This window comes from Uloborus diversus, chromosome 10 (genome assembly GCF_026930045.1).
Source record: "Uloborus diversus isolate 005 chromosome 10, Udiv.v.3.1, whole genome shotgun sequence".
Classification (NCBI taxonomy): Eukaryota; Metazoa; Arthropoda; class Arachnida; order Araneae; family Uloboridae; genus Uloborus; species Uloborus diversus.
In genome coordinates, this window is record NC_072740.1 from 109,616,032 (window position 1) to 109,867,164 (window position 251,133).

Genomic DNA, 251,133 nt, shown 5'->3' on the forward strand with positions numbered 1-251,133 from the left:
TAAAAATTCAATTGGAATGTTAACGGCTTTGTTTTCATCGACAACTGTATAGCCTTGTTCAGGATCAATGTTCAGCACACTATAATTTTGATTTTTTTCAGCTGTCAGTAATGGCTTCTTATTTACAATAATTGTAGCTAAGACAACGTCATTGCAATGTTTTTTCTCATTGTAAATCAGTGTTAACTAAGTCGGTGACCAATCGATCAGGAAATATCATACCATAATGACTAAACAACAAAATTGAAATTGGAATGCATAAATCTTAAATCAACACTAAAGCTTACATAGTTTCCCCACAGAAATGATGATTGTGTTTTATATTATGTCATCCAAATTATCTTAAACAGTTGACGAATACTGCATTAAAAAATGCCACTCCCAATGATTGTCTGCTACCAATAATTACAGTTCGCGAAATGCATCGTGATATGTATTAAATCCTCGAATAGTAAAGGCCCGCAAATATTCCCGTCTTTTCGGGAATGTTTAACGAAAACAAATGCAAAAACAACATTCACTTTGTTTTGGATGCACAGTTTTGTTTTGGATGGAGTTTTGGTTCAAATGTCTTGGCTTTAATTTTTAATTATGACAAGGGTTTGATGAATGTTGCGTTCTTTGTTTACGTGGCTTCCATAATATTTTTGATTTTATTCAACACTGTAAAAACAATTAAGAAACTTCCTGAAAAATAATGGATAGCTAACAGGTCCAATATATGCTGTAATATATCTTGCAAAAAAGTAGGAACGTATCCCACTAAAACCCTGAAACCTTCCTAAAATTATCCTGAAGTCTTTCTGAAGAATTCCGAAACCTTTCCGATTCAAAACAATCATTTCGCTGAAACCTTTAGAGAGAACCGATGATTAAAAGTAATAGCTTGGCACATTTTTCGGCTTACCAAGAAAGTACCAAAAGCATTATCGCAACCGCAGCCACTGCTAAGAAAGACTTTCAAGCATGCACAAAGAATTCTACTTGCTCGTTAATCTTGGAAAGTTACGACATCCAGAGACTCACTTGCTAACATTCGGAGTTACGTCAAGTCTAGACGGGCCACGACAAAGGTAGTTAAGTCAATTCATTACTGAAATTCATTCTCCTTCCTGAAATTGTCCTGGAATCCATTTGAAGAGTTCAGTAATATCCCTGGCTAAAAGCCAGTTGTGTCGCCTGACCCCCCCCCCCCTTCAGAGAAAACTTACGTAATTTAAATACAAAGCTTAACACCTTTCTACTTTCCCAAGAAAGCTCCAAAAGTATTTCTGCAAGGATTGCGGAGGGTACGACAGACTTACAAGCAAGTACCGTGAGTCCAACTCCGCAGCGACTTCGGTAAAGCTACGGAATCCAGAAGCTCATTCACTCTCATTGTGAGCTTAGTCAATGTAGACGGAGCGTAACTTGTCCTGATAATCACTCATACAGTTATTTCGTCCCTATCTCGTACCTCAAATACGACCAAATAAGGACCTTTAATAGCATCTTTGACACAGTCCGTAACGGAACGTAAAACTCGACATTTATATGAGCCTCATACGTTTTAAAATGCAGTGGTGAGTATGTAACTACTTGCTGCTTATCAATTTCAGCTTGATTTGCAGAATTTGACCTTTACATTGAAAGTGTGGCCTCTATACTCCTCCTTTTCACTAAGATAATATTGATAAATATTAATATCCGTAACATATTATCATTTTTAAATTTAAATTAACTTAAGAAAAAAAAATTAAGGCTGAATTAACTTACAGCGCCATCTATTAAAAAATTACAGAACCAAACAATCGATACACACTATTAATGTATAATAAACATTTTATTTGCAATAAAAAATTATAAAAACTATCCTATCTTTTAAGTTGAACCAAATTACAGATACGTATAAAATTTGATAAAAATCGGTTCAGTAGTTTCGGAGTTTACCCCGAACAAACATCGTGACACGAGATTTTTATATATATAGATGAACACACACACAGGCTATTTTTTTGTGCTGAAAGCGACGTAAAAAATGGAAAACTGCATTAGAACTTTGCTTTTAAAAAATGCATAAGAACTACAGGCAGCATCAAGGTTTTGAAACAGCAAGGGGCGTTTTCGAAAACTTGATTTTTCGACCATAAGTCTATTTTTCTTCATTAGCCAGCCTGATAAGTTTTAAAATGAGAAGGGAATAATATATAAGATAAGATATTGAAGAAACATTTTTTTATTCTTGAAAATTTTTACAATTTGTTACCGCAGGCTGCTTGAACCGTTATGACTTAGATGGCAGCACGTGTTCATCATTTAACAGAACGGTTAAAATACAAAATAAATTGAACTATGCTCTTTTTTTAAGCGTAGCTTTTCGAATGTAGTAAAAATGTGATAAGCTATTTGTTTTTTTGCAAAAAGAAGAAAAAATATATATTTTACCCTTCAAATTGAGGTAGTAATTTTTTTATTTGTACAAAGAGTCAAAACTCATTAGAAGAATATATATTTCAATATACGATTTATTATTTTTTTTCTGAACAAAAAACAATTCTATTGTAGTCTGAAATCTTAAACCTGTTACTTATATTTTCGTTTACATTATGCTTTAATTTTCTTACCGGAGACAAATCTTAAAAAAAAAAAAAAAAAAAAGAAAAAGAAGCCTTACAATTAAGCATCAGGTTTTCATAACAGCAAGGAGCGTTTCCTTCTCATTTATTTTATTCCTTCATAGCCGTTATTCACTTAATTAAGTGTTCATGTAATGCGCGATATTTCTCTTAATTTTTTGTTGCAGATTGTCCGGACGTGGGCCCGAACACGGATTCTCCTGGATACGAAGAGAACGCTCTGCCTATCAAGCTATTCAGCTCTGTCGGTCATAGCGCAAATTAAAGTTATAAGTTTAACCGAAAACCTCATTCTGGTTCTTTAAAACAGGTTTTTCGGCTGAAAAAAACAATTTTTAGACCGTGGGTCTATTTTTCGTCAGTAGCCAGCACCATAAGCTTTAAAATAAGGCGTAAATCAAAGAAGTCGATCTAGAATTGAGGAAAATCTGGCGTAGAAACCAAAATCAGGCTACAGAAATAATATATAAGGATTGCCAATCCTTGTGTGTTCGCTTGTATGCATGTATGCATGGCGAACACAAGAGGAGGGCCATGGTGGTCATGACTCCTCGCCGCTAAATCATCAGCAATAGTATCCGTCCACATTGTGTTCAGATACTTAATGAATAAAATGTAATCAATTTCATTGTCTTTCAATTCATTAAATATTTTTCAAAGTAAATACTCGTATTTGAAATACTACATCTTTTCATTGCTTGTGAAATTAATTTGTAGCGTTTATACCTTATTGCTGTTCGTTTTTGTGCTTTTTATTGGCACCTAAGCAGTTTCAGCAGTTTCGTGCCCAAAACAGTAAGTTCATTCATAGGGGCGGGGGGTGTGATTCTTTCGCATGACCACTTCTAAAATAGTAATCTGTATCCGCCCCTGCATGTATGTGTCTACTATACACTGTAAAAAAAAAATCCGAAACTTTACTGGTTATTTCCGTGGAACGTGTCGGGATTTCAGAGGTTTTGACCTATTTCCCCATAAAATCCAGTATCTTCGCCAAAAAGTTTCCTGAATTGCTAAAAGATGCACGAAGGCAGAATTTCCACTGGTGTGAAAACTATTTTTTGCTACCAGTTTAAAGATTGACTGAGAGTGTTTATTAAGTGTATTGGCGTTAGCTTAAGTCCGGCTTGTCCGGATTGACTAAGTTCCCGAAGGGAACAAATAAGTCACTGGACTGTTGCAGTTTTGCGGAGCAGGAATTGCAGGCAAGACTATGTTTGGTTCTTGCTTGCAATTTTCGCGTGGTTTGGCCATGGTTGCTCGATTGCTTCTAGAGCTTTCTTGGTAAATCAAGGAAGCTGTAGTCAATGAAAGTAAACGTACTTAATTTTTCTAGAAGGTTCTCGAGACATGATTGACTTTAACAGGGAAGATTTCCAACAATTCAGAAAGTTTCAAGGATAATTTCAGAAAGGTTACTGACTTTTATCAGAAAACGTTCCTGGTTTTTAGAAGATATGTTACTGACTAAAATTGGGCACATCAGCTGCCTATTATTTTCCAGGAACTTTTCTGAATCGTTTTTACAGTGTACATCCTTTCCCTTTAGCAGACATAATTATGCTCTCTGCACAAATTTTAAAGAAACAAAAAAAGAAAAGAAAAGGGATAGAAACCAAAGAAACTATTTACAAAATCAACGTCTAAAGATCTCACCCTAATCATTCTGTTCAAGAGAATGACACGTTTTTCAAATCGTTCAGAATTTCTGAATAGGACACAAATTTTGAAATCAAAGAAAATTCCCAACTTCCAAACACATTTGCTCCAAAACACATCCTCATTCACGTTCTTGGGGAAAAAAACTCATATCAACTCTACATGGTATAAGTCCTATACCCAAACGATGACGAATACGTTGGAAAAAATGTACAACAGGATGTTCAATGCCTGGATACATCAAGAAACAGAGAAGAGGCAGCGTTCTTTCCAGAAGATGTCATAAAGAAACTTCAGCCATGAAAGTGTCAATACTTCTGCTCGTTTCAAGGACGTGACTTTTATAAATGACACGAAGATTTGAATTTATATCAGATCTTCATGTTTTTTAATTCAAATACATTTTTCCTACAATGAGTTCTAATCTTTATTGAGTTCTAAGTTTTTTTTTTTCGAATTTTTGACAAATTATACATTCACTTCTATAAAGGTAAATAATTTGTTATTCGCCTTCTCCTTATCATTATTCCTTGTTTTTATTAACTATATCAAAAATTAAATCGTTACAAAAAAAATTATAATTTGTTTTCTTATTTACCCTCTATATGCGGGATGAATCGGAACACCGTTAAAAAAATATGTATATCAATACAAACTATTCAAAATAGTTAGTTTTTGCTTAAAATTGCAACTACAAAACAAGACCGCAGTTTCTAGCCAAAAAAAAAAAAAAAAAAAAAAAACAACTTGAAAAGAGAAAAAAAATCTGTAATTACTTTTTTTTTATGTTCAATGTTGAAAACAGTTCCGATTCACCCCATTTTATCTTATGCTTTTAAATACGCTGATATAATATTAAATGTAATCCATACTCAGTCAATTTTTAAAATTTCTGTGAAGCCTTCATGTTTAGAAATTCGAATGAGCAATAATACCAACATCGCTTGTTTTGAAAATAATTGCCCGTTTTTTTTTTAACAACTCACTGATGCATCTTCACATAAACATCGTCACATCACATGATACATCAAAACGATATTGATGTCTATATACATCACTAGAATATGCATAAATTTAAGCTTATTTAAATCATAATGCTTTGTAAAATTGGATGTATACACGGTCTATCAATCAATTTTTGAAATTTCTTTGCAACCTTCATGATTAGATAGAAGAAAAAGTAATACATGAGAACATTGCTTCTTTTGGAGAAAAAAAAAAACTTATTTTTTTTTCAACGCCTTCGTAATGATCGTATCCGAAGTTAGAGTAATTTGAAATTTATTTAGTAATACTTTAATCAGCACCGTACAGCATATATGCATAGGATAAAGAAGCAAAACAAAATGTTTATTTAACTCCTAATGCTTGTTAAGTTTGAACCAGTCAATTTTTAAATTTCCTTACTCGCTTATTGATTAGAAATTAGATTGATACAGAAATTACATTGTTGTGGAATTTTAGCATTTTTTTCCCCACCAAAAAAACAAAAAACAAACTCATTTTTTCAACGCCTTCGTAATGATCGTATCCGAAGTTAGCGTAGTTTGAAGTTTATTTAGTAACATTTTAATCAGCACCATGCAGCATATATGCAGAGGATATAGGAGCAAAACAAAATGTTTATTTAACTCCTAATGCTTGTTAAATTTGAATCAATCAATTTTCAAAATTTCCTTACTCGCTTATTGATCAGAAATTAGATTGATACAGAAATTTCATCGTTGTTGAATTTTAGCATTTTTTTTCCGCCCCAAAAAAAAAAAAAAAAAAACTTATTTTTTCAACGCCTTCGTAATGATCGCATCCGAAGTTAGCGTAGTTTGAAATTTATTTAGTAACATTTTAATCAGCACAACGCAGCATATATGCAGAGAATATAGAAGCAAAAAAAAAAAAAAGTGATTAAATAAATGAATCAAATGTAAACGAAAGCTTTGGGGCTTCTAAAGTTTGGGTGCTTCGGGTCAATTCCCGCTTTGCCCATTCAGTAGTAATGTCCTTACGTTTAGTACTTAATTGACGATAAACATTAAAAATAGTTTTTTGATATCCATTACCTGGTTCCTTTCTTCTGACCGATTAGCATCGAGTACAGTGGGTATGGCCATTGATTTAAGATGCTCAGCTGGACAAATATTTAAACTTTTATCCTAAAATTTATTTGGCACAGGTAGTTTTGGGAATATACTATTTTGCTAACTTTGGTTCCTGAAGCTTTTAGAAAATTTAAAATTAGCTAAAAGCGTCGGGAAATTCACCTACGCCATTGTGAACTATGTTGACTAAAAGTGAAAGGGGGTGGGGGTCATAAAGGTACACGAAAGAAGTGAAACTTTTGTATTACAATGAAGCATTTTAATTATTCATCAACCACTTTTGAATAGCATAGTGTTTATCATTCATTTATTTACAGACACATATATACATATGTGTCACTGTGCAGTCTCTTCGTTCTTAAGAAGAGAAATCACAGCAGTTCAATCGCCACAGCGCTAAGCTTCAAACCTACTGAACCCCGGATCAATTCTCGGCAGAGACGTCTCAGGCATATTCACAGCAAAATTGTGTACTTTATGAAGAAAATTGATCATAAACAACGTGAACCCTAAGCAATAAAAGCGAAATGCTCTGGTTTTACACACTTGTTTCAACACTGTTGATAACCAACAGCAGCACTCAATGCAGTACATGAAATCATGGACAACGAGAAAGAAAAAAAAAGGAAGAAGAGCATATGTGCGACTTTTTGTCACACACACATGCACATAAAAAAAAAAAAACCCTACTTCTCTTCAGTCACACAAAAGTTTGCCGATCAGAGGTTCAAAGATCTCGCGCAAAAAGTTTCACTTCAAAAGAGAGAGAGAGAGAGAGAGAAAAAAAAGCGTAATATTTTGACTTGATACAATTATACAAATAGATAATACAAGACAAATAGGCAGGAAATATATGAAACATGAAGAGAAAAATTAGACCCAGGGCTAGATCGAGGAAAAATGTTTTTTTGCTAACGCGATCTTTTCGTACACAGTAAATTCTCATTACAGCGAATACCAATAAAACGAAATGTCCGTTTCAACGAAACAAATGTTCAGTCCCATTTTAATTGCCATTACATTGCTTGAATTCCATTACAACAAAATTCCCGTTATAACGAACAAAATTTGCGGTCCCTTGAAGTTCGTTGTAACGGGATTTTTTTGTAGTCACAGCATGTGCTTAAAAAAAACCCCCTCCATTTTAGATTGCTTTGCCATAAAAATAAAAAATTGCTGAAAATATTATGTTTCAACTTTAACAAACTTGATCTTTTTCATGAATAAAACCCCTAGAGCAGAAATTATAAATGGAGTTCAATCACTGGCTTAGCAAAAGTTTGGGCAACGGACTCAAGGCACGTGACTTAACAACGACGAATAGCTGACACGTTTTGCGTGAAACTGGTGAAAGAAACCTGATTTCTTCCAATGCATCGCTTTAAAATATATCACGTGACTTGGTGTCTTTGTTTCGTAAATGAAAGTCTTCCCTCCCTCCATTTTATCTCTTCTCGATGATAAAACCCAAAGCCCAAGAATTGCAAACAAACTCTTCTGATCCAAAGATCGCTATTGAAAACCACAAGGTCTTGGGGGGAAAACCCAAACCTTAGCAGCCCTGAATTCAGTATCATTGTTTCGCAATATAATATTCAATATCATTTATTTTGCGATGAAAATATAGGTAAGAAAATAGGGAGTAAAACCAAGACCTCTCTTCTCACGGAAAGAAAAATCATTAAAAAAGAATTTGCCCTTTTTGTGTAACAATCCCTCCTTTTCTTCTTCCTTTTTCTCCTCACTGTTAATTATGTCGCCATAAAGCAGTTGTTTCCCCATGAACTCTTCACCTATTTTTAACCACGAGTTGACATTTACTCGGGATATTAATAAATGCAATTTCTTTTAGTGCTTACTAACAACTAATATCTCCTAATTTTGCTTCATTAAACAATTACGGAAATAGATTGCGTTTGTAAGGATTGTTATGGAAGACTTCTATTTTGTTTTTTAAAGTCCTTCAGTACTTTCTCAAATGTAACAAGTATGTTGCTCTAATGGTCAGATTGTTAAGTTAAACTAATTGCTATGAATAATTTCAGTATTTACTCAATGACATTTTGTAACAGTTGAAATAACTGCAAAATATGCTTGTTGTACGCATTTCTGATTGTGTGATTTTAATGATTGTTTTATGCATTAAGATTTAACTTTAAATGTTTTCTGATTTATTGGTGTTCTTTTCTTAAGTCAACAAGTTGATATCTTTATTATATTTATTTTTTAAAGCAAGTTAGTTTTTGAAAAAAAAAATATGAAATTTACGCAAAATTAAAGCTTTTTGAGGCATGGAATAATCAATTGTAACAAAGAAATTCAAAGAAATTATTTATGAAAAATTAGCTGTCTAGATATGGAATAATCACGGTTAAAACATAAATTCAAATATAATGATGGGTGTAGTTTCGAGCAAGAGAAAATCATACGTGGTACTTCGAATTCTAAAACATATGTGTAGTTTTTAAGTGCAATTTTAGGTTCAATTTTGTTATACTACGATAATCGGTGTGCGATGTATTGTACCTACAGTCCGTGAAATTTTATATAAAGAAAGAAAAAAAGGAATGATACTGCCAATTTAAAACAAGGATTAGAATGTGTAAGTCATTGGTGGAAATGGCAATTTTTCTTAATGAAGTAATCTGATATTTAATCGAAGCAGCTTCGTGATCTCGTAAGAACTAATCGCAATCATGTCTACACTGGTTTTCTGGGCAGTTTACAGTTTACACAGGTTTTATATCTGAGTAAACTGATATTAATAAATTAATACCAGAAATACATAACACCAGTGTAAACTGGTAGTTTCTATAAAGAAATCGGTATAAAGCATAATGAGTAACGTTTCTTATTGCGATGACATTACTTGAAGTAACAACAATTGCAGCAACAGTACTAACCCTAGATGGTGTAGCTTAGGTACACCATCTCCATAAAACTAATAAGTCCAGAAAAAAAATGGGTCTCTTAAAATCTCAGGGACTGTGAAAATTAAGCGCTTGAGTAAGTGACTAGCTCTTTGGTGTAGTTCATAATGACATTCATCGGGGTATTGATGCCGTTATTATTCACATTCGAATTAAAATTAAGATGTGCTTCTGGTCAGTGATTGTTTTATTTGTCACTAATTGTCCTGAGTTGCCAATTACTATGATGTTCTGGAAATTTCGAGCGGAAGAACTTGTAGAAAAATCATAAACGCCATGGATAACAAATTTACCATTTTGTAAAGATAAGATTTCCGCATTATGCGGAGCTTTCCGAATGTGGAGCTTAACTCTTCAAATTACATAGTACCATTTAAGAGCACAAAGGACGCTTTGTGACTTATTAGGGCTTTCTACAGTGTCAACAAATCCTGAAACGTTCTTGCAAAATAAGGGGCAGCAGATGCGTCTAATTTCTACCACTAACATATTTGGCAAAACATCTCAGTTTCCCCGCTAAAAGTCAGTAACCTTTCTGAAATTAACCTGAAATTGGTCTGAAGAATTCAGAAAATTCTTCAATAAAAGCCAGTCATGTTTTCTGAATAAATCAGGAACCTTTAGATAAAAATTACATACGTTTATAATAATAGCCTGGCACCTTCTTGATTTACCAGGAACTCTTCTGAAGCAAATACGGCCTGGAAGTAAAGCAGAATAGCAAGCAGATGCCGAACTTACTTGCCCGCTATTCTTGCAAAGCTACGCTACACTGTAACAAATTTCGGAAACGTTTCTGGATATATCGGAAACGTTTCCGAAATAGTAAGAATCCTTCATCCAATAGCGAACTCCTAATTATTCAGAAAGCTTTTTGTTATTTCAAAAAATCTAGAAGCGGAAGTGCTGACGCAGTCCTTCCAACACGGGCGCCAATGAGTCGGAAATAACGAGAACTTATTTTTTTCTTTATCTATGGTTGCTGCAGTAAGCAACTGTTTAGCATTGAATTGCTTGTTATTTCATGTCTAGAGAGTGGTAAAATGCGTCGAAACTAATTTTACGCCTTCGCATTTTGGACTGCCGTTGATTTTTTAGACGATGTACGCAGGTATTAAGTTAGTTAATAACGATTTGCTTTTTTACAATTTCCAGTGAGACATATGATATTTCCATGATTAGACATATATTGTGTGTTCAAGCGTGAATAGTTTCAACACCCGTGTTTATACTTTATGAAACGAAACCCTTTGGATTACTTATCCAGATGTAATGGAGGTACTTAGATTTTATTCCGCTTGTTCACTTGTAAGTATTAATGAATATTTTGAAACATGTTGTTATTACAGTTATATTTTTGTTGATTTGCGTTTGATGAGGCTCAATTGTAACTGTTTTTGGGTTTATCTAATTAATTTAAAGTTATCCTACATACTTCCTATGTGCGTACTGTACTATTTGTTGTAACAAATTGAAACTGAGTAATTACGCAAAAGAAAGAAGATTTATATTTGAAAAGCAATCACAGAAAAGTTATTCCGAAATACTTGAAAACGGTTGCAATTAATTCATCTGCTTATTCATTTTGTTAAATGTGGTTAACAATAAAAAATTCCTTGACATTAGTTGTTCCGTAAATAACATTTCCTTCGTGGATATACTAGTTTAATGTAGGACAGTCAGGAGGAATGAGTCAGGGGCAAAAATTGCAACAGCTGCATTTACATGCCAAAATAAAAAGTAATATTATTTCATGTCATTGTTTTAAAAGTGATCATTTTTTAAAAACTATGTTATTAATATGCAATGTACATATGGGGGGAAAACAAGGGGCGTTCACCACGCAGACTGTGCCATTGACATTTTCAGCGAGTTACTTTTTTAAGGGGGGGGGGCGCTTTATAGCATTTTATGGGTGCACCATCACTCTTATGGTGTGAGGGGGGATTCTCGTATATATGAAATGGAATAATCATGTAATAGAGTTCAATGTTTTAATAAATAAAATATATACGTAATGCATTTTGCGCACACTGTAAAAATAAAATCAGTAACCTATTTTGATTAAGTATTTATATTTGTGATGAACTGGAAAAGGTCAAGAACAGAAGAATCAACCCGAATGGTTCCAGGAGGGGGACTTGGTGTCATATTTAAATTCATCAATTTCTCTGTTGGTACTTTTCGGTACACTTTGTTCGTCAGAGAAATTGACTAAGGTGAACGAATTCCGGAACGCGAAGGGTAGGTAAGTCCTGTCAAATTTTATCCGAAGATAAAAGCTATCAAGTTTGATACAAGATATGTTTTTAAGTTCTGCATTAAAAATACAATATGTTGATAGTTTTGTCTTGAAAATATTGAGAGAAAAACTGAAGTTTAAGATTATTTAACAAACAATCCCCACTTTCAGAAGTACCCCCCCCCCCCAATCCCCCGACGATTTTGTGATTAGGAATGAAATTACTAGATTATTTCATAAATTTTCAAAAATTTATAACTGTGCATATGTTATGCTGTTAACCATGCTATTTGTCATTAGAAATTTAAAAAAAAAAAAAAAATCCACGAATGATTCTAAAATTGCTTGTATTATTGCTCTTAGATATGAAAGAATTGAAACTGATATGGTATGCAATACTATAGTAAAGAATTATATTTTAGAAAAAATCACGGAAAAAGGATTCCGAAATTCTCGGAAATGTTTTTGAAAATTGTTTGGAGAAATCCGAAATACTCGGAAACGTTTTCGAAACTTTCATGAACCACAGCTGCACAGAATACTCAGAAACATTTCTGGAAATTACGGAAAGAGGATTCCGAAATACTCAGAAACGTTTCTGAAAATTACAGAAAGAGGATTCCGAAATACTCAGACACGTTTCTGGACATTACAGAAAGAGGATTCCGAAATACTCAGAAACGTTTCTGAAAATTACAGAAAGAGGATTCCGAAATACTCAGACACGTTTCTGGACATTACAGAAAGAGGATTCCGAAATACTCAGAAACGTTTTTGAAACTTTCATGAACCGCAGCTGCACGATATACTCAGAAACGTTTCCGGATTTTTTTTACAGTGTAGTCAGAGACGGCAGTTCGCCCTTGTTTATGGGACTATCGATCCGGACTATCGATCCGGAAGTGGCATAAATGAGATGAAGTCATAAGTGGTTTTCACAACTGTGAGAAATCTGCATCCATGAAAATTGCAGCAATTCAGGAAATTTAAACTCAAAAATATTTTTTTTTTTCGCAGGAAGCTCTTGAAAACCCGTAAAATCCCGGAACGTTGTCCGGAAATATTCTGTGATGTTTCGGAACTTTCTTACAGTGCACTGTTAAAAAAAAAAATCGAAACGTTCCTGGAAAATAATGGGCAGCAAATGTGCCTAATTTTAGCCAAGAACTAGAAAAGTTTCCCGCTAAAAGTAAGAAACCTTTCTGAAATTAAATCTGGAATCTTTCTGTAAAATTAAGGAACTATCCCAATCAAAGCCAGTCATGTTTCTGAACTAACTCAGGAACCTTCAGCAAATCTTAATATAGTCGAACTCTCTTATAACGAGCTCAAAGAGATCGCGATATTTGCTCGCTATAACCGAGTGCTCATAAAAAACGAGTTTGTGGAAAAAAAATCATAAAAATTCATCATGGTTGTTTTTTTTTTTTTTCAACCACTGTACAGCACCAAAGTAGGTGGTTACTATGCTTTGAAATGTGTGAAAGTCTCTTTCTCATGTCATTGTTTTTTAAGAAATACTCATATACACACATGTATAATTTATAAATATTTCTTTCCTCCACAAGTTAAAAAAAGGGCTGTGATTGCTTGTTCTCAGGTTTTATGATTTATTACTATATTTTGTTCACTTTGGAATGTTAAAGAAAATTTACCAAAAAAGGATTAACTGAGCTGGAAGTTCAACATAAATTTTATGAATAGCAAAAATATTTCTCTCTTTAAGCGGGTTTTACTCGTTACAAGCAAGTTATGTTCCCATAGACTCACCGTTATACCAACCAATTCTTATTTCCTTGTTAAAGCCGGGTTCTCGTTAAATCTGGGCTTTTATATAAGCGAGTTCAACTGTATGCATATAGTAATGGCTTGGCACCTTCTTGATTTATCAGGATAGCTCCTGAAGCAAATAGTGCAGAAGCCAGGACGCAAGCAATTTCTTCAAAGGTACGATATCCCATTTCGCCCTTGATTGGGGTTCATTCAATCCGGAGGGTCGTATCAAAAAAGGTGAAGGAGAAACACCTAACAAAGAAGTCTAATATATTTTTATATTGGTAGCTAAAAATATTTTTCATGACGCTAAAATCGGAATTTATTCAACGTTTTGCGATTCAGGAAACTTTTTAGCAAAAGAAATAAAAAGAAACTTGCTTTTCACAAGAAACTGGTGTAAACCCATGAAATCCTGAAACGTTACCCGAATTCAGTGACGGTTCGGATTTTTTTTTTACCATGTAGTTGCCCCGGTAATTGCTGCAGCTATACAACATAATTCACATTAAGTTTTCAATGAAAATCTACCTACGGTTTGAACTTAGCACTTGTTATACTCAAAACCCTACTAACTTCCCTCTGCTTCTCACTGCCTCATATGCAATTATACTTTGAAATATTATCAAGTTTAATTTTTTTGGTGCTTTATCTGCAATCTTTGGGCAGTAATCTCCTAACTCTTGATCTTGAGGGAATACCAGCGTGGGATTTTCAACACAGAATTATAAATTCATTTCTTTACCACTTTCTTTCATCATGACTTTTTTTTTCCTACTTTGCGGCTTGATGAGCTCTTTTAATGATAATTGCTTTTGAGGAGAATAACGTTGAACGCCTACTCAGCGACTTCGACCATCTAAATGATGAAGTATTTTAAACAGTGTGACCTAAGTAGGATGTTAAGAGCTCAATTAGTTTAAGTTCATGGTGAACATGGAGAAACTAATTTAACTGGAGGATGTTTGATATCGTTTATTTTGTTAACTGTTGAGCGTATCTTAGCATCATAAAATTAATTATTTATGTAGTAAGAAATGAATGCAATTGTAATGTTAAATAAAGTCTATTGTTAATTTTTTTTAAAATGCCTTATTTGTTTTAAAGCATTCAAAATGAACATTAAAGATGATGGGCTACTCCACGAAAAAGCCATCCTTTGTCCCGCACATGACGGTTCATATATTTCATTAAAAAGTAATAGTTTTAAATGGTTATTAACGAAATTTTTTGCTTAAGAAATCGCACATTTTTAATTTGTTAAGCAGAAATTTTTTTTCAATAATATTTTAAGTATTATTTTCAATAAAATATATGAGGCGTCACGTGCGGGACAAAATGACCGTTTTCCGTGAAATGGCATTCATTCTAAATGAATTCATTTAAATATTTTTTGTAAAACAAGAGATTCTTTAGTTAGGTATGATTTAGAGCAGTGGTTCCTTACCTTTTTGAGCCGGTGCCATCGTGAAGTCAGTCGGTTTCCCTCTTTCTACCGGGCCTGCTTCAAGCGAGCGAATTCCTGGGATGAGTCATCCAAGTGATCCCATGGCCCCCAACCCTACGGCCAGCGGCTATCGACAGAACGGCGTTTGCTTACAAAGAGCATTTAGTTCGAGTCGAGTTTGCTGTCCGTTACAGACATGCAGACTTGGATGAGAATTAGAAAATTCAAAATTCTAACAGGAGATAATGCCTTAGAAATTGAGTAAGTAATATTTTTCTTTTTATAGTATTATTTAATTTATTTATTCTATATTTCGTAAAAAACGTGTGAGGGTATCTGCCTGTTAATAAAAGAGCAATTTAAGTTTAGTCTGAATCACAAAAAAGTGACTACATTTACATGTACTAAAAATCGTTCAGAATTCTGATTATTATCATTTGTTAATCAAATTAATGTTGTGATTTAGTTAATTTTCGTTGACAGGAAAGAAAGTTAACAATAAAAATTGACAGTTCTAAAGGTTAATATGTTTGAAAATGTAAGATTTAGGTCATTTTTAAAGATGAGTCTAATTGAATTTATTTCAACTAATTTTATGCGGAAAGATTTTAAAAAAGGTACCTGTGTGACACGATGTGTAAATAGTATACATTAAAGCACAAGTATGTTTAAATAGACCTTTTCAGTTTCAATAGTTTTAAAGTACTGTGTTGAATGTACGAAATCGATAGGGGGTGATTTTGAAATATATTCATAAAAATAAAGTCCTAATAGATATCAAATATTTTAAACTGATCAAAATGCGTTTTCTAATTTTTCTGAGTTTACTATGAAATATGAACATATACAATGGTTATATATTTATTAAATATATAATCATAATAAGCCAACAGGTTTACACAGCATAATTTTTCAAACAATGTACTGTGTATCGCAAATAATTTCATCCAAGTGTTTGCTATTAAAAACTTAAAAGTACTTTAAAGACAAAAATACGAATTTCATTCTTAACAACTTTCAAGTATCATAGTGACTGTCTCAAGTGTCATATTAAGGATTTGAATTGGTTAATTAGAAACCTCATGTGATTACATTTCTAATTTCTCATGAATTTTTTTTTTCCATAAAATAGTTAAAGAGGCAGTTATATCTCAGATTTCATATGAAACTTGGCTGGAATTCACATAAACAACCATTATTACAATTAATAAATGTGTTGGGGAATTATGTTCAAACTCCTCTGAACTTACATTTTTACGATCATTGTTATTGTTTTTTAACATTCAAATTTTTGAAAACTTGAGAACACAAACCCTTAGTTTGTAGCTTATGGGTACATTAGTAACTTTTGTGCTTATTAGTTTTGTCACATCGTTAGTAACAGATTATCACTGAATTTGTTCAATTTTAAAGCTGTTTTATGCTATTTTTTATGTTTGTAAATAAAGTGTGTACTCTCGAAATGTGTTATGTATTATTTGAAAAAAAAAATTCTCACTGAATTTTACTCTATTCTTGAACGTTCTGGTTGAAATTTTCAGATTATTTCGACCAAATAAGATTAACATAATCATAAGCAAAAAGACGAAATTTTGTAAAATCAGGATCTTACTTCTAAAATGTTAATAAATTTTAAAAGGTCTGAGAATTTTCGAAGTTGGTCATTTTAAACACCAAATTTAAACTGATCAACTACCAAAAGATTTATTTTCAGATTATTGTATCTCACAAATTTCAAAAATGTAATGAATAATCTGTTTTCTTTATTTAAGTTTTGACGGCAGTAATCTGAACTTACAGCATTTTTGTCGCACTCAATTAAAATTTAAAAGAATAATTACAATTCAAAACATAAAAAGTACATATGTTAAATACTTAAATGTATGATAATCAAAAATACCATTGCACTATTTATATTGCTTTCTGATCTTTTTTCAATGAAATATGTATGAGAACTATTGTTTGCTGTGTATATGTCAAAATCAACTGAAGATACTGAAGTTTTAAGACTTTCGTGCTCCATATCGAATTGTAAGTTTGAAGAGAAGGAATGAAGCGCTTAAAAGTATGGGATCACGTGGATTGCGCAATTAAATCTTGAAGCAGGCCCGGTAGAAAGAGGGAAACCGACTGACTTCACGATGGCCCCGTTTGAGCCCATCGCTCCCTTCTACAGATTGACAACTATCGGAAGGTAGAGGTAGCTAATGGGGTTTTTCTGTTTTGTAAAATATATTTTATTGATATTTAAAAGCGAGAACATTTTTAAATACGTAACAAATTAATACAAATAATTTTTTTAGTGACTCATTAATTTATATTTGATTCTGCAAGACTTTGAAAATTCGATCTTTTATAAAAATTTAAATTTAGGCAAAATTTTGGCTCAAAATAGGCATCACTTACAGAATCCCTGTCAAAGTTTCAGGAAACCCTACACTGTAAAAACGATTCAGAAACGTTCCTGGAAAATAATAGGCAGCTGATGTGCCCAATTTCAGTCAGTAACATATGTTACAAAAACCAGGAACGTTTTCTGATATAAAAGTTAGTAACCTTTCTGAAATATGACGAAATCTCCCCTATTAAGGCCAGTCGTGAACCTTCTAGAAAAAACAAATAGGTTTAATTTATTTGATTAGAACCTTCGTGATTTACCAAGAAAGCTCCGGAAGTGTTAGAGCGCCCACGGCCACGCTACGCGAAAATCGCAAGCAAGAACCAAGCATATTCCTTGCCTGCAATCCCCGCCTCGCAAAGCTGTAGCTAACCAGTGACTTATTTGCTTCCATTGGAAGCTTAGTCAATCCGGATGGACATAGATCATCTAAAGCCGATACACTTAATAAGCACGCTCCGTCAATATTTAAACTGGTAGCAAAAAATATTTTTCACACCAGTGCAAGGTCTGCAGTCGTGCATCTTTTAGGAATTCAGGAAACTTTTTTGCGAAGATACTTGATTTTTTGGGGAAATAGGTGAAAACCTCTGAAATCATGAAATGTTCCACGGAAATAACCAGTAACGTTTCGGAATTTTTTTACAGTGTAGGTTTCCACGGAATAACGGTTGATGAACTCTGTAAGAATGTTAAAGTAGCACACGTTGCAGTCCAAATTGCTGACACGACACATGTTTCGGGATCACAAGGTACCCCTTTTTCAGTGCAGATTTCCTTTTTCAGATGATTTTCCCCTATAAGCCCATTGTTTTTGCATTGAAAAGAAAACCCTTGTTACCCCGAAACACATGTCTGCAATTCTTATTACCATTTGGACAATTTCAATGTTTTTGTGTTATAGACTTTTGCATTCAAGAAGGGTAATTGTAATAAGTTTTCAAAGACTTAGTCTGCAATTGAGGAAAAACAATAAGGCCAAAATATGCATTTCACCATCTTCAATATAATAATTGTATTGGAAAAAAGTAGTTAGGGGAAAGTGTGGCAGAACAACTCCTTTAAATTTAAAATGAAATTAAAAGATATTTCTATGATGAACATGAGTCAGCAGGCTTCTTTGTACAGAACTGCTCTAGGAGTCATGATTATAACACTCAGCAGTAATTATACTTCAAGGATGTAGTTTTAGACTCAAATTACATGCTCTCATGGGACTTGTATTTTATCTTTATAGTAAATAAAAGTAAGGTTTCAAAGAAATTCTGGAAGGAAGTTTGTGGCTGACGTGCATCCAGGAGACCCCATAATACCTACAGCCTTGAAATTTTGTACAAAATTACTTCGAGTCCCAGGGTTGTGCACCTGGGGTTTTATTTTTTTTTAATTCGAATTAGTTTTTATGTGATTAATATTTTAAGCTAAAAAATCGCGTAAATTGCCCATTATTGCCTATTAAAGGGGTGAAAAATTACTTGCACATATCAATATTATATATCCTTAGAAAGGGTAGAATTTTCTGCGTTCCACGCAATTTGTTTCAATGCTCTAACTTAAATACGGCGAGAGTTATTTGCGTTTTTAGCTCGAACTTTTTTAGGCTTAAGGAGGTAGTTTAAATACCTATTTAGAAATGCGCAGTAGAGTAAAGAAAAAAAAAACGAATTTCTAACGGGGTAGTTGCCATTTAGTATCAACAGAGTCATTCTTTCTTGTGGGGACGGTGGACCTTGAAAGCTTTTTCTTTTATTTATTAATTTTGAAATATGAAACTTTGCATAAAAGTTAGTAAGTTCATTAGCATGCAAAATATCAAGCAAAAAAAAACAAAAAAAACATGCATCAAAATAAAAATTTAAATAAAATTAAAAATTTTGAAATTTAAAATAAATATTTTAAAATGCTCCATATGACTCAATTTTTGCTCTTTTCTCAAACTATTTGCATTTTATTAGAGAACAGAACATTGGCAAGAATTTTGGGCATCCATTTAAGGATCGGACCATTATTAACTGCACAGTATTTTTTTTCGCGTAAAGTAATAGTTTTTGTTGCGAATATTACATAAAAATCAAAACTTAATCAACATAAAATTCTCTTAAACCTTAATGCATACCCAGTTTTATCAAACTACTACCAAAGTAGCATATTCTGAAATCTGAAGCATATCGAACAAAAATTAAGTCGCATAGAGCTTTTTATAATCTGTGTCAGCATCGAATTTTCCATTCCGAGATAAATGACGTTAAAATCTAATTTCATCTACATTTCATGATCTTCGTATTTTAATACCTCCCGAAAGCTATTTTCACAATGACTAAATATTTGACATTAATACCAATGTAAGAATTTATTAAAACTTAGTTTACATGTTTGACACTTAGTTTTACTTAGTTTTTCGACTTTGTTTACATGTTTTACAGCCATTTTAATCGAAAACACGCTCTGTTTACTTTTTTTTAAAGCGCATATAACTTCGCGATAAAACATCAGATCAACAAGAGGTTTTTTTCATACGATTCAGCACACTCCATATATTGTTACTTCCACGGAATAAAAAAATCATATTTTGGAGCGATTTGAGCTATTTGGAAGGTCCACGGTCTCCTTAGTGCACAAAGAATCTCAAAAAAAAAAAAAAAAAAGGCTAAAAGTGTAAAAAAATACCCTTTTCGTTTCGTTCTTTTCATTTTTAAAAAATGGAAAGTGTTATATTTTTGTATACTGGTGTTTCTGAACTCTTGGGCAAAACTTTCAGTGGCACACATCAGGACAAACAGCATAATAGTCAAAATAAGGGTCCCAAACGTCTTCCGAAGGTGAGAAAGGCGATCAAAATTTAGAGTCCAAAATCTCAAATGATCATAAAAAACGGTAAAATTGGTCGATTTGTTTGCGTTTTTCGTTAAAATTATTATTTTCATCAGTATTTCCTTGAAAATAAACTTTGAAGATGTAGTTTTAAAAATGCCGATAGAGGGCGCTTTAGACTTTCGAGTAAAAAACAACTATTTTTACCGCAATTTTTGAATCTCATTAAACGTTTTCTAATGATTGGACTTAAACTTAAATTTTCAGCTCAAAATCTGAATTGTTGGGAGTGATTAAGTAGCGAAAACTGAACTGTATTCAAAGGATGAAATACACTTTGCACAAACAAATGTGCGCATGAAGAATAAATTGAGCTGCAACTAACAAACTCAGCAGGTATGTAGTTTGCAAGAGATGCTTTAAATTTCGTCGCCAGTGAAGAAAGGGTAAGCGCGCTAGGCGCATACAAGATGCGCAGATAGGTACGATTGAAAGCTTGTGTCAAAGGGCACTTCAAACGAAACTGTCGAGTTGTAAGGACGCTATTGTGACTAGAACGATCTTTTAGACGTATAGGAACAATTTTTGGAATTTTTAAAGGGACGTACAGTAGGTTTCAGAGAAGCAGGTTGGTTGTACGGGCGTATCTGCCGCCACTTCGGTCAGAGCGATATTGTAGTTGCTTAGGAGAAAATGAATGAATCCACTCTTGGTTAAGGCATTCTAGAAACAGAAATTATTGCGAAGATCACACATCAAAAAAACGGCCACTACCATATCAAGTCGCTAACATTAGTTCCATGCCGTTTAACACCTTCCAAAAACTGATGGTGTCAAGAAAAACAATCCGGAGTAGACTGGAAGACGCTGGTACGTGGCGTCCATTGCGATGGATTGGATTTTCGTCGATTAGATTTTCGCTGCACACTATTAGGTGGGTGGGTTGTGACAGACAGGAGGACATGTTATCTTCAATAATGAATTCCGATTTAGTCCTAGTGGTCATGGGTAACCTATTTTACTCCATACCACGCAGTGTTTTGTCTTGTATAGCTGCTAAAGGAGACTGTATTATTTTCGGTTTTGTAACGTTTATTGTGTCATAACTTCTTAATAAAACAATCTTTTGTTCTGAATTTGTATAATCACTTCCTTACCTTCCTTCCTTCCACATGCATTTTAAGTTTTCGTGAAGATCTCTCTTTTCCTTCTGGGTGAATGTATTTTTTCGTAATAGAGTGTATTTCAACTTCTGACCACAGTTCAGTTTGCGCAACTTAATCACTCCAAATCATTCTGATTTTGAGCTGAAAACTTAAGTTTAAGTCCAAGCATTAGAAAACATTCAGTGTGATTCAAAAATAACAATAAAAAAATAGTTGTTCGTTACTCCAAAGTCTTAAGCTCCCCCCCCCCCTATCGGCATTTTTGAAACTATATCTTTAAAATTTATTTTCAAGAAAATACTGATAAAAAAATAATTTTCACGAAAACTGCAAACGAATAGACCAATTTTACCGCTTTTTATGATCATTTGAAATTTTGGACCCTAAATTTTGATGGCCCCTATTTCCTTCGGAAGACGTTTGGTACCGTTATTTTGGTCATTGTATTGTTTGTCTTGATGTGTGCTATAACCCTTTAAAGTTTTGCCCAAAAGTTCAGAAACACCCTGTATGGGATATATCGTTTTAAAAATACTTGGGAATACGAATATTAACTCTGAATTTCTTCACTCCCCACCTAATAATTTCAATTCAATTGAGTAATTTCTGTCGGATTTCCGCCGTTTTATAAATCATTTTTGGACATCATGCGTATAAAAATGATAAAGAAGCACCAGAAAGAAAAGGAATCGGTCTCAGAAGATGAGGAAATTTCAGTGCCAGATTTTCTCTCTTCAAGAGATGTCAGAAAAGCACTAGATGTTATGCGATGGACATTGAAAACATTGATTGATTCGGGAACATTGAAAATAGCGCCCCCAAGAAGGAAGCATTGGATTGAAGTGAAATTTAATGTACAGAATAATACAGATGAGAGATACACTTGATCCCTAAATCTAGACAATTAAACAAATACAGGAAAAAAAATGAGATAAATACACTTCCACTTCAATAGCGCGTCGGACCCCCTTTTGCTGCAATACAAGCCACAATGCAGTCCGGTATTGAGCTAATTTCATGTCTGATGTTGTCCTGAAGCAGATGGACCACCAAATTTTGATCAGCCACCTGTAAATCTTGCACAGAGTAGCACGTGACTTCTGGTGTTTCAACTGATCCCGTACATGCTCTATAGGAGACAAGTCGGGGAAGCGGGCTGGCCATGGAAGAGTCTCAAAAGGACGTAAGAAGTCTTGAGCAACTCTAGCTGTATGCGGGTGAGCATTATCTTGTTGCAAAATTGCTCCTGGGAGGCCATTTAGGAAAGGTCCTATTGTGGTTGCAGAATGTCATTAATATAACGCTGGCCCGTTAAGGTTCCGCGTACCACAACTAGAGTGGACCGTTTATCATAGGTTATAGCCTCCTGACACCTATACCCGCTGTACGTGCAGCGTGTCGTGCGATAGAATTGGTGGAGTGGTACCTTTCTCCAAGGTGCCTTCACATCCGTGCGCGGATACTATCGTTTTGGGGTCACCAAAACGAATCGGGATTCATCACTGAGCACCACCTTTTGCCAATCAGTGACATCCTACATCGCTCTGGCTTTGCACCATTGCAGACGGAGTGACCATGTTTTGGTGTTTAAGAGAGTACACTAAAAGAGAGCTTGGACTGCAGATTTACTTCCGCAAGACGTTTAGAAATGTTTCGGGGAACAACTGCTCCCCATACGCCTGCTGGTATGGTGAAACAAGTCACTGTGGGATCCACGAGTGCTTGCCGTACGATCCTTCCATCCTCTCTCCACGTGGTCTTCCCGGTCGCTCCAGACCCGGGTTTTTGCACGTGGGAACCATCTCGTGTCTGCTACCTCCAACAGTTTCTAACGGAAAACTCCGAACTAGGCAGCAAAACGGCTCGTCGACGAGCCTGCAATTTTCATGCCGATTATCAAACCTCCCTCAAATTCGCTTTACTGTGAGAAACGCTTTCTAGCTCGTCTACCTAGCATCCTTCACCCATTAAGGTTATCCGACAATCCGGATGTAATCGTAACATTTAAAAATCTTAAATTATGTACTGGTTTATATAGCACTTTTTTCCCGATTTCACTGACACTATAGGGTAAACGGTCATGCGCATTGACACCAAACTTGAACCATTTGCATATCAGATGTCACTCTTCTTATATGCAAAATTTCGAGAATGTCCCTTTCTTCTTTCTTGCGGCGCTAATTTCAATGTTCCTGAATGTACTTTAGATTAGAGCAAGGTGGAAAATATAATGTTGAAAGTTACAAAACATTTTGCAAGCTTTCAAACGATATTGAACGTTTACTCTCAATTTCTGTTAAAATATTGGCATATTGTTCTTTGACCAAGTTGTGCAGTTGTCATTTGACTCTTGTGCAAATAAAAAAAAAGTACATCATGTTTAACGTGTGAACTGCATTTTGAAACACTTGAGACAAAAATAAATGAAGCAATTCATTCTGTTTTTAGAGTTATTAAGCATCAAAACCTTTCATTTTTTAAATGAGTGTAGGTATACCGTTTCATAAAATAAGTCACTTTAAAATTAAATGTCCTCAGACCAAATGTGATTTTAATAAGCGGCGGGCACTAATTGTAAAAATCTTGCAATAATCTTCTCTAACGCAAGGAGACAAAGCTTTGAATTTTTTGCGGATTCATAATAAAGAAATACAGCTTAGTCACTTCTGAAAATTGCTCATCTGCCCACACTTCCCAGACACTACTTTCATCGAGCGCACAAGAATCAGTCAATGAAAGATGCACAATCTCAGACGGTAAAGTGGTTTTAGGTATTTTTTCCCATTCAGGTTATTCATCATACTGGTAGCTATATTACCTGTTTAGAAATGAGTAGAAGGGTGGAGTAAAAAAAAAGAATTTTTGAATTTTTAATGCCTAGGGCCTTCTTCCAAAATTGCGAAAAAAACTGTTTTGAAACTCTTTTTCTTACGAAATGCAAAGTATATAGTTTTGAAAACACTTCTGGACATGAATAGTAACTCTAGATTACTTGACTCTAAGTGATTTCTTTGGTATTCGAAGAAATGTTAAAAATTGACCAAGTATTTTGACATTTTCTATTTAATTTCAGCACAATATTACAAACCGAAAAATGTTGATTTCGCGCAACATATGTATAACAAACAGAGCCTCTTATCTGTTCTTAAGAATTTGTTTTGAAAATTTTACATTATATTAATTAAAAAAATTCAAACTTCTATGATAGCTGGGAGATTGCATGGGGATTCACTTCAATATCAAATAAAGGCGTTTAGGGTCTTTCCACATCAAATCAAAGGGGGAAAAAATGAAGTTTTCAGATTAATGTCTAGTAATTTAAGTAATGTTTACAGGTTTGAGTCTATCCATATATTGATAGAAAAAGATAATTTGACCGTTAGTTTTTTGCGTGATGCCTCCCAAAGTACTCAAAAAACGCGAAAAATTGATGCTTCAGTATTTACAAAAATTAATTTTTCTCAGCTTCTTTCAGAGCTAGAGTGTTACACTAGGTTTCACTTTAAAGGTCTTTGAATAAGCTCTCATATGATACAACTTAGCAAGATTATGCGACATTAATTTTTGAAGGTCGTGAGAAACATTATTTGTCCTTAAATATTTTCAAAAGAATTTTTCAGTTCCAGGAATATGAAAAAAATTATATATTTTGCTTTCTAATGTATGGTATGTGTATTGGTATGTGTGATTAAATTTTAGAATGAAATTGCAGTGGTATGGTACCGAAAAGTAATTATGAAACATATAGGCACCGCGAAACATTGCAATTTCGCCCACTATGCTTTTGCTAATCGATAAGCAATGATTGAAACTCTGTCCTTTCGCCATTCTTTTTCTAAGTTTTGATAGTGTATAAAAAATAAAACATAGGGTGAGACAAAGAAATGAGTAGTAAATAATATTTATAGTTTAGAATCCGAAAAAGTGATGGAGCTGCCTCGCAGTATTATAAAAACTCATTCAATTTTTTAAAATCTAGTAGACATGAATCAAGATTTGGTGATTACAGTGGATACAGGGGCGGATCTAGAGGGGGGCCATGGGGGCCATGGCCCCTCCCAAAGCCTTGTGTTTGTAAGAATTTTTTTAAGGAAAAAAAAGAAAAAAAAATATCATGAGAATATATATAACAAAATTTAACACATGTATTTTACTGAAAAAGAAGTATAGGTCCTAATTGGGAGATAAACTATATTCCTATCCTCAAAACAAAACTTTTATTTCCAAAATTTTTCTTCATCTTTTACATCATTTCTTGATTCTAACTACAGATACTTGGACCATCTCTAAATGCTTCTGTTCTCAGAGTTTACCTATTGTTCACAAGACCAAAGAGAGCCTAAATTTTCGTTTTTATGGCTTTAATTTCAAAACTAGGAGGAGAACCCCTTTTCCCATGCCCTTTCACAAATGCCTTGATATGTAGCAAAAAATTGCATTTTAAGTCTTTTATTTGGAAAAAATGTCAATTGAAACTAGCTTATCCAGCCCTTATTACTTAACTTGCTTCAAAGGAACTTAAATGATTTTTTTTGGGACTTTAATTACAAACGAGTTTTGATAGGACCCCCTCTCTCCCTATTTTATATCGTGATGATAGTTTTAAAAGAAGGTTTTTAGAAGAGCTCACGAATCTTCCATCCCTTTCTAAAATATGTATAAATATAGTTAAAAATCGAATTTTTGGAGCCTCAAAGGCAAAATATTTCCCGGAAGGAAGGATTCTAAGCAACTTCACACTTCCTTTAATGTAAGCAAACATTACCTAAAGGTGTATTTTTAGGCTGGACAGCTGAAGAGCTAGAAGAGAACCCCTCCTCTTCTAACTTCTCAATGTATAATAACAGAATATTTTGGTTTCTAAGCTTTATTTTCAAAAAGTATTTTGGGGACAGCGCCCGAAACCTGACCTTTCTCCGTACATCATCAAAAATAGACAAAATGCGTTTTTAGTTTCCTAATTTTCAAAAATTACTCGGAAATTTAAATTTTGAAACTTTTTTGAGGGAGATTTTTGAATCCACCTCCTCACCTAATGTTTCGATACCCCGAAAATTAAGTTTTTAAAACTTCATTTTAGTAAAATTTCTGGGGAGTTATCAGGGCCCAATTTCCTAATAGACAGAGTGGGCAGTTGCCCAGGGCGGCAAACTTTTCAGGGGCGGCAAATTTGGTATTAGAATACACATTTTTTGAATGTAAATTTCTTGAAAGTAAAATATTAGCATTCTTTCATTTTCCACAGAGACAATTTTTTCTTGTAATTTATTAATGATTACTTTCACACATCTGATGAAAGTCAAATGTTTTTCAATTATGGTATTTGCCGAATCGTCCGCAAAATTTGCCGAATAAAAATGTTCTTGGGAGATCACTGTGATCATTTCATCGGGGCGCCTCAGAATGTGAAACGCCATCATTTGGCACGGAGCTAAATTCGGCCCTGGGGAGTTTGTTCAAAAATTTCGGATGGCCCCTCCCAAAACAATCGGCTGGATCCGCCACTGAGTGGAACGAAATTTTTTGCCACATCACATGGCAGAACTAAGTGTGATGGTGTGTATGGGACAGTTAACATGTTAACCTACTTGCAGCTAGAGCTAGTCTTCAAACGACGTACGGTAACGTGGTCATGAAATCACGACACTAATTTGATAGGACAAAAGAACAAAGTCAGTACATTTTCAGTGCAGTACCATTTTACAGCAAAAACAAAAGAGACTTTGAAACTCAGAAAAATGACAGTAAGATGATGAGGTCCTTTTAGGAATTTTATTATTTTTTAAAAAATCTCACTGAACAAGAATCGGGCATAGGTAAAAGCGTTTTTTTATTCAAATAATTAAAGAGAAGCAGTAGAATAATTAACAACTTTTCAGGGTGATCTTGAATGTTGAAAGATGATTGGATTCTAAATCTGAAGATAGGACCGATATTGGTGCCAAGGGTTTGTTTTAGCAGTAGACGAAGGAAACGACACAATGAAGGTTTTTACATCTCCCACATGGACCTTCACGTTTTCTCTGCTACCCGGACTTTGAGCATGTTCTTAATGCACTGATGAATAATCTTTCGCGCATGCGCAGTGAAAATTCAGCTGCTTTAAACGTTCATATTTCCTCAAATTTTCAATATTTTAATTTTAAATTTTATTATTACGTTTCTCTTGTGTGCTGTCAAATGTACTGGAAGTTTAGTAACGGTTGACAGAAAACTGCGTGCTATGAGCCGAAACCTTAAAATAAAATTTGCATTTTTGAAAGAAATGCTTATATCTCCTGGGGTATAAGAGATACTTTCACAAGAATATAAAAATTAATTCAACATAGTTTCTACAGTGTGCCCTAATTTTTTTTTTTTTACATTTGGTACGCAATTAAAAACTTTACATTCAAACTTTTTGTCATGATTTTACCTGGCATGCTCCCTAGTAATTTGGCCGAATATCGAATATTTGGCCACAATCTAGACGAATATTCGATAGTCGGACAAATCACTGGTGAGCATGCCAAGTAAAATCATGACTAGAAAATTGCATGTAAAGTTTTTAATCGCCAACCAAATGTAAAGACTTTTTTTACCTGCACTGTATGTGTGGACTCAAACCTGTAAACTTGGTAGAAATCGATGATGGTCAGGTTGAGAGGCTCGTTGATTTGACGTAAAATTTACCCTTTAGCAAAAAAAAAAAGAAAAAAAAGAAAAAAAAAGAAATTTTGGCAATTTTCAAAGTAAAAATCGGAAAGAAATTAATTATGTTATTGCCTGAACTACGGTTAAAATAACCTTCCCTAACACACAGGGAGACAAAACTTCGACTTTGTTGCGGCTTCATAAAAAATGAATGCAGTTAAGGTACTTGGGAAAACTGCGCAACTATTGTCCGTTTTTCACAAGAATGCACTTGACTCCTGCCTCGTCACGTGGTATCCGATGATTCTATTTCGCTGTTTTCGGCAGAAGGTATATTCAGATCTAGATTTAGATCTAGATCTTTAATCTTGTTGTAAAAGCAGCGGTTTTTAAAATGTAAGAATAACTAAACTGACAACAGGCAAGTGATGTAAAGGACATTAAGACTTTTTTGCACATTGAAATGCATGCCCACGTTAAGGCTGTCTCCTTCAGAAGCGCGTGGATTTCGTACCGATCACCCCCTCTTAAAATGGAACTCTGCGTTCAAAGGGTCGTGGCGAAGTGCATTCTCGTGAGAAACGGACAACACCCAACCCAGTTAATGTTTTCAAACACATCGGCTCGCTCTGGCTCCTCAGAGCGAGCGAACTTAAAGTAATCCCTTGACTCATCTAACAGCAAGCGTTAAAATGGATTTAAATTTTTAATTTCATCCCCGTTATAAATCATACTGGTTGTTTTATTACTTGTTTATAAAAGTGCAGAAAGGTGTAGTGAAAACAAAAAGAATTATCGAACTTTAATTCACGGGATCTTTTTATATTTGCCTTTCAGTATCAACAGATTTCCATTTAAGTTTGAGTACCCCCCTCCTTTTTTTTTCAAAATTCAAAACATTTGAAAGTACTTTAGGACATGAATGTTAACTCTAGATAATTTTACTCTCTCCTAAACTTTCAATTCAATTGAGTCATTTCTTTCGGACCCGAAGAAAATTTAAAAATTGACCAAATATTGATGTTTTTCATTTAATGCCAACACAATATTACAAAACGAAAAATATTGATGTCATCCAATGTATGCATAAATAGCAGAATCTGTAAAATGTTCTTACTAATTTATATTGAAACTATTACATAATATTAATTCTAGAAATTCGAACTACTAGGATAATTGGGATCCCATTTTTGTCAAAGTTTCCGCGTTTTTTATTCTTACATTTAAAACTATACGCCTTGGAGCTTCCTTTTAAAGTGCGTTACTGATATAATTCTGGTACGATACTTAGAATTATACTGTGCATAATTTTACACATGTCTGGTTTTTCAGACTTTGCTAGGAAGAGAAAGAGCGGAAAATGATGCTCGCCTTACATTTGGAAGGCTATTTCCTGAGATTCATTCATCATCAGCATGAGGCATAATGAGGTGTTATTAATATATAAATAATAACTAAACGCCAAGGCGGCTAGATCAGGCTCCCGGGGCCCACCTGTGACCCCGGCCTCGCCGCCTAAGGCGGCTCGCACAATGAGCGTCCAATGGGTTGGTGTACAGCTCTGTCCTTCCGAAATACTAAAGTACAGCACCTTCGGCGCTGTACTTCCTTTGACTCCACTTAGCGAACGAAATTTAAAGGACGCTTTCGGTATGTAAATTACATTCCTTCAAAGGAAAAGATGAAAATATTATCATATCAAAAAACACATCTCCTGCGGTTAGGGAATATTATGGGGGGAAAAATTCTGAAAGAAGGGAAAAGTGTTCCGAAGAAGAACCGCTAGGGGAAAGAGTTAAGGTTTTAATAGTTTTTAACTAATATATCTGCTAATTAAAGTCGCACAGCTATGCCACATAGCTAAACATGTAGCCAAGAAAATTACAAATTTATCGATACCTGGTTCGATGCTCAGTTTACTGTCGTTCACCAGGAGTAGCGATGACATAGATAGTCACATCAACAACTTTTATATATAAAGGTAATACTTTTAATTGTTAGGGGGGAAAATGCGCTAAACATAAAATAAAGTCAAGAAAAAAAAATAAATTGCATTATTAGTGCCCTGGTATTGTGCTCACTTGATCTGCGTTGCCCATTACATCATGGCCTCGTTTCCTTGTTGTTTTTGCTAGGGGCGTGAAGCAAAGGAGAGCGGCAATCACTTAGTGTGCAAGAGCTGGAGACGAACATTTTTCTGTGAAAGTCAATAGATCACTGTGTAAAAAAAATTCCGAAACGTAACAGTATTTCCGTGTAACGTTTCGGGACTTCAATGGTTATTATCCTCTTCCTGGAAAAATCAAGTATCATCGTCATAAAGTTTTCTGAATTGCTACGAGTTGCACGAATACAGATTTCTCACTGTTGTGGAAAATATTTTTAGCTCCGAGTTAAAAGATTAACCGAGTATAATTATAAAGTGTATCGACTTCAGCACGTTTACGGCCTGTCCGGACTGATTAACCTCCCAAATGGTGCGAGTAAGTCCATGGACTGAGCAGACCTCCCAAATGGTGCGAGTAAATCCATGGACTGAGTAGCTGTGCAAGAACTGCAGCCGAGTTAAGTTCTTGAAACTTACTAGCAATTCTGTCTTAACTGTGGTCATGCTTGCAATATTGCTTTTGGTACTTCCTTGATCAATTAAGAAGGCGTGATGCCTCCCAAAGTACTCAAAAAACGCGAAAAATTGATGTTTCAGTATTTACAAAAATTAATTTTTCTCTGCTTCATTCAGAGCTAGAGTGTTACACTAGGTTTCACTTTAAAGGTCTTTGAATAAGCTCTCATATGATACAACTTAGCAAGATTATGCGACATTAATTTTTGAAGGTCTTGAGAAACATTATTTGTCCTTAAATATTTTCAAAAGAATTTTTCAGTTCCAGGAATATGAAAAAATTATATATATTTTGCTTTCTAATGTATGGTATGTGTATTGGTATGTGTGATAAAATTTCAGAATGAAATTGCAGTGGTATGGTACCGAAAAGTAATTATGAAACATATAGGCCCCGCGAAACATTGCAATTTCGCCCTCTATGCGGTTGCTAATCGATAAGCAATGATTGAAACTCTGTCCTTTCGCCATTCTTTTTCTAAGTTTTGATACAGTATAAAAAATAAAACATAGGGTGAGACAAAGAAATGAGTAGTAAATAATATTTATAGTTTAGAATCCGAAAAAGTGATGGAGCTGCCTCGCAGTATTATAAAAACTCATTCAATTTTTTAAAATCTAGTAGACATGAATCAAGATTTGGTGATTTTAAAGTGGAACGAAATTTTTTTGCCACATCACATGGCAGAACTAAGTGTGATGGTGTGTATGGGACTGTTAAAATGTTAACCTACTTGCAGCTAGAGCTAGTCTTCAAACGACGTACGGTAACGTGGTCATGAAATCACGACACTAATTTGATAGGGCAAAAGAACAAAGTCAATACATTTTCAGTGCAGTACCATTTTACAGCAAAAACGAAAAGAGACTTTGAAACTCAGAAAAATGACAGTAAGATGATGAGGTCCTTTTAGGAATTTTATTATTTTTTAAAAAATCTCATTGAACAAGAATCGGGCATAGGTAAAAGCGTTTTTTTATTCAAACAATTAAAGAGAAGCAGTAGAATAATTAACAACTTTTCAGGGTGATCTTGAATGTTGAAAGATGATTGGATTCTAAATCTGAAGATAGGACCGATATTGGTGCCAAGGGTTTGTTTTAGCAGTAGACGAAGGAAATGACACAGTGAAGGTTTTTACATCTTCCACATGGACCTTCACGTTTTCTCTGCTACACGGACTTTGAGCATGTTCTTAATGCACTGATGAATAATCTTTCGCGCATGCGCAGTGAAAATTCAGCTGCTTTAAACGTTCATATTTCCTCAAATTTTCAATATTTTAATTTCAAATTTTATTATTATGTTTCTCTTGTGTGCTGTCAAATGTACTGAAAGTTTAGTAACGGTTGACAGAAAACTGCGTGCTATGAGCCGAAAATCTTAAAATAAAATTTGCATTTTTGAAAGAAATGCTTATATCTCCTGGGGTATAAGAGATACTTTCACAAGAATATAAAAAATAATTCAACATAGTTTGTACAGTGTGCCCTAAAATTTTTTTTTACATTTGGTAGGCAATTAAAAACTTTACATTCAAACTTTTTGTCATGTTTTACCTGGCATGCTCCCTAGTAATTTGGTCGAATATCGAATATTTGGCCACAATCTAGACGAATATTCGATAGTCGGACAAATCACTGGTGAGCATGCCAAGTAAAATCATGACTAGAAAATTGCATGTAAAGTTTTTAATCGCCAACCAAATGTAAAGACTTTTTTTTACCTGCACTGTATGTGTGGACTCAAACCTGTAAACTTGGTACAAATCGATGATGGTCAGGTTGAGAGGCTCGTTGATTTGACGTGAAATTTACCCTTTAGCAAAAAAAAGAAAAAAGAAATTTTGGCAATTTTCAAAGTAAAAATCGGAAAGAAATTAATTATGTTATTGCTTGAATTACAGTTAAAATAACCTTCCCTAACACACAGCCTAACACACAGGGAGACAAAACTTCGACTTTGTTGCGGCTTCATAAAAAATGAATGGAGTTAAGGTACTTGTTAAAACTGCGCAACTATTGTCCGTTTTTCACAGGAATGCACTTGACTCCTGCCTCGTCACGTGGTATCCGATGATTCTATTTCGCTGATTTCGGCAGAAGGTATATTCAGATCTAGCTTTAGATCTAGATCTTTAATCTTGTTGTAAAAGCAGCGGTTTTTAAAATGTAAGAATAACTAAACTGACAACAGGCAAGTGATGTAAAGGACATTAAGACTTTTTTGCACATTGAAATGCATGCCCACGTTAAGGCTGTCTCCTTCAGAAGCGCGTGGATTTCGTACCGATCACCCCCTCGTAAAATGGAACTCTGCGTTCAAAGGGTCGTGGCGAAGTGCATTCTCGTGAGAAACGGACAACACCCAACCCAGTTAATGTTTTCAAACACATCGGCTCGCTCTGGCTCCTCAGAGCGAGCGAACTTGAAGAATCCCTTGACTCATCTAACAGCAAGCGTTAAAATGGATTTAAATTTTTAATTTCATCCCCGTTATAAATCATACTGGTTGTTTTATTACTTGTTTATAAAAGTGCAGAAAGGTGTTGTGAAAACAAAAAGAATTATCGAACTTTAATTCCCGGGATCTTTTTATAGTTGCCTTTCAGTATCAACAGATTTCCATTTAAGTTTGAGTACCCCCCCTCCTTTTTTTTTCAAAATTCAAAACATTTGAAAGTACTTTAGGACATGAATGTTAACTCTAGATAATTTTACTCTCTCCTAAACTTTCAATTCAATTGAGTCATTTCTTTCGGACCCGAAGAAAATTTAAAAATTGACCAAATATTGATGTTTTTCATTTAATGCCAACACAATATTACAAAACGAAAAATATTGATGTCATCCAATGTATGCATAAATAGCAGAATCTGTAAAATGTTCTTACTAATTTATATTGAAACTATTACATAATATTAATTCTAGAAATTCGAACTACTAGGATAATTGGGATCCCATTTTTGTCAAAGTTTCCGCGTTTTTTATTCTTACATTTAAAACTATACGCCTTGGAGCTTCCTTTTAAAGTGCGTTACTGATATAATTCTGGTACGATACTTAGAATTATCCTGTGCATAATTTTACACATGTCTGGTTTTTCAGACTTTGCTAGGAAGAGAAAGAGCGGAAAATGATGCTCGCCTTACATTTGGAAGGCTATTTCTTGAGATTCATACGTCATCAGCATGAGGCATAATGAGGTGTTATTAATATATAAATAATAACTAAACGCCAAGGCGGCTAGATCAGGCTCCCGGGGCCCACCCGTGACCCCGTCCTCGCCGCCTAAGGCGGCTCGCACAATGAGCGTCCAATGGGTTGGTGTACAGCTCTGTCCTTCCGAAATACTAAAGTACAGCACCTTCGGCGCTGTACTTCCTTTGACTCCACTTAGCGAACGAAATTTAAAGGACGCTTTCGGTATGTAAATTACATTCCTTCAAAGGAAAAGATGAAAATATTATCACATCAAAAAACACATCTCCTGCGGTTAGGGAATATTATGGGGGGAAAAATTCTGAAAGAAGGGAAAAGTGTTCCGAAGAAGAACCGCTAGGGGAAAGAGTTAAGGTTTTAATAGTTTTTAACTAATATATCTGCTAATTAAAGTCACACAGCTATGCCACATAGCTAAACATGTAGCCAAGAAAATTACAAATTTATCGATACCTGGTTCGATGCTCAGTTTACTGTCGTTCACCAGGAGTAGCGATGACATAGATAGTCACATCAACAACTTTTATATATAAAGGTAATACTTTTAATTGTTAGGGGGGAAAATGCGCTGAACATAAAATAAAGTCAAGAAAAAAAAATAAATTGCATTATTAGTGACCTGGTATTGTAATCACTTGATCTGCGTTGCCCATTACATCATGGCCTCGTTTCCTTGTTGTTTTTGCTAGGGGCGTGAAGCAAAGGAGAGCGGCAATCACTTAGTGTGCAAGAGCTGGAGACGAACATTTTTCTGTGAAAGTCAATAGATCACTGTGTAAAAAAAATTCCGAAACGTAACAGTATTTCCGTGTAACGTTTCGGGACTTCAATGGTTATTATCCTCTTCCTGGAAAAATAAAGTATCATCGTCATAAAGTTTTCTGAATTGCTACGAGTTGCACGAATACAGATTTCTCACTGTTGTGGAAAGTATTTTTAGCTCCGAGTTAAAAGATTAACTGAGTATAATTATAAAGTGTATCGACTTCAGCACGTTTACGGCCTGTCCGGACTGATTAACCTCCCAAATGGTGCGAGTAAATCCATGGACTGAGTAGCTGTGCAAGAACTGCAGCCGAGTTAAGTTCTTGAAACTTACTAGCAATTCTGTCTTAACTGTGGTCATGCTTGCAATATTGCTTTTGGTACTTCCTTGATCAATTAAGAAGGCGTGATGCCTCCCAAAGTACTCAAAAAACGCGAAAAATTGATGTTTCAGTATTTACAAAAATTAATTTTTCTCTGCTTCTTTCAGAGCTAGAGTGTTACACTATGTTTCACTTTAAAGGTCTTTGAATAAGCTCTCATATGATACAACTTAGCAAGATTATGCGACATTAATTTTTGAAGGTCGTGAGAAACATTATTTGTCCTTAAATATTTTCAAAAGAATTTTTCAGTTCCAGGAATATGAAAAAATTATATATATTTTGCTTTCTAATGTATGGTATGTGTATTGGTATGTGTGATAAAATTTCAGAATGAAATTGCAGTGGTATGGTACCGAAAAGTAATTATGAAACATATAGGCCCCACGAAACATTGCAATTTCGCCCTCTATGCGGTTGCTAATCGATAAGCAATGATTGAAACTCTGTCCTTTCGCGATTCTTTTTCTAAGTTTTGATACAGTATAAAAAATAAAACATAGGGTGAGACAAAGAAATGAGTAGTAAATAATATTTATAGTTTAGAATCCGAAAAAGTGATGGAGCTGCCTCGCAGTATTATAAAAACTCATTCAATTTTTTAAAATCTAGTAGACATGAATCAAGATTTGGTGATTAAAGTGGAACGATTTTTTTTTGCCACATCACATGGCAGAACTAAGTGTGATGGTGTGTATGGGACTGTTAACATGTTAACCTACTTGCAGCTAGATGTAGTTAGTCTTCAAACGACGTACGGTAACGTGGTCATGAAATCACGACACTAATTTGATAGGGCAAAAGAACAAAGTCAATACATTTTCAGTGCAGTACCATTTTACAGCAAAAACGAAAAGAGACTTTGAAACTCAGAAAAATGACAGTAAGATGATGAGGTCCTTTTAGGAATTTTATTATTTTTTAAAAAATCTCACTGAACAAGAATCGGGCATAGGTAAAAGCGTTTTTCTATTCAAACAATTAAAGAGAAGCAGTAGAATAATTAACAACTTTTCAGGGTGATCTTGAATGTTGAAAGATGATTGGATTCTAAATCTGAAGATAGGACCGATATTGGTGCCAAGGGTTTGTTTTAGCAGTAGACGAAGGAAATGACACAGTGAAGGTTTTTACATCTTCCACATGGACCTTCACGTTTTCTCTGCTACCCGGACTTTGAGCATGTTCTTAATGCACTGATGAATAATCTTTCGCGCATGCGCAGTGAAAATTCAGCTGCTTTAAACGTTCATATTTCCTCAAATTTTCAAAATTTTAATTTCAAATTTTATTATTATGTTTCTCTTGTGTGCTGTCAAATGTACTGAAAGTTTATTAACGGTTGACAGAAAACTGCGCGCTATGAGCCGAAAACCTTAAAATAAAATTTGCATTTTTGAAAGAAATGCTTATATCTCCTGGGGTATAAGAGATACTTTCACAAGAATATAAAAAATAATTCAACATAGTTTGTACAGTGTGCCCTAAAATTTTTTTTTTACATTTGGTAGGCAATTAAAAACTTTACATTCAAACTTTTTGTCATGATTTTACCTGGCATGCTCCCTAGTTTGGCCGAATATCGAATATTTGACCACAATCTAGACGAATATTCGGTAGTCGGACAAATCACTGGTGAGCATGCCAAGTAAAATCATGACTAGAAAATTGCATGTAAAGTTTTTAATCGCCAACCAAATGTAAAGACTTTTTTTACCTGCACTGTATGTGTGGACTCAAACCTGTAAACTTGGTAGAAATCGATGATGGTCAGGTTGAGAGGCTCGTTGATTTGACGTGAAATTTACCCTTTAGCAAAAAAAAAAAAAAAAAAGAAATTTTGGCAATTTTCAAAGTAAAAATCGGAAAGAAATTAATTATGTTATTGCTTGAATTACAGTTAAAATAACCTTCCCTAACACACAGGGAGACAGAACTTCGACTTTGTTGCGGCTTCATAAAAAATGAATGCAGTTAAGGTACTTGTGAAAACTGCGCAACTATTGTCCGTTTTTCACAAGAATGCACTTGACTCCTGCCTCGTCACGTGGTATCCGATGATTCTATTTCGCTTTTTTCGGCAGAAGGTATATTCAGGTCTAACTTCAGATCTAGATCTTGAATCTTGTTGTAAAAGCAGCGGTTTTTAAAATGTAAGAATAACTAAACTGACAACAGGCAATTGCACATTGAAATGCATGCCCACGTTAAGGCTGTCTCCTTCTGAAGCGCGTGGATTTCGTACCGATCACCCCCTCGTAAAATGGAACTCTGCGTTCAAAGGGTCGTGGCGAAGTGCATTCTCGTGAGAAACGGACAACACCCAACCCAGTTAACGTTTTCAAACACATCGGCTCGCTCTGGCTCCTCAGAGCGAGCGAACTTGAAGAAACTCTCGACTCATCCAATAGCAAGCGTTAAAAGGATTAAAATTTTTAATTTCATCCCCGTTATAAATCATACTGGTTGTTTTATTACTTGTTTATAAACGTGCAGAAAGGTGTAGTGAAAACAAAAGGAATTATCGAACTTTAATTCCCGGGATCTTCTTATAGTTGCCTTTCAGTATCATCAGATTTCCATTTAAGTTTGACTACCCCCCTCTTTTTTTTTCCAAAATTCAAAACATTTGAAAGTACTTTAGGATATGAATGTTAACTCTAGATAATTTTACTCTCTCCTAAACTTTCAATTCAATTGAGTCATTTCTTTCGGACCCGAAGAAAATTTAAAAATTGACCAAATATTGATGTTTTTCATTTAATGCCAACACAATATTACAAAACGAAAAATATTGATGTCATCCAATGTATGCATAAATAGCAGAATCTGTTAAATGTTCTTACTAATTTATATTGAAGCTATTACATAATATTAATTCTTCAAATTCGAACTACTAGGATAATTGGGATCCCATTTTTGTCAAAGTTTCTGCGTTTTTTATTCTTACATTTAAAACTATACGCCTTGGAGCTTCCTTTTAAAGTGCGTTGCTGATATAATTCTGGTACGATACTTAGAATTATCCTGTGCATAATTTTACACATGTCTGGTTTTTCAGACTTTGCTAGGAAGAGAAAGAGCGGAAAATGAATCTCGCCTTACATTTGGAAGGCTATTTCCTGAGATTCATTCATCAACAGCATGAGGCATAATGAGGTGTTATTAATATATAAATAATAACTAAACGCCAAGGCGGCTAGATCAGGCTCCCGGGGCCCACCTGTGACCCCGGCCTCGCCGCCTAAGGCGGCTCGCACAATGAGCGTCCAATGGATTGGTGTACAGCTCTGTCCTTCCGAAATACTAAAGTACAGCACCTTCGGCGCTGTACTTCCTTTGGCTCCACTTAGCGAACGAAATTTAAAGGACGCTTTCGGTATGTAAATTACATTCCTTCAAAGCAAAAGATGAAAATATTATCACATCAAAAAACACATCGCCTGCGGTTAGGGAATATTATGGGGGAAAGTATTCTGAAAGAAGGGAAATGTGTTCCGAAGAAGAACGGCTTGGGGAAAGAGTTAAGGTTTTAATAGTTTTTAACTAATGTATCCGCTAATTAAAGTCGCACAGCTATGCCACATAGCTAAACATGTAGCCAAGAAAATTACAAATTTATCGATACCTGGTTCGATGCTCAGTTTACTGTCGTTCACCAAGAGTAGCGATGACATTGATAGTCACATCAACTACTTTTATATATAAAGGTAATACTTTTTTAATTGTTAGGGGGGAAAATGCGCTAAACATAAAATAAAGTCAAGAAAAAAAAAATAAATTGCATTATTAGTGACCTGGTATTGTGCTCACTTGATCTGCGTTGCCCATTACATCATGGCCTCGTTTCCTTGTTGTTTTTGCTAGGGGCGTGAAGCAAAGGAGGGCGGCAATCACTTAGTTTGCAAGAGCTGGAGACGAACATTTTTCTGGGAAAGTCAATAGATCACTGTGTAAAAAAAATTCCGAAACGTAACAGTATTTCCGTGTAACGTTTCGGGACTTCAATGGTTTTTATCCTCTTCCTGGAAAAATCAAGTATCATCGTCAAAAAGTTTTCTGAATTGCTACGAGTTGCACGAATGCAGATTTCTCACTATTGTGGAAAATATTTTTAGCTCCGAGTTAAAAGATTAACTGAGTATAATTATAAAGTGTATCGACTTCAGCACGTTTACGGCCTGTCCGGACTGATTAACCTCCCAAATGGTGCGAGTAAGTCCATGGACTGAGCAGACCTCCCAAATGGTGCGAGTAAATCCATGGACTGAGTAGCTGTGCAAGAACTGCAGCCGAGTTAAGTTCTTGAAACTTACTAGCAATTATGTCTTAACTGTGGTCATGCTTGCAATACTGCTTTTGGTACTTCCTTGATCAATTAAGAAGGTACTAAGCTGTTTTTTTTATACCTACCTAAGTTTATTCTAAATTTCCAGTGACACGATTGGCTTTAAGGCTAGGAAGATTTCTTAATATTTCAGGAGGTTTCCAAGATAATTTCAGGAATGTTACTGAATTTTAGCAGGTTCCTGGTTTTTTGCAAGATAAGTTACTGGCAGAAATGGGGCACGTCAGCTGCCCATTATTTTCCAGGAACGTTTATGAATCGTTTTTACATTGTGGAGGGTGGGTCGAGTCTCTTTGTATCCCAAAAGACTTCGATTTACAAAAGAAATTGAATTTTGAATTTGTTTCTACTGCTAGCAGGAACTTCGGAAGGCCTTCATATGTCTTCAAATGCGAAATAGGATTCCAAAAAGCATTAGTCCAGAGTTCAGAACTTTTAGTCTAAATATCTTGCTAGCTGTAAGATAACTTGTAAAACCACTCTGATAAGCTTATATGGAGCATAATAAAAAATTAAGCGAAAAAATTCAAAATCTTGGACCAAATATTGATATTAGGAATGGCCTGCAAGCGTTGCAGGAGGCCTGTTACCATACTCGACAATGAGTCCTACGGATTGATGTGAAAGCCCTGATGTATCTATCGATATAAACATTACTAGAGGTCCGTCCCGACCTAGTTCGGGTTATCTATCTTAAATAAATATTATAAAAGTACTATTTAATTTTAAAATTTGTCGTAAGCAATATTTTTTCTTTCACTTTTATGAGGTTTGAAACAAATTGATTTACCTCATTTCCAGATCAAGAGAGACTAACATATAATTCCCACTGAACAATGCAATCTTCCCGTATGTAACGTTGCACTGCGTATCGTATAGTTGTACGTTTGATGATGGTAATATCATAAGAAATTTTCGTTGGACATTGTAATCGCTTAAATTGGAAAAGAAAATATACGGGGAAGATGGCGATGCAAGGAATATGAGCAAAATAATCTGCTGCTGGTGCAATAAGAACAATACTCGAAATCATATTATTTCGTAGTGCATTACATTGGGGTTGAATTCCATTGAAGAGATTAGACAAATTAAAGTTGCGCAATAATATTATTAGGATATCGCCTTTAATTTTAGAAGCATGAAAATAAGTTCAGAGGAGTACCCTATTATTACCCTAAGAAATCCTACCAATCGCCCGTTTTTACTTCCTTTTACAAAAAAGGAAGTATTGTATTCGCAAAAAATTTTTCACTAAGGAATGTACAGACACCCGAAGTATCCATTTTAACGATCCCCGAGTTAATTACAACGAGTTTTCTCGTGACGTCCGTATGTACGTATGTATGTGCGTATGTGTGTAGGTACAGTTATAGAAAAAAAAAAAACGAAACACTTTTAATTATTAGGCTATTATACATGCTAGAAAGGAAAGAAAATTGTCATCCGACTTGGTTTAAAGTCTTCTTTAAAGCTAAGTAGGTAAAATTTTGATAAGGGACCATATACAAAGCAAAATGAGCACCAACTCTTGATTTTCAAATGGAAATCCCTAATTTTTGCTACATAATTATGTTTAGATTGCAAAATACAGCCAGGGTACGAAATTTCACTGCATTCCGTTCAGTAGAACAGGAGTTATTAACGAAAAACGTTTTAGGGACCGTCACCACATTGAAAACGCTTCTATCAAGGTCACGGCTTATCAAGTAACGGAAAGTAAACAAAGAAAAGATCGAGATTATCTAGCTCAATTCATGATTTTTTAAAGTTCTCTTTTTTTCCCTAATTTGATACTTTTTGGCCGATAATGTTGCTCTAAAAAGCGATTTCCGGTAGATTTTTTTTTTTTTTAAGTTAAAATATTTACTGATTTTTGTCTATCTGGATCAACCTAAGAAAGACGGATGGGGTTTGGCTGGTCCATCGCATAGATCGTTGTTTAATAAATCGAATAATGACAAATTAAAAGTAATGGAAATTTTTGCCTTTTCTAATATAAACATATTGGATTGCTTATATAATCATTGAGCAAGTTAGCCTCATAGAAATGTAAATATCCAACCTTATACCTAGAATCATGATGTGAATATGCTTGATAAATGTCTTGCACCTATGTTACAAGTTTCTTTTGGAATGAATAGAAAGTCATTTGACGTAAAATGGAATTGTGCGTTTTTAATTTCGCAGAACATTGCAGAAGTTTGGACCATCGCACACAAAAATATAAAAAAATATACCGCACAACGTGGGAAGACACAGCATTAAATAGATTGGAGACTCGAGCGAAGCAAGGTTCATTTATCCCGTGAAAATTTGCTCTAAATACATAAAATGAACGAAGTATCAGTCTATAAAATAAAACAGAAACAGGAGAATATAAATACCCCTTAATGAGCAAACCGTTCATACTCGAACTTTATTTGGGAAAAATTTGGTTATTTGAATTACCACAGTGGACAAACACAGTAATTGTTCTAGCGGATTTTTTGTAATCAAAAAAAGAGAATTTCCAAATTTGTTTCAAATCCAAATTTGATGCGAAAGGTCATAATGCTCGGTATTATTAAAAAACATAACACAATCGGCGGTTTTAGTTAAACATGTAATGGCTCTTAAAAGCAATTTAGGAAAGTACTTTCCCAATGCTGTTTCTAGCAACGAGATTCACGATGGTCCAACCCGTAATTTAAAAAGACAAAACTTATTTTAGCTTAAACCAAGGTGAACCGAAATCAGACTTATTTTCACTTACAAACAAAGCTTAGCGTTATTTGATTTTGTTTCGCGTACTATATACTTTCAAATGAACATTTTCTAAAGTATCAGGCATCAGGCTGGCGCACTCATACACGCAGCATACCCGACAGGCGGGTTAATCTATCTAGAGGCTACAAATTTATCCGTTCTGCGGATTTCGCAGACAGGAATCGGAACTAGTCGCACGGGATGCATAAGTCACCTCATTGAAGCTGAGAGTGCGAATAAACTGATAGGTAAAGTAAATTTATCTGCGGTATGTTTACGGCATCTCACTGATGAGATAAATTTTCTTCATCCACCAGTTTTTAGGCACTATCAGCTTCAGTGACATGGCACCTGCTTCATCGTTCGGTTAAACCTAGTTCAGTGCTGTTGTGCTCGTTATTAGTACGCACAGCAGCCATTGAATGGGGTAACCAAACCGCATGTATATCGCAGTGAGGACGCAGGCCATATTCAGCCCACGATACTGGTCCATGTGGCTCATTGTTTGCGTAAAGAATAAGATCCGAAAGGCGAATTAGTTCCAGTGTCATAAAGTTGGAGCCGAATAATCAGATATTGGATTCTGAAAAACATGCATTTAATAAGATAGGCATCTAGTAGTTAATAACAATAATTTATTATAACTCTTTTTTTTTTCGAAATTTTTCCATGTTATTCAAAAGAGAAAATAATTTGAAAATTTATCTTTGTCTTACGAGAATGATTTTAATGTGAAATGCATGGACAATGACCGAGAAAGTAAATAGAATAATAGTATTTAAATTATAGTTAAGATTAGACAAAGACGAGATCCTTAATCTAACACCCAAATTAATGTTTTATTAAATCTTTGACGAAGTCAAATTAAAAAAGAGAAGTTCACAATTAGCCACAACTACTACTTTCGTGCAGAACACGGCTCAAAGCACGCGGCCTAATACTGCGACTGACATTTCCTCTCCTAGATCTTAACACATTGAAAATTATTCAAACACTTTGCAAAAAAAAAAAAAAAAAAAAAGTTAAAAAAAAATAAATAAATAAAGAAAAGAAAAGAAAATAAATAAATAAAATAATTCCTGAAAACTAGTAAACTTATCTAAGAGCAAATATTATCTATTGGCCCATCTGGATACTGTTAAAGACGAAACTTCGCACTGTCGGCTATCTTTCGAGTGCTTTTTCCAGATTTAAACAAGGCAATAATTTTTCCTTTTAGCAAAGTATCACCGGGAAGAGCCGTTAACTCTACACTGTCTATTGCAACATGACTAGCAAGACAATGAGGTTTTATTGTATGTTTCTGTGAAATAGTTGTGCAGGTTAATTTTTTTTCAAAATTATTGTTTTACAAAAGGCAATGGCTAAACGCAGGGGAAAAAAAAAAGTATGTTAAGTAAAGCTTTTTTTTTTTTTTTTTGAAATTTCTATAAAATATTCTTTCATTAGACAATAAAGTAGTGTTTCGCATTATTTACAGATTCACGTTTGAACGATATCCACAAAAAACTGACGGTTGCAATATTGTGTTGTTCTTCTGCAGAGGCTGCGAATAAATTTATGCATTTAAAATATTCATAGACGTAACTCTAATGTAGAAAAACCACGTTATAATATGTTTGCTTATTCTGTTGAACAATTTTTTTCTTTTTTTACGAAGAAACCAACTTTCGGAATTTCTGTTTTAAAAAAGTATACGGTCCCCTAAAGTGGGAAAAAATGAATTTTAAAGCATAGCTCGAAAACTACTGAATATTTTGAGCTCAAATTTTGGATTCCCACATAAAAACTCTTCTAGATTGTTTTTCTGTTAAAATTTAATATGGTTTCAGATCATATTTTTTTCAAAAATTATTAAAATAGTTCATTAAAAAAACTAAAATTACATTTTTGGTGTTGTAAATGATGTTTTTATTATTGGGTCAATTCATATTTTGATATAAAAAAACAATCTTTGCCGTGCTTAATCTAGTTTTTGTGTTGTGAGTAAAAATATGAAAGCATATTTTAACACTACGAGAGGAATTTTTCAAAACTCGATTCTGAAGTAACGGCTGGATCGAATTAAACAAAACTTTGTATACAAAGTTAAAAAAGGATGCTAATCACAAATACGTGATAAAAAAAGGTAGGTTCTCATTGGAAAATTTAAAGTTGATGCTCGTTTTAATATGAAGACGACCCCTTAACAACAATTCATTAACATAATTATGTAGAAGACATTATTCCTGAAAAAATAACACCTTACACGTGTCTCTAGTGTCAATAGTCTATGAATACGATCGAGTGTTTCGTTTTTTTTTCTATGACTGTACGTATGTATCTCGCATAACTCAAAAACCGTATGTCCTAGAAAGTTGAAATTTGGTACGTAGACTCCTAGTGGGGTCTAGTTGTGCACTTTCCCCTTTTGGTTGCATTTGGATGTTCTTAAAGGGGTCTTTTACACCTTTTTGGGGGAAAATGATTGTTAATTTCGATGCCAACTAAAGTGGTGTTATAATTTGTCAAACACTTGGCAATATATCGCCAAGCTTTTGGCCGCCAAGTTTTGTCGCCAACTTGACGAAAAATTTGGCGGATTTTTTTTTTAAATTTTTGAACCTGGTTTTAATTTGGCCAATGTTGTGTATTTAAAGAGTTAACCACTGAATCACATTAAAATTGCCAATAATGGGGAAATAAATCTGTGTCAAACGTTTTTTTGCTTCGGTTCGCAAGAAACTAGGGGTGAAACCATTTAGCGTTTCCTTGCTTACTCCAAGGCGCTATTATCATTAAATTGGCGTAAAAGGAAGTCATATGATGCACACATCAGCTCGTTTCTTGTTAAAAATACGGAGTCTTTCTGTAGAAGATATTCAAAGTAGTTTAAAAGTGTCAGATTTTATACCTCTAATTAAATTCCCTGCAATTCCAAAAAAAAAAAAAAAAAAACCATCGCAGAAGCCTGTTGGTTGATTTTTGTCAGTGTTGGATTTATTATTTTTTACTAGTTCCATGCATATGGCAATCAACATTAATTTACGTTCCTGATTTGCATGTACCAGTCATATTTCAATAGAATTTTTCGTTGCTTATCTGCAGTGGTGGCAAACAAAAGTCCCCTGTTGAGCAACCGCTTCATTTACAAATTTTGCCTTTAATTTTTATATTGCTTGACAATAAGCAAAAATCAAAGTATTTCTGCTAACGCTCTCCGTGCAATATGTCGTCAAAGATATCATTTTAAAATGTTTGCCATAAAGCAATAGGGTTTAAAAGTTGACATAAAAGTTAAAATAGTTGTAAACAATGATCTGAGTTTAGGAGTCGAGTCAGAAAGTTACATGTATAAACTAAGGTTATTTTCCAAGATATGTCGCCGTCTATAAGATCGAGTTTTTTATATGCTGCTTGATAGGTTGGCACGGTCTTTAACTGTTAATCGACTTCGTAAATAAGTAGGACCACGAAAATATTTCATATTAACTCTTATGTGACCGAATTTAGATTAGCTATTAGAATGAATATTGTACATTCCACTAAGAGGTAAGTCTGTCTCAAGCTCGTGATGCCTTTTAAAATGTTGTACTCGTTTCCATCGGGAAATTTGCTTTTTCTATATGCCGCCGTTTTTTTTTTTTTTTTTTTGAGCTATACTAGTTTATTATATCGTTTTTAAATTTTTAAATACGGTCATCATGAAGAATAGCTCCGCAAATAATTTTTATTTATTTTTCCTCTTCTTTGTCAAATTCTTTCCTATCCACTGGTTTTTTTTTCGTTGTACTCTTAACTTTGAAAGTACTGTAATTGTGTGCAATAACTCTTTCAGTTAATAATTTTCTAAACTAAATTCACTTAATTGAATGCATGCAAAATTGCAACTTTCAGAAAAAAACACGGATTATTATCATCTATCGACACTACTTGAATTCAAAAACTAATTTTCCCGAAGCGAATCGCAGGTATATTTCATTTAATTAACTTCGGAAGCTTAAACATTATTCAACTCGAAACGGTTTTCAATGTCCTAAGCTAATAGAATGAACGATAAACCCCATCTGATGCAGCCTCACATACAGGAAAAAGTTTTGGCGGTTCTCCTGCTGGCATCGTGATGTCGTTATCTTTCACATTTGACCATCCCTCAACCGTCAGTTCAAAGGATTATCTTCAACTATTTTGTCTTTACGAATGCAACGCAATCGGGGTTCGTTTTTACTTATATAAGAACAAAACAGTACGAAACATATACTGGTAGCGAAGAGAACTTGTTAGTTTTAAAAAATAGTATAAAGACATATATGCATAATGTATAGCCTATGTCACTCAGTAAAAATGTACCTTTCACATAGTGAAGGAGTTTTTCAAACAGGTGCAGCGGTTCCAGAGATTACCTCGAACATATAAACACCCGAAAATGCACTCTCTCTCTTTGTAATATTAGTATCGATATGAAAATTCCGAAACGTTATAGATTATTTTCGTGCAACGTTCCGACATTTCGCGGGTTTGCACCAATTTCCTGTGCAAAAAAGAAACATATTTAAGAAAAGTTTCAGAACCGCTACAAGTTTCTTGAATGCAGACATCTGACTACTGTGAAAAACATTTTTAGCTTCCAGTGTGGAGATACATTCATCTTCTTTATTAGAAACTGTTCACGGTAATACATGGGCCGGAAGTAAACAAAAGGGCTTCCTGGAAGTTTACCGCTATGCCACTTTTGGGAACTTCATTAAGATTCTTTGTTTACATTTAGTCTATCGTTCCCGTGAGTGAAGTTTAGATGCTTCGCCTTCGGCTCAGTTACGATCTTTCCAGATTGGCTCAGCTCCAAATGAGGGCAAAGTTCAGTCTCTGGGTATTGCAGCTTTGTAAGCATTGTAGGCGAATAAGCTGTTCGGTATTGGCTTGCAGTTCGGCCTTAGCTTCGGCCACATGCGCTATGGGAGCTTTCGTGGTAAACCAGGAAGACCAAGTTATAGCTACCAACAGTTTTCTTTGCAGGTTCTTGATATATTCCAGAAACATGGCTGGGCTTTAATGGGAAGATTTCTGTTTTTTTTCCTGAAAGATGCCAGGTTAATTTCAGGAAAGTTACAGACTTTTTGATGGTGGAGAGAAAAAAAACTTTTTTTTTGCGACTTTCAATATGCCTTCGAGTGGAAAAGTTTTCCCAGTGCCCTATATTTTGGGAAATATATAAAATTTTGTACAAAATGGTAAATTTTGCGGTTTATGAGAAACCAGAAGATTTGACTTGACTGCATTCATTTTTTGCCCCCTTTTGCTACCAGTGCACTTTCCAGTTATTGGGCATGTTTGGCCGAAGTTATATACTTACAAAATTCATTAAACATAAGTACAGTTTGTAATTTGTAATGCTTCTACCATATAAAATTTGGTAAGTACTATTAAATTCAAAAAGTATTTACTTCTGCCAAACACGCCCATTATCAATCCTATATGATTTAACCATCGGCTAAACTATTTAAAGTTTTGTTATTTGACTTTGCTACGTTTTAATACTTTAAAAGTAATTCTTAAAACAAGATTTGCGCTTTTTTCAAACGTATGATCGAAGTAATAAACAAATAAATAAAAGTTAAAATAAAACAAAATGCAGAGGAATTCAAGATGAATATCTTTTAATCAATACAAAATAAATTATCTATATCACAATATGCAAAACAGCGATAAAAAGTGTACATTTTATAAAACGAATAGTGATCGATTGCATTACGTTAAAATTCTCAACAGCATCGCAGTGAGATTAAAACTTCGGAAAAAACAGCGAAGATAGTACATTGCATTAGCTTTTAGCTAATCGTGCTTTGACTGAATGATTCAATTTGGAATGAAGATTCACGAACTGTTTGGGCACTATCTGAATTTCCAGAAATGCTAATGATGCAATTAAAATTCTCAAAGGGTCTGGAGCTTGAAAGGAATAATCGGAAAGCTTAAGTAAAAGTGTAGTATCTGAAAGTGTTACTGTTTTAGGTATTTGTAAGAGATTTTAAAAAATAAATTTCAGCTTCCGTTTTTTCTTGATGGAAAGCAGGTTAAAAGTGAAATGTATGTTTAAATAACATTAAAAAAAAAAAATATTATGAACTTCTGAAGTTAATTTATAGCATGACTAAGCAAAAGTCGTCACACAAATCATTTGCATTTGATACCGATATGCAGTCCTAGCCCTATACTAATCAAAATGCTGTTTCATTAACATACTTTATACAGTCGGGTGATTCTCGAAAAATGTTCCGTGCGTAACGCTAAGTTTTTTGTTTTATTCAAGTAACTATTAATTAAATATTGGATTAGCTGTTATGCTTTGATAGTATAATGCATGTATTATTCCCCAACAGCATTATTTTTTGAGGGTTTTGGTTAGCTGGAAAAAATAAAAAACTTAACGTTATGCACGGGACATTTTTTCGAGAACCGCCCAGTCAATTCTCAATAACTCGAAGTCCCCAAAACGGCTAAAAGCTTCGAGTTATCGGAAGTTTGCCTCACTGCCTTTTTAAGAATTATGTCTTTTTTTAAATCAGATATTGTGCATGTTAAATAGACGATAACGATCATACTTTAGAATAAAAAGAGTTATTATTACAGTGCAAAAATATTTTCACAAAGAATTAATTTTACTAATGCACTTACTTAAAAACAGGAAGTTTTCTTCGTCTGCTTACATTTTTTTTTCTTCATCGGACTTATGTCATTTAGTTTGTTAAAAAATCGACTTTCTGTTTCAAGCTAAGGGGTACTAAAAGAATCTATCTAAAAAAATCATTCTACGTAAACACCACACAACCAAATCTCAATCCTGAAGTCTGGATTGGAAATGTTCAAGCTGGGTTGTCATATACTATGAATAGCAAGAAACCCAAAATGTTCAGAAAATAACCCGAGATAATACAAGGTCGCCCAATTTCTCTTGATCTCATAACTTTCAAACATTTTTTTGTCATAAAAGCCCACTTATTTATGTCATCCAGAAAAAAAGGGCTACTGTTTAAAAATTTTGGCAATATTTAAAGTCGCCCCAAAATAGCCAGCTCCTTCTCAATTACGTTTTATATCACTAGACGTAGCAAAATATAGAACCCCTATAATTGGAGAGGCCGACGCATCCGCTATATTGGAGCAAGCAGGAGCAAGCGTACTTATCGCACACCAGGGAAATACAGAATAAAAGACATTCCGTAGAGCATTGCAACATGTTAGTAAAGATTACAGAGCATTTATAACGTAATGATTGTAAAATCATGAAAAATAAATCGATATTAACCTCACAACAAGCGAGCTCCATTTCTAGGCTGCCAGTCACTTCGTCGGCTCTATTAATTATCTATTTCTTTTTTTTTCTCTTTCTGCATTTGCTGGAAATCTGAAGAGCTGAAATCCTTTTTTGGAGCTGTTTGCACAATTAACAGCCGAACAACCACCCATTTGGCTCAATTTAATGTTTGCTAAAGAAATGTAAACATCAACAGCGATCCTATCGCTGCGAAGCAATGGATCAAGTTTGCTTCAAAATGGCGGATGCATCGGCTCTTCCACTATAGGGGCTTTCGCAAAATGTAGCCCAATCGGCTACTTTTCATTTAATCTAGCAATACTGTACCGATTCCTCATCAACGTTTGGAAGAAAAACTCATCACGCCGACGCTCGTCTATCAGAATCTGAAAGGGGGGGGGGGGGAGATACCATTAAGTTGTACTTCAATATTTTGTGAATAAATTCTTCTATTTCAATTGATAAAGCAAAGAGAGAGAGCACCGTGTAAAAGGAAAAAGAAACTTTTATTTTTTTCGTTATCTACGGTTGCGATCCCTTTTCCTCAGTTTCATCAAGTTGAATCAAATAGAGTGTGGGAAGCTTAATATCCTTTACGTTTCCCATATTTTATTGCTGGACACTAATACTTGTCGCATTTTGATCACACCGTGTATGAAATGAAAACAAAACTTTCACAAAAGTTTCGACTTAAAAGTTGTTACATTTGAGATAAAAAGACAACTTAGCATTGGAAAACACTGATAATTTTGGAACCCAATGAAAACTTCGAAGTAAAGGAATATTCGAGTTATAAGACTTCGAGTTGTCGATAGTTCACTGTATTTGTATGAACAGTGCGTAACTATAAAGCTACAGGTTACCGCAAAGTAGCCGAAGAAAAGGCAGACTTAAGCAGACAATACCGAACAGCCCGTTACAATATCCAGAAACAGCAGTTTCTCTCTTGTTGGGGCTTGCAGTCTGAAACAGCCGTAACAGACAGGAATGAAAGACACTCATACAGAAACTGAATTTATCTTCATTCTGGTAGCAAAAAATATTTTCGAACACTTGTAAGAGGTCCGTATACATGATATGGGTTTACTTTTAGATACCAGCTGGTCTAAGATCCTCCGTGCACACTCATGATGACTGGTGCACGTAAAACCTCTCATCGTCACTTTGGTTTCCACGTGTTTTCAGAACAAACCAATGCCGGTGGAAAAACTGGAGCAGGGGTTTTTCAGTCTCAGGCTTGCTCTATTCTGTGTAAAATAATCAACTGCGGGTAATTTATACTGTCATCTATCGTGCGTTACCGTAGAACTCCAACCTCGTTGCATGGCATTGCCTCTTTTTCACAAGTGTGGAACACGGCAACAACAGCAACAATCCCTTCCAATAAAAAATTTTGAATTAAAAAAAAATGAATAAATTACAAGCTAGAATGGATTTTTTAATACTCTGAAAATAATTCTAAATATTCTTAATTTTAAGCTATTTTCATCGGAAAATATTTGCTTTTTTATCGTTGCCAAACAAAAAATATCTATGAATTATTAAATTTACAGCGAAAATAAAATTCGTGTTTTGAATGACATCACAGTAAATCATTCATATCTTAAATTTAATATAATAATATGCGTATTTGTGTGTCACGCGTTCCAGAAAAACAGTTCAGCCAAGAAACACAAAATTTAATTTACTAAATATTCTCAGTGAAAAATACAGGTGAAAAACAGAATCTCTGTTAAATTACGTTAGTTCTCCTTAAAAATATTTAAAAAAAAAAAAACCATTGAGCTTTCCGCTAAACCATTTGTAAAAATACCGAGGAAAAACGAGAATCTCTGTTAAATTACACAAGTATCGTTTAAAAGCAGCGGAAATTATTCAATGTTTGTGCGATTTTTAGCATCTTTTACCCCACATACTCCTTATTGATTGGTCTATAATTCTTTTGTGTACTGCTGTTAATGATACAACTCAATTTTAATAGCGTTCCAGTTATTAAGAGTTTATAACAATGAAACTTTCTCCAAGAATTCAGTTCAAGTTAGAAATAAATATACGAGTACATTATAGAGAATTGGGCCATGTGGTTATGCATATCAAAAAATATGTAATGAAAATTGGATGTTTACAGTTCATAACTGATGAAATATGCAACTCAAAGACAGTATGAGTAGCATTTTAACATGTAACGGAAATTGTGCTCTTTACCTACGACGCTAAAATTAGTTTTTGAATAAAGTTTGTAAATTATGAAAAATGAACACAAAATTGTAATTTTCCATTGGATTGTCTGAATTATTATTTATTATTATTATTATTATTATTATTATTATTATTATTATTATTATTATTTTTTGCAAATTCAGCTTGGTTGAACCAACTTTCAAAGCAACGGTTATTGGGAAGTATAACCAAGTAGAAAAGTGAAGGAATCACCTGTCATCGTTCACACGACAGTCAACTGTGCCGGGCACTCCAGGCACATGTGCCGCTACCATTCTCATGCCAATGAGTGTAATCAACTTTTTAGTTGATTACACTGATCAGGAGATTACAGGCGTTTGCTCAACGCACGAGTAAACTAGTTGAGAGTCAACTTGGTTCAATTTTAACACCGCTGTGGAGCAGCTGCTCGAATAAATTCAGCAAAAGTTGATTCAACTAAATTGTCTCGTGTGAAAACAAGGAAAAACGCCAGTCAACTAGTTGTCAGACAACTTTTTCGAACAGTTGATTCTACTAACCGCTTTGTGTGTAGACGACCATATTTAAGCATTAAAAAAAAACATAAAGAAAACATAAAGGGGGAAAAACATATATAATCGGGTGATTTTCAGGAAATTAATGTGCTAATTGTTAGATAAGTGCCCATAGTATGATGGTTAAAATTGCCGCAAACAGGTGTCGGTGTGTAACCGCTTCAAAGACAAGAAAACTATTTAATGCGAAATTTGCCAAAGCGAAAGGTTTCTGAAGTAAATATTAAATATGAACCAAATTAGAAAGCGTTTTCTAATTAAATTACAAAGAGCACCGAAAAATGTTACGAATAGAGATTTGAGTGCAATTTTCTATGCTGACGAACATCATTTTTTAAAATTAAAATATGACCTCCTTTCTTATGTAAAACAAGATCTACGAGAATAGGAACTCATTAGAATGCTTATTTAATGGATGTTTAAAAATTTGTGTGGGTTAAGATACGTTTAGATGCTTACATGTAGAAACTTAAATGGTTCAAACTACAAAACACTTTTTTAGCGATATTACATTGTGCCTTACCTGTCCCTCATTGAATTATATCTATTATTGGAATTTAATATGTGGTCTTCTTATTGAAATTTTTGAAATATGTTTAAACTAGTTGACCCGTGCGGAACTCCGCACTCTGCTTCAATTTTTTTTTCAGCCGAAAGCGGAGGAGTAGAAAATGATTTCTTACTATTAAAGTTGATAGTAATTTTAATGTTTTATATCGTATTCGCGAGTAAATAATGAAAGGTTTACTGAGTGAAACTCGTAGTTTCAATTTGGCGTAGTATTTTTTCATTTGTACAAAAGGTGGAACACTGCTATTAGAAAAATCTACATTTCAGCATTAAATGAAAATGTTTTTCTGCACAAAAAGGATTCCCTTGAGGTACATCTAATACTTTTTTACGCTTACATTATGCTTAAAGGTCTGGATGGAGTCAAAGCTTTAAAGAAAAGGAAAAAACCCTTCGATTAACAATCAACTTATCCGAATGATAACTGTAACCTGCATAAAGGAGTCGAAACACCAAGTAGTATTCCCATTGCATTTATTTTATTACGTTGTGTTATCTGCTGTATGTTATGAGTACATGTAATGTGTAATATTAATCTAAATATGCTATTATGTCGGACAGCTCGAGCTTGCCCGAAGTTCAGTTAGTTTATAGCCGAACGCTTTACCGAAAAAAAAAATTATCAATTTAACCGAACGACTAAGTCCAGTGCTTTTAAGCTTTATTTAAAAAAAAAAAAAAATCTGCATAAGAACTTCAGGCTGCATCAAAGTTTTGCAACAGCAAGGGGCGTTTTCGGAAACCTGAGTTTTCGACCATAAGTCTATTTTTCGGCATTAGCCGGCCTGATAAGTTTTAAAATGAGAGGGAGATAATATATAAGATAAAATATTGAAGAGAATGTTTTTTTATTTTTGAAAATTTTTACAATTTGTTACCGCAGGCTGCTTGATCCGTTATGGCTTAGATGGCAGCACCTGTTCATCATTCAACAGCACGGTTAAAATACAAAATAATTTGAGCTAAGCTCTTTGAACAAACAAAAAAAAAAGAAAAAAGCCTTAAAATTCAGAAGTAATTTAGCACCATGTTGCAACAAGTTTTCATAACAGCAAGGAGCGTTTTCTTCTCATTTATTCTATTCCCTCGAGTTTGTTATTCATTTTATTAAGTGTTCATGTAATGCGTGATATTTCCCTAATTTTTTGATGCAGATTGTCCGGACGTGGGCCGAAACAATCATTCTCCTGGTTTACCAGTCGAACGCTCTGCCGATCAAGCAATTCAGCTCTGGCGGTCATAGTGCAAGTTAAAGTTATAAATTTAACCGAAAACCTCATTCTGGTTCTTTAAAACAGGTTTTTTGGCAGAAAAAAAAAACAATTTTTAGATCGTGGGTCTATTTTTCGTCAGTAGCCAGCACGATAAGCTTTAAAATAAGGTGTAAATCAAAGAAATTGATCAAGAATTGAGGAAGATCTCGCGTAGAAACCAAAAACAGGCTACAGAAATAATATATAAGGATGCATAATATTTTCATATAAACCAAAACTTTAATATTAATTCGCATGCTATTTATTGATAAAGCACTATTAAAGCTAAAATGAGGATTTTTTTCAAAAGTGGAGTTAATCGATTTGGCATTTGAGGCATCGATATCTATCTCTGTAAAAGTTTTCATCTGGTTTCATCCACTTTAATTTTTCTGAACGTAAAAAGATCAAACTGACTGTTTTTAGGCGAATGACCCAAAGAAGTTAAAAAATATAAAAGATAAAAAACGACGTTAAATCTACAAATTTGCAATAAAATACAGAAACATGTTTCGAGGTTACAAAGAACTCCTTTTTCAACGCAAAAGAAGTGAGCTAATGAATGAAATGAACATCCGACAAAGAGGTGAGCTTATAGATAAAAATAAATCCGAAAAATTCTTTTATCCAAAGTTCACTTCTTTTGCATCGAAAAATGGATTCTTTGTAGCCGCGAAACACGTGTCTGCAATTTGCAGCAAATACGTGTATTTTACGTCGTATTTTAACTTTTACTCCTCAGCACAAAGGATTTTTTTTTTCTTCTTAAAACTAAATCTAGTTCAGAAGGAAGCTGGTTTAAAACATCAGCAGGTTTGAGTGAAGCAGGTTTATAGTCCTACCTCCTGATGCGAGTAACGAGATTTATTGAAATAAATAAAAGTTTTGCTTCATCCAAATCGGCGATTGATTGATTTTGAAAACAACACTTCACTCACTAGTGCGGTGAAAGTCGATAGTCGCAATGACCCAAATCTAGTCATTGTTCGATAGAGTTGCATCGGTTTCATTATAGCTGATTGAAGCTTCATCTGTCGGCTTCCTTTGCGGTTAAGGGTTCCGGTATCTTTAGGTTCGTTTTCTGTGGCTTTTCTGAAGCTACAACTGTTAGCTCCGCCAAAGGTCAGATGCGGAGCGAATAACGGGAGAGCTCTGTTGCAACTTGCCCACTGTCTCGTTTTGCGGTACACGAACAAGTTGGCGTGACCTCGTAACCGCGTGCGTTGAAAAGATTCGATAACCTTTCTCTGCAGTCGAAACCTAGACAATCACATCGTCTTGGGGCTGTCTTAACCCCTTGACGTACAAATAAAATGCGCGTAGAGGCTTACGTAGGATACCATTTAATTTGGTTCAGTTGTGGACATTCATGTGCGAGCTCGGAAAAAGGACGTTTTATTTTGAAATTCATATTGCTTTATAGAATTAGTTGGGCAATACTGCTTCACCTAAGCAAACTACTGCTTCACCTAAACTTAAAAAATAAATAAATTAATAAAAAAGGTAAATAAATATTATTAAATATGATAACGAAAAACAAAAGATAATAACTCCTGCTTCTCTTAATATAGGTCCAGATGCTGCGTAAAATCATGACCAAAAAATGCAAACTTAATTTCTTTTAATTGCAAAAAACAAAACAAAATTGCAGGTTCGGGCAGGCCGCAGAGAACCAAGACGGGCCCCTTGTCATTATGTCACCGCGCCCTCCCCGCCTCCCGAAAAAAAAGAAGAAGAAAAAGAAAAGAAAAGTGGGAGGGGAAAAAAGGGGGGTGGGAGGACAAGAAAAAATAAGAGAAAAGGGAAAAAAGAAGAAAAAAAAGTGGGAGAAAAAAGAAAAAAAAAAGTGGGAGAAAAAAGAAGAAAAAATCAAAATTGCTTACTAGAAAACAACTCTATTTTAAGTGCCACAAGAGTAAATATCAAGAGCACATTTTCCTTAATCTTTACGTTTCCTCTTATTCGGAGTTTCCCTCCCCCCTTTTTTCTTTCTTCTTTTTTCTTTCTTTTTTTCTTTCCTTCTTTTATTTCTTTTTTTTTAAATGTCAGTGTCGCCCCCCCCCCTGAGGTCCGGGCCCCTAGTTTCCGACAAGGCTAACACGACCTCTCGTCGGGCCTGGCTTCAGGGTACGTCACCTTGACAGTCAGACAGTTCGCCAACTTGCGTTTTCAATATTTTTAAAAAATTATTTCTTTACAAATTCGTACTATATGAAAAGTTAACTTAAATTTTTTATTATTAATAAATATGTCATTAAAATAATTTCATTTCGTATTTTAGATGATATACATAATGCACTTTAGCATTGGTTTATAACTGTTCGTTTATCGTTTCGTCTCAAGCACCAGTACGGAATTTCAGTAGTTGACACAAATTTCTTTCGTGGTGATTATTCTCTTTGCTTTCATTTGCTCCGACAATTTGGTTGCAATAACGATGACATCGAATGAAAATTCATTTCAGTCGCAGTATCAATTAATGCTATCCTAATACAACGCTCCTGAATTTTTCAGCATTAGCAAAGATTGTGCGCAATATTTTTTTACCTATGCTTAAGCAATTTTCCTGCTGATTTGCGCCAAAAATAGAGATGCTGATTAGCTAAATGTCTTAATGGTTGATTGCTTGATTTTCAGGAGTATTGCTTAAAAAAAAAAAAGCATAATATTTACAGTGTATTCTATTTCCCAGTTTGGAGCAAATTCTGAAGAGCAGGGAATTATTCCGACATGGGAAGGAAGAGCGCAGTATTTTCAGAAATGAGTTTTTGAGGTATTTGAAAAAACGCATTTTGGATTCTTTACTAACAATAAGGAATTTTGGAATTTGACGCATTTTTCGTGCATTATTTTCACTAAATAAACAAGCGTATACAGTAAAGCTAAAGTACAGAAGATGATAAAAACGCAAAGAAAATAAATTAAAATAGATGAAGAATGAAAAATTTGCAGATACGGTGCTTTACCTTTCCATGGCAACATTAAGCTCCGTGCTTGTGTTTCCGTTTGCAACTCATGATAGATGATTTTCTATTCCTTGTGACTGTGTTCAAGAATTACACATGAAATAATATGACACTTGAAATAAATAAGTAAGTGCAGGGAAACAACAAAAAATAAATAGCAGTTAAGAAATGATTATATACGTTTGTGCAACAAAGTAACCATAAAACAACAATATATCAAAGCAGGAATATTGCAATAAGTAGCAGACACGTGTTTCGGGGCTTCAAAGGACTGATTTTTCAATGCTGAAAACTGTAAGCTTTTGGGTATAAAGCCATTTAAAAAACACCTTTTCTCTGAGTTAGGAGCTGTTTAACTTTTGGATGTGGTTTGTTTTTTGGATTCCAGGCTTTTCCAAAGAATTACGGAAACAATTTTTTATCGACTCCAGGAGCATTCGATTTCGACTCTAAATCCGACTCCTTTACCTCGAAATCAGTCCAACGCCAACTCCGACTCCGGAAGCTCTAACTGAATTGCGGACTTGGAAGGAAAATGATCGACTCCGACTCCGTCTATCTCCGACCTTTCGTTTTTAACCTTTGACTCCCGACTCCGACTCCTTTACCCCAAAATCAGACTGTCTCCGACTCGGCAGCTCTGCTTTTATGTGAATAATGCTTGTAAATATAACCTTTTATGTAAATCGGGATGAACTTGTTTTTCAATGAATGAATAGTGTGAATTAGCAAAGAAGCGACGAATGAAAAATTAACATGAACCACACCTGAGCAATCTCAAAATTTAAAAGAGAATGCACTCTGTGATGAAGGTCATACGTACGGCAGGTTGTTTTAAGTTGTCGAAACATTTGTGACTGAAAAATGTATAATCTGCATTACGAAAACTACTCACAGTAAATGATTTATAATAGATTGAGATTTATCATGGTGTCAAAGGGGGAAATAACTTCTTTCCGATGCCTGTAAAAGGAATTAGCTATTACAAGCAATTTCTTTTAAAATATTTGACCCAGAACTCTAGAAATTTATGACAGCAAGACAATGCCGCGGTGAAATATGATTGTTGTTTTATCAGCTGGTGAAAGTTATGAAAATTGTTTAGAAGATTCAGTTAATTAACTTCTTTTTTAGCAAGAAGACACACCTGTAATAGCGGAGACGAAGAATAAAGATTAGGCATGATTTGCATTTACCAATTGAATGACATAATGAATAGCGCAAATAGCATCTACACAGAGCAAGAAATTTTAACCTGATCTGACAAGATTTTACGCCTTGACCTGAAGAATGGAGAGATAATTTCTAAAGAAAACAAAGAGAATGGCTGCATGACTTAGCCTAGAAAATGGAGGACTCTGACAAATCAAAGTGCTGATGCGTGAACTATGTAATAGATGGAAGGTCTTTGGAATCTTAAGGGTTCAAGTAATTTCAAACTTTGTCGAAACAAATGAGCTATGATGGAAAATTTGTTTCATTATTATCGTGTAAAATGACAGAGGTTTCAAAATACATAACTCCATAACAAGTAAATATTACACCTTTACGTTCTTAAAGAAATCAAAAAACGGTTGTTTCGCAGTGAGCATAATTCCAGTTTCAAAAAGTTAAATAAATACTCGTGCCACCTTTAACGATTTGTTAGGAATGTTTCAAAAAATTGTGAGATTTCTTGAGAACTCGTAATTAGGGGTTGAAATACATATCTTTTTTTTAAAAAATATTATCAGTAAATTCTCCAAACAATAATGATATTTGAACTAATCAAGTATATCGTCGCCTCAGAGCAACAGTAGGATATCTAATTCCGGAAATAAGATATCTTACTGTTGCTCCGAGATGACGATATGTAGTTATGTGAACCTGAAATTGAATGCTTTTCAATAATAAAAAAGGAAATAATAAATGGCTACTTTACAATCTTTACAATACGTATTGCCCCCCCCCCCCACATATTACACCATATAACACACCTATTGTTTACCATATACGTATAATACAACTATTCAATATCATTGAAATGTTTTTATAATAGCAAAATCTTTTACAACAAGTACTAATGGGTTTTAATATAATTATAAGGAACGCATTCTTCTAATATTTGTACTAATGTTTCAAATAGTTGTCTTGCTTAAATCCACTAGCTCAATGTGCTTCAAGTTGATTCAAAATTTTAAAGAAAAATGTAAATTATTGTGCTTATAATTGTTGAAAATGTTTCAATATTTTTATAGAAACATAAAAGAATCTATAACGTTTTTTTTTTTTTCAAAATGTTTATTTACCTACTAACAATGAGAAAGCAAGTAAGTATTCGTTCCACTGTCATAAATTTCAGAAATTATTCCTTTCATGGATAAATTTCTGAAACTGGCACTGATTGTTCGGTATGTGTGAATTCAGGTGGAGCAGCGCTCCCCTGTGGACGCCGCTTGAATTAAATGAGGTTTCAGTACTGTGTGGAGACTTTGAAATAGTTAAAAAGTTTTTCTTTTCGAAATCAAAATTATATCGATTGGGAAAAACGTTCGAATTTTGCAACTTTTCAAATTTCAGATGTCCAAATTCGAGACTATTTGCTGCGCAGTGTCTTTTTTCTTAAAAATTTACATTAAAAGCAAAATAGTTTGCTAATGTATATGTTAGATACAACTGAAAATATAATTAATTAAGTACTTTTGGTTTTGGTATACTTTTAGTGAACTGCTTTTCTCAAACTTGTGGATCAAATGTGTCAAGTCTGTTACTACACACTGTAAAAAAATTCCTAAACGTTACTGGTTATTTCCATGGTATGTCTCAGGATTTCACAGGTTTTCACCTATTTCCCCGTAAAAACAAGTATCTTCGCAAAAAAGTTTCCTGAATCGCTACAATCTGCACGCATGCAAACTTTTCACTGTTGAGGAAAATATTTTTAGCAACCAGTTTAATGATTGAATGAGCGTGTTTATTAAGTATATCTGCCAAAGTTCGGTTGAGGTTACTCCTGATTGATTAAGCTCCCAGTAAGAGCAAAAAATCAATGGATAGCTACAGCTTTGCAAGGCAGGTATTGCAGGCAAAAGATATGCGTGGTTCTTTCTTGCATAGCTTTGGCCGTGGTCGCTCAGATTTTTATGTAACTTGCTTGGTAAATCAGGAAGGTTCTAATCAATTACACTACACCTACTTAATATTGCTAAAAGGTTCTAGAGACAAGACTGGCTTTAAAAGGGGAGCTTTCGCAGTTCTTTTAAAAGTTTCAAGGTTAATTTTAGAAAGGTTACTGACTTTTAGCGGAAAACGTTCCTGATTTTTCCACGATTTGTTACTGGCAGAATTTGGGCACATCAGCTGCCTATTATTTTCCAGGAACGTTTCTGAATCGTTTTTACAGTGCACTGTAAAAAAATTCCGAAACGTTACTGGTTATTTCCGTGGAACGTCTCGGGATTTCACAAGTTTTCACCTATTTCCCCGTAAAAACAAGTATCATCACAAAAAAGTTTCCTGAATCGCTACAAGTTGCACGCGTGCAGACTTTTTACTGCTTTGGAAAATATTTTTAGCAACCAGTTTAAAGATTGAATAAGTGTGTTTATTTAGTGTATCGGCCTCAGGTTGCTTAGGGCCTGTCCAGCTTGACTAAGCTCTGAAGGAGAGGGAACATGTCAATGGATAGCTACTGCTTTGCAAGGCAGGAATTGCAGGCAAGAGATATGCTTGGTTCCTTCTTGCATAGCTTTGGCCGTGGTCGCTCTGATTTTTATGGAGCCTTCTTGGTTAATTAGGAAGGTTCTAATCAATTACACTAAACCTACTTAATTTTTCTAGAAGGTTCTAGAGATATGACTGGCTTTAACAGGGCAGATTCCGCATGTCTTCATAAAGTTTAAGGTTAATTTCAGAAAGGTTACTGACCTTTAGCGCAAAGCGTTCCTGGTTTTTCCAAAATATGTTACTCGAAGAAGTTGGGCACATTAGCTGCCCATTATTTTCCAGGAACGTTTCTGAATCGTTTTTACAGTGTAGACATGTTCACTTGATTTTAGATAAAAGACTTAAGTTAAAAGCTCTGAAACTTAGTTGCATTGTTTAGTTTTCGTGTCTTCTTAACTTGGAGCATAATATTTTAACACTTGATGGTTGTTTGAAACTCGAACAATAACAACTTACATTAAGAAATATGAAATTCCTTCAAATCCGTTTCTAGTAGCGTGGTAACAGATTTGACTGGTAACGGATTCGACAGCAAGCAAAAAACCTATTTTCTACTATCTTCCAAACCAACCTTTTTCTACTCGAGGGGTCTCATATTAAAATGATTCTGGTGGGTCAGATCACATATAAAATTGAAAATTTTTAAATCTCTTCTGAATAACATGGTAAAACTGGAAAAGAGATAGAAAATTAAAAACCAATAACTATTGTTATCATTAGTTGGATGCTTCACTTGCCAAATCGATTAACTCCATGAAACAAAAAGTCGAGAAAAATGATGAAGAAGATTAAGTTATCCATAGGAGTGAATGGGCCCTCGTGTTACATTTTCCACCATCCAAGGACCATAAATGTACTGAACCGAAAGTTTAATATAAATTTACATTCCAAGCATTGATTAAGCACTATTAAGCAGAAATGATGATTTTTTTTTTTAAGTGGAGTTAACCGATTTGGCAACTGAGGCATCCAGTTAATGCTTCTTTTATTAAATGCAACTGTTTTCAGAGGCTAACAGCTGACCATTTTTGGCTCAGAATTTGTAACGTTGTCATTTATCGTGCTGTTTTGTAACATTAAACAAAACAATGGGCCACACCTATCAGCTTCACAGGACGGACGGGGCCCGCGGGTCGTGTGTTGAGCACCACTGTTGCCGTATGTTGAGCCCATTTTTTGTGTTAGATGTAAATTATGTAGCGTACCTTAAGGAAATGTAAAACTTACAGTAAGTTTTAAATAGTATATCATAAGCACAATTATGACTCTTTATGTAGGACAGTATGCGTATGAATATTTAACACATGGACTGCGTCGTCGACAGCCTATGTATGGACTCCCTGCGCTAAGCTAATTATTTGAAACAATTTGAAGGAACACAGTTTTATTGGACTTTGTCATGAATAATACAGCATACAAAACAAATTCTATATATTTTTTCTAGAAATTTTCCAAACTGTGATATTTTTGAATGCAAGGGACAATACATAAGGTAGGTTTGGACGCACATGTTTTGCATTGATAACGCGATTCTTTTCGAATGTTCAGAGAATGGCAGACGAAGCATTTTCTTACATATACTTACATATGTAAGGCATATACTTACGTTTGCTCATTTTACGTTTTTATTTACTCCCACAGACTACAGCACAAAAAACTCGCGCGCTATCTCGTTTGATCGTGCGCACGCCTGCTTGCATCAGAAAATGTTTTCACAGCAAACGCAGAACCTTGTCTAAATGTTCGTCTATGCGCGGCAGAATAGCCAGGAAAGTCAATGGAACCCATTTAAAAAATATAGCAACGTGTTGACTGGAGGACGAGTTATCTCGTCCCTAGCGCATGCAGCATAATTCTGGAGGACGAGTTACCTCGTCCCTAGCAGTCAATGTGTTAAAAAACAACTGGAATACTTTGAAATCCAAATGATAGTTAGTTCATACCCCTAAACAATAGAAAAAGACCCCCACCTTTGTTTAATGTAAAAATTAATGTTAAATTAAGTAGATTTTCCTTTAGATCGCTTAAAGGAAAAGAATTACTGAAACAAAAGGGTTAATATGGAAAAACTGTTTAATCGATTACGACAAAAACTAGGTTGATAATGCCTTATGAATAATGGATAATTGTTTTGAAACTAATTCAACGACAACTTCTTTAGATTTCAAAGAAATCACTAGGGAAGTTTTCTTGTAATTAATAGCCTTTAGATACAGTAAAGATAACGCATAATTTATTAACAATGAAGCATTCACATTGTTATGTTAGCATATGCAAGAAGTGTTCCAGTGACTGATTGAAATCCACAGCTACGTGCAGCAAAAACACAGCTTTAAATCGGTGCTAAAATCAAGTTTTCGATCTGGTTACGCATTAAAATACTCGATTGATGATGATGATGATGACATGATATTTGCATCAGCATGATATTTGCTGATATTATACATGGCTGGCAGACAAAAATTCTACTCGTAATTACGTTAAAGGTAACAGAATCATTAGGAATAAAAGGTAGTATAAAGTGAATACTTTCAATCCACTGTAAAAAATACTGAGACGTTACTGAGTATCTCCGTGTAACGTTTTGGGATTTCAATGGTTTTTATACACTTCTTGGAAAAATGAAATATCATAGTCAAAAAGTTTCCTGAATTGCTACAAGTTTTCTAATTGCAGATTTCTCATTCTTGTAAAAAATATTTTTAGCTCCCAGTTTAAAGATTTACTGAGAGTATTCATAAAGTGTATTGGCTTCTTCTCGAGGACGGCATGTCCATGCTGTTTAAGCTCCTAAAAGAGGCGAAAAAGTATGGACTATGTTGCTGCTTGTAGCAACCCAGGAAACGTTTTGATCAAGATACTTAATTTTTACAGGAAATTGGTGAAAACCTGTTAAATCCCGAAACGTCCCACGAAATAATCAGAGACGTTTCGGAATTTTTTTAGGATTAGCTGCATAGCTAACAATAAAGGATGTGGTGGTATTATGAAACTCTGCTGGCATTATGAACCCTTTAATATTTCGGCGATTAGTGATATCGAGTTATCAGTATTTTCCTCAATTTGCAAATAGAGAGTGGTGGGTTGAGTTACTGGTGGGTTCACTTACTGCTCATATTAAAAAGATGTACTGTGCCTGCGTTCGCACTACTAATAGATTGAATGAGATTTATTGTGACGATTTTCATTCGTTAATGTGCTGTAATGCATTGCGAAAAACATGTCACTTTCTGTTTATTTTGTGTGTGGGGGGGGGGGGCAATATAATCTGCAGTGGAGATTTTTGATACATGGAACTGGGTACAATCTGTTTATTTTGGCATGCCAAATTTTCAGAAGCTAGAAATTTCAAGTTTCTGATTTGTTTCAGTTGTGTTCACACTGAATGCGCTGGGCGACAATGACAGCTTATGTTTGTGAGTATTGTTATTAAACTCCTTATGTTACAAGTTGATTTCCCTTCCTTGCATAAAATCATATTTTACTTATAAACAATGTTATCTGTTGATTTTCATCGTAAAAAACCTAAAAAATATTTGTTCGTCATAAAGAGACATGATAGAAGTGAAACTTTTGTATTACAGGGAAGTACAAAATTGGTGGCAGGGCTGTATTGTTTGTCAATTTGACGAACTCGATGAATCAGTGACTCGTCCTAGGGCGAATTATAAGATTAGGTGAATTAGTTTTGCATTGGAATAATGATTTTAAATTTAAAAGCATGAGGAAGGAAAGGGGGTTGGGGACGACCTGAAAGGTTAAGGAAACTGAAGAATTCATGTGAAGGATGCATAGTGTTCTCTCTATCTATTACGGTGCCAATGGAATTTCTTTATAGTGTGGTATTCTTTCTAGCTGATATGATCGACAAAAGAATTTCTTGGGGAAACTATAGTCCTCTTGCACATCCACGTGTAATCTTTTTGACAAAAATTCGTGATTTCTGGATAAACATTGAGGATCAAAGCATTTATATTTTAGCGATTTCCCATCGTATATATTTTAATAAGACATCCTTGTTCAGGTATTTTCCCATCACTTACTTGTAGTAAAAGACTCGAGAAGTGTGTACCACGATCTCCTAATCGTCTCTTACAATTGTTAGGTGATTGTATCAGCTCTTTTTAAGGTGACTTATTGTACAGAGCTCTTAAATGGAGACGACTTTATTAACCAGGCTTAAAGTATGTTTGCGTTGATTATACACAAGTGTTTCAACGGATGCTCTGTTGAAAACCAGCAGCTGTATTAACGCAGTACACGCAACCACGGAAAACGAGAAAGAAAAAATCGAGAAGAGTGCATGCGCTTTTTCTCGTCACACAAACTAATACGTCACTTCCGTCACGCAAAAGCTTGTCGATCAGAATTTCAAAGCTCACACATGAAAAGTTTCACTTAAAAAAAAAAAAAAAAGTTTAAAAAGTTTAATTAAGGTTGAATTTTCTAACATTTTAGTCTTTCTCATGCCCTTTAGTTCTCAAAAGGCATATAAAAGCCCCGTAGAGACTAAAATTCTAAAGGAAATCGTTTGAAAGGGAGCTAGTGAGACCCCATGCGTTTCGAAATTCGAAATTTCATTTTTTTTTTCATTCCACTCTGCTGCTTATTTCTAAATAAACATTACCACTACCAGTATGATTTATAACCTGAATTGAATAAATAAATGAGGCAGCTTTTAGGTTTATGTCTTTGTTTTGCCAAACAATTTAGTTCATGTGCGGCCTATCTGAATAGTCAGACTGAGCCATGTATTTGAAAGTATTGAGGTTGAATTTTCTAGCGTTTTAGTCTTTCTCTATGCTCTTTAATTCCCAAATAGCATATAAACGCCCCGCATAGACTAAAATTCTAAAGGAAATCTCTTGAAAGGCAGCTAGTGAGACCCAATGCGTTTCGGAATTCGAAAATTCTTTTTTTTTTCACTCCACTCTTCTGCTTATTTCTAAATAAACATTAGCACTACCAGTATGATTTATAACCTGAATTAAATAAATAAGTGAGGCAGCTTTAAGGTTTCAATTTTTTTTGTGCATGGTCTAGTTTATGTGCTGCCTATCTGAAGAGCCTATGTATTTGAAAATATTAGATCGTTGAACGTTTTCTGATAGTCATTTAACTTCATAGTAAATATATATTGCTGTATTACGAAACCGAAATAAACTTTAAAGCTCCTCGCCCCCCAAAAAAAAGTGAAAAAGAGGCAAGGCGCTTGCATCCATAAAATATTTTGCTGAAAATATTGAACACATGGCTGCATGCAGCGAGGCGTAGGATGTAAAAATGTATTGCAATGTGCAATAAGATAAAATATTGTCAAATTTTTAAAAACTTAAACAAAATAAAAATACCAATCTCGTTGAACTAAGATGTTCGTTTTTGTGTGAGTGTGCATTTGTGGCGCGCTTCCCGGGAAAACGATAAGGCCAAGAAGCATGAAATTTGGTACACAGGGGTAGTTTTTGCTATTGTTGTGACCTGAGAGCTCAATTTTGATTAAGTTAGTTCGAAAAAAAGTAATTTAATATTTTATGTGATTCTTGGCAAATTTTAGCATTTTTTTACCCTACAGACTTCAAGCTAATCAAGTCAGCAAAATACTTTTTACATCCGAGTGTAGAAAATTTAGTTTCAAACTTCCTGAAAAAAAAAAGTTTCTAAAACAGAGTATTTTTTAAGATTTTTTTGAAAAATACTTTGTTTTCACAATTTTTCCTCGATTTGTTTTTTTTTTCTAAGCTCATTCCAAGGAAACTAGAAAAATCATTTTTTCTTCAACTTTTAGGTATGCACTAGTGGCACCATTTCGCTGTCTTTAGAATTTTTTTTTACCCAAAAATAATCAAACAGTTTACTTTTTGCACGTTTTTAAATGCAGAACTCGATACAAGTTCTACGCATTGCCGAAAAAAATTTGCTGCCTTCAGTGAGAGAACAATGATGTCCCTCCCACGTAATCTAACTGTAGTCGCATGCTATTTTATTTATTTTTACGTTTAGGAATTTTATTTCATTATTTTTCCAACCTTCCACCTGAACGTGTTGATATATTTAGTTTCCGTTAAATATTTTTTGCCCATTTTACTTCAACAAAAGTAGTGATTTTTTTTCTTCTGCAAACGCTATTTTCTTGAATGCTACAAAGGAAGCAGGGACATTCTTTTCTGCTATTTTAATTAAATAAATAAAACGCGCGTTTTTTTTTTTTTTTTGCTTAATTTTTGTTTTTGTAATGGAATAGAATTGGCGATTAGATTAAAATAAATAGAGATAGAAACGTATAAACACATAGATATAGATATGTATACATCGTATAGATAGAAAAAATATAGAGATAGATATTTGTAGATCGGCAGTAAAATGTAGGCATAGAAACTATTTCATTCAAATTAATATTTTTTAAAAATAGATATAGATTGATAAATATCACCCCCAAGTTTATCTAAGCTGACACCGAAAGCAGCAATCTTGGCATGAAAAGCTGAATAGCATAAAAAGTGAACTGCACATCTAGCCACTTGCGGCTAGTTTAAAATAAAATGATGTCTATCAGATATTGATGTACTTTTTGAAAAGTTAAGTCCAAATTTTTATCCCAATTACTTTTTCAAAATCCTGCACGCAATGAAGTCCATTTAGGAACAAAATGCAAAAAAATTCATGTGTTTACTACCACCTTATGTAATACTAACGGAACAGCTTTGCATACGTTAAAAATTTAATGTGAGCCTACTGTAGTACCGCAGTAACTTCCAAAGCAGGAAATGTTTTCAGTTTGTACGAATTCAAAAAATGTAAGATATCAAACACCGGATAGTATTGTTAAAGCATAATAGGAGAGACCGGGGTTAGTTGTTACACGGGGTAAGTTGTTACATTTGAATTTAAAAGCAACCGCCAGGAGAAACTGACTTTTTTTGCAGTAGATGATAGCACTCACCCATCTGCATTCCCTGACAATCACTGGAGTGCTTGCAGTCAGTAGCATGGAGAGTGCTCAAGGAAAACGTTTTTTTTTTTGAGTCTGGAAGCCAAAAATTTTTTGATTTTTAACGTGGTTAAGAATTTTTAAAATTTGGCAGAATAAACCAGGAAATGTGTAAAATTCATTTCATTACTAAAATATATCTCATGTATCAACTAACCCCATATACTGTAACAACATGCCCCGTGGTGGAGTAAGTTGTTACAATCTACATAAATTGCAATTTTCCGAAAAACAACCACTTCCACGACTTGAAAAAGTATGAAAATTCTTGTTTAATGCTGAAACATTTCATGTTCAGTCATTTGGAACTCAAAGCGAAGTAACTTCTTTTTTTTTTAAAAGGACAGTGATGTTTTTGGTAATTTTGGAACTGAGATTCAATTTAGTTATTTTTCTGCGGCAAGAAGTTGCCCGTCTTTTTGTTCATTCAAATGACCTGGCTCTGTTGGTGGCGGCATTTCTTCAGAACCAACCATGCGTGTTATTAAAATGTGGTTTCAAGTGTTCTCGTCTCAAAAAGCAATTACTCGAAGCACAGTTGTTTACATTTAACCAAAAACCAGGACCTTTTTTTACCATCTAACTAACGGAGGGGAGGATATGTACTGATAGAAATCAGAAAAGAAACTTGATGAGAACTATGAAAACAAAATGATTTTCAAATGGAGTCACTGTCCCCAGATGAGTCAACGAGGATTCAACGACAGCGAGAAGGACAGAGGGATATGAAAATGGTGTACAGCATGAACAATTAAATTTTAATATTGTGTGGGTCTGGCAGAAAAAAATCTCAACTTCGCTATTTTAGATTTCTATGAAAACATTTATCTTAAATTGAAAATCTGTCATTCATAACTAATGAGGGATTAATTTTTGAAATTCAACTTACTGACAGTGCTTTATAATATCTCTCTAGTTCTATGGGAGTTACATAGTTGTATAATAGCTCACTTTAAAGAGAATTGCATGCGCTTTAATTTGAAATGTAACTTGAATACATTTCGATCAATAGTGTTTTTCCTCAACATTTTAAATTTTAAAATTTGAATTTTTTTAAGATAAGGTTTTCCGAAAGTATAGGGAAAAAAGATTTTTAATACATTGCAATGAATACGTTCAACGATTTTCTGCCTATGACTATAAAGAAATAAGTAGTTACTAAAAGGTTGTAGCAAAAATTGTTAAAACGTGTTCAACATTATTTGCTGTAAATACTAATTCCTTTATAGTACCACTTTGAAAATTTTTGCGTATATGAAAAATCTACTTTTTTCCACCAAATTTTTAAAAGACGATATCTTATAAAACTTTGAACTTTTGAATTTGAAACTTTTGTCGAAAAAGAACTATCTTTTCGAAAAGTATTGATGTTAGATATGAATTTAAAGTGTCTCAACTGTTCCTGAAATTTAACTATTTTACAAATGTTTAGCTCCAACAGAGCTGAAGTTTTAAAATGTTAAAACATTTCCCTTCAATTAAAAAGTGCTTTTACAAATTTCAGTAATAGTTACTCTTCAACCATGAATGAGAGATTTCTTTCAAAATTATACATAAATTTAAAATGTCAAAGAGTATAATTTCTGAAAGCTTCAACCAAATCTGAGATGGTCAGAATAACATCTTGTTGGTTTAACATAAAGTAAACTAATTAGCAAAAAAAAAAAGAGAGGAAAAAATTGGATGGACAGTTTTTTAAAATTATAATCTTTTATATGTTACTCGAGCGGTGTTACTCGAATGCAACATGCGGTTTTTCCAGGTTTTTACAAATTTTTTTACAACGTGGAAATTTTTCCGGATAGGTGGATGATAGGATTAACTCCGATATTCTAGTTTAACACCGAAAACCTAAAAAAAAATTGTAAAAACATAACCATAGAAAAAAATACCCTTTCTGATGAATGTTTGAAATTTTTATGGAGGGGAAACACCCCTGTTCAGGGCCAGGTTTACACTTAACGGGCCTAAGGTATTTTAAGTAAGGAGGCCCTTTTGTAGTTCAGACAACTCTATGTGGGTGGTATATAACAAGCTTTTTTGCAAGCCCGTGAATTTTTGCATTATTTTTAATGCATCGGTCATTTTTTTGTGTGGATGATCTTAGAGAAGGAATAATATGAGGAGGGTGGTGCAGAAACCCCCTTTAAGTGAGGTATAGAAAACGTACGATTTTAGGGAGCCCTGAAGTTTATCTCCTGAGAAAGAAATTGAAAAATAGATATTAAATTTCTTATTTTTAGGCCCTCTAAGGAGCCATTGGTTCAACAAACGTATAAGGGAAAAAAAAACGAGTAAAAACTTTTTTAAAATCTTATATCCCGTTTCCAATTAAGATCAATCAAAGTCAATCAATATTTTAGTTCGACAAATCATTGACATTAATCGACAGAGAGGAAGAACGAGGGAGGAGAAAAGGTAACGCGTCGTCACTTGCTCACATCGTGTATAATCCAGCTCACTATTGTTGCCGCTGTGCAAATTACGAAAGTTAATTATTTATATACACGTTGCCTGAAAAAACATGAAGAAAGTATGACATTAAAAACGTCATTTCGATGAAAAGAAATAACATCAAAAAAAAAAAAAAAAAAACTTCCATTATCCAGCAACATCTAGAATACATCTCCTGGTAATAATTTGAACTAGTCGACCCGTGCGGAACTCCGCACTGTGCTTCAAATCGTTTCATAAGGCATTTCGCTCTTTAAGAATTTCAAACGAAGAAGAACATTATGAAGAAGAACCGAAAAAAAAAGTAAGCGCACAAGAGAAGGCATGTAATTTAAAGACATCAGTAACAAAACCTCGTTAAATACAACATTGTGATAATTTGATCATAGCTCCCCTTTTAATCGTACATATTTTCAATGCAAACATAAATGTCATTAAAAGTGTGGCTGAGTGGTGACTCGTGAAAAAGCAATAATTGTGCATGTGAAAAAACTGGTTGTGGCAAATACAGTCCTGCACATGTCAGCATCTGACGGGAAAAAAAGAAACATTAAAGAGATATTTATTGGCACGTATTCGAATTGGCGCCATTCTGACTAACAGCCCGACACTCCAACAATCCTAGCAATTGCGCCTTCCTTTTCGAAAGCTATTCATTGAAGGAATGCGTAGTAAAAAACAGCAAAAAAGCTTTTTGCCAAAAAAAAAAAAAAAATAAGATCAAGCATCTGTGTTTTGTCATTAACCAGCATGATACGATTTAAAATTATTCGTAAAGCATGGAATTTGATTAAAGAATGACGAAGATCTCACGTAGCGATTGAAACAAACATTCTAGAGAAGTAATAAATTTGATTGAAAGTAAGAGTTTTTATCTTTTAATATTGAACTATTTCACATAGAAGGTTGCTTTAACCGTTACGGCTTAAATGCCCTCACATGTTTCTCTTTTAATCGAAAACTTAAAATTCAAAACCAAAACCACTTGAACTGAGTCCGTTCTTAAGTGTAATTTTTCGAACGTAGACAAAATGTATTTTTTTTTTCAGCAGAAAGCAGAGGAGTAGAAAATAATTTCTTGCTAATGAAGTTGATAATACTTTTAATGCTTTATATCGTATTCGCGCGAATAAAAAATTAAAGGTTTACTGAGTGAAAATCGTAGTTTTAATCGGGCGTAGTATTTTTTCATTTGTACAAAAGGTCGAACACTGCTATTAGAAACATCTACATTTTAGCATACAATAAAAATGTCTTTCTGCACAAAAAGGATTTCTTTAGGTAAGTCTAATACTTTTTTATGCTTACATTATGTTGAGTGGTCTGGATGTAGTCAAAGAACACAGTTCGATTAACAATCAACTTATCCGAATGATAACTGTAGCCTGCATAAAGGAGTCGAAACACCAAGTAGCATTCCCACTGCATTTTATTTTATTAGGTGCGTATGTTAGGAGCACATGTAATGCGTAATACTAATATAAATTTGATATTATATCGGACAGCTTAAACTTGCCCGAAGTTCAGATAGTTTATAGCCGAACGCTCTACCGAAAAAAACTTATCAATTTAACCGAACAACTAAGTCCAGTGCTGTTAAGCTTTATTAAAATATGAACACACACACAGGCTTTTTTTTTTTTTTTTTGCCGAAAGCGACGTAAAAAATGGAGACCTTTGCTTTAAAAAATGCATAAGAACTACAGGCAACATCAAGGTTTTGAAACAGCAAGAGGCGATTTCGAAAACTTGAATTTTCGACCGTAAGTCTTTTTTTCGTCATTGGCCAGCCTGATAAGTTTTAAAATGAGAGGGGATTAATATATAAGATAAGATATTGAAGAAAAATGTTTTTATTTTTGAAAATTTTTACAATTTGTTATCGCAGGCTGCTTAAACCGTTATAACTTAGATGGCAGCACGTGTTCATCATTTAACAGCACGGTTAAAATACAAAATAAATTGAACTATGCTCTTTTTTAAGCGTAGCTTTTCGAATGTAGTAAAAATGTGATAAGCTATTTGTTTTTTAGCAAAAAGAAGAAAAAATATATATTTTACCCTTCAAATTGAGGTAGTATTTTATTTATTTGAACAAAGAGTCAAAAACTCATTAGAAGAATATATACAGTGGCTCCCAAAAGTGTTCGTACACCTACGATTTTCAATGAAATAGGCCATTATCCATTGGTTAGAATTAATATTTCGGAATAGTTATTTTATTATAAGATCTATGATCTATATTTAACAAAACTACATGAAAATTTTTAATAAAACATTAAAACATAATTTTTAAAAAATCAAAAACCAAAAATTGCCGGAAATTTTATCTCACAAAAGTCTTCGTACACTTTGAAAAAATGTCAAAAAATTAGTAAATAATCTAACTTTTTACAAAGTTATTATTTAGTAGAACATCATGCAGTATCAACAAGAGCTTTGAAACGTCTGGGAATAGATTTCATTGTTTTTTCTTTCTTTTTTTGCGTAATTTCTGAGTAAGTGTTCAACCCCAGTTTGAGTCGTACTGTTTCTAGCTCTATTTTCGTTTCAAAGCTGTATTTTCGTAATCTAGCCCCCAGATATCTCTAAATATGTTACATTAAGTTCAAATCTGGAGATTGAGGGGGTATTTCTAAGCTTAAGGACAATTTTTGAGGCACCAAACGCAAACGTGTGCTTCTTATCGTTATCTCGATAAAAAACAAAGTTGTTTCCGATTACCAAAATTTGGGCTAATAGTTTAAAATTGCTTTTTAAAATATTTAAATGAACAGCATGATTCATTATTGAATCAAAAAATTCCAAATTTCCAAGTCCTGATGCTGTAATGCACCCTCATATTAAAACACTTTCACCGTCCTGATTAACTGATCCAACTAAGTTCTTCAGATTAAATTCCTCATTTTTTCTTTTATTTACAATTATACAACAACTTAACCCAAAATGTTAAATTTATTTTCATCTATAAGTAAGACGTTGTTCCAAAACGTTTTGAGCTTATTTTTCATTGATTTTGCGACGGAAAGCGTAAGCTTACTGTTATTCGCACGAACAAGAAAATTTCTGCAGGAAGAGGTCCCATTTAATCCAGTTAATCAGGGAACTTGGCGAACAATTTTAGGTGAAAATTAAACGTAAAATGTTCCATTCAATTCTGCAGAAATTTTTTCAGCACTCAAATGTGTATTTTTCATAATTTTTTTAACTATAAACCTCCGATCACGCATTGTTAACTTTGCCAGTTGACCTTTTCTTACAGTGTTTTCGATCTTATTCTTGTCTTTAAAGCATTTTATCAAGCACTTCACTATAAATGGTATAAATTACCAAATTTAGAGACATTTCAAACCAATTTACCGCAACTGTGAGTAAACAATTCAAATTTCGAATGGTGTTTGTGGTGTTTTTCAAATACCAGTCATTTTAAAGTAATAAGCACTATATTAAGGAATAAATAAACAAAAAATTAAAGCCAAATGACTTTTAAGGGTCAACACAATGCAAAAATAATAAAAAAATGACATATGATAGTTTTAATCATGAATTTATTCGAAAAAATTTGAGTGTACGACGACTTTTGTGGCGTATTATTTCTCCGTCTCTTCATTTTTTGACAAATTTCAAAAATAAAATCTGGCAATATTTTGAAAAAAACTACTGAGTTTTATTCAGAATGGCATAAGAGTGGTGTGAAAAAAAATTGGCATTCATATTCAAATTCAGTTTTGCGTTATTTTGGTTTTACTACAAAATTTCAAGGTGTACGAACACTTTTGGGAGCCACTGTATTTCAATATACGATTTATTATTTTTTTTCTGAACAAAAAACAATTCTATTGTAGTCTGAAATCTTAAACCTGTTACTTATATTTTCGCTTACATTATGCTTTAATTTTCTTTCCAGAGCCAAAGCTTCAAAAAAAAAAAAAAAAAAAAAAAAACACGTGCAATTTAGCACAAAATCACTGCATGCTTTCATATCAGCAAGGAGCATCTCCTTCTCATTTATTTTATTCCCTCATAGTCGTTATTCATTTAATTCAGTGTTCATGTACTGCGCGATATTTCTCTAATTTTTTTTGTTGCAGATTGTCCGGACGTGGGTCCGAACACGTAATCTCCTGGTTACGAAGAGAACGCTCTGCCGATCAAGCTACTCAACTCTGTCGGTCATAGCGCAAATTAAAGTTATAAGTTTGACCGAAAACCTTATTCTGGTTCTTTAAAACAGGTTTTTCGGCTAAAAGAAACAATTTTTAGACCTTGGGTCTATTTTTCGTCAGTAGCCAGCACCATAAGCTATAAAATGAGCCGTAAATCAAAGAAATCGATCAAGAATTGAGGGAAATTTGGCGTAGAAACCAAAAACAGGCTACAGAAATAATATATAAGGATTTTGACGCGTTGAATTTTAGTTTTTATGAATCAGGAAGTGTGCTAGGAACCTACTCGTTGGGTTTCTTTTACCTTCAAATGGCTCCTATCGGAATTATAATTGCAAAATACATAATTCGAAAATCAAGACGCAAAAATTCAAATTCATAAATCAAGCCGATTCCGAGGGACATGGGGGTTATCGTCGAGCAGGAGTGCTTGCTATCAGTGGCCGTCAAAAGTAAGGCCACTCTCTAAGGGGAGCTGACTTATCCGACATTTTGGATTCGAAATTGTCGGCGGGACAAAATTAGTATTTGTACAAAAGCCTCGTTGCAGAAAACAGATGTCCGAGCTTTAGATGCGTTGCCTGATTGATGTTTGATTATTTTATTCTATAAATGAAGAAGTTTTAATTAAAACAAATTAAAAACAAATAAGGTGTAAAAATGAGGTTCATTACTGTAAACATTTCCTGATACACTTTTGTTGAATTTGTAAACTAAGTTAACTTTCTAGCTTTACCTTAAGTGATATGTTACTGAACTTATCATCAATTTTTTATGACATAGCAACCAGCGAATATTATAACGTATTTATTAATACTAAAAACAAAGTTGAATTGCAACGATGGCTTGGAACCAAAATGTCGGATAAGTCGGCCTGTCCTCTTCAAAGGATTTACTTAAACGGGACTCGGAACGTCACCGATTACTTCCGGGTAACATTACTGGATTTTATGGGTTTACACCAGTTTCCTGAGAAATACAAGTTTCGTTGCGAAAAAGTTTCCTGAATCGCGTAAAGTTCCACGAGGGCCGATTTTATACTGTGGTGAAAAACATTTTTAGCTACCAGTGTAAAAATATACTAGGCTTCTTTATTAGGTGTTTCTCCTTCAGCCTAGCTGATGTTCCTACAGATTGACTTATCCCCAATCAAGGGTGAAATAGAATACTCCGAAAGCTGTAGTTTTGAACAACTTGCTTGCAGTTACGTCTTAGCTTCGGCCATATTGTCTTTAGAAACCTTCCTGGGTAAAGTATGAAGGTGCTGAGCTGTTATTTTATACTTGCATGTTTTCAATGAAGATTCCTCAGGTATTTCAGGAACATGACTCGCTTTGATTGGAAAGGGTTATGAATTTTTCAAAAAAATTCCAGGCTAATTTCAGAAAGGTTACAAAATTTTAGCTCGAAGCATTAATGTTTTTTTGCAAGATATGTTACTGGCAAAACTTAGACACATTTGCTGCTCCTTATTTTTCAGGAACGTATCTGAATCGTTTTAACAATGCAACTTCAATCAAGTGAGGATAAGTAGCAGCTCGCGATTGCTCAATAAAAGAAACAACTCAATTCTTGTTTAATTTATGTGGACAATGACGATTTCAGGAAACTGTCGATGTTAAAGAATGTTTTCATAGAAATACAGTCGAGCCCGCTTAATAAAATAGGCAATTTGCCAGGAAAAATTATTCTAATGAGCGGGATATTCCAGTATCCGGGATAAAAATAACACATATCAACGGTGTAGTACATTGGAATTCAATTACATTAAGCGGGATATTCTATTATCCGATATTCCATTAAGCGGGCTCGACGGTATTACCGAAATAAAATAAAAGACAATTTTCGCTCATTTTTTTTTTTTTCAAAAACTAACCTGATTGAAGATGTGATGGTTTCCCAAATCAGGGTATTAAGCTGAAGAACAAAATCAAACTACGGAAATAAAATCAAATTAATCTGATTTTTGTATAATTTTCAGAAACAGTTATTTAATTGAAAATGTAATGAGTCTGTAAATCAGGGCATTCGAATGAAGATTAAAATCAAGCTACAGGAAAAATCAAATAAAAACTGATTTTTATTGACATTTCAAAAACAGTAATTTCATTGAAGATGCAATGAGTTTGTAAATCAGGGCATTCAACTGAGAATGACACAAGAAACACAAACTCATTTGCAATTAAATGATTGATGCTAAGCTTAAAGTGAAATCACTAATGATGTCTTGTCTTCAAAAGCATAATTTTCAGTTAACGAGTGTCGCCACTTCACGACTTCAGCCATCTTTTTGCTCTTCAATTTCGACAGCTCGCACCAGGAATGATTACTCGCTACCAAATTCAACCAATAAATCATAGGTTACAGAGCAATCTATCAAGAGCAATCTATCACAAGCCGCACATCCGTTCCAGATGAACTAGCCTAAAAAAAAAAAAAAAAAGTTGAGTTTCGAAGTCTTTGATGAATTTTTGCTTATGTTTCTCAACAGTTCTACTAAACTTCTTCAAAAAGTTAAAAAGAAACGAGTTAGCTACTAAGGGCGTCTTGCTTGGCTGGAGGAAAAAAAAATGTATCAATCAATCAAATTCTGAATCACATAAATAAGGCTTTTAAGTTGGAAGAATTATATCGCTCGATTATTTGATGGACTTGAATGTGAATCTATATAATTATCTTTTCAACTTAAGACGCACAATTATTTCTTGTTTATGCTGTTGCACAGTTGAAAGTGGAGATAAATCTAAAATAAAGAAACTGTTGGCTACTTGATTTGCTCTTTAAAAGCCGGAATGGATGGCCATCAAGACTTTCAGTTGTAAAGATGAATGTAATTTTATATGTCATTGCAGCAAATATCAGTAATTAATCATTTTAAACGATAAAAATGACATGATAATCAAGATTTTAAATTATTTCTTGTTCGTGTTGCTACAAAGTTAGAAACAAGGGGAAAATTCAACACAATGGGACTACTCATGCTTGACTATCTTAATTTGCGTTTAATTAATGAGCATGTATTACGAGTTGTCAAACTGTATGAATTAATATAACTTAGTATTCTTTTGTTACATTGTATTATAATTTGTTATAGTTTTGATCTTACATTTTAGGAAAATGCACTGGAAAATAATAAAATGTGTAAATAAGGGCGGAGAGATACAGGTCGGAAAACATGCTCAATAAAATTACTTTAGTTTGAATTATTTTGACGAATGCGGTTGTTAGCTTTTTGAGTTCATGTTAAGTCGTGAAAAGACATATCCTCTCATTACATTCAAAATTTACATTCAAAAAAAAAAAAAAAAAAAGAAAAAAAGAAAAAGAAAAACTACATTATCTGTTTTTTAAATACTTTATGATAAAAACTAAGCATTTTATGAAAATTCTTTCAATATCTGATTTCATTTTCTGTTTGAAAATGCTGGAACGATTTAATGCAGAAAACTGGAGAACAGCATTGTCACAGTTTACAAGTCGAAATATTTTAAAAACTATTAATATGTTTTGACTGGTACAGTAGACCATAATCTGAAAATGTGCTGTAGACTTTTGAAGATCTCATTATTTTACTGAAAATAGCTCGTTTTGAAGGGCTTACAAAAAATTCATTGTATTCTGAAAAATGTTAACATGTTTGTATGTCTAAAATTTATTTCGGCAGAGAGAAATGTCATTTAACATAATCCTCCACTATAATCTTTACGTTTCATTATAATTAAAGACAAGTTTGTAAAAGGATTCAAAAATTTTGTTCATTTTGGAAGAAAAATCAAATTTATTACTAAATAAGAATTTTTTTGATACAAGAAACTATACGATATTTAAATATTCGCTTTCAAGTATACAGAACTTGCAGTGAAAACTTTCACCACAAAATCCGTCGTAATCACTGCAAGGTTTGCTCTTAAAACTCGTTTTAATCCTAATTCAATCAGTTCTCTGCATTTTACCAAACACCCATGCTGCATTAAGCGAAGAAACTGTAAAAACACTTTTAGGTCATAACGGAGAGATGTAATGATGTCGGGGAAAAAAAGCAGACGTAATTAAAGCATTAAGGTATCATTACTTAAACACCCACGTGTGTAGAAAATAAGAAAAAATAAATATCGTGAGTGATTTTTTTTGCTAAAAGAATTATTTTTAAAGATGGGCTTGGTTGCAGTTTACAACCCAAAAAAGTAAAAGAAAATGAGTATTTTTTCAGGTATACTGTCACGTCTGTTTATAACGAAACCGTATAGCAAATTTATGGCTCTTATTCTTATTATTAAACTTTATGTAAAGAAATTTTTATTTTGTCTCTTTGACTTCACTGTAAATAGATGTGATCGCTTTTTCCTAATTTATCGCTTTTTTTTCTAAGCATAGAAAAAAATTAAAATAAAGAAAGATGCCCTTGGAAAGAAGACCCCCTCTTGGCACAATCTTTTATTTAAAAAAAAAAAAATCTTCACTCTTATTAATCTAATGAAAATGCCTAAAGCTGATCTATGAACTTTGGTATTATTTGTTTAAAGTACATTTACATTTAAATCCATTTACAGAAATTATTTTGCGCTAAAAATTCTGAATAGTATCCCACTGCAAATTCATTTAGTTGCTCGAAAGTTAAAAATAATTCAAAGATCTTTGTAGAGCCTGAAGCTGCAGATATACACTGTAAAAACAATTCAGAAACGTTCCTGTAAAACAATGGGCGGCTGATGTGCCCAACTTCTGCAAGTAACATATCTTGCAAAAAGCAGAAATGATTTCCGCTAAAATTCAGTAACCTTCCTGAAATCATCCTAGAATCTTTCCGAAGAACTCAGTAATCTCCCCGGTTAAAGCCAGTCTTGTGTTTGGAACCCCCGGAGAAATCTTAGGTAGGCTTACTATAATAGCTTGGCACATTCCCGGATTGCTAAGACAACTCCAAAAGCATTACTGCAATCATAGTCAAAGCAGAATCAGACAGCTACCTCTGCTACGATTCTTGTAAAGTTATGGAGTCCAGGGGTTTATTCGCTCTCACTGGGAGCTTAGTCAATCTGGATGGACCGTAACCGCACTGGAACCTTTTCATTTATTAAACACGCTCAGTTAATCTTTATACTGGTCGCTGAAAATATTTTTCATAACATTGAGAAGTCTGCATTCATGCAACTGTGGCAATTCAGAAAACTTTTTGACAAAGGTTCTTGATTTTCTGAAAAAAGTGGATAAAATCCTGTGAAATTATGAAACGTTTCACGGAAATATTCAGTAACGTTTCGGATTTTTTTTCACAGTGTAGTACAACTATATAAATAGATTCAGTGAAGTCCGAGTGAAGTCTTTTCGAGAAGAGTTTTTAAGGAAACGAAATATTTAGTTCAAATCAGAAAATAATCCCTTTCTAAACAGACGAACTCGTAAGAGTTACAATTCAGGCATTTTCCCTGCACCAAACACTTAAATTTGATGCTTCCCTAAGGATTGGTTCGAGTATTTTTTTCATGCTTTATTTTTGTGTCACATAATTCGATTAATGAAAACCTAGCCTACTATTTTTCAGTACAAACTACTTTTTGCTTTGAACATTATTGCAGTAGTACAATAAGTTTAAAACAGATTTTATAGGATAAAATTTGTAGTTTCTAAACATTAAAAGTCATAAGTAATGGATAACTAAAAGAAGCAAATATCGCACTAAATTTTTCGTCCGTTTTTAAATTATGTCATGTATTAGTAAAATAAGGGACAACAACTTTTAATTCTACAAAATTGCAGAATCGGTTCGATTTCACAATAATCTTCTATTTTGTGTAAGTAACCGTTGTTAATTCTCATTTTACTTTTCAAGCACCAAGGTATTTGTTCAACTCTTACGTTAAGCATTCTTTCTTCATGATATTGTTGATATTGTTTTTATAATTTAGTATTATTATTTCTCTAAAAAGTTTTTTCGTCATATAAAGAAAGAAATTTGAAAAAGGTTCCTACACTATCACTTTTATTTGAAGTGTTATTTACATACTTAATTTGTTAAACAAAAATGTAAGAAATTATTACTCTTGTGTAAATACAAACATATTTTTATTGTAACTTCTAACTAATAATAAATGACTTCATATTTTTTTTTTCCGTACACCAACATATTTTTTATTGTAACTTCTTATGTTAAATTATAAAAAAGGACCTGATGTTCTTTTTCCTGAACAATGCAGTATATTCAGTAAGTCACCGCCCAATCGCCAGCTGAGTCATTTACAGCCGAGGACTACAGTTTCGTGCTTATTAGCACTCATCAGCCCGGCATAAGAAAGTGACTGAACTGGAGTTGGAAAACCTCTTAAGGAAGCCAAGAGTGCCAAACAAACTGGTAGCTAATATAGAATTAGCAGACCAGACGAGTGACCGAAGCAATGGTTAGGTTCAACGCGTAGATTGAAGGCAAGGCATGGTATATTCAGTAAGTTACCGGGGCCCAATCGCCAGGGGTAAGGCAGAAATACATGAAATACACCGCCAGCTCAGTCATTTCCAGCCGAGGACTGCAGTTTCGTACTTATTAGCACTCATCAGCCCGGAAATGACTGAGCTTAAGGTGTATTTCATGTAAATACAATACAGTGATAAAACTGCACAAAAACTATAATTATTACATAAATGTTACATTTATAGGTTTATCAATATATGCGACCTCCTTTATGGCAGCCTAATTTAAGTTTGGCGACCAGTGCTAAAAAGGTTCCATCTCTGTTATACATTTTGCTAAATTTGACGGTTTTCCTGCTTATAAAAAGATTCAAAAGCAACTTTGAACTAAAAGTTGTAAAATAAAACAGTAATTCCTGATAAAGTTTTATTACGAATTGAAAGTAAACGCTTTCTTTCAAAAAATAAATAAAATAAATAAACAAAACATTGACTCCCGCTGTCAAATTTGACTGGAATCTAGCAAGATGGATTGCTCAGTATCTACGGTGGTCAATAATGAGGTGAATCACAAACCTATTAATAAAATTTTCTCCTTTCCTAAAATAATTTGTACTGCTATTTGTATTTGAGATGAATGATTCTGTCATCAAAAATTGAGCGAAAACGGCCCAGAACTTGATGTGAGAGAACTGCTTGGAATCTTGCAACTCAAAAAGAAAGGCATTTGAGGACAAAGCCTAAATCATTTTTATTTGTAATTCATTACGATGCTAATGCTCCAGCACCCAGTGTTTAAAGAAAAAAAAATCTGCATTACTTTTTATGCAGAAATATGGCTCCGCCCCCTACGTAACAACTAGTTTTCCTTTCTCACTTTGTCAAGGTTGACTCGAGAATGGTCTATTTCTTAATAAAGTTGTTTGCAACTCGCCTTAGGAACTCGACTGCGTTTATCAAAGATTTTCTCCAGAAACTTGACATCTCGTTCGCATGCGAAGTATGAAAATTTGAACTGAATTTATTACGGTATCTTGAGCATAATCATCCGATGCGACAGCTATTGTCTGCAATATTCATTAGTTTAAAAAAAAGGAGTTTTTTTTTCGAAGAATTTTCTTTTCTACTCTTTGGAGAAAGGTTTTTAAAGAGTGAACGAACCGGCTTCATCCAGTGCTTAAAGATTTATTAAAATATTCGAGCACCGGTGAACGACTCGTCATAACTCTGCTCTCAGAATTAGTAGAGATATTGGAGTTACACCTTCTTTACAAATAGAGGTAAGATTTAATTTTCCTTCTCATTATATATTTAAAAGGCATTTGTGTTGATTTTCATGGTTATTAATAATGGTATTTGAAGAGATAAAATAATGACGATCAATTTCGGAAAAATAATTTTACTGATGATGTTTTCAGAAGAACTAATGTAAGAATGAAGCCCGCAAAAGTTTTTTTCGTACCATTAGTATTTCTTCAGTTCGTTTTAATTTTTTCACTGATAGTAGTACTTAATTTATGAACTCATGAAATTTATTATTTAAATACTGATTTAGTATTTTTATTTCTTTTTGAATATTACTTTAAAGGTGCTTCTCTCTAGGTATTTTTTTTCATGAAATTGGTTTTATTCATTTAACGGGTAATTACAACAAGTGAAAATATTTTTCGGCGATTTTTTTTTGCCGACAGTTAAAATATTTTTTTGTAAAATTTTTCAATGAAAAACTGCCGAACTTCGTGATTTAAAATATCAATGGTAGCAACGCTGATAAAAAATATAATATTAATATTTTAAGAAATACAATGTCAAGGACATTATTTTAAAAGAAAAATGTACTTAATACCGAATTTAAGAGTTAATCTGTAAGAGTGAATCCTTGAAAACTTTTTAGATTTCTATTAATAACTGAATAAATCACCTATTGGTTCTCCTTTTTCATGCAGACGTGTTTGGAGGAAGTAATGTTGAATAGGAGCGTGTTAAATACAAGTTCCTATTTATGTCTTTTATTAAGTTTATTTTAAAACATAAATGTGAATGAGATTCTGAAACGCCACTTAATTACTTATTTTAATCCACATTTTCTTGACAAAAAAATATTTTGAAAATACATGAAAATATTTTTTTTCTTTTTCTGTCTCTTATTTTTGCATATTAAGTTAATCTATAAAAGTTATGAATTAAGACAGCTAAAAATGACACGATGGTTTTTAAATAAAAAATAGCTCGGCTGATGACATTTTAAGAGAATGTTATATTAGTAATTAATATGTGTTTCAATGATGCGCAGTGTTAAATTCAATTATATTTAAGAGAAGGGGAAAAACACACTGAAAAAGTTTTGAATAACTTTTTTTGTTTCACCCTTTTTTCCCTCGTTAAAACTTTTGTTTAAAAAAGAAAGCATTTAATGACAAAATAGCAATATGCACGATTTTGAAACGGTTCATTTATTTTTTTCTCGCATGATTCTTAAAAAAACAAATAAATAAATAAATAAAGAATAACAACAAAAAATATAAATAAATTAACTCATCGATTTTTCTTCTGTATCTATTTTATTTTAATGAAAATGGCGATATTCCTGAATAAATTCTGATATGTTCAATTTATTTTTTCTAGCATGCTGTATAAAAAAAAAAAATAGTTTCTAATGCACTCCCATTGCTTCTTTTTTGCCGGGAAATGTCGATGTTTATGAATGCATTTTTGTAGAGTCCATTCATTTTTTCACGCATGCTTCGTTTAAAAAAAAGGCAACACACACACACACACACACACACACACAAAAAAAAAACCTCAGTGTTTTTCCTTCTGTATCTCTTTTTTCATAAAAATGACGATCTTCACAAAATACTTAGCGTTTATACATAATATATTTTACCTTTTCTGTTTTTATAATCCTATGAAATATTTAATTGCATAAATAATGCTTATATTAAAAAAACAACAACTGCAGTATTTAAAGATAGTTATGATTATCAAATATAAAGTTTAATATTTGATAATTTTCTTTACACTTTATTAAGAAATACAAAGCGCTCCTATTATAACTATTTCATAGAAAAATTACTTTTGGAGCAGTGTTTAAGTATGTATAAAGTAAAAGGGAATACTTTTTAAATTATATAATTTTTATGATGTATACCTGTATTATGAGAAAAACAATGCGAGATTTATGATGATGAACTCGTTTACGGGAATTCTTTTGTTTTCAGCACATAACTTACAATTTAAAATTATCTTACAATTTGTGAAATAAAAACATGAAATTGGACTTTTGAGATCGGGAAAATGTGTCATATGTCGGTTTGACTGACTTCTACTGAAAACCTTCCTCACGAAACCCTTCAGATAAATTTTTCGTTTTAAGTTTGGTTAAGCATAGAACCCTTTACAAGACTGTTCGATCATTCAGACATTTTGGTTCTAAGAAAAATTTACGGTAGTAGCTTTATTTTAAGCATTTAGAAATGCGCTATTATAGTTGCTGGTTGTTATCTCGTAAAAATAATGGAAAACACGTTGAGTAAAACGTCGTTTAAGGTAAATCTAGAAAGGTAACTTATTTCTCAAGTTAAATAACACTTTACCGAGAGATGTTTCCTATAATGAACCGCTTTTTCATACCTTATTGAAACATAGAATATTTTTTTCAATAATTGATTAAGATTCCTAAAACTTTGTGTGCTTGCATATTTATTACATCTAAAAGAAGTAAAAAAATCGGTGCAAAAAAAAAAAAAAAAAAAAAACTTTTTCAGAAATTAAAAAAAAAAAAAAAAAAATTAATGAAAATTCATAGCTTTCAAATTGCTTCATGCGACAATTTTTTTTTCAAACTTTGAATCTCCACTTGTTTTTTGATCATTAGGCACAATTACATAAATTTATGCATTAAATATTATGTTTTATGTGACAGTTTATGAAAAATGGCTGAAAATGAAAATGTGTGTGAAATTTTCATCAAATACGGTGACTTTAACCATAAAAGAGTTAAAATTCTAATTTTACATAACCGTCAATACTGAAATTCATGCATGAAACTATATCTAGATATTATCCGAATGGTTCTCTAAAGTTTCCTTTTAATCCGATAAATATTATGATGCATATATAGAACATTTTAAGTTTATGTTTTTATGTAAATAGTGACAGCAGTGTATACGTACTGCAAAATGTAAAATTATGCATAAAATTAAATGCAACAGAATTTTTTAAGATCGTGAATTTATGGAGGACCAATCAGGCTTGTGGAAAATTCGAGCGTACATTAAGTATAGTAAAACGTCGATTATCAGTAAACTGATTAACCGTGAAGCGAATTAATCGAGAGTTTTCAAAAACCAAAACCTAAGAAAGAAAAAGAAGGTTGCGTAAGCGATCGGATTTTATTGAAATGAAAAGTTTTGTAGTGGATTTTATTTAGGTTATTATCTATTAGATATCTGTTTGTTTTACTGGTTTTAATCCTAAGTTTTGACACCATATTTCCGTTTCCAAAAAAAAAAAAAAAAAAAAAGAATTATACTTTTCTGACGACTCACCTATTTGAAGAACATGTGACTATAAAAGTTAGAAACAGTAAGCACCTTGACCAATGCTTGCTCTAACCGCTTTTATTAATTGTGTGGTATTAGGAAGCAACATAACGGGTACTGGGTCTAAAGTCTGACAAGTGTATAAAAATATTTTTTTCTGAATGTAGAACAGGAAATTCCTTAAAACGTATATTTTGCCTTGGTGAAGATGGTGCCATGGGAGCTAGATCGCCCGTTCGACTCAAAAATATCCTCTTTCGACGTGATCTTAGAAAGCAACATATTAGTTCTTCGTGAAGAGATACAGCTCTAGGGTACCTTAATCTATCATAAAGTATTCTAAACTGAACAAGAAAAACTTCTTTGAAGTACATACTGGGCAAGTACTAGGAGAGTCTCCAGAAAAATATATGAAAAGCCTCCCCCCCATTTTTTGGTGTAAACGGAAATTTGGCGTTAAAACTTCAGATTAAAAACAGAAAAAAATTAGAAGATAACTAAATGAAACCAACTACAGAACTTTAAATTTCGTTCAATCGTTTACGCATCATTTTCTATATTAAAAAAAGAAACGGTTCATTTAAAATTGCACTGGGTATTCCTGTTCCTTAATTCGGGAAGGTCGGCTGGCAGTGGAGGCACATACACACGGTCCTGAATAAACCCCCAAAGATAGAAATCACACGGCGTTAGGTCGGGTGACCGTGGAGGCCATGGGAAACAAGCCCTATAATTAGGCCCTTACGGCCAATCCAGCGGTCGAGTACAGTTAGATTAAGCCAATCGCGTACCTCATTATGCCAGTGAGGCGGCGCACCATCTTGCTGAAAGATGAAGTTTTCTGATTCATCTTGTGTCAGTTGAGGGAAGAGCCATAGCTGTAAAGTATCCAGATAAGAAGGCGGATTGCAGCAGAAACATTCCACGCGCATGCGCACTGATGCCAACAAACAAAACTGTTTGAGTTTCTCTTTCATTTGATACATCACTTGTGGCTGTAAGTTTGGTGTAATAAATATTATAACATGTTAAAACTCCGATATTTATTTTGAAACACCCTGTACAGTAGCTGATACAGTATTAAAAAAAAAAAGGCTAAAATTCTTTTTCGATTTTTTGCTCAAGTTTTAGCATTTTTAGTTTTCACTGTAGAGTTAAATAAATCTTCTCCATTTATAGAATAAAAGTAATCAAATAGTAGCGAAGAAACACATCTAAAGCTTCAAAACCAGTTTTCTGCAACGTGGTTTTTGTACATATACTAACATTATCACGCGTGCAAGCATGTTCTGATAGGGATTTGTAAGTTAATTTACAGTCGGAGTCCCGACTTACGCGAGGGATGCGTTCCAAGACTCCTCGCGTAAGTCGAAATTTCGCGTTGTAGAAAAAGGTATGTATACCATTTCTTTTTAACATACCAAGTTCTTTTAGGCACTTATAAATACCCCTTAAACTGCTTTAAAGTATTTCTCAACAATACATTAATCTCTTACACAAAGAACTGAACTTTTACCGTATTTAAAAAATTAAAAAAACTTTTATTCAGTATCAAATTCTTTAAGATGCACAAAATAATCAATGGAAGGGAAAGACATGAAATAAAACACACAGTATGTAAAAATAATAAAATGCTGCACGATAATAGTACTGTACAGTAGATGCAGTAATAATATTTATGAGTTAAAAAAGGAAGATGTTTTACGCTCCATGGTCACATGGTTATTCTTATCTAGTACATTTTTAAATACGGTTGATTCACTTTTTCTTTTATAATGTTTCCATTTGTGGCAACCTCTTCCTGATGTCTTTAACCCACGATACAAGAGCCGCTTCCATTTTCATAATAGTATTTACTTCGCGTAGACATTACTTTGCAAGTTTAAATATTGAACCCAATTTCTGAACTTTTAAGGGCATCTTTTTATTTTGACTTTTAATTGTACGTATGGAGGTTTCACTTATACTTATTGTCGTGCTACCGTTGACGTTTTGTAATTGTTCAAGCATATCAAGAATCTTAACATTTTTGGCAGATACTTTCTTCTTCTTCCCATCTTCAAACTTTGGATGAAACAGCTCACTAAGGTGCTATTATATTTCATGAACCTTAATATTTGTAATGGAGATAAAAAAAAAGTGAAAGAAGCTGAGTGGTTATTTGATGCACTAACAACGCGACGTGCAGACTTGTATGGTGTGGGAATTTTTGCTGTTAGTGACGCTAAAGGGATGTAATAACATTAATGAAATCAATATTTAGTGACCAATAATGAAGCCGATACTTACTTTAAAAAAAGAATCGTGTTGTAGACGAGGAATTCACGTTAGCTCTAAAATTCGTTACTTGTGAAAAATTCGCGTTGTAGCCATTTCGCGTAAGACGAATCGCGTTGTAGCGGGAGTCGACTGTTTTTCCAATTCAGTGTCCTCGTTGTTACTTCGTTTCTATTTAGCAGTAAAGAACTAGTTAGCAATATTCTAATAGTGAACTAAATGTTGAAGATAAAATGAAATAAACAGAGTGGGTAAACAGAAAGTGCAGTTTATCCCTCTCATGCACTGTTATCTTAGTTTAGTAAATGAATAGGTAAATTTTTTTAATAACAACTAAATTAAGTTTAGTTGCTTATCCCGCAAAAAAATTACACGTCTTAATGAATCTATGCTATTAAAATCTATGCGCATCTGTATGTAACACTTTCTCTTCCGGACTGTCAATGTATCCCAAGCCGATACAGGTAACGTTTTATAAATGCTCTTAATATATGATAACTTTTGTTTCTGCCATTGTAACTAACATTTTTAAAAAGGAAATAATTGAGCATATAAGACAATTCAAGGCTTTTGGGTTAAAAGTATTTGCGTTTAGCTTCTAATTACAACTACTCATTTCCTTTTTTTTTAGCAACAAGGTATATTGGAGCTATTACTTTTTATTATGGGGTAACACGAAAGTAACACTGGAAAACAACTGTTTAGATTTCATCAATTAGTTATTTGTACTTAAAACAAATGAATATCCTTTTGGATTATCAGCACAGTTTATATGAGCCCATTCGAGACATTTTTGACAACTAAGCCCCTGTGCACCCTTCCTGATCATGTGAAAGTAACCCTAAGCAATGCGCACACTCACATCATTTTCATCGTCACTTTCATTTCTTCAATCTTTCTTTTCTAAAGATACAGTACGCTTTGCCACATATTGGGTTTCTCATCAACACATAGCAACGATTCAAACTCTTCATGGGCGCACAGTAAGTTATCAGCGAAAGTTTTAACCATTGCCGTGCCTGCGACGGTATTAATACCAGACGCCTAGTTAGAAATATATTATTACATGCTTATTTAATAAGCGAAGACTGCAGATAATGATTTTTAATTGATGTTACTAAAAAAAAGAAAAAACATACGTGTCGTCTTTAAGAAAAATACTCTGTTAACAAGGACGCCCGTAAGCAAAATTTTAAGGGGGGGGGGGACTCAGATATTTTCTTTATGGTTTAGCAGGATAATTTTCCCATGGAAACCGATTTCAGTTCAGATTCGAGTTATTAAAGATTGACATTTTTAAATACTTTTTCATTAATGGTTGGAGAAGAAATGTTTTTACATTTTTGCAAAGAAAACAGTAATATAAGCAAGGAAGTTCTAATTTCTATGGATGGGAGAGCTTGAGCCCCCACTTTCCCCCCTATATGGGCGCACATGTCTGTTAAAATAAAACAGAAACCCAATTAAAATTCAATTAAAATAATAAAAATACCTTCTTTGTAGCAACACATTTTACATAATGAAAAACTAAACTTTTCATTATTTAATTAGGGCCTCAATTATGACACAAAAGTAAGAACCAAGAGTTATACAAGGCACTAAGTCTAATATTAAACAATCTGTTTAGTATTTGGTGTAATTTGCACATTTTAAGTCTAGCTCCAAGTTTACCTAACATTACCTAAAAACTAAAATTTTCGAATGCATTCTTTTTTACGAATCACAAATGATTTCCAATTAAGTTGATACACAGGAGTTTTTAACAATTATGTTTGTGACTGCAGAATAATCCAATTCTTACACTACAAGTTTACTTAATATTACCTAAGAACTAAAATTATCGAATGTATTATATTTTACGAATCACTAATGATTTCCGATTATATTGATACACGTGATTTTTTTATAATTATGTTTTGTTCCTGCACAATAATCTAATCCTTATACTTATCTTTTCCCCTTAAAAAATCCGATTTTGCCTTTTTGGGGGTAATTACCCCTATGTTGGGAACCCCTTGGCTAGAATAACATGTTTCTGAAACGTCTGAAACTCAATCTTCGTAAATTCAAGATTCCTTCTGCAAAATTTTAGGTCCTTTTCATTTTAACACACTTTACAACACTTGAAAGATAAACAAGAGTGATTTCTTTACAATTTAACTGATATTTTATTTAAGAATTTCGCATTTGTAAAACTACGACCGAAATTTCAAGATACAGAAGAACTTTATCAAACTAGTAAATTGTTAAGTATTTTGACCGAATTGTTTTAATTTAGTTACTTTTTATCTAAATATCGGCGCACTCGTAACAATCCACTCTTTCAATATACTACAAATATATATCTAACGTATTTGAATACATATGAATAAATGTACGAAAGCAATCTTAAATTTTGAATATTAAAAACAAAAGTAATGAAACTAATTATTTGTTAAAGTAATCGCTCTTATCCCATGTACGAATAAAGGAAATGTATTTTAACTACAACACCGAAAAAAATAAAAGTAATAAAAAAAATATAGATGAATTCTTTATGTCTCTATATAAAGAAACTTAACGAATACGAAAATTCACTGAATTTTACTATGAAACCAGTATTATTTAAAAATATATTCAGGTCTTTAATTCTTCTTGATTTTAATGTACCGTAGCGGATGCATTTCTTCAAACTTTCATTTTCCAGAGAGACATGACTTAAAAAGTGCAAAACACTCCATCCAAATATATTTTAATTTAAGTTAAATGCACTTCAATATTTAGGAATGATTATATAAAAACCAAAACGATTCGGTCAAAATACTTAACAATGTACTAGTTTGATAAAGTTCTTCTGTATCTTGAAATTTCGGTCGTAGTTTTACAAATGCGAAATTATATTAAGCTATATACGGTAACAGTAATGGAATTAACGACTTAATAAGATGAAACTCTCTATTTAAATATATTTGCATTTAAGTTGAATATACTTCAATGTTTATGAATGATTATATGAAAAACACAATATATTTAAAACTATATACGGTAACAGTAATAGACTTAATTATTGATTAAAATACCGTCTTAAATGAAGCACGAAAAACTGAACTGAAATTCAACTAAAACATTGGAAAAAAAGCAGGACAAAGAGAAAAGAAGAAATAAAATCTGTTCGTCTGTACATAAAGAAACTTATAATAAATACAAGAATGAACTGAATTAAAGAGTCGAAGCAACATCAATAAATTATTTCTCAGGTCTTTAATTATCGATTTCTCCTTGATTTTGATGTACCGGAACGGATGCAACTCTTCAAACTTTCAGTTTCACAAGAAGAAACGACTTAACAAGGCAAAACTTTCGTGGCTGAAGCTAGCTGCGACTAGCATAATAACATTGTGCCCTTTGGTTTTATTACCGTTTTCTCGATTTTTTTTCCCTTTCTATTAACATAAAGCAAGAACTATTTCTCATTCAGAAGGTGTTGCTTTTAATGGATTTGTCAAGCAAATTAATTCCCGGGGTTTTTGAGTACAGTAGCTTTATTTATGGAAGTAATTATAAATGTGCTTTTAACTTAAGAGCATGATTTTCATTAATGTATACCACGTATTTCATAAAATTTCTAGTGAACTATGTTATTAATGAGTGAATTACTAAAGAAATAAAATGCTCAAATAATGTAGTTATCCGATAACTCATGAAACTATATTTTACCTTACAAGCAAATTAATTTTCAGGGGTTTTGAGCACATTAGCTTTATTGATGGAAGTAATTGTAAATATGTTTTGAACTAAAGAGCATGATTTTTACCGATATGTACCACGCATTTCAGAGAATTTCTAGCTAATTATGTTATACGTGAGCTAATTATTAAGGAATTATGATGCTCAAATGATATAGGTGTCCAATAAATTACGAAGCAATATATTTTAAGCGTATTAATTCCCGTGGGTTGTGAGTATAGTAGCTTCATTTATGAGAGTAATATCGTGAATGTATTTTTAACTTAAGAGCATGATTTTCACAAAATTTCTTGTTAATTATGTTATTAATGAGCTTATTGTTAAGGAATTAAAATGCTAAAATTATGTAAGTATTCAATAAATTATGAAACAATATAGTTTTCCTTGCAAGCAAATAAATTCACTGGGTTTTTGAGTTCAGCAGTTTTATTTATGGATGTGTTGTGAGTGTGCTTTCATCTTAAAAGTATTATTTTCATTGGTATCCTATGTATTTCACAAAAATAAGTTATTTATTGCTCATCAACTCATGGGTTCTCTAGTATACCGCCGTGGGTATATACTACATCAAATGGCAATAATAGCAAAATTTTCATTTTTTTTTTTTTTTTTGCACTTTTGTCATCTATTGTAAGTTAGCTTTATTATACAAGCTTGCTTATTTGGTTTCCGCTGAAAAAAAGAGGCGAAAATAACGTCTAATTCCAACATTTCCCTATTGTTAGTATTGAAACCAGCACACGTTTCTTCAAATATCTCGAAAAAACATTTTTGCAGATACTGCCATTTACTTGCCCACGGCAGTGTACATGAACGATTAGTACGAATATGTTTTCGGTTGAGAGGGCACGATATTAAACAAGAGACACAGTGTCTAAAATTTACACGTGAACCACGTTTTTACTGATTTTTAAAGAGGTATAGTGTAATTCGTTTATTTGGCTAACGTTGATTCGGATCTCCGGACTACCCGGAAAAATTTGTATACTTTTAAAAACATTTTTTATTTGCATAAATAATAATTTTAAATTATTATAGCATAAACGTCGCTTTAATATATCAAACATTTGCTTTTTATTTTGATTAAATGTACGTACAGCTCCTGTATAGATTGCACAACAAATTATGATAATCTAACAAACATTGTAGCATACTTGTAGCTTCAGTCTGACACCGCTTCAACTGAACTATACTCACTGGCCAACAAATTAGAAATCTTTGAGATTTGCATTTGAATGCGTAAACCTGTGCAAGGTTATGGATGGAGTATCATGATATGAAGCATGTTCTGCTGGCATGGAAGTGGTGCCCTAGTGTTCCTCGAAGGTAAACAAATAGCCGTGCGATACCTAGATATACTGGAATATCAAGTGCACATTAGAATGTTGTATTTTTGTCCTGATGGCGACGTATAGTTCATGGACGATAATGCAACTATACATCTGCCAGAAGTGTTGAAAATTGGTTAGCTGAGCATCAATCTGACTTCCAACATCTTCCCTGGCCACCGCATAGCCCGGATCTTAACCCCATAGAAAATGAGTGAGATATGGTGGAAGAACGCATCCGATAGCAATCTGCTCTTCCATCTAATTTACAAGATCTAAGAAGCTGCACAGTCAATGCGTGGATGTAAATGCACTCCATAAGTTTCTAGACTCGATGTCCAAACGAATCAGAGTGGTTATCCACGCAAGAGGTGGTCCAATAAAATATTGATCTTGGGTTTCTAATTCATTGGCCAGTGAGTGTAATAATAAAGCGTTTGCGTGAGTGATTCATTCAGGTGCCACATGTGCTTGAAACAGAAGACAAGGGACAAATTCCTCTTTAAGAAACTATGGGAGGAATTGTTTTGATACCTTTTAATGTCTTGTGACACAATTATATGTAACTTTGTTGCAAAACATTACGTTTTTTAATCCCAATTAAGCATTCTGCGCATTTAAGAATTTGTTTTGTCTAATGCCGTATTACCCAAATAGTCCAGGCTTTTTCTTTTGTGGATCGGCTTTGGTCTCAGTTAGTCCAGATAAACGAAGGGTATTGTTACTGTAATTTTAACTGTTAAATTGTTCATACTCATGAGTGCATCAACTATTTCAGTAGTACGGTAGCTTATGTTTAGGCGGCTAAGTTGAAACGTTTTTAGCTACAACAGCATGGCAGTCATGAGATCTATGATATGCCCTATAATCATGCGGCATGGTTCTAACAATTTTCTACATCTCGAAAATCCACCGACTGAGCACTTGGCCTGCGGGTTCAGAACCCGCGACCAAAGACTTACGAGGCCAACGCCTAACCACTGGGGCAGGCAATTTTTGTGTTACGCTTAAAATGATTACTTTTCAATGCTATGTAATAACCAGTAAGGAAATAAATCGTAAACTCAAATATAACAGTAAAACTTTCACGCAAAAGAAAATATGATATTAGTAGACTAAACTAATAAAATAAAGCTTTAAAATGGCATACGATGATGCTACAAGAATATCGAGCATGTTTTAAAGTCATGTATAAAATTACGGATTACAAAAACATCCGATACAAATCAATACCCACTCATATCTCAATATTTATAGCTTTGTGACAGCAATTTGCATCTAATCATGAAGAAATAAATCCCCGCAGCGCTGAAAAAAAGTAAAGAATATAAATCAAACCGTAGTGATAAAAAAGTTACGCTTTGTAAATGTAACGATTTAACAAGAACATTTATGCTTGCGAATTACTTTCTCTTTTCACCAGTTGATTTCTTTGTGAGCTAGAAGAAACGTGGGTAAACGCGTGATTAGAATAAATGGCTTAAAGGCACTATTCAAGGTGTTACCCTATTTTTACTGCCAATAAAAGAACTGAAACGCTAATTGTAACAGTTTATGTACTTTTAAGTTATTTTAATTTCTATGGTTGAGGTTTTCTCTTAGTTATGACTTCTTTTGACATCGCCGATTTATGTTTCCCAGAAAAAAAAAACTGTTCTAAATGCGACAGAATTTTTTAAAATCGTGAATTTATGGAGGATATAACCAATCAGGCTTGTGGAAAATTCGAGCGTACATCAAGTATAGTAAAACGTCGATTAGCAGTAAACTGATTAACTGTGAAGCGAATTAATCGGGAGTTTTCAAAACCCAAAACCTAAGAAAGAAAAAGAAGGTTGCGTAAGCGATCGGATTTTAATGAAATGAAAAGTTTTGTAGTGGATTTTATTTAGGTTATTATCTATTAGTTATCGGTTTGTTTTACTGGTTTTAATCTAAAGTTTTGACACTATATTTCCGTTTCCAAAAAAAAAAAAAAAGAATTATATTTTTCTGACGACTCACCTATTTGAAGAACATGTGACTATAAAAGTTATAAACAGTAAGCACCTTGACCAATGCTTGCTCTGACCGCTTTTATTAATTGTGTGGTATTGGGAAGCAACATAACGGGTACTGGGTCTAAAGTCTGACAAGTGTATAAAAATATTTTTTTTCTGAATGTAGAGCAGGAAATTCCTTAAATCGTATATTTTGCCTTGGTGAAAATGGTGCCATGGGAGCTACATCGCCCGTTCGACTCAAAAATATCCTCTGGCGACATGACCTTAGAGAACAACGTATAAGTTCTTCGTGAAGAGATACAGCTCTAGGGTACCTTAATCTATCATAAAGTATTCTAAACTGAACAAGAAAAACGTCTTTGAAGTACATACTGGGCAAGTAAGTACTAGAAGAGCCTCCAGAAAAATATATGAAAAGCCCCCTCCCGCTTTTTTGGTGTAAACGGAAATTTGGCGTTAAAACTTCAGATTAAAAACAGAAAAAAATTAGAAGATAACTAAATGAAACCAACTACAGAACTTTAAATTTCGTTCAATCGTTTACGCATCAGTTTCTATATTAAAAAAAAAAAAAAAAAAAAAAAAAACGGTTCATTTGGAATTGCACTGGGTAATCTGCCCAATTTTTTTATAACCTCAAGAATGAGAGACTGAGAAAAAATTCGAGTTAAGAGTAGTAGCTTGTTTTCAAGAAACTAGTAGCTGTAAAACAATTTAGATATACCACATGTACAGGACAGACAGGTTAATGAATGAATACGCGCATTTTCGTTTTTAAAAAACTGACATCATCGCTAATAGCATTTGACTCATGACAATGAAAATAGTTTAATTGATTAATACAATTATTTTAAAAAATGGGTGAACTTTTATGTTCCGCTTTACATTTTTTGGGAGATTTAAAATCAGAAAAAAGTGTTCTAACTCATTGAACAAACTCCCCCAACCATTGGACAAACCTAGTACTTTCTAGTCCTCTTTATGGAGCTGTATAAAACGAAGATACTTCTATCAATTAACGTAATAATAATTAAAAAAAACCTTTTCAAAAATTTAAGAAAAAAAATCTATTCATTCACTGGCGGGTATTAGTTCACTCATTGATCTACCCTTGTATCTGTTTTTACCCGACTACGGCAAAGTTAAAAGGAACAGGTATGATTTTGGCAGTATATGTATGTTTTTGTATTTATGTATGTTCCATCGTAGCGGCTAAACTATTCATCCAATTTTGATAAATAAGGTGTCAATCGATTCGTTATTGTAACCCGGGTAACATTGGCTCATTTTACTCAATAGCAGAAGTCGTTTTTACCTCATAAACCCTGATTTTAACCAATTTCATTCCTTTCTCTTTTTTACTTTTTAGCACAGGTTTGAATAAATGTATTAAAAACTGTAACACACAACTTTAAAAGCACCAGAAGGTGAGAAACACGTTAGGTGTGGATTATTATTATAGTATTGTTTAGCAAGATCAATCTTTTATAATCTAAGCTTTCAAACAGTTTTATATAGTAACAATATAATTTAGTTTACCATTCTTGTATATCAAACTGTGTTGCTTGCTTGTTAAGGGTGTAGTACTCACGCTGTTGGATCACTTGTTTTGTTTCTTGTTGCGTAATAGGTTGAAATGGAAATATATATATATATATATATCTATATATATAAAAATCTCGTGTCACGATGTTTGTTCGGGGTAAACTCCGAAACTACTGGACCGATTTTTATCAAATTTCATACCTGTCTGTAATTTGGTCCAACTTAAAAGATAGGATGGTTTTTATAATTTTTAATTGCAAATAAAATGTTTATTGCACATTAAGAGTGTGTATTAATTGTTTAGTTATAAAAATTCTTAATAGATGGCGGTGTAAGTTATCGATAGACCTTTAACATCCTTTTGACCTACTGCTAAAAACACTATAATAAAAAAAATTCCAAACGTTGCTTTTATTTCCATATAATGTTTTAGGATTTAACAGGTCTTTATTCACTTTCTGAGAAAGTCAATTATATTTGTCAAAAAGTTTCCTGAATTGCTACAAATTGCAGATTTCACACCGTTGTGAAAAATATTTTTCTCCACCGGTATCAAGATTAACTGAACGTATTTATTTGGTGTATGGGTTAAAGCTCGATGACGGGTAGTCCAGATTGACTCTGCTCCCAATGCGAGCGGAAAGATATCTGGATCACGAAGCAATGCAAGTAGTTGCAGACAAGTTGAATTCGAGCTACTTGCTGGGGAGTTTGGCTTAAAGTTTGCAATAATGCTCTGAGAGCTGGCTTTCTTAAAAAAGCAAGAAGGTTCCAGGTTGTTATGTTAAACCTACGTTAATCTGCTCTGAAGGTAGCAGAATCATAACTGGCTTTAACCAAGAAGACTACTGAATTTTTCAAAAATATTCCAGGATAATTTCTGGAGGGTTACTGAATTAAAACAGAAAACATTTATTTTCTTTCTTTTTTTCCGCCAAGAAATTTTTAATATCATTAATTCTTGCAAAGATACTTTCACAACAGAAAATTGCAGTGACAATTGCATCGTCAGGCATCGCTGCAACCTTTTTTAGATGGTAGACGGACAGCACATTCAGCTTTAAAGTTGCCAATTAGATATTGGTAACAAACAAAACGCAATGTGTAACATTAAAGAAAAAAAACCGCGAAATGGCTGTAGTGTTGCAAGAGAGTGAAATTATAATTTGGGATTAGTGTACTATGGCAATGAGTAAAAGCATTCATTCGAAGCACATCAGAGGATTATGCAAGATTTGAACGGCAACGATAAACTTTTAGGCGAAATTGTTTGAATACTGTCTGGGGACTTCCGGTAGACATTACCAGTTATTCCGATGAAATCAACGCATGTTTAAAACCATCGTATTTATCGCGTAATGTCGAGATGATGCGATTGACCACGAACATGCGAGTACAAACGCAAAATGATGTGTTCGCACAAGTATTTTCTAAGCAACTGCTGTTTATTGGAAACAGTGAAACTGAAATGAATCAAAATACACAATATATCAATTAGCCCGACACTTTCTGCACTGCAATTGAGACGAAAAGTGAACTAATTGAGAGTGTATTCCCGAATAAGTTTTTTTTTTTTTACTATGACTGCCTCTGTAATCGCGCCATTTTGGCAGGAAAAAAACGTTGATGCAGAAGCAATTATCTTTTAAATGCAACAGTTGTTGCCCGGTAATTTGAAATCATTTAAATCAATCGATACAATTGCTGATTAGAACAAATCAGTGAAGTTTCCAATTGAATTTTAAATTATCTGGATATACCAGGAATGACACTAGACAATTTTCAGTTGAAAATTAATTCAGCAATTAATCTTCTCCATAATTTAAACCCATCTAGGTTTTTTACAAATATACACGTATAGTATCAAAAGGGTCACCGGAAATTTTCTTGAAGCAGCAATTTTATTGGAAAAGTTTAAAGGAGAAATTATCCTGCTGCCATGTATTCCATTAATATCGTCAGAATCTCCAATACAGCTTAGAAGGCTTCATTTTCCGCTTTGCTTAGCCTTCGCGATAAACATAAATAGATCTCAAGGCCAAACAATGGCGGTTTGGGCTAGAAAAATAGGTGTTTCTCCAATGAGCACAACTACATGTAACCTGCTCATGTGTGGAAAAACCATCAAATCTGTTCATGTAAGCAAAGACAGATTAACCAAAAATATTGTGAACAAATTAGTTAGATAATTTTTAATTTTAATAATCTAAAATACTCGAAACAATAGTTCGAAATTAATGTTATCAACCTTATTCATAAAATCCCTCTTTTATAGCTTATCAAATTATGTAGTATATTTTGTGAGAAGTCATTAATTAAAAACTATAGTTAAGGCTGACATGAATAAACTGTGCTTGCAAAATCTGTATATTGGTTAATGCTTAATTTCAACATTCTAATACTGAACCTACCACTTTCAAGTTATTTTGCACTATTTGACGAAGTAAGTACACTGCAAAAAATTTCCGAAACGTTTCTGAGTATTTAAGTATAACGTTTCAGGATTTCAGTGGTTTTTATCCACTTCCTGGAAAAATCAAGTATAATTGTCAAAAAGTTCTCTGAATTGCTACACGTTGCACGAATGCAGTTTTCTCACTGTTGTGAAAAACATTTCTATCTTCCAGTTTAAAGATTAACTGGGCGTATTTATAAAGTGAATGGGCTTCCAGTTGAGTACGGTCCGGCCGTGCTAATTAAGTGCTGAAAGAGAGTGAATAGGTATGGACGACGTTGCTTCGGGCAAACACGACCATTATCCATTCCCTGTGATTCAAAATCAACGGAACTTTTTACAGCTTTGTTAAAAATATTAATTTGATCCTATAAAAGCAATGAGTAAAAAATTATTTCCATTCTCAGCCACAGCAACGCGTGGCTGGGTCAGCTAGTATATATATAAAAATCTCGTGTCACGATGTTTGTTCGGGGTAAACTCCGAATCTACCCAACCGATTTTCATCAAATTTCATACGTATCTGTAATTTGGTCCAACTTAAAAGATAGGATGGTTTTTATAATTTTTAATTGCAAATAAAATGTTTATTTTACACTAATACCAAGTATTAATTGTTTAGTTCTATAAATTCCTAATAGATGGCGCTGTAAGTTGATTCATCCTCAAGAATTTTATTCTTAAGTTAATTAAAATTTACAAATGATACTATGTTACGGATATTGATGGTTATCAACAGTATCACCGTAGAAAGGAGGAGTATAGGGGCCACACTTTTCAATGTAAATGTTAAATTCTACAAATCAAATCGAAATTAATAAGCAGCGGGTAGTTCCATACTCACCACTTCTTTTAAAAACGTATTAGGCTCATATAAATGTCGAGTTTTGCAGTTTCGTTAAACCACTAAATACTTCGTCAAATACGCTGTTAAAGGTCCTTATTGGGTAGCATTTAAAGTGAGAGATATGGACAAATTTGCCGAAAAAAAGCGACGAGCGATGGGTGGACATAAAAGCATCATCGAAGCTATCTGGTTTCCCCATATGCGAAAGAGACCCTTCTGTACAGCATCTTGCAGTACATCGTGAAAAGGGTCAACGAGTATATTTTACCGAAGATATTTTCTACGAAGAGCACTTGAACCTCCAAAAACGACCCTGATTGCTTTTTTTTTTACATTGTCAAAAACCTAATGTGTTTGCCCAATTCTCAGAAATAAAATTATTTACCAATGTTCCTCGCTATTTTACATGTACTATAAACAAATCCGAAATGCCACTGATTATTTCCGTGGAAGATGTTGGGATTTCGCTGGACTTCAACAATTTTATTTTAAAATCAAGTATCTGCTTCAAAAAGTTTCCTGAATTGCTACAAACGTCATGAATGCAGACTTCTCACTGTTGCGAAAAATATTTTTAATTTCCAGTTTAAAGATTAACTGAGCGTATTTATTATGTGTATCGGCTTCAGTTCGATTACGCTCAGTCTACATAGATTAAATTCTCAATCAGAGTGAATGAGTCTCTGGATTCCGTAGCTTTGTTGGAATCGCAGACGAATTAGACCATGATACTTGCTTGCAAGTCTGTCCTACCTTTCGCCATGCTTGCAGCATTAGTGGTGGAGCTTTTGTGGAAAAGTAGAGGGGTGTCAAGCATTCTATTCAACTTACCTAATCTTTTTCCGAAGGTCCAGCGACACGACTGGCTTTTAGTCTGGAATAGTACTGAATTCTTCAAAGATTCCAGGACAATTTCAGGAAGGTTAATGAATTTTTGTGATGAACTGACTTTATTACTGTCGTCGTGGTCCGTGCAGACTAACATAACTCCCAATGAGAGGAAGGAAGTCTCTGGATTCCGTAACTTTCCAAGAGTAACAAGCAAATAGAATTCTTTGTGCGTGCTTGAAAGTCCTTCTTATTAGTGGCTATGGTTGCGATAATGTTTTTGGTACTTTCTTGGTGAGTCGAAAATAGTGCCAAGCTATTAGTTTTAATTTTACTTCGGTTCTCTCTAAAGGCTTCAGAGAAATGATTGTCTCGAATCGGAGAGGTTTCGGAATTCTTCAGAAAGACTTCAGGATAATTTTAGGAAGCTTTCTGACTTTTAGTGGGATACGCTCCTATTTTTTTCTAAGATATGTTACTGGCAGAAATTGTGCGTATTCGCTGTCCATTTTTTTTCAGGACGTTTCTTAATTGTTTTCACAGTGTTGAACAAAATAAAAAAAATCATGCAAGCCACGCAAATGAAGAACACATCACTCATCAATCTCGGGCATAATTAAAACTTAAAGCCAAGACATTGGGTCCAAAACTCCATCCAAAACAAAACTGTGCATCCAAAACAAAGGGAATATTGTTTTTGCATTTGTTTTCGTTAAACATTCCCTAAAAGACGGGAATATTTGCGGACCGTATATTGTCGTATGTTTAATGCATATCACAATGTATTTCGCGAATTGTAATTATTTGTAGCACACAATCATTGGGAGTTGCATTTTCTAATGTCGTAAGCCGTTTCTAAGCCTTAAACATTTCAACTGAATTTTTAAATTCTCTGGATATACCAGGAATGGAACTAAACGATTTTCGGTGGAAATTTCTTTCGCCAATTATTCTTCTTCATAGTTTAAACCCACTTAGATTATGCAACGGTACATGTTTTTTCATCAAAATTTCAACAATTTTGACTGAAAAGTTTAAATGAGAAATTTTTTTGTTGCCACGTAAGCGATTAATAGGCGTCATAATTTTCAAACACATTTGGAAGACTTCAATTTCCCATTTTTTAGCTTTTGAGAAGACGATAAGAAGATCTCAAGATCAAACAATGTCTACTTTCGGTTTGGCCTTGAGACATACATGTTTCTCTAATGGGCAATCACAGGGTGTCCTGAAAAAGACTGACTGTTTTTAAAAATTCATAACAATAAAATGGTTAGTGATAAAAAAATATTTTTTGCAGAAAATTTATACGGAGAACCGTAAGTTTCGTCTCCTAAAGTTCCAAAATTTAGTTCAAGAATTTTCCAATAGATGGCGCAGCAGATGTAAGATCCTAATTCAAAGAAAGCCAGAAAATTACTTCATAGTTTATCGAAAAATGTTTTTAATTAATAAAATTTCACAACAATATTTTTAAAATGCCTGCCACCGGCTGCAACCACATGTCGCAAGTGGAGGAAAAATCGGTGAATTCCAATAATTATTTTTTGGCTTAGAGGCTTACTATCTGCAGCACCATCTATTGAAAAACTTTTAAACTAAACTTTGGAGCTCTGGGGGACGAAACTTAGTGTCCAACACATGAATTTTGATACGAATATGAAATATTATTTTTTTTTCATTAACCATTTTCCTGTTATAAATTTTTGAAAACAGACAGTCTTTTTCAGGACACCCTGTATCTATCGCCTACTCACGAGTGGGAAAGTTATCATACCTATTCATGTTAGCAAAAGACAGGTTAAGCAAGAATATTGGCCGCAACTTAGTGCTTAGATAATTTTTAGTTTTCAAATAATAGAAACAATAGATCGAAGTCAGTGTTATCTACTTCATTTATAAAATTCAATTTTTATATGTTTTTAATTTAGTTAATGTATTTTGTAAAAAAGTTATTGATTACAAACTATAGATAAATTGAGATGAATAACATTTAGTGTACAGTATAAAAGTGTATGTTGGTTTATGCTTAATTTCTACGTTCTGATATATTACAATCAGTTTCGATATTTAATATCACTTTCAAGGTTTTTTGCTTTTATTTTTGGCCGAAGTCATACTTGCAAAATTTATTAAGCGTAAGCATAGTGCTTTAACCATTGAAAAGTTAGTTAGTACTTACTACATTCAATAATTACTTAACTCAGCCTTACACGTACATTATCAATCTCATTTGTTTTAAAATTGGCTAGACAATTTTAAGCTTTACTAAAAATATTCATTAGTGTCTATCAAAATATTGAGTAAATAGAATATTTTAACCCAACTACTTCGCCACAGCCACGCGTTGCTGTGGCGAAGTAGTTGGGTTAAAATATTCTATTTACTCAATATTTTGATAGACACTAATGAATATTTTTAGTAAAGCTTAAAATTGTCTAGCCAATTTTAAAACAAATGAGATTGATAATGTACGTGTAAGGCTGAGTTAAGTAATTATTGAATGTAGTAAGTACTAACTAAATTTTCAATGGTTAAAGCACTATGCTTACGCTTAATAAATTTTGCAAGTATGACTTCGGCCAAAAATAAAAGCAAAAAACCTTGAAAGTGATATTAAATATCGAAACTGATTGTAATATATCAGAACGTAGAAATTAAGCATAAACCAACATACACTTTTATACTGTACACTAAATGTTATTCATCTCAATTTATCTATAGTTTGTAATCAATAACTTTTTTACAAAATACATTAACTAAATTAAAAACATATAAAAATTGAATTTTATAAATGAAGTAGATAACACTGACTTCGATCTATTGTTTCTATTATTTGAAAACTAAAAATTATCTAAGCACTAAGTTGCGGCCAATATTCTTGCTTAACCTGTCTTTTGCTAACATGAATAGGTATGATAACTTTCCCACTCGTGAGTAGGCGATAGATACAGGGTGTCCTGAAAAAGACTGTCTGTTTTCAAAAATTTATAACAGGAAAATGGTTAATGAAAAAAAAATAATATTTCATATTCGTATCAAAATTCATGTGTTGGACACTAAGTTTCGTCCCCCAGAGCTCCAAAGTTTAGTTTAAAAGTTTTTCAATAGATGGTGCTGCAGATAGTAAGCCTCTAAGCCAAAAAATAATTATTGGAATTCACCGATTTTTCCTCCACTTGCGACATGTGGTTGCAGCCGGTGGCAGGCATTTTAAAAATATTGTTGTGAAATTTTATTAATTAAAAACATTTTTCGATAAACTATGAAGTAATTTTCTGGCTTTCTTTGAATTAGGATCTTACATCTGCTGCGCCATCTATTGGAAAATTCTTGAACTAAATTTTGGAACTTTAGGAGACGAAACTTACGGTTCTCCGTATAAATTTTCTGCAAAAAATATTTTTTTATCACTAACCATTTTATTGTTATGAATTTTTAAAAACAGTCAGTCTTTTTCAGGACACCCTGTGATTGCCCATTAGAGAAACATGTATGTCTCAAGGCCAAACCGAAAGTAGACATTGTTTGATCTTGAGATCTTCTTATCGTCTTCTCAAAAGCTAAAAAATGGGAAATTGAAGTCTTCCAAATGTGTTTGAAAATTATGACGCCTATTAATCGCTTACGTGGCAACAAAAAAATTTCTCATTTAAACTTTTCAGTCAAAATTGTTGAAATTTTGATGAAAAAACATGTACCGTTGCATAATCTAAGTGGGTTTAAACTATGAAGAAGAATAATTGGCGAAAGAAATTTCCACCGAAAATCGTTTAGTTCCATTCCTGGTATATCCAGAGAATTTAAAAATTCAGTTGAAATGTTTAAGGCTTAGAAACGGCTTACGACATTAGAAAATGCAACTCCCAATGATTGTGTGCTACAAATAATTACAATTCGCGAAATACATTGTGATATGCATTAAACATACGACAATATACGGTCCGCAAATATTCCCGTCTTTTAGGGAATGTTTAACGAAAACAAATGCAAAAACAATATTCCCTTTGTTTTGGATGCACAGTTTTGTTTTGGATGGAGTTTTGGACCCAATGTCTTGGCTTTAAGTTTTAATTATGCCCGAGATTGATGAGTGATGTGTTCTTCATTTGCGTGGCTTGCATGATTTTTTTTATTTTGTTCAACACTGTGAAAACAATTAAGAAACGTCCTGAAAAAAAATGGACAGCGAATACGCACAATTTCTGCCAGTAACATATCTTAGAAAAAAATAGGAGCGTATCCCACTAAAAGTCAGAAAGCTTCCTAAAATTATCCTGAAGTCTTTCTGAAGAATTCCGAAACCTCTCCGATTCGAGACAATCATTTCTCTGAAGCCTTTAGAGAGAACCGAAGTAAAATTAAAACTAATAGCTTGGCACTATTTTCGACTCACCAAGAAAGTACCAAAAACATTATCGCAACCATAGCCACTAATAAGAAGGACTTTCAAGCACGCACAAAGAATTCTATTTGCTTGTTACTCTTGGAAAGTTACGGAATCCAGAGACTTCCTTCCTCTCATTGGGAGTTATGTTAGTCTGCACGGACCACGACGACAGTAATAAAGTCAGTTCATCACAAAAATTCATTAACCTTCCTGAAATTGTCCTGGAATCTTTGAAGAATTCAGTACTATTCCAGACTAAAAGCCAGTCGTGTCGCTGGACCTTCGGAAAAAGATTAGGTAAGTTGAATAGAATGCTTGACACCCCTCTACTTTTCCACAAAAGCTCCACCACTAATGCTGCAAGCATGGCGAAAGGTAGGACAGACTTGCAAGCAAGTATCATGGTCTAATTCGTCTGCGATTCCAACAAAGCTACGGAATCCAGAGACTCATTCACTCTGATTGAGAATTTAATCTATGTAGACTGAGCGTAATCGAACTGAAGCCGATACACATAATAAATACGCTCAGTTAATCTTTAAACTGGAAATTAAAAATATTTTTCGCAACAGTGAGAAGTCTGCATTCATGACGTTTGTAGCAATTCAGGAAACTTTTTGAAGCAGATACTTGATTTTAAAATAAAATTGTTGAAGTCCAGCGAAATCCCAACATCTTCCACGGAAATAATCAGTGGCATTTCGGATTTGTTTATAGTACATGTAAAATAGCGAGGAACATTGGTAAATAATTTTATTTCTGAGAATTGGGCAAACACATTAGGTTTTTGACAATGTAAAAAAAAAAGCAATCAGGGTCGTTTTTGGAGGTTCAAGTGCTCTTCGTAGAAAATATCTTCGGTAAAATATACTCGTTGACCCTTTTCACGATGTACTGCAAGATGCTGTACAGAAGGGTCTCTTTCGCATATGGGGAAACCAGATAGCTTCGATGATGCTTTTATGTCCACCCATCGCTCGTCGCTTTTTTTCGGCAAATTTGTCCATATCTCTCACTTTAAATGCTACCCAATAAGGACCTTTAACAGCGTATTTGACGAAGTATTTAGTGGTTTAACGAAACTGCAAAACTCGACATTTATATGAGCCTAATACGTTTTTAAAAGAAGTGGTGAGTATGGAACTACCCGCTGCTTATTAATTTCGATTTGATTTGTAGAATTTAACATTTACATTGAAAAGTGTGGCCCCTATACTCCTCCTTTCTACGGTGATACTGTTGATAACCATCAATATCCGTAACATAGTATCATTTGTAAATTTTAATTAACTTAAGAATAAAATTCTTGAGGATGAATCAACTTACAGCGCCATCTATTAGGAATTTATAGAACTAAACAATTAATACTTGGTATTAGTGTAAAATAAACATTTTATTTGCAATTAAAAATTATAAAAACCATCCTATCTTTTAAGTTGGACCAAATTACAGATACGTATGAAATTTGATGAAAATCGGTTGGGTAGATTCGGAGTTTACCCCGAACAAACATCGTGTCGCGAGATTTTTATATATATAGATATATATAACAGAAGTGAAAATACTAATACCGGACTACGTTAAACAAATTAGGTGCTGTTTGATGTCATGGTCTTATTAAGTAAAAATAAATTTGGCATTTATGGGACTAATGACAGAACTGAAAACTTAAAAGTACAAAATAAATTCGGCGTGTTTGTGCGTGTGTGTGTGATGGGTGTTTGATTTTCATTTCAAATTAATTGTAGATTCAAAATTTTATAATTACTAAATTTAAAACATCAGCTACAGTCTAGTTTTTACGATTATCAATAAGCCGAGCATCAATTATACACATTTTGGTATGGTCAATTTCAGTTCTTTTATAAAGTAAATATTGATGCAAATATAGGAAATATTTGACAAAAAATTCTTAGTTTGTGTTATTCTGTTATTTCATGCATAAAAGTAATAAACAATACACATACTGAACTTTCCATGTAATCAATTTACTGTATTACCCCCTCATTAGCCGACATGCCGTGAGATTGGTCAGCGTGCCGGAAAATTTGAATTTTGGGGCATGACAGGCAATTCGGAGTTTATTTCGAAAAAAAAAAGAAAAAAAAATTGAGCTTATGGATGAATTGACATTTGGCAAAGCCAAACGCCGATTTGTTTAACCTGTTTTTATGCATTTATATGTACAACTACGCAATCTATTTTAAGTTTAATTTGAAGCAATTAAGTTTGATGCAGCAGTATCAAACTGGTTTTGCATGATGATATGAAAGCGCTTTGGTGACGCGTTATTTGGTTGCACTTTGTGAAGGCTGCATTTTGGATAAGGCTATAATTGACGTTGGAAAACGTATTTTTGCAAAGGGTCAAGTTTACCTTGCACGAAGTAGGGTAAGAACAATGAAGGGTTTATTTATTAGCGATCTGGACCCGCAGAAAATTTTATGCAACCCTCATTATTCAGTTTCTTTGATGTAGATGGAAAGGTTACGAAGTTTCTATTCTGCTCATCACTAGGTAAATATCCAGTTATATTAAAGCATCTACTTTTGCAATGTAAATTCAACAGTTATCATATAGTATAGTGTAATAAAATAAATAGTATAGTGTAACAAAATAAAATCATTATGTACAGCAAAGCAAAATTAAATTATCTTATCTTCACTACACACAAACCCCGCTCTCATTCTCACACTTTCTTACAAACTTTCACCTTTATTTCTAAACTTGCATTTCACACATACTCATAATATCTACACTGTAAAAAAACTCCGAAACATTACTGGTTATTTCTGTGGAACGTCTCGGGATTTCACACGTTTTCACCTATTTCCCCGTAGAAACAAGTATCTTCACAAAAAAGTTTCTTGAATCGACTTTTCACTGTTGTGGAAAATATTTTTAGCAACCAGTTTAAAGATTGAATGAGCGTGTTTAATAAGCGTATCGGCCTAAGATTGCTTACGGGCTGTCCATATAGACCAAGCTCCCAATGAGAGCGAAAAAAGTCAATGGATAGCTACAGCCTTGTAAGGCAAGAGATATGCTTGGTTCCTTCTTGCATAGCCGTGGTCGCTCTGTTTTTTGTGGAGTCCTCTTGGTAAATCAGGAAGGTTCTAATCAATTACATTAAACCTACTTAATTTGCTTAGAAGGTTCTAGAGATATGACTGGCTTTAACAGGGGAGATTTCGCACTTCTTCATAAAGTTTCAAGGTTATTTTCAGAAAGGTTACTGACTTTCAGCGGAAAACGTTCCTGGCTTTTCCAAGATATGTTACTGGAAGAAATTGGGCACATCAGCTGCCTATTATTTTCCAGGAACGTTTCTGAATCGTTTTTACAGTGTACGCCTACACTGTAAAAAAATTCCGAAACGTTCCTGAGTGTTTCCGTGTAACGTTTCGGCATTTTAATGGTTTTATACACTTCCTGGAAATATCAAGTATCATTGTCAAAAAGTTTCCTGAATTGCTGCAAGTTGTCCAAATGCAGACTTCTCTATGTTGTAAAAATATTTCCAGTTTGAAGATTAACAAAGAGTATTTATAAGGTGTATCGGCTTCCATTCGATTTCGGCTCGTCCATACTGATTCAACTCCCAAAATAAGCAAATAAGTATGGACTACGTAGCTTTGCAAGAATTGCAATTCTGGCTTAACTTTGGCCGTTTTTGCAATAATGCTTTTGCAACTGGTTTGGTTAATCAAGAAGGTGCCAAGCTGTTATATCATCACTAGCTGAAATTACTCTGAAGTTCCGGAGATAGCACTGGTATTAATGAGAAGATTTCTGTATTTTTCAGGAAGGTTACTGAATTTTATCGGAAAACGTTTCTGGTTTTTGCGAGATATGTTACTGGGAGAAATTGGGCACATCAGCTGCCTATTATTTTCCAGGAACGTTTCTGAATCGTTTTTACAGTGTATACTGCGTCTCGCAGCGTTGACGGCACGCGCCGATAAAGAAAGTGGTTTACTTTTATAATATTCCTAATACTGAGCAATTGTTTTATCATGAATGTCCTGGTCTATGATGTTTAATTATTAAGTATGTATTACTCAAGCTAGTATATCACTCATCTTTTTGTTGTCGCATCACTTTTAAAAATAAAAATTGAAAATAAAATATTGAAATAAAAATAGTTTAAAAAAACTGAAACCCGACTATGGCAAGTATCCTCTGTCACTTCCCCATGAGTAACATTATAATTCAGTTTAAATGCCGTAGTCTTGCAATGTCAAGTACTCCAATGTTTAAAAAAAATGTAGTTGACAACGCATGACTACGGCATTTAAATTGAATTATAATGTTATCAATGAGGAATTGACTGAGGATTTCAATAGCACTAAATAGGAATATCTAACATGTCAAAATGACTTTTTCTACTCAATACGATGATGATATCAAACAGCTTCGACCTTGTTTCATACCTTTTAGTGCTTTTTGACGCAGTCGGACTTCAGTTTTCAAAAATTTCTTTAATATTTCAATCCGTATATTTTCAAACACAGAAATGTTTACATTTGTTAATGTTAAATGCATTGCTAAAATTATTAGAAGCGTTGTTCAAATGAAGAGATACCAAACGATACTGTGGTTCTAAATGACGACTTTATTCAAAGTACACTGTAAAAACAATTCAGAAACGTTCCTGGAAAATAATAAGCAGCTGATGTGCCCAATCTATGCCAGTAACATACCTCACAAAACCCAGGAACGTTTTCCGCTAAAATTCAGTAACTTTCCTGAAAAACCCAGAAATCTTCCCGTTTAAAGTCAGTCGTGCCACTGGAACTTCAGAGTCATTTTAGGTAGGGATAATATAAGCTTGGAACCTTCCTGATTTATGAAGATAGTTCTTAAAACAGTATTGCAAGCATGGTCAAAGCTAAGCCAGAATTTTCATATAAGTATCAAGCCTCCTACCTGATTGCAATTCTTGCAAAGCTACGTAGTCCATACTTATTCGCTACCTTTGAGAGTTTAGTCAGCATGGACGAACCATAATGGAACTGAAGCCGGTGCACCTTATAAATAATCTCAGTGGTTCTTTAAACTGGGAGCTAAAAATATTTTTTACAACAGAGAAAAGTCTGCAATCGGACAACTTGTAGCAATTCAAGAAACTTTTTGACAATGATACTTGATACTTCCAGGAAGTGGATAAAAAGCATTGAAATCCCGCAACGTAACTCGGAAATAGTCAAAGTCAGTAACGTCTCGGAATTTTTTTACAGTGTTATGCACCATAAGCCTAAGTACCACGATCCCACTGATTAACTGACCGAAGGATTTCTTGTTCCCAGAATTTTTGTGGCTATGACGAGATTCAGTCCATCACTGTTTTTGAGTTCGTCGTCCGAGTAGAAACGCTTCCCTTTTAAATGTTTTTTTTAAAGGATGAAGCACATGGAAATCGCAGGGCGACTTGTCTGGGTTGTAGGGCGAATGGTTAAGCTGCTTGAACTTGGCTAGTGCTGGACAGTATTCACCTGACGTCACTGCGGGTTAAGATCGTCACTGCAGTGCATTGTGGGAACTGTAGCAGACGAAAATCCGGTACTACAGCGTATAATAGCACTTGCTTTTGTGCGGCCTATAAACTCTTCTTTCTATTTAAAAATGAGAGGTTTTTAAGTTTTTAACTAAGAAACGTTGTAAAAGAATGATGAACGATTTATTTGATACGAAATACTCTCTTTATTATCGTATTTTCATGGGTTTAAGCCTCTTTGGTTCTTCATCAAAAACATGGTGAAAACTCGAATTCTCTCTTTACGTTTTCCTTTTCTCGGCATTTTTCATACAGTCATAAGTCTGTATAAGCCCTAAGCATGTTCATTATGCTCATGAAGTCCAGTAATCCTTAATAAAACAAGTTTTTTTAACACTACTGACACTTCGCAGTTGGTCAAAATACCCGCAGACGGAGAGCTGATGGACCGTTGCCAAACCGTGAATAAGGTCCATGGAGACATGCGGACGTGCGTCATCAAGCAGCAGAATGTCTCTCCGTGAGCAGCCATGGTCTTTTGTTCTTGATAAATCTGCCTAGGCTTTGGAGGGTCTCACAGTTTACATCGGAGTTTGTTCTTGATGAACCTGTGTAGACTTTGAAGTGTCTCACAGTACATATCGGAGTTAGTGACTCTCCTGTGCTCAAGGAATTCAACAAGGGACCAGCTTGATCATCTGCCCTACAATGCGGACCATTTTCCCTGAGATTTCCATGTGTTTGATCCTTTGTAAACACATTTGAAAGGGAAGCGCTTCAAGTCGGACGACGAACTCAAGAACACCGTGAAGGACTGAGTCTCGTCCCACGGCCACAGAAATTCTGAGAACAAAAAATCTTTCGGTTAGTTAATCCGTGGAATCGTGGAGGTCCTGCATATGGTGCATACTTTGAATAAAGTCTTCATTTAGATCCACAGTATTGTTTGGTACAGTCATAGAAAAAAAAAGAAACACTTTTAATTATTCGGCCATTATACTTGCTAGAAAGGAAAGAAAGGTGTCATCCGACTTGGTTTAAAGTCTTCTTTAAAACTACGTAGGTAAAATTTTGATAAGGGACATATATACAAAGCAAAATGAGCACCAACTCTTGATTTTCCAATGGGAACCCCTATTTTTTGCTGCATAATTATGGTTAAACAGCAAAATACAGCCAGGGTACGAAATTTCACTGCATTCCGTGCAGTAGAAAAGGAGTTATTAACGAAAAATGTTTTAGGGACCGTCACCACATTGAAAACGCTTGTTTCAAGGTCACGGCTTATCAAGTAACGGAATGTAAACAAAAAAAGATCGAAATTATCCAGCTCAATTCATGATTTTTTTTTCCGTAATTCGATACTTTTTGGTCGATAATGTTGCATCAAAAAGCGATTTACGGTCGAATTTTTTTTTCCAAAAAAAAAGTTAAATTATTTACTGATTTTTGTCTATCTGGATTAAACTAACAAAGATGGATGGGGTTTGGTTGGTCCATCGTATAGATCGTTCTTTAATAAATGGAGCAATGACAAATTAAAAGTAATGAAACTTTTTGCCTTTTCTAATATGAACCTATTGGATTGCTTATATAATCATTCAGCAGATTAGCCTCATAGAAATGTAAATATCCAACCTAGAATCATGATGTTTGATAAATGTATTGCACCTATATTACAGGTTTATTTTGGAATGAATAGAAAGTCTTTTGATGTAAAATGGAATTGCTCGTTTTTAAATTCGCAGAACATCGGCAGAAGTCTGGGCCATCGCACACAACAGTATAAAAAATGTACCGCACAACGTGGGAAGACGCAGCATTAAATAGATTGGAGACTCGAGCGATGCAAGGTCCATTTATTCCGTGAAAATTTGCTCTAAATACATAAAATTAACGAAGTATCAATCTAAAAAATGAAACGGAAACAGGAAAATATCAATACCCGTTAATGAGCAAACCGTTCCTACTCGAACTCTTTTGGGGAAAAATTTGGTTATTTGAATTAACACAGTAGACAAACACAGTAATTGTTCTAGTGGCTTTTTTGTAATAAAAAAAAGAGAATTTGTTTCAAATCAAAATTTGATGCGGAAGATCATAATGTGTAGTATTATTAAAAAAGCATAAAACAGTCGGCGGTTTTAGTTAAATATGTAATGGTTTTAAAAGCAATTTAGGAAACTAATTTCCCAATGCTGTTTCTAGCAACGAGATTCGAGAAGGTCTAACCCGTAATTTAAAAAGACAAAAGTTATTTTAGCTTAAACCAAGGTGAACCGAAATCAGAGCTCTTGCCATTTCTCCCGATTTTGCACTTGCAAACAAAGCTTAGGATTATTTGATTTTGATTCGCGCTGTATTTACTTGTAAACGGCCATTTTCTACAGTATCAGGCTGGCTCACCTACAGCAATACTACACACAGCATACCCGATAGGCGGGTAAATCTATCCAAGGGCTACTATTTCGCCCTTGCTGTGGATTTCGCAGACTGGGATCGGAACTAACCGTGAGGGAGGCAGAAGTATCCTCATTAAAGCTGAGAGTGCGAATAAACTGGTAGGTAAAGCAAATTTATCTGCTGTATGTTTACGGCATCTCACTGGTGGGGTAAATTTTCTTCATCCACCAGTTTTTAGACACTCTCAGCTTCAATAACATGACATCTGCTTCATCATTCGGTCAAACCTTGATTCAGCGCTGTTGTGTTTATTATTAGCACCCACTCCAGCCATCGAATGGGATAACCTAGCTGCAGTTTTATCGCAGTAAAGACGCGGGCCACGTTCAGCCCGCGAAGCTGGTCCAGGTGGCTCGTTGTTTGCTTAGAGAATCAGTTCCAGTGTCACAAAGTTGGAGCCGAATATTCAGATACTGGCTTCTGAAAAACATACATTTAATAAGATAGGCATCGAGTAGTTAATAACAATAATTTATTATAACTTTCTTTGTCGATATTTTTCCATGTTATTCAGAAAAGAAGAAAATAATTTGAAATTTTATTTTTGTCTTGCGGGAATGAGTTAAATGTGAAATGCACGGACAATGACCGAGAAAGTAAATAGAAAAATAGTATTTCAATTATAAGTAAGAATAGACAAAAACTCAACTTAATCTAACGCCCAAATTAATGTTTTGTTAAATCTTTGACGAAGTAAAAAAAAAAAAAAAAGTTCACAATTAGCCACAACTACTACTTTCAAGCAGAATACAGCTCAAAGCACGCGGCCTAGTACTGCGACTGACATTTCCTCTCCTAGATCTTAACACATTGAAAATTATTCAAACACTTTACAAAAAAAAAATAATAATAATAATTCCTAAAAACCAGTAAACTTATCTAAGAGCAAATATTACCTATTGATCCATCTGGATATTGTTAAAGGCGAAACTTCACACTATTACAACATGACTAGCAAGGCAATGAGGTTCTATTGTATGCTTCTGTGAAAAAGTTGTGCATGTTATTTTTTTTTTCTGAGTTATTGTTTTACAAAAGGCAATGGCTAAACGCAGAAAGGAAAAAAAAACCCCTGAAGTATTTTAAGTGTAGCTTTTAATTTTAAAAGTTCTATAAAATATTCTTTCATTAGACAATGAAGTAGTGTTTCGCATTATTTACACATTGACGTTTGAACGATATCCACAGAAAAAAAAAAAAAAAAAACTGACGGTTGCAATATTGTGTTGTTCTTCTGCAGAGACAGCGAATAAATTTATGCATTTAAAAAAGTCATAGACGTAACTCTAATGTAGAAAAACCACGTTATAATTGATGTGCTTATTTTGTTGAACAATTTTTTTCTTTTTTTACGAAGAAACCAACTTTCATAATTTATGTTTTAAAAAAGTATACGGTCCCCTAAAGTGGGAAAAAATGAATCTTTAAGCATAGCGCAAAAACTGCTGAATATTTTGAGCCTAAATTTTGGATTCTCACATAAAAGCTCTTCTAGATTGTTTTTCTGTTAAACTTTAATATGGTTTCAGATCATATTTTTTTCAAAAAATATTAAAATAATTCATAAAAAAAAACTAAGATTACATTTTAGGTGTTGTAAATGATGTTTTTACTATTGGGTCGATTCATATTTTGATGTAAAAAAACTATTTGCCGTGCCTAATCTAGTTTTTGTGTTATGAGTAAAAATAACAAAATAGTACGTTTTAACATTACGAGAGGAATTTTTCAAAACTCGATTCTGAAGTAACGGCTGGATCGAATGAAACAAAACTTTGTATACAAAGTTAAAAAAGGATTCTGATCACAAATATGTGGCAAGAAAAGGGGGTTCTTATTGAAAAATTTGAAGTTGATGCTCGTTTCAATATGAAGACGACCCCTTAACAACAATTTTTTAACATACTTATGTCGCACTTTTTTTTCCTGAAACAATAACTCCTTACACGTGTCTCTAATGTCAATAGTCTTTGAATACGATTGAGTGTTTCGTTTTTTTTTCTATGACTGTACCTTTTCATTTGAACCCCCCTTATTGATCTCAATATTGGATGCTCTTTTTCCGTTACCTATGATATAAATTACAAATAATGTAGCTAAATCTCCTGAACCTGAAATACTAATAATAATAACGATAACAATTATTGATAACATTAATAACACTAATGGTATGTTTTTCATTATAAAAACTCTTTTTAAATTTTGATATAAGTAGTTCTCTTATGAGAATTGAACCGTTTATTTCAAAGTCAGTCAAGCGACAAGCTCTAAAAGTTAGAAGAAGCATTTTTACTCTTATTTAAAAAAAAAATCGATAAGTATTACAATGTTTTAAACTGAAATTTATACATATTTAGATATATTTCTTTCAATAAAAAGTGTTGCAATTGCAATTAGAAAATTTAATGTGACGATATGAATGTTTTCATAATATTAAAAATTTTATCGCTCGACTGGTTTTGAAATAAACGGTTCAGTCAAAATGTTGTTATATCTTATTTTACAGCAGTTTATATTTATTTAACAACCAGTCAATTTTTGATCTATTATTGATCTATATTTGAAAATTTTACTAGGTCATTAATTTTCGTACTGTTTCATTTCACGAGCCGTTTTTGTCCTGGAAGTTCTTCTTGAGTTACTCTTGGAAGATTAAAGTTTAAGCGTAGTTCAAAGTGTTACATTTTCCTTGCTTTGCGTCTAAACGTGTTAGTTTCGCCGATTTTATTACGTATATACGAAAAGCATTTGTGGAAACTATATTGTGCTTAGTTACGAAGGGGTGTGCTTCTTAGGCTAGTGTAAGTTTCTAAAGTTATTTCAAATAAATTTCTAAAGCTTTGATTACAAAGGGTTGTGCACCTTAGGTATGGGTAGCTTTAAAGAGCAAGTTCCTGTTAAAATTTAAGGCATCTGCACATTTTCAAAGTAGTAGTTTACAAAAAAAAAAAAGGGAAGAAAGATATTTAGCTTATTTTGTTGCCTCTAAAATTGTGGTGCCCAGGTCCATGAACTTGCAGGGCCGCGCATTAATCAAGCCCTGTTCAAGAGTTATTTCAAATTAAGTCCTTGAGCTCTGATTTATAGAGGGTTGTGCTCCTCAGGTCTGTTTGGTTTTCAAGAGCTTTTCCAAATTAAGTCCTTGAAATCTGATTCCAAAAGGCCCTGCAGGTCTGTGTAGCTTTCATGTGTTATTTCTAATCAGTTCATTGATTACAAGAGGTTGCGTTACTCAAGTGTGTGTGTCTTCGAAGAATGGTTTCAAATCACTTCCATAGCATCTTTGACACATGAGCAGAGTCCGAGAAATTACAAGGTGCAAAACATGACAAATTATTCTTTAGAGATTATCACTTTGAAGGCAAATTTGGTATGCCATAACTGTCCCACTAAACATTTCGCAAAAAACTAAGGCTGCAGGTTTGGAGTTAGAGTCGGGCTTATTTTTAATAATGAAGTAGGAGTCGGAGTCGGGAGTCGAAAACATTAAATTTCTACGAGTCGGAGTCGGAGTTGGTCATTTTCCCTTCGAGTTTGTAACTCTGCTAGGGCTACGGAGGCAGAGTCGGAGTCGGACTGTTTTGGGTGAAAAGGAGTAGGAGTCGGAGCTAATCATTTTCCCTTCAACTCTACAAACATGCTAAGAACAACGCAAAATGACATAAAAATATTTAAAAGTTTATGAAATATGAGCCTTAAAATCAGTTAATTTCTCATTGCGCATGCTCGAAAGATAGCAGTTTATAACTTTCAAAATTTCTTAGCAAAATAGATTCGGCATCTTAAAATTCTATTTGAATATCTTAAAACTTGAGAAAGATATTAGCAATCAAATGATCTGTGTTTTAATGATTTTCGGAAAAGAAGTGAATCATAAGGGATTGTTCCCAAATAATCTGTTTTTGTCACGTATCACATTGAAGAATTAAAGGCAACTGTTGCAAAATTTGCGAACGATCCCTCACGTAGCCTATTCGAGAATAAGTGAAGCCCGGCTCATACGGTCATCGATACCTTTTTAATTTTTTATGATATTCAACTGGAATGTTTTTTAAGTTCCAAATCTATTTGGTTACGAAAGGTTGAAAGTTATCAACTGCTATCTGTGAAATTAATTGCTTCAAATGTTCATATTTCATCAAATTTTCATCAAATATACTTTTGTTTTAATGTTTAGTGAAAATATTACTTTTCTGCTCTCAAGTTTTCTGAAAGTTTGAGAAAGTTTGACGGATCTGCTTGTAATGAGTCAAAAACATGAGATCAAAATTGATATTTTTGAACGAAATGCTTACATCTTCGTGAATATAAGTAAACGTTCACGAAAATCTATAAACTTTTGTAGATAGTATGTAAACTAACTTCTGAAATTTACCGCTTATTCCCAACTATTTATAATGACAGATTATCAAACACCTTTTTTGGTTTCTTCAATTTGTTTTTGGCCCCCTAAATGCATGAGTGGTTTAAGTTTTATTGAAAAATGCCAATTGAAGCGCACCTTTTATGTAAAAAAAGCTACACAGCACTTGGTTCCTTATTTCAAGAATTTTGTAAAAATGTGAGTTTTTGAATGCGCAACATTTTGATAACACAGAAAATTTTCTGATTGCAAGAACTCAATCATTGTCAATTTATAGCTGATAAGGTGTAGAACTAAAAGATCAAATGGCTATTTTCATAGTACTTTTATTATTTCCAACCTATTTAACCTTCTAGAAAAGACGAAAACGAAAGTTTGCTTCCAGCCAGAAAACAAAAGAAAAAAAAAAGCACAGTAAAAATGTCTGAAAAATAAATAATTTTTATGGCTTTTACCGAGATCAAACACTGTATAACGCTATTTTTTACTTTATGTGAAGAGTTATGTAAATTACGAGCAGTTAAGACAACTTTAATTCAAATACTGACTGAATTTATTTATAAGGTCACGTGACGGCAAAATGCAGGTGTGCTGAAGAGATGTTTTTTTATTTATTTCATTGATAACAGGAGTAGCTTCTTAAGTAGTGCAACAAGAAAAAAGCTAAGGCATATATTTCGAATTTAATATCTCCGATCTATAAATATATCATTCCGGACACAGAATAAAGCAGCTGTTTTCAATTTTTTTAGTAAGATTATCATTACTAGATGCACAGAATACACAATTAAGTTTCCTTGAGGTTGGAAGTGGTTTTTGTACTTAATTTTCATCGTCGTTTGAAGCGGATATGAAGTATACCAAGGTCACGGTTGCAGTTTAATATTCATAAGCATACGTACGGCGTATATTTTAGTGGCGAATCAATAACCCACTAACAGAGTTAGTGTTCGTTATGACACTAAGTGCTCCTACCTCTTAGGGGTAATCTTATCAGTGAAACGATGCAGCCCATAAAATTAACGTTATTTCATAGTTATATTTTTAAAATAAGGTTTCAAAAGTTCTTTTAAAGAAGAAATTTTAACAGTAATTGTCCCTTAAATTTAGTTTCGAGGGGAGAGAGAGGCTCATGAAATTGGGAGATTGTGACTAGGGGGTGGGAGGATATAACAAGAAAGGTGATCTCGCACATATTTTTTGAAAAATATGTTTGTGATAAAAAGCGTGGCACATGAAAAAGGGGAGGAGAGGAGTTAAAGTGAAGTGTGACACTCACTGACAAAGGGGGAGGAGGTTTAATTTGTAGAAAAAAGTGTGACATCATTTATATGGACACCCTCGTATACAATTACTTTCATGACTTACTCGCCCGATTGGCAATGCCGTTCGCATTGAAAGCGCGGACATTTCGCTTATCTGATTGGCGCTGTTTTCAATTATCCCAGCGCCAAGCAGACAGCGGTAACGCCAATTGTCACGTTGCTTTGTTTACGCCCACTATCAGCTCTCGCTAAATGAACTATAGACGTGTTCATTTACAAGGTTTCTGCCAAGGCTGGGAAGTCGGAGGAAAAATAACCGACTCTCCGGCTCCGGGATTTTTAGAGCCTTCAACTCCAACTCCTTTACCCCAAAATCAGCCCGACTCCGACTCCTTTAAACCCAAATTCAGTCCGACTCCGATTCCGCAGCCCTGGCTGCTGCACTACTTTTCATTTCAAGTCCCCCCCCCCAAAAAAAAACTTAAAGCAGAACCATAAGTACGCTCCTATATTTTTAAAACCAATAGATAAGATATACTGACCAGTAAATAAACATCTCCTATTTAATGAGTAGCTTGTAATTGAAAAAGAAAGTGGCAAATGTTTTTTTCCCCCTTAGATGAATTCGTAGTAGTCCTTGTAGATGACCTTGTAGTCCTTGTAGATATTTCTAACTAGAAAAACGACTACAAAACCCAGTGCTTTTCCACTGAATAGGGGTGTTCAATTACTGGGTTATTGCACTGCTTTTTCATTTCAACTCCCAAAAAACCTATCCACTGTAAAAGAATTCCGAAACGTCACTGATTATTTCCGTGGAACGTTACGAAATTTCTCTGGTTTTCGTTAATTTACTGTAAAAAATCAAGTATCTTTGTCAAATGTTTCCTAAATTACTACAAGTTGCACGAAAGCAGACGAAGTTGTAAAAAATATTTTCACCCACCTTTTCAAAGATTAACTGAGTATATTTATTAAGTCTATCGGCTTCAATACGACTACGGCTATCCTAGATTGACATTATTCTCAATGTGAGCGGTATAAGTCTTCGGAATCTTTATCTTTTCAGAAATTGCAGGAAAGTGAGACGTTTGGTACTCTCTTGCAAACCTGTCGCAGCTTTTGCCAATGTCGTAACAAATGCTTTTGGAGTTTTTATGCAAAATCAGAACGCCGTCAAGCTGTTTTTTATGCGTACCAGATTCCTGGATAACTTCAGGAAGGTTACTAAATTTTTGCTGAAAACGTCCCCGCTTTTTGTAAGGTATGTAATTGGCACAAATTGGGCGCATTAGCAGTTCATTATTTTCCAGGAACGTTTCTGAATTAGAGTTTTACAGTGTGACATTAAACCGGAAAAAATCTTCGTTGTAGTAAAAATAATTACATACATTAATTAAAGGAGTCCGGGACACATTTTGAAAAATTATTAATTAAATACTTTAGAGTTTTGAAATTTTTTGCACTAATTCACCATCCATTTAATAAGCAAAATCATAACAGAAATATTAATTTTTTTTATTTAAATTTAATTTTTTTTAAAAATAGGGTTGCTTTAAATTGCTATAACTCAACTCAAAATATTCCAGGTCAATTTTCAAATTTTTTTCCAAAAATTATGCACAAATATCTAAGCTTTAGTTTTTATTCGGCGATTTTAAAAATATTAATTCAATAAAAAAATTAAGTTATTTGAAGAAAAATTTTGAAAAATTCGAAGATACTTTAAAAAAAAATATATTTTCGGCAGTAAACGCTTTTATAAAATTCGCCGAATAATAATTAAAGTAAACTGTTTGAAAAAATATGCTCCAAATTTCATTATTTTATCTTTATCGGTTCCTGACTTATAAGAGTTTGAATGCAAGAAATTGGGAGAAATTGTATCATGAAGAAAAACGGGTTCAAAGTTTTTAAGTTAAATGCAATATTAGTTAAATGCATGCCACAAAAAATTGTATCTTTCGTTCTAATTAAGATAGAAACAAGATTTAAACGTTCTTTTAAGTAGTAAAAAACGGAGTAGTTTTTAAAATGAGAAATTTTTTTTCCAAAATTTGACGATTTTTGTGTCTTGGACCCCCTTAAATTCTTTTTACTGTCATGTGCCAAATGTTACATTTTGTAACAACGTTTTGATGTTTTTTAAAACGAAATTGCGCTTAATTGTTCATTCACTGGTCGGTGTATCCTGTATTCGTTAAAATATTTTTACTATCGCGTAGTAAATGCTAATTTTTATCAGTATTATGAACTTCTGAAAACAAATTTACACAAAATTTGTCATCTACTAGTCGGACCACACTATATTCTGTAGTTTATGTTACTCTTATACATTTCTGGTTATTTTTCTGCATTCTACATTTTTTCTTTACTTCCTCTCGATCGATTTCGTAATTGTGCAGGAAGGAATTCCATAGTGATTTTTTAAATATCAAATTTTTGCTCGTTAATACTGATGAATTTACCAAAATATGAATCGTCTTTTATCTACTTGCATAATACTGAAGATTACTACTACATTTTACAAAATACGCATCGTTCTGAATATACTGCAAAGTAATCGTTTGTATGCATTTGCAAATCAGTGCTGGACGGCAACCGACTCAAACCGGTGCGCGAGTACCGGTTCTTAAAATTTTCTACGTTTTTGGGCGCGTCGGCATTCAAAGATGTTCAAGTTTTCAAAGCATTGAAATCGTATGTAATTAAACTAAAAAAAAGGTCACTACTAGTTAATATCGCACTAGTAGTTGACACTTAAAAAGAAAAATTGAATTAATTAGAGAAACGCAGGCGCCAAAAGATCAGCTAAGAATACACTGAAAGGCAAGCATTGCAAGTTCAATCACCATTTTCTAATTTTTTCTCAATTTTATAACTTCTCTTGCTAGTTTATACTTTCTTATAAGTGTCAACTAACATTTTTGTGTCAATTACTACTACAGTGTCAGCTAATAGTTTCATCGTAAATGAAAATTTTAAATATCGATATTAAATTTTATGGGAAGAAATATTTCTGTATTTTGTATCAAATTTTTCTTTATAAAGCAGCATAATATTAAGTTACCTACCAGTAAGTCTCCCTGAGTTTATTCTGAGGATTCCAGAGACATAACTGGCTTTAGCAGGGGAGATTTCTGAATTCTGCAGAAATATTTCAGGATAATATCAAGAAAATTACTGAATTCTAGCGGAAATCACACTTGTTTTTTTCAAGATGTGTTACAGGCACTAACTGGGCACATTAGCAACCAAGTATTTTCTAGGAACGTTCCTGAATTGTTTTTACAGTGTATTTATTCCTTTAAATTTTAGAAATGGAAGATTTTGGGATTGCGTAGAGTCCAATAATTTAAAAAATGACCTTGACCTCAATAGTTAAGGATCGAGTTAAGGCAAGTTGTCGATTTCTTCTTAGAGAATACCGTTTATGTTACTGGTTTTCGTTAAAAAAGTACATTTATTAAACCAATGCATTTAAAATGCCTTGAGAGTTTGAATATTTATGAGTGCATATTTCCTTTCGTAAATGAAATTTGAAACTTGTACAAGAATAAAAGGAAAAAGACAAACATCTGAGTTAAATAAATTACGGAAACAAGCTCATGAAAATGTGATAAGTCAAGAAAGAAATTCAATACCGCAATAAATGTACCGGAATAATTAACCAAGGCCTGGATTAATTGATGAATTTGAAGGTGCGATTCTTCAGGCACTGAAATACTTTGTATGATTCACCAAGAAGAAATACTCTAGTAGAAGCATTGACAATGCACGATGAAAAATCGATGATGCACAAATGCGACGACAAATTCAAAATAAATAAATGAAACATACAAAACAATCTCGACACGGTTCTGAGATGGCTTGCCAATAAGATGGGAAAATATATGTGAACTAGAAACAATTGATGAGAAGAGATACAATCCATTTACGGAAGAATTTTACAACGCTATTGTATTCTTTGTTTAGAAGTCATTGCTTAAAAGGTAATTTTGCTTATAAGATAGGAGTGTAACCTATAGGTAGGCTGTTGTAACTAGCTAACATTGAAGTTCTTAGATCCTCCGCTGAAACTTTTTTTTGACAAGATTTTATTTTAACCAGCCTGAAATATGCAACAACTATGTTACTAATCTATCAATTAATTGCACATATATTTCTGTAGTCTTCAGCTAGCAAAACTAAAACTTATTAAAAATAGTATCAAACGAAAAACCTAAATTTTTAATATTTTCTGTTCACGACAGTTAATCCCAGTGACCTTACAGATACATAAGGTCATTTTGATTGTAATTGTGTACAGTCTTAACACGGAATACTCTTTAGCTTTAGAAACGGTTATAGATATTCTCTAAGGAGAGAGTATCTCAATTGGCCGCTGTATTTAGGTCGAAAATTTCGTCCCAAATCAGTTGCTATGTTTGAACACTTGGATACTAAATGTTGAAATTGATTATTTTTTGATTTTATTAAAACCTCTTCCAGAAATTTCATGGTACTACACTCTCAATCACCTTTACTTCCTAAGCCTTCCCTTCTTACCTCCTTAAACCAACACCAAATTAGTTTCAAACATCTAGGATTCGCTCACTCTTAGACCACGCCCCATTCTGTTAGGACTCTCCCACCAGTAATTTCATAGAACTTGGGTAATCCATTTGCACAATTGTGTTATTATTACGTATATATTTGCACTTTGTTCACAGAAGTTTAAAGTCAGACTTTTAAGTTTTACACATTTGTAAAGAAGGCACAGTAGGGCCCAACCTACGGCCCGCGGGCCACATCCGGTCCGCGAAGCTGATCCCCATTGTTTTGTTTATTATTACAAGTTGAAAAGCACAAATGATGACGATGTTACAAATTTGGAGCCAAATATTCAGAAATTGGTTTCTGAAAACCAGATGCATTTTGTAAAAGAAGCACAGTAATGATAATAACAATTATTGGTTTTTAATTTTCTTTCCTTTTCCATATTTTCCCATGTTATTTTAAAATTTTAAAAATATTTTGAAAATTTATAGGAGTTCTGATCCACGAGGGTCATTTAGATATGAAGTGTGGCCCTCGGATAGAAAAACATCAATGATGTATCACATACAAATTACGAACTTTCAAAGATAAAAAAAAATCATTTCAAAAATAATGATTTGTACATGTTTGCAGATGCGATCGCTTAGTCACACCCGATCAGATGATTTTTTTAAATTGTTTTTCAGAAAGTTGATGTTTATACTATGATATTTAATGGCATTTTCTATTTGAATATATAGAGATTAGTTGACTAAATTAACAAAATTCTGGGGATTATGGGAATAAACATTTTAGAAGATAAGAACTTTTTAGAAACATAAGAACATGAAATCGTTTCGTTTTCGTGTTCCTATGTTTAGTTAAAAACATTTTCAGTGACATCCGGAAAAAGGGGATCTTAAGCTAGTTTTTGAGGTACACCTTTAGTCGGACACGCTTTTAAGTAACATGTGAGAGTGGCCATCTTTCTTAGGTGTTGTTGGTGTAAATATGGGCGACCATTTAAGAAGTGCGCATAACTATACCACATTTTTTTTTAAACAACAAAAAAATATTTCTCAAGCGATAAAACTTGCATTTTTGGGATGGAAGGTTCCTCGAAGCCTCTCAGGAAGAGCTGTGCGTGAAGTGTGCGCCTCACATTCGGTACAATCTAAGTCTGCCATATGTGGGTACACTTAGATTGTGCGGGGCTGAAAGCACCAGTTATGTTTGCGATTTCTGTAAATATATTTTCCCCCATGTAATAAATAACCCCATGTAATCATAACTCGTTTGGTTTTATCCTGTTTTTAATGTGTTTTTGGTTAAACTATTATTTTTCTGAAGGATGCCCATATTTACACCCCGTTTTTTCTGGTGCTGTTTTTAAAGTTTTTTGTAAATCGCGGTTTTTTTAATGAAATCATTGATATTAATCATTGTTTCGCCTTCTCTTGCCTCAGTTGCTCATGAAAGACAAAAATCTAGATTTTTTTTGAATTAAAAGTGACTTTAAATAAAAAAACAAAAGAGGTAGCCCATATTAACACCATTTCCTCTAATATTTAAAAATCTTACATCCTTGCAAATAGATTGTGCAAACTGTTTTCTAACTAATGAATCATGAATTCATTGGAAAACAAATAGATATTCTGGTGTACGGTGGTAGAGTCCTTAAAAACTCAGGCGAGGCTTAAGAGTGCACGAGCTCTGAATTTTTTAAAAGAAATGCGGTATTGACAGAAAGAGGGAAGGATGGAATTCTCGGTAAGTAAATATTTCTACAAAAAATATTCAAACAAAAGTAACATCATTAATCAAACCCAAAAAATTCAAATGTAGCAACTTATTTGAGACGGAAGATGATAATGTCAGAATTAGACTTTATCATAGTTTATCTTATGTATTTGAGTATTTTACTCCCCGTATTTTCATCAAAAACCGGCTCACGGCTACCTTGTCTCAAAAACATTTATTTTAAAACACAATGTGTCTGTGATTTGACAAGAAAGGACATTTCCTTTTCGTCCTCTAATCCTTTTCAGCGACAAAAAAATGTCCCTCGTGAAAAATGTGCTGTGAGATAATAAATGAAATACGCCGAACAAGATGTTACGTCTTGTAATTCTTATGTATTACGGGATCAATGTCGGGGGCATTTATTCTAAAACATCAAGGACATGAAACATAACGTTTCTTGACAGTGTTTGAATAAATTAGGAGCTCAATTATTGAAAGTGTCTCTTTTTTTCATAAAAAGTGGTTTTTTGATTCTGTCATTCATTGTAATTGAAATGATCGTGGTTTTTGCGTTTAACGTGCTCAAAATTAGTAAGCAATCAATGATTGCTTATTGTTTTTAATCAATTGACGTTGATAATCTGAACGATCTTGATTTTTAGGAGTTCTGTTTGCTTTATAATTTTCTAATAAAAGTATAATATCAATGTTTTTTCAATCATGGAGATTAACGTAACTGTTTGACTCAATAAATTTATATACTTCACACCAAGATATACATTTCTTAAGAAAAATTAGTGTTTTTTTTTCTAGAACTGTAAACGTTAATAGTATCTGTTACTATGTTTCGATAACTAAGGCATCTGCGTAGCTCTAAATAATAATTTTAAGTTCTCTTTTATAACTGTTATGTTAACACAAGTATAATTTAGCAAATTTTATTTTTGAAGTTTTATTTCCATTAGAGAAAAACACGTTTTTATGAAAAAAAAATAGTGTTTTGAAAATAATTTTAAGCTGAAAATAAATTTTAACTATAAAGCAAGTAAAACATTTTATGGTTTTTGGTAATCAATGATTACCAATTAAAGAGTACCATTGAGCGTATAGCTATTGAATTGACTACTTAGTAGACGATTTGTAAGAATTTTCGATGGAAAAAGCATGCCCAAAAATTATTTAGTCACAAATGCCAAAACTAATTGGGTAAAATATCGTTAAAAATTCAAGAAAGCGTGAAGCTATAATTTTATCTTTAATGCGATGAAAATTTATTCAATATATAATATATTCAATATATATTATTGCCTATAGCCTCTGAACAAACGAAAGCTAACATATTTGAAAAAAAAAATTGCTCATAATTCTAAGAATTTTTTCACATGTTCTTATTCTAAAACTGCGTCAATACGTATTTCGAAACATTTTCATACCTTTTAATTTTTCAATGCAAATAATAATAATAATAAAAAAAACCAATATTAAAGATTTCTTTCTGAATTGAACATTTTCCCAAGAGAATATAATCTAAAGAATTTTAAGGTAAAAAAAGAAAAAGAATCTCTATGAGTTTCATTAACAATTGACGCTCTTGTTACGTTTAATGTGCAATGTTTTATTGTGACAAAGCTGTTCACCCAACAAAATTAACTCTTAAAAAAGAAAATATGGAGCATCCTTCATTTTCTCAAACATTTTTTCGCTCAAGGTTTCCTTTTTTTTTACTTTCTTAAGCAAGTTTCAAAAGCATCAACTAATTTCAGAAGCTTAATGAGACAATTAACCTAAATATTATACTAATTAGCTTGCCTTCTTGTAATTTCGCCATTAGAAACATGTTCTATCTGAAAATGGGTTTTGAATAGAGATATTGCTTGTGATAAAAAAGAATGGCTGGAAGAAAATTTAAATAATGCTATAAAATGATTTGACCCTTTATAAAAAATACCAATGTCAATATTTAAGGTCAGTATGTTAATTTACATAATCAAGCATTACAGGGTAACATGGGTGAGGTACCAATATGTTCTCATTCTTTCTAACGCCTAGTTCCAAAAGCGCCGACAACGTATTTTATGACTTTGTTTTGTTCTTCTTAATTAATGGGAAGCAATTTTCTCCACAACGGTTTTCGAAGAAATAAAAAAGAAAGATTGAAAGAAAGAGAAAAAAGAAGGAAAATATAAAAGAAAGCGATTTTTTTCAACTTATGTTTGGAAAAAAATGCTAAGAAAAAGCTCGTGCTTGATTTTGCGAAGATTAACATTGTTCCAAAGTTGCTCCGAATGTAATGAACACGAATTATTTTAAATTATTTTACTCGGATTTAAAAGAAACTTAAAAAGAAAGAAAGAAAACAAAATCTAACCTCCTATAATTGAGTTAACGAAAATATGCTTCGTTTAAAATATATTAAGCCTTGAAAAATATAATGTTCAAAAATATTTAGTTTGAATTTATAGAAGTGTTGAATTTATATTTGAAAAAAAAAAGAAAAGACGTTCGTATATTACCTTTGTTTTGATAAACAAAAATATGCATTCATTGGGAAAACAAAGAGTTGATTAGCAAAAGTGAATTTTTTGAAGTCTTTTTATTCTATGTCGAAGGGAAACGTTGAAATTATGAATCACTGTAAAATTTGTGTGTTTAATTTTCACGGTTCTCACTAGCTCGTCGTAATCGCGAAAGGTTAAATCTCGTGAAATATTTTTTATGGATATAATTCTCTTTCCACATAAAATTCGCGAAATTGTCAGCTCGTGAAATCACCGATATCTTTATTTTCGCGAAAATTACTACACGTGTAAATAAGTGCTTTTACATTATTCAACATCTGGGTTACTGAGTGCGTACATTGTTCGAAAAGTACGTTGAATATAGTAAAAAGAGATTCGTTTAACGAGTGTAAAGATGAATTAAAAAAAAAAAAGGAAGAACGATTAAGATTTCGTTTGGAGCAACAAAATATACATTGCAAGAAAACTATGGTGATGATGACGTTTTGATTCATTCTTTAGAATTTGAAGGAATGTGTAAAAATGTCGAAAAATAAAAAATTTCAAAAACGAGAATTAATTGCTAAAAAACATATTGAATAAAATAAATTAAAAAATGATAAATAAATAAAATCGTTTTAAATCGCCTAGAGAAAGTTGACATTAAAAGTTAAAATAGTTATAAACAATTCTCTTAATTTAGGAGCGGAGTCATAAAGTTACACGTATCAAATAAGGTTAGTTTCCAAGGTTTGTCAACCTCTTCACTGTAAAAACGATTCATAAACGTTCCTGAAAAATAATGGGCAGCTGATGTGCCCAATTTTTGCCATTATCATATCATGCAAACAACAAAAACGTTTTCCCGCTAAAATTCAGTAACCTTCCTGAAAAATTCAGAAATCTTCTGGTTTAAAACCAGTCATATTCTGGAAAATTAACTTAGGAAGGTATAACACGACAGATTGATGTCTTTTTTGCCCTGATTTATCAAGGAGTTTCCAAAAGCAGTGTTACATACATGAACAAAGCTGAACCTGAATTACACTTAAGAACTTTATTCGTCTTTTTGCAGAGTTACGTAGTCCAAGACTTATCCGCTCCCTTTGGGAGTTTAATTAGTATGGACAGACGACCAGAAGCCGATACACTTTATAAATACGCTCAGTTAATCTATAAACTGGGAGCTAAAAACATTTTTCACAACAGTGAGAAGTGTGCATTCGTACAACTTGTAGCAATTCAGGAAACATTTTGACGATGATACTTGATTTTTCCAAGAAGTGGATAAAAACCATTGAAATCCCGAAACGTAACACTAAAATACTTAGTAACGGTATTTTTTTTTTTACAGTGTATAAGACCGAGTTCTATACAGTCTGTTTGATAGGTTGGCAGGACCTTTAACTGTCAAAAGACTTTGAAGGTATGCTTGACAGCAAAATTGTTCTAAATGAATTCTTAAATGACAAAATTCCGATTGGCTAGTAGGATGAATATTACATATTCTACTAAGAGGTGAGTTGTTCTCAATTCTGGGATAACTTTCCACCTCTTGCAGTCTTTTTTTTTCCGGAAAACTTACTTTTATCATATGGCTCTATTTTTTTAATTTGGCAATTCCTTTCTGATAGGATATTTGTGAAGTATATGATTTAATTATATCGTTTTAAATGTTTAAATACGGTCATCATGAAGAATATTTCCCCAAATAGTTTTTATTTATTTTTTTTCTCTTTTCCAATTTCTTTCCTATCGAATGTCCTTTGTTCGTCATTTTTTTAACTCTTAACTTTAAGTGTAATGTAAATATGAACAATAACGTTTTGAGTTGAGAATTTTCTAAACGAAATGTTACTTAAGTAAATTCTGTAGCAGATGTTTTTCATTTCGATTTTAGTATGAATAAAAAACTTTAAAGGATGGCTCGAAGTGCATGTAAAATTACAACATTTAGAAATAGGATTAATATTGTCCATCTGCACTACTTGAATTCAAAAACTTATTTGCCATTAAGGAAATTTCAATTATGATTCGTTTAAACGAATTTTAAACATCCTATGACGGAAGTACAAGTACTTAGGTAGATCCATTTTTACTATAGTTTACAATTGCGCCTTGCTTCTTTTAGCCTTGTAGAAGTTTTTAAAAAAAAAGTGAAAGGAGGCTCAACTTACAGTAAGAACATAGCTAAAAAGCCGAAAACAGGTAAAATAATTCTTATTAACAATGAAGAGTTATATGAAAACTACAAGTGAGTCTTAAAACATTATGTTAAGTCGAATTTCTCGTAAAAGTAAAATGAAAGGGAAAAAAAACAGAAAGAAAGAAAATAAAATGCATCCTAAAATTGTCTTCAAAAAAAAAAAAAAAAAAAACTCAAGAGGGTATAAAATAATGAAGTAAATATTGAAATCAGGGTTTTGAGATGTGTAAATGTGCGTCTGACTGTCTCTCAGTCTAACCCCCTACGATATTTAAGGGAGTAGTGCGATTTTAACAAAACATTTTTTATTCGAAAGATGTTGGATAGCATCCCATTTTCATGATTCATTTCTTCATTTGAGGCAGTGAGAAGCAAAGGGACGTAAGCTGCAAAATTTAAAATTTGGAGATAACCAGTACAAAAGGTAGGTGAACCTCTCCTCTGTCCTGAGGAAAGAGATAGTACTAGTAGTCCTGGTAGGTGCTGCTGAACAGAATGTTGAAGAAAAAAAAATCAGTGAAAGCCTACCTGAGAAGTTATCTTTAAACGCGCTTTACTCAAAATTTGAAAACTTACATCCCTTTGCTTCTCACTGCCTAAGTTGACCTTGCTTGATTTCCAAAACAAAACAAAAAAATAAATAAATAAAAAAATAAAGAAGGCTATGCGAACAAATTTGAGTCCTTTACTTTTTGATCTAAGTGGTGGATTTGTTCGATATGAACTTTATTGGCTAGAACTTCTGACGTAAAACATGTAAAAAAAGAGCTTTATTGTTTCGCTATTTTTAGGGCAGTTTCTAAAACTGCTATAAAAAGTTTAACATTACCACAAGTCGCCAGGCTCAAAGGGACCACATCAAGACTGCCATTTGGGTACCCAAAGGTACTGTCCAAGGAGGCAAATTTTTTAATTGGAATCTTCTGGTACTGAAAAGCAACTGTTGAGACCCCAGACAGTTCAAAATTCGAAAATTCAATTTTTTTTTCACTCCACTCTAATATTTCTAAGCAAGCATTAAAACCAGGGCTGCCAATTTTTAAAAATCCGAAATCGTAGCAGCATTATGCAGGAGGGGGGGGGATGTGGCCACTGATGCAGATTTAAACTGATGAATTGTGAACAGTATAATGAACAAAAACAATGATACTTAACAAATTTCAAACATGATAGAGAAAATATTTTAATAGGTAATTTTAAAAAAAATTCTATTCATCACGGAATTTTTGGCAGTTCTTCCACATTTTTGCCGCAGATTCAATGACTGGATCAGCGTCGCGATTTAAAAACCGATCCATCTTTACACCATGCAACTTTCGAAGAGCGATGCTTGTTGCGCAGATATTGCCAGCATACGTGTAGAAGTTTGATTTTCTGAACTTACCGGTTCAGTTTTCATGCCGTTTTTTTTTCTTTGCGTTCTTGGGATTATAAATTAGAAAAACAGACAGTCGTAATTTTTGGACCCGCTTTCGTAACGTCGTAGTTTAAAGCTGTAACTCGTGGAAACTACGATTTTTTCGTAGCAGTTTGCAGCTGTGATTAAAACTACCAGTATTTATTATAACTTGAACTAATTGAATAACGAAAGTCGTGTTTCAACGCGTGGTGTATTCTGATTTTCTAGATGGCTCTAGTGTGCTCGCTCTGAAAAGTCAGAGTGGGCAATGTATCTTGAAATGTGAATTGGATGTTAACGTTTTCGTGAAGAGATTTAACAAAAGAAACAGGTATAGTGTGGCTCAGCATTAATGGCGCTCGGTAGAAGAGTCAAAAGCATTGATTTTGCGGCAGTTGAGATTTTTTCAATGTGCTCCTTATCCGAAAGCTTGGCGAGAATTTTCATGTGAAATTTATTCTTATTGTAAGAAAACAATGACGATTCACAAAAAAAGACTTGTTTCTCCAATGCTTGATTGAACAACCCATGCTTATATTGCTTTTTACCGATTTTGTTGATCAAATTGATTTGATGCAAGGCCGAATGCCAATAATCTTGAGCTGAATTGTAGAATAACACTGATAATTTACATTAAAAGTTTAAGAATTGAATATCAGATGCTATTGTACACTGTAAAAAAAAATTCCGAACATTCCTGGAAAATAATGGTAATAATTCTGGTAATGGTAGAAAAAATGAAAATAATTCAGTCAGTAACATATCTGGAAGACAGGAAACTTTCCTATTCAATCTCAGTTGCATTCCTGAAATTAACCTGAAAACTCTCTGAAGAACTCAGAATCCCCCCCCCCCCAGACGGGTCATTCACGCTTTTGGAATAAATCAGGAAAATTAACGCATGTTTATGACACTAGTAGCTTGGCCCCATTCTGATTTACCAGGAAGCTGCTAAATCATTTTAGCAAATGAGCCGCTTTATTGTAACAAAAGGCCGTTTTGGTAATTTTACGAGAGAGGCAAAAACTTCCTAACTTGTGGTTTAATTTATCTTAATGTGCACATTTGGCAAGCTGATAGTACTCTTTGATGTACATATTTTAATGCATAAAAACCAAATTTAAGGTTAATATTTATTTTAGAAAAATAAATTATTCATTCAGCAAACATTTCTTTATAAAAAATGCAGAAATGTCATTCAATTTTTATCGGAAAAATTAAAAAAAAAAAAAAAGTGTAATGAGTTATGTTATATTTAATATCCGAGATAAATATAGCGAATGCATAAGATAGTAGTTAAATACAAAGGTAAATTCACCATAATGTGAATTTTCCTTTGTATGAAAGTGTGAAACTACCTATGAAGCTATCGAAAAATTCACCAGAATGTGTAATTTACAGATCAAATTTCTTGTAAAATAAATGCATAGAAAAAAGATCGGTTCTGACGAATTTTCAAATACTTCAGAAGGAATAACCCCCATGAGACACCCAACTTACTCCAAATGTTAATGCTTTTGAACGTTGCGCATCTCTGGTTTCTCAGAAGAGTTAATGTCTAATATAATGTTCCCATTTCTTCCAAATAAAAGAATTGCTGTGAATTTGTCGAAAATTGAGAAAATATGGGGGGAAGGGGAGGCATCATTTCCAAAAAGAAAAGGACGTGATGGGGGAAAACGGTGGTCATGTTTGAATTCAGGGGGTCATTATATGTAAGAATCAGCAAGACTATGTCAGAAGCATTTTGAAGGTTTTTTTTTTTGCCGCACGGTAAGGTTTCAGATTTTTTTTTTTACAGTGTGTTCTTGAGAGCATCGGGAGCAAGTCCTGTGGCTCTTTCCATCGTGGAGTTACGGCATACTGCATCCCTCCAAAATTTGCACCGCAACTCTAGCATCTGCATCTCTCCCCCCCCAAAAAGGAGCTTTAGAACCAGAAACGTCACCGTTTCTCGCTCGGGGCAAGATGCTATTAACCTCAAGATGTTAACAGCACCTAAACATGAAAAAAAAAACTCAAAATTTAGCGGTACTAAAAACTATTTTTTATGATTCAAAAATCGAGGAAAGTTGCGGAGATTCTGCGCACATTGTTTGCTTTTTGGCTGAATAATGGGGGAAAAAGTTGCTTGTAAAATTGAAATTCATTCCTCCTTCATATTCCACGTGGATAAAAGTTTAAATCAATTTATTGAATGCAAATAATTTGCATTCAATCAGCGAGTGATTTTAATGCAAATCAGGGGTAATTTTTATCAAGGGTAAAAAACTCTGATAGAAATAATTACCGAGACGAAAATTTTAGTTTTCATTCCATGGTTCCCCCGTCCGCAACGGTGGTAGGTCTATACCTTCCACCCGGCGGCCAGGCGGGGAAAATTTCAATTTATTATTTTCCTTAAAAACGAAAATAAAGCGAAATAATTTTCTGCGGAGATCTAACATTAACGAAGGTTAGAGAACTGTTAACTTAGCTCTTTTAAATTTTAAGTGTTTTACAGTTCATAACTTTTTACTCGAAAGCTTATAATATCGTATTCTAAATGCAAATATATTTGCTATTACACAAACTGTTAACACCGTTTCATTATCTATTACATCAGCTGTAGCTAATATTTGTTTACAGATAGCCAACGTTTTAATCTCATGCCTCTCCCAGCTGTAAATAACAGTATATCTAGTAACGACAACAACAGCAAACATTTTTTTTTTGTTTTGTGTTTCAAATATGCTTGTAAAAAAACATCAATAATAACGATGATGATGCAAAAAGTTATCGATATTTTAAAATAATAATTTATAATTTTTTTTCGTTGGGAAGTGGATCAACAGATAATTTTTATTTTTATTGGTACACTGTAAAACGATTCAGAAAAGTTACTGAAAAATAATGGACTGCTAATGTGCCCAATTTCTGTCAATAACGTATGTTGCAAGATACAGGAATGTTTCCCACTAAAAATCACTAACCTTCCTGAAACCATTCTTAAATCTTTCAAAATAATACAGAAGCTTGGCACCTTCCCGATTTGCAAAACTAACTCAAAATGCATTATTGCAACTAGGGCCAACGCTAAGACAGAATTGCAAGTACCAAGCATCTCACCTACTTGCATTTCTTGCAGAGTTGCGGAATCTAGTGACTTATTCGGTCTTACTTGGAGCTTCGTCAATCTGGATGGCTGCGGAGTTTTGTGACTTATTCCCTCCCTTTGGGAGCTTAGACAACCTGTAAGGGTCGTAACCGTTCTCAGCCGATGCACTTAATAAATACGTTCAGTTATTGTAAGAATGAACGCTTTCACGACCAGTGTCAATGATATTGTGAGAATCCGGGCTGTTGTGCCGTGGTCTGAGTGTTGTTTTTCCAAACGCTTCGACCGCATCTGCGGTGGTCATCTTCAGTGTTTACGTGGTCGAGACTTCCAGGGAAGCGACTTCCTAGCAACTGGTGAGTTGCTAGGAAGTCACAAATTCAGTTGCTTGGAAGTCGCTTTCCTGAAAGCTTCGACCACGTAAACACTGAAGGTAACCGCCGCAGATGCGGTCGATGGGGACACAACACTCAGACCACGGGACAACAACCCGGAATCTCACAACATCACGTTCAGTTATTCTTTAAATTGGTAGCTAAAAATATTTTTCCCAACAGTGAGAAGCCTGCATTCCTGAAATTTGGAGCATTTCAGAAAGCTTTTTGACAACGATACTGAATTTTAACAGGAAATGAGTGAAAACCTGCGAAATTGCAAAACGTTCCATGGAAATTACCAGTAACGTTTTGGAATTTTTTTGGTGTAACTCCACGGTTGATAAATACTATGTTTCAGCGAAGAGCATTAAAAGAGATTTTTTTTTTTTTTGCTGGGAACTGCATGATTTAAAAATTGTAACATATCTACTACATTGCAATCAATAGTGGTGCAATAAATATAGCTAAGAGTCTTAAATGAAGCTAACGACGAAGCGGATGTTAAGTAAATCACTTATTTGCCATCGTAAGGATTGCTTATTTGCGTTAAACATACTTAGTGTTTTTGAAAATTTTGTTTAAAAATAATAATACGAAATTTCACTCATAAACGCCGATGATTACAGTAATTTTGTAATGCGAAATCAAAATCCGTTTGCTATTTGCATAAATAACTCTAGATCAATGCATCTTCATCAGTCCAAATTGGCTGTATTTAACGTCACACTGAAAAATGAGTAGCGATGTTTTCTGTTTGGTAATAATAAGGAACTGAATCATTAACCAAAATGTAAGGATTTTTTCTTTTCAAAAAATGAATGAAAACGTATTTGTAGTAACGATAAAGTTTTTATGAATAAATTTAGCTATATGTCGAAAAGTGTTATTAATAACTTAATCACATCGTTCTGCAATGCAAGTCATAAATATAAGTTCCGAGTTACGTAATACACTGCGGAACGAATAAAGGAAGGAAGCAAAATGAAGAAACACAATAACGATGTATTATTGGGTCAAGAAAATTCTAAGAGAACTGCATCAGGATTTTAGTTAATCGAAGAAGCAAACTGGAATGACAGACGGACAACAGAGCTTCAAAATGATGAGTTTTACACACGAAGTGAAACTTGAATCCTTATCATCAGAACATGGCAAAGAATTTAAATTATCTGCATCGGAGAGAAAGATGTTTACTAAGAATATAATTAGAGATAAGGAGAGATTAACGTGAATGTGAAACAAAATGACGTGTGTCATTCAATGTAAAAGACCATATATTCCGACCAGCTAAGTCCTCAAGAAGGCGCCAAACTTAAGTCCCGAAAAGCGAAAAAAAAAAAGAAAAACTTGAAGGCGCACAGGTTTGAGGGCACAGAAGATGAAGAAAAAAAAAAAAAAAAAACGAAGTCACACAGGTTTGTGGGCACAAAAAGTCAAGGACGGGGGGAAAAAAAAACCCCGAAGGCACATAGTTTCATGGGTGGGCGGGGGGGGGGGGAACAAAGGCAAATTTCGAAGGTGCAAAGAAAGAAAAAAAAACGTCGAAGGACCTCAAGTGTATTGAACGGATATATTTGTTCAGTTCATTAAGTTAGAATAATGAAGAAAATTAATGTTTTTACTTAGTTGTTTTACGTAGTTTTCGTTGTTCTCCGATGAAACATGACTTGAGTAGATACTCTTTGCCCACCCCACCCCCGGGAAAAATCTGAACAGACGGGCTTGCAGACAGTCAAACCCCGGTCGAAGCCTTCTTTAATCAATAACAATTAATGCAATCTGCGGTCTGAAAGATCGTTTTTATCATCATCATCATGTTTCTTAAAACTTTTGTTTTTACTTTAAAAAATGTTTTGGATTTATTATCAACTAATTTTAGTACTGAGCACTATATAAGTAAAATGTAAAAGATATCTGTAATGTTTTCAATTCATTAATTATTTTTGAAAGTTGATATTTGAAATACTACTTCCTCATTGTCTATTAAATCAATTTGTAACGTTTATGCCTATTACTGGTCTTTTTCTTGGCCGATTTGGTGCTTTTATAGATACCCAAGTATTTTCTGGAATGCTTCGTAAGCAAAACCAAAAGTTCGGTCGTTGGAGGGGAGGGGGGTAGGGGAGGGAATAACTCCTAAAATGGTTGTCTGTATCCACCTCTGATTACACTGCCATCTTTTGAACAGTTTTATCAAGTTTTAATGGATATCATGACAATGGAGCTGAGTTTTATCGACAGCTGTGTGAAATGTAAGGAACTAAAGCTCTTTTTTAGAAGCTTTCGATATTTTAACTAGATCTGTTTCAAATACCTAATTGAAGGATCTGTATTTGAGTCTTTGAATGCTTTTATTGTATCAAGAACAAGTAAATAATACTTCGTCATGTCCTATGCTATTAGTAATTGAATTTCAGATAATAGTCTTTCAATTTTTTTTTCTTTCAAAAAAAGCTGCGTAGAGGCACAACCTTTTGCAGAGCTATTGCGATTCCGCGATATAGCATCCATTCTTTCACGTGGCCCCACTATAAGCGGATGCTTTTGCAACGAGAATTTTGACGTGCAGTTTTCCAACTAAATGGAGATATAAATTGCAGTTACACAACGTGCTTCTATTACGTGCTACAAGATGAAAAATTAGGGCCCGAGGTTTCTACGTACAAAAAACAATACAACATGATTAGGACCAATTCAAAGAACAATGAATACGTGGATACTCACCGTTTCTATCGAAAAGATCAAATACTTTCTGACTCTTACTATATGAACGTTCTTCGTGCTGGTATATCACCCTTCCCAAGAGTATTTTCGCAAAATCAACCGTGAACTATGAAAACGTCAACCGTGGAATAACATAGAGGAATGGCATAACCCGATTAAATCCGTTCATTTTCAATATTTTAACATCATACATGAAAATGCAATTCATCACCAAAGAAGACTCCTGTGCTGCTTACGTAATGTAACTGTGAAATAAACAATCTCCAGCGCAAAAACACTAAAATAATATGTAAACATTCGTAAGTCGATATATTTGAAATTATTTGGAAAATGAGCATTGACATGCTAAGCACTTTTGAGATTATAAGTCAGGAAAACGTTTGGTACACTGTAAAAACAATTCAGAAACGGTCCTGGAAAACAATGGGTAGTTGATATGCCCAATTTCTGCCAGTTACATATCTTGCAAAAATCAGGAACCTTTTCTGCTAAATATCAGTAACCTTTCTGAAGAATTTGGAAATTTTCCCAGTTAAAGACTGTAATGTCTTTGGAACCTTCAACAAAATTTGGGAGGTTTAATGTAATTAGCTAGAACCCTCGTGATTTACCATGAAAGATCCAAAAACATGAATGCAACCATGGGCAAAGCTAAGACAGAACTGCAAGTAAGAACGTAGCATCGTTCTTGTCTTACAGAGCAGAAGCTATCCGCTCTCATTGAGAGCTTAATCTATTTGGGCTGCCCGTGATCGAACTTATATTACTCATCTACAAACGAACTAAGCTTACTTAATAAACACGTTCAGTCAATATTTAAAGTGGTAGCTAAACATATTTTTCACAATAGTCTGCATTCATTCAACATGTAGCAATTCATGAAACTGTTTTTGGAAAGGTACTTAATTTTACGAATAAATATATGCAAACCTGTGAAATTCCAAAATTCTCCACGGAAATGATCAGTAACTTTTCGGATTTTTTTTTACATTATACTCTTTACGTGAATCGATGTCATAGTCGGCTTCATTCGTGGTCTATATTCCAAAAATACTGCCGGTTGGGATTCAAAGAATATAGCAGAAAAACCTGAAACAACTGAATCAAACGAATATTGATGATGATGTAACAAATATATTGGAATGAAAATTGGTTTGAAAAAGACGAAAAAAGACCAAAATTAATTTGGAGCAGTTTGTCGCACACTACACACACTGTGCTCACGGTAACAGGACTCGAAGAAATAAACCTCGCTTATTAGTAGAATTCATTGAAAATGACAGGCCGGCGTATCCTACATTTTGGTTCTAAGGCAGCAGTGGATTCAACCTTGTTTCTAGTATTTATAAGTACGTTATGATATTCGCTGGTTGCTATGTCGTAAAACATATGATTATTAGTTTAGTAAAATGTCACTTAAGGTAAAACTAGAAAGATTTACTTAGTTCACAAATTCAACTAAAATGTATCGGGAAATGTTTACTGATTATAACCCTCATTTTCCCACCTTATTTGCTTTAAATTTGTAATAATTAATCTTTCTTCATTTACAGAATGAAGTTATCAAACTCGAATCAAGCAACACCACTAAAGCTTGTGCACTAGTTTTCTGCAATGAGGTTTTTGTACTTGCTAATTTCGTCGAACGACAGACTTGGAACCAAAATGTCGGATAAGGCAGCTCCCCTTATGTAATGCCTTACTTAATACGGTATAATAACTACGACATGGCTGATGATATGAACAAAAAACAAGAAATGGCAAAAAGATAATTTCTAGCTACCCCCCCCCCCCAAAAAAAAAGGAAGACATCTATTGAAAACCAAAGGTCTTGGGGATTAGGTCGGAAGCATTAAAATGATAAAAATGTTCCACAATTCTGATCAAATTTAACTTGAGATAGAGATTTTTTAGTATCATGCATTACATTAGTCGGTTAGAGTGCCCCTCAAAAATGAAAGTTGAAACCAGGTGCGATAAGATGAGAGGTCACGGGAGGTCCCTGTGACTTCCCAAAAAATTCTTATTGGACAAATTTTGACTGAGAAATCGGAAAATTATGAGGCAATATTGCAAATATTTGTTATTTTTCTAATGATGCTTAATGTCTCTTCTCATTAAATATAATTACGTTGGCATACAAGTAATTCTAATTTAATTATTCGGTAAAATTTGGAGTTTCTCTTTATTCGATAAATTGAGAAATTCCTCCTCCGAAAAGTTTTAGCTCGGGTGCCCCTGGATGAAGCACACGCTCTATATAATCTTCTAAAACAAACAAATAACTCATCAAAGTCAAATTTTATCCATGACTTCATCCCCTGTTAGTCACTTATCATTTTTGAAATCCACGAAGATTTTTATGTCTCGCTATCGAAACTTATCGGAACTCTGGCCATCTTTTTTGTCTCTATCACAAACATCCTGCGATATTTTGTCTTTTTAATGAAATTTATGCCTTTGCAAACTAATTGGTATACTTTGGATAAGGTTCATTGAAACTTGTTTATGTTTGTAATCTACGTATCGCATCGTTAAGTGTATTTTTGCTCAGCGAATTACGATAAAATTCCTGAAAATTTTTTCTTATTTTATTGCCCAATTTAATCTTTTACACGTTTACATTGAAAGACCGACCGCTAGAGAAATATCACAATCTTTAATTAATCTCTTCATATTTTAGATTAATGGTTTGAACCTAGAAGCTTTCAGCGATAACTTTGTTTAGAGCTGTTTTATTTCAACAGGGGATTTTTATTCTTGATTTTCAACCGATATGTATGTAATGAATGTATAATAAAATATGTCGTCGCTAAAAAGACGAATGGGCCGTAACTCAAAAAATCGAGAAATGAGTTACGACCACCCCAGAAATGTCCAAAGTCGATTTTATAGTATGACCAATGGGTGTATCTCTACAATAAATAGTAAAAACGTTATAGTCCCCTCACACTGGTGGTGTTTCTCAAGCGATACAGTAAACTAGAAATCTTTAAATCGATTTTCTGTAAAATGTTTAAAAGTGAGATATGTCCATTAGTCTTTTTAGCGACGATGTGTTACCATACGCTTACAAAATATCCTAAAACTAAACAAAAATTTTTTTTATCATAATAAAATCTCTCCCTTTTTTTAAATAGAAATTTTGATGTAACTGAGAAAATAATAAATGGCATTAAAAGTCTTCATAAAAATAATAGCCAAAACGGATCGAGTAAACGCTCCTGACGTCATCAACAACTCAAATTATCGTCTGCTTTGTAATTATAAAATTAGGATTCTCAAAGAGAAAGGAAAAAGTGAAGGTTATTTATCTTTATAAAATATCGTTTGTTTCTTAATCATCGTTATTTGATGAAAAATGAATGATTTTTTTTATACATTCAAAAAGAATATTGGGTTTAGTTTTCATTTTTTAGTAATATCGTCTGCGCTTTCTTGCCAGTTTTATCAGCTTTTGTGAAACAGGGTAGATTTGCAAAATTCCGTTTCATTGATGTACGTCCGTTTTAAAATTACTTTTAGTCTAGTTGTGTTAAATACTTTTCTGAAAATTTTAGAATTTAATTCATTAATACAAGCTGCTGCCAACGTGGGAAGACCGCTCCTTATGCTGGCGTGATATAAAAATTTATCTTCGTGCTTGCTGATGGTATATGTTTCAAATTCATTTTTATTTTTAGCAAAAAGTAGTAAATTAAATTAGTTGTATAACACAAACGAGATTTATTGATTGAAATCGCGATGATACGCTAAAACAATATTTTCTGACAATGTTGACGAGCTGAGACAGCTTTATATTAATTATGATATTGGAAAGGAAATCCTTAAAAATTTAAAACTTTTGATGAGCTGCTAATTTCAAGAGTTGGAACAGAATGGTTACTTAACTTTGTTCATAGAATTCTGTGTATAAGTTTTAAACATTTTTCTCTCATATATATCTACTGTAGAGCCATACTAACACGTTCAAAAATTGTTATGTTTAGATTATAACTGCATTGCATATAGAACCCTATTCCACATTAAGCCATAACAACGTAATTCTGTTAAAAAAAAAAAAAAAAAAAAAAAAAAAAAAAAAACTTTATATTTATTTGACAATGTTTTAAGAGCACAAGTCTCCATCTTCGAAAACTGTAAATAAACGTTTGAACGCTCTCCTGCGAAGTAGAGAAAATGTGACTTACGTTCGTCTGGCTTTAAGGTACAGATAATTTTTGGAAAATGGCAAATTTGACGGCCAATCTCTTTGATAAAAAGAAGCAATTTGCCCCCGTCAAACCATGACGCGTTATTTTCTAGTCGTTTTAAATAAATGCTAAACGACATTTAAAATATATTATAGATATTTTATCTTCAATGCTACGAAAAATAATGAGCCTTTTTTGTTCGATGGCATGGTCTTTTCAGGTATGGAACGGAAGTAGACTTCTACGTAGAAGAACTCGTTATATCCGACTAGAATATTCGGATATATCGGGTTTTACACATCATTAGGAAAATATCGTTTTGTTTTATTCATAGTATAATAAGAAATTCAGCCGTATACATTCCTTAATAAGACACTTAATTATGCGAGTCCTGAGGTCATTTTCAAAGTTGCAATCGTTAGCGCGTTTACATAGAGCAGGTCTTTAACCTGTAATGTTCTCAAGGTTGACATTGATCACTTAGCTTTGCCGAACATCTTCTGGGGCAGTAAATTTAATGATTTGAATGTGAGGACTGCCAAGGTAATTTTACAATGACCATGTTGATCATTAATCAAGCTTGTTGGGAAATAGTAGAGTTAATTTTTACTTGAGATTCGCTCGTTTTAGTTCAGTGTAACAGAATCTGAAAGAAGCGTTTGAGAATTTTGCATCATGGAAGATCACTAATCGGCGTTATATGATTAACAAAAGACAGAGAAATCTCAGTTTTTTATCCTCCTTATGAGACATCTTGTTGATAATTGATAACACTGCAACCCGAAGTATGGTAAGCGTAAAGAGTTTTGCTGAGATGTGAATATTGTTTCACTTTTGTTGAAAATTTATGTTTGAAAAAAGACATAAATACTTCTAGTTAAATCAAATTAGAATTCGCAAATCTGAAAGTCCCGAACAAATTAACAACCCTCTATTAATACAACTGAAATCCTTGAGTATCATCTGATGGCAGTCAAAAAAAAAAAAAAAAAGGATGAATGGCCGAAAAATAATCAAAGGGGAAAATTTTACTTCAAAGCAAAAAGCAAGAATTTAATTTTTTTCACAGTCGAGAAAAAAATGGCAACGGATCAAAAATGATTTTATTCACGCTACTTTAAATTGAGCTCGTTGGCAAACGATCAATTTCCGATTTGACATTGGGATCATTCCACGTCAAATCGTCTAAATTAATTAATCAGCCGTGCCGTCATGTGTCTCCGATTTTGTTCGTTATTCTTTTACTGACAAAAAAAAAAAAAAAGTTACGGACAAAGTAATAGAGTTCCATTAGGCTTAAAAATGCTTTGAACTTTTCCCCCGGTGGTTTTACACCCTTGTTTTTTTTTTTTTTTTTTTTTTGAAATTCGAAGGAAATAAATCAATTTCCGGGTTATTTTTCGGGTGCTTTCGGATGGAACCTAAAACAAGAAAATCGAACAATAATTATTTCGGGTAGAAAGAACCATTTAATGCCATTTGCGGGTCCTAAAATTCAAATTCGAACGGTTCGGTACTTTTTTGGAGTCCGACCCCCCCCCCCCCCCCCTGCGTTCCTTTTCGGGCGCTCAAGTACCTCCCTGCCGAATTTGGTCGAGATACGACGTAAACTGTGGATTTGTATAAGGAAAATACATATATACACACATATTCTTTGTTTTATTTGTATAGATTTTCCTTAAAGGGATTATAGTGTGATTGTAATTTGTTGTAACCGTACAATGTTTCTTCTAAAATCATCCACATAATACTTCCATTGTTTTTTTCTTTCAGGCACATCAAATTGCCAAAATTATCTGACCAAATGAATCACGTCTTTACGTTATGTAGCATAATAGTGCTAAACCAGTTGGTGCTCCTAGCTCATAGTCGAACGCCTTACTACCAAGGATGTCCGCTTATTTATATGAGGTTCAGTTATCAACACACGGCTTGTAGACCACCAAATCCAAGATGCACAATTTATTCAAGAGGCATAAACAAGCCAGAAAAGGACTTTATTGTATGGAAGCACAATTATCTTCGAAGTCTTGTTGCCCAAGGTTATGAAAGGACAAATAACCAACCTCCAGCAGCTAACATGATGCAAATGGTGAGTCTTTTATTGTTCCTTCAATGAAACTTTTTACAATTTTGTCTGACTTTTCAATAATATTTTGAGAAGTAAAATATTGTTTGGCCCAAATTTATAGCGCAAATCTTACGCATGTGTCTCGGAGTTACGAGGTGAAAAAAAAACTTTTCTCTTTTGAACTCCGGAAAGACTACAAAGTGATGATCTTCTTCGCTTCTCCTATCGAATGGTTTTCTAACGAGGAGAAAAATACGTATTTTATTCATAAAACGAGCGACTAACTAAAAAGTATCTTTTTAGGCTAAATTGATTGCAATTTAGCTTAAAAAGAAATAGCATTGATTACTTAATATCACGATGGTTTTACTTCTTATGTCCTATTAATATTGCGTTGCCCTTCAAAAAAAAAAGCGGGGGGGGGGAGGGAATCTTACGAAAATCATGCATTTGAGAGTTCAACTATTTTGCAAGATTTTTTTCTAAATGGAAACAACTCTAGCAATTCCGTGACCAAGACAATCGGGAGCAAAATTAGCGATTCAAAAATCACCTCTCAAGCAACACCTGATCGCCACCTGAAAAAATTAATTAATGAACTCACAGTATTCAAAGAGCATTGTATATTAGATAAAATCTTTTACGTGAAAATCAAGATACAGCCTTTGTGAAACAAAAATATTTTTAAAATATAGTACTACCTTTTAAATTGTTAATTTCAACAAAGTCAAAAAAAAAAAAAAAAAATATCGATAAGTACTTAGAGTAAAAAAAAAGGCTACTATTTAAAAACAAGAGGATGCTGATGAAATTGTTGCTACCGGCCATTGGTGGCTAAAGAATTTTCTCTGTTTCGTCGTTTGTAAAGCAGGATACAAGGCGCTTTTGGAGCTAAAAAAGTTTAAGTTAGATTATGATCTCCTTCATTCTAGATTTGCTAGAATGTAAAATTTTAGCACATTTTGCAGAAAAACTTTTCTGTTATGCTGTTCTAAAAGACATCAAATAGCCATAACGAAAAGTAACCTTTGTTCAGATATGTCTTAGGGAGGGTACTCTCGGTTACACGAGAAAAAAACTCCATCTCGTATAACATACGAAACACTGATCGGAAAAAAAATTGTACGCAGAAATTGATTTTATATATTTTATATATGATTGGTTATAACAAACAAAAAATGCCTGGTATCACACCAAAACCACTTATAACATCCAAATTATATACTTCAACTCTTTTTTTCAAACAGTTATTCCGACTATTGCTTTTTGATATTCAATGAAAGCTAAAGATAGTCATTACTCTTATTGAGGAATAAATGCATCTGCGGAATGGCTGATTGTACTAGTCTTTTTCTTGAGCCGGATATGATGTGAAACTTTTCGATCGCGACCCATGGTTCTCAAGAAAACAATGGGACTTAGATATGCAGTTCTTGGGCTGTTTATAAGTATTAACAAGCGAAGAAGCAAGCAGTGGTGTTAAAGAAACAGTGCATAAGAAAAAACGGTATTATGATTTAAAAAAAAAAAAAAAAAAAAAACCGGTGATTGTCTCGAACAGTCATTGGAAAAATTAGAAAATTATCTTTTCTTAGCATATCGAACTCTGATGGAAATAAGACATTTCTCAAAATTATGAAAGAAAAAAAAAGAAAGAAATAACTATTGATTCTCACTCAAAATCTAACTTTAATGTTGAAAGCGTACTTAGGATCTGAACTTTAAACGTCTTTTACAAGAAACTTTAAAAAGTAACTTACATCCCTTTGCTTTTCGCTGCCTCAAATGACAAGCTTGATTTTTATCACCAAATTGACAATTAAAACATATGATTTATGATGATTACGATCGTACACATGACAAAGTTGAATGCATAAAGTTCACCGACAAATTTCATAACCAATACATATAAGGCAGTGAGAAGCAAAGAGATGTATGTGGACATTTTCAAGTTTTGAGTAAAATACGTTTAAAGATAACATCCTAGTTAGGCTTTCATTGAATTTTTTTCTAAATCATGATGTATAGCAGCAACTACCAAGGCTACTTGTATACCATCTTTTGTCCAAAGACAGATGAGAGGTTCCCCTACTATGTACACTGGTTATCTCCAAATTTTTCATTTTACCACTTACATTTCTTTGCTTCTCACTGCCTCATATTTAATATGATGTTACAATTTTGAATATGAGACTGTATCATGAATGAAATTCCCTCCAAATACGAAAACCACGGAATACGTATTCATCCTCCAAGAACTACTTGGAGGTTAACAATGACCCTTAAGGTGAGACAATCTCACACCCTACAGCCATGAACCCTACAAAAGTACTAAAACAGCCTCTAAAGAGTCATGGTTATTCTTGCTATACCGCTCTTGATCAATTACTTCATTCACATAGATGAACCAACGTATGCCTTCTTGAGGTCAGTCACTACTGGAAATATTTTATTTCTGTGATTAATTTCTTTTGAAAGAGAATCGCCTCTTCGCTGTTTTTCCATTCATTACTTCTTTGAGGTAATTTATTTTTTACTTGTTGTATTGCGAGAACTTGGTGATTGGTTTTCCACGCACGTCTCGCGTTTCAGACACTTCGGTAATGAAGAAGATGTATCGAAAAAAAGGAAGGAAAACAGTTATCGATTGTACTTCAGGGAAATTATTGATCGTGTTCATTCTTTAGATGGCTGTATCTTGTCAATAACAATAGCTTAAGAAAAGTTTATTGGTTAATCTATTTATTATCGTGCATTTTTCTCAACAAAGTTTATACTCATTGTTAGTGGAACATTTGCTGTGAGTAGTTTATTGTTCTACTGAAAGGGACTAACCAGGCAAACCAGGCGTCTCTCAATATTTATTTTTATATATGAGAGAGTTGTGAGAAATGGGGCAGTTTCAACAAAAATGTGCCTTAGAAATAATTTGTTACCACATCGAACAACATTAGTTTCAGAACAAAAAATTAAGATATTTTAGCGGGTTTAAATATATAAAATTGGTACTAAGGTTTGCAATGTTAGTTTTAAACAACATTTACAATAATGATAAAAATGTTTCAGCCTTCCTTTACATCCCATCGTCTCATCCATCCTTTTTAGGGAGTGATAGGACATATAACTGAATTTTAAAATCAACGCTTAGTTTTCAAAAAAAAAAAAAAACATTGTCTAAAATGACGAAGACAGTGCAAATAAGTTTTATTGAATATTGATAAAATCAGTTTTCTCTAAAAATATACTTTAACAATAAGACCCTACCAAATAAGAAATGCTCTTTTGCGTGACTACACTATAAAAAATTCCGAAACGTTACGGGTGATTTCAGTGGAACGTTTCGGGGTTTCACAGGTTTTCACCAATTTCCTGTGAAAATTAAGTATCTTTGGAAAAAGTTTTTTGAATTGCTCCAATTTGCCCTAATGCAGACTTCTTGCAGTTGGGAAAAATATTTTTAGCTACCAGTTGATAGGTAAACTGAACGTATTTATTCAGTGTATCGGCAGGAAAGTTATTACGGCTTATCCAGCTTAATTACAATGCAAATGCGAGCAACTAAGTCTGAAGACTAAAATCCGCAGCTTTGCACAAATTGTGAACAAGTTAGACGCTTGGTTCCACTTACAATTATGCTTTTGGAGCCTTCTTGGTAAATTAGAAGGTGCCAAGCTCCTACTTAAGAATTTCTCAGAAGATTCTAAACACATGTTAGGCTTTAACCTGAGACATTTCTAAGTCATTTAGAAAGATTAATGGATAATTTTAGGAAGGATACTGTCTTTTATCGGAAAACATTCCTGTTTTTTGCAAGATGTGTTACTAGCAGAAATTGGGCATATCAGCTGCTCATTATTTTCCAGGTACGTTTCAGATTCGTTTTTACAGTTTTAGCAACCATTTTGGACGGAGCAATTTATCAACAGTGTCTGTCTTATCAAAAAGAAGAAATAGAAAGACCAAGCATATTTATTCAGTCATATTCATCCTTTCCCCTTTCTTCCTATGCCACACTCTCACATCTTTCACTTTGCACAACGTTTCAACAAAACGACGTATAACTATAGATATATGCCATATTCAGAACTTTTCCGGCGTTGACGAGAATGTGAAAAAAGCTATGTGTTCAAAAAGTTTTATCTAATTAAGAAACTATTTTGGTAAGTTGATTTTTTTATGACTATACATACACATATGAATGTGTAATGCAGTACCTTCAAATTGAGTTTTCATTCAAAATAATTCATACTATGATGCAAAACATAATAGGATTTTCCTCCAAATCGCGAAAAGTTAATACTTTGCTCCGCGCATGATTCTGACTCAAATAATGGACTTATGTTTTCCAAAATTGGCTTAAATCACAGCCAAGTGTCACAGTAAGATGCTATACATTTTTTGTTTCAACTCATAAAGTAATAAATATTTTTTATAGCAACTAATGATAAAATTTTGTATAAAAATCATAATTATGATGTAAAACCTGCTCTTAAAAAAACATTTTTCTATTAGTTTTACTTAAGTTGAGGTATAAGTCCAAGAATAGGTTACACAAAATATATACACAAAATTTCAGAGCAATAGCACAAAAATTTGTTTAAATATGATGCAGGTAATCAGAAATATTACGTTCTGAGAAAAATGCGTCTAAACTTAGAATTCACAATGGTCCTCAATGTAAACAGCCCCTACTACTTGATTAATAACTTCGGAAGTATTTTGACGACAATTAAACGTTTGGTACAAAACTGTTCAGAAAAGTAAGGATAATAACATATATTTTTTTCAAAACATGGGATTTTTTGAAGTTAAAAAGTCCTGAGAGATCCATTTTAACTGCAACTATATAAAAATTATATCATCAGATGAATAAAACATTGGAAGCAGTTACGTTAACGTTAATGAATGAGATTGAAAACCCACATCGGGAAAAATGTAGTTAATTACTTTTGGTGATGTGAAATAGTCTTTTACGGACATAAATTCACAGAATCCTGCGACTAAAATGATTTACAGCACCGAGTATAGTGCTATGACTGTACAGTCTGGCAGATCAATCCCCCTCCCTTTAGAAATAAAAAAACAATGTTTATTTTAACAAAATTCTAGATGTGTCATCCCTTCCTAGATGGTCAAGAAAATGTGCATAACATTCACACTTATTTTTTTAATAACGCAATAAATTCAATAGAAAAAAACACCAATACGGGCTTTCGCTAACTCTTAGTGAACTAATTAAAATGCTGAGTATCAAAATCTGCTCCATCCATGAATATTTTAAAAGTTACTTCCTTCTGTAATTTGATACATCTTGAATGGATACTATCACTCTGCAAAGAGATTTGAAACGCATGCAGCTCAATCAGATCAAAAACCAGTTTCCACTGAAATCTTCAAGCATAATGAACTGAATAGAATGTCGGTTCTGTTTCTTTAACTAAAATTCGTACACTGCAGAAATGATTCAGAAACAAGTTAAAGTTGTTCAAGTAGGGCCGATGAGAGTGGCGACCAAGTGTTGAATGGTTCTAGTATTTTCAGTCGCTAAGTGGAGAGTGTCGACCGCTAATCTTGGTAAACGCCAATTTTAAATGAAAAAAAAAATGACCATTAGACGATGGATTTGTGTAATCACAAGTTTTTACGCTAGAGTATTTGAAGAATCTTTCGTTATTGAATTTTTAGTTTTTTTTTTTTTTTTTTTTTTTGTGCAATCACGATTGCTTATTGTTCTCATTTGACTGTTTTGATGTCCTTTGATTTTATTTTCCCAGCGCCATCCTCTGCAGCATCACCGTCGGCCGGGACCCACGATGCTGCTCCTATAGCGAAAGCCGTCTCCAGGTGGCATCCATGTCCTACACACACGCGCATACATACACAAGTACACACACACACGCACACATACACACACATACACACAACTACCCACACATTCATGCCTGCACACAGACACAAACACATATGCCTACACACACATACACATACCTCCGCCCCACACACACATTCATATACACAACTGCCCACACACTTACGCCAGCCCACAGACACAAACACACATGCCTACACACACATACACATACGCCCTACACACAAATACACATACCCCCCCCCCACACAAACACACACGCCTACATATACACAATCGTGATTGCAAAAACATAATTTGAATTCAAGATGTCGAAATTCAAATTAATTTTTTTTTTCAACCTTTGGGGCATAATTCCATTTGATAGAACAGGAAATGCTGCTCAGCTCCTTGCTGCGTCGAACCTCATCATCGCAGCATTCGTTAAAAATTTGAATATCGCCCGTCAAGGTATGATGGATGAAAATTGCTTCTACATTTGAACAACGCAATTGTCTGTTTAATGATCTTTTGATAGTTGAAATTTAAACCCCGATGCCAGTAGATTAACCTTAAATTCCAGCAAAAACGTTCATTGTTGACCACTTTTCCGTTTCTTCATTCTCCTAAAATTGCAGTGTTACTAGTAAAGCAGTTAAGTTACCGGATCCAGTTGAACCTTGTCAAAATAAAGCAATACCCAGCATGTCAAAGCTTACCAAAAATATTACCAAATTATCAAGCCGTGGCGCAAGTTTCATTGTTGGTGATGTCAGGAGCATTACTCGATCATATTAGAACCTTTTGAAAAGGACAGGCTGACCTATCGGACATTTTGGTTCCAAGACGGTTTTGGATCTAACTTTCTTTCTAGTATTTTTAATACGTTATAATATTCTGTGGTAGCTATGTCGTAAAAAAAAAATAATAAGTTGAGTAAAATGTCGCCTAATTTAAATCTTTAACACCTTATTTGTTTTAAATTTGTATTGATTAAATATTCTTCATGTACTGAATAAAATAATCAAACATCAATCAGGCACACATCTAAAGCTTGGGCACCAGTTTTCTTCAACGAGGCATTTGTACAAAGACAAATTTTGTTCCCCGGCAGTGTTGGATCCAAAATGTTAGATCAGTCAGTTCCCCTTATATTAGTGGCATTATATCACATATATATGAGGATCTGCCATTTTATCCTATTGATTGCGTTAAATTTATGGGATTCTTTGAAAAACAAACATGCTACTTTCCGAGAACGCATTGATTATAATAAAACAAAAAATTACTAGTTTCTGTTTTTCGGAAAAATAAAGTGAATTAATTTTGATAATATCAACAGCAAGCGATTTAAAAGTTTTCACCAAAAATATCACGTTTCATAAAAAAAAACATATTGCTCGAAGACTTTTCAGAAAGGAATGATTTTTTTAAAAAAACAGTTTGATACTGTAGATCCTCGAAATTATGACATTCAACCAACAAAACCATGACGAAAATACATTTATAGATGCAAATCTTTTTTTAAATGTTCTTAATTGCTTTGTGCACCGTTTCCATTATAAGAGCTTTTTCAAGGTGACAAAAATGCACTTTTCCAGAAAAAAAAAGGCAAAAGTAATTGCAGTAGTTCAGCGAATCAGACAGAAAGATATGTCATGTGTGTTTCTAGATCTCTTTTTCAGGAAGGGCATGAAAATATTTGTGCTATCTGATTTCGCATCAAATAAATAAATGTAGGTCAAGCAGGTTTTTATTTTAATTAAAATAAGTACAATCAGTCACATTCTTGTGAACATACACTTAGCACAATTACAATTTCCAACACAATTCTTCCATTTTTGGACTGTATTTTACAAAGTTATATCAGGAATACCTAAGTAAATTCATCGTGACGACAGCTTTGTTCGATGCTTCATTTCCTTTTAGTTGCATAATTTAGCGCTATATTATACTGTCACGTATTTGTTGCGATATGTCCTGATAATGAAAACGACATTATGATCTCTGCATTTCAGTCTATTCCGCGAAAAAAAATATTAGACATGATCTTGACATTTCTTGTATAATGCATACACGGTACGTTTTCTTTTGACAAGTTTGCTTTAGATAGTGATTCTTGCTATGAGAAGGTCATTAGAAAAAATGCAGTGGTATAGAAAACATGTTTAAAGGAGCATACTGCTGCGATTGTCCTTAAAAGTTGGTAAGATAAATACCCCAGCTGTGAGATGTTAACTATCAATTAAAAATTTTAAATTAAACTCAAGTTATTTTAGTAGATTCAACCGCATGTACTGCACTTGAAATCTGAACTTCTTCAATTCTACTTCTCTTTCTCTGAATACCATCTGCTATTCTCTTTCACAGTACTCTCTTCTGTACTTCTCTTACTCTTTTTATTTTCTTCTTTCCCATTTCTACTTCTTTTTCTGCAATTACACTCCTCAAAAGTAATGCTGCAGCTCCAAAAAAGACTGCTTAACATTATGAAAATTGCAGTTTCGATAATGGAGAGATGGATATGCAAATAATTCAAAACTGACAATAATGGTCAAAAACTAACCAATTTATTCAGTACGTAATGTGGCCGACTCAAGCAGTTATACAGGTCTTATTCAGGCGAGATATTCTATCAATGAATTTTTTGATGGTTTTATGGGGTCACCTTAGTCAAGCCACATTCATTGCTGTGCGCAGATCATCAATGGTTTGTGCCAGGTGGGTCTCGATCTATGTCACGTCCAATGAGTTCCCACAAGTGCCTGATGGGACTGAGATCTGGAGAGGCTGCTAGCCGGAGAAAGGTTTCAAATCCAGTCAGGCCGTTATGAGTTAGTAGAGTGACATGCGACCTGACATTTTCCCCCTTGCTGTAATGGGAGCGGCATGAAAGAAGGGTCGTGCCCAACACGGTATTCTAAACAGCTTAGAAGACGTAACGGTCTACTGTCAAACTGCCGTCAATTTGTACTAAGGGCGTTATGTAATCAACCATTAGCATGACGCCTAGTGCAGTTACGTGCACCGGTACTAGCCACAATGGGTACCATAGGCTGCTCAACACAGAGCGAGACATCTAGCGTGGTGTCAGGGGTCATTGTACACTGCTCGACATTTAAAATGCAACACCAAGAAGGGGTTGTCAGAAAGTGACGAAATTTGGAAAAAAGACAGAGACAGCAAGGAATAATAAATGATCTTAATTTCAAAATAATAGGCAGAATACAGAGCGAGAACGGCGTCGGCTCAGTAAGGATGTAGGACCACCGCGGACAGCGATACAAGAAGTAACACGTCTAGGCATAGAGTCAATAAGGGTGCGGATGGTGTCCAGAGGAATGGCTCTCCATTCCCTTTCAACCATTTGCCGCAGTTTGTCTTCTGAACGAGGTAGGGACAGAGTCTGCAAACGGCGTCCAATCACATCTCACACATGTTCGATTGGTGACAAATCAGGAGAGTATGGCGGCCAGGGAAGCATCTGTGTGCCTTGGAGATCATATTGGTAGATGCGAGCACTGTGCGGTCGGGCGTTATCCTGCTGAAAAATTGCAATAGGTAGCTCTTGAAGGTAAGGGACTGCCACCGGCCGCAGCACATTATTCAAGTCTTGTTGGGCCGTCATACTGCCCTGAATACGAACTAGAGGTGATATGGAATTGTACGCAATTGCGCCTCAACCCATTATGCCACGTTGTCCTGCGGTGGGACGTTCCACAATTACTGCCGGATTAGATCTGTCTCCCCGTCGACGCCAGTATGCTGCGACTATGGCTGGATAAACAGAAGCGGGGTTCATCTAAAAACACGACTTTCTCCATTCTGTCATCCACGTCGTTCTAGTCCGACATTATACTAAACGTTGATGTCTATGTTGTGGGGTCAATGTCAGTCTTCTTAAAGGACGCCCTGATTGCAGACCACGTGCGACCAAACGACGGGAAATGATTCTGGTTGACACGGGAACATTCAGGGTATCTTGCACCTGCTGCAGAATCGAGGAACAAGTGACTTGTGGGTCTGCTACATCTTGTCGGTGAATGCGTCGATCCACGCGTTCTGACGTCACTCTGGCTGCCACTGCACCCCTCAATCTTGCCGCATTTCGTTGTTCCAACCATCTTCGGCACAGCCAATGCACCGTGCTCGCATCTATGTGGGTATCAGTAGCGATTTGACGAACGGACCAACCTCCCCTTCTTAGTCCAATCACCATACCCCTCGTAAAATCGCTATCTGCTGGAAGTGCCTTCGTTGACTGCGGCCTGGCATTCTCTCGTGTTACACGTATCCTCCAAGACAAAAACAAAATTTCTTCGATAATTCTCCAGTCAGAAATAACTACACGAATATTGCCAGCTCTGCAAGTTCCTTCCCTTATATCTTACTTCACGTGCGTCTGAAAGCTGCGCATTTCACATCACTTACATAACTCAGTGATGTACGTCTATTTTAAAATTTGCATAAATTTCTGAACACTCCTTTTTGGTGCTGCATTTTCAATGCCGAGCAGTGTTGTACATGGACCATGGAGTGACATCGGGGATTGTTCACGGAAGAGTCTCGTTTCCGTCTGCAGCGAGATGGTTGTCGACGGATATGATGGAGACCCGGAGAAGACTGTGAACCAGCCCATTTTGCTGAGCTCCACACCGGTCCTGCCCCGGGAATCATTGCTTGGAGTGAAATAATGTTTGATCTCAGGACGCCCCTCGTACACTTTGACGGCAGTTTGACATCGGACCGCTGCGTCACAGAAGCTGTGGAACCTGTTGTTTTTATCTTGTTCTAGACCACACCCAACACGGTATTATAGCAAGTAAATGCAAGGTCCCCGCAAATCAAGGTCGCATGTCTAACGGTGAACTCTTAACACCTCTGGCAGGTTGTTTCTCCAGATCTAAAACCCATAGAGCACCTGTGGGGTTTCAAGTGATGGGACATGAATCTAAAACCATCAATGGTTTTTGTCAAGATCTCTGACACAAACCATTGATGATCTGCACCCAGCAGAGGACGTGGCAAAGGTTAACTAAGAAACCATCAATGAACTCATTGATAGGAAGCCTCGCTCGTTTGAGGTCTCTATAGCTGCTCGAGGTGTGCACATTAGCTACTGAGAAAAAAAAATGGATATTTTTTAAGCGCTTAGTTTTTATTGATTTTTTAAATGTATCAGTCATTTTTGGAACTTCTTGTACATGGAAGGATTGTTATGACCCCCCCACCCTTCAGAAATTAAGCTAAAGCTGAGCTAGTCCGAATGACAATATGACCATTTTGTAATTCGTTTGCCTATTCGTATTGTTTCACGCGCTCTTTGAAGGCTGAAACAATTTTAACAGAATTTTTCGGATTTATTAGCTCATAATACATATTTCAAGTGTCCTAATTATCACACAGATTTCAAAGAAGCTTCATCAAGTGGAGTTTTTTAACGGTCCTTAACGAATATTTGACAGGATAGTAAAATTTGACACGATGTTTAAATTTTTTCGAAAAGGAAAGAGCAAATTTACACAAGTTCATGATACTAAAGTTAGATTTAGAACTCTTTGTAGTTTTTTTTTTTTTTCAAAAAAAGTTTTTAATTGGAATAAATTAAATCTTTTTTATTTACAGAATAAAATAATCAAAAATGTATCAGGCAACATGTCTAAAGCTTGGGCACCAGTTTTCTGCAACGAGGCTTTTGTACAAATATTAATTTTGTCCCCCCGCAACTTAGAATCGAAATTGTCAGTTCCCGTTATATGATGGCCGTAGTGGAAGGAACCCGCAGAAAAACTCCGATGAAAGTTAGGTAGGGAAGTCGACTCAGTAAATGAACATTTAGTAATTTGTTTTAAAGAGCGAAGTTTCAAAAGTACTCTTTTGAACGTGAATTGGTAAAGTTACTTTCTTGTATATAATTCCAAAGAGAAAATGACTAGAAAACTCTATGTGCCTCCTTTGGTTAAGCGTGTTCATTGACTGGATTGGAGCATTTTTTTTTTTTTTTTTTTTTGAAATTCAAACGAGAAAAAAGTTGACTTAGAACCATCATAGTTCTCGAAGTTCTCATTAATCACGCACATCAAAAAAATATTTTTAGTGTCATGCACAAGCACTGGATTTCTAAAAATGAAATTGTGCTTAAATGTTTATTCGTTGTGCTCAGATATAACCCTACAAAGCTGCAAATTACCTCTCTAAAGCTTCATCTTCGCTATTCGAGGTGGAGTGGATCCACTAGAGCGTACTTCTTACTGTTGTTATAAAATATTTCTTTTGAAACATATTAGTGGATTTGGTTGAAATACTTCAAACAGAAACTATTGTCCTTCAATAGCATCTCCCTGAGCCCATGATATGATTTGGACCTTGCCGCTCACGTGTTTAACTGTTTAGCAAAGGTTATAAATTGCCAACATTTACGGCTTCTTTTTGCAACTATAAACTGAGGAGTAATTTATCAAAAGTGAACATATCCACTTTTTAGAAAAAATCATTTTATGACATTTTCTTAATCTTTCAGATGACATTTATCAAATCACTTACTCTCAAGAAGTCCAAACGTGGAAAATCCTATTTTATTTAAGAGTTGTGTGGCTTTTTTTATCAAAAGGTAACAAATCCGTCCTTTGCACGTTTGATTTTGAACAAAAGGGCATATACCTGAAAGAATCTATAGTACGAAGACTTTTAGATCCGAAGGAACACATATCCAAAATCCTTGAATTTTAATCCACTACTTTTAGGTTCATGTACTTCGATAAAAGAATATGAGAAGGCGAAATTTTAGGGTTTTGGTGAAATCGGAATTCTCAACATTCAGATTTTCGTTCAAAAAAGCATATATCCAAAATTAAGATGGCGATAGCTCCTTGTTTTCTTTACACAAACATTTGTTACTCTGGGCCACGATTTGCTGTGCTTTCGTGCTCAATTCTGTACCAAAGAGAGATTGATAAATTTATTTTGCATTTACCCTAATTAGTTTTTCTCACCTCCTGAACATTTTTAGAAAATGGATATGTTCCCTTTTAATAAATAAGTCCTCAACTGTAAAAAAGCAGAATTACTGTAGAGAACCGATCTGCGATGATAGACGACGCATGTTCGGACCCCAATCTTTTAATCTCTCCCCTTTTTACTCAGCTGTACTAGTCACAGCATTCTCGTTTTTGCTACCGCAAAAATTTACAGTAAAATAGGATTTTACGGGAAAAAGTACTGGCCAGAGTCCTTTTTATCGTAAAAATTCAACAAATATTTTAAGTGTGGTAACAGGTTTTGTTAGTTTTCAACAAAGATCTCTGAATTTAGTGATCATGGTAAGGTTTCAAAGAAACTTCCTCAGGGACAATTTTTAACCGGCTTTGCATTGGCACCAAATACGTAATTGTACAAAAAAATTGTTCACTTAAAAAAAACAAATCATGTGTGCGTGTGTGTGTGCTATGATTTACAAAAATTTGCTTTGAAATTTCCAAAATTCCCCTTTGGGAATCTTTGGACATCAATGAACCTGTGAAGCAAATTCGTCAAAGATTTGATCTTAGATGGTGGGCTTGTATAAGAATCACACATTCGCGCATCTGTATTTCGTATAAATAGAAGATCACGAAAATATTAATTTGGGTATTTTTGGCAAAGTATTTTTTAGTATCTGAAGAAATTCTTATTTAATATTCCAAATATCGCAGTAGTTTGAAATTTTAGAATTAATATAATGTCATACTTTCAATGAAAAAAAAAAAGAACAGTATATGGATTCTGTTTGTTATGCATATAATATGTTCAGTTAATATTTTTCGTTTTGTAATATAGCGTTGAATTAGAATTTCAATATCAATATTTGGTCAATTATTAAGGCTTCTTTTGATTTTAAAGAAATTACTCTACTTAATTAAAAGAATTAGGAGAAAGTAAGGTTACTTATAGCTAAGGTTCATATCTTTAAGAGTTTTCAAACTTGTATATTTGCAACTAGCTGACCCAGCCACGCGTTGCTGTGGCGAAGTAGATGGATTAAAATATTCTTTTGCTCAATATTTTGATCGAATCTAATTAATATTTTTAGTAAAGCTTAAAATAGTCTAGCAAATTTTAAAATATATGAGATTGATAATGGGCGTGTTAGACTGAATTAAGTACTTATTGATATTAGTAAGTACTAACTAAATTTTTAATGATAAAAGCACTATACTTACAGTTAGTAAATTTTGCAAGTGCGACTTCGGCCAAAAATAAAAGCAGAATAACTTGAAAGTGATAGTAAATATCGAAACTGATTGTTAAATATCGGAACGTAGAAATTAAGCGTAAACCAACATAAACTTTTAGAATGTACACTACACTTTATTCATCTCAGATTTCTCTATAGTTTGTAATCAATAATTTCTTTACAAAATACATTAACTAAATTAAAAACATATAAAAATTTAATTTTATAAATGAAGTAGATAACATTGACTTCGATCTATTGTTTCTATTATTTGAAAACTGAAAATTATCTAAGCACTTATTTGTGCACGATATTCTTGCTTAACTTGTCTATTGCTAACTCGAATAGGTATGATAACTTTCTCCCTTGTGAGTACGCGATAGATAGTTGCCCATTAGAGAAACATGTATGTTTCAAGTCCAACACTGTAAAAACGATTCAGAAACGTTCCTGGAAAATAATAGGCAGCTGATGTGCCCAATTTCAACCAGTAACATATCTTACAAAAACCAGGAACGTTTTCCGATAAAAATCAGTAACCTTTCTGAAATATTGCGAAATCTCCCCTGATAAAGCCAGTTGTGAACATTCTACATATATAAAACAGGCTTTCTATATTTGATTAGAGCCTTCCTAATTTCCCAAGAAAGCTCGAGAAGCATTCGAGCAATCCTCGCCGAAACTACGCAAAAATCGCAAGCAAAGACCAAACATTTCCTTACCTGCAATTCCTGCCTCACAAAACCGCAGCTATCCAGCGACTTTTTTTTTTTTTTTTGCTCCCACTGAGAGTTTTATCAGCCTGGGCGGGCCGTGATCAACTTGAAGCCGATACACTTAATAAACACCGTCAGTCAATCTTTAAACTGGTAGCAAAAAATATTTTTCACGGCAGTGAAAAGTCTGCATTCGTGCATCTTTTAGCAATTCAGAAAACTTTTTTGCGAAGATACTTCATTTTGCGGGGAAATAGGTGAAAACCTCTGAAATCACGAAACGTTCCACGAAAATAACCAGTAACGTTTCGGAATTTTTTATAGTGAAACCGAAAGTAGACATTGTTTGGTTTTGAGATCTATTTATGGTCTTTTCAAAATCTAAACAAATCGGAAATTTAAGCCATCCAAATGTGTTTGAAAATTATGACGCTATTAATGGATTACGGGGCAACACAAAAGTTCTCCTTTAAACCTTTCCGTCAAAATCGTTTAAATTTTGATGAAAAAACGGGTACCGTTGCATAATCTGGGTGGGTTTAAACTGCCAAAAAGAATGATTGGTGAACCAATTTTCAACCGGAAATCGTCAAGTGGCATTCCTGGTATATCCAGAGAATTTAAAAATTCAATTGGAATGTTAACGGCTTTGTTTTCATCGACAACTGTATAGCCTTGTTCAGGATCAATGTTCAGCACACTATAATTTTGATTTTTTTCAGCTGTCAGTAATGGCTCCTTACTTACAATAATTGTAGCTAAGACAACGTCATTGCAATGTTTTTTCTCATTGTAAATCAGTGTTAACTAAGTCGGTGACCAATCGATCAGGAAATATCATACCATAATGACTAAACAACAAAATTGAAATTGAAACGCATAAATCTTAAATCAACACTAAAGCTTACATAGTTTCCCCACAGAAATGATGATTGTGTTGGATATTATGTCATCAAAATTATCTTAAACAGTTGACGAATACTGCATTAAAAAATGCCACTCCCAATGATTGTCTGCTACCAATAATTACAGTTCGCGAAATGCATCGTGATATGTATTAAATCCTCGAATAGTAACGGCCCGCAAATATTCCCGTCTTTTCGGGAATGTTTAACGAAAACAAATGCAAAAACAACATTCACTTTGTTTTGGATGCACAGTTTTGTTTTGGATGGAGTTTTGGTCCAAATGTCTTGGCTTTAATTTTTAACTATGACAAGGGTTTGATGAATGTTGCGTTCTTTGTTTACGTGGCTTCCATAATATTTTTGATTTTATTCAACACTGTAAAAACAATTAAGAAACGTCCTGAAAAATAATGGATAGCTAACAGGCCCAATATATGCCGTAATATATCTTGCAAAAAAGTAGAAACGTATCCCACTAAAACCCTGAAACCTTCCTAAAATTATCCTGAAGTCTTTCTGAAGAATTCCGAAACCTTTCCGATTCAAAACAATCATTTCTCTGAAACCTTTAGAGAGAACCGAAGTAAGATTTAAAGTAATAGCTTGGCACATTTTTCGTCTTACCAAGAAAGTACCAAAAGCATTATCGCTACCGCAGCCACTGCTAAGAAAGACTTTCAAGCATGCACAAATAATTCTACTTGCTCGTTAATCTTGGAAAGTTACGACATCCAGAGACTCACTTGCTAACATTCGGAGTTACGTCAAGTCTAGACGGGCCACGACAAAGGTAGTTAAGTCAATTCATTACTGAAATTCATTCTCCTTCCTGAAATTGTCCTGGAATCCATTTGAAGAGTTCAGTAATATCCCTGGCTAAAAGCCAGTTGTGTCGCCTGCCCCTCCCCCCCTTCAGAGAAAACTTAAGTAATTTAAATACAAAGCTTGACACCTTTCTACTTTCCCAAGAAAGCTCCAAAAGTATTACAGCAAGGATTACGGAGGGTAAGACAGACTTACAAGCAAGTACCGTGAGTCCAACTCCGCAGCGACTTCGGCAAAGCTACGGAATCCAGAAGCTCATTCACTCTCATTGTGAGCTTAGTCAATGTAGACGGAGCGTAACTTGTCCTGATATTCACTCATCAGTTATTTCGTCCCTATCTCGTACCTTAAATACGACCAAATAAGGACCTTTAATAGCATCTTTGACACAGTCCGTAACGGAACTTAAAACTCGACATTTATATGAGCCTCATACGTTTTAAAATGCAGTGGTGAGTATGTAACTACCCGCTGCTTATCAATTTCAGCTTGATTTGTAGAATTTGACCTTTACATTGAAAGTGTGGCCTCTATACTAGTCCTTTTTACTGAGATAATATTGATAAATATTAATATCCATAACATATTATCATTTGTAAATTTAAATTAACTTAAGAAAAAAAAATTTAAGGCTGAATTAATTTACAGCGCCATCTATTAAAAAATTACAAAACCAAACAATCGATACACACTATTAATGTATAATAAACATTTTATTTGCAATAAAAAATTATAAAAACTATCCTATCTTTTAAGTTGAACCAAATTACAGATACGTATAAAATTTGATAAAAAGTGGTTCAGTAGTTTCGGAGTTTACCCCGAACAAACATCGTGACACGAGATTTATATATATATATAGATTTTAAAAAAAGTCAGGTTTTCACAACTTCGGCCTGTTTAGTATCTTCCGGAAACTCAGGACAGGAAAATGTTATTGAGAATCTATTCATACTGAAAGGCAACTATTAAGACCCCAGGCGTTTCGAAATTCAAAAATTAATTTTTTAACTTAACGGTAGGTACTCCTTATTTCTAAAAAAGCAGTAAAACTACCAGCGAAATTTATAGTCAGAATTCAATAACTAACTATTACAGGTTTAATCGGAGCGGGTCGCAGAGGCAGGATAAGCATCCATTCTAGTGAGGTTGCTCTGAACAGTCAGAGCAATCCATGTATTTGAAAGTATCAGGCAGTTCTGAATTGTCTCACGTTTTACAGTCCTGGTTGTACTGTGTTTTAAACGTTAACTTAGTGTGAATCCGAAAACAAGAATAAAACTTTGCCACCACTCTGCTTTTATTAAAATTAATCGCTGTTTTTAAAAATTTAAACCTGTGCTACAGCACAGAATATAATATCCTTAGAAGCCAAAGAAGGCATGCTCTAATTCCTTCGTAGCTGAGCTAAATTTTAATGGCAACGAAATTTTAGTTTAAACCTTTTTCTTTCTATACATTTTGTTATAAGATTTATTTCATATTATTTCAAAAGGCATTTATTATTTCACTTTTTTCAATACATCTTGCAACTTCCTACAAGCACAATAAAAACACTTTAAACAGCACTTTAATGCTATCAGGAAAATATGCAAGTGCAATCGTCACAACCTTAGCAAGAGTCTCTCTTAGCTGATACACCCTCAGCCAAAACAGATTTATTATCCAAGTTAACGTAGCCACTTTGGGATATTTCCCTTAAGCCGTTTGTTTGCTATTTTACCGCTGCGCCACTCATGTTGTTACTAATCCCAGATGGTATAACTTAGCTACAACTAGCCACTATATAAAGGGAGCTGACTCATCCGACATTTTGTTTCCAAGTCGCACGAGGGACAAAATTAGTCTTTGTACAAAAGCTTCGTTGCAGAAAACTGGTGTACAAGTTTCAGATGTGTTGCTAATTGATGTTTGATTATTTTATTCCGTAAATGAAGAAGATTTAATTGATAAAAATTTAAAACAAATAAGGTGTGAAAGATTTAACTTAAGTGACATTTTATTCAACTTATCATCAATTGTTTTACGACATAGCAACCAGCGAATATTATATCGCAGTTATAAATGCCAGAAACAAGGTTGGAGCCAAAATGTCGGATAGGTCGGCTTTTCCTCTCAAGGGGTTCTAGCTACAACCATCTCCATGAAACCAAAAATCTCCAGAAAAAAAGTTGGGTCTCTTGAAATCTCAAGCACTGTGAAGGCTCAAGCGAGAGGCCTGATCGGCCCTGCACCAATGACACACCGTAAACTTTCTCCAGCAAGGGATTAGCTCCACTCAGGATATCTAAATGCTAGAGGAACCTTACTGGTTCTAGGTTAGCAGGGAAGTAAGCCCAAAGCGGGTACGTTAACGTTTATAGAAAATGCATGTAGTTTATGTTTACAATAGATTCTTTTTTTTTGCATTCATTGTTTTCTGTAGTACTCATTGTTTATGTTTGAAAGAATCAACTTGGGCGAGTAGGGGACGTAGACAGAAAGTGGGCACTCAGCCCAAAACTGGTAGACTTTTGCATTTGTCCCTCTTTAATGCAAGTAAGAATATGAGCCAGCGGCCCATCGCACAGTGCGGCGCTCTTACGGTCGAAGTGGACACAAAAGTCGTTCTTGACAAGATTTTGTAATACATATTATAGGGATGCACCGATAAGCAAATTAGCCGATTACCGATTAATCGGCTGTTAATAATCGGACGATTAATTAGCTCTGGCCGATTAATGATCATAATCATTATTATTAATGCTACTAATTCCTCCGTGACTCTTTTCTTTTTCTTTTCTTTTCTTTTTTTTTTGATTTTGGAAATAGTTAACAGTTTATTTCTGAAAGACAGTTTTCCTCTTCTTTCCTAATTTTCCAAAAGTAGTTTCAATATTTCGTGCAATTTCTTTCAGCCAATTTTCATATTAATGTTAATAAAATCACAAAATGTTAACTAGACTTGAAAATTTTTAAATATTAGGGAATAGCCAGTGATCAGTTAGGCAAATTTAGTATCATTTTTTAACTTAAATTTATTTTTACATTATTAGTAGCCATTCAATCCACGTTTCTTATTCGTTATAAAAAATATAAGGTTATCTAAAAGCACTATTCTAAAGGGGAAAATTATTGACTCATTAAACATGATGCATCGTTGTATATATGTGCATATTTATTCAAAATAAAAAATACATAAATTTAAAAAAAATATTACTCCAGCCATCAGTTTGTAAAAGAAATTAAAAAGTAAGGTGCATATTTTTCAACAAATTTTCTACACATTTTTCTTAACAAAGAGTAATTATAATTTTTTTCAGATTTTTTCAGCATTTTATTTAAAAAAAAAATTGAAATTGGAAAATGTGAGGTGTTTTGAAAATCACCCAGAGCATTTCAAAGCAGTTTAAAACAGGAAATATTTGTATATTTATGATGTATGATAGTTGTTAAATCAAAATATTTCAAAACCTAAGGGTCGAAATTGAAAAATATTGATTTGAAGTTTTTCTTTTTTTTTTTAACGATATTTAAAGATATTAACGAAAAAAGTGGATCTTAGTCACCTTATTTGATGATTTACATACTAAATGGAATATACACATAGTAAAATTTAAGAAAATTACCGATGCTTCCTCAACACGAAAGAAGAACGCACTAAATAAAACTTGTTTCACTTATAGAGAAATGCGATCTGCCACTTGTTCAAACATAATTTCTATCCTTTATTTTTATGATATCGGATAAAAAGCTCTGCCACGAGCCTGGTTACTGGCGTCCATGTCCTTTGGCCCAAGGGCCTCCACGAGCGTGTGGTGCCGCCAGCCTGGCCATTGGCGTCCATTTTCCCAGGAATGGAATTTATTTATACCCCGACAACGTTCACTTTGCACACTCTCCCTTTGCACACACTTCCCCACACGCTTGCCCTGTTCTCTTTGCATCTTCTCACATCTCTTTCATTGAAGAATATGATTTCTGTAACCCCGAAACGCGCGTGTCAGAAATGAATTTATTATACTTGTCCGCTACAGCGTTGTTTAATTATTATTATTTATTTATTTATTTATTTTTTTTTTACATTTCTGTATGCAGTATTTGTAGGATTTAGATTAAAAACTGTTTTTATAAAATTCTTCCAAGCTTAAGTAGGCACTTAGGACTACTTTCCTCTATCTTCAAGATTTTCATTTTTTAACTTCCATTCACTTAATGAGATAATATTGCTTGTTTATTAACCTTTTTTATTTGAAATTAATGCTACTTTTACGAGAGCTGACTACTAATTCTGTATTGTTTTTTCAATTAGTTATGATTCTAGATATATTTTGTTAACAAAAATTTGGAAGAGGACTGATAAACGACGATAAAGACTATTCCAGAGATTTGATTCCACCCCCTCTTAGAAATCTCTGAAGGCATTGAACTCAATTCTTATCAACGGACAATCTAACCTTTCATAATGTGTACAATGATGAACTTTGCCCTGCTCTAATTTGTAACCAAATATTTAATGATAAAAATTTCTATAATACGGAATTTTCTGGAATTGACGCCTATGTGCATTTTGTAACGTAAAAAGCCTTTTTTGTTCATCCCCTTTCTGAGATATAGCTACTATCGAGATATGAACTCATATATTAAAAAAATGGAATTGAACAACGTTTTAATGCCCAAAATTTGGAAATACAAGGAGAAGGTCATGAGGGTCATGACCCTTCTTAAACTGTCGAGAACTGTCCATCGACACTGTGTTTAAACACTTTAGGAATAAAATGTGAACGATTCCAGTAGTCTTTCAGTTCATTAATTATTTTCGAAAGGAAATATTTGGAACACTATACTTCTTTTCATTTCTTATGAAAATGATTTTAAACGTTTGTGCCCAGTTAAGTGCCTTATCCCTGGCCAATTTGGTGCATTTTATTGACCAAGCAGGGAGGGGCATTCTTCGGCAGGACCGCCCCCCTATAATGGTAGTCTGTATCCGGCCCTGATTATTGTTTACACGTGTTTTGAGGTTGCATGGATGCGGGGGAGGGGGGCGAAATCGGGAGCTTTTGGATGTAAAGATGCCCGTTAAAAGCACACTGTAAAAAAATTTCGAAACGTTACTGGGTATTCCGTGTTACGTTTCGGGATTTTAATGGTTTTTATCCACTTCCTGGAAAAATCAAGTATCATTGTCAAAAAGTGTCCTGAATTGCTACAAGCTACACGAATGCAGACTTTTCACTGTTGTAAAAATATTTTTAGCTCCCAGTTTAAAGATTAACTGAGTGTATTTATAAAGTGTATCGGCTTCAGTTCAATTACGCCCCGTCCATGCAGATGAAGCTCCCAAAAGGAGCGAATAGGTATGGACTATGTTGTTTTGCAAGAATTGCAGGTGAGTAAAATTCTCGTTACTTACTTGCAATTCTGGCTCAGCTTTGACCATGTTTGCAATATTGCTGTCGGAACTTCCTTGATAAATCAGGTTATATTATACTTTCTTAAGTTTACTCTAAATTGTTCAAAAACAAGACAGGCTTTTAAGGGGAAGATTTCTGAATTTTTAAGGAGGCTTCCAGGATAATATCAGGAAGGTTATTGAATTTCAGCAGGAAACGTTTCTTGATTTTGCAAGATATGTTACTGGCAGAAATTGGGCACATCAGCTGCCCATTATTTTCCAGGAACGTTTTTGAATCGTTTATACAGTGCACAGAGAATTCTATGCTTGACGTTATTCTTACAAAACATACCATGTTCACATGTGCCCCCCGTTCCCCTATATATAAATATGTATATATTTTTTTCCAGAATGAATCAATAAATCAGATGAAGTAGTTTAAAAATGGGAAAAACATATTATTTTATAATTTTTCTTTTTCTTATCGCAGATATTTTTTTCATACAATAAGTAAGTACAGTAAACTTCTGATTATCCGCGGAATTGGGTGGCACTAGCGCCGCTGATAATAAAAAATGCGGAAAAAGCGCAAAAAGACTAAAATGAGGGACAAAAAAGGAAAAAATTGTCCTTCCTCAAAAACTTAGCTTTATTGATGCATAATACTCTCCACTAGACAATGAAAATATATACAGAGCAATAAAAATGTTTTGTATTTTTGCACAACAGAACTTAACATCAATATAGAACAAGTGTAAATGCAATGAAGAAAGCCCCCCCCCCCCAAAAAAAAAAATAATTTGAATTCTGAAATTTTGAATTCAAATTAATTTTTTCGTAATCACGAGTTGCGACAGGACCCTACTCATTGGTTACTACCCCCATGCGCTTGTTTCTAGAAACGGTTCCTGTCCCTGCTCTTGGGCGGTTACGTGTGTATAGTTGTGTATGTGTAGGCTTGTGTGTGTGCGTAGACCTGTGTGTATGCACGTTCGCGTGTGTGTATGTGTGTGAGTGTGTATGACATGGACGCCACCGACCAGGAGCAACGGCTACTGGGAGGAGTCGCGCCTGCAGAGGACGGTGGGGTTGAAAAAGGAACCGGACATCAAGGACGATCAAATGAAAACAATTAGCAATCGTGATTGCTCAAAAAAAAAAAAAAATAAATAAATAAATAAAAAATAAATAAATAAAAATAAAAATAAAAAAAATTTAATTTGAATTTTTCATCTTGAATTCAAATTATGTTTTTCGCAATCACGAGTGTGTGTATGTAGGCGTGTGTGCTTGTGTGTACGGGTTATGTGTATGTGTGTGTATGAATGTGTGTGGGGGGGGTATGTGTATGTGCGTGTAGGCATATGTGTTTGTGTCTGTGTGCATGCATGAGTGTGTGGGTAGTTGTGGATGTGTGTGTATGTGTGGGTGTCTGTATGTATGCGTGTGTGTGTTTGTATGTGTGTGTGTGTGTAGGTGTCTGTATGTATGCGTGTGTGTATGTGCTTGTGTATGTGTGTAGGTGTATGTGTGTGTAGGTGCTTGTGTGCGTGTCTGTGTGTGTGTAGTTGTGTATGTATGCGCGTGTGTGTAGGACATGGATGCAACCTGGAGACGGCTTTCGCTATAGGAGCAACATCGTGAGGAGCCAGCCGGTCCACGGTGATGGTGCGGAGGGTGGCGGTGGGAAAAATCAGCGTAACGCCAAAAACAGTCAAATGAGAACAATAAGCAATCGTGATTGCTCAATAATAAATAAAATAAATAAATAAATAAATAATAAAATAAATAAATCAAGCAAAAACAACTGAGTTTAAATTTGCAATATTTAGATAAAAAACAGTCATTGCAGTTTGGTTTTTGCTGCGAAAATACATGTTCCTGATTGTTAATTTACTCGCGGATAATTCGCTCGCGAATAATCCGGAGCTTACTGTAACTGCAAATATTTTGTAGTGATAAGTAAATCTATCAAAGCGTTTTTTTTTAAATTCATTCAGAATCGAAATCAAATCTCATGTGTTTTCAACTGAAAACGAGCTGATGTGTGAATCACATGACTTCCTTTTACTCCAATTTAATGTCATTTCCCCATTATTCGCTATTTTAATGTGATTCAATATTTATTCTCTAAATATCACCAACAATGGCCAAATTGAAACCAAAAAAAAAAAAAAAAAAACTCCGCCAAATTTGTCGCCAAGTTGGCGACAAAACTTGGCGACCAAAAGACTGGCGATATATCGCCAAGTGTCCGACAAATTATAACGCCACTTGAGTTTACATCGAAATTAACAATGATTTCCCCCCAAAAAGGTGCAAAAGACCCCCTTAGGAACATCCGAAAGCAACCAAAAGGGGAGGTGCACAACTAGACCCCACTACGAGTCTATGTACCAAATTTCAACTTTCTAGGACATACCATTTTTGAGTTATGCGAGATACATACGCACATACACACATACGCACATACATACAGACGTCACGAGAAAAGTCGTTGTAATTACCTCGGTGATGGTCAAAATGGATATTTCGCGTGTCTATACATTCTTAGGCACTTTTCCGCATGTGGTCGAATCGAAAAAAAAACTCAACATTCATTTGGGGGTGAGCAAAATGGAAATTAAGGGCGATTTTTGAGTGAAAATTTTTTCGCGAATACAATACTTCCTTTTTTGTAAAAGGAAGTAAAAATCAATATTTTCCCTTTCTATCTTTCTTTCTTTCCTTTTCTTTTTTTTTCTTTTTTTTTTGAGCAATCACGATTGCTTATTGCTTTTATTTGACTGTTTTGATGACCTATGATTTTATTTTCCCACCAGCACCCTCTGCCGCATCACCATCGACCGGCCGCCTCACGATGCTGCTCCTCTAGCGAAAACCGTCTCCAGGTTGCGTCAATATCCTACACTTACACGCATACATAAACGCACGTACACACACACACAAACACATACACCTACACACATACACAAACACATACAAACACACGCATACGTACAAACACCTACACATACACACACACCTACACACAACTACCCACACACTCATGCCTGCACAGAAACACAAACACATATGCCTACACAAACATACACATTCCCTCCCACACAAACACGCATACACACAACTACCCACACACTCATACCTGCCCACAGACACAAACACACATGCTATACACATACCCCTACACACAAACACACATACCCCCAGACACACATAAACACACACGCCTACATACACACAAACACACACTCGTGATTGCGAAAAACATAATTTGAATTCAAGAGAGTCAAAATTCAAATTAATTTTTTTTTGTAGTTGTTTTTTGTTTAATCTTTTAAATCTCATGTCGGAGAAAGTCAAAGGAATTTTTCCTACCGGGAAGAACCCTAAAATTACGTCTCTACCCGACGGGAATTCAAATTAATAACTACGCAAATCATCTGTATAATCATACATTAATGATCTGATGGTGAAAGCCCATTTTAATTCAAATACACGCAAATCGTAACTGGAGAAGGTTTCATTACTGTCAAACTATGATTGATATTGTTCTGAGATTTTTCTTTATTTAATACTAAACGTAAATAAGTAGAATTCAAGGCGAATATGCATTTTCACCGAGATCCTCTCTCGTGCTGGTTTATTTATTTATTTTATTTATTTTTCTTTTGTGTGTCATTTTCTTATTTAAAATTCAAACGTAAATGGCTGCGGTTTGATTAATGGAAAGGTAAATAATGTGTCAGAGATCAGAAATGATTAATTTCGATGTATTTCACTTCTGCTATGTAAATAAGAGTGCGGTATATCTAGGGAAAATGAAATTGGCTTTTAGAATGCGGCTATGATTTAAAAAACTTGAAATATATCAGTAAAAATGGCAATTTTGCGCGGTTTTCCTTTTAAGTTTCATTTCAGCATTTATTCATTTGCGCATAGTGTTCTTAATTTTTAGACAATGGTTTAGAATTTAAATTAACCTAAATAATTTATTTTTAAAACGTTCAAAATAAATTAACTTAAAGTATAAATTACATTTTTCTTAATAGATCAGATGGTTTTGGATGTAAACTACAACAAATTTCATGAATTGATATGAATAAGATACTAGTCTGAATATAAAAATATTGCAAGTAATTTTCCAAAAAAAGCTTCTGAAACTAAATAATCTAATGATAGAAAAAAAAAAAAAGAAAAACAAATTAAATTATTTAGGAAGCAAAAAAAAAAAAAAAAAAACAGTTTCTCTCACAGTAGATACAGCAAAATCTTTAATATGAAGAGTTTATGGGGGGGGGGGGGAGTGGTCATAAAATACAGGTTTTACAACTTCGGTGGACAATAAATACAAGATTTTTTTTTTTTTGAAAATTTTAAGTGTTTTTGTTGCTATTTTCCATTTCATTAATAAAGAACAGCATCTCCGAATGTGAGGAAGGAAAAAAAAACCGATTTGTATAGTCTTATGGTATTTTCGTTTTTATACGCTGTTATGACCTGGAATGCGATAAAGCGGACCTAATTAAAAAATAGATGCAAAAACATCATAAACAACCATAATTTAAAAAAGTACTCACCATACCTAAGCCTTTAAAAGAAAATTACTGTATTCTAAGAAATTTTAAATTTCCGATGCTGAACTACTCTCAAATTTGACTCACTAATAATTTTATTGATACTTGACTCCTCGGTTTCATCAATTGTTATCAGAGAAGATGAGGTATTGGAACGTTAGCAACAATATCTCAAACCATTTTCTAGAGTTGAGTAAGAATTACGAGAGGTAAACCGAACTTCATACACTAAAAACGATTCAGAAACGTTCCTGGAAAATCATAGGCAGCTAATGTACCCAAGTTCTAAGAGTAACATATCTTAAAAACACCAGGAACTTTTTCCACTATATGTTAGTAACCTTCCTGAAATTAACCTTGAAGCTTTCTGAAGAATTGCGAACTCTTTCCTGTTAAATCCAGTCATGTCTCGAGAACCTTCTAGAAAAAATAAGTAGGTTTAACGTTATTTATTAGAACCTTCCTGATTTACTAGGAATGCTCCAGAAGCAGCAGAGCAACCGTGGCCAAAACCATGCAACAGCTGCAAGTACTAACCAAGCATAGCCCTTACCTGCAACTCCAATTTCGGCAAGCTGTAGCTATCCATTGATCTTTTTTGACTCCCTCTACGAGATTAGCCAATCTAGATTGACCGTAGACCGATACACTTAATAAACACTCTCATTCAATCTTTAAACTGGTTGCCAAAAAAATTTTTTTCACAACACTGAAAAGTCTACATGCGTGCAACTTGTAGCGATTTAGGAAACTTCTTGGCGAATATACTTGTTCTTACTTGGAAAGATGTGAAAACCTGTGAAATCTTGAAACGTTTCGGAATTTTTTTACATGGTATGAACATTAGTCTCTAGCATTCGAATGGAGGAATTAAATGAAAAAAGGGACAGAGCCATCCAGTACATGAACACGAATGACCAGTGAATGAACAATACATTTTCCAGTCGTTCCCTTATTGGAACTGTAGGACTGAGAAATTTAAATAAAATTAGACCTCTGGATTTCATTAATTTAATCACAGAAGGTGTGGTAATGGAACGCAAGCAACAATATTTTAAATACTTTTTTTATTTTAAGAGATTATTTAAATCTAATGTGAAGCTTTTATTAGAAATTCAAATTTACGAAATGATCATATGTAATCTTAGCTGGTTTAAAAATTTTATTTGTTTTTTTATATCCTAAAAATGTCCTAATAACTTACGGAGGTTGGTTTTAGTAAATTTAGTGGCACAAAAGCCTTAACCGGATATACTGTTTGAAACGTAAACCGTTTGGTGTCAAGCCCGAAAATGCTCGGGATGTATATGGGGTTTAACAATAAGTGGACTTGGTCCTGTCGCCAAGAGGATTAGTTACCTTGAAAGAGAGAAAACTGCTCTCCTGGCTTGGACACCATACGATAGTGAAAATAAAATGGATCTATAGCAATTTAAAAAGCATACTAAAGTAGGTTTCCAGACGCATAAATATTTTGCTCTCATGTCCCTATTATCGAAATACGCGATCTAAAAGTCTGCCCACATTTTAAGAAAAGTCGCTAAATTTAGCGAGTTTCGGTGAGAAATGAAAGACATATTTTATACGCTTTGCATGTGGCTGTCCTGCCACATGCAGACGGTGATGCCGCGTAGCAGTTTTAATTTCTCGCCAAGTCTTTAAGATTGGCGATTTTCTAAAAAATTCGGAAGGTTTTTAAACCTAATATCGTCACCTCAGAGCAACATTAAGACGTCTAATCCCATGTTGCTCTGAGGCGACGATATCTCGATTACGGGGAAACAAAGTGATATATTTTTTTGCGTGAAAAAAACGAATAAATAAGTAAATAAATAAATGTCTCAATATTCTTTTTCAATTGCTACCTATTTAAAGAGATTCATTATTACACCATTCGTGTGATGCCGTAATGAAACTTTTGCGTGTGGTTGCCATGCAACGGCTTATTTACCGGAGAAAACTGGGAAAACTCTCACCATGAAACTCTATAGGTGTCAAACTGTTGAAAGCGCTATTTCAAGTCTTCGCTCCTCAAAATACTAACTACATGGTTGAGGTTCGACCACACATCCTTCTGGCTCTGAGCCAAATACATTAGGGCTAAATAGAGACGAGTAATTTAATATGGTAATTCAGTCAAGAATTCAGAAAAGTCAAATTTTTATAGCTCAATCAAGCCAACTTTATTAGGGTTTCAATATCAAATTATTTGTTTGTTTAAAAAACGTCATTTCAATTGTAAATTTTTGCCAGGTGTAATATTTTATTCGCGCGGGTAGAAAATTTTTCCCATGTTTTTCTCGTGTAAAAATAATAGTTTAGAAAATGCAGGATCAAAATTGATTTCATAGGACTCTAAAGCTATAAATTTATATTCGTTTGTAAAACAAACATACTAATTGTTTGACATTTGTAAAAGAACTCAAGTGCAATATTTTTTTAGCGCTGGTGTGAAATTTCACCATGCTTCCTTCGCATAGTTTAATATATCAGTTATAGCTAAGAAAATGTCATCGAGTATATGGAGCTGTAAATCATGTCCTGTAATAAGTTTAGTAAAAATATAAAGGATCAAGATTTATTTTATTTGGGCACTTAACTCAAACTGCATGTTTTTTTTTTTGGTAAATAATGTCATGCTGATTGTCAGGCACTTAAAAAGTATGGCATGTGCAATATTTCATTAGTTCTGACCAAAAAAGTTACCATGGTTTCCTTATACAAAAATTATAGCTTAGGAAATGTCATTATTTAAATGAAGTCGTACATTTTATTCTGCAATATGTTTTGTAAAAAGATAAAAGGTAAAAACGTATTTTTAGGACTTTCTGTAGAAATTTTATGTTTCTTTGTAAAAAAATCGTACAAACTGTTTAGTACAAATGTTTTATTGATGTTGAGCTAAAAATTCTTCACTCTTACCTCACACAAATCACAGAGCATAAAGTGTTAGAGTTTGAATAAAGTTGTATACCATATTCCGTAATATGTATTATAAAAAACAACATGAATAAAGGAGGTAGAGTGTGCCACAAAATACATTTTTTTTGTTTATGCAAGATGTAACACCTACTCAGAACTAACTTTCCAATACCATAATGCAACATATCATGCTTCTGAGTTTAGAAAACCTGTTGATTTTTTCAGTGAAATCCCTTCCTATTTAATATGCCAGCAAATAGATAGCTTTCAACTACAATCTTGCACTTTCGCTTAAACATTTTTTTACGAAAAAAAAAATAATCTCACCAGGTAATGGAATGCAAAATGTGACTAACTTTATCTTTTGAAATTAAGCATTTTTGATTGAGGACGTGACGCGACTTCAAGGACAATTTTGAAAGATAACAGAACAAAACAGAACATTACGAAATTTAAAAAAAAAAAAATCAAATAAACCTGCATTCAAAAGAAAATTGATTTCGTCCTTGTCAAAGATTTGACAGAACAAAATAACGTTAAAAATAAAGTGAATATGAGTAGGAGCTTAATTATGTGAGATTAAATTATTGACACATTATATCAGATTATTTTTAACCTAGAGCCACTTTTGAGGACAAGCCAACCCATTCCACATTTTGTTTTCAAAATGATCTTCGGTTCAATCTGGTTTCAAGTACAGTAAAACCTGTAAAGTTGATCACCCTTGTAAGTTGACCGCCTGTCTATGTTGACCGCTTTTGTCAGGAACAGAATTAGTCCTATCTCATAGAATGAAAAAAAACCTCTGTAACTTGACCACCTCTCTATCTTGACCACCTCTGTCTATCTTGACCACTAATGTTCGCCAAATTTGGTTTGAAGTATTGTAAAAAACCCTTTGTAAGTTGACCACTTGGTTTATTTTTTTTTAACTTTCTTCAGCAAATTATTTTATTTTATTATTTATTTATTATTACTTTTTTATTTTCTTTCATAGCTTTCCAAGAATGTTTTTAATGCTTTGATGACAGAACAGCATTTTACTAACTAAACAGCAGTATAAAGCTTAATGCTACTATTTATTCTCCAAACTTGTTTTTCATTTGTTGTTCTATTTGCGATAGCTTTTTGTACTCTGTTCAGTGAAAATATGTGTCAGTAGAAAAGTTTAAAGTCTTCCCTTTCAGTTGCAATATGTTGTGACAACACAGGAATTGTGCTAAAAAGAGCAGGCCCGGATCTTCACATTTTGATGCCCCTGCAACAAAATATGTAGGACCCCTCCCTAGCGGCCAGCAGTGTCTATAAGTAAAGTGAATAAGTCTTAGTGCTAGTTTTTTTTTTCTATTTTTTCTTCAATTTCTATCGCTGTTAGCCCCTTTAAGGACGCGGGCCTCTCGCACTGCGGGTACACAGATCTGGGCTTGCTAATTAGTGAAGTTACACGTTTCTGGTGCAAGAGATTAAGAGATAGGACATTTCGATCTTGCCTTTATGAACTGGGAGAGTCGAGATTGTTGCTCTTTGTGCTAAAAGTTTTACATAAAAAGGTTTCAAAAAGAAAGTTAGCTGAACTTGAGATTAATAAAAAGTATGAAATATTAAAATTAACTGAAAATGTAAAAAGCCAGAGAATATTAGCTGGCATATATCGAATTTCTAAAACTAAAGTGTCCAATATAGTTAAAAACAAGGAAAAACTAACAAAATTATTTGAATAGTATTTTTAATTATTGTTTCACATTCAATAATGTTAAACAATGAAAGTGGGTTGAACAGAAAGAGTAAGGGTGAATTCCTCAAAAAATGAATACATGGTGCAAGAAATGACAAAAAATATAAAAAAATTATTACCGCCCCTTATATGTTGACCATCTCTCTAAGTTGACCGCCAAAGTACTGCACCGCGAGTGGTCAACTTACACAGGTTTCACTGTATAATAATCGCTGGTTGTTCGTCATATAGATAACTGATGAGAAGATGAGTAAAAGAGCCATTGACGGAAAATGGTAATTTTGTCCTGCACGTGACGTCTCACTTTGAAATATTTATGAACATTTTTTTCTGCTTAACAAACTACAAACTTATGTGCGATTTTTTCAGCAAAAAATTTCGTTATTATCCTTTAAAAGTATTACCTTTTAATGAAATATATGAACCGTCACGTGCGGGATAAGGGTTTGACTTTTTCAAGGAATGGTCCAAAGCATAAATTTGAGCAAATATTGCAAGTTACTTGCTTTGTTAAAAATAATAATTGTTTACCAGGAAATGTTTCTTGTGAACAATTGAGACAGTGAGAAACAAAGGGATGTACGTAGACATTTTCAAGTTTTGAGTAAAATGCGTTAAAAGATAAAATTCTAGATAGGCTTTTATTGATTTTTTTTCTAAATCATGCTGTACAGCAGCACCTACCAGGGCTATTAGTACACTATCTCATGCCCCAAGACAGAGGAGAGGATCCCTACTATTTGTACTGGTTATCTCCAAATCTTTAATTTTGCCACTTACTTCCCTTTGCTTCTCACTGCCTCAATTGCACTTTCATACCTCACTTGTTTTAAATCTGAATTAATAAAATCTTCTCTTTTTATGAACAAACATCAATCAAGCAACACAAGTGCAGCGTAACTACCGATTCTCTTCAACACGGTTTTCGTACATATACTAGTGGTATGCGGTTTAGGTTATATGATACGCAACAAGCAAATTTTAGGTGTGTTGCCCGATTGATGTTTGATTATTTTAATCTGTGGATGAATACAATTTAATTAATACAAATTAAAAACAAATAAGGTATGAAAATGAGGTTTATTACCGTAAACATAGAGCCCCTTGAAAAAAGACAGGCTGACTTCTCCGACATTTTGGTTCCAAGACAGAATTGGATCCAACCTCGTTTTTAGTATTTATAAATACGTTATAATATTCGCTGGTTGCTATGTCGTAAAATAATTGATGATAAGTTGAGTAAAATGTCACTTAAGGTAAATTTAGAAAGATAACTTCGTTTACAAATTCAGCTAAAACGTATCGGGAAATGTTTACGGTAATAAACCTCATTTTCACACCTTATTTGTTTTTAATTTGTATTCATTAAATTGCATTCATCTACAGATTAAAATAATCAAACATCTTTCGGGCAACACACCTAAAGCTTTGACACCAGTTTTCTGCAATGAGGCTTTTGTACAAATGTTTATTTTTTTCGCCCGACAATTTTGGAACCAAAATGTCGGATAAGTCAGCTCCCCTTATATAGGAGCCTTACGTAAACATTTCCCGATACATTTTAGCTGAATTTGTAACCGAAGTTATCTTTCAAAATTTACCTAAAGTGACATTTTACTCAACTTATCATCAATTATTTTACGACTTAGCAACCAGCGAATATTATGACGTATTTATAAATACTAGAAACGAGGTTGGATCCAATTCTGTCTTGGAACCAAAATGTCGGATAAGTCAGCCTGTCTTTTTCAAGGGGCTCTAGGTCCGTATACTTTGCACACAGAAACAAAGGGAGTTGCTTTAATGTAAAGAAAGAAGAAAATTGGTTAACAGAAGACTGTATACACTTATATTATTGCTCTATCGCGGAAGATTTATTTTTAAGTCACGCGTTTCAGGTCGAGGAGGGGAGGAGGGCGTCACCTAGTCAGGAGAAATTGGTATACGAGCAATTCTAAGGCCCAGTAACGCATTAGATTAAAATCGTATATTCTATATAACTTAATGTTTTGCAATATTTCTGAAAGTATTTTTATGTGATACTGTCATTTATTTCTATTTTCTCTTTTTTTCATTTCAGTTTTTCAAAAATATTATGCATACATATCTTCCCAGTTTACTTTTCTAAATCCTAAGTACTCGTACACACACACTGGACAATGAATTTGAAACCTTAGAGTAATATTGTATTGGCCCTCTTTTTGCTTGTGACACATCTCTAGATTGCATTATGCCCAAAGAAGAACCTGCATTAGCTATGCAAACTTTACGATCATGTAAATTAGATAAAAGAGGAGATTATAGTATGTGCCTATGCAACATGTCCCAAACATGTTTTATTGTTTTGAGGTACGGGTTTTGCGCTCGTAATAACGGAACTTCCATTTTTCCGAGTCGGGGCACATCTTGAAACTGCCGCCCTTACTCATCTTTCTTCAAGTTTTTATATTGAACTTCTTGAATTTCAATGAAACAACACAAACGGGGGGTGAATTCGCTTCCCCACCGAAGCTGTTGCCCAGGGCAAAGAGGGTTGCCCCCCCCCAGATCCAGCTCTGTGCTTTGAACATGGGGGGTGTTCGAAATCAGTTTGATGTCCTTTGAACCCGTCATTTTCAACCAAGTTAGGCACTGTATACTGTTACATTATTGTCTCTGAATGTAAGTGAATCAATGTAATATCGAAACTTAAATAAATATTTTGTGATTTTTGTGATATTGCTGTATAAAAAATTTTAATGCTTTCTACAAATAATTTGAAAAAAAAAAAAAATAGCTCAGTGAATTTGAAGAATGATTTTTTTATGTGATATATTTTCAGGTTTGGGACGAAGAACTTGCTTCTGTGGCACAAAAACACGCTGACCAGTGTATATTTCAACATGATTGTCCCGACTGTAGATCTGTTGGTAAATAATCTTTTAAAATATCTAATATTCAAAGCAATTTCACGGTCTTACATCAACCCTTCAGCTGCCAAGTCAAAAACTGTAAAGTTTTATCGATATTATTTACTTAGCTATTTATTTGTGTGTTCATTCCAATCATTGGTTTGGAGGGAGTCGGGGAGGTGTAGAAATCGCATTCATTGTAAGAACCTAGAAGAAATAATTCACAAATCACTTACATTCATCATACAACAGAAATGATCAATGAATAATAATACGCTTACTGTATGCACCCAAAAATGTATTTGAAAAAAAAAAAAAAAAACAGAATGTGTAAAGAATTAAATAATTATTGAAAACTATTGCACATCTCATTACGTGATTTCGGTTTGATTTGTATGGGAGCTTACGAGAGCTCAGCTCCAGCACTTTTTTTTTTTTTTTTTGCAATTTTATATGAATATTTCTATATTAAACGGAGTTTAGACTGTTAAAATATTAAAATAGGTTCTAAGGACTATAGAGCTTTTGTTTCGTTTCAAATTAAACCCTGGATCTGAAATAACCTCAGTACTCGTGGTCGAAGACAGAGGGGGGGGGGGCGTAAAGAGAGGCAACTGCCCCTCTCTAGAAGAGAATATATGACTGCCACGCTCTTTCCAAATGTCACCAAAGAAAATTTAAATTGCAATTTTAGGACTTCAATTTCGAAACATTTTCGGAGAAGAGCCACCTATCCGCTTTTTCTGCAATCATCTGACCAAAAAATAGCATAAAATGTGTTTTTAGGGAGAGGAGGACTATAATTTCAAGCAATATCCGAGGTCCATACTGGAGGGGGGGGGGGCTAAAAACCACTCTCTTGTTGCGCCTGTGCTTGCCCGTCCGTAACGGGAATTCTGGCTACACCCATGTCAGTGCTGTAGTTATGAAAGTAGCGGGAAGTATTCTATACATAAGAAGGTATACGCTGAAATATGAAGTGAAATTGCCACTTCTCTCGTTCACACTTGTCATCAATCAAATATTAGGAGATCAATGGATCATACTCACAACGAACGAACTATTTTATTGTTCTACCCAGTGACACATTTGTACAGGATATGCAGCCAATTTACATTTTCTTCCGAATAACGGTCAAAAAATATTCCATAAAATGTTATCCCGCTGATCAGTCAGGATTTTTTCGTTATCGCTTGACGATTGCCAATAATCTTATTACCTGAGTTGCTCTCTAGCATCCGCGCAGTAATGGGGATATCCCCATTACGCATCTATGGAAATAACAAAATTTTCAATTCATGGAATCCCTTGCCAGCGTTACGCAAACTAACCTCGTGGAGCGTATAACTTCTTACAAAATATTAGAAAGAAAATGATGCCTAACTTACCCAAAAATCGTATGACAGTGTAATAATAAAAAACAAACAAATAAGTAGCAAAATCAAATGAGTACTATAGTAAAGTAGGTTTTTGGACGCATAAACTATTTGCCCTCGGCTCCCCGTTTTTGAAAAATGACGGGCAATCAATGAGTATCCCTCATATCTATTTGCCATGAGCATAAACTATTTCCCCTCGGGTTCTTGTTATCGAAATATGATGGTCAATCAAATGAGTACTATAGTAAAGCAGGTTTTTGGAGGCATAAACTATTTGCCCTCGGATCCGAGTTATCAAAATATGATGGGCATCTATGAGTACCCCGCATTATTTGCCATGAACATGAACTATTCACCTTCGGGTTCACGTTATCGAAATATGATGGTTATATTTCGATTTTATGGTCACATTCGATGGTCACAGTATGGTCTAATTCGATGGTCACATTCGAAACTATTTGCCCTCGGATCCGAGTTATCAAAATATGATGGGCATCTATGAGTACCGCGCATTATTTGCCATGTTTCATTTGCCATGAACATGAACTATTTGCCATCGGGTTCACGTTATCGAAATATGATGGTCAATCAAATGAGTACTGTAGTAAAGCAGGTTTTTGAACGCATAAACTATTTGCCCTCGGATCCCCGTTATCGAAATATGAAATTTTCAAAATTTAGCGCGTTTTGGTCAGTAATGGAAGATATCTTCGTACGCCTTCAGATGGATGTCCTACCATATGCAGATGATGAGATCGCGTGGTACCTTAAATTTATCGTCAAGTCTTTAAATTTGGCACTTTTCTTACAATTTCCGCTGACTTCAAAACCTTAGATCTAGTTAACGGGGAATTGATACAAATAATACTTGTATCAATAAAATGTCCCAATATGCTCTTTCGAGTACGACCTATTCATTTTTTTTCTTTATTATCCTCTTCGTGATAGATTGAAATGTAGGAAATAGATACTAAGATTTTTTTTCTTTTGGAAAACATGTACATTTTATATAGAAGGGTAAGATGCATATCCACATATAAACCACGATAAACTTATAATACGTAATGAAAAATAAATAATGAGCATTTATTTTTTAAAAAATCAACATTTGTATCTATCAGATATTGCTGCGCGAAATTTTATGCGATACTTCTTTGAAAAATTCATTTAAATAAATTATCAATATCAATAAAAACCAAAAAGTATACGCTAATTTTCGAGAAACAGTAAGGACAAAAAAGTTATACACCCATATACTCTCCAGTACAGCGCTATATAATATCAAATCCTTTTTGATTTCTTTTCTTTGCTTTTAGTAGAAAAATCTACTAGTTTAGGTTAGAAAATCAAAGACTGCATACAATGATTTAGCTACAAATGCAAAAAATAGCTGTCACCACCCGTTGATATGATGATTCAAAAGTTATAACATCGGAGAGGAATCTTATCTTTTTATTTATCAACACGACGATAAACATTCAGGAACATTCCTGACAAAATATTTTCACTGTTTTTGCTTTTTTCCCAGTTTTTCCAATGAAAGATATGACTCAATTATCGCATGTGGGCTTTGAGGAGCAATGAGTAAAAGCAAAACTTTTTTTAGTGTCAAAGGTGGAAAAAAACTTTCGCCACTCGGCGCGTGGAGGTTGAACTGCTTGTCGAACGTAGAGAATGAATGGCAGTGCTTAGATTCGGCACTCATTTATCACATTCATCGAGAATGATAAAAATGAGAAAAAAATGCAGGAACGCGATTGACAAACAATAATCATTTTCCTTCACATCCACATTTTTAATATCTTTAACAGTTGGCTGGGTGCATTTTCGATAATAGGAAGAAATTTTGATTTGGGGATGACAAAATGAGATGATGTTGTAAGAGTGACGATTAAAAAATATTTTAAAACATTTTGTATTATCTGTTTTTTAAATTTATGCGTTTTTTTAAATTATAGTTTATAATCACTTGATTTTACTGCATAATACAGAAGAGTCCCAAAAACTCGACCTCATGGGGGTCGTAAAGTGTTTGAGCTTATGAAAATGCCGCGTTATCAGGGATGCGAGTGTACTAGGTTTGTTGTGAGGGTGGGTGTAGCGCACTTAGAGCGTTTTTTTTTTTTTTTTTTTTTTTTGTGCTACCGGAATGAGGCGGAGTTTTCTGGAAGTAGCCGGTTTATCAAGTGCCGAGTTTCCAGAACTCTACTATGTTTAGTTTTTTTCCTATTCTGCTCCAGAGAGTATAAAAAAGGGGAGAGTATAACCTTTTCGTGGACTTTTCTGATAAGCAGAATGTTTTAGTGAATTTTAAATGCATATTTTTAGATGAAATTTTGATTAAAAATAATCAATAAAATAATATCATCTGTACTTGGATTTTAGTACTTCAGTGAAATAGCTTTTCAGAATTGAATTTCAATCTATTCGTTGCGCTTCCAATAAAAATTTAGAGTGTAATTTAAAGTTGAGGCCAAAGAAAAATTTTAGAAGCGTACTAGACCAAATTGTCATATGCCTAAAATATTTATATTAAACTTCTTTTTTCTACCGGTTACGTAAGGAATCAACGTGATTCTAATATTAAACATTTAGCTGAAAAAAAATTGAAAATAAAAATTGTTTGATATTATAGTTTTTACTCCTAAATACACCTCGGCAATTTATTATATTAAGGGTGCCCTTCAGAAGGTAAAAGCGGAAAGGGTGCGGGTCATGCTACAAATTCACCATTGGAATTCTTAGAGAAAACTATCTCTCTTGAGGGGGGGGGGGGGAATCCATCGTTATATTATGAGATATTTTAAAATTTAGAAAAAGGAATAACGTACTGAGAAAAAAAAATATGGGAGATTTCAAAAGAAACATTTGAAAATGAATCAGTAAATCTGCACCAGAACCAGAGCCAGAAGGACGTAAATCTAAAAATTACCGTTTTCGGTTTATTAGTGTATTGTATGCAGAAGTCTATCCCGCATCTAGCCATGTAAACGTAATTCTTAAAAAAGAAATCCTTTTCAATTTTTTACTAGGGTTAGAAGAGCATGTGTTCCATCCTTAGCATGTTCCAGAAAAAAGTTTTTCCTCTCTACTGTAAAATTATCATAATGTGACTTACTTTCCTCTGGCTCTGAGGTACATAAATAACGAAGAACTGAATGAATACCTTTGTGCTTGAAAAATAAACGAATACAAAACAGGCACAAATTAGTAGGAAAGCTGCATACACGCGTTTCGAGGTTTCAATGAACCCCTTTTTCAATGCAAAATAAGCGAGCTTATGGATGAAAAGACATTCAGCAAAAAACACCCGACAAAAGATTCTTTTGTCGGATGCCTTTTCGTCCATAGCTCACTTCTTTTGCATGAAAAAAAGGGGTTCCATGTAACAAAGGGCGGACTGGGTCCCTTGACTCCCAAAAGGCACCAAAAAAAAAAAAAAAATCCGAAGGCACATATGTTCGAGGACACAATAAAGAAAAAGAATAAAAAACCGAAGGCACACAGGTTCGAATGCGAAAAAAAAAAGAAAAAGAAAAAATAAACCGAAGGCGCACCTTTGTATGGGTGCAAAAAAAAAAAAAAAAAAAAAAAAAAAAAAAAAAAAAAAAAAAACGAATGCGCACATGCGTACATGTTTGAATGCAAAAAAAAAAAAAAAAAAAAAAAAAAAAACCCTAAGTCGGCCAAGTTAAAGGGAGCAAAGAGACAGAAAAAAAAGTCGACCAGGTTCAAGGGCGAAAGGGCGCACAGGCGGGAGGGAGCACCGGCTAGCGGGCCGATGGGCCTGCAGGCTATTCCGCCCCTGCATTTAACACCGAAACACGTGCATGCAGCTTTCTTGCTAATTTGGGCCTTTATATGTTGTCTTATGTTCTTTTCTTATTCAATTATAAAAATAAAAAGCATTACTAGAGTTAATAAACAATATTGAAAAACGAAATTAAATGAATAAACCGGCAACACCCCGAAGAAGATCTTCGCAAAAAGCACAAAATAGTTGAAATCAAAAGAAATCATGCTTCAAATACTAATCTGACAGCAGAACTAATAATGTTTTCGGGTTCCACTTTCATCGTTCATTAATGTACAGTCGACTCCCGCTACAACGCGATTCGATTTACTCGAAATAGCTACAACGCGAATTTTTCCCGAGTAACAAATTTTAGAGCTAAAGCGAATTTTTCGTCCACAATACGAATTTTTTGGAAGTAAGTATCTGCTTCGTTATTGGCTACAAAATATTGATTTCGTAAATGTTATTACATCCCTTTAAGCATCACTGACAGCGAAAGTTCTCACACCTAACTACTCTACGCATCGCGTTGTTAGTGCATCAAAAAACCACTCAGCATCTTTCATTTATTAATTTTTTTCATTCTTAATATTAAAGTTGATGAAATTTCTGGCACCTCAGTGGCACCTTTATCTAAAGTTTGTGAAGATGGGAAGAAAAAGAAAGTTTCTGATTAAAAAAAAAAAGGCTAAGATTCTCGATATGCTTGAACAACTACAAAACGTCGACGGTAGCACGAAATTAATATGAGTGAATCTTCCATACGTGCAATTAAAAGTCAAAACAAAGAGATATATCTGTAAAAGTACAGGAACCTAATTTCAATATTGAAGCTTGCAGAGCAGTTTAGCAAAGTAAATATTATTAAAATAGAAACTGCTCTTGTATTGTGGATTAAAGAGATAAGAAAGAGGGGCTGTTGCCCCAAATTGCAACGTTATAAAAGAAAAGGTGAAGCAACCGTATTTAAAAATGCATTGGATAAGAACGATCTGATCATGGAGCATAAATCAATATCTTCATTTTTTAACTCATAAATATTATTACTTACAGTACTATTATAGTGCAGCATTTTATTATTACTTCATACTTTACGTACCGTGTTGTTTTATTTTATGTCTATCCCTCCCACTGATCATTCATTTTGTACATCTTAAAATATTTCATTTTGAACAGAAGTTTTTTTATTTTTAAACACAGTAAAAGTTCAGTTCTTTATTTAAGAAATTGTAGTGTATTGTTAAGGAATGTTTTAAAGCAGTTTTAAAGGTGTTTATAAGTGTCTAAAAGAATTTGGTGTGCTTTTAAAAAATTGGTATACATATAATTTTCCACAACGCGAAATTTCGACTTACGCGACGAGTCTTAGAACGCATCCCTCGCGTAAGTCGGCACTCGACTTAATCCTAAAAACTTACCGAACTTAATTGATCTTTCAAATGGTTGCAGTGCCATCTATTGGAAATTCTTGGAGGTATTTATATCCAATGATGTTATATTTTGTCGATGAAGGATACCATAGTAATTTGAAGCAACTCTTGGCAATTTGATCTTAGTTATTTTAAAATTCGGTGAATTGTTACCAGGAAAACGAAGATAATACTATTTACGTGAAAACATAAGTTTTGAAGAATATAAAGCTCCCGCATTTTTTCTTCTGGCAAAAATTAAACCTTGCAGAGCAGCTCTAAGCAATAAGTTTTGACTCTTGGACCGGTAAAACTTGGGATCCCCCCCCCCCTTCTCAATTTCACGGATTCATGAAGGCAAGGACTCCCTCTATATAATATAAAATAAATTTTATTTTATTTTTATTTTATTTATTTATTTATTTTTTTGTGTGGCGCAAATAGAACTCCAAATGTTTCTTAATGAAAAAATTCCGGTATGTACTCATACGTACAACTAATGCAAAGAGAAAATCGGGCATTTAACTATTAAAATATTGCAATAATGTGTCCAAATCTGCCAAATCATCAGACAAAATTTACCGAGAGAGGAGTTGGGAGCTCCTGCATGAGGGTCAAAAAAAAAAAAAAAAAACTGAGCTAGTCAGCTAGTCATTGGTGAACTGCCTCTTTAGTCAGCTGTAAGATTTTTCAATAATGTTTATATGTGGCGTTTAAGATAATCCTTTTATAATTATCATAGATGCAAAAATAACGTTTTGAAAAAAATCAAGGAAAATTGAGAAACGTTATCTTAAAGTTAGCGCACAAGAGTATCATTCAATGTTATTTTTCTTCTCTTCGTAAAAACCTAGAAGGATCAATCAAATTTTTCCGTTGACTGGACGGCGGACCAGCGCTTGATAATTTCTGTTTTCTGTTGTAGATGCAAGGGGGGAAAAATACTTGCGGACATTGATTTTCAGCGCAAAATTCTTAGCCTTTTCGTTGTAATTTTTTTTGGAATTTTTTTCAGATTTCATGTATGATATTCTAACAAAGGAATTTATAGTAAAAAATCATTCATAAAACATCAAAAAAAGAAAAAAAAAGGCTAAAGCTATAATAAATCTTTAAGTTCCTTAAAAAGTAAAGAGAAATTCATTGGTTTTGATTAATCCAATTCTCATTGATTTGACTTCGCCATGGCTTTGATGCAGGTCTATTCATTTTGTGATTGGTGGATAGTGAGTTGCATAATCTATTAATTTATTCTGCGAGTGGGATCTCTTGTAGTGGTGGCGGGATCTGATCCCTTTTTATTTTATCTGTTGATTTATTTATTTATGCGAACGATAAATTTTCCACCTCTCGTTGATTAAAACAATGAGAAAAAAAATTGAGATAAAAATTTGAGGAGAAGGCGGATAAACTGAAAGCTTATAAAAAAGCTAAATATGTAAAAATATTTTGATTGACATGGTAATGGGTGAAGTTTAGGGAACGGGCAAAGTGTAAAAACTTTTTTAAACAAAACAAACAAATAAATAAACAAATAAAATAAACAAAAAAAAATAAATAAAAGAAAAACATCCAAAACATAAAATTGAAATGAAACGAGCTGGGGTGGAGGAATAAATTGGAAAAGCAATTTATCTACTTTAAAATTCAAAGCGGAATAGAAAGATTTACTGAAATTGCATAGTTAAAATAAAAGAGTAAAAGCAATGTCGAATGAAGAAAAAGAAAGAAGGAAATAGAGAGAATATATTCACTGTAAAAAAATTCCGAAACGTTACTGGGTATTTCCGTGTCACGTTTAGGGATTTTAATGGTTTTTATCCACTTCCTGGAAAAATTAAGTATCATTGTCGAAAAGTTTCCTGAATTGCTACAAGTCACAAAAATGCAGACCTTTCACTGTTGTGAAAAATATTTTTAGCTCCCAGTTTAAAGATTAACTAAGTGTATTCATAAAGTGTATCGGCTTTACTTTAAGTGCGGCCCGTCCATGCTAATTAATCTCCCTAAGGGAGCGAAAAAGTGTGGACTGCATTGCTTTGCAAGATTTGCTGGCAAGTAAAATTATCGGTACTTACTTGCAATTCTGGCATAGCTTTGGCCATGTTTGCAATAATGCTCTTTTAACTTCCTTGATAAATCAGAATGATGCCAAGATATTATTTCCATAGACACGATTGGTTTTAAACGGGAAGATTTCTGAATTTTTCAGGAGGCTTCCAGGATAATATCAGGAAGGTTATTGAATTTTAACGGAAAAAAATCCTGGAATTTGCAAGATATATTACTGGCAGATATTGGGCACATCAGCTGCCCATTAATTTAGAGGAACTTTTCTGAATCATTTTTACAGTGTTGTACAGAGAAGAAAAGCAGAAAATATTGATGATTGAAAAATCAAAGATTTTTAAAGAGTCAACATCACTTCACTTATAAAATGTCATTTAATTTCAGTTCTTGAGGACAAAAGAATGAGTGAGAATACGTTAAGTTAAAATTTATATTCTGAATGGATATTTTTTCTCTCTCTCTCTCTCGTCCTGTATGAGCTGTTTGTTCAATAAGGCCCGCATTCGATTTTCGTACTCCGGATTCATTGAACCATACACTTTAAAAACGATTCAGAAACGTTCCTGGAAAATAATAGGCAGCTGATTTGCCCAATTTCTGCCAGGAACAAATCTTGGAAAAACCTGGAACGTTTTCTGCTAGAAGTCAGAAACCTTTATAAAATTAACCTTGAAGCTTTCTGAAGAATTTGGAAATCTCCCATGTTAAAACCAGTCATGTCTCGGGAACCTTCTAGAAAAATTGAGTAGGTTTAATTTACTTGATTAGAACCTTCCTGATTTACCAAGAAATCTCCAGAAGCATTACAGCAACCATGGCCAAAGCTATACGACAACTGCAAGTAAGAACCAAGCATTTCCCTTGCAAAGCTGCAACTATCCAGTGACTTGTTCGCTCTCACTGGGAACTTAGTTAATTAAAAATTATTACTTTTCGTCACAAAAAGAAAAGTTCCAAGTTAAGAACTAATATGTAGATTAGATAGTATATAGGATAAAGTTTTCAGTGGTACAGCTCGAATTACGGAGGTGATTAAAACGTCATTGGTGACCTTTTCGTTCAAACCAATTGGGGGAAAAATGAATTTTTGACATCTTGAATTTAAATTTTGCTTTTCGCAAGCACGTGTTTGTATGTGGAGACCTGAGTGTGTGTAGACACGCCTGTTTGTGTAGTCATGTAGTGTAGGTGTATGTGTAGGAGTGCGTGTATGTGTAGGCGTGCTTGTGTGAAGGACATAACCGCAACTGCCCAGTAGGAGAAAATTCCGGTGAACAGTGCTGCTGGTGGAGGCCCAGTATTCGCTGAGGACCCGGGGGCAAAAATCAAAGAACGCGAATGGACGCAGCCGTCATTCAACAATCAAGTGAAAACAATAAGCAGTTCTAGATTGCTCAAAAAAAAAAAAAAAACTGCGTTGAAAATAGTACATATGCATACGCAATGCTTTTTATTGTCAACAGCGACAAGTCTAGAACGTAGTAGCAAAAAAAAAAAAAATAAATATATAAATAAATAAAAATAAAAATAAAAAATTAAAAAATAAAAATTAAAAAAGGCGCCACCTAATTTATTACATAAACGAAACCCATATCCAAACGAGCTTTAAAAAGTACTGCAAAAATATGGTCAAGACTAAAATTTTGGTGAGTTGGCTGAATGTCTCTTAACATCACATAACCGAAAAAGTAGGTTTCAGTTATTTGCACATTTGACGCAAAATTCTACTGGCCCGTATTTTGGAGAGTGCCATTCTGTGATCTGGCAAAGGGTGACGAATTTTTCACTTTTTCGAAAGATTCGTAAAAATAAATACATAAATAAATAAATAAATGCACTCAAATCTGCACCAGAAAAGACCAACTATCAACGTTTTTCATATTAGTACATCGGCCCCCTCTAAGTGCTCAGAGAGGACGAACTGGAATTCATCATAATCAATAATAAATACATTGACTTTTTAGTTTTGGTTTACTTCTCAGGAAAACGTCATACTGGTAGTTTAATGATCGTTTAGAAATAAGCAGAAGTGAAGAGTGTCATTAGTAATATTTCAGTATCAAGATTCCCATTAAAATTTTAATCTCCTAGTATAATATCATTGGGCTGCTAAAAAGCCTAAAAAGAGCAAACGGGAAAAATTGACATTTCTAAAAAATGTTTTCACAAAATTCAAAAAAAAAAGGTAATTATAAAAACGCTTGGAGCTGTAGGACAACTTGTGCATTGATGCCCCCTTGAAATGCAGTGCTTTCCGTTGAACCTGCAGAGGTGATGACAGAGAAAAAAAAAATTAATTTGAATTTTGACATCTTGAATTCAAATTATACTTTTCGCAATCACGAGTGTGTGTGTGTGTGTGTATGTAGGCCTGTGTGCTTGTGTGTGTGGGGGATATGTGTGTTTGTGTGTAGGGGTATGTGTATGTGTGTGTAGGCATGTGGGTTTGTGTCTGTGTGCTGACATAAGTGTGTGGGTAGTTGGGTGTATGAAAGTGTGTGGGGGGTATGTGTATGTGTGTAGGCATATATATGTGTTTGTGTCTGTGTGCAGGCATGAATGTGTGGGTAGTTGTGTGTATGTGTGTGTGTATGTTTTTGTGTGTGTGTATGTGCAGGTGTCTGTATGTATGGGTGTGTGTATGTGTATGTGTGTAGGTGTATGTGTGAGTATGTGTTTGTGTGTGTGTATGTGTGTGTGTGTATGTGTGTGTGTGTAGTTGTGTGTATATGCGATTGTGTGTAGGACATGGATGCAACCTGGAGACGGCTTTCGCTATAGGTGCAGCATCGTGAGGAGCCGGTCGACGGTGATGGTGCGGAGGGTGGCGGTGGGAAAATAAAATAATAGCACGCCAAAAACAGTCAAGTAAAAGCAATAAGCAATCGTGATTGCTCAAAAAAAATGCGATTGACAAAAGTAGCAAAATTAGGAGGTCAACGTTACACGTTTTACCCTACATAAAAATGAAAAACATTGATTCCACTTTATGCGTGAAATAAAAAGGAACCTATAAACTCTTTTCACTGATTCGTTGTGCAATAGTTTATATTTGTTCTAAGCATTCAAATTTCTGTGATAATTGGTGCATTACATGATGCTAATTCCAATATGAAGTAAGACTTTAGCCAAAAAATACCCAAAATAATAATAATAGTTCTGCATTTTTTAGAGCAAAAATCAGTAGGATTTTTTTTTTTTTTACAGTGTTGCTGAAACTTCACACAGTAATTGTTTAAATTTCATATCTCACATCTCACAGTGTAAAAACTGTGCCTAGAGAAGTTTTTTCAAAGTCACGCAATCTTCTTAAAATTTGGTAACGTTTTTCGCAAACAATCGAAAATTATTAGCTAGCTATGAAAATCAGTTAAGTAAACACACCAGCATTGGCCACTTCGAGGTTTATATTTGAAAAAAAAAGAGTAGTCCAGGCCTCCCAGTAGATTCTGATGCGCAGGACAACTTAAAACCCGTTTTTTTCAAAGATATACCTATGTATATGATAGTAACCGGTTGCTACATCGTAAAAATAACTGTTAGGGAGTTGAACAAGGCTCCGTGGCTCTGTGGTAGAAGCTTTGTCGTCTTAGCCGGAAGTCGTGGGTTCGATTCCCGCTGGGTGTTATGTCCTTCTCTTATGCTGTAAATCTTTCCCATGTTTGTCCGGAAGCAAGGCGCTTTGTACGCAGTCCTCCATGTATGTGAAGCTGTTTAGCTTCTGTGAAAAGAAATGTATAAATGAACAAAACGCGACTATGAGCAAATCTAGGAAGATTTAAAATTTAATGATAACTTATCAGGAAATGCTTCCTACATTTTCGTGTCTCACATGTTTTAACTCTGAATTAATGAAATTTTCTCCTGTTATAAAGTAAAACAGTAAAAACGCAAACAAGCAACGTATCTGAAGCTTATTTAATCGTATTCTCCAACATGGATTGGTAGTACAAAAACTAGTAGTATCAAATGTTATCTAATGATGGGACCAGAATGCCGCATGCGTTAGTATTCCTAATATAGTAGCTTTTGTATGCTCCTTATACAAGACTACAATTGTTGTCGTATTTACCACGTTAATTTGATACGGAGAGATTATAACGCCCAAGATTTTGCATAGCAGTTGTTAAAAATTAAGAAAACAAATTATAAATACTAGTCCGAAACTTAAATTTTGCTTAAAAGTGTTCTTTTCTACCCATAAGGATTTACGCATTGTGTCAAATTCTACTATGATGCCGAATTTTGGTCAAAATCCGCAACAAATTTTACGCGATGAAGTTTCTTCGAAGTGCGAGTGATATTTTGGACACTTGAAATATGTTTGCTTCTAACCGCAGAAGTAGAAAAGGATACCGGATATCATTTCTGTCTATCAAAGAACTTATACAGAATTATTTTTCAATGGAGGTTATATCCCTAAATATAAGTTAGGGGACCAGGGGCCCGTATAAAAAGTTAAATTTTGTATTTTTTGACTTTTTTTTATCTTTTTTTCTAACTTTCAATATATTAACTCTGCATCTAATTTTGAACATTTTTGCAACTGGAAGTATACATCTAGGACGAACGGTTGAGAAAATAAAGTTCTTGCAGGTTAAAACAGAACACCCTGTATACTATACAAATAAATATATATTGCTGATTGCTTCTCTTTTCTATTTTATAATAAAAGAGCATTCGGCATCATTAGCTCTTCAGCTTTGGTCACGATCTTATTTACACTAGTAAATTAATGAATTAAGTTTTATTGATTTATGACCAGTTGTCCAGGATTTTTCTTTTTTTATAATTTAATTAGCTTTAAATCTTCTATTATTTACTATGTGTTATAATTTTTAAAAGAACTGGTCAAAGGCAAATAAACGAATTCAGTGCACATGCAGGATCAACTTCTCAATGGCAATATGTCATTTTTTAACTGACTATGAAATAAGTAGTATTATTAAATACCCGGGCAACAAGCTAGTTTTCAGAATGAAAGACAATACGAATATTATTATTTTAATGCTTAAACAGCAGTAACTGTACAATTTTTGCGCAAATCCCCCTTCTTGCGTTCTCCCTTCTCGTTGCTGAGGAATTAGTAAAAAAATAAAAATATCGCTTAGTTTCTCAAGATATCATGCTTGAAGTTCGAAAATTTCCTGAAAAAAAAAACTTTTTTTAAACCCGAAAAGAGTTTTTTATATTCCTTTTTATTGAATTCAAAATTAAGAAACATATAGTGTTTGTTCTCCTAATGTTTCTAGTACAAGTTTCAAAAATACTGCCCCGAACGTGGTTAGATACCTTAAACGGTACCTAATTATTTTCTTTATGTTGTTTTAGCCTATGCACTCAATTAGAAGTGATCACCATCCTCATCATCATCATGAAATAGGCTTTGAGCCTGTCTACTGATCAATCCACCGAAACGTTGGTCTACCTCGATCTCGGCTGCCTAGTCTCTTGGTCTGTAGTTCAGAAGTCTTTTTGGTAGTCGGTCGTCGTCTATTCGTTCCACATATCTCTTTCATTTATCTTGATACTCCATAATTTTATTGTTGGTGTCATATATCTTCAAGTCTTTTGTAAGTGCAATGATTGTGCACGTAATTAGAAGTGATTACTATTGTTTTTATTGCAGAGGCATTTTCTGTTGGTCAGAATATAGCGACGAGAGCGAAAACTGGAAATACTTTGCCGACTTCTGACTGGGACTCGACGATCCAAAGTCTGTATGACGAAGTCAAGGATTTTTATCCGAAGTGGATCAGTCCATTTAGAGCTCCAAAGTACCCAATGACTGGTCATTACACACAGGTAAGCCTGAAACCAAATACATTCTAATTTTTGTATTTTAAACATTTTTAACCTCTGATAAACTTCTTATTTACTACTACAGAGGCTGCTATACTTTGAACACAGCAGATATAAAACCACTAGTAGTTTTAGGCGGGATTCAAAGCTTACTGCCACAGTATCTATCTAGCAATAAGATCGTCATTTGAGCAATCAGGGGGAGCAATCCCCCCCTCGGTCCTGCTTCCAAACACAATGCATTTTGTTGTTGTTTGCCAAAAAAATGAATTGAGTATATACCCCCCTGCCCCTCGGAAAATTCTGAAATGACGGGGCAGAGGGAGTGATTTATATAAATTTAAATTTTGGATGTAGGGGATATTGGGACTCGTGTGGACAAATTTTGCATTTTTGGAAAAAAATATACTAAATACTGTAAAAAAGGTAGTTTTTGTCCACACTAGCCCCATGTTATGGGGTTAATGTGGACAATTTAAGGGGCTAGTGTGGACGAGCTAGAATACTAATTAAGTAATGTAAACAGTGGATTTCGATTTCGATTCCGAGTCACAACTGACTACAACTGTATTTATGTCGAGGACTGCATACTAAGTGCCTTGCCTCCATTATTTTTTATACCGATAGATGGCAGCACCATCACCGGATCGAACAGTTAATGATAATTTAGAACTAGACCAGGAGCTAATAGCTACCTGGTGCTAGCACCCCCAGAGGTATCGTTTCACTTGGAGGACATTGAGACCACGAGAATATTTGACGTCGCCCAGTCCCCTTTAATGACGACGGTGGGTCTTCGACCATCGAGGTTCGAACTCAGGACCCTCTGGCCTCGAATCCGACACTCTACCGATCGGGCTGCCGCGGCCCCACAGTGGATTTAAAAACATAAATAAATAAGTTTTAATCTAAATAGCAGATTCCTTAACCAATGTTAACCTTAACGAAGCATATTTTAATTAGTAATAAAAGTTAAAGATACTAATTCGTAGCTATGAATTGTCTAAAAATAAAGAAACTATTTAAAACACAAATTAAAATGTTCGAAAGCTATTCATTTTTATTTAGATGAAAAAGGGCTATTTCAATGCAGAAGATATTTTTTTTTCTACTACACACTATTATTAAAGACATCAACATTAAAAATTATGTGAGCTGCAGAGTAGATCATGAAACGTAAAAACTATTCCGAAACGTTCCTGGAAATAATGGGTAGCTCCCCCCCCCCCATATGCCCAATTTCTACCAATAACATCACTTGCAAAATTCAGAAACCTTCGTGAAACTATCACTTAATCTTCCATTCAGAGAGGAGCTCTCATTGACAGCATAGTTAACCTGGGCGAGCCATAGTCGAGCTTAAGACGATAAACTTAAGAAATACACTCAGTTATTCTTTAAACTGGTAGCTAAAAATATTTTTCACACCATTGAGGAGTCTACAATCATAAGTCTACTCTACTTAAAGTAATTCAGAAAACGTTTTACTAAAGATACTTGATTTTACGGAAAAATAGGTGAAAACCTGTGAAATCCCGCTACGTTCCACGGAAATAATCAGTAACGTTTTCGATTTTTTTAGTGTGCTACTAACAACATCTGGCAATGGTAGTTTCACTACAATTTCATTTCACGATATTTGGGGCATATATTTTCCATCGTAGAAAAATAATAATTTTCTGTGCTTCAAAGAACTATTTTGTTCACGTTTTTAACAGAAACAATGCATAATTACATCAGATAATTTGTATACGGCCTCCAATCGTCCAACAGAGTGCGAAATACTTGATCTTCTTCCTAAACTTAACCAACACAAAGTCATTAAATATTGTGTCATTGGTAATTTGAACTATAAAAAAATAATGATAAAAAATGTGTGAAAATGACAGAATTCCTTGGTAAATTGATTTATCAGCTTTCAATAAGCAAACTCATTTAATTAAAAAAAGGCTTAAAAATGTGCAAAAACACAGAGAATCCTTTATAAATATCATCATTTTATCATTTTCAGTAAATCGTTTTATGAAGCAATTGGTAAAGAATAAATCCCAAACTGTAATATGATGAATAAATAAATAAAATCATTTGTAAAAGAACTCATCACTTACAAGAATCCATTTTATTTTGTAAATGAAACCTAAAATATCAAAAAAGGGACAAAAAATCCTTTGTAGTTTAAATTCTCTTCAAAATTAATATAATCATGCAAATAACATAAAATATTTTATATTTAAGTTCTTATTTTTCTCTCACTCAAAGCTGCAAGGGATTAGTGGGGGTATGAGTCCACAGAAGTCTCTTTACCATTTGTCTACAATAGCCCCATCACCGTGTGTCCACTCTAACCCCATGGGGTAATGTTTTCTTTTAATCCTTTTAATTATTAACTAAAACTATGTACAGCAGAAATAAATATCAAAATATTTGTTTAATACATTTATTTATGATAATTTTATCTTCTTTCACTTGAAATAATAAATTAAAAAAATGTAATCTAATAATTGAAAGAAAATCCAAAATTTACTTTTTCACTATAAAAACCTTTTTTTCGTAATTTGCTACAGAAGCATCGAGTGTGTTGCCATGAAACTACACATGGAAGTGCATGTTGGTGTTGTCATTTTGCATAAATTAACAGAGAAATTTTGAAAAACAAATAACAGAATTATTCCAGATGTCCACACTAACTCCTTGTCCACATTAGCCGTGTGTAATTAATATCACACGTTTGCAAAAGAAAGAGCCCTTTTTTGTGACGAGTTTAAAAAGGAAATGTTTTCGGCACTCTACTACCTTGTTTTGTTTTTATATCAGTATTGCAATTGCTTCCAAAGAAGAAATGCACACTTTCAAAATCAGGCACTAAGTTACTAGATTCGAATTCATCAAAAAGTTAGAAATTGAAACAACCATCAATAAATAATTTTTTTTTAAATTCTTCTTCCCCTTATTTTATTTATTTTTTGGTTTTTTTACTTTAAATATTCTTTTGAAAAGGGGGGGGGGAGGAACTGCCCTCCCTAACTCCGGAAACGCCAATGAGTGAAAATGTGTAATGAACAGCACGGTGCATTACAGGACTAATGAAGGAAAAGAATCCTCTTGTTAAAAATAAAAGAAATCTGATCAAACCTTACATATTTCGTGCAGCAGTACTTTATATTTCATTTGGATTCTGCAACCCTTTGTCATTCAACTATTTCTTAAAAGATAATAAGGAAACGTGTAATAAGCTGTACGGCATAGATAGGAATAAAGAGCATTACGCAATGAAGGGAGAATTTATACTTATATTGAGAAAAGACAGTATTCCAGACGGAAAATAAAAGACACAATCCAATTTGTTTAGTAGTTAGTACTACTAACAGTATTTGCTTGACAGTTGTTTATTGAGGATTAAAGGTCATGCAAAAGTGATCTATGAAATCTTAAGATTTGCGTCAGTGGCACTACGTCAGTGGTTCTACTTCTTCTAGAACAAATCCCGATTGCGTTTAAAATTGTATGCTGATTTTGTTTGCGAGTTGATTTTATTTTCTATGTTATATTTCTTAAGAATGATGGTGTTAACATAGAGAGGGTTTAGTGCCAATTTTGTTACTGTTGTACAACTTTTTCTGATCTGAAATTTCCTTAGTTATTTTGTTACCAATTTTTATTACCAATTTGTTTAGTAGTTACCAACAGTATTTGTGCCTCACTGTTGGTTATTGAGGATTAAATGGCATGCAAAAGTGATCTATGAATGTTAATGTTTTGTACAACTTTTTCTTATTTGAAATTTCCTTAGTTATTTCAAAATGTAGGCTTCATTTCAATGCACTATTTTATTGAGCCAACAAATGGACGGAATATTTATTTTACTTTGATTAAAGATTATTTTTCAGTGACATGAACGAAGTTATGGTGTTCGGCCTCATTAATTGTCTCTTATTTGCTGGAGGCCGTAAAATTCCTGAAGTCGGAGTCGTAGTTCCTCATTATCCCTCCAAATCTGCCACCATGCCAAAACTGCAGAATCAGAGCAGGACTGACTTAGGGGAAAAGGAATCAAAGATTTTAAAATTCAAAGAGTCAGAGTCGAAACCGGAGTTGGTTGTTCGCCCTCCGACTCGACAGCCCCGAGTAAAGCGCATGAGTAGCACATATTGTAGCGTTTTATTTTTTTAAATTAACGTTTTTCATTAATTCTTATGTTGGATAACATTTTATTTGATTAGCACATATTGTAGCGTTATATTTTTTTAAAATAACGTTTTTTTATTCATTCTTACGTTGGATAACATTTTATTATGTGTGCACACTTTGTTCTAACATCAATAGAAGATACGTACTGAATAAACGGCACTAAATTTCGTTTTTAAACTGAATTTGAAAAAAAAAAAAGCGCAATTTTCCATTGAGACGTCCTATTCAATCATTAAAACTCCAATTCATTGATGCTTATAATACAGAAACATTTGTTTTATATTGAATCAATGTAAACCATTTACAGTCCTTCATGGTATCTATAAGCCATTTCGGTTAACCTAGAGTCACTTGAAATTTTTCAGAATATTTGACTGTAAAAAAATTAAACTATTAGTTACTCTTTAGAAGTTATTCTCGATATTATTAAACGTGCTCTTCTGACACTGTAATACTCTGCAGTGGAAAGGTAAAGCAAAGTATCTGCAAATTTTCCTTTTTTTTCTCGCTTTTTTTTAAATTTTTGTCATCTGTATATTTAAGCTTTATTGTACAAGCTTGCTTATTTTGCATCCAATGAAAATAAAGCACGAAAAAAACGTCGAATTCCAACATATTGTTAGAAAAATCGCGTTCCTTCATTCTGTCTCAAAATTTATTCTCCTAGATATTGTGCTTTACGTTCCCACGGCAGACTTCATGCAGTATTATTAAATGATAGTTATCTTGTGATGCAAAAAGGAAAATTTTTTAAACGCTCAGAAATTTTATTTTGCTGTATGGATGATCTGGGTCATTCTTCAAAACGCGCAACTTTTCTGTCACATGCCTTTTACAGAAAAAACTTTAAGGAACAATTCATTTAACAATGCTTTTTAATTTCATCAAAAATATACCTATTAAAACCGGCCAACAATTTTTTTAATAATAATTTTTATTTTAGTATATTTTTGGTTCACAACATGTGAATTCTCACCTCCGTGTCATGTCGCACACCTCGTGTGACTGCTTATGTTGCTTAATAACTTGTTTAATTAAAAGTATATACTTAATTATTTATTATTCCTTGCTTAAGCGTCTCAAATACAAATTGTTTAAGTATGTTTAATTTTTTAATATTGTGTTTTAGTTCGTTTCTTAGGATAAATAGTCATGTCACACAAAAATTCTCACCTCCGTTTCCTAAACACAAAATGCCATTCCTCATTAACACGTGGCAGTAATGACATCAAACTTTATTTTCCATAATACAAGGGAGCCCCCTTGTTTATTTTCAGCCATAAAGAAGTTCTGATATTTTTGTCGAAAAACGAGAAGATAGATTTTGTTTCATAAGTGTGGCAATTGTGTCTTCTCACCTCCGTGAACTTGAATTTCAGGGATCAAATTAATGTAAAAAAAGAAGTGAACATGTTTTCATATGCTTAACATGTGCAGATTGTAGCAACGAACAAAAAACATATTTCGCTGAAAAATGTATCCATTAGGCCTATATTAATGGAAAATTACTCACCTCCGTGAATCTCACTTCCGTGACAGACCATCTCAATGTCATTATTTGTGAGGTGAAAATAAATGATGGAGGGGAAATACATCAATCTTAGGCATTCTACCACAATATAAATAGCCAGTATATTCTCAAATTTATTGAATACTATTTTTAACACACATTTGAACTAAAACGATAACTACTAATTAATCCGTACTTTAATTAAGAGAGCTAATATTAGAATCCCACTAATCATTAAAATAGCTCATTGTTTGCACAATTAACAAAATTACTACTTTTATATTAAATTGGCCTCGATTTTTAAACATTAAATTTTTTTTTCTTTTTTTTCTAATATCCGTGAACAAGGTATTTTTTATTTATTTTTATTTTTGAGAAAAATAATTGGAACTTAACTGGGCCATTGTTTATGGTTACTCCTAGTAGGTAACTCTTTCATGTAAGAATAAAAGAAAAGAAAACAAAAGGTTTCGAAATTGAAAAATATTTGCGTTCAAAAGTTACGTTTTCTGGAGAACCATCTACTTTATTCATTAAAATAATTGATTTTGCATGATATATAAAAATGAGGTTAATAAACCCTTTTAAATGAATTTAAATAATTATTATCTTTCTTAATTTTGGAGGATTGTGCAATAGTTTAGGAACGACTCTTTCACTTTATGCCCAAAAATAGAATAAAATTATTAAAATAATAGAAGAGTAGTTTAAAATCGCGAAGCTAAGACTCAAATTTACTCTCAATTGACTACATACTTAGAGTTGAACAATAGCACTGTGTGTAACGGGCAGAGATTCAGGTTCAAATTCCAACCGAAAAGCACTTTCGTTGCATTATTTTCGATCCATTTTATGTTAAAAATTATACTCTAGTTGCACCAAATAGGAAAAAAAATATAAATAAATAAATAAAAAACCGCTCTCCTTTTGTAATTTTTCTTCGAAAGATTGGGACATTTAAAACGTTCATCATGAAATAATGTCTATTTTTATGGGCTTCAATTCAATAGAAAAAAATAATTAAAAAAAAATCGCTAACTAAAACCTAAAGTCGATGTTATTATCGTCATACTCTGTATGATAAATGAAAAGTCATTAAATTGCCCCAATAGGTGATTAAAACAGTGATTTTATTTCCGATTATCATACCAATGACACTGACATGGATTCAGTGTTTAACGTATTGTCTATTGTTGGCATATGGAGGTAATTGGTCATCATTAATGTCATTTATAAGGTGTGCCTGCAGTGCTGATTCAAATATGCAATAGCAAGACCTCTGTAAAAAAAAATCCGAAACGTCTCTGATTAATTCCGGGTAACGTGTCGGGATTTTAAAGGTTTACACCAGTTTCCTGTGAAAAACAAGTTTGTTTGCAAAAAAGTTTCTTGAATCGCATCAAGTTCTATGAATGCCAACTAAATACAGTGGGGAAAAATAGTTTTAGCTACCAGTGTAAAAACAGATTACGTTTTTTTATTAGGTGTTATTCTTTCGGCTTAGCAAAGTCCTCTCTGGACTAATTGAGCCCGAATCAAGGGCGAAACAGCCGCTGGAATATTGTAGCTCTGAGAAGACTTACTCGCCATTCCCACCTTGTTTGCGTTAGGAATGGTGAATAAGGAAGGTCCAATATATGTTTTCACTGAAGGTTCACGAATTAGAAACATAGTTAAAGCGAGTTAGAAACAGCTTTGCTTGGAAAGGTTTTGCAATTTTAAACCTCCCCGATTAGATTCAGTCGTGTCACTGGAACCTTCGGAAAAAACTTACGTAGATACAATATATTAGCTAGACACCTTCCTGCTTCGCAAGAGAGTTCAGAAAGCATTATTGCAAGCATAACTCAAGCTAAGACAAAAGTGCACGCGAGTTTCAGGAATCTAACTTACCTGTCATTTTTTCAGAGCTACGGAATGCAGAATGTTTTTCGTTCTCATTAGAAGCTTAGGCAGCCTGGATAAGCCGATACACTTATTCAATACGCTCAGTTGATCATTATACTGGTAGCTAAATATATTTTTCACAAAACGGATAACTCTGCATGAAAACTTGTAGCAATTCAGAAAACTTTTTGAGGAAGATATTCGATTTTTTCAGGAAGTTAATAAAAACCTGTGAAATCCCCGCGGAAATACTCAGCAACGTTTCAGATTATTTTACAGTGTACTAAATGATTGTATACATATAGGGTGATCCGCGAATAAGCCCTGATTTCAAAATTAAGTATCTCTACAACAAAGATCGATAGAATTATACGGTAAACTGTACGTTTATAAGCAAACCGGTAAAACTCGTGCATAAAAAATTAGAAAATTAAGTTACGAAAATCATCAATATCGGTGCAATCACAATTACCTATCAATAGCCCTTAAAACATGCTTCGAAGTATAAAACGATCAGTACGACTATTGGATAGTGAAAAGAGGCTAGCGTAGAAGATGAAATAATGTATTCTATTGAAGAACGTGTGTTTTTGGTACTGGAATTTTACCGATTACAACACAGTTCTACGGCAACACGTCGCAGTTTTCAAAACCGATTCAATGTTTTACTGAACGTTACGTTAAACTTTTGGAACAATTTGTTAGCAATCAACTCGCGCTGGAGGATTGACCAGTTATCGACTAGTTTTACTGACACAGGAATAGATTGGCCTCCATATTCTCCCGATCTGACTCGTTGTGACTTCTTTCTGTGAATTGAAATCTGCGCATTGAAAGATTGTCAGTGGAAAAAATCCCGTTACTCTATATGAGCTTGAATCGTTGATTAGTGTTCCATTTCCGTTGAGACCTTGCAAGACGTCATGTAAAGTTTCATTGTTCGTTTACGCATTGACATTGCTTCGAACGGTGAACACTTTGAAAATTTGTATTCTGATTGCAAAGACTGTTTCACTTTATTTATTTATTTTTTTTTTTTTTTGACTCCTTTCAAAGAAAGTTTTCAGCGCAGTGCGCCATCTGTTGATTTTCGTAACTAAATTTTCTAAACTTTTGTGCACCATTTTTGCAGTTTTGCTAATAAACGTACAGTTTACCGCACAATTCTATCGTTGTTTGTTGCAGAGATATTTAATTTAGAAATCAGGGCTTATTCGCTGATCACTCTGTATTTATTTCTTAAGTTTGCCTTATATTGCTGCGCTAATGCTGTCTTCGTTTTCTATTATTATCTATTACTTCGCACATATGTCTTGGCACATAAATTTTGAATACCGAAATCATGCATGCATTTCATGCAAAAATGCTGGTTTCTTCTGTCGGATACTTTCAAACAAAGTTAAGGGCTAAACTTTGTTCACAATATTTATGAAAGGTTGACGCAAAATCTATTGGTATCAGCGACAGCTTTTTTTACATGTTTTATCCTCTCGTAAATTTGCGTCAGAGATACAAGATTTGTTTTTGATAGCTGTGATTCATTGAAGGTTTTGAACTTATATAAATATTGATTTCATACAAAGCCATGTCTTATCAGAGAAAAAAAACGTTATCTTGTTGCTATATTATTATTGTTTAAACATTAGGAACATCAAGTGCTTTTTAAAGATTAGATCTGAATATGTATCTGTTTTACTGCTAGTTTAAATAGTTTATAATACTTTATTTATTTAAATAATCTGATAAGGAAAGTGAAATTTCTGAAAAAAAGTTTCACAAAGTTTTTTCTTAGAACAAAATCAATTGTTTTAGTGCAAGTAATATTCAAGTTCAAAGAACTTATTTCTGCTTTTATTTCAGCAAAAAATTTTTTGAATTTATATATGTGCAATTCTCTAGTCAATTGCAATTTCTTGCCTCAAGCTCATAGCAGCCTTAGAAAAGTGTTTTCTATTTTTTTTTATTTTCATTTATTTGTCGCCTTCTGAAGAACAAGATAACATAAATTTCACACTGCTAAATAGTGCTTCATTTTGTGGAAGCTTAATATAAGTATTAAATAGGCATTACCGTACACTTTCCCTAATCAGCATTTCTATCTTTAATGGCCTGCCCAAACAGCAAAAAGAAAAACTAAAATCTATATCTAAAATAGATTTTTACTATGCTTCAAGAATCCTACTTTGAAATTCAGTTTCTTTATAGCTAACTTCACCCCAGCATTTTACGTCATTACCATCCAACAGTTTTTACAGGCTTTCCATGACCACTAGGAGCAACTGGAAGCTCGAATAACTCTCAGTTTTAGTGGCAGTCATCATAACTTTGTTAGGAAAATTAGAATTTTGCGTGAAAAAATTTCTAAGCTTTCTGATTATGTGTATTTAATAGTAAAGTATATAGAACAACTAATATAGATAAATAGTAAAGTATATAAAATAGTAAAGTATATAGATAGTATAAAGTATATAGAATAGTAAAGTATATAGATAGTATAAAGTATATAGAATAGTAAAGTATATAGATAGTATAAAGTATATAGAATAAAGTATATAGAGTAGTTTTTACTTCAGTCATTACCATCCTTACTCGTAATGAGCTACCTTTAACATCATTGGAAATTTTTTTCTTTTGCGCTTATAATATGTGAACTTTTGTTTAAAATATACGTAAAATTTTAATGAAGTTAGCCATATTTTATGTCTTGTCAGGTGAAATTCATTAAAATGACATTACCATCCAGTGCAAGAGTTTCTAAAATATATAGATGGTAAATATAGACTGAGGATTAAATGATTCTAAGTTCATTATTTATAATATTGTAGATGATTTGTTTTTTGGAGGTTAATCATAAGAACTACGGATATTTTACTCCATACGTTTAACTGAAACTCATTTGAAAAAATGATTGATGAGTTATTTTTGAAAAGTTCCAATATTTAAAGCATTTTTAGTATACTTGTTTTGATTTCAGGCAATAAATTTGATAAAATATCAACAAATCAATTGATTTATGAACCAAAATGAAGGAAAAGTTAGAAAATATAGCATTCATAAAATTGTAGACTTTGCCGAATTTAACCCTCAAGATCTCTAAACTAAACGAAGATGTTTAGTAAGCTTTTACAATTTAATCAAAATATATATCTTGCGTTTTTAGAAAATGCCAAATTGCACGCCCTTGGGAAAAGTTGAAAATTTTTAAATGTTTGGAGTGCGAAATAACATTTTTCTAAAGAATTTAGGCGAAGGCCAGGGGGATTGGCTGGAAAACCAGTCAGCTACCTTCTACAACGACTGTTGGGGAAGTTGAAGTCACGATGCGACAAATTTCTTATTAGAATTCTTATTAGAATTCTTAATAAGAAGAGAAATATGTAAAAAATATATCTAAATATTTTATCTGAAACAGCTTACATTTTTACTGTGGTTTTCATTTCGCGTAAAATCAGACGTTGAAAAAAAAAAAAAAAAAAAAAAGCTTTTGCGTTTTTCCAAGCAGTCTGCTAAATTGTAGTTTATAAATTAGCAACTGAGAAAAATGCTTTCCTGACTATAATACGCAGTTTTCAGGAATCGAGGGCTGGATGCAAGCAACTGAACAGCTAGTATATGCCAAATGTATGACAACTGTATTTACAGAAAATACATTAAAATATCGCTAGTTTTGTCGGAGCACTCGTTAACACGCGTCCTAATTTATTCATGGAATTTTAATGTCATTATAGGATAAAGTAAATATTTAGTTTCAAATATAGTTTTACTTCACCAGCAATACTGAGTTCTTGACATTAATTCATGCAAAAATTAATAATAGTGTTAGGAAAAAGAGCCAAAAGCTTTTTTCATGATCCTACTCTTCGAATAAGCACTACGAAAGTCCCAATACAAGTAATGACTTGATGACTAAGTGTTTTTAAAATATTTCCTCAGCAATACAAATAAATTTAGTAAATTCATCTAAAAATTGAGAATTCCACTTTCACTAGTTTCTTGAAATCGTAAACTTTATATATGCAGGCACGTCATCTAGGAGCGTTAAGGGACCAATTGCCCCTCCCCGCTGTCTTTGAAAAAGTACTGTTTTTCGTATAAGTGTCATTGACTTTTTTGTTTTTCGATAAATTGTGCACTCACCTCCCAGGAAAATTTCAAATTAATGGGCCTAACCGTATGATTTCTTTTTTCACTTGATGAGCTTCCCTTTTGCAGCTGTACTTGGTGACAGCAAAAAGAGAAAAATGATTGCAATCCACCTATTACATGTCCTTAGTTAATCGCACGTTACCGCTTTTTGAACGAGATCTTATGAATAATTCTTAACCTCCATAATAGGAAGGAATTCTTAAAACAAATCACAATTTTATCAATTACATTACAAGGACGTCGTTTTAACGCATTTATAATAATTATTCGTACGCACTGTCATCAATTGTTTTACGATATATCAACCAGCGAATATTGTAACGTAATTATAACTACTAGAAACAGGTGTTTGGATCCAAAACCTTCGATAATTCGGCCTGTCCCTTTCAAGGGGTTCTTGAGTTAGCATTTAATTATTTGCTTGCGTTGAACTTAATTTGCGTGCGTTGTAGAATCTGCTCGTAAAAAATAAAGTGCAGAAGAGCCACGCAAACTGAGCTGTCTCCATAAAACTCAGCCACGTCCGGACAGTGCGAAAGACCCCACGCGTTGACCTGTTTAATGGCCAATAATTTTCTTTAACCAATAGTTTATGTTTGCAAAACCCTTTTTAGGGTTTTGTAATTTTCTGTAGTAATCATTGTTTATACTTAAAATTAGAAATTAAAGCAAATGCTTTTTTTCAATATGAAAGTCATAAAAATACTTAACCCATACGAAAACCCGTTCATCCCGTCAGGGATTCCCAAAGCAGGCAAGGGATTATAATATTCAATCCTACCGGGCAAAGCTGGTAGGATTGAATATTTGGGGTTGAAATCAACTTGGAAGGGCTAAGTAGCTCACAGTTCATCTTACATGCAGTGCTATCCGAATCAGTAGACTCATGCTCAATTGTAGAAAAGCTCAGTTTCCTTGCAGATGCTTCAGGCTCATTTATCATCATACCTGTTTTTGGAGCAGAGTTGGGATCTGGTTTGTTAGTTAGATCTGGTGACATGTAATAAAAATCAGAAGTGTCAGAAGTGTTCTGAAAACTGTTCCAAAAATGTATGCTTCAAAGTGTTCTAAAAAAATGTTCTAACTAACTTATTGTTGCCCAAAACGTGTTACACGATCTTTAGCGGATATTTGGTTTGTTTAATCTCTGTTTGTTTCAGTTTATTTTTAAGCAAATAATGCATGCAAAGACTGTGCTGTATTTTCTGAGGAAACACTCATACTTATTCTTTTTAACGCCTCTCCCGATAACCCGGCATTTCGCAAAATCCGCCACCTTTCGCCCCACTTCGGGCTGAGTAGCAAGTAAAGCTGCGCATGTTTTTGAATTCCTCTTTAAAGTAAGAGGTAAAATTTGTACCTCAGAGCCAGAAGGACGTAAATCCAAAAATTGCGGTTCCCTGTTTATTAGTCAATTAGATGTGCAAGGCTATCCCGCGTCGAGCCTTGTGAACGTAATTCTTATTTAAAAAAAAAAAAAAATAAAAAAAAAAAAAAAAAAAAAAAAAAAACCTTGCATAATTGTTTACCGGAGTTAAAAGAGCGCGCGTCCCATCCTTTGCATGTGACAGAGAAAAGTTTTCCCTCTCTACTGTAAAGTTATCATAATGTGACTTACGTTCCTCTGGCTCTGAGGTACAGAAATTATCGAAGTTATCCGAACACTTTAACTGAGACTGCGACTTGGTGAAATGGTGAATTCAAGCAGTATTCACCCCTTGCTGCAATGAATCAAATTCACTGATACAATGACCAACGTTAATGAAGCAACAAGGTTACTATCAATGCAAGTTAAAGTGAATACAGCAAAACACATATCCATACATCGTTTTTGTCCGAAATTTGCAGTGTAGAACTAGATAACTGCACTTCAAACTAGAGTATGTATATTTTCACAAACAATTGACAGAACTATGGGCAAATTCTTTTCAAGAACACAATATGTATTTCAAAACAGTAAAATGAACTATTTATTTTTCAGTTGGAACAATCAAGGTTTCATGCGATTGTAGTTGTAGTTCAATTTTAATTTCGTTTGAGAGTCCGTATAATTTTGCTAACTCAAAGTTTATTTCTATATGAAAAAAGAGAAAAATTTGTCAATAGAAGATTGTAATCACATATCATATAAGATTTATTTTTATGTCACACGTTCCTGGCCGTTTGGGAGGAGACGTGTCGTGGTAGGAGAGAAAATAGGACACATGCAGTTCAGTGACACTTTCCTTGCCGAGTTGCAATACGTGAAAAAATCAACTTTGCTTTCGTTTGAGGGTCGTACAGTTTTGCTAACTGAAACAGTAAAAGTTGATTTCTATGTGAAAAAAGAGGAAAATTTTTCAATAGAAGGACGTAATCACGCATCAAATTGCACTATTGCACAAGAGTTATTTTTATGTCACATGTTTCTGGCCATTTGGGAGGACACGTGTCCTTGTAGGAGAGAAAATAGGATACATGCAGTTCAATGAGATGGTAAGGCATCAGATATAAGTGGCATACAAAATGCGATGGCATTATAAAAGAGACTAACTTAGCTCACAGCAATTCATAATGTCGATAAACTCACGGCAGCTGCTTCGGTTTCTTGTAAAACCTAAGCAAGTGACTCAAGCGTAAGTAGCTTTTTAGATTTTATGCCGAGAAGATTTCAAGAATTCGCATACCACAGTGACAGTGGCTCAGATTTGGGAGTCAATACCCCATTCTAAGACCTTGGTTTTAACGTTATCACCGATATTTACACAGCAGTTGATATACATGTAAGGACTTTTTAAACCTCCTCTATAAGGTATATTTCGGCTGCACAAGTGCTTAGAGGTAATTATGCTTCTAAGTTTTAAGCAAAATGCTAGAATATTAAAGTTTTCTTTCTTTTTTAGTGTGTAAACGTAACATTACTTTTACATGTTGGGGGTAAGAATAAATAACTTTAACGAAACTTGAAAATTGTGAAATAATAACCTGAAGTCAATGTATTATTGCGAGTAGCTTTGGTTGTTTCTCTTGGGATGCAAACTGAAATTTAGAAAACTTGTTTGCATTAATTGGTAAACTTTTATCTTGAAAGTACCATTTGAAATGCGGTGGTAGTCCCTGAATCTTTTAATGCTAATATCCTTTGTTCTACTCCTTGAGAAGAGATAAAATGGAGGGAGTGAAGACTTTCATTCAGGAAATCAAGACCCCAAATCTCGTAATAGATTTTAAAGCAAAGCATTAGAAAAAATCAAGTTTCTTTCGCTAGTTTCATGCAAAACGTGTCAAACCATTCGTCGATGTTGCGTCACGTGACTTGGGGTCTTTGAGTCAGTTTTTGCTAAGCCAATGAATGACTGCTCTAAGGTTCTATTAGTCGAAGTGCATTATAACTTATACCCTAGCTGCTTTTAGCAATTAGAAACTCAGATTATGTTGCGAAAAATAGGAGTTCTTATTCAAAAATTCCTATTTGAAACATTGTGTTCAGTTTCCTCCGTACATGGTCCCTTATCAAAACTTAATTTGCGTAGTTTTAAACAAGACTTTAATCCATGTTGAATGACAACTTTCGCATTTCCATCCGAAAAATTAAAAGCAATTCGATCTTTTTCTTCATTGACTGTACTATAGACACTGCACGTTAATAAAGTTAAAAAAAAGAAACACTTTAAAGCAATGCTAGATTTTATTGCTCTAAATTACTGGCAACTTTGTCTTCATACTTCACGAAAGAATTCAGCTTTAGATCAAATTGCACGAAAAATACGCGTAGTTATTTCGGAACAGTACAAGCAACTCCAAAGTTATTTTCTTCCGATAATTTTAAAGAAATCAATGATTTCACTCAACTTTCGCACCAAATTGTAATATATTTAAAAGCACCGATGAAACCAAAAAGAAAGTTATGATTATTCACCCTCTCAACAGACAGATTCCACTTCCTAAGGATGCTTTTAACCAGTTTTGATCCTCCGGAAACGGAAGATTCCTTGAGATGAAAACGATAACAAAGCGCTGAAGTAGACATTAATGGCACGTTTTAATATTTATTCATATTGACTGTTATACACTGACTGGTAGGTGTAAACTTTCTATTATTCTTAAGCGTTTCAATTACTTTGTATAAACTATTGACGCTGTAGATAGGGGAATATGTGGCAAAATGAAAGTTACAAAAAATATTTTTAAATACAAAAAAATGAAAATTTATTTTGAAAATTACAGTGGAGGTGGTTTTTAACAAAACTTGCATTGAAATACTATTTTTCGTTTCTGCAGTACGTTTGTACGTATCAATAAATTTGTTCGTTGGAAAATAATTCATGTGTCCAACACATAGGGTAAGATGATTATTATTTATTTCATAATGAAGTATTTTTCTAATTAATTATTGAAAATATTTTTCAAGGAAAATTTACTCTTATACAACATTCATTCCTCAGTGTGAAAAAAAAAAAAAAAAAAAAAAAAAAAAAGAAAAAAACAACGAAACGTTACTAAGTATTTCTTCGTAACGTTTCGAGATTTCAATGGTTTTTATCTACTTCCTGGAAATATCAAGAATCATTGTCAAAAAGTTTCCTGACTTGCTACAATTTGCACGAATGCAGACTTCTCACTGTTGTGAAAAATATTTTTAACTCCCAGTTTAAAGATTAACTGAGAGCATATATAAGGTGCATGGGCATCAGTTCGACTACGGCTTGTCCAGCCTGATTCAATTTCTAGGGAGTGAAGAATTCTTCGCGCTTCGTATGAAGTGCTACCAATGGAGTTGCTTAGTACTTGCTTGAAATTCTGGCTTACCTTTGGCCGTGTTTGCAATACTGCGTTTGGAATTGTCTTGATAGAGCAAGAAGATGTTATAGTATCCTTACGTAAGATTGCTTTGAAATTCCAGAGAAACGACTAGCTTTAAACAGAAAAAAAATCAGGATTTTTCAGGATAACTTTAGGAAGGCTTCTGAATTTTAACGAAAAACATTCATGGTTTTTGTGAGATATGTTACTGGCAGAAAATGGGCACACATCAGCTGCCTATTATTTTTCAGGAACGAATCTGAATCGTTTCTACACTGCTCTTCCTAGTCTATTGCTCAAAATCTTTAGCGAGAGGAGTCCTGTTTGCAGTTCTTACCCTCAAGATACCCTCAAGATACAATAAATGGATTTAATTAGTTTCTCAAGAAATTCTTGAGAAACTAATTAAATCCATTTAGATTCGCTCGTAACCTCCTTGAAACGTTTTGGAATGAATTCATATATACACGTTAATTTACACGTTTTAGGTGCACTGTAAAAACAATTCAGAAAGTCATAGAAAATAATGGGCAGCTGATGTGCCCAATTTCTGCCAGTAACATATCTTGAAAAAGTCAAGAATGTTTTCCGCAAATATTCAGTAACCTTCCTGAAATATTCCTGGAAGCCCTATGAAAAATTCAGAAATCTTCCCGATTAAAGCCAGTCTTTTCTCTGGATTTTTGAGTGAACTCAGGTAGGTATAATATAATAGGTTGGCACCTTCCTGATTTATCAGGAAGATCCAAAATCAATATTGGAAATATGGCTAAAGCTAAGTCAGAGTTGCAAGAGAGTATCAAGAACTTTACTTTCCTACAATTCTTGCAAAGCTACGCAGGCCATGGACTTAATCGCTCCCTTTTGGAGCTCAATCAGTCTGAAAGAGCCGTAATCGAACTGAAGCCAATACACTTTATAAATACTCTCAGTTAATCTTTTCACAACAGTGAGAAGTCTGCATTCGTGCAACTTGTAGCAATTCAGGAAACTTTTTCACCAAGATACTTGATTTTTCCAGTAAGTGGATAAAAACCATTGAAATTCCGAAGCACTACACGGAAATATTCAGCAATGTTTCGGAATTTTTGTACAGTGTGTAAGGATATTATTACGTTTTTAGTACTTTGTATGAATCATGCAATCTTCACCTACATACACTGAAAATGAAATCAGAATAAATGGCAATAGCCGTTTTTATGGCTTAATATTACGTATAAATCACAATTTTCTTATGCTACTATAAAATTATCACTTCTCGAATATCGTAAGCAGGCAAACGGCAGCTTATACACATGATATACTGAGTAAATACTGAAAAACATGTCTTTGATTAGATAATCCTATATGTCTCTCTTTTTGTATATTTCAGGCTCTGTGGGCGACATCTTGGAAAGTAGGGTGTGGCTATACAGTTCACAGTTATTCTAATGATCCAAGGTTCCAGTATGTCGAACTTTATACCTGTAACTATGGGCCCACGTAAGACAAATATATTATACTTTCAAAATAAAAACCATTATTCGCAGGGAAGCAGCTTAATAATATTGTTATTATAGCAGACAAAAAAATTTGTTAAAGCTTGTAGTTGACAAGCAAAGGCAACTTATTTACTGCATGTAAAAAGTAGCAAATTAAAAATTGTTTTATCTTAGCAAGGAGTATCCGTTATTTTTAAAGACAACTGACTATGATTTTAAAAACTAACTTTCAGGAAAAGCTATTTATAATTTAAGGAGTTTAATAACTTCAAGAGTTTTATTAAAATGCACTTTTTTTTTTTTTTTGTACATTATCTTTCAAAATTGGAGTGTTAAATGCTTCAAATTTATTATACAGTGGTCGCCGCTTATATGGATCACGTTTGTTCTGAGCAGTTTTGACTCCATAAAGCGGCTGATTCAATAAAGTAGCTAATTTAATAAAGCTGAATTTCATTCTGCTTTTACAATTTGTTTCATTAAAGCGGTTGCTTCAGTTAACCACTGATTAAGTTAACCGGCAACCATTGCATAACGTAATTATTAATTTCTTTACCGTTTAATAATATTTATTGTGGCATTTAGTGCTTATAAGTAATAAAGAAATTAAAAACGCATAAATACGCGTAATTTGATCATTTTATTTTTTTCACGAATCCAAAAAAAAAACCCCAAATTTTGTCAGTGATAGACGGTTGAGCGTCAGTCAGGTCAGTTCAGGTTGTTATTTTCGGTACATCGTCTGTAAAGTCAAATTTTTCTAGTATTCGAACATTTCAAGCTTTCTTCGTTTGAAAATACAGTGAAACCTGTATAAGTTGACCACTTGCGGTGCACAACTTTGGTGGTCAACTTAAACAGGTAGTTAGCTTATAGTGGTTGAATCATATGATATAGATCTAATTTTCTATGCCTGAAAATAGTGGTCAACTTAGACAGGTGGTCAACTTACAAGGTGATCAACTTTACAGGTTTTACTGTATTTTATTAAACTTTAATAAACAATGTTACTTAATTGTTTCTGAAAGATTAATTGTTAACTGAAAGAAGTTTGTTTGGGGAATTCATTGAAGGCAAACTGCTTTTTCCTCTTAAAAAATGAATTGCAAAAATACCGTCTAGCAATTTTTATAATACTACGTAACAAGTCAAATTTTATAATAATGTTGAATCCGAGAGGAATGTGGGCAGAAATTCTACAATAAATCTGTGATCATGCATGGGCTGACTTTTATAGTTTGAGATATGTTTAAACTTACAATATTTACCTCTTTTTAGGGAGTTCAGTAAATTAGGGAAGTGTGATTGGCACCAGTTTGTGTTTGAACGCTTTTGCAAAACTACTACGAATGTTGCGCAAACTTAACTCAGCACCAATTACTCTTCCCTATTACCCACAAAAGGGGTAAAGAATATCAAGATCATCGATGAAATTATATCCACACAATGCATATACATAAACGTAGACATCACAAAGCGTTTGAATGCAAAAGGCTAATTATTCTTGATGTAAAAACGTCCCAGTTCTCCAACTAAGGGATAAAATGCAGCTAGTATTTGCATACATTTTCAATTTTTCGGAACACAATTGTGACAGTGAGAAGCAAAAGGATGTAATTGGACTTCACTAAGTTTTGAATAAAACGCGTTTAAAGTTCAGATCGTAGGTAGGTTTTCATTGAATTTTTTTCTAATGTACAGTAGCACCTACCAGGGCTACTAGTATCATGTCTTGCGCAGAAACAGAGGAGAGGTTTTTCTACCACTTGTACAGATTATTTTCATTTTTACAAATTTTGCCACGAACATCCCGCTGCTTCTTACTGCCCCAATTAACAATTTCCGATGAAATCTGCACTTATTTTACGGTACACTTCTGTTTTAAAAGTGTAGATTCCTTGAACTTTTAAAACGCTTTTACTAGATACTCATTTTTACATTTTATTTTTCATGCGTAGTAATTCAAAATGACTAATACTGTATTTTTACAGGGGTAACCTGTACATGCAAGATATGTACAGGATAGGTCAAGCTTGCAGTCAGTGTCCAGAAAATACTTGCTGTGGGAAACAATGCGAGCGGATGGGTGTACGATCTGATTTTGGTGGTCTTTGTAGTAAGAATCAGACTTTATTATTATATAACACAGTATTATTACCGGAGCTTAATTTGCATGGCAACTCACGGGAGCTGAGCTGGTAAGGAAATGTAAAGACTCTTAAAATGTTAAGACGTCCCAGCAAGTATCCATTTTTTAAAAGCTTTTTACTAAAGTTCTGTATAAACTGTGATTAAAATTTTAAATTTAAATGAACTCTAAAAATCTGAGAAAAATGCATGATATAACATTTATTTAGCTCGCACAGTTTTGATATAGGAAAAATCATAATAAAATTTACTTTTTTTCTTAAATTTGAAGAGTAACATGTAACAGCGCGCGTTCTCTCTTACTGTGAAATGCATGAATAAGTCTGATATTATTTCTAAAGTATTGGCATCTACTTCCCTCAGGATCTGAGTCTAAATTTGTATTATTTTTGTTGTCTAATTTTCTCTTTGAAGTTTTTAAAAAAAATAAAAAAAAAATTACCAAAAACTTGGATTTTTTTTGAAAAATTTACCTTTGGTTTTTAATTAAAACTGAGGTTCAGGTTTTAAAAACAGGCTACAGAAACATACATGAAACCTTTTTTGAGAATATATGAAAAACCTTTTGAGGAATCATGTGTGGAAAACTAAAATCAGACTTCTGCGAAAAAAAAAAGGTTTGAACAGCTGCTGTTTGCAAAAATGTTAAAGAGTAAAGTTGACGTTTTTAAACGATAACTCGAAAAGGTTTTTTTGCGTATGGCAATAAGTAAACCATGATATTGTTCAGAATTAAACTGTGCATAACAAATATTCTTACCCGAAAATCGAAAACTTTGAAGATTAAAGGTCCTTATATCCTTTTAACTTCTTTTCATTTTGTGAATGTTGATGTTTAAAATTAGGACGAAATCCTTGATAATTAAACGCAAAAATACTAGAGTAAATCAGAAACGATAACAAGTAAGTCACAAAAGATAACAAAAATAATAATAATTTCCTATGAAAATCACTTGGAAATAACTTTTATTTTCCCACATAGTCTCGAGCAATATTGATGCACTTATCCCATCTTTTATCAGAGAACCGATTCCGTCTGCATAAAAATAGCTAGGGCATAGTCTGAGCGGTAAAGTGAATGCTGTTAATCTGTTGGGTAGACAGAAACAACGTTTTGGAGGCAAACTATTTGCCGACGACGCTTAGCATGATGTCCAACTGTGAATTTAACGAAATTTACGCAACATTCATTTGGGATATGATAAAATGATGTGATATTGCATCAACGTTGCTGGAGATTATGTGAAAAAATTCAAATGTTTTTGTTTTATTGTATGTTTTACTTAATGTTACTTGTAGTTTCTGGTAACTATAGGGCTACTGCACGTCTTTTGTTAGAAATTAGGCCCTAATTATGGCTAATAAACATCTTGGAAATTTTGCTACTTTAAAAATATATTTCCTTTATAATTTTACAGAGAAAATATGGAATTTAGACTGGTAACGGAAGCATAAACTTTTTGAGAGAGTACACGTTGGGGCACTTTTTGAAAAAAGTTTTTTTTACCCAAAATGCCTCGATGTATTTGAGCCATGAAAGAAATTTCTATGAACATTCAAATGTTTAAAAATTTATTTTGAACTATAAGATTTATTATAAATGCAGTTTTGCCGATATTGCAGCAAGAGTTAAACAAACCACACCATGCAAAACAGTTTTAGACTTCCCGAGGACTTCTTTATGATTGTGGCTTAGCATCTGGAAGCTTAAGCCATTGACATACAATGACATCTCTGAGACGTCAATGACGTAATGGCATTTAAAATGAAGGACATCTCGAAGACGTCAGTCTAGAAAAAATAATGGCACATTAAATAAATTCCATCTGGGAGACTTCAAAATCCGCATTGGCACATTAAATAAATTCCATCTCGGAGACTTCAAAATCCTCATTGGCACATTAAATAAATGTTAACAACAGAACTTTTAATGAAAGCCGTCTTGGAAAAATCAAAGTCTACATTGGTCAAAAAAAATTAATGACTTCCTCCAGACGTCATTGCGTGTCAAAAGTGGTGTTGTAAGCCCATCGGAACTATAAGTGATTTTGCAGTATGTTATGAAGTTCTTTTCTCGTGGAAAAAGTAAATGATAGTAACTTTCAACCACGTGTTCACAATCTATTCTGAACACCGTTGCAAAACGTAGGTTTTTCATAAAAGGGTAATAGATAATTAAGAAGTTTTAATGGGGAGAGATATAAAAGCTATTATGCATTTTTGTTTCGAAAGATACTTTTTAGCTTCGATTTATAAATGGGATATGCCAAGTTTCAGAAGAAAAAAAAATTCCTATTACTTGTAGCCCATTGAAATTGGCTAAATTTGGAAGCTGAGTTTTAAAACTTCAACGTAATATTACAATACAACTTTATTTAAACGAAAAATCTATGTTTCTCATGTTGAAGTTGAATCACTATTTCTTAAGTTATTGCAGTTTTAACAGTAACGGCAAATACAAGATAGCCGAACTTTAGTAAATACAACCATTTCACAAATGTTCAATTATCTGCCAATAATGCGCAGTATACTTTACAAATTTGCATTTAAGATTTTAAATCCATAAGTTTTATTGATAGTTTTTCGAAAAAATATCGGTTACCATGGGGCAACACTCAATGGGTGTTTGCGCATGGAATTACTCATATGTAATACACTTATTGATTGAAAAATCATGTTTTTAATTTAAAATTAATGATTTTCAGAGACCGTCAGCACGTTCGGCCCCCAACCTGAGTTTCCTAGAGGACATGTGTACTTGTGGTGCAATTTTAGAGAAGGTCATCCGAATACGGAGTGGTGTGAATTCATCCTTGAAGGAGCAAGGCATTGGAAAACTAGAAAAGTTGCTACCGGTAAAAATGTTATCTAACCAATTCAATTTCTTTTTGTGATAAAATCGAGTGGTCTTTCTAGCTGATATTAGAGTTTACAAATTTTGAAGCTATTACAGTAGTCAACATCATTAAAACAGCATCAAAATACATCTCTTTACTCGGGTTACATTTATTGACAAAGTTGCAGTAAAAATATTTTGCCAAAGAACAGTGCAAGTGTCAAACAAAAATGCTTTTCTCCTCTTTTTAAACTTTATTTTGAAACGTTAATCGTTATTACGTAAAGTGTGCTTGAATACTTCAGCTTTAGATAAAAATCATGCATCGGTAAAATTTTCAATTCCTCCGTCAAACGTTTTGTTAATTTGATAACATTTCGAGTATATTAACCTCGTATAGCATCACTGTGTCATTCTACTGAGTTAAAACTGTTAAGGAATTAATTCTACTGGTTGCAACGCTCATTAATTTTCCCATATTCCAAGAACATTTTCACTTACAGCTGCTGAAGTTTCGAACTATAAATTTGCTCTTGATATTGATGTCATGCCACCTACAGAGATCGCATTTATATATGTCCTAGGGGCTCTGCCATATCTCACTTCGCTCGCCCACCCCCATTCGCCACATGCGACGAGTGATAATTGATAATTTTAACGTTTTTACCCTGAGATGAACTGAAGACAGACAGCCGTAGATCTCCTCAGAATATCCTCTGAACTCAATGTCTGGCCTTTTACCTCCGACTCCTTAAGGTGTAGAGGGATGAGATAGGGCAGAATGATTTTTCTTGGATATCCCGTATTCAACGGTATCAGTATCCATTCGATAGACATGGCCAGTCCGGCAGAGATTGGGTTTCAGACACACAAACAGACGCGCAGAGATTTTGATAGTATAGACAAGGGGGGTTCGCCTCTTGCTCACTTCGCTTGCTCACCCTTGTTCGCGACCTACGGTGACTCAATGCCTCGTGCGGCGAATGACAGTTGATGATTTTATTGTTTTTTACCTCTGGATGCCCAGTCCCTTAAGATTTTGAGGGGGTGAGACAGGACTAAATGGCCTTCCCTGGATGTCCTGCATCTGTCGGCACCAGTATTGATCTGTTAGACATTGTTAGTCCGGGATTAGCAATATCTAACAGGTCAGGGATGCAGACTCGCATAGAGTTCAGACTCACACATAAACAGATGCGCGCAGAAATTAATAGTATATACCATTGAGAAGAGATAAAATGGAGGGAGTGAATACTTCCATTCGTGAAACAAAGACCCCAAATCACGTGATATATTTTAAAGCAAGGAAGTGGAAGAAATTTGGTTTCCCGCAAAACGTGTCAACACAGATTATTAGTTGTTGAGTCACGTGACTTGGGAACTTTGCCTCAGCTTTTGTTGCCTCAAGAAAATGGTTGGACTTTCCCCCCCCCCCATTTAATAATTCCTGCTCTAAGGTATAGACTAGAGGCGTTGACCGGCAATGGTGCTTCAAAATGTAAGAGATGTAAAGTTGATGTTTTTGTAACACTCTGAGATCAGTTTCCAACTCGTTGAGAATTAAATACATGCATGTAATGCAGGGTTTTGCAAAACACGAGTAAAACAAATTTTTGGCAAAAATCTTATTATTGTTAAAAATAGTTGTTAATGATAAAAATTATGAGTCTTTTCAATTGTCACAAAAGATGAAAATATACGCATTATCGACTATAATCTCTGTTCACGTTAAACTGAATTACATTTGATAGACTAACCCAAAATATTTATGAAATAAAACAAGATAGTTCTTTATTGACCGTCTGCGTGCTGCAGAACATTATAAAACGAGAAAAAAAATCAGAAAAATGACCTTTAGAATGAGATTGTCATTAGAATAAAAGCAAGCTGTTCAAAAAAAAAAAAAAAAAAACAATATCCGAAAATTCCCTTCTAAACTGTAAAGTTATGTCCGGACTTGGATAACGGCCAAAAAATTCCCTACTGAAAAAATTATTAAAATGTTATTTGTTAACACATATGTAAAATGGCAACAGAAAGACATAAAAATCATTGCTTAAAATGAAAGAAAATGTACAATGAAATTCTGAACGAAAAAAAATGCTTTAGAAAGTACACTAATCAAATTCCGAAACGTTACTGATAATTTCCATTGAACGTTTCGGGATTTCACAGGTTTTGTACCTATTTCCTATGAAAATTAAGTATATTTATAAAAAAGTTTCCTGAATTGCTGCAAGTTGTATGAATGCAAACTTCTCACTGCTGTGAAAAATATTTTTAGCTACCAGTTTAGAGATTATCTAAAAATATTAATTAAGTGTATCAGCTGTGGATATTTTACGGTCTGAACAGATTGGTTAAGCTTTAAATGAGAGCAGATAAGTCTCTGGGTTCCGCTATGACTCCTGTATAAGGTGAGTTGACGTATACGTCATTTTGGTTTCAAAATTGTCGAGCGAAAAAATAGTTTTTGCACAAGCACCTCATTGCAGAAAACTAGCGTCCAAGCATTAGATGTGTTGCCTGAAGGATGTTTGATTATTTTATTCTGTAGATGAAGACGATTTAATTAATACAAATTAAAAACAAATAAGGTGTGAAAATGAGGTTTATAACAGTAAACATTTCCCGATACGTTTTTGTTGAATTTGTGAACTAAGTTATCTTTCAAGATTCACCTTAAGTGAAATTTTACTCAACTTATCATCAATTGTTTTACGACCTAGCCACCAGCAAATATTATAACGTACTTATTAATACTAGAAACGAGGTTGGATCCGATTTTGTCTTGGAACCAAAATGTTGGTTAAGTCAGCCTGTCTTTTTCAAGGGGCTCTAGGCTGCGCGGCCTTGCAAGAATCGCAATTAAGTGAGACTAGTCGACCCGTGCGGAACTCCGCACAGTACTTCGAATCGTTTCATAAGGAATTTCGCTCTTTAAAAATTTAAAAAGAAAGAATATTATGAAGAAAAACCAAAAAAAGTAAACGGAAAAAAGTAAGCGCACAAGAGAAGGCATGTAATTTGAAGACATCAGTAACAAAACCTCGCTAAATACAACGTTGTGATAATTTGATCATCGCTCCCCTTTTGGTTGTACGTATTTTCAATTCAAATATAAATATCATTAAAAGTGTGGCTGAGTGACACGTGAAAAATCAGTAATTTTGCATATGAAAAAACAGGTTGTGGCAAATACAGTCCTGTCCATGTGAGCATCTGACGGAAATAAAAAAGAAACATTAAAGAGATATTTAGTGGCACGGATTCGGACTGGAGCCATTCTGATTAACAGTACGACGTTCCAACAAACCTAGCAACTGTGCCTTCCTTTTCGAATGCTATTCATTGAAGGAATGCGTAATAAAACACAGTAAAAATGTTTTCGCCGAAAAAAACATAATAAGATCAAGTGTCTATGTTTTGTCATTAGCCAGCATGATACGATTAAAAATTATTCCTAAAACATGAAATTTTATTAAAGAATGAGGAAGATCTCACGAAGCGATTGAAACAAACATTCTAGAGAAGTAATAAATTCGGTAGAAAAAAAAGGTTTTTTTATTTTTGAATATTCAACAATTTCCCATAGCAGGTTTCTTTAACCTGTACGGCTTAAAAGCCCGCACTTGTTTTTCTTTTAATCAAACACTTAAAGTTCAAAACCAAAACCAGTTGAACTGAGTCCGTTTTTTAAGTGTAATTTTTCGAACGTAGACAAAATGTTTTTTTTTTTTTTTCCAGCCAAAAGCAGAGGAGTAGAAAATGATTTCTTACTAATGAAGTTGATAATAAGTTTAATGTTTTATATCGTATTTGAATAAATAATTAAAGATTTACTGGTTGAAACTCGTTTTAATTTGGCGTAGTATTTTTTCATTTGTACAAAAGTTCGAACACTGCTATTAGAAAAATCTACATTTCAGCATACAATGAAAATGTTTTTCTGCACAAAAAGGATTCCCTTGAAGTATATCTAATACTTTTTTTAATGCTTTACATTGAACTCAGTGGTCTGGACGGAGTCAAAGCTTAAAAAAGGGAAGAACACCCTTCGATTAGCAGTCAACTTATCTGAATGATAACTGTAGCTTGCATAAAAGAGTCGAAACACCAAATAGCATTCCCACTGCATTTATTTTATTACGTGTGTTATCTGTTGTATGTTATGAGTACATGTAATGCGTAATATTACTGTAAATTTGCTATTATGTCGGACAGCCCGAACTGGCCCGAAGTTCAGACAGTTTATAGCCGAACGCTCTACCGAAAAAAAAAAAAAAAAAAACCCACAGGTAATTTTAAAATTTCTTTCTTGCCGAGAAGTGTTTTTATATTAAAATTTTTTACAATTTGTTATCGTAGGCTGTTTGAACCATTATGACTTAGATGGCAGCACGTGTTCATCATTTATCAGCATGGTTAAAATACAAAATAATTTGAACTAAGTTCTTTTTTAAGCGTAGCTTTTAAAATGTACTTATATTTTCGCTTACATTATGCTTTAATTTTCTTCCCGGAGCTAAATCTTTAAATAAAAAAAACCTTACATTTGAGTATCAATTAAGCTCCGTGTTGCATCAAGTTTTCATAACAGCTAGGAGCGTTTTTACCTCATGTATGCCCTCATATTTGTTATTCATTGTTCATGTAATGCGCGATATTTTTCTAATTTTTTGATGCAGATTGTCCTTACGTGGGCCCGAACACGCATTCTCCTGGTTACCAGTCGAACGCTCTGCCGATCAAGCTATTCAGTTCTGACGATAGCAGTGCAAGTTAAAGTTATAAATTTAACCGAAAACCTCATTCTGGTTCTTTAAAACAGGTTTTTTTTGCCCGAAAAAACTATTTTAGACCGTGGGTCTATTTTTCGTCAGTAGCCTGCACGATAAGCTTTAAAATAAGGTGTAAATCAAAGAAATCGATCAAGAATTGAGGAAAATCTCGCGTAGAAACCAAAAACAGGCTACAGAAATAATATATAAGGATGTTTGGTTCTTGCTTGCAATTATGTCCTGTCGTTGGCCCTTAATGCAATAATGCTGTTGGAGCATAATCGGGGGGTAAATCGGAAAGGTGACAAGCCATCGCTTAAAGTTCACTTAAGTTTTTCTGAAAACACAGAAACGTGACTTGCTTTAACCGGTGATATTTCGGTACTATTTAGGAACATTCAAGTAGAATTTTAGAAAGTTTACTGACTTTTAACGAAAAACATTTCTATTTTTTGATAGATATGTTATTTGTAAAAATTGGGCACACCAGCTGCCCATTATTTTAAAGGAACGTTTCTGAATTGCTTTTTATTGTGTAGTTTTAGGATTTATGTATCAGAATAAAAGAGGAATGAAGATAATTTAAACTAAAATTCTAGTCAAAAACGTTGTTTTAAAATTTGGATAGCAGCCAAAAAACTCCCCTTTCAAAGCACTTTTTTGAATTTAATTTGCTAACCCATCTGCAAAATAGCAACAGGAAAGAAATAAAAATTCCTGAGCAATGTTATGTTAATCGACGTCGAGGTTTACTTATTGCTTTACTTATTGTTTTTTTTTTATTTGAATCGATCGGTACTTCATTCGACTCTCGACTTGCAGCTTTTCAATAGAACACTACGCTTCAGACAGGCAGGTACGAACATATTTTTTTTTGAATATTTTTTTTTTCAATTTAAAGCTATCTTTCTTTTTTAGAAAAAGGAATGTGATGTGAAATGTTTTCTCGTTTGTAAGATCTTGTAGTTTTAAGTCATGTATTTGATGGTAGTCTAAAACACAATCTCATTCCTATTTGGGGTGTTGATCACATTGTTGCAGAATGTAATTTTTACGTGATTGCGAAAGAATGTTAAGAAATCTTATAGGAGAAATTAAAGTAGATTAGCTAATGTAAACGGGGTTCAAACACAGAGTAGATACATTCACAAGTGTAGCTTCTTTAAAACAGCTAGTAATTAGCCAACGATAGCCAGTGTTACAGCAGGATGCTGCAGCACTTGATTATGGTATTAAAACTGATACGACGACTTGACCTCCTTTATAAATTTGAACAGCAGCAATTTACTGACAATTCAGTTTCATAACTGATTTGATAAACAAGGTATCTATATATCAACTTTTTTACACTATACTTATTTTTTTAAAATTCGAAAAATGCATGAAATCCATCAAAATTATTTAGTGCTGTTTTTAATTTTTGTTTTTAATTTTTGCTATAGTGACTAATTTGTGTCACTATAGCAAATAAGTGTATAGTGACACAAATTAGTGCTCAAATGAGCGTCTTTGACCCCCGTAACTTACTGCTCAATTCTTTAGCTATGTAGGAGAAACGTATTCAAATGTTTTTACAGAGCCTACTGGTATTTTTGTTTCGTAAATTGTTCGAAATTAAAGAAAACTTGTTAAACTGAAAATGTATCTCAGCATTTTTTCTAAATTTCTCGATCCTGAAAAATCATTATCCGTGCCCCTAATTTTCAAGATAAAATGATCCGAGTATCTCCCGCAATTATTTATGTTAAATTGTTTTAACTTGCTGAAAAAACATCTATAAAATTACTAACCAAGACTTTTTTTTTACATATCTTACGTCCTAGAGTTAAAGTAAATTTGTTAAAAGCAAATGTATTTGTTGCATCAGAATTTTTGCAGCATTCAAATAACCAATTATAGCCTTATCTGAATTGTTTTTGAATGGTTCAAAATAAAACAAAAATTTGCTAAAGCCAAGAAATGAAACATGGGAATAATTCAATGTTTCATTGATTATTCTATCATCTTGAAAAAAAAAAAAAGTGTCCTTCATGTTGCTCTCAAAAGTTATTAGAGGGTGGGGGGGGGGGGGTTGCAAATATGATGTATATTATGGCCTATGTTGAGAAGCTCACTCTCGTTTCTAACACGTCTCCTTAAAATCAGAGCTCCTTGAAAATGACAGGCTGACTTATCCGACATTTTGGTTCCAAGACAAAATTGGACCCAACTTCGTTTCTAGTATCTATAAATACGTTATAATATTCGTTGGTTGCTGTGTCGTAAAATAATTGATGATACGTTGAGTAAAATGTCACTTAATATGAATCTAGAAAGATAACTTAGTTCACACATTCAACAAAAATGTATCAGGAAATGTTTACTGTAATAAACCTCATTTTCACACCTTATTTGTTTTTAATTAAATCGTCTTCATCTACAAAATAAAATAATCAAATATTAATCAGGCAACACATCTAAAGCTTGAACACCATTTTCTGCAATGAGGCTTTTGTACAAATATTATTCTTTTTGCCCGACAATTTGGGAACCAAAATGTCGGATAAGTCGGCTCCTTCCCCCTTATCCGCCTTACTTAAAATGAGAGGAACGTTAACCTTTTATAGCCTAGATAGTCATGTTTCAGCAATAGATATCCGAGAAGTCAGAGTGAAAAGTGTGTTGCATGCTTCGAAATGTTTTGAGTAAACACACCTGTTTTAGATATGTATAATGTTGTAATGCCGTAAGTTATAAAATTTCATGCGTTACATAACAAATGAAAACAACTTTTAACATTTGCGTGTCACAAAAAAAAAAAAACTTTGTTATTTTTTTGAACTCAAAAACAATAATATTTTTAAAAATAAATTGGCGGATATGATTTTCAAAACAGTTTTTTTTACTGCTTCGTTCTTTTACCACTGCGATAAAAAAATTGTCTGCTATAATGAGGGGCGTCCCGAATTTAAATTTTTGGGTGGATGGAAGTTCTTAATTTGCCAAATGGAACTCCGCACTTCGCCGAATGATGATCGAATAAAACTCCAAGTTTGGCGGAATTACCATAATTTTGACGTATAGAACTCCAAATTTTGTCGAATGGTGATCACTTTGGCAATTAATGCTCCAAATTTTATCTAATGCCTATTATTTTGCCAAGCGATCTCTGCCGGCGATCACAGTAAAACCGCTGTGATTTTTAATTTTGTAAAGTGATAAGACAAAGGAATTTGCAGGGTGTTTATAAAGTTTTACACTGATAAAAAAATATTAAACAAAGATAAACACAATTTGTTTTTTAAATTTTGATTTTTATTTAAAATATTTTTCCCACAACGTCAACAAGTACACTTCTAAGAGTAAAGCTACCGTCTTTTTGAGAAAATTTAGACGATTTTCAATTTTGCGCGAGTCGCGGTTAGCTATAAAATGCTAAAAACTAAAAACTCTTGCTCCATTGGGGGAACTTTGCTCTCTTTATCAGGTCTGTTAATTTTATCTGTACATGCCCATCAGTTGGGCGATCCGGGAGGGGGGGGGACATATTTTGTATTAGATAGCTATACCATTCATGTAAGTTAAGCTATACTAATTGAACAGCATTTGTGAAAATTTTTGAGCTCGTCCCAATTAGTTTGCATTTTACTGTATTTCTAAAAAAGTGGTAAAACTACCAGAAAAATTTATAATCTGAATAAAATAAGTAAATAAAACATTTATTATCCGATAGGTATTGGTTTTCTTCATTATCCTTCTAGCGAGACTTGCTCTGAATAATCAGAGAGAGCTCATTCAATTAATATTTTCAAGATGCTTGTATTGACCCTTTACAAATCATTCCCGATATCTTTGAGGTAAAAAATATCATTGAAGCGACATCATCTAAAGATAGCTTTTGGGCAAGATAAAATTTTAGTGGGAATCTGTTGTTATGGATGGCAACTATTCAGACCTTAGGCGGGCGAGAAAAAAAATGAATTCGAAAATTCATTTTTTTTTCTCTTTCCTACTGTTTATTTCTAAAATAACATTAAAACTTGCTGTATGATTATAACAAGAATTGAATAAATAAGTTTTTGAACGCTTCGGAATAGTAGCGTTCTAGTGTGTGTGCAGTGAAACTGTTATAGTGAGCGGTGTATTTAATATGAACTGCGTAGTTGCGTATTTTTCAGCAGTGAATTAATTTCATTATACATATTACTGTAAACGCAGTCTCTGTGTAATTATTTTTTAAAAAATATTAGAACTTTGATTTTTTTTCAAGTGTTTGTTGGTTTAAGTGAAAAAAAGTGTAGTAATACAGTCAATGAACACGCCCAACCAGGAAACGAACACAAAATTTTCTAATTACTTTCTTGCTGGAGTTGTTCTAAAGAATCTAATTTTTACTAGTACAAAAAAAAAAAAAAAAAAAAAAAAAAAAAAAAAAAAACCTTTTGTAACCTTACTTTTAAAGAAATTACGATAGGTTAATTCATTAGAGAGTGATTATTCCATTTCGGACTACCCCATCTCGGCTTTTACCACCATTTTTCGAGATGGATCATTTCTATATTTAGAAGGAAATCTCGCTTTAGTGCGAAGGGCTTTCAGCCGCCAATGAGTGTGATTTATCTTATATATCAAAGCTTTTGGCTTTAGCTGGTTAGTAGTATGCCAGAGTGACAATAGAACTAAGGCTGACACAAGTGCCGAAGCGAAGAGCAGATAAATTGCTTTACAGAAAAAAGAAAAAAATACGTAACACATAATCAATTAAATCAGGAAACATTTCGCAAAGGGACATGGGTTAAAAAAAAAAAACTGAAGGAAATTCATGAAATTCCGGAACGTTGCAAGCTACGAATTTATCCTATAACCAATCAAAGCAATTTCAATTATTGTTGACCAGTAGCAAGTAAGAAGTACTATTCAAAAGTTTGGGCATAGCGGTCCTCAATGGGAACCAAAATATATAGTTATAGTAAATTCATTTGAAGGGCACTCCATCTCCCCCTTCCACTCAAGGGCGTCCCGAACTTGAATTTTTGGGATCGCGGAAATTCTCAATTTGCTTAACTCCAAAATTTTCAAGAATGGAACTCCTCATTACGCCGAATGATGACAATTTTGCCAAATGGGAATCCAAAATTTTCCGAATAATTATATATTTGCTGAATTTTGCCTAATAACGATGATTTTGCCAAAATCGTCAGACAAAATATCGCAGAATAAGGACATTTTTGGAAGGTTTCAGTGACCTCCCATCGGGTCGACCTTTCCTCCGTTCTGCCTGTTATGATTTTACTCATGTCATTTGATTGCGTACCACACCGACGTCTTTGTTCTATGCTACCCTGTTAAAAATTCAGGAATCCTTTATGGTAAATATTACTGCAAAATAGAGTGTTTATAGTACAAAAAAATTACAGTGAATTGTACCGAAAAAATAAAAGATTGCAGTGCCAATCGATACATCATGTAATTTACAAAGCGAAGCAGATAACACCGTATTTTTTCTCATTCGATGTGTCCCACCTCGTATGGTGGGCAGCAAAGCCGCCTGCCAGTCTGAAGGACCCGAGATCGAACCTGCTTCTCGTTTTTTAACTATCGTTCATTCTACCATAAAATTTTTCAGTAAAATAGGATTTTACGGTAAAAGTTACTGCCAACATGGATGCTAGTAATCTTTACCGTAAAATTTCAGGATTTGTTTTTAACAGTGTATTCAAGGCTTTTTAGTGAAGTTCGTATCATGACTTTTCAAAGCCAACAGTGTAACATTAAGTTTTATCAACGTGTTGTTAAAATATTTTCAAAGACTTAATATGTGATTCCACCTAAGCGACGGCTACGTGACGGCAAGATCGAAGGTGTAGGAACGGTACCGGTGTTTTATAGAAGGATAAGAATCCTTCTCTGAAGATGAGCTCTCGAGTCAAAAGATACCAAACTGATATGAAAAGACAATCGATGCTTGTTAACATCCTTTGTCAAAATACGCTTTTAGCCACATAGCCTTCACCGTAAAAAAAAAAAAAAAAAAAAAAAAAAATCCGAAACATTAATGATTAATTCCGAGGAATGTTTCGGGATTTCACAGGTTTTCATCTATTTCCCCGTAGAATCAAGTATCTTTGCTAAAAGGTTTCCTGAATTGCTACAAGTTGTACGAATGCACTTTTCACTGTTGCAAAAAAAAAAAAAAAAAAAAAAAAAAAAAACTTTTAGCTACCAGTTAAAAGATGGACTGAGCATGTTTGTTAAGTGTATTGGCTTTTGTTTGGCAGTAGACCGTTCAAATAGACTAAGCTGCCAGTGGTAACGCTCTGGGGAGCTGACTGATCCGGCATGTTAGTTCTAAAATTGTTGAGTGAAAGAAATAGAATTTGTACGGAAGTCTGTCTTGCAGAATATTGGTGTCCAAGCTGTAGATGTGTTGCCTGATTGATATTTGATTATTTAGTTCTGTAGATGAAGATGAATTAATTAATACAAATTAAAAATAAATAAGGTGTATTGCGGTAAACATTTCCCGATAAATTTTTGTTAAATTTGTGAACCAAGTAATCTTTTTAGTTTCACATTAAGTGACATTTTACTCAAATTATCATCAATTGTTTTACGACACAGCAACCAACGAATATCCTTATATATTATTTCTGTAGCCTGTTTTTGGTTTCTACGTCAAATTTCCCTCAATTCTTGATTGATTTCTTTGATTTACGGCTAATTTTATAGCTTATGGTGCTGGCTACTGACGAAAAATAGACCCGCGGTCTAAAAATTGTTTCCTTTAGCCGAAAAACCTGTTTTAAAGAACCAGAATAAGGTTTTCGGTCAAACTTATAACTTTAATTTGCGCTATGACCGACAGAGCTGAGTAGCTTGATCGGCAGAGCGTTTTCTTCGTAACCAGGAGATTACGTGTTCGGGCCCCCGTCCGGACAATCTGCAACAAAAAAAATTAGAGAAATATCGCGTATTACATGAACACTGAATTAAAAAAATAACAACTATGAAAGAATAGAATAAATGAGAAGGAAATGCTCGTTGCTCATATGAAATCATTCAGTGATTTCGTGCTAAATTACTTCGAAATTACACGTGTTTTTTTCTTTTTTTGAAACTTTGGCTCTGGAAAGAAAAGTAAAGCATAATGTAAGCGAAAATATAAGTAACAGGTTTAAGATTTCAGACTACAATAGAATTGTTTTTTGTTCAGAAAAAATATAATAAATCGTATATTGAAATATATATTCTTCTAATGAGTTTTTGACTTTTTGTACAAATAAATAAAATACTACCTCAATTTGAAGGGTAAAATACTTATTTTTTCTTCTTTTTGCTAAAAAACAAATAGCTTATCACATTTTTACTACATTCGAAAAGCTACGCTTAAAAAAGAGCATAGTTCAATTTATTTTGTATTTTAACCGTGCTGTTAAATGATGAACACGTGCTGCCATCTAAGTTATAACGGTTTAAGCAGCCTGCGATAACAAATTGTAAAAATTTTCAAAAATAAAAACATTTTTCTTCAATATCTTATCTTATATATTAATCCCCTCTCATTTTAAAACTTTTCAGGCTGGCCAATGACGAAAAAAAGACTTACGGTCGAAAATTCAAGTTTTCGAAATCGCCTCTTGCTGTTTCAAAACCTTGATGCTGCCTGTAGTTCTTATGCATTTTTTAAAGCAAAGTTCTAATGCAGTTCTCCATTTTTTACGTCGCTTTCGGCAAAAAAAAAAAGCCTATGTGTGTGTTCATATTTTAATAAAGCTTAACAGCACTCGACTTAGTTGTTCGTTTTAATTGATAAGTTTTTTTCGGTAGAGCGCTCGGCTATAAACTATCTGAACTTCGGGCAAGCTTGGGCTGTCCGACATAATATCAAATTTATATTAGTATTACGCATTACATGTGCTCATAACATACACACCTAATAAAATAAATGCAGTGGGAATGCTACTTTGTGTTTCGACTCCTTTATGCAGGCTACAGTTATCATTCGGATAAGTTGATTGTTAATCGAACTGTGTTCTTTGACTACATCCAGACCACTCAACATAATGTAAGCATAAAAAAGTATTAGATTTACCTAAAGAAATCCTTTTTGTGCAGAAAAACATTTTTATTGTATGCTGAAATGTAGATGTTTCTAATAGCAGTGTTCGACCTTTTGTACAAATGAAAAAATACTACGCCCGATTAAAACTACGAGTTTCACTCAGTAAACCTTTAATTTTTTATTCGCGCGAATACGATATAAAGCATTAAAGTATTATCAACTTCATTAGCAAGAAATTATTTTCTACTTCTCTGCTTTCTGCTGAAAAAAAAAAAAAATACATTTTGTCTACGTTCGAAAAATTACACTTAAGAACGGACTCAGTTCAACTGGTTTTGGTTTTGAATTTTAAGTGTTCGATTAAAAGAGAAACATGTGAGGGCATTTAAGCCGTAACGGTTAAAGCAACCTTCTATGTGAAATAGTTCATTATTCAAAGATAAAAACACTTATTTTCAATCAAATTTATTACTTCTCTAGAATGTTTGTTTCAATCGCTACGTGAGATCTTCGTCATTCTTTAATCAAATTCCATGCTTTGCGAATAATTTTAAATCGTATCATGCTGGTTAATGACAAAACACAGATGCATGATCTTATTATTATTATTTTTTTTTTGGCAAAAAGCTTTTTTGCTGTTTTTTACTACGCATTCCTTCAATGAACAGCTTTCGAATAGGAAGGCGCAATTGCTAGATTTGTTGGGGTGTCGGGCTGTTAGTTAGAATGGCGGCAATTCGAATACGTGCCAATAAATATCTCTTTAATGTTTCTTTTTTTCCCGTCAGATGCTGACATGTGCAGGACTGTATTTGCCACAACCTGTTTTTTCACATGCACAATTATTGCTTTTTCACGAGTCACCACTCAGCCACACTTTTAATGACATTTATGTTTGCATTGAAAATATGTACGATTAAAAGGGGAGCTATGATCAAATTATCACAACGATGTATTTAACGAGGTTTTGTTACTGATGTCTTTAAATTACATGCCTTTTCTTCAGCGCTTACTTTTTTTTCGGTTCTTCTTCATAATGTTCTTCCTTTGAAATTCTTAAAGAACGAAATGCCTTATGAAACGATTTGAAGCACAGTGCGGAGTTCCGCACGGGTCGACTACTCCTTATATTTTATTTCTGTAGCCTGTTTTTGGTTTCTACGCCAGATTTTCTTCAATTCTTGATCGATTTCTTTGATTTACGCCTTATTTCAAAGCTTATGGTGCTGGCTACTGACGAAAAATAGACCCACGGTCTAAAAATTGTTTTTTTCAGCCGAAAAACCCGTTTTAAAGAACTATAATGAGGTTTTCGGTTAAACTTATAACTTTAATTTGCGCTATGACCGACAGAGCTGAATAGCTTGATCGGCAGAGCGGTCTCTTCGTAACCAGGAGAATGCGTGTTCGGGCCCACGTCCGGAGAATCTGCATCAAAAAAATTAGAAAAATATCGCGCATTACATGAACACTTAGTTAAGTGTATAACAACTATGAAGAAATAGAATAAATGAGAAGGAAACGCTCCTTGCTGATATGAAAACTTGCAGTGACTTTGTGCTAAATTATTTCTGAATTGTACGGTTTTTCTTTTTTTTTTTTTCTTTTTAAGCTTTGGCTCTGGTAAGAAAATTAAAGCATAATGAAAGCGAAAATATAAGTAACAGGTTTAAGATTTCAGACTACAATAGAATTGTTTTTTGTTCAGAAAAAAATTATAAATCGTGTATTGAAATATATATTCTTCTAATGAGTTTTTGACTCTTTGTACAAATAAAAAAATTACTACCTCAATTTGAAGGGTAAAATATATAATTTTTCTTCTATTTGCAAAAAAACAAACAGCTTATCACATTTTTACTACATTCGAAAAGCTACGCTTAAAAAAGAGCATAGTTCAGTTTATTTTGTATTTTAACCATGCTGTTAAATGATGCACACGTGCTGCCATCTAAGTTATAACGATTCAAGCAGCCTGCGGTAACAAATTGTAAAAATTTTTAAGAATAAAAAAATGTTTCTTCAATATCTTATCTTATATATTATTCCCTTCTCATTTTAAAACTTATCAGGCTGGCTAATGAAGAAAGATAGACTTACGGTCGAAAAATCACGTTTTAGAAAACGCCCCTTGCTGTTTCAAAATCTTGATGCTGCCTGTAGTTCTTATGCATTTTTTAAAAGCAAAGTTCTAATGCAGATTTCCATTTTTTACGTCGCTTCCGGCAAAAAAAAAAAAAAAAAAAATAGCCTGTGTTTGTGTTCATATTTTAATAAAGCTTAGAAGCACTGGACTTATTGTTCGGTTAAATTGATAAGTTTTTTTTCGGTAGAGCGTTTGGTTATAAACTATCTGAACTTCGGGCAAGTTTGGGCTGTCAGATATAATATCAAATTTATATTAGTAATACGCATTACATGTACTCATAACATACAAACGTAATAAAATAATTGTAGTAGGAATGCTACTCGGTGTTTCGACTCCTTTATGCAGGCTACAGTTATCATTCGGATAAGTTGACTGTTAATCGAAGGGTGTTCTTCATTTTTTTTAAGCTTTGACTACATCTAGAGCACTCAGCATAATGTAAGCATAAAAAAAAATAGATTTAGCTAAAGGAAATCCTTTTTGTGCAGAAAAACATTTTCATTGTATGCTGAAATGTAGATGTTTCTAATAGCAGTGTTCGACCTTTTGTACAAATGAAAAAATACTACACCAAATTAAAACTACGAGTTTCACTCAGTAAACCTTTAATTTTTTATTCGCGCGAATACGATATAAAGCATTAAAAGTATTATCAACTTCATTAGCAAGAAATTATTTTCTACTCCTCTGCTTTCTGCTGAAAAAAAAAAATACATTTTGTCTACGTTCGAAAAATTACACTTAAGAACGGACTCAGTTCAACTGGTTTTGGTTTTGAATTTTAAGTGTTCGATTTAAAGAGAAACTTGTGAGGGCATTTAAGCCGTAACGGTTAAAGCAACCTTCTATATGAAATAGTTCAACATTCAAAGATAAAAACACTTATTTTCAATCAAATTTATTGCTTCTCTAGAATGTTTGTTTCAATCGCTACGTGAGATCTTCGTCATTCTTTAATCAAATTCCATGCTTTGCGAATAATTTTAAATCGTATCATGCTGGTTAATGACAAAACACAGATGCATGATCTTATTATTATTATTATTTTTTTTGGCAAAAAGCTTTTTTGCTGTTTTTTACTACGCATTCCTTCAATGAATAGCTTTCGAAAAGGAAGGCGCAATTGCTAGGTTTGTTGGGGTGTCGGGCTGTTAGTGAGAATGGCGCCAATTTGAATACGTGCCAATAAATATCTCTTTAATGTTTCTTTTTTTCCCGTCAGATGCTGACATGTGCAGGACTGTATTTGCCACAACCTGTTTTTTTCACATGCACAATTATTGCTTTTTCACGATTCACCACTCAGCCACACTTTTAATGACATTTATGTTTGCATTGAAAATATGTACGATTAAAAGGGAAGCTATGATCAAATTATCACAACGTTGTATTTAACGAGGTTTTGTTACTGATGTCTTTAAATTACATGCCTTCTCTTCTGCGCTTACTTTTTTTTCGGTTCTTCTTCATAATGTTCTTCCTTTGAAATTCTTAAAGAGCGAAATGCCTTATGAAACGATTTGAAGCACAGTGCGGAGTTCCGCACGGGTCGACTAGTTATAACGTATTTATAAATACTAGAAACGAGGTTGGATCTGATTTTGTCTTGGAACCGAAATGTCGTATAAGTCAGCCTGTCATTTTCAAGGGGACCTACCCAGTGGCAGCGAGTGAGTCATTGGATGGCTACGGTTTTGCAAGGCAAGAAGTGTCGGCGATTGAGATGCTTGTAACAAACTTGCAATTCTGTCTTAGCTTTGGTAATAGTTGCATTGCTGTTTTTGGAGCTTAGCTTTGGTCATAGTTGCATTAATGTTTCTGGAGCGTTCTTGGCAAATCAGGAAGGTTCTAATCAATTACTTTAAACGTACCCAATCTCTCTTGGTGGTTTCAGACAGGTTTTAGTCGGAGAGATTTCCAAATTCTTTACAAAGTTTCAAGGATAATTTCAGGGTTACTGGCATTCAGTAGAAAATGTTCTTATGTTTTGAAAGATATGTTTCTGGCGGAAATTGGCCATATCAGCTGCTCATTATTTTCCAGAAACGTTTCTGCATTGTATTTACAGTGTTCGTTTACTGAACCCAGGGATGATCTTAAAAGTTTGTCAGCAATTTTTGCGAATATGTGGTGCGTTTTCTCGGGGAAATGAGAATCTAAAGTTTCAGAATAAAATACAATTAATTCAGATAAATGTAAAGAATAACAAACCATTTTTTTTATTTTGAGCTTATTAAGAGAAGAAAAGGCTTATCCTAAGAAATAAAAAAACCTTTTCGTCATCAGTGGTCCTGACTTTAAAGCAACATTTCGTTTCAAACTTATAATTTTTCGGGAGAACATGGAAAAGCGTGACACATTATTAGGGAGTTACTGCATGCCAATAAAGGAAGAAGACCAAGAAGAAAAATGCAATAATTATTTATGGCAGTAAAAAGTAACATTTAATGAAGCTCGCTGTACTCATCACTAAGAACCAAATGAACCAATTAAGACAAAAGCACAACAAAAAGCTTCGTTTCCTGTTTTTTCCTTCTTCTTTTCTCTCGTCATATATATAGAGATATATATATTTCCATATGAATACATATATTTATATTTATATTACACTTAAAATGTATCTTATTTTAATGATCTATCAGCACTTGAAAAATAAGAATTTCGTTTATTTTCTTTTTAATCAATTTATTATTATTATCATTTGAAATTTTTAACTTGATGACCTGTTTTATAGGAACATATGCTGCGATAGTGCTGGAAGGCGGTCAGACTACAAATTTGCATTTTACACGAGAAATGGATTTTGGAAAATTAATGTGCTTTAAAATTGAGTACAGAAAGGGACCACACATCGCGGCTGACAGATCAAACAATCGTTTAAGTGCCGTTTTTCACAGCACGATATCCAATGGCTACTACTACTTGAACATGACGTCTGACGCAAAAGACTGGACGACGGTTGAATTACCAATTTCTTGGTGGGGTGGACCAAGTTTGGTAAGTACTTAAAGTTGAATTTCATGCACTCAACAAATTTTCACAACTTTTGATCAAACTTGAAAGTTATACATGTTAAACAGAAGAAATGGCGAGATATAAAATGGTAAGCTTGAATCTTCGCAGTAAACCCCACGATGGTGGAAAACAAATTAAATGAGCAGCAGCAATCGAAAGTGCATGGTAAAACATGTTTCTGGACGTATTAACTATTTGCCCTCGTGACCTCGTTACCGAAATACGAGGTTTTAAAGTATGCCAAAATTTTAAGAAATATCACCAAATTTAGTGAGTTTCAATGAGTAATGCAAGACTTGATTCACACAATTTGCAGATGGATGGAGAAGATGAAATTGCATGATCAATTTCTGGCTTAGTCTTTTGTTCTAGCACTTTTCTTGAATCTTTGGCAGATTTTAAGACAATATATTTCGATGATGGGCGGAAGAAGACAAATAATTTTGCGTCTAAAATAAGCATCAAGAAACTCTTTCGATTGCAACCTATTTAACCTCATCACCTACTTAACCACATATCTTCCTGTACCCGGTTCGACTATCAACTCACTTCTCTTCTGGAGGAGATGTGGTCAAACGGACAGAGGGACAGTCGAGCACAGATTGTGATAGTAGAACGGTTTTCAAATGATCGAAAGTGACGCTCAAAATAATCTGAATGCTCTTAAGGTCAATTAAAAAAAATCTTTGATTTCTTACAAAAATCTTCAATACAAACTTTCAAAAATATATTTTCACCCGGAGCATAGTTTTAAATCTGTATATTAATTACATTTTGTTTCAATTTTTAGATGTACTTATCCTATGCAGTTCCTTATGGAGCATCCGCACAATATTTAGACATAAGGCAAATTGTTGTGAACGAGGGACAGTGCAACAAAAAAGGATTCATCGGATAATTACACCCATGGAGTCGTAAGTTTTATTACACCTCTAATGTTTAGCTTATGTTTGGTATTCAAACCCCAGGTGTTAATTATTAGTACTTTGTAGAGTAATAACGTAGGGTAAATCGCAATGACCTGGACTTCTCATAAATAAGTACACATTATAGGGTAACGGCACCAGTAACAGACATGCTTAAGACATCGCTCTCAGGTTAACTTAGTTTTCTGAGCCTTGTGACTTAGATTTTTTAATTATTTTTATCTCATGCAACTACATCTCATCTAATGTTTGGCTGTCTCTGGATCCTCCGAATTAGTTAATTCTATTTTTATATGCTCAATTTCGAAAAAAAGGTCTAAAACCCAGTAACAGACGGTGAAAAATCAGATGGAGATCAGACACCGATCTGATGATGCACAGTAACAGACAGGATGAGGAAAGAATAAGTAATATACAAAATTCCCCTTTTTTTCTTAAAATGTGCAAAAGTTCCTTATTTTTAGAACTAAAACCTTACTATATCCAAATGAACATGAAACACCACTTGAACTCGTGGTGGCTGTTCATGTGACCTTCTACCACTGCCTTGTTAAATACTAACTGGCTCATAAAATTCACTCCGATAACACTGGATGGCTGCACTGTACCCATGGGCCGCAGCAACAACAGTTGTAACCGCCTTGAGCCGGGCCCGCAGCTTCCGACTAGACTGACATGACTTTTCTTTGTTTCTGTTTTGGGGTAAAGGAGTCAGAGTCGGGGGTAAAGGATTTTTAATTCAAAGAACCGGAGTCTGCCACTTCCCCCGAGCCCCGAATCTGCAACTTTGGCCGGATATAGGAGTAAAAGTCAGAATCATGACTGTCGTACTTATTTTGGGTAAAGGAGTCGTAGTCAACTACTTTTTCTCTGACTCAGTAGCCCTGGTTAAAACATTAATATCATTTAATATATTACCCCATGTCTTCATCAAGAAGAGAGATTTACTGGAAACGGATATCACAGAAATCTTTTGAGTCTTGTTTAACATTTTTAGTATCTCAGAAGAGAAACGTTTCCCTTGGAAGCACACTTCGTTTCGCAATCGTTGTACAACGTTTGTTAACGTTGTGACAACCATTTAAAAACGCTTGTGAAACGTTTAATCGCTTCGTGTTCTACCTGTGTTCACTACAATTGAAAATCACGTTACGGAGCATATTATTAGGAAAACGTACACGTCAGATATTACTTTTTACTATCGCTTAGAAAATAAATCTAGAGTTTATTTAATTTTTCATGTGCCATCTCAGTAGACATGTAAATGCTTGTTTTATTGTCGCCGATGTAGTACTGGTTGGGTGACTTAGCAAACTGAACACGTTTTGAGTTGAGAAAAAAGGGGCGATCCCAGATTTGCTTTTTCTTAAAAAATACAGATGGTAAAATTGGTGCTAGGATCGTAATGCAGGTCATAATCTAAAAGGGTAAACTAGGCACTCAGGTTGGGAGATACGATTAAGAATCTAGCTGGACACGATTAAACGTAAGTTTTATCGCAAATTTGCTGTACAAACTTGGTTTAATTATAAAGGCAGGAAATTTATATTGAGAGCAGATTATATTTAAGGTCATTTGAAGATTTAAAATATCGAAAATAAATAAATGGATTTCAGGGTTTTTCATTCACAAATAAGAGTTGTCTTTATTTTCCGCTCTCATAGAATGAAAGGTAACGTCGTAACTCGAAATTTTGATGCGATTTGTTTTTGAAGCTTTTTGGATTTTCCAAGATATAAGTATCGAAAAATAGCAAATTTTGTACACCCAGGTATCTACATTAAAAATAACAATCCTTTTAAAGCATGAAAAATGAAGAGCAAATAATAACTTTACATTTTCTGGTGTTTCATAAGAAAATATAAGGAGATAAGGTTACTTTTTTAATTTATAGAAAAATAACTGTTCTGATATTTCAAAGATTTAGCGAAAATGCCTTCAGCGTAGTATTTTGATTTCGCAAAAAATAATAAGTCAAATTAGGAAATGAACTGTAATTCACAAAAACTTCATGAAAATTATAATTATTTTTCTCTTTTTAGGTTGACCCAATGTGCTCTCAGGGACACTGATAGCCTGAAAATGGACTAACGATCGGACATGATGTTTAATGAACAAATAAGTTATTTCCTTTCACAATTTCATTGTATTTTATATTTTTACACATAAATCGGAAAATAAAGGGGAGAATATTTAATTTTTTGTTTTCTGTTTTTCTTCAACTTTATTTTTTTTATTATTATTTTTCCTCTGTTCGGGTTCTTTCTTAAATTAAAAACATTTACAACTCAACACCACCGATAATTCTTTATTAAACTGAAGCATTTATTATTGCTACACTGTAAAAACGATTCAGAAACGTTCCTGGAAAATAATAGGCAGCTGATGTGCCCAATTTCTTCCAGTAACATATCTTGGAAAAGCCAGGAACGTTTTCCGATAAAAGGCAGTAACCTTTCTGAAAATAACCTTGAAACTTTATGAAGAAGTGCGAAATCTCCCCTGTTAAAGCCAGTCATATCTCTAGAACCTTCTAAGCAAATTAAGTAGGTTTAGTGTAATTGATTAGAACCTTCCTGATTTACCAAGAGGACTCCACAAAAAACAGAGCGACCACGGCTATGCAAGAAGGAACCAAGCATATCTCTTGCCTTACAAGGCTGTAGCTATCCATTGACTTTTTTCGCTCTCATTGGGAGCTTGGTCTACATGGACAGCCCGTAAGCAATCTTAGGCCGATACGCTTATTAAATACGCTCATTCAATCTTTAAACTGGTTGCTAAAAATATTTTCCACAACAGTGAAAAGTCGATTCAAGAAACTTTTTTGTGAAGATACTTGTTTCTACGGGGAAATAGGTGAAAACGTGTGAAATCCCGAGACGTTCCACAGAAATAACCAGTAATGTTTCGGAGTTTTTTTACAGTGTAACATTCATTTCTATCGAGCCTCGATAGTAGTGGCTGGGAGTTGCTTGAATTTGCAAATATAAGATGCCCATTAGAGCGGTCAAAAAATGGATATTTTCGATAAGCGACTTTCAATAGCAAAAAAAAAAAAAAAGGTTTTGTCTAAGAAATCTAAATATGGCTAAAATGACAAAAAATTAAAAAAAAAAAGATTTATGTCGTTATACATCGCGTATCACCTTTAAAGTTGGTAAACATTAAAAACGTCAACAACTTCCAATTTTTTCTTGAAATTCAAATATTTAAATATTTTGTTCTACTCTGTCAAAAAAATTGAAAACGTTACTGATTATTTCACTGTAACGTTTCGGGATTTCACTGGTTTTTATCCACTTTCAGAGAAAACCAAGTATCATTGTCAAAAATTTCCAGAATTGCTACATGTTGCACGAATGCAAACTTATTACTGTTGTGAAAAAAATTTTAAGCACCCAGTTTAAAGATTAACTGAGCGTATTTATTAAGTTTGTCGGCTTTTGATACAGTACGTTCCTTCTTGGTCGATTATGCTCCAAAGGGGAGCGAATTCAGTTGCTAAATTCTGAAGTTTCGCAAGAACTGTCGGCGAGAAATTCTTGATACCTACTAGCAATTCTGCTTCAGCCATGTTTGTAGTACTGGATTAGGAACTTTTTTGTTGAACCAGGAAGGTGTCAAGATGGTATTTTATACCTATGTAAGTTTATTCCCAGGTTCCAGAGACAAGACTGGCTTTAAACGGGAAGTTTTCTGAATCCGTCAGGAGACTTCCGTGAGAGTTTTCAGGAAGGTTACTGAATTTTAGCGGAAAACATTACATGCCTGTTTTTGCATGATATGTTACTGGCAAAAATTGGGCACATTAGCGGCCCATTATTTTCCTGGAACGTTTCTGAATTGTTTTTACAGTGCAATGTTACCGTAAATACGGGCTACTTTGGCCCACATTTTGGAAATGTTCTCAACTTTTCTCAATAATTTTTTAATTATTCATATTTCAAGGATGTTGAAACCTTTTTTACACATCCAGAGTTCTTTGAGTTTAATTTTTGCACAATGATCACTTTGTTTCAGAGTGTTATTACCCTTTCTAATTGTTTTTTTTATTTGGGCCAAAGTTATCCTTATGTTTGGGTTACTTGGCGCAAAGTTTGTTTCTCTGTTTAAAATCATTGCAGAACTAAACAGAGTCGAAGACGTGTGCTCATAGGGAAAACTCTTTATTTGTTAGAAAACTGCATTTTACAAGAATTTTGAGTAACACATATATTTATTTTATTTACAATTTAAAAATTTTAAAAATGTGTATGCATACCTAGTTATTGTCTCAGAAAATACAGACGGAGAACAGTCCTCTTTTCATTAGTTTTGGAGGTTGAATAATTTTATAAACAGATCGCAACTCGCGAAACAAAGGATCCTAAAGTGTCAGCCACTTCCAAAACTTGGTGGTTCGTTCAATCCTTTAAACGTTAACTCCTTCTTATCTCACATCAACAGCTTTCCTTGGAAACCTAAGCTCATTCAATTCTACAACAATAAAACTCTGTAAACTTTCCAAAAAGTTTAACAAAACTTGTTAAAAGAAAATGTAACTTTGGGTAAACTTTTTCTATACCTTCTACAACTTCCAGTTCTTCCTCATCTTCCATAATAAAAGCCATTTAAAGCTTGATCACGGAGAGATGATGAGAGACAAATGCGTTTTCGATTCAAGGTCAACCGCCATCTCTCCGCAGTCAAGCTTTAGTTGAGCCCTGATGATTTGAGTTTGTAATCACACTCTTGCTGAGAATTCCAGGGTTTTCTTGTGTTTTTCCTGCCTAGAGTTTTACATTTAACTTTTCTTTTCTTTTCCAAATCACTCTGATAGATTTTTTCAAGTTTTTGCTCTGGGACAAAGTAGGTCGTAATATTTAGGATAGAAATAATGTTGTTATTGTGAAATTTTTGAATAAAATCCTTTACAAAAAGGAGAAGTACAACTGTACGACTACGTACAGTATTGAATAGTGTTCATAAATTGATATTTAACAAACTCTTAGTTGATGTAGAACTGCTTCTATATGTAAAAGTCTGAGAGATTGCAAAGACACAAGTTAGCACAGGAAGCACAAAATTATTAGTGGTGCTCCTTGTAGAGAGCTATCAAACTGCTTGGAATACATTACTGAGTGCTCGGGGTTGCTCTCTAAAGGATAATGTCAAAATATGTTTAAAAATTGCTTCCCGAAGGTTTACAGAGAACGTTGTATCTTTTTCTAAATTTGGGCCAAAGAAGAACCACAGGGGCAAAGTAGGCCTCGTTTACGGTACCGTGAAAACACACTTTATCCAGATTTTCTGTTTTTTGTTTCAAGAAGCCAAGAGACAAATGCTTAGAATTTTTGTTTGAATCACTTTCAATTCATTATAACATAGTTTTCACATATTTTTGGAATTAAATTCATTCCTTTCCGGTTTTAGTTCAAGCATAAGCCGTAAGTTGTGAAATTTTCCAAAAATCGATCTTTATTAGCTTTTTGGTGCCCAAGCTATAGATGTGTTGCCTGTAGAGGTGGGTAATGTCGTTCTTTTTAATGACCCGTTCATCAGAGGATCGTTCATTCTATAGATCCGTTCATTTAACTCGTTCATTTGAACGACTTCGTTCATTTTAAAAAGTTGCAGGCGATATCTCTGCACGATATACTCACGCATATTCGATATGTTTCACTATATCAATAATATTCTTTGAAGGAAAAATAACTACAATTATCTTAAACAAAGGAAATATGCCTACAAAAAGGGAATCAAAAACCTTTATTCGGGTTTCAATGCATAAAGCAATTATAATTCATTTTGTAAGGTATTTCTCAGTTGTCGAATAGTGAAACATGTTTTCCATTCCAAAAATCAGAGGTTCCATTTCAGAGTGTCAAAAAATTAAGTTATTAAATTTTTACAGCTACAGCACTGTATATATATACATTTAGTCTTACCAATAGACCATGTATAACGAAAAAAATAACAGCAAATACATCGGTTGCTCAGCCAGAGTAGCGGATAAATTAACATAAAAAAAGACTCCCCTAAATATTAGGGAGCTTCAAAAGTATTCCACAGTAACGATGAGAACAGAAAAAGAAAACCGCAACACTTTTTTAAATGGCAAAAAATTAGACAGCAATGATCCTTTTTAAATAATTGAATGTAAAATAAGTGATTTGAAAGTCTTCAAGTAAGTTAAAAAATAATAGTTTAAAAAACTAAAAAAAAAACAAACAAGTTTTTGTAGCAAAAGGAACTAAAAAAAAAAAAATCTTTGAATGATAAGTAAATAAAGTAATTGACCAATGGACAACAAATGGAAGAGATTCAAGACAACTGATAAGAAGCCCCCAACGCTTTATTGTGTTACATTAAAATTAAGTGTTTGGTCAATTACTTTATATACTTATCACCCAAAGATTATTATTTACTTTTTAGTTCATTTTGCTACAAGAATGTGTTTTTTTTCAATAGTTTTTTAAACTATTATTTTCTTTTTCTTTTTTTTTTCTTTTTCTTTTTTTCCCCTTTTTCTTTTTTGTTTAGTTTAACTTGTTTTGCGAAAAAATGTTCATGTCAACATAATTCAAAATCTTTTATATTCATGAAATTCGCCAAAAAAAAAAAAAAAAAAAACCGACTGAAGGTTTTGGGCAACATTCGAAACGCGGTATTTCGAACTTCAAAAAGAATAATTATACTCCTTAAAGTGTAATAGCCGAGCTCAAAAAACATTTTACTGCACTGATAAGTTGCCTGTCGAGTAATTATCCAGCTAATCCATTTTATATTGCTTTGAAAATTTGAGATACTTTTTTATAAAAGTATTGTTCAACAATGGTCTGATCAACAATGAATTGCCAATCGAAGGCTCACCCAAATTTTGGCATGAAATTAGTTAAAAAATTCTAACTCGTGTTCTAATTACCTTGGAACACTGGAAAAAATTGTGTATGATGCAGAAAAATCAAAGGTTTTTATAATTATTTTAAAATAATTTTTGCAAGAATTTTTTAAATATTTTTCTTCGTCACATTTTTGGATCTATGCCTACATATTGATTAAAATTAGAGTAAACTAACAATTAATATTCAATTAATTAATTTGATTATAGAATATTGCTTTGTCATCGAGTCCGAGGTCGCGTGCCAAATTTCAAAAAAATCTGATAGCAGGAAATGGACAAAATTTGAGTTGCAAGATTCCGTTACAAGATACATACATACATACAGGTGAAGCTAATAAAAAGGTGTTAATAATAATAATAAAATAAAACCAAATCAATATAGATGGTAGTTGATATGGATGTTATAGAAAACAAAAGGATGGCCAGAAAAGTGATATAGGTATTTTTAAAAATAATTTTGGCGACAGAAAGCGTGAGAAAAATTTCAACAGTTGCGTGGGACAGGAAGTAGGTATTTTGTTAGTAGCCAAACATTTTGTTAGTTGCCCAAACAAAATACAAAAAAAATTACTAACAGATACATTGCAAAATTGCAAATGAATTGCAACGGATGAAGAAAAATAATGAATAAAAAGCAGAAAGTAAAGAGGTTCAAAATGTACTGCACTGAGAAAAAGGAAATTTGATATTGTTTGAGGGTTAAAAATTTGAAGATGAATATTATTTTTAAAAAAAAAGCGATTTTATAACAAGTACATCAGTACAATGATCCAAACTGTTCACCGTTCAAAAGAACGGCCGTTCATTTTAAGGATTCGTTCTTTTTGATCCATTCGTTCGTGAAGACACATCTCTAATTGTGTGATAGATGTTTGAATTTTTGATTCTGGAAATAGAGAAGATCAAATAATAGTAATTAAAAACAAATAAGGTAGGAGAAGGAGGTTTATTACAATAAACATTTCCCGATACATTTTTAGTGAACTAAGTTATCTTTATAGAATTACCTTAGTGACATTTTACTCAACTTATCATCAATTGTTTTACTACATAGCAACCAGCGAATATTATGAAGTAATGATAAATACAGGGTGTTCTGAAAAAGACTGTTTTTAAAAATTTATAACGGGAAAACAGAAAATGATAAAAAAATAATTCTTGCGGAAAATTCATGTGGTGGGTAGTAAATCCCCCCCCCTGAGTTCCAAGTTTTAGTTGAAAATTTTTCCAATAGATGGCGCTGTAGGTAGTAAGTCCGTAAATCAGAAAAAAAGAAAGAAAATGACATCATAATTTTTAGAAAATAATGAACAAAAGAACAAAACAACATTTTAAAACAATCGTCGACTGTAATCCCATGTCGCAATCGGAGGAAAAATCGGTGAATTTCAATTCTTCTTTTTTGACTTACCGGCTTACTATGTGTAGCGCCATCTATTGAAAAAACTTTGAACTAAAATTTGGAAGTCTGAGGGAAAAAATTTAGGGCCCACCATATGAATTTGCTGCAAGAATTTGTTTTTTTTATCATTAACCGTTCTCCTGTTATAAATTTTTGAAAACAGTCAGTCTTTTTCAGGACACCCCGTACTTAAAACATGGCTGGATCCGAAGTCCTCTTGGAACCTGTCCCTTTCACGTGGTTCTAGCTGCATCTGACGAGAGATTTCATCATTCACATTTGGAGAGTAATCAACCTGCACGGGTACGAAAGACGACATACTTAATAAATACACTTAGTTAATCATTAAACTGGTGGCTAAAAATATTTTCCCCATCACCCATTTTACTATTCCAATACAGTCAAACTTGGTTAAAATGAAAACTGTGCTACAACGTCAAAAAAAAAAAAAAAAAAAAAAAAAACTTCTATTTCCACATAAGCAGAAATAATGATCGTTTATAATTTAACTTGGCTATATTTTTAATTTTTTACACGTGACTAAAGTACTGTGGGTCCTTGGATAACGTTGTTTCAGATTTTCACAGTGTACTTTAAATATGGTACATGGCCACAACTGGAACAGTATGTAATTTAACTGTGGCCAAAGCAAAATATACGAATTAGTGATCCAGTTTTGGCCAGACTATTTTATGCAGCTAATTTACAAAATAAAGAAAAGTAAGGAACTCATATTAAAGCTTGATCTTAGCTTGATAAGAAAAACTTTACAATAGATAAAAATATGCAAAACTATTGCTGCTGTAAGTAGACTAAGAAGAAACACTCTCTTAACAATGAAAAAACACTCTTAACAAATACACTATTCCTCAGACAAATGCATCCTGCATTCAGACAAAGGAAAAGTTCTGAACCTCTCATAGTGAAAGTTTTGAGAAATGCTACTCAGATTATAAAAACAAACTTCTGGTTTAGTTAAAGTGGTCAATATTCTTAGTATTTCTGATTTTAACGTGAAACTCGTCACACCTGGTTCACCTACCCTACCTTATCCTCTGCAGCCGCAAATACAAGTACAGCACTTGGCGGTTCTTATTCTGATATCCTGAATCTCTTACCATTCAGTTCGAAGTGAACCTTCATCCATTCTGTCATTACATACGCGGATCGTTGCTTGTTTTAACCTTCGTAAGAATAAAACAGTATAAAACATAAACTGGTAGCAAAGACAAACTATTGGTTTAAAAAAATAATATGAATGCATATCTGCATAATTTATAGCCTATACGTATATGTCACTCAGTGAGGATGCACCTTTCATTTAGTGAAAGAATTTTTCAAATAACTGAAATGGTTCCGGAGATTTCCTGGAAGATATTAACATACAAATATCTACTCTCTCATTAGAATATTAGTATAGATGTTTTTAATGATGTTCCAGCGTTATCCCAGAAACTTGACTGGTTTTGATTGGGAAGGTTTCTAAGGTTTCGAGAAATATTCCAGGCTAATTTAAGGATGATTACGAACTTTTAAAAGCGAAACTTTCCTGTTTTTTTTTTCCCTGCAAAATGTGTTACTGGCAGATTTTAGGCATACTAGCTACCCATTATTTTCCAGGAACGCTTCTGAATTGTTTTTAGAGTGAAAGTGCAAATTTTTGGTTGGTTCTCGGTTGTTAATGCAATTTTACATGTTTACATTTTCAATTAAGAACCACATTGTTCGTATTTATTTGCAAAAAACTATTACTCGACTCAAAAAAAAAAAAAAAAAAAAATACTGCAATGTTAAAAAAAAATGAAAATCTGAATAATCTATTTTGGATTTCTTTCTACGGGAATTTATGGCTTACGTGCGAACTAGAAACAGTAAAGGAATGTAAATAATCACAGAGATATGTGAAGGTGTGTGAACAATGCTGAAAGAAAGAATTTAAATGGTATTAGAACAAGAATTTTAAGCATATATTATTTTATAACAAAATTTGGGAATTTATCATTTTCCACCTCTTTGAAGCTGATGGGGATCTAAACCCATAAATACATACTTTAAAATTGTTTTTCCCGCATTCAATACGCCAATATAAACTTTTGTTTTGCTCTTAGATGTCGCTTATCGAAAATCTTATCGCCCCACCCTGTTGTCCATATATTTGAATTATCGTAAAATATTGTTATTTCCCTACTAGCATTAGCTAAAGTATTTTTGATTAATATTTATCGTCCGTTTCATCCATTTAATAAAATATTTATTTGATGATAAAATTAAGTAGCAAATTAAATAAAATACCGCAAGATGGTTAATATGAACTTTACCTATTAACTTTAATTGCCGTTTACCGGTAGGTTAACCTTAATATTAAAAGAAAAAAATGCCAGAAACAAATGTCCCATATTCAAATACATTTTATTCCAAATGTTTAAATCAATGTTAAGAATTTTGTTTTCCTAAAGCATGACATACCCTAACTAGAACCTTTTAAAAATGACAGGCCGACCTATCCGACATTTTGGTTCCAAAACAGCTTATAATCCAATCTTGATTCTAGCATTTATAAATACGTTGTACTATTCGTTGGTTGCTATGTCGTAAAACAATTCATGTTGAGTAAAATGTCACTTAAGGTAAATCTAGAAAGATAACTTAATTCACAAATTCAACAAAAATGTATCTAGAAATGTTTACTGTAATGAATATCATTTTCACACCTTATTTGTTTTTCATTTGTGTTAATTAAATCGTCTGCATTTACAGAATAAAATAATCAAACATCAACCAGGCAACACATTTAAAGCTTGTACACTAGTTTTCTCCAACGAAGCTTTTATCTAAATATTAATTTTCTCCCCCGACAGTTTTGGAACCAAGCTGGCGGAGTCAGCTCCCGTTACATAGTGGCCTTAACCCTGACGTGCTGTTACCCGGCTATTTATACCGCACACTCCGGTTGCTCTGAGCTAGAGCCCCTTGAAAAAGACAGGCTGACTTATCCGACATTTTGGTTCCAAGACAGAATTGGAACCAACCTCGTTTCTAGTATTTATAAATATGTCATAATATTCGCTGGTTGATAAGTCGTAAAATAATTGATGATAAATTGAGTAAAATGTCACTTTAGGTAAATTTTGAAAGATAACTTCGTTTACAAATTCAGCTAAAATGTATCGGGAAATGTTTACGGTAATAAACCTCATTTTCATACCTTATTTGTTTTTAATTTGTATTAATTAAATTGTATTCATCCACAGAATAAAATAATCAAACATCAATCGGGCAACACACCTAAAGTTTGGACACCAGTTTTCTGCAATGAGGCTTTTGTACAAATGTTTATTTTTTTCGCCCGATAATTTTGGAACCAAAATGTCGGATAAGTTAGCTCCCCTTATATAGGAGCCTTACTCTGAGCGAACGTGCTAATTTTACAACATAACAAGTCTGTAACAGTATTTATAGTTATTTACTTAATTCAGTTCATTAGCCACACTGGTAGTTTCCATTGTCGTTTAAAAGTAAGGAATGTCGGGAGACAAACAAACATAATTTATAACTTCGAAATGCCTGGAGTTCTCAGAAGTCACCTTTTAGTAATCAACAGTTTCCTTTAAAATTTTAGCTCTGCAGGATAATACTCTAATTGCCCAAAAAATGCAGAAGAGGCTAAAAATCACTCTTTTGTACTCTTTGTTCTCAAAACTGAAAACCTTATGATTTCTTCTTGCTGTTTCGAGGGCAGTTTCGTCAGTGATCAACTGTAGCCAACACAGTGAAGTCGTTATAGCTGTTGGTTTTTCTTTTCGGAGCACGCTGTATCGCATCCTTAAACTGAAAACGTAAAAAAATCCTTTTTTCAAAAATATATTTTGATGTTTTTATATTATGAGTGTTTTAAAGGGTAATTTTAAGTGTAGCCAGCCACCAGATAAAAGATAATTTAGTATATTATCTCTAGAGTGTACATTTAATTGTTTTAATTGCAAAAAAAAAAAACTCCCCCTACCCCAGTAATTATGAGTTTATTTCACAAACAAAAGTGATTTTATGTTAAAATTGCAATAACGACATTTTTACTTGTAAATGTTAATGCGTTAATCCGATGCGTTAAATGAATTTTTAAAATAATAATTTGGAAATTCATATAGATTTATTTACCTTCAGCATATTGGTTGTGATAGTGTCTATCTAGTTTGATAAAAATGTTCCTGAAATCTCGATGATATAAATCTGCTTCTGTTAAGAACTCGGAAAAATCTAAATGACGGAATTTCAGTTTTCAGTGTTTTCGAATCTTTGAAACTTTTATTCCTTCAAATAAAGTTTCTGTCAAAACATTATCTTTTATCTGGTGGCTGGCTACACTTAAAATTACCCTTTAAAACACGCATAATATAAAAACATCAAAATATATTTTTGAAAAAAGGATTTATTTCCGTTTTCAGATTAAGGATGCGGTACAGCGTGCTCCGCAAAGAAAAACCAACAGCTATAACGACTTCACTGTGTTGGCTACAGTTGATCACTGACGAAACTGCCCTCGAAACAGCAAGAAGAAATCATCACAGGCGTATACTTTCCCCTTCATTCTTTTCATGCTGAGCACACAATGGTAGAAGCAGATGTACGGACGCTGAATTGCTTCCTTTCATTTTGAAAATTATTTCAAAATTTTTAATTTAAATTAAAAACATTTTTTTTGGGGGGGGGATTTTTTCCCCTGCTACAATCAAATGTAAACTCTGAGAAAATCCCTCCTCTCTACGAAAGTAATCTTTTTTTTTTATTTAATCAATCGATAATTCACTCCTGGGGGGCAACAAGTTCGCCCTAATATAGCTAGGGGGGGGGATTTTCTACGTGTTTTTTTTACCGAATAAATAATTGCAATTGTTTTTTACAATTTAAGAGGTCATGGGAAAGTTCGAATAGTACTGGACTCGGACCAAATAAAGAGAAACAAAAAACTTTTTTTTTGACAAATTTACCCATAGTTACTGGGGGGGGGGGAGATTTTTTGGAAATCAAAATAATGAAACAAATACCCTGTAAAGTTCCCCATCGAAAGTGATTTTTTTTTTTTTAATTTTAACAATCGATATTCACTTCTGGGGGGGGGGCTCCCACATTCGCCCCAACATAGCTGGAGGGGAGATTTGCTACGTGGTTTTTTTTTAAATTAATTTAATGTTATTATATAATTTTTAGCCATTTCACTTATGTTAATATTTTTCTTTTATTTTGACCTTTCATCCACCCATGCAGCGTGTGACCCGAAAATAGTGGGCGGAGTTGGGGGGGGGGATTAGAGCGAAAATTTTTAATCGCATTTTTTTATTATTTTAACCGGCCACAATCCATAAAAGAGATAAATCGCGTTTTCGGGGGTCAGCTCTTGGTCTAAAACTTATCGCAATTCAGGAAACTTTTTGACAGTAATACTTGAGTTTTCCAGGAAGTTTATAAAAACCATTGAAATCTCGAAACGTTACATGGAAATACTTAGTAACGTTTCGGAATTTTTTTACAGTGTAACACACTGACACATGTTTAAATTTTTTTTTTCGTTTGGGACTATCTTGCATTTTAATAAAGCTAGTAAAATTGCTCGAGGACATAAATCAAAATCGACATTTTTTGATTTGTGGTGGTGTTGTATTAGGTTTGCGAATTATGTTTCCCTTCCTGCTTCGGTGTATCTGCAGGTTCTTTAAATGCAAGAAATTTAGTCGAATGCAGTGGAATTATAGAATGCTTATATCTACCAGTCAGTGTGTACGACAAATATGAATAAATATTAAAAACAATAAGTAACAACTCGAATCTTTATGTTCAATGTACTATCATGTCAGGAAATCCTCTTTGAAGGGGATAAGTATTGTTAATGTGAGCTACCATACTAGAAACTTGTTTTCGCAAAAATCCTCTCGTTTGAATATTCCAGTGTTACAAAATCATAGGAAACAGAGATGTTCCGTCGCAAATTGTTGTGTTTTTTTATTCGCACTTGAGGATAAAAAACTTAAGTTTTCCGTAATATTGATTTAGTTGTGCGACAAAAACGAAACGAAAAACAATGTCACGAGTCTGAAAAAAAAATATGAATCTCTCCAGAAATTATCTTTCTAGGATAACTAATTGGTAATATAGGATCTCTTCTAACTGAATTTACTTTCCGTCGAACGCTACTCGTTCAAATATTCCTGTGGCAAAAAATCATATAAAACTGACGAAAAGAAATGGAGATGTACCTCCTCAAGTTTTTTTTTTTTTTTTTTTTCAGCAGTTGAGTCGATATTTTTTTTAATTTGTCAAGCTAAGTAACGTTAGCAAAACACCGGGTTTTTTAACTAATCACTAAAAATATAGCTTTTTGTAACGAGTAAGCTTCGGTAATTGCTGTGAAAATTTTCTAAGTCATTAAAATTGTTTCCTCTGACAGGTTAACTCTGACCTTGAAAGTAGCATTTTATATTTGGTAGCGGCCCTTACGTGCTTCGTTAATATCAAGTGTTCTCTGGTCGGAATGCAGAAAAATTGGTAACCGAGATGCTATGGGCCGTTAAAACTCATTTAGAACTTATTATGAGGCAGTCTTCCAATTAAGAAGTTCAGATCAGAGTTATATTCTTTTGCGTATGATACCTTATCCAAATATCTTTTTATCAGTTTTAAAGACTTCAATACATTGCCGATTGATATATATTTCCATCTTTGTGCGCGTAATAACGGAATAGTTAAGAGTATCTGTACGTACCGTCAACTCTTGATAACTCGAAGTCCAAGGGACCGGTTAAAACGTTCGAGTTATTGTTAGTTCGAGTTATGGGATATTTCCACAACAGTCTCAAGAGTTCGGGATTCAATAAAAATTTTGAGATAAAGATATATTCGAGCTATCGAGATCCGACTGTTAATGAAAATCTATACTAATATTATAGAGAGAGCGGATTTTTGTGTGTTTATATATTCGAGGTAATCTCCGAAACCACTGCAAGTATTTGAAAAATTCTTTCACGACATAAAAAGTACATTCTTACTGAGTGACACAGGCACATTTATGCATATATGTATTCACACTATTTTTTGAAACCAATAGTTTGTCTTCGCTACCAATTTTTGTTTCATACTATTTTGTTCTTATATACGAAAAAGAATCCCCGTTTGTCCCGTATCCACAGCGACAGATTGGATAACGTTCCCTTCGAACTGAGGGTGGGGAGCACGTCGAGGAAGCAAATGTCACGATACCGGTATGAGAACCGCCAAAACCCTTGTATGTATTTGAGGCTGCAGAGAATAAGGGCATTGATGTTCGCAAAAAATTTGCCGAGGGTATACTCCCAGTAATCAGATAGGTACAGTCATAGAAAAAAAAGCGAAACGCTCGTTCGTATTCGAAGACTATTGACACTAGAGACACGGTGGTGTAAGGTGTTATTTTTTTCAGGAATAATGTGTTCTACTTAATTATGTTGATAAATTTTTGTTAATGGGTCGTCTTCATATAAAAACGAGCATCAACTTCAAAATTTTCAGTGAGAACTTCCCTTTTTTTAATCACATTTTTGTAATTAGCATCCATTTTTAACTTTGTATACAAAATTTTGTTTAATTTGATCCACCCGTTACTTCAGAACTGAGTTTCGAAAAATCCCTCTCGTAATGTTAAAACGTATTTGGATATTTTTACACATAACACATAAACTAGACTAGGAACGGCAAAGATTGTTTTTTTATATTAAAATATGAATCGGTCCAGTACTAAAAACATCATTTACAACAGCTAAAATGTAAATTTAGATTTTTTTTATTAATTATGATAATATTTTTTGAAAAAATATGATCTGAAACCATATTAAATTTTAATAGAAAAACAATCTAAATGAGCTTTTATGGGGGAATCCAAACTTCGAGTTAAAATATTCAGTAGTTTTCGCGCTATGCTTAAAAATTCATTTTTTCCCATTTTAGGGGACCGTATACCTTTTTAAAATAGAAATTATGAAAGCAAATTTCTTCGTAAAAAAAGAACAAAATTGTTCAACAAAATAAGAAGGCCAATTTTAACGTGGTTTTTCTACATTAGAATTGCGTCTACAAATTTTTTTATTGTATAAATTCGCTGTATAATTTTTTTATTGTATAATTTTTTTTCTTGTGTATTCTCTGAGTCTGCAGAAGAACAACACAATATTGCAATCGTCAGTTTTTTGTGGATATCGTTTAAACGTCAATATGTAAATAGTACGCAACACTATTTCATTGCCTAATAAAAGAATATGTTACAGAACATTTTAAATTAAAAGCTACCCTTAAATACTTGTTTTTTTTTTCTTTTTTTCCTGCGTTGACCAATGCCTTTTGTAAAACAAAAATTCTGAAAAAAAAAAAAACTAACATACACAATTCTTTCACAGAAACCTACAATAAAACCTCATTATCCTGCTTGTCATGTTGTAATAGGCAGTGTTGAATGGCTCGTCTCAATGATAATTTGCTAAAAGAAAAAAATATTGCTATGTCTAAATCGGGGGAAAATAGCCGACAGAATGAAATTTCTCCTTTAACACTATCCATATGGGTTAGTTAATAATATTTGCTCTTAGATAAGTTTGCTGATTTCTACAGATTATTATTATTATTATTATTTATTTATTTATTTTTTGTAAAGTGTTTGAATTCTTTTCAATGTGTTAAGATCTAGGAGAGGACATGTCAGTCGCCAGAGTGGTAGTGGTGGGCCGCATGCTTTGAGCCCGAATTCTGCACACAAAGTAGTTGTTATGGCTAATTTTGAACTTTATTTATTTATTTATTTATTTTATTTATTTATTTATTTTTTTTTTTTTTTTTTGACTTCGTCAAAGATTGAACAAAACATTACTTTGTATGTAAGATTGAGTTTTTCTCGATTTTTAATTGTTATTTAAAATACTATTTTTCTATTTTGTTCTGTGCCATTGTCCGTGCATTTCACATTTAAATCATTCTCGCAAGCCAAAGATAAATTTTTAAAATATTTTCTTCTTTTTTAAATAACATGGAAAAAGTATCCGAAAAGAAGGACAGTTATATTAATAAAAAAAACGTATTATCTACTAGATGCCTCTTTCATTAAATGCACGTTTTTCAGAAACCAATTCCTGAATACCGAGCTCTCTGATCGTCCACTTTAATCAAAGAACGGGCCACGCGGACAAGCTTTGCGGATCTGCATATGGCCCGCACATTCACTGTCTATACTATAGGCCGTGTTATCCCACAGGCAGACTGCTCTGATTCATCCTGTTACTGGGCATGACAGTCCTGAACTGGAATTAACCGAGCAAGGTAGCAGATGTCACGTCATTGAGGCTGGGAGTTCCAGCAAACTGGTGGATAAAGAAAATTTATCTCACCATCTAGAGAGGCCGTAAATAAAACTGCAGATAAATTTTCTTTACCTACCAGTTTGTCCGCACTCTCAGCTTCAATGACATGACTTCTGCCTTGAGTACGATTTGTTCCGAACCCAGATTCTCTAGTCCACAACAGGAACGAATTTGCCGCTTCTGCATCAACTATCTCGGTTATAGGAATGCTGCGCGTAGATGTACTGTTTAGCGGCGGCAGCCTAATGCCTGATATTATAGAAAACGTGCGCAAGACAGAATCAAATAATGCTAAACTTTGTTTGCAAGTGCGAAGTTACAAAATCCGAGGAAAGTCAAGAAAT

At 33.7% G+C, this 251,133-nt stretch overlaps 1 protein-coding gene across 1 annotated transcript; it reads left to right on the forward strand.

Annotated features, from left to right (window-relative positions):
• The first annotated feature begins 81,464 nt into the window (after positions 1-81,464).
• Positions 81,465-235,309, forward strand: LOC129231475 (CRISP/Allergen/PR-1-like). Its single transcript, XM_054865801.1, has 10 exons — positions 81,465-81,696; positions 142,476-142,794; positions 176,715-176,802; positions 191,068-191,243; positions 209,126-209,235; positions 211,226-211,350; positions 214,088-214,237; positions 231,924-232,186; positions 232,995-233,118; positions 235,173-235,309. The coding sequence occupies exons 2-9, from the start codon at positions 142,507-142,509 to the stop codon at positions 233,100-233,102; spliced, it is 1,308 nt and encodes a 435-aa protein (XP_054721776.1). The 5' UTR covers positions 81,465-81,696; positions 142,476-142,506; the 3' UTR covers positions 233,103-233,118; positions 235,173-235,309.
• The last annotated feature ends 15,824 nt before the right edge of the window (positions 235,310-251,133 follow it).

Excerpts from the sequence above, each read along its gene's own strand:
- LOC129231475 (XM_054865801.1), top strand. The coding sequence starts at position 142,507 with ATGAATCACGTCTTTACGTTATGTAGCATAATAGTGCTAAACCAGTTG. Across the intron at positions 142,795-176,714 it reads CAGCTAACATGATGCAAATG|GTTTGGGACGAAGAACTTGC; the intron begins GTGAGTCTTTTA and ends ATATATTTTCAG. Across the intron at positions 176,803-191,067 it reads TCCCGACTGTAGATCTGTTG|AGGCATTTTCTGTTGGTCAG; the intron begins GTAAATAATCTT and ends TTTTTATTGCAG.